We start from the raw sequence: 283,046 nt of genomic DNA on the forward strand, positions 1-283,046 counted from the left end.
GTCAGTTGTATAATATCGCTTCATGCCACTTCAATTTGGGTTCAAATGATAGCCAGTGTTCAAATGGCTATCGCTATCAGTTCAAAACGAGGGCTTCTCTTCGGACCTGCCGGCTGTGCACGAGTCTTCTGCTGGGGATCTGCTCAAACCCTGATAAAAAGGTTCAAACCGCGGCTACAAGAGGAAGCCTGTCCCGCCACTCAGGACCTCGACTCCAGGACCTCGTGCTTCACCTCACACCCCACAATGCATTGTGCTGTAGCCTGATTTATTCCAGTTTGTTTTTCTTAAGCATACATTTGCATTCAAGGACATCATGTCCCATGTATCCCAGGTGTGATGAATGTGCTACACAGCGCTCTTAAGACTGCAGATAAACCTTCCCAGACCTCACAGGTTCCGGCGTATCTCCGTGACTCGTTGGGGGGGATTCCACAGGCATATGCCAGCCCGCGCGGCATAATAAATCTATTTTGTTGTTTCCTTTTGTTGTTCAAACGAAAATAAACCATCCAGCGAGGTTACAAAAAGAGATAAAAAGAGGCTTGTTTTTGTTTTCAAGCATGGCTTGCAGTGTTCATGCGGGTCTGCGACATTAGCAGGTGTGCTTTTCTGAGGCTAAGTGGCGCAAATGACATTATGGACGTGAAGTATTCTCTGTACTGTAGGGTAATTCAGCCAGACTTAGGAAACTTTCTTCATTCCTCGCCAGAGCCTGACCTTTTTTCCCCCCATTCTGCTTCGGTTTCACTCTGAGATTCCCCCGTCATGAAGTATGTTAGAGCGCTTGTCAGCGCTAATGATGCACCACGCCGGGCTGGCACTCGGTCAGAATAGACCTTTCATGTTTCCAAAGCTCCTAATTGGCACGGTCAGTGGCTCATCACCATGGCAATTTGCACATGCTCCAGATTCCGCTATATATTTATAGTGTGATGTTCTAAAAAAAAATCCTTTTAAAAAATCACTCTTCACTCTGTGAAGCTTATTTAGATTCCACCAGAAAATTAACTGAAATGTCATACCTAGCGAAGTGACCTTTTAAGAAAAAATAAGAAAAAAAGACTTTCTTTTTTTTTTTAAATGGCTTACTGAGTTGCGTGCTCTCTCGAATGCTCCCGATCCACTCCGCCACGTGTTCCGACCTGCAGACTTCAGCTCAAGACACGGAGCCCCGAAACCTGGATTTAACAAGAAAATGGAGTTCGTGTTTAGCCAGAGGGAAACAAATTGGACTGTGAAAGCTCTTTTGGGATTTGGCAAAGCAAATTGCACCTCCTAAAACACGATTTCTCCTTTTTAGGAGATTATAAATTCTAAGAGACCTGATATGCTAAAATGTGGTGATGTAAATAAATGCTGACTCCCTCTGTTTTCAATGCATATTGTAGCTGAACCGAGACTGGCTGAATTTCAGATATTGGATATACATCAAAGAATGAATATATTTTGTAAACTGGAGCCTTTTAGAAGTTACAGCTTCATTACAATTGCTGTTACAATGATGTGTATCTCCAAGGTAGGAAGGTCAAACTGTTATCACCTCATTTTGCAGGCTTATAAAATACGCATATACTGCAAACTGCTATATGTATTCAAGTAGATTCTGATATAATATTGTAAATAATATTTCTGTCCACTTTCATCCCTTCAGTTCTATTAACCACTTCATGTTCAGAGTGTTGCACTGAGCTGGAGCCGAGCCTAACTGGATACAGGCTGGACAGGACACGTGCCCACATCTGTTGTGGGAGTGGCACAATCCTTGAAAGAGAACTCGGATGGCGTGTTTTTGGGGTGCAGAAGGAAAGGGATCGCTCTCTGAGAAAACCCACGTAGACTCAGGGGGAACATGCTGACTCCACACAGAAGGCACCCCAGAATGAACTCCAACCCGAGACTCAAGAGCACATGGCACATAGCAGCACATTTTTTCAAATTTAGTTACAGGATCTCGCACGTTCATCCAGCTCCATCGCGGCAGATCTTTGACACTCCCAGCTTTTTCTTTCAACCTCAGCAGGTTAAACTGTTTTTTTTTTTAACCCGAGCAAACGCAGTCCTGGGAGGTGTCCTCAAATTGTGTTTAACAGCCCAGCAGGAAGTCTGTGAGACGTGGGATGAAACCCCGCGTGTTAGAAACGCAGGCTGAGCTTGAGGAGAGTTCAACGTTCAAGAGAAACCGCGCGAGCCGGGGGCGGAGAGTTGACGAGGAGCCTGCGCTTAATTGAAGAGAGGTTGACGGGAAGAAGAGGCCTGGCACTTCATCCTGTACGCGCCTGTCAGAATAACGCCTTCGCCTCTCTCACCTTCCCTCCCATGAAGAGCGCTGACACTGCGGTCAAGCCCGAGAGCAGTTTCCATTTACACAGCATCTGGATTGCAAAGACCTTCACAGATCAAACATTTCATCTTGTTCACAGGGGTTGGGCTCAGGGTTGGAATCACTTCCAAGCAGCTTCATTAAAGAGTTTGGAATATCGTGGAGCAGTGGTTATGCTTTTGGGCTTGTAAGTGGGAGGTTGCGGGTTCAAATCCCAGGCTGGGCACTGGCGTAATACTGTTAAAAAGGAGCTTCGCTCAGATAGCTTGAATAAAATATCTAACTGCGTAAATGTGTTCTTAATATGTTACTTGGGATAAAAATGACAGCCAGAAAAAATAATAACCATTTAGACTTAAAAGCCTGCATTTTAAGTAGTTGAATGGTAGGGAGAAGCAGGGAGCTCAGGCCTCTGACCGCAATAACAGAGAGAAGAAAACAATTTAAGGTAGTAGTTTTAAAAAAATGGACATAATTTAACAAGTGATTATAATGACACACATCTCCCTTTTTCAAAATCTGTGAGCCGTGCAACAGGAATACAGTACTTCATATTGTGTCTGGGTCAAGCTCTGCAAATTAAAAATGATTAAAGTCTGGAGGATTTACATCTGAAAATATAAAAACGTTGTTGAATGAGTGAGTCCTCATTTTGGAGCAAAGGAAGAATGGCAATTCCCCTGATTTCTGGAGCATCCTTTTGTTAAAGGACTTTGTTGCTGAAGTGCACTATGGGCATATGCATTTCAGGAAATGCAGAAGGCTGTTAGTCTTGCCCTGTCTGCTCTGATTCCAAAGCAATTCCCGAGGAAGTAAACCCCTTTTTTGTTTGTCTCACCATCCCTCCTCCCGAGATCTTAAAATACAAAGGTCACTGCTTCCTTGTTGTTTTCTGCTGAGTTTGCCTGATGCACCACTCTGTGCAGCTGTGCTTAGTGCATGCTGCACCTATTCCTCCGAGAGCCAGAAACACCGGCTGTAATCTCCCAGCCTCGTAATTGGCAAACCCAGTGCTAATTGTGGTTTCATTAGGAATGCTGAAGCCCTGCACAAATGATATGGGTGTTTATAAAGAGAATAGTAAACAATAAAGCAAGGTGAGGGTGGTTCCTTGACACTGTTCTGAATTCATTAGCTGCAGTTCCTTTCACTTGAATATTCAAGAATAAAGGTTATCTGAAGCTTGGCTCCAGCATCTCCTGGCTGTTTGTTTTTCTAGCCCGTCTAGCCTGATTCAGCAGTTATATATACACTTAAAACATTGGAATATTTCAATTGTCATTCCCTCAAAATGCCACGTTGTACCTAAACAGTTTTACAAACAAATCTAAAATGTATTTTGCTTCCTAATGGCTTCTCATTGTCATCATTGCCACGTTGCAGTGGGAAAACAGTCTTCAACAGAACTTAGCATTCTTATTGTAAATCGTAGACCTCAGTGGCAGACTTGTAGGAAGATATTTTTACGGTTTAGAATCAAAACTCAGTTAGGGTCAGCCTTTATTGTGTGCACCGCAGTGCAGAAAAGTGTTCAAGGGAATTCAGCCATGCAGAGATAGCAGGGCGTTTTTCCAGTCAATAACTAATTCAATAAATAATTTCAACATGTTGTGTCTTTGAAAATGATAGGTCAATCCTCCTTGGTTCCTCTTCTCAACAGTCCTTTAACAGAAAGTGGTACAGTAGCAACATCCTGTCCTCTGTTGTCTTTACCTGCTAAGTCACGGGCTGGGGATCCATCCTGTTTGCCAGGGGTCCTCAAGCCCTATAGCAGAGCCCAGTGTCCCAGTCCAGAGGTCTGAAAATCAGGACATGCTGGAGGGATTATATCTCTTGGCTGCCTGGGGATCCTCCGGGAGGAGCTGGAATCTGGTGCTGGGGACAGGGAAGTCTGGGCTGATCCACTCGGTCTGCTGCTACTGCGAAAAGCAGAATGAAAAAGGATGGATGGATGGATGGGTGGGTGGAATCGGGGAAAGAGAGGAATCTGGCTCCTTGGAGTAAATAGATTGTGGTGGATCACAAACCTAAAACACTGAGGTCCTCCAGGATTCTTTATCCAAGGAATTAAGTTCATTTCTTTAAAACCTTGTAAGGTGTGAGACATCTGACTGGTGCTGTTGACTGTTGCCAGAGTGAGGAGGCCAGTCAGCCCATCTTATTCATTTGGGGCTTTAGTATAAGATAAAAGATAGAATTTCTTGCATTAAGAATTTGTCTTTTCACATACCCCAGCTTGCTCTCCATGAGCCACAGAGACAGGGAGACAAGCTCGGGGTCAGAGTGCAGGGTCAGCCATTGTACAGCACCCATGGAATAGTTGGGGTTAAGGGCCTTGGTCAGGGGCCCAATGGAGTAGGGTTCCTCTGCCAACCACAGGATTTGAATTGGCAACCTTCCAGCCACAGGCACAGTTCCTTAGCCACAGTGCCACCTCTCCACCCCAGCCAAGTCTAAAATTTTGTCCAGCCATTTTCTAAGGGAGACACCTACCCATGATACCCAGGAATAGTTTCCTTCTGTCTGTCTTAAATGAATTCCCTTTCATTTTCAGTAGTGACCCTGTATCCTTGCTTTCCAACTGGCTGTGAAATTATAACCCGAGTTGACCCTATCTATATCCCTTGGGATTGTATATGCTTGGATCAAATGTCCTCTCAATATCCTTTGATGTAGATCAGAGAGATTTAGCTACTATAACTTGTCCATTTATGACAACACCCCTAGAACCAGGAATCATTCTTCTTTGATGTCTTTAAAAGTCATATAACACATATCTCACATTAAATAAATGGCCACTTTTTTAAAGTTAAAGACAAGGATCCTAAACTCCCCCACTGCTTAAAACAAATATGTACTGTACAAGATTGCATTTCTTTAGGGGGATTTCCAATAAGGCTTTGTTTGAAAAATGCTGGCAAAAAGTACAGTACATTCCTCTCTTGAGTGTTAGGTTAATCTGTATGTAATGGGATATTTCTCTCAAAGCAGGTATCAAAATAAATTTGCTACTGACTGCTGCTTTCTTGCCATGTTACAGCTAACCACAGTATCATCATTCCCAGACCAGAAGAGCTGTTTGGACAGTGCAAGAACTGGTAGATCTCCATACGCTCCATCACCTCATTCCATAAGCATGTAGTACTTGAAACTAGCCGACTCTTATTTTTGCATCAAAATCCCTCGATTCAGTAGTGCTCCGAGAGGCACAGTGGAAGGGTCAGAGTGTGCGAAGTGGCATGCTGGAGATGGACTAAACCACATCACACCAGCTGCATCTGCCTCTGAATCTGAATTGTCACTAAACTTAACATAACTTTCGGACCTGGCGTCGGCTCCACAGATTGTTTTTTTAGGATTTTGCAGTATTCATCTGGTGTTTCAAAGGGACAGCATTAATGTGAAAGACAAGGAGAAAAACAAATAGCTTTGAACAAGAGTACTTTTATTCCATGCTGGAAAAAAGAAGGCTTTTTATAATGAACCTCATAAAGATAAATTCTCAAACTGCTGGCAGTAGCTGTTTAAACGAGCTGTTCTAGTGGATTGTACCATATATTCACATCATTTTAATTATATTGTTTTAATGATATCTTACTGTCAATTTGCATTTTTAACTGTTTCCACAAATTGTCTTCTAGAAAATATAAGTGGTGTATCAACAGAAACACCTACAGGTAAATCTTTTTCATTGATAGCTTTTTCACTCTTGTTGTTTCCCATCTTAGATTTATAGCTTTAAAGTATTTGTTGTTCCACCTAATTTGCTTTCAGCTGTGAACCTGACTATGAACTATACCAGAGTCTAGATCACTGATATAAATTAAGAAGAGCAGAGGTCCTAATACAGAAACCTGTGGTACTCCACTGATTACACGTTCCTAATCTGCACTTTCTGTTCTGTTCATTAAGTTAAAAGCAAACATATTAACCAGATATCTATCCAAAACCACAGATTCCCTTATAATACTGTGTATAATTGCAGTCACAAGAAAGATATCACTGCACTGGACTCAGCACACAGGTAGTGTACAGTATACCCCCAGGCTCAAAGGAATGATGTGGTCTTATTAGATTATTACAAAAGTATCTTAAAAGTACTTTAAATATTATTAAAACATCTTGTATATTCCTTAGTCTTTTTCAGGAGTATCAAGGTTTTTTTTTTTTGTTATTCATAATGTATTTTAAAGCTCAGGTGTACCTAGCATTCATCTACATAGGGAGCTTGCTGAGCACAGCGTTCTTTTGAAGGACGATAACTCTAGTACTGATTGAGTGCGCAATTAATATAGAAGTCATTTCCATGTAGATAGGTAATCAGTTTCCACTCTGCATGAAAGTTGTTGAATTAATTTGGAAACTGTTTCATTAAGGGTGCATGCAGAATGTCTGCAAAATATTGTTTATAGGAAACATTACAAAGACTTTGCCCATCCTTCATAATTTAAGATTTAAGTGTGTCGTGTACCAGGAAAATTGCATTCTGGGCTTAATGATGCAACAATTTAAAGCACCCCGAAACCAGCTGTTTGTATCCCATTGAGTAAATTTGTGATCATTAAAATTTCACTTCAAGCTGACTCAATAGACAGACTTATTGATAAGCATTTTGGTAATGTTAAGAATACACTTTTACCCAATCCTTCAGAAGGCTGAAAAACAGACATTCAGAAAACAAAGCATAAGCACACATCCTCCTTTTGACTTGAAATAACTTGCATTTCTAATCTCTGTTGAGGTCAGGAAACCTCTCGGCCATCTATAAGTTTTCCTTTGCAATCGTGCAACTAAAACGTTGCCTGGTAATGCACAAATCAAAGGTCACCTTTGACAAGTTTCTAATGCAAGGATATATATAGACAATCTTAGCTGTCGGTAATTAACATGCAGGGGTGACTGAATCCCTACATGAAACAGCAGAGGAATCTGAAGATGCAGCTCAAGCCCACAAACCGAATACTAAATGTTAATCAGTACGTGGCTGGGAGGCTGGGAGGAAATGTGTATCTAAAGCATTTTTTTCCATGACTTATAATGATATGCAATGAGGCTCAGGCTTTTTAATGCTTGCAAACACATCCGTCTGGAGTATACCCTTGAGCTTCAACACACCAGACTCCTGTACACAGAAAGACATCTGGCCTACCAGAAATGGGAGTTTTGTAGCCCTGTGGTTCTGGGTCTCCAGGGAACAGAAAAGGCCCAATGTAATATAGCTGCTGATATGGAAAGAGACCAGCCTGCACCGCTTGCCTGCTGCATTTCAGCCACATCAGCAACAGCTCAGTTTTTGTGAGCAGCATTTTGAATGCACTTGGCATTGTCTCTCTAAATGGGTAGTGAATCTCTGCAGTAACGGTTGATAAACAAGTGCAGCTACAGTACAACTACATGGTTATGTCGAAGGCTTGCCATGATACATCTACACAGCATGTCAGTGTTTTTCTGTTGCTTTCCCTGCTCTTATGACTCTTTTGCCTTGTTGCAGTTTCCCAGTTCTTCCTTGTATCTTCATGAACTGTGGTTTCACCATGCTTTACTACATCGTATAGTGTTTTTAACTTAGTGCATTTGAAATGCACCTAATCCTATTGAGAACACAGAAGGCTAACCTAATTTGTACTCCTGTACGTGCATGTGTGGACTGGAGGAAGGCCCTCTATTTGCGAAGGTTGTTGTGACATGTGAAAGTGAGCTTGTATTCATTGTAATTAAACGTGTCTGGGTTCAGGAGTTACAATCAGACCCTTAAAGTATGATTTAATATTAAAATAGTATATTTAAAATATAAAAAAAATATTTTGTATACTGTAGGTGTTATTAGAATCAACAAAATCAATTAGAATTCAACGAAACCACAGGTATGAACAAAATAATGTGTATGACCCCGATAGGCAGTACTTCTGTTGGTAGATTTATATTTATTAACTACAACATTCATCAATGATTTATAAATGGCTGTTTGAAGTCCCTAAACCATTGTGATGCTCAACACTTTTCAGACACCAGAAAGTTACCTTGCAGAGCAGGCATGACAGTAACAGAACGAGAGCTGCATCTTGATGTCGGACACAGTTTCCAATGGGACCGAATGTCTTAAAGTTGGAAGTCAGCTTTGACTTGTTTTCCTGCAAAGCTTGTATGTGATTCTAGAAGGTGAACTACCCCACCTTTGTGTCAAGGGGTCTTTGTCACTTTTGCACTAGCAGCAAGTCAAGGAAACACAAACAGTGGACAGACCATGTAGGGTGACTCTGTTGCAAAGGTCACATCCTTCATTTAAACATAATCTAAGTCTGATCAACCATTTATTTCTGCTGTTGTGTACACAGGTATTAACCTGTAGACTTTGTGCTTCTTAACTATTTTCAAATTGGACAAATTAATAGCTTTAGGTTTTTTTTAGTGCAGACGGAATCTACTTTGCTTGATTGGAATCTGCTTTGCAATAAGCTGCCCAGTGTCACAAAGCGTCTTTCAGGACCCTGTGCAGACAGCACAATCCGGAAGGGCGTGAACAGACACGGGGAGGAGACGAGGAACAGGGCCGGTCGACGAACAGGGGGGCGTGACGAGTGTGTACTGGTGCTCGGGGGGGCGTGGTCCAGGCGAACAGATCCGAAGGGGTCCAGAGGGAAAAAGTCCAAAGATGAGGGAATCCAAAGGACGACAGGACAAAGTTAAAAGCCGGAGCGGGATCCGGTGAGGGGTCAGGAAGAAAAAGTCGTGGATGTAGGGCGACTCGGTGATAGGTGGGCCTCTGGGTGTCCGTGTTCCAATGCAGAGCCCGAAACAGAGTGAGCGTCTGGCTTTTAAAGGTGGGCTGGAACAGAGAGCAGGAGCAGAAAATCAACTAAAATGTGAAAGAGCCGGAGCACCCTTAAGAGGGAGAGACTACAATCGTGACAGTACCTCCCTCCTTTCCTGGGGGGCTCTGAAGCCCTAAAAGAAATCCACAGGGAGGTGGGGTCCTGGACATCCGGAGTGCCATCCGTGGGGTCCTTGTCGTAGGCTCTGCACTCTACTAGGAATAAGTAGAGAGGACCCTATGCACAAAACCAGGGCAAAACTCCTTGGCGTAGTCGAAAGAACAATCCGAGGTCCGAAAGCCGAAGGTAAACTATCCAGGTCAAGAGTACAAATAACCAGAAGCGGGGCCGTAAACTGTGAGGAAGCAGAGTCAAAACCAGAACGAGAGCAAAAGTACCAAGACAAAACCAGGAGACGTAGACGGAGAACAAACCAGGGTCAGGAAGCCAAAAACCAAGTAGTAAATGTCAATGAGAATGGGGGTAGCTCTAGCCAGGAAAACCCTAGGAAAACGGGAAAACGGGAAGAGTGTGAGGCAGCATTAAATAGGCTGGGAAAAGGGCTAATTGGGAACTGTGCTGGAATGTGAGGTGGAATGCCGATTCCTCCCGGGGCGTGGCGTAACACCCAGATGGCATCAGTTTTGCTCTGTGTTAGAGTTACAGACAGTGGTCCAGTAATTTGTTGCTGCTATGTATTGACAAACACCAGATGAGAGGGTCTGTGACTTCACTGGCCAGTCATACACCATAAGAAGCACTGCAAAATGAACAGGACCTACAAAGCTCCAGCTAATGTATAAAACAGCAAAGCAGGCAGTATGACTCATGAGCAGTACAAAGCAAGGCTGCTTATCTTGTAACCCTTTGTAGACATTTCCCTCCCAAACGATTCTTCACCTCCCTTAATTGGTAATTAGTGGAGCAGCAGGTTCCATGAATGCACTGCAAGGAATTAAAACGGTCGAGTGGCACGCTGTATACCACTGCTGTTCATTAGAATGGCTCCAATAGACGACTGTCTGTTCCAAGGAATGGCACGCAGCCGTGGGCGTTTGTTGGGTTTGTTTTAAAGTAAGAAGAATAAAATTCCAATCAAAGGAAAGCATCAGCCTGTGAAAGGGTATATTTTTGCACGGACGATCAGTGGGGGTGGAGCTCCCTGTGTGCCCCAGCGCAGGGCACCTCTTTTCTTCTTTCGGTCTTCAGTGGGCACTGTTTTACAGTGTTTTAATCACACTATGGCTCTGTAACGAAAGCAAGGTGTCTACGGTATTTGTTTTCCATTTGTGTGGTTTAAAAACACTCCTTGGACTGGGCTGCTGTCTTATTGCTGTATATTTCTCTTTAGAACCTCTCCATTCAATTACAAATTTCAGCTTTTCACAGCTCTCCTCTAAACCTCCCTTCACCTGTGCTGTCCGTCGTTTTCCTGTCCCTACATCTTCAACAGCCAACCCACGGTGTTTATTCCTTCCAGCGTGGAATTAAACTGAGCCAACGCATAGTGCCACTTTTCCACACTCCGACATCGTACTGTACAGCTGCGTTAATGGTGTTGATATTAGTCATTCAGAGCAATAAAGGTATAGTTTATGCTGTAATAGTGGTAGAGGTGGTAAATGCATTCAGTATTTCTCACCCTTCTGTACTCATCTAAATGTGCTGCAAAGCATCACTGAAAAATCCTAGGCACTGCCCCCTAAAATCTGGCACCTTTCAGGCGCAGACCTGGCAATGTACAGTATATGATGGCTGTGGACACCACCCTGTGGTATACAGTACATACCTTTTAGCCTTCTTAAGCTTAGAGCAGTTACCCCCTGATGAATTTACGTTCACTCTAATCTTGTATACTTAAATTATTTTAATTACTTTAGCAAAGTGGTCTTCTGCATAAGGTAAGGCTAATGTTTCTGCTAGCCTGAATTCTACTTGTAAAGGGCTGAGCCTGTTAACACTAAACCATGCTAGTGTACATAAATCACAGTCACGGTGTCTCTTCTTTCCAACATAGAATTCTTCATAGTACAGAACTGACTGATGGTGAGGATCTAGCTCCTGTGAGTTTGTGATTGCCCTGGTATGTTTTAAGTCAGAGACTGACCCTGTACAGTAGTTCTTAAACCTGAGCTTAAGGACTCACATAGTGCTAGTTTTCTTTCAAATTGAGTTCTCACACAATTGGTTGACTAATTGGCCTAATAATTGGATTAAGTCGAACCCTGTTTTCAGTTGTTAAACATGCCAGAGATCTGCCTTTTAACCGTTGTGTTTCAGAAATAAACTTATTAACCTTTCACAAACTTAACATCACCAACTTCTGAGTAGAAATACAACTTGCAAAGGTTCAAATCAGTCAATATCTAAATTCAATTAAGGTTTCAATTAAGCAGTGATCTTAATTGGAAATTAGGTGCAGCTGGAACACAAAACAGCAGGTGTGAGGATCTCCAGGACTCCTGACCTTCTGACCAAGAAGGGCTTGGCTTTCACATTCAGGTCCATCACAGCTGCAGAACTGACTTTAGGTTTTTGCAGTGACTGGAGAATAAGAATAAGCTCCAAGAAATTATTTTGCATCAAACAATCCCTTCAAATGCTTTTAAATATTTAAACAAGAGGCATCCGATCCCCATATTGACCTGGCAACACTGACAGGCTCCGCCGGCAAGAAACAATTTTTTTTTTACTGCTCTCCACCGGCAACGGACTAATCTAAAATTGCATCAATATTTATTACACACGGCACTTCCTTTCAACAGAAAACAGGGCGGCCCGATCACTCTGATTTTGTCTTCTCGCAGCTTTAAAATCTGCTAGCACCCTCCCCCTGTCTGCGCAGTGCACTGATCCCTGCCACGTGCTCAGTGTTACAGTCGTGCACGCCTACATGCTAGCACACCAAAGCAAGTACACACACAGTGTGATGACAGTCTGTCAGACATCTCCACAGCACCAAGACAGGAGTCAGAAGCAATCAGACAGAGTTCCTATGATTTATATGATGTGGACTTCGCCAAAATAGCCTCAAAGTCTTTCCTGTAGGCGCTAATACAACTGTCAGAAGCTATGACTGAGACACATCCAAAAAACTGTATTCCCTGTTTTTGATGTTTTTTTCAGCTGTCTAAACACATCATTAAAACTTGTAAATAATTAAAGATGTTTGTTATACTTGAGCTCATAATAATGCCACTCAATGTGTCTGTTGTTTACTAATATGTTTTTTTAAACTCAGAGGAGGAATCAGTTGGCAATAAGGAGTAACAGAAATGCATAATTACAGAATTTGGTAATAATGCATGACTGAAAATTATTTATAGCTCCTGCTGCAGCATAGCAACAGCTGTTTGTGAAATTGTAAAATGTTTTTCTTTCACACAAGACGTTTTGCAAAATAAGGTGTGGAAATTATGGGCCAAGACTTATTTTATTTGATACAGTGTGTAGATTTTATGTTCTGTAATGTGCGGATTGTGCGTGTGGAAAGTCAGAAGTTCTGAGTCTCCGATGGAAAGCTGCCTTATTGCTGTTCGGTACATTTTGTTACTTTTTATTTAGCTTTTTTAAAAATGGACAGGTTTGTAAGGGATCAAAAGAATTGTGCCAAATAATACCCTTTAACATTTTTTTTTTAAGTTGTGGATTGGAGAACAGAAGAAGAATCAATAAAAAAAAAATTGGTTTAGCAAAGTCAATTTTCCACACGTCTGAATTAGGAGCCCTTCAGATCATCACCCTTAATTATCCCCCCTTTGGCAAAAAAATGTAGACACCTCTGACCTTTTGAGCCAACATCTCATTCATGCCCTGATAGAATTCTGAAGGCTCTGAGTCAGTTTTCCTGGGAAGGTTCTTGTCTTGCGAGGAATTAAAAACACCCGCCGTGCTCCTCTCTAAGCAGGAGAAGATGCTGTACAATGCGGCAGACAGGTGAGCCACTAGCTGAGATGCTCGGATGTCTGAGTCAAAGCAGACGATGATAAGCCCTTTGTGTAGCAATGGACTCAGCTCTGATCTTTAAGGGTGCTCAGGCCATCAAGTTCTCTTCACTGAGATCTGAGCCCCTTAAAGAGGAGCTGCAGTTTCCTCTTCTCCGACCGGTTATTAAACCTTTGTGACAAAATCAATTAATTTACATTATAGAAAAAACGTACCAATTTTAAAATAAGCACAGAATCGTGAACTTTGTGAAAGTACTGTAAGTTGCCATGTTGTTGCATACCCCTGGTTTCGCCACAGGAGAGAGCCAGAGTTCATGTTCATGATGCGGCCCTTCCTGCTCGCTAGTCCCTGTAATGACTCATGTAATGCGATGTAGGAGCCAGTAAGTCCAGGTTGTGCAGCAGACATTTCACCAACGTGAGCTGCATGCAGAGTTAATAAGTGAGTAGTATCTGTTGGAAAAAAAACATCGCGAAGTTGAGAGCAATATTTCTATTGGATTAAAAGAGATATATCCACAAGCCTGCTTGTTTATGGTGCCATGGGGCTGCATCATGTCACTGGAAGCCTTTTTGCCTCGTCCTGTATAGCAGAATGTGGCACTGCTCAGACCTGGAAATTTCATCTAGCTTTGAATGTAAATTGGAGATTTTACAAGTGACTGTGTACATTTTACTTTTATCGTGGTTTGAAATGCACTCATCAATGCTGATTCTCTCCAACCCCAGAATGTAAAAATAGTGTTGAGGTTCCCCTTTAAGGCCTAATTTAATTCATCTTTAGCCTAACATTGCTGCCATGTTGCACTGGGGCCCTGGGCTCAGCTCCTGGGGTGCGGTCTGTGTGGAGTTTGCATGTTCTCCCCTGGTTTGTGGAGGATTCCTCCAGGCGCTCTGGTTTCCTCCCGGATTCCATAGACATGCTGTACTGGTGGGCTAGTTGGCTTCTGGCTCTAGTGTGACCCAGTACGGGATACAGTGAGAAAAAAACGGAAGGATGGGTTAGGGTTAGGGTTAGGGTTAGGGTTAGGTCATCAAGCACAGCACAGAGCGGGGAGCGAGGGAGCTGGAGGAGAGCATCCCGGTGGAGCTCCAGGGGTCGAGGGAGGACGAAGCGCGATGGGGCCAGACCGGGCGTCTCCACGGCGAGGGAGCGCTGTACAGGGACTAAAGTGCGGATCCCTGTTCCCCGAGCTCCTGCTCCGCCGTTTCCGAGCCGGGTCAGGGCAACGGCACAGACAAAAGCAAGGGGTAGGGCTTGGAGGGACTCTGTCGTTGTGCAAATCCACATGCGTGGATAGATAATGGACAGTCGGCACTCTTAGAAAGTTTTTATCTGATGTGAGTTTAATACTTTTTTTGAATGTCTACCTAATGTGAAACGTGTTTTGTGAAATAGAGTTTATTTTGATTTAGAAGAAAAAAAACTGGACTAATTGAAAACTTTTCGTCGGCTCGTAATGATTCGAACACAAGATTCAAAGCCAGCCACCCGTGTGCCACTTTCTAGACGAGTCCGCTGAACGTCTGGAACCGTGCGCCTACAGCGGTACCATCTTCACTGTCCTCTAGGATGGCTATTGCGATGATAGACGTGGGAATTATATAGTATTGCTTTTCATGGCACTAAATAAACAGCATGATTGTTTAGAAGCAATGGAAAACGCTTTGTATAACCCGCGAAAACCTCTCCACCATCGCACCGGCAGTTCTTAGTTTTCCATTCAGTTTCACATAGCAAAGAAATCTCTCTATATATACAGTGTATAACACAACAGCCAGGTGCCTTTCTCCCTAATTACATTTTTCCAAAGCATTTCCTTGCAAGACCCTCGTTGTTGTTTTTTTCAGTCCGTGTCACCCGTGGACTGCTCCCACATCTGAGCTCCAGTTGTTTTGCCGTTTTCCCAGTATTTTCGCTCCCCCGTCGTGGTTAAGGGCAGGAAGCACAACAAATGAAGCCGCGGCCGGCGCACGGACGGCGATAACCGCTGACGCGTGGGAACCGGAGACTCACGGAGGATTGTTTTATTGATGTTTTTCAATTGCCTCGGCGGAATATTTTTGCACACTAAGGGGAAAAGAAATCCAAATAAAACCTAATGGAAACTGCAGTGGGGATGGCAGGCTGTGGCTGGCGAATCCCAAAAAAAAGAAGCGCTCCCCTGAAACTCTAAGGAGCGACGGCGGCTCTCCTGCAGCCCTAAGCGAAGAGCTTCTGTTTCTTTCTCATTGGAGGGACAGGCGTAGCGATCGTTGTCATGTCACACTTCAGAGGGAATGCATGTACCTAGCAATCCGTAGTGAATAAAAACTGTAGTTGTGTAGGGATGAATGAAAGGAGAGATTTTGTAAAATTTTAGTTTGTGTTTTCGGTTTAATTGCTCTGGTTTGCAAACATTTGCATTTGGAATTGCATTTGAAATAATTTACGTTCCCCCTGACTGAAATATCAGAGAAGGCCATGAACCCTATTAGTGTAGCGTGGTAATAGAAGTAGTTCAGGTGGGTAGCTGCGTCAAAGGAACAAGTAAAGGTTTGTTCCCCGCTGAAAAGAAAAGATAGATACAACCTTTTAGCTGTGGAGCCTTCTTCAATAGCCTTCATACTTGTTCCGTGATAATAAAAATACTCTTCTGTGGCAGAAAAGCACAAATCCACTATTTACCAAATTTCTCCTTACTTGCCTCCGCGAAGAAAGGTCCTGACTAACACAGGCAACAGAGGTCAGGGTGGGAACCCGAAGCCACAGACCAGGATGGGGGAACATGGGACAGCCACACACAAACACTTGCATACTGCGCACACAAACCCCTGACCTTCTTCCCAAGTGCCAGGACTTAACAACATCCCTGATAGTCCCCAAGTATCCCAGACAGCTTCCCATGTATCCCAGCATGCTCTCTTGGGGCTGACATCACCAGCCCCGTTGCTCGTCCGCTCAGTGCCCCATCACTGCCTGATGAGGGCGCTACACTAGGAACAACCCAGAATATTAGACTACCCTTTTCCTTAGAAGGCAGAGCAATATGGAAGGCTGACATAAGTGCCGTTCAAGAGGCATGATGGCTGGAGTATGTGCTTTAAGTGCATTGTGAAAGCAACAGCAGGCCTGACTAATGTGTCAGTTCTGGGGTTAATGTCACTGGGGCACGTGTGGAATATTCTGAAGCATTGCACCAGCAAGATATGGCTTGCTACTACCCTCGTCCTGGCCGGAGATACGTCAGCTGCACTGGAGGAAATTACAGAAGTTAGTTGCTCAGGGGGTTTGAAACTTTTCAGATTTTTTCCTGTCACTCTTCACATGGATCCCCCAGTACCAGCACAGAATCTGATTTTAGCTTTCAGTACAATCAGAACCATTAAGTATAAATAATACCAATCCGCAGGTATCAGAGCAGATCCGCTGTGCGAGAGCATGAACGTGACACACTCCAACTCAGAGAGGAGGGGGTGTTTTCCTCCCATCTGTGATCCCTAATTCAGAACCGTCGTTTTACTTCAGAATAACATTTTGTTTTCTTGGATACATTTAAGAGCGAGACAAAAAAGAAACGAAAGCAGTAATAGAACCATGTACGTCAATAAAAAAAGGGATTATTAATACACATATTTACTTTGTCTTGCCTGTTCCCGGGGTCCATGTGAACTGACTCAGAAACGGGATTCGGCCTGATGGACAGGGATTCTGCTTTGTCCCTTGTTTTCGACGTTGACTTACAACTCGAAGTGCCCGTTACTTACCAGAAGCTGGAAACATGATATTACAGCTGTCAATAATCTCATCATCCCTGGGCTGCGCTCTTTCTCCTTTTTTTCCTGTGTGCTCGTTGTCCAATCAATAGGCTCCGGGTGAGCCTGAAAGCCATGGAAATTGTGCCTAAGGGCAGAATGGCCCCTAGGCTGCAGTGTGGACTAGCGGTTAGAGCTCTGGATTGTAAGTGGAGCATGGAGGGCTGCACTCCCCAGTGCAGTTGTACTTTGCAGACGATACCTCTCACTCAGCAGGCTTGAGTAACATGTCCAGCTGTCTAAATGGGTACAACTGTAAGCTGCTTTCCATCACAGGGCCAGCCAAGGCAATTTAGAATGAAGAGACTGTTTGTTATTGAAATTGTCTCCTGAAAATCTGTATGATTAAATGCATTGGTGACTCTTCATTCTGATGATTCCCAGTGTTGCCTTACGTGGGGAAATGCGCACGCCTGAAAATGTGTTTTTAAATTCTGCATGTTTAGAAAATACCTTTGTGGCTGCAAAGGGAAAATCTTCACCCCAGCTCAAGGGTACATATTCCCTTTTCCACACCACTCAGTGTATGTGTGACATACTGTATCTTTTCTTTGACCTACCATTTTAAACATAACCTTCTTCTTTTTTGTTCTTAGTGCTGTCTCAGGAGAAGCAACAACAAAGTGGTTAATAGTGTATTTTCCCACCACTTCACCCAGCCATTCATAGTGTCTTTTTTAGCATTGATGATAGAAATGACACTAGTAAACTATCAGGTACACCAGAGACCATCTGTGCTGTCGTCCTAATAATTATTTATTGTCATTTTTGAAGTGTCTTCTGAGAAGACTGGCCTTGGTGTGTGTGTGTGGTGTGTGGTGTGTGGAGTGTGAGTGTGTGAGCGCATGAGTATGTGCGTGTGTGTGTGTGTGTGTGTGTGTGTGTGTGTGTGTGTGGGGTGGACTGGCTTCCTCCCAGGGTGTATCCTGCCTTGCACCCGTTGCATGCATGGATAGGCTCTGGCTGTCCCTTGACACTATATTAGATGCAACAGTTAGAAAGTGGAATGGCTGAACACATCCCAGGAGGGAGATTTGACTGCTGCATCAATGATGATCCTGTGAAAAACTGCGGGATTTGAATGCACACTCTTCCCGGAAGTCCTGGGCTCCAGCCACTTCTCCGCACTACTGTGCCAGGAAGCTTGGCCCTGCTACTCTGATGTGCAGTGCCAGGCAGGAACTTTGCCGCGCCAATCAAAAGGTTAACCTCCAGCGTTTCATTCTGTGCCTTCTTGGGGGAACGGAAAGCAATTTGCTGTCGCATAAATCTAAACAGAGAATCTGCTGAGACCCACGTAATGGAGGAATGAAAAACAGAAGGAAAGCTCTGACAGCAAAGACAGAAAGAGGCTGCCAAGATTAAATTCTGCAGGGAGTTTTTGTCTAGGAAATTGGTTCATATCGTATCCTCCTCCGGACCCAATTGTTATTAGAGGGGGGTAAAATAAGCCTCTGCTCCTGGTGCCTTGTTAAAGAAATTTTAAGACAGATTAATCCAGGCATGATGTTTGTCAATATCTGACTAGATTGCTTTTTCATATTTCTGATAGGCAATCCATCAGGCTGCTCCATCCTCTCTGTGACAGGTGGACGCACATGTTCATCTTATCACACTCGTTGGCTGGTTAAGAAAATAAAGAAAACCCATTTCTGAGACTGTAACGTGGCGGCAGGATGCATGGAAATGAAGGGAGCTTGTTAGGAAATGTCTAGGTTTGACGAAAGGACAAAGGTTACCCTGGTGTGAAATAATCCCAAATCATAATTTAATCAAAAAAGAGATTATTTGGATAATTCATGCATTTTTTGGACAGTGTAGCAACAGTTATCCATGGAACAAAAATAAAGCTTTTGTAGTCCTTGCACAGTGTAAATCTGAGCACATTTAATCAATAATTAAACGTAAACTATTGAACACTAAAAATTGTTTTTTTTTTAATTCTTAACACATTAGTGAAGCATAAGTATCAAGACACCAGTCCTTCTCCAGGGAGGCAGCAAGAGAAGTTAAATTCTGTATTACCTACTGTGCTGTATATTAACAGGCACATTGTTTTCACAGTGGCTGTGAAGCTTACTTGGAAATCTATATTACTGCACGTAACACAGTGGGAATACATCTCAAATCCCAGCATTCTCACTTATCTAAAAACCCCTTAGACCTCATCAACATGAACAGACTACCCACCTGTGCTGTCAATGCTGACAACCAATGGAGGTTATAAAAAAAATTCAGAAGGAAGGTTAGATCACAATCACACCTATTTCCACTTCTCTAAAAGTACCATACAGTATGTAGAGAAATAATAGTTACATTTTGTACCAACAGCTACTTGTGTCGCTGAAATTATAAAACATCCAAGACAGGACAGAAAACAGGAGACACTCCCTTCTCGCGTAGTTGAAACAGATTGTGTTTAAGAAATGGCTTGGAGGAATTCAGCTGTAGTGAATTCATTGAGCAAAATGAGAAAACAGACACCTCTTTTGGTCTCATGTTTCTGTTGCCTTTGTCTGCAAATCTAGAGATTTGCTTTACAATGAAAGACCTCTTTTAAAAAAATACAGTACTGAATGTGTTCATTAATTTAACTTTTCTCCACTCTAGGTTAGAAAATGTTTTGAAGCTTTTGTAAATCTCTTTTTTTAACTATTCAGCCAGGCACCTTTTGAGACAGCAACTTGGAAAAACTTTTGATACTATCCACTTTTTGTGCAGCCACTTGTGCGTCACCTAGCAACAACAATTTCTGTTTTTCCCATCTGGATAGCCTAGACACAGATGTGTTTGTCAAAGAATCTGGGATTTAGACTGTAGGTGAAAATAAAAAACAAAATTATACAGTACCGGTATGTATTATATTGTAGATCAAATCTCTGGAGAGAGACAAAAAAAAATGTGATGGCAGTACTTGTGGAAAACGTTTCGGCTTAAGACAGAAATAAATTTGTGTTTCTCTCCAGGGGGCTCCTCTGCTGCTTCCTCCCATGTCATTCTTGCTGGCCAAGTGAACTGTTCAAGTTTTCACAACAGGCAGGTCAGCTAAAGAGCCGAACAGGGAATCAGACTGAGTTTTCTGGACCCGCGACTTGCCCTAGGTGAAGGTGATGCAACTTCAACAATTCTGGCTGATTTTAAATGGGAAAATTAAGCGCCGTGCTTCGCCTTATTCTGTAAAAACGATCATCCTTAGTCTGTCTCGTTCTCTTCCTCTCTCTCCTTCTGCATCTACACAGAACCTGACAGCTCTGCTATCATTATTGCAGGCAGCTTGTTATAACATGCAGAGTGCCTGGCCTCTAAGGACAGCACTATAATGAGGGAAGGCAGCCACATCTTGCCTTAAATGGGGCGACCTACATACTTCTCCTGTGTTGTGTTTGGGGAGAGAGAGGTAGAGAATAACATTTCTGTTAGTATATTTATTTCCTAATCATTCTGTTTTTATTGGTGGGAAGCACCAATTAAAGACTATTCTGATATCTTAGAAAATCCTCAGGTTTTGAAACAGAATATGTCCTTAGCCATTCAGCATGAACCTCTCTCCAAGCCTATTAACGAGGATTTTGGAATAATGAGGGCTCTTCTCCGAGAAGCTCCACTAGCAGAGTCTCAATCAGACTGTGCAAACAGCCATTGAAGGCAATGTCACTACCTGCATGGAGTCCTGAACTAAAAAAGAGGGTTAGTTTTTAATTTTAAACTTCTAGTCCCCTGTGGAGACACAGTGTTTAACTAATTACCTCCACTCTTTATGACACCACGCTTTTGTTCAGCGAAGTCCAGCAACTTTTGCAAAATGTTCACAGAGACTTAATTTTCTCATACAGCTAGTTAAGATCCTGCCGTGCGGCCCGATGCCTGTTTGTTGTGTTTTTGTAAAAAAAATAATAAATGACTTTCGTTTCTGCCTGTTCTTCCTCCCGCTGGTGACCGTATGATGTACGGGAGAGCACTGCTGCATCTGGAGGTCAGAGGAGCTGACGCAGAGAGAGGCTGACACACTGAGCTCTCTGCGCTTCTTCACAACAGGCTGGTTCACATCTGCTCCTGCAGGCCAGAGCAGATCGCGCCGTGACAGTGCCACCACACATCTACTGAACCACCTGTGCTTTGCCAGGGATGGGACAGCCTGGCGTCTGTGTGAAGCAGCATTGTGGCATTCTGGGGAACAGATTTCAGGGTGCATCTACCAGCAAGAAGCCAAGGCATCACACAGTATAAACCTCAAATAAGAAATAAGGTCAGGGAATAAACGCAAGGCAGAAGAGGCAGCCAGGCAACTTGAACATTTGTAGGGTAATCTTTTACCTTTGGGTTCTGGAACTTCGAGTGCCTCTTTTCTTTGGTTTGCTTTTCTCTCACTTTCTGTCACTAAATTGATATAAATGCATATGAACAAATCTCTCTATATGCAGCATAAATATACATTTATACTGCTCTACCGAACACCAGGGAATACTTCTAAAAGCAGGTCAGTCCACCCCCAGAGATGATTACGTCTGCAAGAGAAGACAGTATTGATTGTTACAGCTGTTCACAGATGTCTGCGGACAGTTCGGTCAGCAGCAGCAGACACAGTCCTGGATGAGATGTGGGTAGCAGCTCTGCAGCTTCCTGTAGCTTGAATTGTACATCTTGTTTGTGTTTTTGTTGTCAATCTGTCATTGAGGCATTATGAGAGGCATGTGCATCAACAGGCATGCCTCCAATGTACATCTTCCTCAAATCTCATGGCATAGCAATCATTAGGAAATGCCCCAGTCTGCTATACTTTGCAATTCTCTGGAATCATTTATCCAAGAGAGACTTGGATTTTTGCATTCCTATGGAACATACCGTTTTCTACTCATTTGGTATTGTACTGTATATATGTATATTTACATTCTCAGCCCTCTATAACAATTCATTTTTTTTTCACAGATATGTGCTGGAAATAGGACATGCCCTCTATCACTCCTGGTGCAGAGGACAGCTAATTTACTACAGTATCTAGGTACTGAAGCATCTCCCTGTATCGACAGGCCGTGGAGAATGCGCACCCAAGTCAACGCTGGAGAAGGGAAGGATGCTCACGCCTGGAGAGGACAGATCAGTCACAAACCACTGCAGACATCTGAAGAGCTGAAATGGAGTTAAATTAGATCAAACATGTTTAGAGAGTGTAGACAAGGATGTTAACACCGCTCTCAGGTCTCACAGCTCCCAGATCCTTGGTTCAGTTCCAGACTGTGGGCCTTCTGTGTGGAATCTGCAGGTTCTCCCCATATCCAGGTAGGTTTTCTCCAGTTTTCTCCCATCTTCCAAAGACTTCCAAAGACTGGCTTGGTTTCTTGCTGTCTTTAAATTCTCCCTGCTGTATATGCTTGAGTGCCCCACAATGAGCTGATGTCCCGTGCAGGGTGCAGTCCTGCCTCTGGAATAGGCTCAGTGTTGCTGCATTCCTCACCAGTGGCTTTCTGATAACAGCTGGATGGTCAAAGGGTTCTGCTGCTTTCTCACCACCTTCCTCCCTGCGCAGTGGCTGTTGCCTGCCTGTCACAAGCTGCACACCATGTTTATTATGTCAAATGCAAACATGCGCAGTGTCAGATTGGGTGCTGTTTTTTAAAAATACTTTAAGAAATGCAGACTTTTAATTCTCTGCCGCCGCAACTGTAGCATTACTGTGTAGATATCTGCAGTACATACAAATAAATAACACATACAGTATGATTATGAAATTAAATCAAAAGGCATAACGTTTGCCGGAATGAAAGGGTTATTTTTTAATGCAGTCTCTCAAAATTACCTCTGTGTCAGCCATTGTCTCTGAACTCGCTTCCATGCAGCTTTAGCCTCATTCAAGAGCGAAAAACATAAAGGTTAAAACACAGTGAAGGTCACCTGCAGAGATACAGTACCTGACATTAAACTGAGGTTTTTTCATTTCACAGCTGGTGACCCTCTGTTCTGAATTGCAAACCAACCAGAACATTTAGGAATGACTTTTCTGTGGAGAGGGCTTTGTGTGACTGATAAAAAGAACTTGCGTTTCTATATTTTTTTTTAAAAAGAAGCACAATTCAGTGCAATGGAAATTTTCACCCGAGGGGCAACAGCCTTTTGGTGGATTGGCTCAATTGTCCTTTCCTATTCTTCGTTAACTACCAAGTCTTCACTTTATAGAAAAATAGGGAAATAAAAAAGTTTTAATTAACAATTTAATTATTTACCTGAAACAAATTGTACTGTTGGGTTTTTTAATTCTTCACATACAGTAGCAAAGCATTGGAATCAAGGCACCTGTCCCTCTCCAAAAAGGCAGTAAGAGAGTCAAAAGCCAATTCTGTAGCATAGGAACCTACGGTATATGAACAGGCACGTTTTTTCAGAGTGCCTGTTAAGCTTACACGCTAACCAACATTACTGCACATAATACATCCAAAATCCAAGTATTTTCACTTATCTCCAAACCCCTTCGACTTCATCAGCATGAGCAAACTACCTACCTGTGCCGTCAAAGCTGACAGCTAATGGAGTTTGTAAGAGAAGTTTGGGAGGAGGGTTAGATCATAATCACACCCACTTCCACTCGCCTTCGTGTACTGTATAAATCTCATTCCTCGCAGTAGTGAGTGGGGGGAGTGGTGAGTGGGGGGGGGGTTAGGCAGCTTATCCTCACAGCTAGGCTGCCATTCCTTTAGCTAAGAGAATCAAAGAGCCAAGGTTTTCTCTACATATTCCATCCCTCTGCCACAGTCATTAGGATTTAACAAAACTACTGAAATTGCACTTACAATACACTGTGCTTTTCATCTCTAAGAATGCTGAAGCATTGGGACCTATTATGTCCCAGGAGCCCCAGTACACAGCAGTGAGAAGTAATACTCAGGCTTGGTTCAAGACACATCGGGTGAGACCCTGGGACCCATTAGCTACTGAAATCAAAACAATCTGCATGGGCTAGATCTCCTGTTTGCATACTTTTTCATGATCTTATCGTAAAGCAAACCCGGTTCACAGCGGTATGGACTGTGATGAAGGACTTCCTTACTTGGGTCACATTTCCGTGCACCACAGAAGGGCACATACCCTGACCGAGCGAGGCTTTGCCCTTGATCTTGCCAGTGTTCTTCATGTGAGAATACTTTGAAATAGGGTTTTCGGTTTCCAAAGGTAAAGTTTCACTCGTTCTCCCACACTTACGAGATGCAATTGCTCTGTTATGCTGTACGCATTCATCATGGATTTCCCAGCGCGACGCTACACTAAGCTCTGCTTTTTACCCCGGTAGTGTACTCTAAACTTCTGTTAAAGACAAAGAACTGTTAATTTTTCTTACCTAGATATCCACTATGGGATGTCTCTGTTGAGTGAACATGAAAAAGGTGGAACTGTTCGGCAATCACACACCTGTCACTCTGCGGGTTTCTGAATGGTAGGGTACTGCAGTTTGATCAAGCTGTCTGCTGTGGAAAATCATTCCGGAGGCCTGCCTCTAATTGAAAGTTGCTACCTTTGTGTAACGGGGAAAATCAATTTCATGCCAACATGCTCATTTCGGTATCCATGCATATCACGGTGGTCCGATTATAAATTGTCTTTTCAAAATCCATTTATTGGGTGATTCTTCTCCGCCCTGAATTGAGGCCGTGGACAAGCGCTTGCATCCCTCTTGTTTGTTTTAATGTTTTATGTCATTCGTCAGATTATGTGCTGTCGTTTTTAATTCCCCCAGTTCACAGACTGCCAGTGCTGAAGAGTGTGGGGGTGATTGTGGTGGGTGGGCACAGGCTGGGTAGGGAGCTTATCATTCCAGGAAGATAAGAGGCAGTGAGCAATTTTTTTTTTTTAACTGCGCACTGATGCATATTAATATCCTGTAAAATAAAAATAGCTTGGATTTGGGCTAATAATGTGAGGTGCATAATTCCTTCTTCGAATGTAAAGCCTCCAGTTCAAAACATTTTAAACCTCAATGCGTCAACAGTTTACAGGAAGGGGCTGGAAAATAAAGATCTGGATTTGAGAAATGAGAGATTGTCAGTGAGCTGAAAGAATTGAATTTTTTTTATTCTTTCACTGCATTATTCTACTCTTCTCACAAGTTTTCTACTCTGATTTAACTATTCTACTTTTCTGCTTGCATCTTAAAATACCTGGACATGAAGCACCAATTGGCTATGATCTGATGAATGAATGAATTGGGGAATTGTTGGTACCGTACATGTACAGTAGTTTGCACGCAGGGAAAGGCTGTACTCTTTAGTCTAAGTCTTCTGTGCAGCATCTCTAGTAAACTTCAGTGAATGCTGAAAGCTTATTGAGATGTGTTCAGAAACACCCACGCACCTGCGAGGTTACAAAGTTTAGACACCTTCCACACTCAATCTCCATACACCTCCATGTGCATGACAAGATCATACCTGTTCCCGCACAATGTAATGTGTTAGTATTTGTCCCGTGAAAAGGGACAGGTGACACACCATTTATGTGAATCTCCAGCTGTTTCTGGGGCTGAACGATAAACTACACCTCAGACTTACTATCAGGAACAGTTACAATTGAAAGCAATGTTTTTGGCCAACAGCCTTGGCAAACAGCATCCTTCAGCTGTGTTAGCATTGATTAAGGCAATTATAATTCTGGTTTCGCACAGCGCCACCGGTGCAATGCAGGCCATGACAATGCTCATAGCATGTGTGTGGCGTTTTAAAATGGAAACCTTTTCAGGTTTGAAATCTATGATATGCTAGAGCATTCCACATGACAGAGTGTTAATGGGAGTCCAGGAGGAACAAAAAACTGAAATGTTATCTCTTGTAAAATAAATAGCTGCGTTTAACTTGCTTCAACATTGTTGTTTCAGGCAGTAAAATTTTAATTTCTCTGATTAGAGGTCTCCAGTGGATTGTGGAATTATAAATAACTGTGAAAAGCGAAGCAAAACAACAATTAGAACCATAAACTATGTACACGCAATAATATTTTAATTTTATTCCTTGCAAATGATGTTCCACTGAGCATGAATTAAGACACGTTCACTGCCAGCCAGCAAAGTGCAATTAGGCTGTATGTTCACTGTGACAGTGACTGGGCTAAGCAGGACTGTATGAATCTTCTGTCCCTGGTTTAATTATGAAATGATTCAATCCCTTTCTATGTTGATTTTTTAATATTTCCAAATGGTTCTTATCTTCCTAGTTTTAGCTTGTTCAAATACAACCTGCCTTATCTTACGTCTCTGCCTTCCAGGCTCCTAAACCTCTACATTTCAGGACTGTTCAGCAGAAGATCAGATTAATTCTAATGAAAATTAATTCTAAATTCATAAAACCCCACTCCCATTCTGCTTATATTGAAGGAGCTGCAGTTCTGCTTGCTCATTGAGTTTTTAAGCCTAGAGACTGCAGGTTCTAATCCAGGCTGTGCCTCTCTTTTGATGCTACTAGTGTTTATGGAAGGTGGTTGGGTGTGTCTGCAACCCCCCCTCCCACACACATCCCCACACCCCCACAAAACTGAAGCCTCCAGATTTGCATTAAGACATCATCTGTTGATTCCCCCAAATCCGCCCCTTCACTACAACCTCCAGTTTGCCCCCTGTAATGACTACAGCTGCACATGCTCAGAAATACCTTTTTGATAATCAATCAGAAGTCAGTACTAACCTGTTACTAATAAGTACTAACATATTACTTCTTCCTTATTGTTGACACATTAACATGCAGCTGCTCACATCATGAAATTGTAATTCAATTCCTGTAAAAAAATAATAAATAAAGGTAAACAGTTAAGTGTAAAGAATTCAAATGTAAAATGCATTGCTGATGTTTCAATAATCCTTGCACCACCCACGCCAAGTCATTTCTCAATAAATTACAGCAGCGTGGAGCAGTGGCCAGCTCTCTAGATTCATAACTAGAAGGTTGTAGATTCAAACCTTGGGTGGAGAACTGCTTTAGTGCCCTTGAGCAAGATGCTTCACTCAGACTGCTCCAGTAAAAAAGCCTCACTCTGTGAATGTAAGTCGCTTTAGCTAAATGCATGAGCCAAATTCATTAATAATAGGGAACATGAGAGTATGCATGTGTGCTCACAACAGGAGTATCTACTTGTATTAGCCGAGCTGTACAGAAGATGGTTTTTAAAAAATGAACCTGGGGAAGAAACCTCTTCTGTACCACAACATAAATACTTCAGCTGTAGACAGCCTGTCTCTGTAAATGTCCTGACTAATTTAGGTGAAAAACTGGGGCATATTGTTTAAGTTTAAAAGCTGTTTTTTCCATCCTCCACAGTATTGTCTTTATTTAACTGGCAGGTCAGAAAGCTTTTTGAAATCACATACCAGAAATATTCTGCTTTATCCTGGCTTGTAAGAAATACCTCCAAGAAGGGTCTGAAAGTGTAAAACAGCCAAGATTCCTTACTGGAGACTAACAGAGATTTTGGACGGGGGAGTAGGCAGTACTTCCACTGTACCTCTGTACCAGAATTTCCAAACCAATGGCCAGGTCAGTGACAGGGTACACTGCTGTAGGAGGTGCCATTCTTTGGAAAGAGATGTAAAACTGAGACACTGACTGCTCGATCAATAAAGAGCCTACGGCTCTGCTCGTGGGAGGAAGCGTGTTAACACTTCCTTACTCCTGGCTACATTCCCCTATGGGCTGTCCAGCGCGGTCACCCTCAAGTTCTCAGGCAGTTGGGTTGCTGAAGTAATTTCTCACTCCTCCCTCAAATCTACTGTGCGATGGGGCTGCTGTGTTACTCAGAGTAAACCCATATCAAAAGCACAGATCAAAAATCCTTTGTGATAAAAAAGAGTTGTGTATTAGTATTACAGGCCCACTTGAATGAGACCAGGATAAGAAATTGTAGAGGTGACCAAATGCAGGGGTTTAGATGATTAGTAATCAAAGAAACAAATCCTTACTTTGCAACTTAACACATTGCTAGGCAAGGCTGTTTCTGTTGCTTTCTTCCATTTGCATTGCAGTTGTTTTGAAGTGCATCTTAGACCCATTTTAACCAGAAGAAAATACAGGAAAGGCATAAAATAACAGGAGATACTAGAATTTAAAGAGGGGAACAATGAATTGTGTAGTGACCCTATTTAGAAAATGAAAGAACGGCAGACTGAAGACTTGTTTGGAAAGGTTGCGGTACTGTACAGTTGCCCTGTGTGATGCCATGAAAAAGCTCATAGTGAAGAGCAAACGTCATCCAGGCAGATGGGACAACAAGCTCAATTCACTTGGCAGCAGCACAAACCACAGAAGCCGTTACCAGTCAAGATACTGAATGGGTTTAGGTGGTGTAGAGAAGAATACTGCGATGGGTCACATCCTAAATAAGTTCAGGTGGGGAGCTGCGTCAACATGTGCAGGCTGCAAAGGAACAAGTAATAGGTCTATTCCAGGCTGAAAGCAGAAGAAAGAAAACACAACATTTCGGCTATGGAGCCTTCTTCAGATGTTAGCTAAATAATGTGGCTTAAAGGGGTCTGAGCACTTTGAAAATGCTCACGATATGTGGAAACATGGTGGTTATTTTGATCAAACCAATCTAAAACCCAACCACCATCTACTGTATCGCGTAGGCCCTTTACATACCAAGCATTCCTAATCACACCCATGTGAGAAGGTGCCCTCTGAGCCCTTCACCAATTACCCAATTAATTAGTTAATCTTCACCCAGTGTGTTTATTTATTGAAATTAGAGGCCTAATCTGGCCTCTAGTGGCCAGTCGCCTGCAATTTCAGTATCTCCTGTTCAAGCCTGCCACACACCAGAGTTGCAGTGCTGTTTTTCTTTATTCCAGTGTAGTTATTCCTTACTCTTCATGAAAAGAGGAAGGTCTCTGTTCAAAATTATCCTCCACAATCTCTATCTTGTTGAGTTCTAACCAGTCAAACAGTGCATGAAAGCTTATTTAGAAAAGTCACTTTCAGAGTGGGTTCAAGGCCTGTCAGAATGCACCGTTCTGCCGACACTCCAGTACGCTAAAAGTCAGCTTTAGAGGGAAATGAACAAAAATCTATAAAGGGCCAAGAGACTTGTATGAAGTGAGAAAAGGTTAAAAAAGCTAAATTAGGTGGTATTTGTGGCCGTGCTTGCTTTTAATGTCACCACTATTCCGTCTGTTCGTTTCTCATGGAGATTTTGTCTTTGTTAACCTGTTGGCAAAAGTCTGAATGTCTCCTGAGACGCAGAGGATAATATTTGGATTTAGCCTGTGGAAAAATGACAGAAGAGTAATGATGAAACAGAGAAAACAAATCCTTGAACAGCAGATAAACTTGATGGAGCAAATGTTTTTTTTTTCTTCTTTGTTTTTTGCTCATTTTTATTTTAAATAAGTGTGTATTGTTTGTTTAGTTTTTTTCAAACTGACGTTTCCTCCCATGTCTTTAATGTTTTGAATGTCTTTAAAGACTGAAGTGGCGAGAGTGGCGTTAACCATCTTCAGTCAGAGGTTATCAGTGCCCAGCTCTGTAACTGCAGCTGAGAGTTGTCTTTGCAAGTTTTGAAAATCTGACTCCCACCTCTCCATCTCCGCATTGGAATATGGAATCAAACATTTTTAATTTCGATTTTTAATATAGCGGGGCAACATGATTGGCAGAGAACTAAAAACAGGACCAATAATTAATACTTACAAACATTCCCCGGGGAACTAATCCACATCTCTCCACTACCTGATATCAGCTGCATTCAATGGAAAAAAGTCTTCTAATTTCGGGGAAAAGCCTTTTCCTCCCTTGCTAATTAGTCCCAAAACACACCAAAGGACACAAGTCGGCTGCCTGCACACCCCCTAAGAAGACCTGTTGCACAATTAAAATCAGGGTCTAGTGCAGCACACACAGCACAGCCCCTGGGAGAAACCTGGGCCCTGGGAGAGCATTGGGAAGACATTATTCAAATTAATTGTGCTCCAAATAATATTCCTTTGGCACAAGAAAAAAAAACAGTAAGACGCGAGTCGTTCATTGATGAGAAAGTTTTGGAGTTACAAATTCACAAGGTGATGAAGGCGGCCGGTAATTTGATTTTTCCCCCTCATTTGATTCTTTCTTCCACATGTGAGAGCATGTGGGCGGAGCGGTGGCTCAGGATCTGCACCTGTGGCTGGAAGGTTGCCAGTTCAAATCCTGCAGCCGGCAGAGGAATCCTACTCCGTTGGGCCCCTGAGCAAGGCCCTTAACCCCAGCTGCTCCAGGGGCGCCGTACAATGGCAGACCCTGTGCTCTGACCCCCAGCTTCTCTCCCTGTCTGTGTGTCTGTGTCTCCATGGAGAAAAGCTGGGGTCTGTGAAAGGATGAATTCCTAATGCAAGAAATTGTATAGGGCTAATAAATAAAGAAACATTATGTGATTGATTCATCAGTCTGTGAAACGAGGCAGCTACAGTACAACGCTTACGAGCTCAAAAAGAAGTGTACTCTCCAGGGCACCTCTGCCATTAGTGCATTAGTAAGGTATATTAATAATAGTACTTTATTTTATATAGTGCCTTTCATCTTAGATCATCTTAAGGTGCTATGCAATAATTATACATTTGAATTGTTCTCTTTTATGTTTGTTTCATCGGAGTATGGGGGAAACACTGAACCAAGGAATTGGTGGATGTACTGTACAGTATGTGTGGCTGTGTTTTTGGTGGTTTTAAAGAACTGCAAGCTGGTTGGCCAGAGAAACTGCGGTCTTCTCTCTACCTGCAAAGCTGAGCTGGAGCTGTTAAATCATAAAGAGAGGCAGTGCTGAGACGAGTGCTGGTTTCATTCTCCCTCTTCTGGAAGAGAGGGGAATCATTCCGTCTTCACCAGTTCACTTACTGTCTCCTCCCTAGAGCCTGCCTAGAGGGGCTTCTAACTGCATGGAAATGTGGCGTTTTTCAGTGGTGAGAACTTTATAAAAGCGGAAAGCTCGGTGTCAGTATGCGGTTATTAAAATGCACTATAAAAAGCTGTGACAGCACGCACTTGAGAGAATGTTTAGATTTTACCTTTATAAAAAAAATTAAATAGAAGTCTCAATTTAGCGGCTGGAAGGGCTCAGTAAGTAAAGATTTATACACCCCCACTGTCTGGCAAACGCAACAGCGCCTGGGCCGTGAATTCGAATCATTAGCGTCCTCTGCAGAAAATATTAATATTCAAAGATATTGATTACAGGATTGAACTACTCGGGTGTGAAACAAGCTCTTTGCCTGTCACGTCGTCTCCTCTGGTTCCTCTGCGGTCTTGCTACGGGGTCATCTGACACCTTCACCCCGAAGGCTAATTTTGTATTGGAGACGAGGTGTAATGAAGTTTGAGTAAATTACTTTACAGAATCTCATGAGCATGCATTGTTTACAAACTTCTCCGGCAGCATACCTTCTTTCTCTCTTTTTTTTTTGGTAAAAAAAAAGCAATTAGATGAAACCTGCTCTGCCCGTGTGTTTAGCCGTACAGTGTAAGTCTTGGGAATTTCGAATGGGATTCAAACCCAGAGTTCATCCGGCTTTGTAAGTCTTATATGAAATTGTATAGGTATGTGGCGATAATCCAAATTTAAAATCAAAGACATTTTCTTCCATTTTTCAGTATTACGCACGTTGACATAAACCACCAGGGCTGTTCTTTTTGCAATAACAGATGTTAGGCTCCGGAACACTGGCTTTGTTAATCACGTTGCTGATGTTAATTCATGCCTTGTCACTATAACAACAAAAGCACAGATCCTGTGCGTTCTCTTTCTGCGGCAATTAAATATATAGCCTAATGTTCGCCGTGCTCCTGCAATAAACTACAAGGTGATAAAAAATCTATCGCTTTACTGTTGCTGGATGCTCGTAGCCGGCATTTCAGATTAAAGCCATAAAAAATCGAGAGCCCGCTTCAAAAACAAATCTTGCTCCCATGTGGAAGAAGAAAGATCCAAAATATCACAAATGTACGTTCAAATGGTGCCCCTCCTGGATCTGAATAAATGCTGATTTTTAGATCTCGTTTGTATGTTTTGCATAGATTGTCGTTTAGGAAAAACTGATATTCAGGTCTTTGTCTTGTCACTCCAACTTCCATCTCTCACCACACATGTCTGGAAGGGGGGAAAAAATTAAAATCATCAGTCCCGCACAACCTATTAGAGAGAAAATCTTATGGAGCATCTTGGCTGGCAAATTAAAAAACTTCAAAGGTGCTGAAGATGAAAGTCGAAGGTCTGCAGCATCATCAGATATGAGTTTCCTGTCACTGATAACATATTCCCTCAGGTGGCAGATACAGGCTGGAACTGCTGTAAGAAATGCAAATAAAAGAGTTCTAAAAATGATTTGAAGCAGATGCCTTGCGCAGAGAAGAAGGGGCTGTTTAAACACGGGTGTTTGACTGTTAAATGTGTTTTGCAAACAGAAATGAAGCGAACAAAATCTGCTGTATGAGAGAGGTTATACACAGCTACCAGATCGGGCAATTTGATAGGTTACTTCAGTCAACCATATCCTAAGATTCACTGTCTAAAACATGCCAGCTTTCTGAGAATTATGCTACAGGGATCTGATTTTATTCCCATTTTTAATCTTTTTTTCAGGGCATAAAAGCTCTTTCTTTCCCTTGTTCAGGCCTACAAAACCAGAACAAGAGACAGAAAACCATCAGTAATCCTGCCCCAGGCGACCCTCCCTTTGGTGATTCGAGACGAAACCCTAGCTGTGCTTTTGTACCCTCCTTTTACTGTTCTGCTATTTTTTATCATATTTTTTTAAAATCACTGAAGACTCCTGGCAGCTGTAATCCCAGAGGGGCTGCAGTAAATATGTCTGTTTCTTACAAGCCCCTGCAAGCGTGTTCTTGTGTTAGAGGGAAATAAGGCGCACGCTGGGTTGTGTGCTCACACGCGTTGTGCTGGATGAAGAAGAACTCACTCGCTCACTCTTCTTTCATCACCTGAGAACTCCGGGTCAGCTCAGAGCTCTGGTGTAGCATTGATTTTTGTTGTCGGTGTTACATGACCTTTGGAGAGTGTCTGGAGATAGGCTTCTCGAAATCCATTTCGTTTAAAGATTTTTAGATTGATGTAATTGGAGGATCCTTTTCTTCATTTACATTTCACCCCTACATAGCCGTGAGCTGAACCTTACGAAGAGCAATTAAATGTGAAAGTTCTACATCTAAACAGAAGCAAAGCAACATGCAAAACCAAGGCTTTCAGATCTAGACTTCTGCTAGAGGTGGAAGACATTATGAACTATTTTGGTATGCCTATAAAAATGTATGAGTGTCAAATTCATGAATACTTGATGATTTATATGAACTTAATTGTGCCTCGATTGATGAGCATTCCAAGGAGACAGATAAAGCAGTTGCAAAACAAAGCAGGCTGAGTACTCTGAGGATTTACAGCAAGGAGCAGGATTTACATCCTACAATCCTGGAAATAAAGGATCATTCCTTAAAGGAAAAACAATTTGTTGGCTCCTGGTGTCCAAAAGATCAAAATGACCATAACCAAAATAACTATGGCCGTGATCTTGCTCAATAGTTGATTCTCTTGCTCATGTCTATGTGTATTGTATGTTTGTGTGTTTTATTTATGTTATCTGCTGCTGTAAAACAAACTTGCCCCTCGGGGATAATAAAGACACTCTCTCTCAAAAGAAATATACCTTCTCTTGTTTCCCTGTCTTTGGAATCACCACTAGCCTCCCAGAATCCCTGGACAGAGACACCTTGCATGCTGCATGCCAGAGACTATTTCTCTTATAAAAGCCAATTGTTCAACAGCATAACAGCTGTCCTATCTTTTTTAAAATATAAGTGTTTTTGTCCCAAATTCATTTTGACTGTTTCAGCTTTGTCTAGTGCCTTATATGGCCTGTACACTGCACTCTTGGGACAGTTCCCCACACGACTTGATATGACTTGAAACGGTCAATCAGCCACAGTTCATCATGCATGTCCAGGCTCTTGGGGGAGTGTTCTGAGATAAGAGGGGCAGCCACTTGCGCAGGGCTTTCAAACTGCTTGCATGAAGAGTGTGCTGAGACTGGATGTTAGTGCATCCCTCTGATCCCTCACGTGCTCTGCATGCAGAATAAAAACTGATGCCTTGGAACAGAAGTTTTAGAGTCCCTCAATGCAGATGTAACAAAATCAGGAATTCAATTTTCAATTAAACCACACAATAAATGAGTTCACAATACAGGAGTGCTGGTAAATGTGTTAAAACGAAGGGGTGATGTGCATTTATAGAGGTCTGGGAGAGTACACGCACAGGCCTCGGTGTAGCCCTGTGGATTTCTGTAGGAGAGGTGTTGAAGGACTATGTATGGGTTGCTGTCTTTTATGTAACGTTGTGTTTATTTTTGATGTAAATGCGCTGTTGTCTGTTGTTTTGTACATCTGTGTGTGTTTAAAGCATAGCTGTCTGGGTGCAAAACAAACGTCTCAGAATGGACAAAAAAGTCTTTTTTTTTTTCAAAAAATGGTCAAAAAATGTCCAGGTACTGGTCATTCGGAGTCCTCCAATCACATTAGCACACGTCCGTTCGTCACATGTCTCCTTAACAGCTTGAGGTCTGAGGCCCTATGGTTGCCCATTTTCCCTGTTCCTAATTCCCAGAAGACCCCTCTTCACTCCAGCCCGCCCACATCTGCCTCTTGTTCTTTGTTCGGAGATTGCACCTCCTCAGTGCTCTCCTCCCGCTGTCATGCCTTTCCGGGCTCATCGGAGAGTGGCAAAGAGGCCCAAGCACTCTGCGGGCTCCCGCTGCCATTGCGTACAGCCAGGCTCCTAATTAACAAAATCAATCACCGCCTGCGCCGTGCCGAACATGACTGATAGAGCCGCCTGGCCGCTTCTCCGATGCAGCTCCCACCTGCCCCCAAGGCAGCAAATAAGGCCTCTCCCAGCTATACTGTAGAAAGGATTCCTTAAAATGCATCATCACTTTTTATTACAATCCCGTTCTGTTAACACCCATTGAGCCCTCCTGTTCATATTAATTACTGGGCTAGTTTAACCTCATGCCTAACCCCCCCCCGGCTCTTTAGGCCAGTGCTGTAGAACAGCTCTGTTTACAGACAAGAGGAAAGTTCACAGCGGAGAGCAGGCTGTGGACACTCAGGGAGGGATTATTGGGATGCTGGCGGGGCTCTGTTTGGTTTTCCAGCCTGCTGCAATAAATATGAGGGAGCCTTGGCAGATGAGTGGGAGGCGTGATTAGACCGGTAATGTTGGAGTTGTCATTTTCTTGAAATGGCTTCGCCCTCGATTCAGAGACAGGAGGGAAGCTGGTTATAGTTTTTAAGGGCTGAGGATGTGATTGTAAAGGCGGGGTGGCGGAGGAGGGAGGGGGCAGAGAGTCCTTGTGAGGGAATGGGAAAGTTTTGTTAGGTCCTTGTGAGTTGCAACAACTGATATATGTGTCTCTATCTCCCAGAGCCCAGGGCCTCCAACATTGCTGTCATAAAGACCCAGATCTGCCTGCGGTTCTCATGCTGCACTAATGTTCAGGAATTAAATGTGACGGATGCTCCAGTTCATCAGTGTTTGCTACACCTGGAGCACGAGGCCGAAGGGAAATTTCTGTACGAGTTTTATTGAGGGGGTAAGCTGAAAGCAAATCCTCTTTCTCAATGATGACCTGGAGTCCAGCTTATACAACAGAGGTTCCTGCTCAGTCTTTATCGCAGTGGAGTATGTTGCTCAAGGTATAACAGCAGTGTCCCATCTGGGAACTGAACCCACAAGCCTCTGGAGTCTAGAGCCCAAATCCCCATTAGATGGCACAATAATAAGAGGAATTCATCATCCCACCAATCTTTTTTATCCAAAGACATTTACAGGAGTGGTGCATTAGTAATGATGTTTTCATTGCTTGTCCTTTAGAATAAGACCTTTCCAGCAGGGGGCGCACCCTCAGAGCTCCTGCAGTGAGATTTTCCCATTCTGGATGGATGTTTCAATGCATTTTTACTGGGTGTCTGGCAAAAAAAAATTGCTGCCTCACGATCTCACAATTAAAATAATTTATTGGGGAAAAAAGGAAAGCTGCAGTGAGCAGCAAAAAAACCTTGAAGTTTCTATTTTCGAGCATTTCTCTTTAATTAGGTCCCTGGAAACTATTTATCACTCCGTAATATTGAGTCTTTGTTGTTTTATTGGCGCCGCAGGGTCTCAAGGTGTAAGGAATCATTAGCCAAAAAAATACGACAATGGTTTTGTACACCACTCGCGTAAAATTCTTCTCCTGGGGAAACACAACGACCCCTGTTCAAGAGCCATATTTCAAGGAGTTGGAGGTATGGGCCATAGATAGCATTGATATCAATAATTGAACAGTCAGTTTCCTATAGCATAGGTAATAAATAGTTCAATGGCGTTGTTTTTATTTCACTCTCTGTGGTGTAAAGCAATCAACATGCTCAACGGTTCCTGTTAAAATTCTTTTAATCTATAGTAGCCATGCAGCAAAAGAGTGGAAATAAAGTGTGTCTCTCCGCCTGACATTATAGCATCTAAATTCAACCCAGCGTTCCTGGACACATCCCCTTGAGTAACATAAAGACAAAATTCAAAGGTCCTTTCTAACTTCTCTGGAAATGCAAACCTCCTGCAGTTGAATAATGTTTTCTTATTTGTAAGAAATCAAGAACAGCTGCAAATGAACAGAGGCCATTAACCCCCTGTTGCCTGTTTGGTCGTTAGGAGACAATTAATCCAAGAATCTCATCCGGCCGGCTCTTGAAAGAAACCAGGGTATTGGCTTCGACAAAATGGCAGCTGGGTTGCTTGTTCCACACTCCCACAACTATTTGTGCAAATAAAGTGCCTCCTGCTCTCACTCTGAAAAGTGCTCCATTTATGTTCTGTGATTTGTATTTGACTTTTGCTTGCGGTAAAAGCACACAGGGTTGACTTCAGCAATGCTTTCGAGGAGTTTGAGAGATACAGTTATATTTAAATAGATTTAACAGCAGTGACCTGTTGAAAATAATGTATTTTACCCTGAAGGCTATGGCAATTGCACCAGGATAACATCAATGATGACTTTGCAGAGGCATTAGTATGGATTTTTGTTGTCTGGAGCAAAGAGTGCAGCCTACTGGTCCACACAGCAAAACAACTAAAAAGCAATCTTTTGTAAAGGTCCTGTAATACATTTCAAACTCCCCATTAGGCACATATTGAACAACCGTCTGGAATATGTATGAGCTGTTTTAAACTTGCATGCAGGGCTACATCTTTGAAGTACTTACACGTGCATCTTTATCTCACTTCAGTCTCAATATGCCTTATATTGCCGACGGAGTGGTAAATAATTCAGGGCTGATGTGTGAATTTGCAGATCGTCTTTGACAGGGAGAGCAGGGTGTAGCTATAGGGAGGGTTTGCAGGGCAGTTTCTGCCGACAGTGCGTTAAATATTTCAGCAAAGTGTCAGCCACAGCCAACTTCTCCGGCTGGAAATAAACAAACACTTGAAAATGCATAAACTGTTTTTTTTTTTTAAACTAGTCTGCTTTATAATTTCTCTCCCAGTGTCACCCTTGTGAAGCAGTTTTTTGTGGCAATGAACGGAAATTTCCACCAGGCCAGTGTCCTTCACACCTGCTCCACACTGCAGACTACAGCCCCCTGCAGAGATACGTGAGACTCAAGGTACAGTACGGCATTGTTAGAGTAGATCGATATTCCTCTTCTGCGGTGGGCTTAATGCTATTGAGGGAATTCTAAATCTCAGTAAATGTCCTGGTTTATATACATATCCATGGGTTTCTCTTTGAATTTGTCAAACAATACATTGCACAGCCTCTAAATACCCCGCCACCACCCCTGCCACTGTGAGCGATTTGTTAGCTCTTTAATCCCTAAAAATAAATTGGGATTCCAGAGCGATTAAATCCACTTTCCAAGACCGCGAAGTTTGTGTGCTGACTCCACAGAGTTTTCCGAACGCTGTTGCATTATTTATGACCCTCGCAGGTCTTATTATCGTCTGCGGCGCTGTGCCATCTGGCAGTTTCTGCGTGGCACGGAGAGCAGGGCAGCGAGGGGTGCTGTTCGCTGCCCCTCGTTTTAAAGAACAACAAGGGGATTCACGAAAGATGAACTCTCCTGGCCATCTCTGTCTACTAGCATTGCCCCAGTGCTGAAGGTAGCCCAGATTTCCTCTGGCCCACATCCACGGAGGAAAGCATGCTACATATCTGAACACCAGCCATGGTGCACAGGGTGTACAGACGTACATGAACACCAGCCATGTTCAGTACCTGTCTGAAAAGACACAAACTCTTAAAGAATTTCATGAGAAGAGTTTCACTTGCAGTGCAAAGTGTCTGGGTCCAAACGTGCAGTATGAAGTGATTCATTCAGCTAATGCTTTATTCTAAAGTACATTTCCACCCATTCACAGTGGTAGGTAGATTACTGGTGCAATTTGGGCAAAGTAGCTTGCTCAATGACTCAACTGGGAGGTGAACTCACACCCTTCCAGTTATGAATCCAGAACCTTAACCCCTGCATCACACTGCTGCCTGTCTAGCTAGCTGTCTGCCCATCTGTAATTAACCGTATTCAGGTTTTCTGTCCTGGTTATCTCCAGGGTGAGACCTCATCCCAGTGTCAGTATCTCTTTAACTCTATATTCTCTAATGTGGGAATCTGAGAGCCTCAGAACTTTCATTTTTGCATTTACAATCAAACAATTAAAAATGTGATTGAATCGCATAGATTATTAATCTACATTAAGTACAATAATATCCCTCTTCAAAATTGCATGCCTCTTTTTGTAGGACATTTATCAGTTTTATTTCTATATGTACTGTATAGCCCCATCAAGTGAAAAAAAACATATACTCTATAGATATTTTAGCATAACCACAAGTTTCCCAAGTTTGCAAAAGAATAAATCATTTAAAAAGGAGCAAGGACCTCAACTGCACATTAAACAACTTGGAGCTTTTCATGTGTGCTGTGGTTAAGGCAAGGGCCAGAATCTTAATTCATCACAGACGACGCGATGACTTGACCTGCTTGGTTTGTATAACAAGTTCTTAATTGCTTCATAGCCTGGGCTTTTAATATATAGCTAGGGATGCGTGCCCTCACCTGCATCCTCTGACAGGCCTGAAATGAAGAGAGTTATCAGGGTAAGCCAGGGCTGTTGATGAGTGTGTCAATACCATCAAGGTGCTCACTGTTGCATGGAGAGTTTGTGTTTGCAGGTGCTTGAATGTCTCAGGGTGTTCCTTGTGTAACTGTAAGATAAAAGCCGGTGCAGGGAGTGTGGTACTGTCCTGCATCGTCTGTGAGTCCATTCACTTTGCACTCGTCTCCATCTCCATTAGCAATCTCCAGTATTTAATGGACCCAATGAACTCTCCAATATTTATTCAACATTCTGTATGCAGAATTTATTTATTGTTTTCTGAAATGCAATAATTATAATAATAAGCTTAATGTTGGACTGAATGCGACTTTTGAAAGCTGTTGGCTGCTGTTTCCATCTCCATCACTTGCTTTCGAGGTCATGGCAGGCTGGTGGGTGGCCTGATCGATTCTTCATTTCACAACATTGTTAAATTGATCGTGAGTGCATCAGCTCACCAGAGCAGGGACACTGTGTGAGAGCAGTCAGGTGTCTAAAAGATCGAGTCGGGAAAATGATTTCTTCAGAGTCTGAGCTGCAACATCAAATCAGCATCCTAGCAGTTCTAGGGCCAGGCCAGACACAGAGACACTGAGACTGGGAAGGTTCTGAGCGCCAGTATGTACAATAGTACAAAAGTGTGGCCTCACCATTAAGTACCCCCTCATATCATCCTCTACTGCCTTTTACTGTGAGGTCTGTTGTAAGAGGGTCTGCACGGGGACTGGTTGTTGGACTATGGCCATCATCGCCACATCATCTCTTTTCAAGTGCATTTTTGTGCTTTAGGTGTTTTTTCTTATTCCTTGTTATCCACTCTGTCTGGAGCAAAGGAGCACTGCTAACCTTAATTACCTGAAAAGCGTCATGAGATGCACTGGAGATATTGAGGCCATCACAACACAAAATAAAATGAACACTCCTTTCTGCATGAAAATATTCTTCATTCCTCTTTCCTTATTCTGATAATGATTATAAATATAATAGTTTATAGTTTATAGTTTATAATAGCAAAATAGTTCTCTGATCATTTTTAAATAATTTCCTTGTTTCATACCTTGTGCTCCAGCGAACAGCTTATTTCCCCAGACAGCACTGATGATATTTCCTTAAGTCATTTAAACATCAGACTAAAGCTGCCTGTATCATGTCATCCAGCAAAACAAATGCGTCTCCAGCAAATACTCTGGAAAGAGTCTTGTGCAAGAAATTACAGGATTTGTGTGGGATCAAATGCCTCTAAACTTTATTTATTATATGTATGACTTATCAAGATGTTTGCTGCTCCTGGAGAAAACAAATGTTCGTTAAGATAGATAAATTTAGTGATAAAAAACAGTCCCTTTTCTTCAACACTTGGTCTGAAGCATTAAACAACTGAAGTTGGAGTTTCTGTAACTTTGCAGTTTCACTGTACAGGTATAATAGAGATCTCCCCACATCATACAGTACAAAGTGGGGAGCTACAAGGAGAGAGGATTTAATAAAGCCTGGAGTGATATTGTAAACCTGAAGTCTACACAGCCTTCAGTCATGCCCTGCCAACACCTGACACAGAGACCGAGGCTGAAGGAGCATTCCTGCTAGCAAAATTAATACAAAGTGAATTCTGGATGCTGTGTCTTTCAGGGCAGGCAGAATCAGAGATTAAAACCCAGTTTGGAGAGTGGATCTACAAAGATCCATGAAGTTGCTCTGAGAACACACATCCCCAGTTTGGAAAATAAAAAACAGGCTTGCCTTTCCAAAAATCCAGTGCAGGAGTACTGGGAGCAATCAGCATCATTGTGAGATCCATGGGATTAATTTTATCACTGCACTGCCCATTTATTCTCTTGAATAAAGTATTTCAAAAACAACACCCCTGAATAACTCCTGAAGGCTTCCCGCAGCATTCTGACTTTAAAACAGAGCTCAGATGAAATGAAAATCGTTACTATTATTTTATTTATTTTTATTTTTTTAATAAGTCAAACTTGTGGCGTTTCACACTCATTTTTTAAAGTGTTGTGAGGATGGTTCGGGGGTACAGTAAAGGCACTCACAGGGCAGTGTTTCTTCCAGCTGTGTCCCTTCCCTTCAGACCTCCTCGCCAATGCTCTTACATTTTCAAGGCTGACTTTGAGCTGCCTCGCAGCTGCCTGGAGGGATCCTGAGAGTGTCTCAAATGCTGCTGCAGACTGAAGAACGAAGCTGAATAAAATAGGGAGGACCTGGAGTTCTGACACCAGCCTACAGAGAGAATAGAGTTCTGTGATTACAACATTACAAGCAAATCAAGTCAAGTTTCATAGATCCTTGTATAAGAATGTGTTTTATCTGCATGCTTTTCAAATGGTGGCTGCTGGACCACAAACTTTGCAAACAGACATGATTAGAGAAAAGTTTCTTTCTTTTCTTTGTAATTTGTTGGACATAATGGATTTCCCATTTCAATCTCTATAATTAACCAGTGCCTGAGCTGGGCCTTCCTTGCATCTCACCTGGTGCGAGTCAGTGAGGAGCCCATGAGATACTGCATTCCTGCACTGTCTTGGTTACCTCAGCCGAAGGATTCAGAGCACAGAATTAATGCACAGTAATTGCATCAAGGGTTTGACTATTGCACTTTGACAAAGCACTTATGCAGCAAACTTAATAAAATGGCACTGAATTTAATAAGGTAAGAAAAATATCAGTAGGTATCAGCCAAAAAATATTTTGACAGCAGTCTGAAAACTGGTCTGCAGGTTTGATCTGATAGGAGGTTTAACAAAAGGTTATTTAGACTGTGACTAATTTTAAAGTGTAAAATCTTTGTCTTTGTTGGGGAGGTGTAACGAACAGTTCTTTCCGGACCCTATGCGGACGACACAATCCGAAGAAGTGGGGAAACACTGGGGAAACATCATGCAGGAAAACGGGGCTGAAGACAGGGGGGCGTGTCCAAGGTGCGCTAGTGCACGGGGGAGGTGTGGCCGAGGCAAACAAGCCAAAAGAATAATCCATAAAGGGTATCCAAAAACACAAGAGTAAGTCCATAGCCAGGTGATCCATTCCAAACACGGAATTAAAACCATGAACCGGGTCGGAACCGGCGGACTAGGAACAGGAACAGAGGTTAAAACCTTAACGGGACCAGGCGCTTCCAGGTCCCGGACTCACACGGTGCGGAAACCAGATGCAGAGCCCGGATGAGCGTCAGCGCCTGGCTTTTAAGGTGGGCTGGGAATAGGGATCAGGTGCACAGAATAAAGTCTAAAGTGAAAGGGTTGGAGCGCCCTTAAGGAGGGGGAACTATAATCGTGACAGAAGGAGTGAATAGCTTCAGAACCTACTGCTGCAGCACACAATTTCCAGCCTTTCCCATCACTGCCATTCCAAATTGCTTGTCCTTCAAGCAAAATGGTGCTGTCATCTGAGCCTTCTACATCTCCGAAGATGCAGTCACAGTTTGCTGCAAGTTGCTTCTGATTTTTTTGCAAGTCACTTTACTGTGAAAAAAGATTAGATCAACTTTTTCATAAGCATGCCGTAGACTGGCACCGAGTTAAGGAATAAATAAGACGAGAAAGATGCCTTTTGACTCTCGCCTTTTAATTGGTTTGAAAATGCTTTTATCAGTCCTAAAGCTGAATGGCGACAAAAATGAGTTTCATCAGCCATCGATAAGGCTGTATCAGTCTTTGAATTCCAATGTCAAACCAGAGGTTATTTAATGTCCTTTGAAGTCATGATTTGCAAGATTTGCTATTCTGGAATGACCACATGATGGATGCATTGCGTGCAAAATACCCAAATAACTTGATCTCGAACTTTCATTGACTTATCGGTTTTTAAAGTGTTTTATTGAAAAAATCATCATGAATTGGTTTGGATAATCCTTGTTTTCCAGACCCTGAATTTCATGTGCAGAGACACCCTTGTGGTGATACATCTCAAAAATGCCCGTTGTGCGAAAGCCACGAATTCAGAAATGTGAGGTGCAGGTTTATTTTTGAACTCTTCATAGTATGAAACTTTTGTCTTGGTCCAAAACTAAAGCTGAACAGGTGAGGCGATGTGTCTTTTAAATGGATTCTGAAGGCAGGCCGAGATTCTGTATGAATAATTTACTGATGTGAAGACTGCACTGCCAAACCGAACGGGAATTCATTAAGTATTGCTTAAGGGAAACACAAGCTAATATTAAGCACAAGAAGAGGGGGCAGATGGTAAGTTGGAGAGGTCACCTCGCAGGTCAAGGAGTCGCAAGGTCTTCAAGGTGTTTAAGTTAGTTCACAATTTGAGGTCGGCATGTAAGAGAGGAAACGTCTGCATTATTTAGAAAGTGAACACTAGACATCTGAATAACCTTCGGGCTTGGAAATTAATGAATTGTAACAACACTCCTTAATAAAAAAGCAGTCCTCCCTCACTCCCTTTGTTCTATGCTTCTCTCCATTTTAATGTGCTGCAACACAATTTGAGTGACTTCAGTTTCAACAGGCTGTATTTGATAAGGTTAACCTGTCAGGGACTAATGAACCTGTAGGAAAATGCCAGGCATTCTCTTTAGTCTATTGTTTTTTTTCGTAAAAGGAGCTGATTGCAGAGGAAGCTCTTCATTAGCACTTGAGAGAGCTGCCTTCTGTGATATCCTGTGAATGAAAGGTTAACTAATCAGGGAACGGACCCCAGAGTCTCAAGCCTTCACGGTTTGCATGCCTGACCTTTTTACTGCTTTTAAAAAAAAAATAACAGAAGGTGGAGGTGGGGGGGAAGAGGCGGAGGGGAATGTTTGGATATGTACCAAGTCCCCTAGGATCAAAGGTTGAGAGAAAATCAGCATAATAAATTTAATGTAAAGCACGCAGACCTCTTCACCTCCCAGCTTAACAGAATGAAGTTGCAAAAGGCCTGAAGTTAATAAAGGTCAATAAGAAAGCATTAGACAATGAAGTCTTTGGTTCCATACAGGGTAACTATACAATAATTCATGTTTTGTGATGCTCCTGCCTCCCAAAGCGTTGCACGTAATTTAGAGGGCTTATCCACGCATGCAGATCAGGAGGTTAAATGCTTTCCAAGACCTTACTGTTTTTTTTTTCAGTAGGGGCAGCCCTAGTTGCACAAACAGACACCAGGCATCTTTGGAGATTTAGTCAGCGGTTAAGGGAACTGACACAGCTGTCAGACGTGTCCGCTTGTCTGCAGAGAAGCCTGGCAATAGTTTCTCTGCCTGGGTTTGCACGGCACTTTGCTGCATTTTATAGCATCGTGTTGCAGTGAATGCAGGGGTGCTGTGCATCCAGCTTCCATGTGCTTTTTCCTTTCCGTTCATGGGGAGATCCTAAAGGAAGAAAGAACTTGGGCCAGAAACGGAAGTACATGGGCTCATGTTTTTCACGTTCTCGAAAACAATAGTCCCGTTGTTAATTAAAAGAAAAGCGTGTAAGAACAAAGCACCGGAAAGAACAACTGTTTGCAGGTCATTTACGTTTCCTTAATATGCTGTTAATTGTCGTGTGAAGTTGATACATTTTGGCTTTTGAGGTAATGGTCTTGTAACTGTACTGCAGATTTGATATCATCAGATTCTGATTTGATTGTATCAGAAATGATTCATTGTTTCATATTTTCATATATCTTGGCAATTGCCCAGGATCATATGCACTGTGTATAAATCCATACTTCAGTTCACCTCAATGTATACTTCAATATACATTCATTCTATGGGATGACAGTCCGGCACAGGAGAATAATGTCTTTTTTCCCAGCCCTAACAAACAGAAGCCTACACTGACATTATCTAGAATGGCGTAATGCCAACGTGACCAGGCATTGTCACAGCATGTCTCGTCCGGCAACAGAGAAGTGACACAGTGTGGTCAGTTAAATCTTCTTGTAAAAAATCCAAAGAGTAGAAAGCATGAACACAACTAATAATGTGACGTGAGATGTCAGACAGAAACTTGGGCAACAGCTAACGAGTTCACGGCAGCTCATGTTAAACGTGCATAAGAGATTAAATTCTTAATATTTAAAATAAGGCATGTTGTTGCAGCTCTGCGGAGCAATCATTAGTGGAAGAGCCAGTCAGTGACAGGAAAGACAGCTTATCCAGCAGGACGAGAAGATTTCCTGTCCTGCAGGTGCTGGTGGGCGGCTCGGGCAGGGGTGTGAGGGCTACCCAGCAGTGTCAGCTATCCCCAGGCAGAGCCTTACCACTAGCAACTGCAGCATTGAAGGGTAGGCCCTGCCGGCTTGGCGGCTCATAAGGATTCTGGTTTGGGTTCTACCTGAGGTCTTAATGACCTCCTTGAGCTCATAATGTGTTTACCTGGACATATTCAGAAGGATTTAAATAAAGAGAAATATTAAACCAGCTTTACCTTGCACCTGCACCTTGAGGATCAGAAATTGGGAAACATCTGCTTTAAATGGGAAAAAAATATATTTAGCGGTGGGATATTTTATCTAAAATAATATTTTCATAATAAAAAATCAATGCCCATTAATCTTTACTCCTGACTTTCCAGAGCTCATGCATCGGGGTGAGGCCAGGTGTCACTGGCTGGGCTCACAGCTCTGTGGACAGACTACATTAAGTGCTACACTAATGTATCAGATGTAGAACGGGACTCAAGGATATGAATGGTGTGTAAACCGAATGCACGTTTCACCGTGTCATTTTTCATTAACACTACATTTTCCCCAGTTTGTCTTCCTTGTACGTTGTTGTACAGGGAATTGGTATGTGAGGCAGCGGTGTGGAGTTGTGGTTAGGGGCTTTGGACTTAAAAAAACGAGGTCAGGGGTTCAAATCCCAGATGTGAGGCTGCTGTTGTACCCTTGAGCAAAGCACTGGACTCACAGTGCTCCAGAAAGTACTCTGCTGTATTATTCGTCTTTGACCTGAGGTGGTGGGAGTGTGGAGCAGGCTAGCCAGCTGTGCTGTTGAAGCCAGTACACTGACTTCCCTTTAAGAAGGGATGGATGAGATGATCACTGGGTCAATAACCCCTGAGCTACTAAATGGTCTAGGTGGGCCGAACGACCACCTCTTTCTTCTCCATTCGTACTGTAAATGAGAAGTTCCTCTCAACTGACTGGTTAAACAAAGGTTTACTGAAATATTGGGAGTGAAGTGTGTGCTGTTCGAAGACCTCCATTTGTCCTTGCTTTGTAAGACACTGCCACTGCAACAGTCACTTTGCATTTTTCAGATTCAGTTCGTGTTAGCACTGTCACCATTAATTAATCGATCAGGCTGCTGATGGATCAGTGGACTGACAGAGGAGCTGCTAGATTTTGCAGAGATTAATATTTTCCCTGGGTGATACCCTTCTGCACTGTTTAGCTCGTTAGGCACTATTAATTGCACAGGCTTGTTTCTTTAAATGTTTTGATTCTGCACACACAGGGATTGTTATGGGGGTTAACTCAGCACTCTGGTGTTTTAAAATTTGCTCATATTTCCTTTTTTTAACAGTCTGCAGCTTCATGCCTTAGAACTGTTGCAGAACCTAACTCCGTCATGTGCTGATTTAAGTCAAACACAAATTGTCTGTGTTGTCTTCCTGGGTACATTAGTTGAACTGTTTTGCAAAGCAGCTCACAAATGGTGCCAGAGGCCCTGCTGGCTATATAAGGGCACCGCTGTACCATCTGCTGCTCTTACAAGCCTGTGGAAGAACAAGTCTCTGGGCAGTGAAAACTCTCCTTCGGGCGCAAGGGAACACAAATACTACTGACATCCCTTCATCCAGAATTGAGGAGCCCAGGAGCACAGAACAGTTGTATCAGTCCCTCTTGATGAACTACAGATCACAGTTCTATTTTTTTTTTGCAATCAAGAATACAAAAGAATACGGATCTGCTGTCTGTGACTGATCTTCACTTGTGATTAATTGCTTTGTAGAGGTAGATACAGTAGGTCTCATATAAACTCTCCCCTTCCCTCCAAAAAATAGAGAATATCTTCAATAGTGGGAAAGCTCTCCCGTTTTCCTTTCTCTGTGTCTACATGTTCGACATTATTGAATCATAGTCATATTAAAGACAAATTACTGGGAAATCAACTATTTCTACATCAAAAGTGCCCCACCTAATGTTCATAACCTACGTATCCTGCTGAAGGTCTGTCTTCTGCAATGGATGACCTACTACCTGTCTTTAACAGTATATTCTTATGCTGACACATACCGTACGTAAAGAGGGAGTTTTAATGAATGAGGAGCCAAGACTCACAATAAGGTCATGTCAGCCATGCAGAATTTAAAGCTAGTAGTTCCATCCCCAGCTGTGTCCCAGTGCAGCCCAGCAGCTTGGCGTCATGTCTGACCCAGCTTCAGCTTGGCTCCTCATCTGAAGGGCCACAGGAGTCACTCAGATCCCTCCTAACTGCTTCAGGTTCCTTTCGGACGAGTGACGGATACTGGGAGCCTACGGATTTTATCCTCCATCCTCCTGGACTCTTTTTTCTTGTCGGCCTATCCCTTCCCTCTTGACGAGTCACCAGCCACGTTTCTGCAGTGTGCGCACACACGGAAGAAAATAATTTCCCACAGTTTTCCTCACAGAACTTTAATACATTTTCAAGCTGTGTCGTTCGCCTTTCTTCATCATTTCTAAACTCCCTTTTCCACTTAGCAGCTGTCCTCCTTTCAAAGGGAAGTCTCTGCTGCTGTCAGAGACAGCCTGCTCGACTGCAAGCCAGAGAGACTGAAAACCAGCCCTGCTCTCTCCACTGATTTATATAGGTTATTATGGACCACATAGCAGGCTGAGCTAAGCAAATGTATGGAAATCCACTTTATCAAACTATTTGAACGGGCTAGAGATGTTTCGGCGAGATGTGGTTTCAGATATGTCAATATGAATGTCTGTAAAAATAATTAAAGAGAATTGGGAAGAAGCATGACACTCTCTGCTCTCTGATGCAGGAAGGAAAAAAAAGAAAATGACTAGTAAGCAGAACTAAAAAATGACCTCCTCTTTGTTTACATTAAATAAGTAATAGTATGTATAATCTTTTTATATTGGATTGTCCTACTTTTTAATTTTATCTTAGCCTTTAACTATAACATGAAAAACTTTACATTGTTTTTACGATTTATTAACTTTAAAATTAGCAGAAATGCTTCCTTCACAAGCTGCTGTTTGAGGTTTTATTACACAACCCTGATCAGGCTTTAAAGAGTCTCTTTTTCCCAGTCTATAAAAAAGCTATCTGTTGTCTAAGATATCTGGGGACATGATTCACTTGAATTTTATTTTATGACTGATGAGCGACAAGAGCGACTGACGTATCTGACTAAATAAACATTTACAGCAGCAACTGACTGGAAGAAAATGGTGACTGACTTCCATTTCCAAACAGTGCACGTCCTCCAAGTGCATCTGCAGACATCACTCAGAGCTGCTCTGATGACTTTTGGCAGGAACCACAAGTTCACACTGCGAGATATGACAAAGCAAAGCTTCCTGTCTGGAAACAAATGAGCATGAGGACTTTACAGCCAGGTCTCTCGTCATGAGAGGGTTGGATGAAAGCACACACGTCCTCCACATCCCATTTCTTTGTTTTGTTTAACTAAAACATCACTTATTGCACCGTAATCAAAACAAAAATGAAAATCCTCTCCAGAGTACTGTATGAGTTTTAAAAGCAGAAATGTAGGAAATAGATGTGTAGGGACTCTCTTACTATTTAGGAATTAAATGCTGTTTATCTCTGCATTTAATTCTGGGAAAAGAAAGCAATTTCCTCCAATATTGTTTTCGTGGATGGGTACAGAAGTGATGGAGAGAGAATGGTTTTCTCCATTCCAAACATCACCCTGAATTTTGATGTCGTTTCTTATATTCTGGATAAAATTATCTAGATAATCAAGATGTACCAGATGGGTGGGACATAGTAAGGAACCTGTGAGCCAATCAGAAAGGATCTTGACCTCTTTACGTACAAAGAGAACCACTAGAGCAGGGCTATCCGATCCTGGTCTTAGAGGGCATGTCCAGTTTTCTTTCCAGTTCTGTCACACCCTCTGTAGCCAGAGGGCGCTCCTTCTCTGTCCTGTCCCTAGTTTCCGGTCTGCTGTCCTTCCTGTCCCTCTCTTTCCCTTGGGCTATATATTTCCGGGTCTTGCACTTGGTCCTCGCTCAGCATTGATGTTTGGATGTCCTGAGACCCGCCTAGCACCAGGGCGCCCCACGTCCGCTCCCTGAGGGCATAGGTTTCTATACGGCATTCCTGAACTCTTTGCACTAATGAGCCCGGGCCTTTTTCCCGTCTCGCCGCTACGCATATGGGTCTTTTTCCGCTCTCCTGCTCCCCACAGTTAGTCCCTTTGGACGTCCGTGACAAGTTCAGCTTTCAAGAAGCTCATTAGTGCTGAATGGCTCCAATTTGACAGCTTGTCCCAGCTCCTAGGAAGCACAGGCCCACCAGGAACAGGATTGCAACACTAGAATGATGCCTGCCAAGCAAAACACTCCTCTCTACAAAGGAAAATCGGTCAAGTCTAGCAGATATGCACACTTGATGCTCTAAAAAAGAATAAAAGCCTCCCAGGAAGACAGGCTCTCATGAAAGACAATAAATAAGAGCAAACCCTTTCATCACTTCTCCGATTTTCTGTAAGCAAAAAAAGAAGATGAGCCCAGATGATCTGGAACTGCTCAGCAAGGCATCTGCTAGAAACCCAGGAGCATTCTGCTTTCAAAACTACAGGGTGCACAATCACTGACTTCAATGGGGGATTAGAAAAATGTTTTAAAGAAATCAGAGAGCTAGCAGATGCAGAAACACTGTGCCAGTCAATTAAGGTCTGTTACACTAGAACTTGGCAAAAGTTCCTAAAAATTTCTCCATCTTTCAAACCACTTAAACATGTATGCTACCTGTAGTTCTAACCAGAAGTCCGTGTCATAATGTATGCAAAATGTATGCAGAAGTTGCAAAAACAGTATTTAAAAAATCTTAAACATGCCTGATCAACTAGATACAGAATTTGAAAAGATGCCAAAATTCTCAGCACGTTTTTACACTTGAAGCACAAATCTGTCTCTTTGAGGTGAGGCTTTTGTCACCTACAGTACCTGTATTGTTTTCAATGCCCCCCTAGCATTCTATTGATGGAGTGTGGGAAATCATCCTGGCAGGAACTTCTACCATGCAAAATACTCTCCTAGTTCTCCAGGCAAAGCACACAAAACACCGTGGCCTTCAAGGCTGCTCTTTCTCTGTGGATATTGACGGGCCGACAAAAAAGTATCAACCCAAGACACCGTTCAATTCCGTCTTCCATTACAGCATGAGGGAATTTAGTTTGCCTCCTGCAGGGGCATATGAAGTTCTGTCTTCCCTAGTTGTATAGAACGGTGTGTCCTCACACTCTCTCAGTGCTTACAGGGGAAGCACCAGCCACTCTGTACTCAATTGATATGCATTTCTGCTGGTAGGGAGACCTGCTTACACCAGAACAAACATACTTCTCCTTTTCAACTGCCAAAAAACACTAGAGGTTCTGTACTATGACACAGTTCCAAGTGCAAGATTAAAAAAAATTAGAGTGAGTCATTTACATTAGGTATCTCACATCTAAAAGCCAGTGTGAAAATTCATTCCCCATACCCTATCTGGCAGTGGTGCATTCTGAGAAGAGAGATTTGCGATAAGACAGGGAATGTGGAGCCTGAAGATTGTACGCTGATGAAGCACGCATAGGAATCATCCTTGCTCATATCTTGCGATAGTGTATCTCATCTCTGAAGCATTCAGTGTTAAGCCTTCCTCACTCCTGTGATCTCTATTTCAGAACTGGAGTTTGCAGAAACAAATATTCTAACAACTTCTACTTCTCACCATTAACGGCTGGAGAAAGCATTTAACGTAATTTATTTTTTCAGTGCAAAGTGCTAGTTAACGGAGCCCTGCTGTGTGTGTCATGGCATCAATGTCAGCCTTCTGCATGAGCTTCTGTGTGAGGCCCTGCTTCATGTCAATGACAAAGCCAAACTGCCTTTTACTCCTGTTCAGTGTGCTCCATTCGGTGCCCAATGTTGAGTCTCACATTATTACATCTGCATCAGGGCTGTTGCTCTTGTGGCAGAGCTCTGTAGGTTTTGGCATACTGGTAGCAAACACAACACATGTCTTATGCATTACCAATCCATCTGGATCTCTGGTAGTCAGGATTACATAGGGTTTTATAAATCAATACCACTGTAAAACTTTGACAAAAGTTTAATTGGACTGACATTGTTTGAAAAATACATTTATTCTGCATAGCAGGACCCAGTTTGTAAAATAATTAACTTAGTGTGAGGTTGTCCACACACCATGATGATTCAATGTGGACTGATCCTCTGAATTTTCTGGTGTCTTGCTTTTTTTTCCCTTTAGGGTTAATTTCTACATCAATTGCCTTCTGTTTACAAATCTAGAAGTAATCCAATTACATTTTCTACCCCTTAACCGTCCAGCTGTAAACGCTGCTACTGCACAGGCTGTCTTTCCATTCCATTAAAGTTCCAGATGTCAGGGCAAGCCTGCCAACATCTGGATCAAAGGAAAACACACACGTGGGACAGAGCAGATACAGTATGCTTGTGTTGACATTGAGTCGTCGCTTCTACAATATTATCTTTGTGGCAGAAAAGAGTTACTCAAACAGCCAGGGACTGCATGGATCCACAGCTAATTAAAAAGGTTATCGCTAATTGACAATGGCATTGAAATTTCATACTGTGAATATTTCCATATTCAACCGGGAGACTGTTAGAACATTTACCACCAAGTACAACTGTTATCTCAAAACTGACCTTTAAAAAATACGAATTGCCATACACTTGGGAATTGTAATCCTAAAACATGAATAAACAACCTTAGTCTTGAGAAGCAAGTACAGCAAAATAGCTTTGCCTCAGATGTGAAAAACTCTGTACGTACAGATTGGGTGATTTTGCAGTTCAGGAAGGGTGCTGGCTTGCTTCAGGACTGTCACTTTTGTTCTATCGATGCCATATGACATGCCAGATGACTACGAGCAGATTTTGGGCAAGTGTTGCACATCGTTCAACATTAGCTAGTGAGCCGAAATGCAGAGATTTCCTAGAAAGGTTGTTTGGAAAGGTTACTGGGAGAGAGGAGTGAATGTCAGGTTGGAGCATCTGTGGTTCTGTCGGCTGGCAGTGGGGGGGTAACACAGCCTGACATACTAGGCCTTCGGCCCCCAGCCTCCCCTCCCCCCGCAGCCACTGTCTCAGCGTACGGCCAAGATGCATTTCTTTACCCTTCGTGGAGCAGAAAGTAAAGGCTGGACCTTAGAGGAGAAGGGATATCGACAGGTCAAAGGGGGGTGGCCACACAGGCTGAAATAAAATTCTCTGATCACCTGCCAGAGTTAGGAAAGTGGGCTGTGTGGGTTAAAAAAAAAAAGAAAAAGAAAAAATAGCTTTATAGAGAATTTCAAGCATTGACCTTCAAACGTTTCACTGTGCAGCACAACTGAACCAAGCAGGAAAAGCTTTGTATAAAGCACACAAGAGTTTTATCTTTAATGTTTTGAGACAGATGGGATAATGTGTGTTTGTTAAAGGGCTTTCAGTGAGGGAACTGAAATTGTATGCATTATTAAATTTATCTGGTTGCTGCCTACTGTACATACAAATCAATTAGCTTTCAATAGTAGGACTACAATAAAATGTGCACAGTGCTGTACTAAAAGAAATGGTTCACCAAGCACATATGCTACAGTACATGGCTTAAACCAGGAGTGAAGGAGATTAATCCAACCATGTTCAGTTACCACTTTATCTTGAGAGGATCACATTGGGCTGGAGCTGAGTCCGGCAGACACGCGGTGCAAGAGAAGACCATGCGCCATGCCAGTCGATTACCATGTGTACAAACATACAGGGATTGAGAGGTTCCAGTTAATCTGGACAGCATGACTGGACAATGGAGGGAACCCTTAGCAACTGGAAAGTACAGACATAGGTTGGAAACATGCAAACTCCTGATGACAAGGTCATCCACTCTGTCATCAATTACCCTGAAGACATCCAGTGGAGCAGACATGTAGTGTGAGATACACCATGAGCACCAGACACTTAACTGAGGACTGATGCCTAATAGCTTACAAGTATGACAGAGGCGTTCAGCAAAAGATACCTTTTAGAGAGTCAGTGCTGGCGATCAGTCTGCAGCCCTTCAGGACTGAGACTCATCCTGACTGCTCTGTAGGATGAAGTGAGAGTTAAGTCTGGGTGATAAATAAATGGGCAGAAAACATGCCAGTTTTCCATATTGACTCCAGCTTAATTGCATGCTTAATTACATGCAGCAAACTCTGAGTTAAAGGCTGCTAAACTAAAAGCATATAGCACAAATAGTTAATATTGTTGTTTATTTTGAAAAAGTACTTTAGAAAAATGCATGCATCCTGCAGTTGAGCACAACATTAGCAGATCAAGCCTTGGGCTCCTATGTCAGTAAACTGGAAAAAAAAAAAAGGCAAGATAAAAAAATCAAAAATCAGAGAGAGACACTCTGTTGCTGTGGGGAACAATCCAACCTAATCCAAACTGTGAAAGCTGAGGAAGGAAGAAAGAAATGACGATTAAGTCATGTTGATTTGAGTTGGAATGAACGCCAAGGAAGGTGTCTGCAGCCAAAATTCCGATAGGAGGACCAAAAAGATGTAAATACCACATAGCAGGATAGGAAGATAGTCATCTTTTTTTAGATGATTAATTTTTTATGACTGATACATTATTCATGAAGATATAATTGATCTTTTTAAATTATTAAGAAGCCACTCAATAACAGGTCATGTAAGTTTTTATTTTTCTCAAAAGTTACCCATACTAATGTTCTGCTTCTTCACCCAAATCACAAGACCTTTCCTTATGTCGTTTTGGCACATCTAGGTACTTAATAGTTATTTGATCCATTTAAGATAAGATCACTTTATTGGCCACATACAATTTCTCGTATTAGGAATTTGTCTTTTCGTATACTCCAACTTGCTCTCCATGAGACACACAGACAGGGAAAGGTTGGGGTCAGAGCACAGGGTCAGCCATTTATACGGCACCTCTGGAGCAGTTGGGGGTTAAGGGCCTTGGTCTGGGGCCAATGGAGTAGGATTCCTCTGCTGGCCACGCGATATGAACCAGCAACCTTCCAGCCACAGGTGCAGATTCATAGCCAAAGAGCCACCACATGTAGCTTGCTTTTGCACTCCCACAATCCTTTGTGTGAAGAGGTGCCCCATGTGGTCCACAGGTGACCTCCTTGTTTACTACAAGGTTCCTGGTTCAAGCCTCAGCTCTGCCGCTGATGTTCTGGGAACTTCCCAGATTACAGAACGTCTTTGGGTGTCCACCTTCAGGTGAGAGGTCGATTTGTACTACACCGTACTGTAGCAGTTGTCTGTGCTGAATGTTCAATCTCCTGGTCTCCATGAGTCACGCTGGGGAAAAAAAAGCAACAACTAAATAACTACTGCATGTATACAGCATGCAGGAGTGCGGGGAAAATCCGAAGGCAAACATATCCAGGGACGTTCAAGGGGAAGTCAGGAAGCAGTCCATAAGTCCAGAGCTGAGAGATCCGTCAGGAGACACAGACGAACGGGAACACTGACAAGACGAGAATCCAGGAAATACAGGGCTCTCTTCCAAGCCCTAGGCTCAGCGGGTCGGGGAGCATAAACAGGACTGTGCCCTCAGGGTTCCTCCTGAAGCCTGGCGGTAGGCGGCCATCAGGCTACCAAGTACCAAAGCTGAGCTTCCAAAGGCAAAAGGGGTCTACTTTTAAATAGGGAAACTAAAACAAGGCACACCAGGAAATAATGCAGGTAATAATTAAAAGGACTAACATGAGGCGGTTGGAGCGCCCTCTGGAGGAGAGGATGGTGACCGTGACAATTTCCTAGTCTTGTGGCTCAACGTGCCTTAAAATTAGTCTTACACCCTTATTTTTCTGTGCTGAAGCTCCAATAAGCCTTGAAGGGGCAGTCTTTAAAATGATAATTTTGCGTGATTCACCCATTAAGATGCAATTCTTTCTCTAGTGCGCTCACTCAAAAACATGGAGGTTGATGACATCTCTAGTGAAGGTTTATTAAGGTCAAGCACAGATTTGATCAAAAACACTTAAATGGAAGCATTATTCATAAGCCACGGGGCAGACTGGACGGGAGAGATGAACATTTCATTACTCCGGTCTGATACAAGCGTGCAGCTCAATGATACTGGGGGGTCAGGAAGGGGGAAGAGATCTTAAGCTAAATGAATTGCTCTCTTGCTGAGATCTTCAGTTTGGTCATGATGTTGTAAAAATGGCTCTAGTTGTAATTAAAGGCCATGGCCTGCCAATATATAAAAAAGTAGAAGATGAAGAACAGAGCTCTTTTGGCCTCAGTTTTTAACCTTTTCCTCGTAGTTAATTAAGCATGAGTACAGCCTGCCAACCTTTCATCCCCAAAGGTTAATTCCTTGCATTACCGCTGCCATGGATCAATCTGTGTATAAGCCAATATTAACTTCTATTACTCTACCGGTTCATGACATTTTTAGCTAGCAACCTAGCTACCAATACATGAACCGCTTCTGACAGGCTGCAAGAAGTTGCAGTTGAGAATTCAGAAAATCTCCCCAAAAGACATGGTTTACACAAATAAAAACTATGAGAAGGAGGTGAACGTTGGACTTCTGGGTTTTCTTGATGAACTTGATAGCTGAAAGAAATTCCACCTGAACTTCCTTAAAATCAGAAGGAATGGCAGATTCCTTAGTGTGGTGTTTGTTCGATGCTAGATAGGAATACCTCATAACTAGAACACAGGTTTTAGTAACACGAGTTTAGAAAAAAAAACGTTGATCCAGTTTCTCTGAACCTGTGTGTTGTCTGATTGCAGTTTTGTTACAAACAAGGGAAAAGGATCAATGGGTGAATATAAGTCTGACCAGCAGGTGCAAATTTAGAGGTCTGTGTCAGAGGTCTCAGGCCACAGATAATGTGCTGAAAGAATTATTTTATTAACTGCTTGTTAGGTGACACTGGAAATTCTTTGTTTTCTGTTGTGTGTTGGGGCAGCAGAAGAGGTGTTCCTGGGAAAACTGGCCCTGGTGCGTATGTCTGTGTCTCTCCAGTGATCCTGTGCCTGTTTGTGCCCATTACTTGCCAGGACAGAGTCTGTCTCCTCCGTGACCCTGTATTGGATAAAGTGGGTAGAAAATGGATGGTGGATGGGTGGATGTTATGTGTGTTGTGATGTCTGTCTTTTAACCAAATTTGATCATGTTTCCTTTCTCTTTGCCTAAACTATCTCCATGCAGTTGCTGCTATGGAACGTTGCATGATGTTCGTGAAGAGCAAAATGCCACTGTTAAAAGCGAAACATCACTCATCGATATCAAATGGAGCCCACAGATGTCAAAGATGCAAAGTGCTTGCAAATAAATTTACAGTGGGATTTTAATTGGTGTCAGATAATATTAGCAGCTATTAGCGTGCAGTTGAAACCCCTGCACTGGCTTTAAAGCTTCACCTCAACAGGAGACAAAACGTTGTTGTTTTCTTTTTTTTAAAAAAAGGGTAAATGAATTATTAAAGAGAGGATTACGAGGCTTGCCGAGATGAAACGACGGATGTTTTATTATGCAGTATTTGTTCACGTCCCTACCCCAGAGCTGGCTGTCTCTCAGCACAGCAGGGTCAAACAAGTTAACCTTTTCTAAGTGTCAGTCTGTTTGTCATTCATTAGCCTCTCTGCGGCAGGGGGCACGGGAGGGCGGCGCTCTGGATGGAGCGTTATTGATCCATTAGAGACAAGTCAGGGTGGGTGAGCCCAGGTCCGCAGAGAGAACAGGACAGGTAAATGACATACACATCCCTGCATGTGTGGGGGGCAGTGACACATTAACAGCTCTCTGTCAGTGCCTCTCCCCGGTTTGATTTTCCAGGTTCTGGTGCTGACCGCTCAGTTCCTTGCCCTTTTGCTGCTGGAAGAGGTGTTAGTGGGGGCCAGCAGGGGGCGCTCACCCTGAGGTCGACGTGGGTCCTAATGCCCCAGTACAGTGACAGGGACATTTTCCATTGGCCTTTACCCATCATGGCCTCCTAATAATCCCCATCTATGAATTAGCTTCATTACTCTGCTCTCCTCCCCACTGAGAGCTGGTGTGTGGGGATCGTACTGGCGCACTATGGCTGCTGTCATGTTGGTGGTGGAGGGGATCCCCATTACCTGTAAAGCGCTTTGAGTGGAGTGTCCAGAAAACCGCTATATAAGTGTAAGCAATTATTATTATTAATTATGTTAAGGTATTTAGAAGCTCAAAGCATTTTCTCAAAATGCAGCTGTTTGCTTATAAATTCACAGCACAGTGACCTTGGTAGAGCTGTGCACAAGGAAGGCTCCTGGGACATCAGTATGCAAACAGAGCAAAGGGTGTTTTAAAATGACAGGCCTGAATCCTGCGTTACCTGCTGCCAAATTATCCGTGTTTCATTTTCTGCATCAGACTTTATTCCCCCTTTTCTGTCCTCTGCTTTACAGTTTCTTCCACTTACTCCACCACATCAAAGGCCAGGATCAGCGATCACTAACACTGGTGAGATACACAGGAATGCACTTGCTGGCCACAAGATTAGGAACTCCCTGTGAAAACTGAAGAGATCTTCATTTCCGTAATGGGCAATGAGTGGTTGGGCTTGAAGAGCTGGAGGAGAACGTCCATCACACAGTCTGGTCAGAATCAGAAAAGGCTGCGGGCCTGTACTTCATCATATTTCAAAATGTGCTCAGCAGTCAGAGTGCGTCATGTTTTTATCTCTAGTGTTTTCGAACAAGGGAAATTCAAATATGATGAGAATGGGATCTGGCTGAACACAATCTCACACAATTAGATTAATTAATACAATAATAATTCTAGCGTGGCTTTTATCTGTATTCAGATTACTGTATTGTCCACCAAGACGTGGTAATTCTTTTTTTGTGTGTCTGGCTGATAAAAGTATTGCAGTGCCGTGTGATTGCTGTGATTGCTTTTGAAAGAAACCAGTGGGCTCCACAGTGAAGGTGGGGTGTCCTAACACAGGCCACAGAGGTCAGGGTGGGAACCCGAGGCCACAGATCAGGATGGTGGAACATGGGACGGCCACACATGTGCACTCACATACCACGCACACAAGCCCCTGTCCTTCCCCCCAGGACTTAACAACGTCCCTGATAGTCCCCGAGTATCCCAGACAGCTTCCCTTCTATCCCAGTATGCTCTCCTGGGACTAACTTCACCACCAGCCCCATTGGTTGTCTGCTCAGCGCCTCCTCACTGCCCGATGAAGGCGCTACAGTATCAACAAAAGGGGCTTTGAAGCCCCTTTCAGTCTACAGTGGGCGTGTCGGTAGGAGAGACAGGGGCACCACACTCTCCTGAAGAAAGAGAAAAGGAAGATACAGGGACCCCTCTATACAGTATAAGGTCATAAGGAGGAACTAGACACAGTCAGGGTCAAGATTGAAGGGGAAGCAGAACAGTCCAGCACCTGGAGATCAGAATGTCACCACACCCTGTATCCGGCAGAAAGCCTTCATTTTTCTTTAGTATGACAGAGCTGGTCATACTAAAGTTTTACTAATTAAAGGCAAAAACTGAACAAGGCTGTTGAATGATACCAATCTAACGCACTGTTCTGATACTCACTTACGTTGGGTGAGGGAGGGGAGCCCTTTCAGATTATGTTTGTGTGGGTTTTAACGAAGGAAGCGTTTTTGTTTTCAGAGGCGCGCGGTGCTTTGTGGTTTCTCTTCGCCACCAGCCTGTTGTTGGTGGACGCGTGAAGAGCTGACGATGAGCAGGGTGGGAGCATCTGCATGTACGTTAGACTGGGTTAATCTGGGAGGAGGCTCCGAGCAAATTTACCACCTGGTTGTACCGACTAATCGAATTATAGATTTGACGGTCTTGCGCATCAAATCACTAACCCTTCCAAACTGACATTTTGTCTCTTAGCCAGGAAGGCGACCTTTTACGGTTCATATTTTAAGTAATGTTCACCGTTACTGGGGATGATCTGGAAGAAAAAAAAACATTCAAAATGTCACATGTGGTCGACGAGGTTTTGCAATGCCATCAACACTGTGACCGGAAATGTTTGCTCGGGGGATAAAGACGTATTCAACTAGGCTGACGTTTGCAGATAAAAGCTGGTCTGGCGTCCTGGTGTTTCTACCCATCGTATGCAGCCTGTGTAGTTGTTGTCGGTCTCCAGTGTTCTGCGCGCAGTGCTGCAGACACCCCTAATCTGAGCACACGAGCCGCAGTCCGGACCGCTCCCATCTGCTGTCCGAAGTTACTCCCTTCGACCTTCGCCGCGGCCGAGCAATTTCACGTCAAAAGCCCAGCGGGGGTGACAAAACACGGTCCTTTCATCGCGTTGGCAGAACCGCTCGCTTCTACCTCAAGGGAAGAGAAAATAATGAGAGTGTATCAATTCCGCCTACACGCAAGAAACTGAAAAGTGATGATTACTATTATTATTATTTTTTTGAAAAGTGAGTCGTTATACCCCCGATCCTGATGAAGCACCCCTCTTGTTGGTCGGTAAGCAACAACAACAGAAAAGGAATTGCACCCCCCCAAACAAGGACTGACTTGGAATCCGGCCGATAGATAGGTCGATATATTCAGGGCAGGAAATACTGGACCGGTCGGGATTTTTCGGAGCCCTTTGAGGGAAAGCTTGGCGCTTTTGGCTCTCGTCGCCGTTTGCCTGGGCAGGAGTTCTGCCAAGTCCTACTGAAGGCGACTGCTGAAGGCTTGTTCGGCGCTAACTCGCCCGTCTGAAGGAGCAGATGCCTGCCGGCGAGGGCAGGGCAGGGGTGACCCCGCCAGCTCGAGCGCGCCGGGGTGCTCGGAGGCGACATCTTGCCGCGTGGGAGAGCGGACGGAGGCGATGGGGGGGATCTGACCTCCTCCTGAACTTGAGCTAAAACACCATTTCGGTGAGGGGGGAAAAAGTGCACAAGCGAACAGAACAGATAAATTCACTGATGTTACAATTCTACAACGCAGACTACTTTAGACACATGCTGTGTTCAACATTTTTTTTCATATTGCATTTCTCTGCTCCAGAGCGATAAAACCGAAGGGTTACATACAGTGCCAAATTAATTTGGAAGAGTGGATCGCACTGTTTATAGTACCACAGTACTGCTCCAGAAAGGGGATAACCATTTTCACCGCGTTGCGGGAGATGAACAGGTTCGATCCCTGGCATTCGCCCGCCCTTGAGTGTTTTAAGAGTGTGCTTGTTATCATAAATATTCTAAAATCTATTATCGTTAAACTTGCTTTGATATCGCTAGCAATGGCATTTCATAGCCCGCGTCCCCGACATTCGGTGTCCCGTCGAAAATCTCGAGAGCGGAACCCAATTGGTTTTGAAAAAAAAATAGAGGATGATTTAGGTGGGCATCTCGGCCGCTTGCCGTGAACATGAACGCACGCACTTTTCTGTAGGGCTGGTGCTCGCCCGGCGCGCCGGAGTCAGAATAAGATCACATCTCCCCAGATTGCATATAATTTTGCTGCGCCACCTGCTTCGGCCGCGTCCCTCTCTCGCTATCTCGCTGAGCATATTGCCACTGTGTGGCAGGGGCCAGCGAGATAACAGCGCATAATGTGAAGGGTCAATTTTCCGTAGCGGGTTTTAATAATAAAGACGTTTTGCTCCCCTCTATCAAAATGCTTCCCCTCAAGGCGCTAACAGAGCAGTCAGCGAGGATATCGGCAGGCTGGGAGTTATAAGGCTATAAGGGTGCTTTTCTCTCCTCAGTCCTACCTTACCTCCCCTTTATTGAAAAGGGAAAACCGTTTCAAAGCTGATATTTCCGATTTTCCATAATCCCCATTCGAAACGTAATGGGAACTCATTGCCAATGAGGAGTATAATATTGTTGGGAATGGCCAGAGGGCAGGATAGGAATTGGCTTTTATTATCAGTTACAATCCCCGCCTCTGAGTGGTCTAGCGGGTTTTTTTAATTCAAAATCGCAGACATCAAGCCAAGGATGGGACTTCATGTCAAAGTCGGAAGGGTCCTTTTTTTTAAAAAAAGTTCAAAATAAGTTGGGGTTTTTTTTTCAAGCTGCGCGAAGTCGAGTTGCTGATCAGGGTTTTAGGACAAGCAAGCTGGGTTTTAAACAAACCCTGATTAAGGGCTGTGACCGGTAAATTGCTCCAGATTTAAATCTCTAAAATAGATCGCTGAATCACTACGGCTTTCGCTTCTGAGTCACAGATGCTGGAGCTGAACACAAAATATCAATACCGTGTCATTTTGTATCTTTGAAACGTATCTAGCCGTACAGTCATGTGGAATTTAATCGTAGTGTAATACCTTTTCCCTAATTCAACAAACAAATCTTGCTCACTGGTCTTTAGTCGATGAATCATTTAAAGTTTAAATGTCAAGAAAAATATGTTGGCAAATCATTCGTATTTTGAGTAAACATACCCCTGGGCAGTATTGGATCTGTCTTAGGAATCCTTAATTTTAAGTCTTAAGCTTTTTTTTTTTCAAATGCTGTACAGCATCTCGCCAGATCAAGAGCCGATGCTTGTATCAGGAACTGTTGAACATTAATCACCGACCGTCAGCCCGCTGCACTTGCGTCTAAATGCTGGAAGTATTCTCGGCGTTTTTGCGATCGAAACCAAACAAAGAGAAGTGCCGAGCACGCACTGATGCACGCACTGAGGTTCATCACAAGACAGCACGCTCAGCCGAGGGGATCAGCAGCGTGCAGTGGCACCAGATACAAATATCAATTAATACCTTTGGGGAAGCCATGAAAAATCTGAAAGTATAGCCGTATGTCCGTCTTAGTTTGGTGACACTTAATTTTGTTTCGCATGCTTAGCGCTATGAACATAAGTGAACATAGGCAGGTCGTGTAGATGGTACTGTAGTTAGGAGACCCAAGGACCTCAGCCAGCTGTTTCTTGAAAGAGAGCAGGATGTCGTCTCCAACAACATGGCCGGGTAGCTCGTTCCACACTCCCACATCCTGGATGCCTCCTGTTCTCAGATTTAGATGCTCTTCCACCAGCATCCTGTACAATCTGAGGTCTTGTGTTACTTCCTCTTTCGGCAGAGAGGAGAGGGCTGGGGAGAAGACAGCCAGCCTTCCTGTTGCCCGTATGTTCTTGGTTGTATGAATAGTTGCCCAGTTCCTGGCAGAAAAAAATCTCATGCGCTGTTCTATGTGAAGCGTGTCGCCTTCATTATCTCCCATGCTTTACGATAGTGTCAGGCACATTCTTAGTTAAACTCTCTGGACAGGAGGTGTGCATGGACATGGTTCTGTCTCCGGAGCCGAATCCCACTCCCATAAAGACCCTATAATCTGGAAGTGACTGGAGGAGGACATCAGGGAAGACACGGCGAGGAGTGGCTGGGATGACGGACAGGGGGCGGTGATCCGGATCCGGTGTGTGGGGGGAGCGCAGGCGAACAAGCCGAACAAGGGAATTCCAAGAAGGGCAAACAGGGCGCAGTCCAGGGTCCAGGTACCGGAAGATCCATCCAAGACAAAAACCGTTTAAAACAGGAACTAGGGAAGGGGGCCGTGGAACCAGGAACAGGAACATGACAGGGCCAGGCGCTCCGAGCCCCGGACTCAGACGGTCAGGACTCCGTGATGAAGCCTGTGCCGTCGGGTCTCTCCTGGACCTGCTGGGAGGCGTCCGTCTCCCAGTGCTGAACCCTGAACACCGGAGACGCCGGGCTGAAATGAGAAGAGGGGGGACAGGGGACAGGGGACATGTGCGCGTAATGACAAATGATACAAGGTGGGAGTGCCCTGTAAAGGAGGGATGGCGATCGTGACAGGTTCCTTGTGCCAGATTGAAGCTGCTGTGTGCCTCTCCGAGCACAGCTGAACCCCTGAGGAACAGTATAAAGATCTGTCACCTCATAGATAAATGTTTTGCTCTTTTTAGAATTCTAATCAATTAATTTTTGGGGCACCACGTTATCTTACTGCAAACGGAACTCTTCAAAATAATATCCCACCTCAGAGATATTCTGACAATTAGAATGTAGATTCAGGCAAGCAAGCAATGTGGTATGACACAGGTGGTTAGGCAGGGAACGTGTCTCATACAGGCATGTAGGCAGGCGATATGCTGCCTGCACATTGGTTGAAGAGCAAAATACAGACTGTCTCTACCTTCCCCGGCTAGAGCAGACAGTCCCTACATCTGAGTCGGGTCAATACCTGTAGAAAAATTCATTTGATAAGGGCATACGTAATACCCCATTCCTATTAATCTTTATTTAGGAACTCAGAAGAGGCAGATATGGTCTTCAGTGTGGTTATTCATAACCATCATCATAAGGGCCAGACTGTAACGACAGTCAAACCACTGTTTAAATACTGCAAGCCATGATTTGTTAGCAAATTCTTTGGCATTTCACCTTATTGTCTTCTTCTTTCACAATAAACAAGACCTCCTTGCCCATCTTTCCCGGCACTGCAATATTGTCTTTGTGGAACCTGTGCAAATGGATGTGTTTGTGGCACCGGCTGTAATTGTCTGTGGTTTTTCTTTGTTGTTGTTCTGTGTGAAATCCTGTGCAATAATAAAGCAGAGTAAACAGAAGCCAGAGTGGGAGCTGTGGAGCTGCTGGAGCCGGCAGTTCTATCTCACACCCCATTAATCTCTCCACAGCCTCGGCTGCAGACGGGGCTCCTGGAGACGGTGGGGGGTCCTGGCCGCTGGCCTCTCGAAGCCCTGCAGAGTGCGCGTCTGGTCTGGGGGGGGGGCTGGGGTCCTGCTGCCCCTCTAGGACTCAGCTGATCAAAGTGCTCCAGGAGCATCCCATAAAAAAAAGAGATTCCCATTCACTCTTGTCTGTTTCCAGCAGCTTGTTTTATCTCGAAAGAGAATCCTGTCCAAACAGGCACTGTGCAATGTTGGCACATTATTCCTTGCATTTAATCCAGCGCCATTCATCCCAAAGGATCACGATGTGCTTTTCATGCTGGGGAGGGCCCTCTTCATCCTGCACTGAAGTGCAGCCACCCCTTGGGTGTAGTTTGGCAGCCATTTCTGTACCAGCAGCCCCACTGCACAGGTGCGCAGGTCTCGGAGAGGTGTGGACTTGATGCACCAGCTGAACTGAAGTCATTTTACAAAGCAGAACCTCTGCAAAATACTTATTTTAGGACTCTTCCCTTATGTCAGTTTACTGCAGTGTATTTAGTATAGGCCTGTTATACTTTTCCAATTAGTTTGCTGTGGTGTGGCTCTGGATTTTCATTATTTTTCAGTGTCTTACTTGTACTTTACCACACTACACCATGGGTACACTAGGCTACCATGGCAATATGGGAAATATACTATAATAAGCTGTCAAAGGATACACTTGAACTGTACAAATAGACTTTCATTAGTCGTGGTTCTGATGGGTATCTACGCATCAGATATACAACTCGTTTTACAGCATCTGTTTGCACACTGAATGCACCTCAGATAAAACTCAAAGCAGAAGGATGGTGAGAAATAAGAGGGGCCATCCAGCCAGTCTGGCTCCGAAGATAACGCACTTCTCTTTCTGCAGGCTGTGCTGGTGGTGGGCCGTGTGGAGCTCCGGGCTCTCCGAGATCTGCCCCTTGAAGCCAAGGGGTACACTCCTCCGCACACACAGCGGCCTCGGGAACGTCAGGTGCGTCGGCGCGGGGAGCACCGCGGGGTGGGGGTCCTGGCATCCCATATTATAATAATAATAATAATAATAATAATAATTGCTTACACTTATATAGCGCTTTTCTGGACACTCCACTCAAAGCGCTTTACAGGTAATGGGGATCCCCTCCACCCCCACCAGTGTGCCGCCTCCACCTGGATGATGCGACGGCAGCCATAGAGGTTTCATATAGGTTTCTGTATTTGTCTTCATAATTCAGTCATCTCTCTGATTGTTGAAACATTCTTTCTTGCACTTTGTATCGAGAAAACTGTACTTAGCGAAATGCGAGCTGGCTCACCCAGCGAGTTGTGCGTTTCTGTTTTGTCCGTGAAAGCGTGGGTGCGAGTACCCAAACTGGTAAGAAGCCCTTTTTTTTTAAAGCAGCATGGTGAATAAATTGGCATTCATGCAAAAATCAGAGATGTGTGGAGAACAATGCTATACTTGAGTGCTCTGTCTCAGCTGTTGCAGTGGCTGTGTTTTCCACTGCAAAAGGCAGATGCTGCTGTTTTGTTCTTACAAGACATTCTTCTGACAACATGATGTACAAAAAGTCAAAACCAGTGGGCGATGATATCTCTTGTTTAGTACGCATTCACATTACAGGGCAATTCTAATATATTGCAGCAACATACAGGTAGCAGCAAAGATCTCTCTTTTCTACAGAGGAACAGCCACAGGACTGTTTTCTGTACCCCAGCAGCCTGTACTGTCCCTGATCTGATGCTCCAACCTTCCTCCCACTCTCTCCAACATCTCCCACAGCTGTGCAGCGATTTTGTGACTTTTAAGAACTTTATTTTCTTTTCACAAATACAGAAAATCACAAAAGGGAAAACCTTACGGTATTAAGTAGCTACAAAAGTATACATACGCAGGCGTGCTATCTCACAAGTCATTTCGAATCGCTTCCAAACGTGACAGACGCCGTTTTTTTCTTCACGTGATTATCAAGATCCCAGGGTTGTGAGACACAGTCCCATGGCCTCCATTTTCCACAGACTTTCTGCTTCCTCCTCCTCTTCTCTCCACAGGTCTCTGAGGCGATAATTGTCTCCAACAATGGACAGGGCCAGGCTACCTGCTCCCCTAACTGGAACCTCGATGCCTTTGAACACTACTGTGTTTCTCGCCCACCAGGGGGCGTCCTTTCCGCCGTTCACTACGTCCCCAATCCTGTCGGACACGTCGGAGGGCAGCGTGACAGGAGAGATGCTGTATACACTGAAGGCAGCGGTCAGGGAAACGTGAGGTGAGAGGGCCTGTGACCAGTCCCGAAACTGGGCCCAGAAAGCCTCAGCAAACTGGCCGGGCCCCGGGAGATGGGTTATAGTCTCATCCTGTGCCCACACAGCGAGGGCTGGGGGTGGGGCCCCGGCGAGGCCCCTGGCAGGAAGTGTAGCTCCTGCTGCACCTCCGTCTCTCATTACCGTCTGGTAGAGGAGGGCGGCGCGCCGGGGAAGAGACTGAGCCGCCCGGGCTCCCTCGGGAGCGCGCCGACGGCCGGAGGCGGGAGACAAAACAGCCGCGAGGCGTCTATGCATCTGAAACGAACCGCTTTGCAAGAGGGAGGTGTCGGGAAACTGGGCCCGTCTGGGACACAGGCTGCTCCCTGCCAGACGGGTAGCCTGGAGGATACATTCCAGAACGAGACCACTGCCTCGGTGCCTGTCACAGGAGCGAGAGCTGGCGCATGCTGGGAGGAGTGGGGCGGGGGTGTTCAGAGGGATGATCAAGAGATAATTATCACAGACACCAGCGGTTCTGACATTATTCCGCTAGCAGAGTTTGTTGTTTTGTTGGTTTTTTTTCCTGCAGATTTTAGGTGATGAGAGACCTGAAACATAACATCCTTTCTGGAACCCAAGCTTGCTAAAGCACATACTCCCTGGGGAAATTACTGAAGTTTGTCTTTCATTATTCACACTGCAAGAGGCCATCGCTCCCTGAAAAGGCATGTTTGATTATTTTATCTAATTCTGTCTCAGTTGTTTGCTTTGTTTTTCTGATTATTGCACCTTCGCGGGATTTAATTCTTTCCCTTAGTCCTGATTTAACTGGAATACTTTATTGGTTTTGCAATTGTGGTTCAAAGCATCCTCAGGCTAAGCTGGATGGGACAAGGCAGTGGGCCCCTGGGATTAGGAAAGATTACACGCAGGAAAAATTTTAATAATTATGACTCGCGCTGGAAAGGGGAAAGGAAGAATGCTTTCAGGGGACAGGAAAACAAGCAGGGCAGACAAAAAACAAACATGGTAAACCTAAAAGCCTGCAGCCATTTTCCCAGGAAGAACAACAAGGGCAATCAGACTGGAAGAATGGGCAATTATTAAGGCTTCCGAGTGTATTACATTTCTTTCATTTTCTGTTAAAAAAAACAACACAAAGGAACTGTAACTCTGTCCTCCCCATCCCCTGTCCTGATGTGCTTGTTTCCTGTGGTACAATTACTCACACCACCTGGTAAATAGGCCCTGTCTAACCCCACAACCCCAGCTGTGCCCTCGGAGGTTAACTTGGTGAAATTAATCGCTGCCTTCTCTTCCCTTGGAGCTTCTACGTCTGCCTTAGTTTCCTCCAGCTGTTTCTCTCCTGCACTTGCTAATGCTTTAACGAGGTCTGGGCGACGTACATTTATTTTTATTCGGTTACCCAGCGAAACGCTGCACAGACCGGCCCACGCTATAGGAGGAACCCGGGCTGCAGCCTGTTCTGCGGCCGAACGTGTACCATCTCTCCTCTCCTTCGGAAACAGGCGGCAGACAAATTACCCAGATCCCATCAAAGAACTTTTCAATTAGATTTTCAGAATACAGACCGGAGACGGCAAATTAGCACGACTTTAATAGAGGCATTAGCAGAATGGATTAGCGGTGGCTTTTACGGATTAGGGAGCCGAAGGGAAAGGTGTGGGCGCAGTGCATGATGGGAGACAAAAAGACAAATTAGATGCCCCTGAATAACAAAGGAGGGGCACAGTGTGTTTCCATAGATCCAGCAGGCCCTTCATTTGTTATGTGCAGTTTACCTTACGCCATATCATGTCAGACAAACTAAATCAACTTTGAATAGAAATGGCTATTGATTTTCTCGGTCAAGTAGCTCGCACTCTGGGCCCCTTTGCAGCGGTATTGCCATTTTTATTCTCTCCATCTCCAATCTTCGTGCTGTTGATTGCCCGCTCTTCGAATCCAGGCTGTCCTCGGGCAGTGTTGACCTAACCTTGAATATTGCTGTGTGCTTGGATCTCTCCCTCCCTCACACAGTCAGCCTGCTCAGTTCGTCAGCCTGCGGAGCAGAGACCCGTCTTATTAACGCTGTCTGAGACGGGCTTCGAGCTCCACACAGTGACGCCACTCCAAGGGCCAGGACTGCTGCGGAGACTGATGGCCGCACCGCCTCGCGGTGCTCTGAGAACCATCTAAGCTTGTTTAGAAATTACAGCTGGATACTGTGCCCATTGAGGCCCCCAGAAATATCCAAAAATCTCACAGCCAAGTTCAATCAGACTCCGCTGTCAGTAATCACTCCTGACGTTCATTTCCTCTCCTAAAACACTGCAACTAGCACACCTCCACCCCATCTCCCCCTCTGCAGCTGCCCCTGGGTCACCAGGGGGGGTCCCAGCCTCCTTGTGCTCTGGCCAGGAAGTCAGCCATCAGCCAAGCAGGTTCAGTCACACTTTTGACTAAAAAACTCCATAATCCTTTCAGTACACCTAATTCCTATTAGCAGCAACAATAGGCCCCTGTTGGTCATATACATATAAGGGCGCAGACGACAGAAACGTCATTGCAGGTTTGTATCATGTCCATCTTCCATGCACAGAGTTCTGGTTTGAGTGTGTGATTTTGGAACAGGAGTGTGGATTCAATAGGTAGAACTTTAGAGCTCTTAGCCCTTCACCCTTCTGATTGAATATTTAGATTCAGATATTAAAAATATGCTGAAAAATTCAACACATTCTAAAAGCTCCCAGTTTGCAAAATGTGCTTCTGAATAGCTAATGTCTGAGTGCAGAATATATGCATTACAGACCCTTTTGGTATGTTGCTTGGATCTCTTCCTGTTATTCCTCAAGGACTGGAAGGAATATTCTCTAGGAGGGTGTCTGGTCCCCCTTTTATTCAAGTCTGTAATTTTGGAGAAAGAAAAAAGATCGCCAAGGGAAATCTGCACAGCTGCTGGATTTTTTTAACCTCTGCAAGTCGCAGTCAGTGTATATTTCACGCTGCTGGCGTACTCCTGTGTGCAAAAAGAAAATAGCAACCTGCAATCAGACCTTTCAAGTTCTTTTCACAAAGCTCTGTATTCAACACCCTGACAGCCGATGCAAGACTCATGCGGAGATCGCATGGAAATGCCTCTTACCTTTATGATTTTTCAATACCCCTTTTGCCTCTGAAGTTCGCTCCTCGTGCTACAAGTAGGGTGATAGTTGGAGAAAAGCTTGCATTGTTTCCCAGATGTGACGGACATGTGCCCCCACCTGCATGTTTATACAGCTCTTGGAATGATTTTGACTGTTTACCGTCTTCTACCATCTTCCAATCAAATCAAATGGCAAAGAATCTGAACCGATGGTTCTTTGTTTCAAATAGAGTATGTTGAGTCTACGCTTCGCCTTATATGCGACAAGGTTTTGAAAGACGAGCTGGGGGACGCAGATGGAAACCCCATGGAAGTGCATTTAAAAACTGAAAACAGGAGGCGCGTCTTTACGCGAAGGGTTGGGGGAGTCTGGAACGGCCTGCCCGGCCATGTCATTGACCCCAAGTCTTCCTTCGGGAAAGGCCCGGATGAGGTCCTTGGATTAATGGGACAGACTGTGTGTCAGTAGATTATTAGTAGCAGAACATGCCCAAACCCTGGTTATTGCGCACTGAAAATGTGACGCTTGCCAACCATAACCAAAACCAAGCACGTGTGACGGCTTTTGGAGTTCCCACCCTTTGCCACTCCTGCCCTGCCAGTTCATCCCTCACTGCCTGGGCGCAAACCCGGGTCTCTGGCGTCACGTGACAGCGAACTCACCGGCTGAGCTAAACGAGGCCTCCCCTAGCCCGGCGGCTGAGATCCCTGTTATACGCACATATCACATAACACAACGGAAGGAGAACACTGTGTCTCAAATAGCAGACCGTATACCTGTTGTCCCCCCAGTCAGTGGTCAGCAGTGATGGGATCACTCCTGAATGCTGCGCTACTGCACCTCACCTGCAGTCCTTTCCAATCATTTCTTACAGTGCTCTCGCCCTTTCCTCCCATCACTGCTGACCACTGACCGGGGAGAGTAACAGGTGTAGGTCTGCTATTTGAGACACAGAGTTCTCCTTCCTCCGTGATGTGCATGGTTTTAGTTATGGTCGGCATAACCTCTGGGTATGTTCTCCTGAGGCCGTTTAAGAGCTCATGACCTCTGTCAAGTTCGAGTGGTTGGTGAAGCCCGTTCATCCCACCAGAGAAAGCGCTGTTTATTAAGGGGGGAAGCGTTCGACATCGCTCAGCACGCCTCGATTTGGTTTGTTTGTTTTTTTTAAAACTTCAAGAAACGTCTAAAACTACCTGCCAGGATCTCTAACTTTATCATCCCGATGGATACACGTAATGACCGCCGTGTTTAGCTCCTCACTTTCCCGTTAAGACGTTTAAAGAGGGAGGCCGTGGAGAGAAGGCCTGGGCTGAGAGCTGAGAGCGGCCGACGCCTCCACACCCTGCTGCTCGCCCCTGGCACCCGAGCAAACCGAAGCCTCTGGGGGTCGTGGCAGCGAGTTTCAAAATCCAGAAATACCTCTTGGCCTGCCGAAAAGTCTGTTTTTTTTTTGTTTTTGTTTTACGCGCAGGATTACGGAAAGTAAGCAGCCCAGTAGGTAGGTACAGCTCATTTCAGTGCGAGAACTGACGCGGTCCGCTTTGGTGTCGTCGCACCTCACATCGATGGAGGCGGCCCCGTCAGCCCGTCAGCTGGGTCGTGGTGCTGTCGTTTACCGTCCTTTACTGTAAAACTGACCGTGCGTGCCGCTGAAGGGTTTGCATTGTTGATACCAACCAATTCACTACCGCTGGTATTGTTCGAGTCGTCTCATCTATCTCTGTTTTACTCCTGAGCGTACGGGCGTGCATGCACTATGATTCAGATAGTGGCCCCTTTGCGAGTTCTAAACAGCAGGCCCATATCAAGCAAGTCTCTCATCCAATGACTCCTTATCCCACGATAAATAACTAATCCATCCTCTTTTCCTGTCGGCTCATAAGTCAGCGTTTAGTTTATGACAAGCCGTATATGTCATCATTACTTCTACAGCCTCTCCGCTCCTGCGCTCGCCGGCTCCGTGTCCACGCCGGGACGGCTGGTGCAATGCTGCCCTCTTGTGGTCGTTTTCCGTGTGACAGGCTGGTGAAAACCGGTCGCCTGAAGAGGGCTCTTGCGACCACTTTGCTGGGGGTTTTTCACGTCGCAATTTCTCCAAATGCAGTGAGGAGTTCAACGGTAAAAAAAAAAAAAATAGGATGTGAACATTGGTCATTAAATGGAGGTCCTGACTCTCTGTGGTCGTTTAAAATCCCAGGGCGTTTCTCGAAAAGAGTAGGGGTGTAACCCCTGCGTCCTGGCCAAATTTCCCATTGAATTTCATCAATCATGGCCTCCTAATAATCCCCCTCTATGAATTGGCTTCATTACTCTGCTATCCTCCCCACTGATAGCTGATGTGTGGTGAGCGTTCTGGCGCACTATGGCTGCTGTCACATCATCCAGGTGGGGCTGCACACTGGTGGTGGTGGAGGGGATCCCCATTACCTGTAAAGCGCTTTGAGTGGAGTGTCCAGAAAAGCGCTATAGAAGTGTAAGCAATTATTATAATAATAATAATTATTATTATAATTATTATTAAAACTACCCGGGCAGGTGCTTTGAACATCTTAGACCAATTTAAATACATTAATTCTCTTTATAAGACCACAGGTGTGTTGCCTTGACCTGCTGCACAGCTTTGCTGACCATGAGCGACTCTGTTTGTGGGCACTCAGTCCATTCAGAGCAGGAACCCAAGATTCAGCTGTATGTACTGGAGATACAGCATCTTCATTCAATGACTAAACACTGGAACAGGATCGAGTTCCTCCTTTCACGGGCGGGCCCTGTGGCCAGGCCTGGCTGCTGCTGTTTTCCAGACAGCTTCCGCTCAAGAAAGTCATAACAAGGAAACAAATGTCTCGACTGATGTGAGCTTGTTCCTGAGTGGAATGAAAGCTGCCCTTTGGAGCCCTGTAATTGACATTTCCTTGTTGAAGGTGGCATCAACATGCCCTCTACAGGCTCAGCAGAAATCGCGCCATCTATCAGTTAAAACAAAACGCCTGGTGTCCTCGGGGAGACTGAGCCTGCTGGCAGCTCTTTAATCAGAGACTCAAGCGCAGGACTGTGTGTGAATGTGAGATTCTCCCAAGGCTACCACTGTACAGACGCCTTTCTCTACCACAAAATGCAAAGGCCTGTGCAGGAATCTCTGGAGTAAAGTAACCATTGTGTTGTCAAGGAGGCCCATTTTAGACAGCTTTATTTCTCCAGGTTTTATATGACGTACTGTATGCATTGCAACAGCACATGTTACATGCTTCTGCATTGGCAGGAGGTGTCTCCAGTCTGTTCGTCTAGATAGAGACAGTACTTCTGAACCTTTGTGTCCCAACTCAGAATAAACAACCAGGTCAAAAAATGTTTTGGCAGCATAGGAAAACACAGAAAGTTTGCACAGTAATATTGTGGGACAGCAAACATGTGGAGTGCAGCGAATGATGTTAACGTTCATCAGCTAAGTGATATTGTGACAACCATTTTGCAATGTTGTCGCCACCAACCTACGACATTCATGCAAAATCTTAACTTGTCAGCTTGGAAGTTTGTACTAAGCTGACATTTTAATGATTTTTTGGCCATTTAACTTAAATTGCTCCCCTTGGGGATGAATTAGGTATTTTGAATTGAATTGAATTTCAGTGATGTGTATAAAAAAATTCCCCAAGAAATATCTCAAATCACACACGCACAACATCAATGCCTTACACTTCTGCAATGCAGTTACAATGTTAAGTCTGACATAAAAAACGAATCCTTGTAAAAAAGTTTGCTGTAAAGTTAACATTACTTATTTATAAAATTACCACTGATTTCTTATCTCTACCTCTTACAGTATGTGTCATAACTAAACCACAACATTCTAGGAATTTAGGCTTGTATTCTAAGGAGTGTATTTATTTAATGTATTACCAGATTACAGTTTAGTTTTAACACCTTACAATGCAGAGCACCTTTGCCTGCAGAGTATTATTTTATTTTAAAAATAAACGAAAAAGTACAGGTTTTCTAAATAAAATATTTCTGAATGAAAATATTTTTTTTCTGCCAGATCAGAGCCACTGAATCGCGCCCTGGTGATTTAGGAAGATAAGATAAAAAGAAGGGATGGCAGTATCCAGGCTCTGCTTATAATACAAAAAAAACAAGTTGTAGATCACCCGGATTATTTAAATCAATAGAAAGATCCGATTGTTGTAAACCATGTAATGCACTAATCAATAATTTCACAACCTATTCGAATACAGCGCATTTCTGAAGGATAAAGCACCGTGGCGTCACGTGTGCTGTGACAGAAACACTGCTACATGCATCGTGTCTCTTTAAGAAAAAAATATCTCCTGGTTTGTCTTCAAACAAGTCCGCGCCCCCTTCCTGTTTCCAGAGCTGCGGGTCGCTCTTCATCCTTTGCAGAATGAAAGTTGCGTCCGTGCTTTCTGGAAACTGTTTAAAACTCACCGCCAGGACCTAGAACCAGTCATTTTTATGAACTGCTCCACCGTCTCGGCGTAAAAGCCGCCATCGGTAAGCCAGAAGGTTCGTGTGCGAGTGTTTACCGAGCACAAGGCACGAAATGTTGATGTTAGGCCTCAGCCTTGGCGCAGTGTTTTGATTCTTGCCCGAGCTGTGAACTCAGCGCTCGAAATAAGACAATAATTTACCGGGTTGTTAGTGCTGTGGCCTGTATTTAGTTTTGCAATGTGATTCGTTTAGTTCGTTCGCCTCCTGCTACAAGTTCGTATTGTGATCGCAATAAATAGTCTCTTTACATTTGAGATGGTGCAGTGGTAGCAAGCGTCGTTTGCATGTGGAAGAGCATTTAAACCTCACAGCAATAAGCACGTCTTCACCCGGTGCAGTAGTGTGGGACAGGCTGCCCAGCCCTTGCTGATGTCCATAACCTAGCTTCTTTCAGAAAACGACAGGTTACGATCCTTTGATCGGAACAATAGTCACTACATTACACAAAGAGCTGTGGGAGAGTGGAGCAAGCCCATACTGTGGTAGCTGATACCTTTGTTTCTTTAATGAGACAGCTTTGGGTCAATTAACTACAAGCCTACCAAATTGTTTCCTCCCACTTGGAACCATTCTTGAATCGCACAAGGGGGATAAGTGCCTACATTTCTGCGTTTCCTGGGAACAACCTGAGATGGTTTCAGTCTTGCTCAGTAGCTGGACAGTTCACAGTAATCTGGCAGAGTCTCCTTACTGCAAGGGTGCCACCGCGGGGGTAAACACAGCCAGCTTGCTTTGCCCCACGTCCCCCTCTTTTTGTAAATGTCATGTCCTGAAACCGTCTGGCCAGGTTTGGGGGGTCTCAGCGGTGCAGAGGGCCTTTTACCGCGTGTCCGCTCGGTTGCTTTGTTGAGGAGCTGCCCTGGGTCGTCACCGGAGCGAGCCGTCCGCGGCCACGCGCTGAGGGGCTCCTCTCCTGTCCTTTCCAGGTTCCGGCTGAGAGGAGAAGACTGCTGCGGGCCTTTTCTGGGATGGCCGGCGGAAGGAGAGGACCGAACCGGACCTCCTACTGCCGAACCCCCTTGAACGAGCCGGGCTCCGTGGGCAATGGGAACCACTCCACCAGCTCCCCCGTCACGTCGGTCCGGTCCCGCGCCCGGTGAGTCTCGGCCGGCCCGAGCCGAGCCATCAGCTCCTCAGGGCTCTCCTGTGTCAGTTAATCGCACAGCCCTGGCTCAGATGAGCTCCTTCTGTGCACAAGGAAGGGTTATCAGCAGTGAGTTGATCCTCTGGTGAACTCATCCAGCTGCTTCAACAACGTAGCCAGGTAGTTTGTTCCAGACTCCCACTACTCTTGAAGTGAGGAACTGCCCCCTGCGCTCAGTTTTCTATCTACTTCCACATAGTTTCCTCCTGTGTACCTCTGGTTTGTGTTTCGCTGTTGATTTTAAGGACGTCTGCTGGGTTAATTTTGTGCCCTTGAGGGTTTTCAGTACTTGTGTACAGTATCAAGTCCTGTACAGTACTGTACAGTATCAAGTCTTCTTGTAATCTTTGTCCAAGACTGAAAAGATTCTGTTCTTTCAGTCTGTCAGTGTAGGACATTCCCTGCAGCCCAGGAGTGAACCATGTTGCTCTTCTCTGGACTGATTCAGGAGCAGCTGTATCTTTCCTGTAACCTGGTGACCAATACATAGTAGAATACACAGTATTGAATACGTAGTATTCTAAGTGAGGCCTTGCTAGTGTGCCATGCAATTTTTACATAACATTGCTTGATGTGTTTTAAGCCATGTTTGTCCAGTAGCCAGTTCAGGATTAAGGGCAGAGAGGCAGCACAGCTCTCTCACGTGTAAATATGCACCAGCTACCCTGCACCTTCTTTTCCCCTTCCCCTCCTCATCTTCACACCTGCAGCTGCCTCCCTGGTTCATTCCTCACTGGAGAGGCAGGCCAAGGCTGTCGTTTTCTTAGCCAGGCAAATTCACACCAAACACCGAACTCTTAATTTTCATCCGCTTGTTTCGTTGTAATTAGAATTTGACCACACACCCCATTTTAGCGTTGGTGACATTTTAGGCATATCAACATATGTCAGATGTTTGAACTCTTATTGATCCTGGTTCTGTGTTCTATATAATATCGGTCTTGATTCTGTGACCCCATTCATTTCGCTGCCTTCAAGGGCCCTGTCACGCATGGCCCATAAGACCGCAATATGGAGAGTAAGAGCATGACCCCATGGGGGACGGGCACGTGCTCATCCAGCATGCTGTGTGCGTGACGCTAACGGCGCCTGTGTGTCTCCACCGGTCCTCAGGAGTGGCTCCGGCACGGGGATGTCCAGCCCGCCCCTGGCTGCCCAGACGGTGGTGCCCCTGAAGCACTGCAAGATCCCAGAGCTGTCCAGGGACAAGAGCGTGCTGTTCGAGCTCCACCTCTTCTTCTGCCACCTCATCGCTCTGTTTGTCCATTACATCAACATCTACAAGACCGTGTGGTGGTACCCCGCCTCGCACCCCCCCTCCCACACCTCCCTGGTAAGAGGCTGCTCGCCCCCCCAAGGGGCACTGGGGTTCGTCTCTGCAAGCACGGCAGGACCCCCTAAACACTCAGTAGAAATCGCTCTTCACAGCTCGTGCTTATGGCAGAGGTTTCGGGGCTGGGAAGTTTGCTAAATCCCTCTGACCTGGAGCCCCTTCAGGGCTGCTTTAAGAAAGAGAGGCTGTGGATCCTGCTGCCGAGACTTTGTCCGAAGTTCTTTAACGCCATCCAGGGACGAATCACTGGGATACACTCCTGCCTGATGAGAAAGTAGCTTCAGTATGATTGATAACTGAAGGCCGTCTCTATCGGGAAGGACAGTTGCAGGATTTGTTTAGTTTTTCCAGTATTCGGGCTGCATTGCTTTTCGTTCAGGCTCTGCATCACCTTGCATAAGTAGAAGTTAATAGCATTTTGAATTGAGTTTCTTCTTTAAGTGCATTTTGTTTCAGGAGTCGGCACAAGCACGTAAAATTATTATCACTGATATCGTATGATGCCTTTCATGTTCAAGGCGGCTCTGTGCACTTTGTGGGGGGAAAAACTAGATTTCGACTACAGAGAAAAGTAAAAAATTACACTGCCGTTTTGTTATTTAAAAAAAAAAGTTTTATAGCTTACGGGATCCGAGTCCTGTGTAGGTTATTGAATCATCGACTTGAAAAATGAATCCATGTTTTGGAACAAAAGCCGGAGTGCTTTCTGCTCTGCGGCGCATGAATCTGTGCCCCCTGCAGCACAACACTGAGGTGACTTGGCTCTTTTTGTCTGGAAGTGACAATCCTGTCTGATGACGGCGATAATAAGATCTTTAGATATTAAGTGCTTTTTACTTTTAAGAGCTAAAGAAAGCAAAATACCATAAACTTTGTAAGTCGCTTGCATTAATATGATTTAAAAAGCGATCTGAGTGAACTTGCACTCCTTATGGATTTGGATGAGATACAAATTAAGATCACTGTAGTGCCAGTGTAGTCCAGTTTATACAGACATAACAGTTTCTCCTTATTCTTTTACAGAATTTCCACCTCATTGACTACAACCTGCTTGTCTTCACTATCACTGTGTTGGCGCGCAGGCTGATCGCAGCCATTGTGAAAGAGGTAAAATGTAACGTTGTAAATTTGAGGTCAGTCCTGCAGGTTTATACCGTTCTTATCAGAAAAAGGGGTAAAAACACGATCTACTCCTTAACGCTTTCACTCGTCAGCAAAGGTGTTTGCAATATTGCTGCGCATGTGCACTTAAAATAAAACAGCAGCTAAATCTGTTGTAGATTTAGTGTCTTAAATAAAAAAACAATGGGTGTTTCACAATGGAAAACCATAAATTCATTTTAAATCAAGCAGTGAGAATTTGTGAAGAGGATTTTCGTTGTGCTGGTCTATAATGCCCACGTCCACCTTGTAAATAACAAACAAACCCCTTGGGACGTCGAGTCGTCAGGTAAGTAGGACTGGATCGCAGTGTTTTGAAATACCTTGAGAAGGGCATGAGGCAAACTGAGGTGCGGTCTGTTAAGAAAATGCAGCGTTTTGTCAGCGGGGCTCTGCAGAGCTCACTCGCCTGAGGTCCGATGTCCTCTGTCGTTCTGATTCAGGCCTCTCAGAGCAGCCGGCTGTCGGTCCCTCACTCCGTCTTCCTGGTGACGGCCCGGTTCGCGGTCCTGACGGGGACGGGCTGGAGCCTGTGTCGCTCCATGATCTATCTCTGCAGGACGTACTCGCTCCTCAACCTGCTGTTCCTGTGTTACCCGTGAGTACTCCGCCACTCTGCTTTGCCTTTGCTCTCCAGACTTTTTTTTTTTGAGAACCGAGCTTCCTTGCGGGCGTGCCGCGGTGCCGCAGTGGTCACCATTGCTGCTGTACCGTACTGGGGCCCCGGGTTCGATTCCAGACCCAGGGTGCTGTCTGTGTGGAGTTTGTACGTTCTCCCCGCGTTTGTGTGAGATGGTGGCAAGGCGCTGCCTTGTTTCCGTTTCAGAGCAGTCCCTGCCCTTCCGGGCAGGCGCTTCTTGCTAAAGCTCGAAGTCTGTCCAGAGCCGCGCGCTTTGATGAGCAAGTACGCTGAGCAGTAGGTGGACCAAGCCAGCAGAGGGCAGCACTCAACTAGCAATACTCTAGAACAGGGGTTGGCAAACTTTTTAGACCAAGGGCCACTAAAACATTTTTACTAACCTTGAAGGACCATCTGAGAAATCTAGCTGATAAACTCGCCGACTAGAATCGGTCGTGTTTCTCTGGGCACATCTCCTCCGCGACCTCTTGCACACACTGCTGAATAAACTCACCGCCCGTGAAGGGTTGGCCAGCTGCTGCTAGAAGCTGTGATACTCGATAACTAGTTCGGGTAGCCGCAGCGTTTTCTTCGAATCTTCTCTTGAACGGTTTTTGCTGCCCCTGAAGCAACTTTTTCTACTGTTTTAATTTTTCCCTCCGTCCGTCTCCTGTGTATTCGGAAAACGTAGCCTGATGTTTTGTCTCGTAACACCTTTTTATGCTGTGTTCTTTAACCACGGCGATTGTTTCCTGACGGATAAGACACATGCCCTTTTCTTTCCGAGGGACACACAAGTACTCTTCTGACCATTTGTCGTTGAATTTTCGACCCTCTGCATCGATCTCTCTTTTTTGCGACAGGAATAACATACAGTTAGCCTCTTTTCAGTTATGACTTTTAGAACCGTTTGAAATCATTAACTGCTTTCAAACAAGATAGCGCACACTAGACATCATCACAGTAGGCAACAAAAATCCTAATGAATTTACGGTAGGAATCAGTTGTAGCGCAGGCGTATGTAACCTGGGCGAAAGCTGACGTCTGATAGACTGAAAGTAAAATGCATCGTTCGATAGGCGTTGTTCTGCAATTGACCGTTCGTGCTGAGGGAGAGCAGCAGAGCTAACGAGTAGAGGCCATGGCGGAGGATTTTCAATAGATGATGCTAAAAGTAACCCTCAAGATTCAAACAGCAGTGAGCCGCAGGCCACTCGGAAAAGATCAGGGGGCTGTAGTTTGCCAACCCCTGCTCTAGGATAAAAATGAAATGAGTTCATAATTGCTTACGCTTCTATAGCGCTTTTCTGGACACTCCACTCAAAGTGCTTTACAGGTAATGGGGACTCTCCTCCACCACCACCAGTGTGCAGCCCCACCTGGATGATGCACCAGTACACTCCCCACACACCAGCTCTCATTGGGGAGGAGAACAGAGTGATAAGGCCAATTCAGAGATGGGGATGGGGATTATTAGGAGGCCATGATTGGTTATTTTCGAGAAACACCCTGGTGTCAGGACCTCCGTTTTACGTCTCATCTGAAGGATGGCACCTTTTTACAGTCTAGTGTCCTCGTCACTATACTGGGGCATTAGCACCCACACAGACTGCAGGGTGAGCACCCCCTACTGGTCCCACTAACACCTCTTCCAGCACCAACCTTAGTTTTTCCCAGGAGGTCTCCCATCCAGGTACTGACCAGGCTCACACCTGCTGAGCTTCAGTGGGCTGCCAGCGGCGAGCTGCAGGGTGATATGGCTGCTGGCATAATGAGAATCACAGTTAATGAGAATCACACTCCAAAACAACACCGTTGTTTTTTTTTCTCTCGCCCTTCAATTTCTGTTGTCCCCCCGCACGCAGTGCAGTCCGCTTTCATATGCGGCTCCCTTACCTGGTCTTGGTCCCGACGCGTTCGCTGAGGGGGAGCTCTGAACAAACAAAATACCTGGAAGGCTTTAGGAGTGCAGGTCTTCTGTGCGTTCTGCGTGTTCTTGTTATTTGCCTGCATGCAGGAGAGCCCAGAGAAGGGGCTCTTGGCTAACGGGGGCGACTGGAACGGTTTCAGGTTCGGGATGTACCTCCCTTTCTTCCGGCTGAACTGCGACGTCCGGGGGCCCGGCCTCCTGGCCCCGGTCACCAGCATCGGCGCCAGGGAGGGCGGGCCGGCGCACGGGGGCAGGGGCAAGGACTACCTGAGCGTGCTGAAGGAGACCTGGAAGCAGCACACCAGCCAGCTGCGGGGGGAGGAGGCCATGCCCACCCACGCCTGCTGCCTGTCGCCGGACCTCATCCGCAAGGAGGTGGAGTACCTCAAGGCAGACTTCAACTCGCGCATGAAGGACGTGCTGGTCAGCTCCATGCTCAGCGCCTACTACGTGGCCTTCGTCCCCGTCTGGTTTGTGAAAGTGAGTTGTCGCTCGGCTCTTGCGTGTCTCAAGACTTGCCACCAGACCTTCACGAGAGCTTTGTTTTGCCCTTTCTGTGAAGGTTCGCGCGGTTAATCTGCCATTTTGCATTTGTCTCGGTGTTAAAGGCTGTGCCTTGGCTTTGGACACTAGAGCAACTCTAGTTTTTCACCAAGAGATGCAGAAATCCTGTAAAGAATTGTCTGTATCAGCTTTTTTTTAATGCGGTTATTTTTGCTTGTCTATTTTTTTTTGCCTTCAGTGGTATAACAAGTTTTGTGCACTTTCAACTATTAGACTGTAGAAGCTTTGGAGAGCGCTCTGCTGTTTGTGGATGAACGCCAATAAACTCATCGCCCTTTTTTAAATGTGACTGACAGCCCCTGATCAGGTTGCCGCCCTGTGCCCCTGGACCGCAGGATGATCCGGGCGGTGCTTTAAGTTGCCGTTGTGCAGGTGGTCCTCAGATCCCTCTCTCCTTTTTGCAGAGCACGCAGTACTATGACAAGAGGTGGTCCTGCGAGCTCTTCATCCTGGTGGCGGTCAGCACCTCCGTGATCCTGATGCGCCACCTGCTGCCCCCCCGCTACTGCGACCTCCTGCACAAGGCCGCCGCCCACCTGGGCTGCTGGCAGAAAGTGGACCCCTCCCTCTGCTCCAACGTCCTGCAGCACACGTGAGTCCTCTTGAACTCGAGCTTTATTGCCATGTGGACCCGGTTCGTGTACTGGTACAGTGGAATTCTTACTTACAGAAAGTCTCTCGATTGTTAATAAGTGTAAAAACACAAAGTGCGGACAATGCATCAGGACAACATACAAACAAACAGTAGACAATGTACAAGTAAACAGTTTGAGTGTAAACAATGCCTGCAGATGTGCAGTAAATAAGAAATCGTAATGAGGTTGATGGAGTAGGTGTGCTCCGAGGGGCATGGCCAAATGTGTTTGCCAATCGCACTGCTTGTGGATAGACGCTATTGAGGAATCTGGTGGTCAGTGACCGAGTGCTCTTGTATCTCTTGCCTGAGGGCAGTGGGGTGAAGAGCTCATGCCCGGGGTGGTGACTGTCCTCTGTGATGGCCAGAATTCTACCACGGCAGCGGTCCTCATAGAGCTGTTTCATCTCTGTGAGACCACGGCCGATGATCTTTTGGGCCACATTCCCCATTCTCTCCGGTTTCGGGGCCACATTCCCCATTCTCTCCGGTTTCGGGGGCCACATTCCCCATTCTCTCCAGTTTCGGGGGCCACATTCCCCATTCTCTCCAGTTTCGGGGGCCACATTCCCCATTCTCTCCAGTTTCGGGGGCCACATTCCCCATTCTCTCCGGTTTCGGGGCAACATTCCCCATTCTCTGCCCGCGGGCTCTCCGTACGGCAGCAACCTCAGGCCACTGGCATCGCGCAGGATTCCAGCCCCCCGCTTGACCCCGGATATTAGTGTCCGCCAGCCCGTCGAGCCGTCTGCAGCGCTGGGAAATAAACCCCATCGTTCCCGTTGTTCCGAAAATGGAACTGTTTCCTTCCCAGGGATGTCGGCTCATCCTTGTTGTACGACAATCAAAACTTTTGTGTGTTCTTTTTTTATATTAACAAAGCGTCCCTATAATGAATGAGCACTTCTTTTTTTTTTTTACATGAAAACAAAAATTCAGGGCATAAAAGGTTAAAACTGATTCTTGCAATATACAACCTGAAATGTCCAAAAGCACCGTCTGTCAATAGGAGCATATGGCAAGTGTTATTTTAATTATAAACAGGTATTAGCTGCTGTTGCCGGGGCCGAGCTGTTGTAATGACCAGTGTTTTCCTCACAGGTGGACAGAAGAGTACATGTGGCCACACGGAGTCCTGGTCAAACACAACAAGAATGTCTACAAAGCAATGGGTCACTATAATGTAGCAGTTCCTTCGGATGTATCACATTATCGATTTTATGTAAGTAATAGTAATTACTTTACATAGCTCTCTCTCTTGGGTGACACACAGCAGCTCCACTACTCGGCAGATTAAGTTCAGTGAAGGGGGAACTTTAGCCAGGACAACAGGGTTAGCACCTCTGCTCTTACAAACAGCCCTGGAGCCCCAGTTTAATATCTCACCTGCAGGATAGTACCTCCTACAGCACAATGTGTGGAGCAGCATGTACCCTATACAACTCTTCCACCCCATCAAACTCCCTACAATAGCATTGCAATTCTACTGAAAGGGCTACCTTTTCATAAATGAGTAAATAATGAGTGGTGGGTTATAAGAATATTTTATATGCGTGGGAATATACTGTATATGAATATATATCGTGAAGAATATGTATGAATATACATCTGGGAGAATGTGTGACAATATATGGGAGTCGGTGAGAATATTTATAAATATACATCAGGGGGAATGTGTGACTACATACATGAATATTTATGAATATATGTCAGTGAGAATGTGTGAGAAAACACATTAATATAGATCAGGAAGAATATAACTGTATATGATTATACAGTATGTCAGTGAGACTGTGTTAGGATATTTATGAATGAGTGCCAGTGAGATTGAGAGTGAACATGTATTTGAATGTATGTCGGTGAGGTAAGCACACCTGAGATTATAGCAAACATGATGTGCACTTACCCAGTCTGCACCTGTCGGGTCTTTCTTTCTCTTCCGCAGTTTTTCTTCAACAAGCCCTTGCGGATATTGAACATCCTTATCATCCTGGAGGGGGCAATGATATTCTACCAGCTCTACTCCTTGATCTGTTCAGAGAAGTGGCACCAGACGATATCACTGGCTTTAATCCTCTTCAGTAATTATTATGCCTTCTTCAAATTACTCCGGGACAGGATAGTACTAGGGAAGGCTTACTCGTATTCCTCAAGCAGCACTTCTGACCAGAAAATAAGTTAAATGTTGCCATGGAACAACTACAGAATATGCCAGAGAGCTTTGTATTTTTTCTACAAGTGCTTTTTTTTCTTCGTGTCGTTGTTGTTTGTTTTTGGTTCTTTTCTGCCATAATAAAAAAACATATTTTTGTATTCCCTTAAAAGAGTCTTCCTTTCTTTCTTTGGTTGTATTTGAGGTGTTACTGAACGCTTGTGTGCTGGGGTTGTGTGTGTGTAGACAGTACAATGGTAGAAATGTGTGGGCATCCTCAGAGTATGTGGCACTGGCTGGGACAGATGTCTCCGAAGATTTTTTGCCAACAATAAAAAAGATCTGAAAGAAAATAAAATGACACACTGCATCAGTCTGATAGTGTTTTTTCCCCTGATACTCTTTTGCAAATGTCAACACATCAACACATTGTGGCTCCAGATGTCTTGGACTGCTGGCTTTGTCTCATCACTGCTTCTCTCAGTTAAAAAGTGTTTGAACGGCAAATGAAGATGTTTTTCTTCTCTTGGAATGTTTGTTCTGTTTCTTCTTCAAAGATGGCACTTGGGTGCAGAGTCCAAATGTAAGCACAGAAAAACACAACTGTCTCCAATTTATGAGGCAAGATAGTGTTTTGGATATACCTGGAACTGCTGATAAAATCATTGGTAGTCTAGGTTCAGCCGATTTGCCTGAAAATCCTTACCACCGGTGAACAGAATGAATCGCTATTCATTAAACCCCTGGAAAGATATAGCTGAATAATTTGTAACTGAAGAATAGAAATCCTCCAAGTCAAATGCACTACTCACAATTGCTTGCAATGAAGGATGCCAATAAAACAATTTGGGCTGCGACTGTGGTTCAGGGTACAAATGTCGCAGCCAAAATAAATTCAAGATCATCTTTATTTCCGTCCCTATCCTGGACACCTGATTGCACAGTAAAGAGCAAAGGCACTGTGGGCTTGACGTTCAGATGGAGGACAGTTTCTGACTGTTTTGAAGATAATCTATCTTGCAGATAACCAGCTCTTTTGTTGTTCAGAGTGCGTTGTGATGGACAGTTCATCAGTGTGCTCTGTGTGAGTGATTATTGAGTTGACTCTGCTGAGTAAGCCGTTCACCAATCTACCCCTCACGGACTTTGTTACAGTTTAATTTGATGCAGCTGGATTGCTGAAATGTAGGGGCCTAAGCTTTAAATGCATCGAAAATGAATCAGTTCTCTGGATTTTCTGTTGATAATAATCAAGGTACGAGTTCCTGTGAAATTAACACAACATTACAAATTTTGTGTTCTAGACATGGTTAATGTCTTTGTTTCTGGGATGGTGGCATTGCGATTATTCCTGCTGCCTCGCAGCTCTCAAGTCCTGGGTTCGATTCTGGACAGTGGCACGTTCTGTGTGCAGCTGGCATGTTTGGAGTGTTTTCTTTAGGTGCTCGGATAGGTGTTGGCTGGTTTTATAATTTCTTTAGTAATGTCAGACAGACAATTGAATCCTTGGAGAATGTTGCTGAAAAAACGTTTAGGAAGACATGACAAGGAAGGATTGCACACAACTTATCCTGACCATAATATCCCACTCAAGATCTGACAGCTCTTTCAAGATAGGCACTGCCAGAACACGCATAAATTGCAATTGCTGTTTGGCTACAGACAAATTAACACTACAAGCTGAACCTTAGCTGTCTTGTGTATTATCTTGTGTATTCTTTTTATTTATTGTTGTTGTCATTCTATAAAGCGCTTTGAGAAGCCACCTTTAAAGGCGCTATATAAAATAAAGTTTATTATTATTACTATTATTATTACTACTTGGGAGTTAAAATAAGGACTGACTCTCAGAGAGAGTTTTTTTCATCTCGTACGTGTGAGTAATTTGTATGGCATCATTTATTATCTAACTGCGAAGCTCTGAATGAATGCTTCAACTTGGATTGTCATCGGCATGCGTGCATCAGTCAGCAGAGCTGTTCAGGCGTAGTTCCTCGCCGAGCAATCGCCGGCTCTGAACCGCCCACCTTTTTCTAAAACGCGACGACGAGCCATTTGGCTGCTCCGGGCTTCCGTCGTCTTCCGACATATTGTCTGCGGACAGCAAATTCTGGAAGGGAGGGAGAGCGGGTGTGAGATTAAAATTAACAGAAATCGGGACAGAAGAGAGACACGGGGGGGCTGTCACCGGACGTATATCTGCCGCAATGGGTGAGTTGAAAGCGTGTAGCTCCCCGCAGAGCAGGCGGAGAGAGGGCGTCGGTAGACGGGCCGATTCCCCGGGTCACAGTTTCTCTCAGCCGTGCGGGCTGGTGGCGGGGGGGAGATCACGCTTGTCAAACCCCGGCCCTGTCTCTGCTGGAAAACGGGGCAGGGGTGGGGTGGGATCCGTTTCGACTCAAGCGGCAGGTTTTGTCTGGGGACGGGTCCGTGGCGTGGCGCGGCGCGGCTCGGCGCGGCTCCCGGGTGTGGGCCCTGTGTGGACGGGCCTGAGCTCAGGAGAGGCCGTGCGGCTGTTTCCAAGGGAGGGGAGCGGAAAAAAAAACACCTTTTACAGCAGCCATAGGCGGAAAAATTGCAGAAACGCTCCCTAATATTACCCACTCTCACAGTGTCACTCCATCTGTCTGCATGGTACGTAACATAAATAATAATAAAAAAAACCCTACAAAACGTGATCTTGATTTGGATGTTTATAGCAGTGGCTCATTATGCACTGTCTTAGTACTAGACGTGTTGTGGCTTTTTAGTAATCCGATGATTTCCATTATCAGAAGTTTTTTCTTGTTTCTTTTTTGGCCTGTAGGATGTACAACACAGTATTTGTTTTTCTTCATATATCCTCTACGTCGTATGAGAAACTGCGGGGAGGGGATCGAAAACGGCGTTTCAAGAATTACAATATTTCCACATACATTAAATTTGTGTGAACCGCTGGTGTGGCGGCTTCCGACATTTTAACTGGCAGGCCTACCGCCGTTTCTCTCTAGTTTGTCTTTTGAAACCTCTGTATTAAAGAAAGAGGGAATCATCTCCCGATTTGATTTAGATTTTTTTTTTGCAGTATCGCTAAAGTAGAATGGAGTTTGATTTAAAGGATCTAATTGTGCCCGGTTTTTCAGATATAATTCAATTTGCCTTTGTCTGACTTAAACGGGTCGGTTTCTATTCACACGTTTTTAGGTCTGTTTTGTTCATGCAGGATCTGATTCATATTTGCACAAGGCTCTTGAGTCAGGCAGTGACTCATGTGCTTAAGCTCTCTCGAGTATATTCTTCACCCTAGCTGGGAAACGCTTCATTTCTGAAAGTCGGTGGCCCCCGATATTCATCGTGAACTGTTCCTCTGCGGCATCGTATTTGATAACTGCAGACAGAGTCGTAAGGGACCAGTAAATGCGGAGGTGTCCTGGGTTTGATCGTCTCTAAGCCAGGGGTTTCGATTCTGGCCCTGCAGAACCACAGACCCGTTAGTGTTTCTGCCACCTGAGCACTCAAGTAATCGCTCCTTTAATATAGCTAATGATAGGTCAAGTAAAACCTCTTTCCCTGGAGTTCCTCAAGATTTATGAGGCTGCCTTTTAACTATTAAGTTGTCAGTAAAATCTACAGCCTTCAATAATAATAGTCATTCCTTACAATTACATAGTGCCTTTCTAGACTCGCTGACTCAAAGTGCTTTACAGGTAATGGGGACTCCCCTCCACAACCACCAGTGTGCAGCACCACCTCTGAGTACCAGGATAAAAAAAACCTGCAGAGGTTCCAATCAGGCAACTTGTTGTCCAGTTAAGGATTCATAGGTCAGGGGCTCCGCTGCAGTGTGGATCTCTAGGACCAGGATGGGGCAGTCCAAAAAGACTGAATTGATCCGTTATTCCTCATTTCTGGATGCCCAGGATGGCACTTTCCCTGGACGTGAAGATCACAGGACCAGGGGTGTCCAGGTGTGGTTCTGGAGGAGCGACTGCAGGGTTTCAGTCCAGCTCAGCTCCTTGTGACCTCACTCAGACTGCTATTGGCTTGCCTGGACCCATCTGACTGCTTCTCACTGCTCTTCAGGCCCTGCTGGCATTAAAGACCGACTAGCAGGCCTTGGCACTTGCTGGACAGCTCTGACCCAGAGTGAATAGTCTGGGGCTGCTGAAGGTATCACAGTGTATCGGTCACAAGCATATATATGTGATGCATTGTTTTCTCAGCAGCTTAAATGTAAATTAAGGGTCATACATTTTACAGCGCATAGAACATTTTGTATTTTTGATCACTTACACATGTATTGACTGAATTTAGGTCTTTTGTGTAAAAAAACAATTACCCTCTTCTTGGTATGGCTTTTCAGACTTCCTTGGATTGTTCATTCCTAGCCGATTACAGTGGTTCTGATCTAGCATTGTGTGTTTAAAAAATGAACTGGACGTCTGTACGTTTGTCCTGAGGTTTGGAGAACACGGTGGGGTGTTGAATTGCGAAGTGCCAGAGGGAGATGCAGTTCCTGCTAGCGGTTTCGGAAGAGGTCGCAGTCACCCCTGAACCTTTTAGGAAGGGAATGGAGGTTCTCGGAGAGTTTGCTCGTTTGGAAGGAAGTTGTCCGGTTTGATCTCGTACCTGAGAAGGAAGCCCAGGCAGGTGCCGTCTGCGCTGAGATATCCGTGTTTGCAGTCTGGCCCTGCCTCCCAGCTCCCTGAGCGTGTCCCAGACCAGGAGCACAGGTTCCATGGAAAAACAGACGGAGCTGCTAACTGCTCTGCTGCTGGTAACTCTGAAGCGATCGTTTTCAAGTGCTTCTATATCTTCGATACTTTTTGTGTCATGCAGCTCAGTTGCATAGTTTGAAGTGAGTCGACGTTTTGCTTTAGATCTCTTAGTTGCACCTTACATTTTATATATTTTATCTTAATCTGAGTTTGAGTTTTTCGGTCCCAAGCAGCTTGCAGATAGTAGGTGTCTCCCTGTTCTTTTCAAGGCACTTTTCCACCGGAGCTGAAAACAGGTGCCTGGAACAAGCCCTGTTGTGGGAAAACAATACCCTGGCTTCTTTCATGAAACGGCCACATGAGCGAGATCCCTGGACCAGTTAGCTGCTAACTACCAATTGGCCTGCTGGACTGAATGACCCCTTCTTGTCTGTAATCTTTCTTGTGTTCTTTCAGTCCTATTGTGATGGAACAGCATCCCTTCTGCCAGCTCTCACACAGCTGCTCGATGAAGGCCTAAAGCTGCTTGGTCAGGAATATGGTCCTATTAGCTTATAGTTATCGGTCTTCCATCCCGAATTTGCTTCTGTTCTTTCCTCTTTTAGCAGGGCTTTGTGTCTTAGACTTATAGAAGGAAATTGTGAGACGAATTGTTTCAGGGCTTTGAAGTGCACCATGTTGAATGCATCAAACAATTGCCTGCCTTGTCCAGTTTAGATTTTAGGAGCTTTTTCTCCCTGATGTGACCCTGCGGTTCAAAAATCAAAAGATGCTGCTGACATGCTCAGCAGTATCAGAAAGTCCTGGTTCTGGTTGACTCAGTCCCTGTGGGGATGACAAGTTGGTAGACTGCAGGAGGCAAAGTGCTCCAGGATATAAGGTAGATGGGTTTCCTGGGTCCAGCTTCATCTCTGCAACTGATTGACTCCGCTTTGACTCTGCATCAACCTGTAATGTAAACGTTATCTTGCTGTAAGTGATACTAATGGACTAGTTGCTGATGCACAGTTCACCAGTTCACCCCCAATTTCTCTCAAGCTGCTTTAGCATCTGCAGAATGACATTTTATGTCATGCACTAGCCCCATTTTAAATTGCTTTTCTAATTCATTCCCCTGCCTTTGTAAAACGAGTAGTTTTGACAGGTTTGTCTGTACATAGGACAACAAATGGCAATGAGGCAGTAGCTCCTAGCTTGGCCTTGTGCATTGCAGGGCCTGATGCAGGTGCTCATGCTGAAGGGTCACAGTTAAACTACAGGCATGGGAAATGCTTTAACGAGGTATAAGGCCCATCTAAATTGTTTGGTAGTTAGTAGCTCTATTAAAGAGCTAATAGCTGCCTCTTACTGTATCATAACAGCATGTCTGACAGTATCATAACAGCATGTCTGAGAGAACTGATTTCTTATGGCAGTGTTGTGTGTACAATAAGCTTGTACAACTACTAGCAAATTTGTGCGTTTTTGTTGGGCGGGTGTGAGTGATTTGTGTGAACATTTAAAACTGCGAACAGAAAGCACTCACTTTACGGCCTGTGTTGTGGGGGTCTGGAACCCTGGCTTCTCTCAACACATTTTCAGCAGATGTCTTCCACAGGGAGAACAAAGGATGTTTTAGGTCCAGCTTTTTAAAATCTGTGATCTTTCACTTTAAGGGGTGTCTGATGGCACTTCTGGGCAAAAGGCAGTAATTATTGCCGCAGAGAAATGGTGACAGAAACAGACCCGTTTCTTCCACTTGGCTTCACCCCTGATTTGCTTGGCCGGCTGTGAATCTGAGGCAGAACTTGGTTTCTGCCAGAGCTTGTGCAGAACAAGTGTGTGTTTGCAGCACTGTTCACGTGCCCTGCTAGAGGACACCAGGTACTCGGTTTCTTCCTGCCAGACATGAAGCACTGTCCTGCAGGACCTGCTGCTGCTCAGGCCCTCAGCAATTTCTGTGATGGGCAGGCGTGATCTTGAAGAACCACAGTCCAGCCTGTTGGAAGTCACCTTTCAAGGATCAATTTAGTGAGCTGATTTGATCATGTAACTGACCAGAGCAGCTCGGATTCTGGGCAGGCTTTAGGACGTTCTTATTTCCGTTCTTAAAGATCTCTGAATTTCTTTTCAGCCCATGCATGTCCTGTTTATAGTAAGTAAATAATAGGTTCCCCTGCAAGTTCAGAAATTGATGTTCTACAAGCACTGCGGCAGGACATTTTCTACTCAGTCAGATCGTGCACATTCTGGTGTATGTAAGGGAATGCGTTTTCTGAAAGAGATAGTCGTAGCCCGTATTTAACAACATGGCAGTGATCAGGAACAAGAGGAGGCCATTCAGCCCATGTAGCCGATTCTGGTTGTTTGCAATTAATAGATTTTTTTAGAATCTCATCCATATATTTCCTGAAAGAAGCCAGGGTATTGGCTTCTAGAACAGGCTGGGCAACTTGCTCCCTGCTCTCACAACTCTTGGTGTAAACAGTTTATTTCAAAAGAACTGTGGTACTTTAGCCTGCAGGCTCTGCAGATTATCTTTAATTATCTAATAAAACATGCAGGGCCATGAGCTGGGAGTCCAAATTGAAAGCACTGTAAATAGATTAGCCTCTTTCTGCTGTGTGCCCAAAAAAAAGAGCGTTTGTCTTCCAGACGAGCAGCGTGTGGCTGCAGAAGCTAATTAATAATCGGTAACCACTGACTTGAATCGTGTGCAGAAATGAATCAATGGTAGAACCTCAGCAGAAAGAGCATTAAAATATTCTTTATGGTGCTGCTGCAGTTTAGGAGAGCTGAGACAGTGCATTTGAACCGAAAGGATTACTGGCCTTTTTGGAGACTCAGGCCTGAGCTGATCTGGCCGCACAGTTGGAGAGGCTGCAGACCTGCAGGAGTCACTGTTTTGGGTGGAATGAGGCCTGTGCCTGCTCATGCTCATCGTTCTCAGGTGGCACACTGGCACAGCCCTGGCCAGTCAGGCAGTGACATGAGCCAGGAGCGGGCTACAGAAGCGTTCGGGGCAAGAGGCTCGTTCGGTCTGCCCATCAGTACTGTTGTTTTTTCGCTTGAAGCAGGCGCAGGGCAGGTCGCAGGGATTCCTCTGCTTGACTGAGCCTCCGACAGTGTGCCTGCTGGGCTTCCTCCTCTTGTGGAGGAGCTGGCAGCTCCCATGTGGGAGCTTCAAGGGCTCCTGCATCTTCCCCTGGCAGAGCCGCTGAGGCTGAGCCAGGAGCACTCATCCAGAATAGTAAGGCTGACATGCCGAGCATTTCTCTTTTTTTTTGCAAGGCCCATGTGACCAGAGAACTAAAACGGGATCGCTGAAGCTGGGTTAAACTCGACACAAGGAGGCATCCCTGGTTACCCAAGGCCAGAATAACGTGATAATTTCTAAAATTAGTGATATGCATGTAATATCTGTACCGAAGCCATAACGTTTTATTTTTGAAGCCTGCAGCTCTACCATCTGGAGTCTGGGATTATCAGATATCACAGGCTGTTCATGGTTTCGGGTCTCTTCAGCACTTGGGAGAGTTGATTGCATCACTAGAAGAAATCGGGGACTGCCTGAAATCCTAGGCTTAGGAATTGGTGCCCTCTGTTTTAGCTAATCCAGTACACTAATTTAAGCAGATCTAGCTGTTCGATATTCTGACGAGTATGCCACTTTTTTAACTAATTACAACAAATAAAGTGGTGAACAGCCTTGAGTTCAGACATGCTGTGCCACAGTATGCTCCAGCTGTGAAGTCAGTCCAAAGATTACTGATCAAGTAAGTCCTGTATCACAACAGTCTAATTCTGTTCCAGATTCTACATTTTTCCATTTCACACAACCCTAATCTCTACATTTTACCTCTTTTACAACTTTCTTTAAATGCACTGTCAAGCTTGTGGCATGAGAGAGTCTGATTTGAGTTGGTTTCAAAAAGGCAGAGTATTAAAAAGCTTCATTCTGAAGTAGTGGGTCTGTTGAGGTTTCAGAGGTGCTGGGAGTTAAGGTTCCTTGTTTTTACACTACAAGGGTACCACGTACCGTAGCTTAAGGTTTTGGTGGTACCTGTCTCTGTAAGTCTGTTTGACATCAGTTAAAGTTCTTGCTTGAGTCACGGTTACCTAGACACAAATTTGGAATCCTGTTGCAAAGTAACTATGCTACCTGGCCTCACTCTTCTGAGCAATCCTCGGATGATTCACGATTGGCTGGGCGTTTGCCTGCCCGCACTAAAGCTGAGGGTGGACGCCGAGAGTAAGGGCAGAGCAGTGGCTCTGTGGCTGGAAGGTTGCCGGTTCGAATCCTGCAGCCGGCAGAGGAATCCTACTCCGTTGGGCCCCTGAGCAAGGCCCTTCACCCCAACTGCTCCAGGGGCGCTGTACATCAGCTGACCCTGCGTTCTGACCCCCAGCTTCTCTCCCTGTCTGTGTGTCTCGTATGCGAAAATACGAATTCCTAATGCAAGAAATTGTATTGGGCTAATAAAGTGAAGTTGTTGTTGTTGTTGTTAAATTGTGCTCAAAGAGTTGATTTCAAAGAGAGCCTGGCTTAGGCATTAAGTGTTAACCTCATCAATCAAGCCCAGACATTCCCAGCTCTCGAACGCTAATAAAGTGATGTTATGAGTTATGCAACTCATCCCGTGTGATTATCTGTGAATAAAGCTATTTGTTCTCTTTGCCAAGTGACTGACTTGTGATTCAGCCCAGTGTGCTGTCTGTGGTCATTACAGCAGTCTTTAGGCTAACGTGCTGTGAAGTGGTCAGGATTTCACATTTGTTTTTCCACACTCCGAAGGACTGATTTTGCAGACGTTAGCTGTGCGCTTGATAAACAGCGTTTAGGCCTGTCACCTGTCACAACCGGAAACAGCATTCGGCTTTGCTTTCAAGCCCATTGTGAGTGCGTTTAAGATATTTATTTCCTCAGGTGCAGACATTTCCCTTGTTTTTTTAACTTTCAGGTTTTATATGTTGCGGGATAATATAGAAATGGATTTGATGAAGAAAAAAGGCAAAAAACAGGAGTTTGCACCCCTGTGCATGTAGGGACATCCCTGACCTGGTAGATTCTGCACAGGGACCTACAGGCTGCTGTGTAGTATGGGGTTTAACATTGTGATCCGTCACAAATATGAGATGTAACAATTGTCAAGTAGGGAAAGGAAATCTCAGAAGTATCATCAATGACTGTTTATATTTTGGGCAGTTCAATTTTTTTGTTCAGTTTTTTTTTGTCACGAGAACGGCCTCTATGGCTTTGGCCATGTCTGGGTTCTATTCTGGAAGCAATGGGCCACTTCCTCTTTCTGATAGGCAGCTACATTGGGCACAGCTTTTTGTAATCGGAAAGGACCGTGCAGAGAATAAACCGGCTCAGTTCTTGAGAAATACCCTCATATCCTCAGCTCACAGATGCATACTTCTTCTTTTGTGCGTGTCCTGAGTGTTTCCTAGAAAGATTGTCTAGAAGGGAACACGGTGTTCCTGCTTTCTGTTGTTCTTAGTACACTGTCTGCTGTAGCTGATGTGCTCAGTGCTGAATATAGCACTCACACATCTCCCTTACTTACTTCACTGCAGATTAATATTACATTCCAGTTACTGACTCTGGCACTTCTGATGAATGCACATGCTGTTTTAACTTTGTGAACAGATAAAACAAAGGGCCTCGTTATTCATTTGAGGGGCTCTTCTTTTGGAAGTACAGGCCAGGCGAGCTATTGTGAATACAGCTTCCCCGCTGTGACTCGGCCTTGGCCGGGACTGCAGGCAGGCAGGCTCACACTTGCTGGAAACCGCAGCAGTTTCTTCTCCCGTCAGTCAGCTGCCCTGTTCTTCATGCGTCTGTCCTCAGTGTGCCTCCTCTTACTCTCCCCCTGGAATTCTTTGGTCAAGCTAACCGAGACAGGAATTAGGGTGAATTGAAAGATAAACCTGTGGAACGTATCTGCCCCGTTCTGCCTTGGAAAGCAGGAAATACCACGTGAGGGATACATCACGTTGGACAACAGGTGATTCCTGGGAAGGTGATCTGCATGGATGTGGTGAAAAAGTGTGGTGATGAAATAGCCGTGTTGATTTTTGGGTATCAGTTAGTGAAAAGATTCATGAAATTGCAGATTAGCAGCTGCAGAGCTGCTTTTGTTTCAATCCAATGTGCAAATCTATAAATACAGGGCGAGGGCTTCAGGTGTCTGAGCGTTTGTGTCCTTTGTTGCCTTTTGACAGAAACCACAGCGAGTCCCGCGAAAGATAATTACAGAATGAACCGGTACAAGAACAAAGCACTGAACCTGGAGGAGATGCGCAGGAGGAGAGAGGAAGAGGGAATCCAGCTGAGAAAACAGAAACGAGAACAGCAGGTAGCCTTCCTTTGAATTCCAAGTTTCTTTGTTTTCTTTTACCACATGTGTCAAAACAGGAGTTCAACACACGGTCCGGCCTGACCTGGGGACTTGGCTGGGTAGGACTCTAAATTCACCTAGACTGTGTCTCCTGGCACAATCCGGGATGAGATCAGCGGTTTATCCAGATCCTGCAGGGCATGTTGGGTCTGATATTGGAATACTAGAAATTGGGATGGACAATTTTAATGTGAACGTGTGCATTAGCCCAGCTGTCTAAGAAAAGTAGCGCATTTGCTAATCCTTGGCATACTTTCATCACAAAATGTTGCATCACATTAATAGTGCAGATTATTTCATCTCAAGACTTTTTTTCCCACTTTCCTCAGCTCTTCAAGAGGAGAAACGTGGAGATGCTGAATGACGAGGCGGGGGTGTTCGACAGTCCTCTGATGGACTCCTTCGTCAGCTCCACCACACCTGGGGTGAGTGGCAGTGCCCGGCAGGCTTCACTTGGACCAGTGGTTCGGTTCTGGAGACTGTCTGGGTGAAGCGGCTCTGTAACAGGATGTGGAAGAGGTTCAGAGGGAAGAGATGGCTTCTGTTCAGCTCCTCCTTCGCTGGCCAGTATGATGAACCTGTGTGTTGCATTCCCTAGTCGGGGGTGAACTTGTCCTCTGTGTGGTTTCAGGAGGGAGTCATCACAAGAGACATGGTGGAGATGCTCTTTTCAGAGGACCCTGAGCTCCAGCTCTCAACAACTCAGAAATTCAGAAAGCTGCTGTCGAAAGGTATCTTGTTCATACTACCGAAACCTGCGGTTCCCAGTCCTGGTCCTGGGAGCCCACAAACCTGTTGCTTCGTGTTGCATTAAATAATTTAGCTCTTCAGCCCTTCATAGACCTAAACCAAGTTTTACTTTAAACTCTGGGTTCAGTTTCTAAGCCTGTAGGAAGTACCTGTTTACTAAAGGGTTTCATAAGAAACTCAAGATCTGCATGCAACCTGCCATCAGAAACAAAATGCAAAGCTTCCTTGTTGTTTAGGTTAAGTGGTTGTTTAGCTAAAAAAACAGCTGTTGTGTGGGTCACCAGGGCTAGGCCTGGGAGCCCCATCTTCCTCTCACACAGCAGTGCCCTGCTCCATGTCGAGCCATGTGAGGAGCCGGTGTGTTCCTGGGCTCTGCCCTTCATTCTTCCCACTTCTTGTGCTCTCTTACAGAACCCAACCCGCCAATCGATGAAGTTATCAACACACCGGGGGTTGTGGAGCGGTTTGTGGAGTTTCTGAAAAAAAGTGTCAACTGCACATTACAGGTGTGGGGCTGTCGTGTGATTTGGTGTCACTTGTGGTTTCCTTCAGGTTTGAGGACAGACAGTAAAAGGGCTGTTCTGGCCCCTGTGTCCACTTAGAGTACATCTGATTGTTCTCTAAAGTTCAGTTTGTGCACCTCTGTCGTTGAATATAATCATCCTGGTTTCCCATTAAGAACAAGTCATAGTTTTAGCGATTAAAATGGATTGATTAATTGTTAAATGATTCAGGAAAGTAAATTCATCATTAAAACAAATTGGTAGGTAGTGTTTGAACATCATCCTCGTAATTCTTTCGTAATTTAACTATTAGCTTTTCAGAACAAAATAAAAAATCTACCGGACAGTGTGACTTTAACCTCAGACCCATGGGGGAATACAACTTTTATCTAATATTTGACTTCGTAACGTCTCCCCCCCCCCCAGTTTGAAGCTGCCTGGGCCTTGACAAATATTGCGTCTGGAACCTCGCAGCAGACCAAGATCGTGATTGAGGCGGGGGCTGTGCCCATCTTCATTGAGCTGCTCAACTCGGACTTCGAGGACGTGCAGGAACAGGTGAACAGCCACCGCCGCACTGTACCGTGCTCTGGGGATCCGGGCGATCGAGTGATTTCAGTCGTTAAAACTCTTGCCTCTACATCTCAGAGGTGTCACACCTCTGGCTTCTGTAGCTGGTTTTGTTGTGAAGGGTTTAGGTACCGAGGGCACTGTGGAGGTGCTGGCAGCATTGGGCATCATCTTAGCAACAGCTGGTAATTCTTCAGCGTTGGCTGGCTGAAATAGCTGTAGCTGTGCTTTAGCCAATTGATGAGAAATTCAAAGTTATACTGAACTGAAAACTTAAGCGGAGTTTCCCTGCATCTTCAGGCCGTGTGGGCTCTAGGAAACATTGCAGGAGACAGCGCAGTGTGTAGAGACTACGTCCTGAGCTGCAACATCCTTCCACCACTATTAATGTAAGTACATGGGCCGTCGGGAAAGAAAAGTGCTTCGGTTTCTGCTGTGATTATATGCACTCAGGATATAAACCTACTTGAATGATTCAGCCTGGCAAGTAGCTATGTCGTATTTGTTGTGGTTTTGCAAACTACGGTCAAAATATGCTGCCTGCTTCTTCTGTACCTCTCAGTGAAATGAGGCGTGGTGGGTGAAGGTGCGTTTGACCCCTGGTTGTCCTTCTTTAAGGTTGCTGACCAAATCTACCCGGCTGACGATGACCAGGAACGCAGTCTGGGCCCTCTCTAACTTGTGCAGGGGGAAGAGCCCGCCCCCGGACTTTGAGAAGGTATGTTATCATGCTGTCACACAACCAATTGGGGTTTTGTTCACGTGCTTTTCAGCGAACACACATGGGGAATCTTGTTCTTCCTCCTGTGTACCCTCTGCACTTGCAGCAGTTGTCAATTGGTTTAGCCAGACCACAGACTCACAGGCAGCCAGCATACCACAGGGCTTGCTCTTACACACCACACGTAGATCAGGTGGTGTTTGGATATGTCTTGGCCTCTGATGGAAAGGATGCATGTTATGTCCATCTTATTGCAGTAGTGCAGACTCGAACCCCTGCAGTCTTATAATGATCATCTTACCAGCTGAGTTTCTTGGAAAGCCCAGGGTGGGCTTTTATTGCTGTGCAATCCCTCCCCATTAGGGTCAGGCATGCGTACACTAGTGGTTTCCACAGTAACCAGCCGTGAACAGCAAGGCTTTAATTGGCTGCTATGTGAGACCACTGCAAGGCAGCTTGTCGGCACACTCTGTGCTCTGCTCTCCGGACCACTCCTCTGGATTGCAGAGTGCCTCAGTGAAAGGCGTACGCCTGGCCCAGAAATGCCTGTTGCACTAGTCCATATATCTGCTATAGACTAATGCAGTATATATATATATCAGTCACAGAGAATCAAAGAAAAGTAAAGCACATTTCTTTAGAAATGCAGCTGTAGTTAAAATTCTGAAACATTCTTGATCTTCTAAAAATAAATTGATTTTATCGACTTTTGGTTAATTTTACCATGATCATCCAAATCCACGTATAACAGAATCTTTATCTGCAAAAAGGTTTATTCTAGCTCCGTGTTGGTTATGAATTTGTGTTCTGAACTGCTCTGCTTTCGTTTCAGCATTTGATTCCCAGTTTGGTCACAGTGGACGTTGGGTTGGATAGAATAAAAAGCTTCTTGTTTTTTGGAACTGTGTATATGGGTGCATACTGTTTGGTTCGACCCTTAATCCCGCAAACCGCCCGCGGAAGATGAGCATAAGGCATGTCGCCTGTCGCGGCTTTTCAGCGGACTTGGTGGCGGTAGGAGGAGAAGGTGACGCCTTGACTGTTGTGTTCCAGGTGTCCCCCTGTCTGCCGGTCCTGTCCAGACTCCTGTTCAGCAGCGACCCGGATTTGCTCGCCGACGCGTGCTGGGCCTTGTCCTACCTCTCCGATGGGCCCAATGAGAAGATCCAGGCCGTGATTGACTCGGGGGTGTGCAGGAGACTGGTGGAGCTGTTGATGTAGGTGCTGCCCACCGTTGACGGGCTTCATTTCCTGCTGCTATGTATAGGCCATCGGAGGACACTGAAGGACACTGTAGACCGGGGCAGCAGTGTGGCACTGTGGGTGGGGTGCTGGGCTCGCACCTGGAAGGTAGTGGGTTCGAATTCCAGGCAAGACATTGCTGTTTGACACTGAACAAGATCCTTCACCTGAATTGTTCAAATTGTATCCCTTGGATAGGAGTGTTCGATAAGTTGGTAAGACCCTAGTGTCATGGCCTAAACTGAAGGAGGTGGGTGCCTGCTGGTTTTCAGTGTGGGGTTAGTCCCTTCCCTTTCTCTTTTCAGCGATGCTGAAATAGCAGGGTCCGTTTTAAAGCAGATCCTGAACGTTTTCTGTTGGGAAAACATTAAGCTTTGGGTCTCAGGAATTTAGAGTTGGACACAGCGTTTGAGTTTTTCAGCCCTCTTTATTGCAGCAGTGCTGCACGTTTAACTGAATCCACCTGCATCTCATTCTATATTCTCACTGAATGTCTGCATCCTCTTCCTGGAGCCCTTTCAGAAAGAGAAGACGATTTCTAACACGCAGTTGTACCTTTTTTTGACTCTATAAATTGCAGGTATTGTTTTTTTTTATCCACCCCATATGGATTCAGCTGTGGAATGTTTTGCGTGTCTCAGCTCCCAGTCGCCACACGCAGGGAGAACTGGGAAGTGTAATCCACCCCACCATCCTTGGAGTCATTCGGCACAGCTCTGTACAGGACGTTTTGCGCCGATTTGAAGGCACTTAATTACAAGTTTTGAAGGAATCAAAAGGCAGTTTGAATGTAAAATGCTGCAGCTGATAAACCACTTTGTGAGGTGTTTTTAGCGGAACAGAGGCCTGTTCCTCGCAAAAGCAGGGGGTCGCTGTGTTGCCGGGAGCTGACTTACACCAAGCCCTGCCCCGGCATCGCTCAGCCAATGGTGCTCCGCAGCTTGAGGAATCCCACTCACAGTTGGCTGCGCGCATGACCAGGCTCGAACCCACGTGTCCTGTGTCATACAGCTCTATCTGCGTTTGAGTGTCTTTAGCGGCTGAGCCACTCGAGAGCTGGCAGAGTGAGCCTGTCCTGGATGGATCTTTGTATCTAGTAGACCTACGTACTGGCTGTGATGTTTGCTAAGCAAATCCTGAGTAATCTTCCCAAGCTCTCTTCTCTCCCAAGGCACACAGACTACAAAGTGGCTTCCCCGGCTCTGAGAGCTGTAGGGAATATTGTGACAGGAGACGACATCCAGACACAGGTAAGTCATTGTTCAGAATCCAGGCTCCCACACACTGCATTGAGCTGTGGCTTGTCTTTTTTTCCAATACACAGGGGAATATGGGGTAATTAAGCAATTTTACTTTTTCTTTGATGTCCAAGCTCTATAAGACAACACCGTTTGTTCTGTAGTTTGTTAAATCGGTGTTTGTAGACTACTTGTTCATGTGAGAGGTTATGTCCAGTTGAGGGCTGGATTCCTTTCTCTTTGATCCCATTTAAAAGTCATGGTATAAGAACAAGTCAGCTCGCACACTAGACTTAGAAGAGACGAGAGGGCAGGCAAGCTAATGGAAGAGAAGGTCTTGTTGATTCATGCGTATTGCTTGTGTGCTTTGTTGTGCAGGTGGTCTTGAACTGCTCAGCCCTGCCCTGTCTCTTGCACCTCTTGAGCAGCCCCAAGGAGTCCATCCGTAAAGAAGCCTGCTGGACCATCTCCAACATCACAGCAGGAAACAGAGCACAGATACAGGTAGCAGACAAGACTGTAACCAGCCTCTCTGATACAGATTGAAGGGCAATACAGGGCTGTCATTTACAATCCCCATCGTCATACTCTGTGCACAGACGTATTAGGTCTCGAGGCCCATTGTGGTGCACTACCTTGCTGTTTTGCTTCTGCATTTCATAAAGCGGACACCCTGAAGGAATCGCGTGTGGCTTGTGTTCAGAATGGCTATGCAGGCTAAGTGGGTTCGCTTGTTTCTTTCTGAATCCCAGGCTGTCATAGATGCGAACATCTTTCCTGTGCTGATAGACATACTACAGAAAGCCGAGTTCCGCACGAGAAAAGAGGCTGCCTGGGCGATCACAAACGCCACATCGGGGGGAACACCAGAACAGATCAGGTGAGCTCCTTAATTCCATCAACAACAGCATGACATCTGCTGTCTTTCTCAGGTCTCATACAGACTGAATTTCAAGGGACGTTACGTACAGTTTGAATTTCGTACATACAACAGATACCGGCTCTTTGCAGGGAGACTGATTTGGAACGAGCGCTTTCGCACAGCAGATCAGGTTGTACAGTGGCTGTCTCCGCAGGTACCTGGTGAATCTGGGCTGCATCAAGCCGCTCTGCGACCTGCTCACTGTCATGGACTCCAAGATCGTGCAGGTGGCCCTGAACGGGCTGGAGAACATCCTGCGGCTCGGCGAGCAGGAAGCCAAGCAGAACGGCACAGGCATCAACCCCTACTGCGGCCTGATCGAGGAGGCCTACGGTAATGACGATCCGCTGTTCCTCTTTCCTCTCCTCATGGAGTGGCATGTGTGACGAGACTGTTCTTTTCCTGGAACAGGCACAGATGTTGGCACCGACTCTGATGTTTATGGTGGCCTGTTTGTAAATCTGCTTTTCTGTCCGTCGGTTTGTCTTTCTGCTTGTTGCCTGTATGTCTGCACACCTGCACACCCTCTTCAGCTTCTTATCAGCACTTGCTCTTTCGGGTTCTGACAGTTTTATGCATGCTGCTTCCTCTCTACTGGACCTGGTCTTGTGACCTCGACGTGTTGGAGAAACCTCTACGGGCCCTGTGCGAGAAATATGGGCTTTAGCATGCGTTGTTGGTTCCTCTCAAAAAAAAAAAACTAACGCAGATGGTCTTACGCCAAAAAGTGGGGTATTTGTTCCTTTATTTACAAAGAAACAGTAAATTGGTGACTTGGCTGAAAAATTAAACGGTGCTGCACACCTCCTTCTGTTTATTTGTTGACAAGTGAGCAGTTCTGCAGACTTATCTAGTCAGGAGCAACCCTCGTGATGAACTAGATCTCCGATACTTGTGTGAAAGAATAATAAATTGCGGTGTTGGGCAAATCTGGAATTGGGACGTCTCTCTCCCCTCAGGGCTGGACAAGATCGAGTTCCTGCAGAGCCACGAGAACCAGGAGATCTACCAGAAGGCCTTCGACCTGATCGAGCACTACTTCGGCGTGGAAGAGGAGGACGCCAGCCTGGCCCCGCAGGTGGACGCGAGCCAGCAGCAGTACCTCTTCCCCCAGCAGGAGGCCCCGATGGAGGGCTTCCAGCTCTGACCGCCCTGGCCGAGGGGGAGACACCGAACCGCGCGAAAAAACAAACAAACAAACAAACAAGACCACCGCCGCCGCAAAAGTCAAACTTCAATAATTCTCCAAAACACTACGCTGGGCAACCGGGCCTGTGAGGCGCCCGCACACTCCCCCTGCCAGACCCCTAGACCACCAGGGCCTCGGCCCGCGCACGCTGCTTGAGCCCGCCGCTTTCAGAGAGCCGAGGCACCGCGAGGAACCCCATCCTCCCCGCGCGGCCCCCACAGCGGCCCCGTTTCTTTCTCTTCAGTCGAGTCTCGTGAGAGAAGCCGGCCTCGCCACGTGCCGGTTCTCCACTGAGAGGGGGGGGTTCGGTTGCAAAGCTAATCCTGAGGGCCTCGGCGCTCCGTGATGGGGACAGCGTCTGCTCTGAGGCTGGGGGAGGTTTGGCGTAGTTACTCTAAGCATTAAAACCAGGCAGTTTTTTCCAAGAGAGATGCTCTTTCCCCAGCCTGACAAGCGGGGGGTAATGGCAGACTAGACGTTGAGAGAAAATTGGTGTCTGTGGGTTGAGTACTTTTTACAATTTCTTTAAGCCACTTTAAGAAATGGCATCTTTTCAAAACATTTTTTTTTTGGCAAATCCATGTTCAGCAGATGCAGTGAGCCCGGTTGCTAATACTCCAGGAGCCAGTATCCTACTTTCAGACTTTGTGCTTTCTGAAGTAGCTTAATACGTGTCCTAGATTTGGCACTGAATATCAATGGCAAATCATTTGCTCTTTTGCTACTGATTCTGAATGAAAAACAAACTTTTTTTTTCCTTTTTTGGGGGGGAAATGGTGAAAGACTTGACTTGATTTGGTTTAATTTAACTTTTTTTTTTTCTTGAAAGTGACGGTGTGAGGAAGGGTGTGGACAGCAGGTTTGTACTGGGGGGGGTGCAGGGTCTTGGCTACCCTGTGAAAGATTAGAAAGGAAAGCATCTATATATATAGGTTAACCGCTATCCAAAAGCTGGTAAAGTAGTGATAAAATGTACGTTGTGTGCCGTGTAATTATTAACAATAAATAAAATGCAAGAAAAAAGTTCCCGCCTGAGTTACCAGGTGCTGTGCAGGCTATAGCCACAGATTGTGTACATTTCTGAAACTGAGCTTATTTTTTATATATAAATATATATATTGTGAGAGTCAAAATTCGGCTTTCCGGTTTTCAAATTCGAGTAATGTAAATACGAGGCTGTGGTGCACAGGCCTGGCAGCGTCAGCTGGGTGACTTTGGGTTTTCGCATGGTGTTATAATATATAAGATGTTGTGTTACCTCCCTTGCCAAATTCTTGGTGTAGAGCACATGGAATCGTCAGCCACCTCGAAGAAAACCTTACAGAGCCAGCGTGTTGCGTTTAGATATGAAATGTGTGTGTTTTTGACTTGGTGTTGTCTTAGCAGAAGAGCAGGAAAAAGCACTAGTGTTTAAGGGAATTGAAGAAATTAAATTTCATAGTTGGTGCACGTGCACTTTCGCCGTAGTTCCTCCTCTTGGCTCTCGGAAGTCCGCAGGGTTTTGTTTTCCGTTACGCTTGATACTGCTGCTCTGTTAGCTGGTACAATCGGCAGAATCGATATCAAGGAGCATGTGCAAGCTTTCACAGACTCTTGGGAACTGTAGTTCTTGTAATGAAGGAATCGGTAGAGTTTCTAGAAAGAAGCTGGAACTGCTTTGAAATTTAATATGCGTTTTTCTCAGCACACATTCTGCACTTTTCAAGGAATTTCTTGTGGTTGAAAAAAGTGGCTACTTGGGCACAAAAAAGAAAATCGATTTGAATGCACAGAGGTGTGGTGTCTGCTGTGTGGTCTTAAAGGACAACGCAGCTTTGTCTGGCAAAACAAGTAAACGCAGTGTTGACTCAAAATTGAATTAGACCGGCTCAGTTAATTTTGTAGGAAACTCCCAAATTTCGATAAGATATAGGTGTTTGAATGTTGAAGTAATTGCAATAGAAAGCACTAACTTCTCTCTCATGACTTTGTGTAATAATCTTAATATGGCATAAAAAAGGTTAAGCTACAAGTGCACAAAGTTGTCCCAGTTTACCGCATGAACAATTAAAGATGTTTTTTATGATTGCAGCTGATTATTCATTCTTATTACTGAATTCGTGTGAACTCATATTTGCAATCTGCTGATTTCTGAATAAAGTCCTTCTAAATTCAGTAATCCCCACTACCTAGAAAAATGTGCTCTGCTGCTGGATTCAGTTTTCCTTTTCCTGATGATCTTCAGAGTTAACGGAATAAGACTTTATCATCAATGTTGTTCTAAAATGATTGTAAGGCAACTTTTGTGATCTGTTCAGATCTTATTTGCATGTCCATTGGGAAGAGGAGCACAGTCAGTAGCTGTAAATTGAAGTTGTAAGAGAAACAACGTGCCTGCAAGTACTTGCAGAAGGTGGTTTATAGGCATCAGATGAAAACGCACATCCAAGAAAAGCAGTGGAGAATTTCTCGGTTTTGACAGTGATGGTCTGAATTTGAAGAAAACAAGGCTCTTGCTGTAAATAATTCATGACTTACCATAGTTGCTGTTGTTGTTGTTGTTTCCTCGTTCTGTTAATGAGCTGACTAAATCCAAGCTTTGGCAAGGGACAAGTTCTTAACATTTAAGACAAGTAAAAGCTGAACCGATGTAACACACAAGCACACACCACTGCACACATGCAGACACTTCACACACCTAGCCATTACTGCATCGTACTAGAAGAAAATAGCTTCCATAATGTAGACCCAAAGGAGCACGTTTCTGGGGCTCTGAGTTTAGTGTTGCTCCTAGTTGATTAAGGTGAACGCGGTTTTATTAACTTTGGCAGATATGTTTTTTTTTTTAGCAGTTTGTCACTAAATGCACTAGGGCTCTCTTTCTGGCGGAGGGGAGTGGGAGGGAGCATCTGAAAAATTCACACCCCACGTCATATCTGGGGGTATTGGAGAATCTCTTCAGTCTGAGAAGAGAGGAGAGTTTAGGTGGAGAGAATCTTGATAAATGGAAAACAAATTTCAAAAGTGTGGTTTGTGCTTTTTTTTTTAAAAAAATGAAAATGTAATTACCTCGAAAGATACTGTGACTCGTTTTTTTTTTTCCAATTGCTGAGGGAGAACAGTTTCTGTCCTCCCCTGAGATTATGGAAGCGTTTTTCTCTACCTCTGCCGTGGATGGGGAGGCAGACCGCAGACGAGTGGTGTGGGTGTGACACTGACTGACTGGAGACGTGTGAGGGAGAGATTGTAGTGTCCGCGTTCGTTCACCGGAGCTGATGGCAGCTCCCTCCGGCGTCCGCTTCGTACACGAGAGGAGGTTACGCAATGAGCCGCGTTGCAGATGTCTCCTTTAGGCATGTGGCAGGCCTCAGCAGCGAGGTGCGGCCACTGAGTAGTGTTCGTGGTGGAGCGAGGCTGGCTATACACTCGGCTTTCCACTGGGTTCAACCTTGCAGCTCCCCAGGCCCGAGCAGCTCCCGAAGGGAATTTTTTTTTAAAGCCTGCAAGAGTACAGAGAAGACATGTGATCTTGGTGGCTTGAACAACAGTTCAGGACGTTGTTAAATTCCTGAACGGGGCCCTGGGGGCTGCAGTTCTCTATCTTTTATTTTTCATACTGAGAAACCCTTCCAGAGGCGAGCATTTCAGATTTGCAAAATCTGCTCTTGTCTCAAACTGACACTTGTATCTTGTAATGCACTCCAGATTGGTTCAAATGCCCTTGTGTGCATTTTATCCTAAGTATTATAAATTCAGCATTTTCTTTTCTGGGTGGTTGGGCTTTGGGAAGAATACTAATAACGGGAGGTTTTGCTGTTTCATCCACACACTCGGCAGATTGTTGCCTTTGGATTAGTGAGTGTTACAGTGACGACTGCAAAACGCTCTTAAAGGTTGTTCCGGTCTAGTCCTTTGAGCAAGGCTTGAACAGAACCCAGAAGAGCATTTAAAGAACATCTGCTGGGCAATTGAGCTTGTTTTCCAAATGAGGGCTATAAAAGCAAAGTAGGTCAGTTTCACCTTCTTGCCACACCTGATGGTACACGGAGCGATGTATGTTCTTCTGTTGTTCCTCTGAGGCGGGGCTGCAATATTTAAGAATCAGCCAAATAATCTTCGGGTTTAAGAGGCGTTTTTCCCCTGGAGGTCCTTGTTGTGTCTCCGGGACCTCAGCCGAGCTCACGGAGAGACTTCCAGGTGATGGGAGGTGGAGATTGGCGAGGTTGAGATCATGCTTTTAGGCCTCCCCTTCTAGTGTCTTCCACACACGTCTTGAGATGCCATTTCTCACGTGAAGCTTGCCCTGAAGAGGTGGACATGGAGCTGAGCTATTCAAATTTAAGACAGCCCAGCTGCCGGAGAGAGCACATGTCCCAAGCTGAGCTGAGTTCAGTTTTTTCTCTTGCTGGGCTGATTGACTAGTCCTCGGACTGGATTTGACAGGCCGGTTCATTGTTTTCCATGCATCTGCTCCTGGCCCTGTTTTCTGGCAGTTTCATTGGTGGCCAGCTCCAGGCTGGAGGATTCGTTTGCCTTGTTCTGAGTCAATGCCACTGAAGCAAACTGTCCCAGCCTGCTGTGATCCAGGCAGAGGTCTGTTTCCACATTTGTGTACTAGAGAGGCCTGTGAGCTTTGCCGTCTACCGTAAGCTCCCAAGTATCAGGATGTGCAGTTACTGAGAATTTGTTCCTTTCGAGTGTGAACACGCTTCAGAGATGTAGATACAGCAGTAGCATGTGTTTTCTGTTTGCAGCAGAAGGACTAACTTTTTCAGGGCTCGCTCTTAAGAATGGTTTTCTTCTTTGCAGGAAAAAGTACCACTATCGTATCTTTACTAGGCTTAATTTATGTTGGCTTTGTACTCCAAGCACAATTTAAAACATCTGATGCAACTGAAAGTCAAAACTAAATTCTAAAAAAAGTCTAAAAAGGTGTAACACGGTTTTGTAAAAGGAATGGCCGATTTAGCTGACCATAAAAGACATTTCAGAGGATGCATGTCGTGTGTGTGCGCATATGTATATAAATTTGTGTGTGTGTTTATGAATGTATGTTATTTAAGGGTGTGATTTGTACCTATGCATATATTTGTGAGAGAGGTTCAGCTGCCTTTGCCTTCTGTGTGATGTTTGAATGATTATCCAGAGTGAATCATTCAATATTGCAAGACATTCTCATCCTTTCAGAAAGCTCCCACAGTGCGTTACAGCAGAGCTGGGCGTGCTTTCTGTGAGAATCTAGTTTCTCATTTGCTTTTCTGTCCTGCTGCTGTTCACAGATACAAGACACTTCTGCTGGTTTAGTAACTGCCCTCAAAGCTCAGATGTGTAGGCTGTTAACTATGCAAAAATGCAGCTGGGTTGCAGCCCTGTGATAATGTTCCCCATCTTCATGTTTTCCTTTTAATATCTATTAATATTCCAGTATTTTTTTTTATTGACAGTTTTTGTACATTTTAGTTCTACGTTGTCAATTGGCTATATTCCAGATTGTTTGAAAATGAGATGTTTTTATACATCTAGGTCTTGGATTTTTTTTTATAGGTGTTGGGTATTTTGGGGGGAAAAAAAGTTCTACAAGAAAGTGCCATACACTGGCATGTAAAAATAACTAAGCAACAGGTGTGTTACTAATAAAAATGTCTAAATGAGAAGGAATGGAGAAAAACATCTCCTTTTGCTTTAGGGTGGAGCCCGAGAGCTTTTTACTGGATTGGCGAGCCAGAGTTTACTTGCACCTGTAGATGTAAATAACAGGAAACATATCCACAAGAAGAATGTGAGAATATTGTTTGGAACAAAAAAGAGTAATGCACTCCTCTATTCACTGAAGTGCCAATCTGACCAATAAAGTCCCTGAAGGTTTGTCTGAGTATCTTCTTGGTCTTTATGACTTCTTGTTTTGTACTTGAATGTGCACAATTGTTTGTGCAAACTTTGCTGCTTTATTTGCTTAACTGATGAAGTTACATTACCTGCTACATTTTTTTAAAAAAAGTGGTGTCCTTTACTGTTCTTGCACTAAATTCTTTATATTGGATCAGAATTATTTAATTGTCGGGTTGATCTGTTTTTCTAATTTATTGTGTAGTACTGTTTTCAGATCTGCTAGTGATGGAAGCCATGGTATCTGTATCCGGAGTTTTGGTCATTGTTTTTGTATGAACCTTACCTGCCGTGCTGAGGGTGCACCTCCCTGTTTTCATGGCAGCATGCTGCAGAAGTTAGCCACGGTTTTTGGGCAGCACCTGCTTGGCTCTTCCATGTCGAGCGATCGCAAGCTCTTCTGGTTTTTGTCTCAGTTCAGTGGTTGTGGTCACAGAATGGTCAGCACAAAGTATTTCTGGGCTTTCGAACCTCTGGTCAGTCATTAGACTTCCACAGTCTGTTCACCAGCTTTGCAGATTTTTTTTTTTTCCAGTCTTCTTTGAATGTTGGTGGTCAGTGGGGGTTACTGACATTAGTCAGCTGGGATTAGGATGGGATAAAATTGACTGGCGGAATTTCTGAATTTCTAGTTAAAGAAATCTCCTTACAGACCTCCCGAATCAAACTGTGAAAACATGAACCATGCAGATATAGCAATAGAAACCTCCCCCCATTTGTGCGGACAGAGGATAAATCCACCCTTCTCGTTTAAGTGGTTGGGAATATTCTACAAATCTGGTGGAATTTTAAGCACAGGTTTGTTTCTTACATATCAATCAAGAAACTTGGAAGAACAAATCCAGTTGCAAGTTGTAGCACTAACTTCATGTGTTGATAGTTGTATTCTCACACTGCAGAAGTGTTCGTTGTCTTCGGTCATGAATTCCACAAATCAGGATCAGCCAGTAGCTTAAAATAGCCACATCCATATACTGATCCTTCGAGTCTGTTTTAATTCCCTCCTTCCTGTCTTGCTTCCATTTCCGATACGTCTTGGTGTTATTATTTTACTGTTTCCTTTACAGAGCTTTTATGCAAGGTGTTTGTGCTGTTATGTTGCATATTTTAAACACTTATTGTATGTATTCCAATTCAGTTTACAGGGTAGTTATGCATGTTTCATATGTGCCACAGAGCAGAGTTTTATGGTTCAGGATGGATCACGTACTTGTAATGAGGTGGGGAGTGAGGACAGAATTGGAAAGGGCTGTAGAAAGTGTTTCTGCAGATTTGATATATGCTATACTGGATAACCCTGAGATCCCTTTTTGGTCCTTTATTTTCTTTTTGTATTTGATTTTGGCTTGCTTGTGACTGACGCTTTGACACTGACTCTTCTTCAGCCGACCATGTGAATGAGTGTGAGGACAGATTCAGACGTGAACACGAACAGAACATGATACACATATACATGAACATGAAACAGAAATTAACAAAATAAATGAAAAAGGTTATGTAGGGTTACAAATACTGTAAGAGAATAAAAGTTCAATAAAAATGTCATTGAAATCTTGTTGCAATCTTTGTGTGTTTTCTTTGTGTTGTGACCAGTTATAGGAACTTACAAAATCTACCAATTGTCTTGCATACCTTAGTATGCACCAGAATCGGGAGAGATGCATATATACCAGTGTGATTAAAATAAAATCTGCATTCTGATGTTTCATGTTGTGTTTCCTTGGTGAAACAGAAAACACTGCCCTGAAGAAGAAACTGACATAAATTCTGAACATATCCAGTTAATTGTGATTCACATGTTGCATGTACTGCAAACATCCTTTACATAAAAACTGGGACCAGGAAGTATTTACCCCTAACGGGCGGGGCAGTGGCTCTGTGGCTGGAAGGTAGCCAGTTCAAATCCCACGGCCGCCAGAGGAATCCTAATCCATTGGGCCCTTGAGCAATGCCCTTAACCCCAACTGCTCCAGGGGTGCTGTCTAAATGGCTGACCCCAAGCTTCTCTCTCTCTGTCTGTGTGCCTGTGTCCTATGGAGAGCAAGCTGGGGTATGCGAAAAGAGCAATTCCTAATTCAAGAAATTGTATATGGCTAATAAAGTAATCTTGTCTGATCTTAATTTAATTGATTAATCCGATCCCTCAATTTCCCTTTGGGATCAATAAAGTCTTATGATTAGCCTCAAGACTTCTTTGAGCTGCATGGCCAGTGTATAGGCCCCATTGATTCAACTGAAACTTGTGGCGCCTCTGCAGTAAGATGACATATTGCTTCCTAACAGGAACATGTGTGTTGCCGTATGATAGTCTCATGCAGAGCGTGATCAAGCTTCAGACTGGGATGTGACGTTTTACTGAGACAATCTCCAATCTCCTTCAGATGTCACAAACAGCATTAGTGCAGTGCTGAGACATTACATGCCAAACACCGTGTCCATCCTGAAAATGAGGTACCCAGAGGACGCCCACATGCAAAGATGTGGGTTGCAGATCAGGATCTTGGATCAGGGTCACACCCCCTCCGTAATGGAGCAGTCCTTGCTGGAATATTCCAGTCTGGCAGCCTCTGCGAGGCGAGGATGCGTTTGGGTCAAAGATACCGACTGCACTGGGGCCCTGGGTTCAATTCTCTGTGTGCCATGTGAGTGGAGTTTGCATGTTCTCCCCCATTTCTTGTGGGGATCCTCCAGGTTCTCCCAGTTTGCTCCCACAGTCCCTGTGGCAATCTTCTGCAGTCAAACACATACTGGTAAGTTGACTGACCTCTGGGAAAGTTGGCCCTGCCGTGAGTGTGACTGTGTGTGTGTGTGCCCTGCCAGGGACTGGTGTCCCACCTACGGAATACTCTGCTTGGACCCCAGGCACTTGTCAGGATAGGCTCTGGCTTCTCCGTGACCAAGCACTGGATAAAGCTGTTAAAAAAAAATCGATAAATATAAAATCCAAGCGTAAATACATCAGAAAGCAGGAAAAAAAACTCTTCAGGGCTGCAGAGAACCATTGGAAATTTTCAAATGTGTGAAAAAACACGTATTATTGTATAATAATACATGTACATGTATAAAATGTATTATTTTGTTAGGATTCCCATGAAGTGGGGTTACCATACAGACGTCTTTTTCCAGACGTGTCCACTCCTGTAGTTCTTAATTATCTGTCCAGGAGGAATTTTCAAAACAGAGATTTTTTTCCTTAGATACTTTAATAGACCCTGCTACAAATACCACTGTCATCCGTCGACAGAGTGGCCTCTCTTTTGAACGTTCAAATGGAAACCCTACCTAAAGTAGTAAAAAAAAAGTTTCATTTATGGCTATATACTACCACTACCTTAAAGGTTTATTTTAACATTACACGCTGGTATCACTGCTTAAAGTATTATGCTCAAATCATAAAATATATCACAGACCTTAACAGGTGCCAATAATAGAGTATGAGCGGTTATCATTATTTATTTAGATCTGGACAATAATTTAGAATTGTCTTTTGTGTCCGGGGGCGAATTTGTTAGCTTTAGGAGTGCCATAATTGTTTTATCTGAGCAAGTTTCGCTTTTTACCAACAGCTTTTTGTGTCACGGTTATGGGAAACAGAAAGTTTATTTTTCCAAGCGCATTGTGGTGATTGAAGTCCTCTAGAAGCAGGAAGAAACTACATCGACCATGAAGCATTGCGAAACTCCGGCCCACCCTCTCCAACTTTCCCCCAACGTCTTTTCCTTTTATCTTGCACATCCGCTTACGGCGTCGCCAATCAGAATGTACCAATTCACCGGTATTTCCGGTGTGTCAGTTGGCAGGAAAGCAGAGTGTTGAAGTGTTTTATTTGCTCGTTTGAGACGATACAGATATTATTTCAGTGGTAAGTGTCGTAGAAATAACAAAATGCCTAGTTTTTTTTAGCAAGACTGGAATTACGAAACTGTGTTTTGTATGTATAGGCGATAACGTGAAGTTGTGAGTAGCTAGTGAACGTGATGAAGAATTATTCGGTTCTTTTCAGTAATCCTATTTTGCTGATATCGTAGTGACTTTTGTCGTTAGCTGTGATCCACATGGATTTTTTGTTCGATTATATTCTAAAGAGATTTAAGTTTAGCTCACCCCTTTTTTTGCTTAAGAAAGTCTGTTACTAGTTTTGTATCACTGTTGGTTTTAAAGGGGACTGTCTATTACAGTCGGCCAAATGTAACTTGATTTGCCTTTTTTAATCGTGTTGTCCCACCTACGTGATGCTGTTCAAATGCGTTATCATGGACAACCCTACGCATGTTTTAAAGTAATGATTCTATTTGTTGAGGGGTTAACAGAAACTTTGGATTGATACACGAAGCGAAAATAAAACAATGTCCGATACTAATAAGACACTTAAGTGTCGTAGGGCTGGCTTCAGGCGGTTGGAGCCACTGAAGTTCAGTGATTTCCAAAACAAAAAATAACGTTGTCACAACGGAATCTCATGTCAATTTTAGTGTAGGTACGCAGGCGTATCGGGGTCTTACTGCAGTCCTGTTGGAGCCTTGATCCGGAATAATATTGTAGAGGCTGGTTTTGAAATCGGTGTAAGTGGCTTCAAAGAAACGGCTAATCGTGTGAAACGTGTCACTGAAGTAACAGACCGAGTCAGTTGTTGCACTGTCTCCTGTTTCTCACGTTTGGCTTCATCTTGGTTTGGTTCTGCGAAATCCAGGAAATGTGTGCGCATTTCTAAACGTGCTCCTTGCTTAATTTGGGGATCTATCCCCTGGAATGATGTAAAATCACGCAAGAGAAATGAATTTCTTAATAGGGTTCGTAGCTCATGACAGGATACGTGTGCCTGTCGCCTGAAGGGTGTCGAAGGGAGCAGGGGTGCGCGCTCAGAAGAAGCTCTGTGTCTGTTTCACGATTTCGTTGTTCTTTCTCTTCTGCTCTGAGAGGAGGAAATGTTGTCTTTGAAATCCATCCATGTCCGTCGCAGGGCACACACGGATACCAACGCACACACTCACATCTGGGCCAGTTTTCCCAGAGCCCAGTTACCCCGCCAGCATGTCTTTGGACTGTGGGAGGAAGCCCACACAAACACAGGGAGAACGTACAAACTCCGTGAACATAGCAGCTCAGGTCCGGTACTGGGCCCAGGGCCCCAGCATTGAGAGGCAGTAGCACTAACCACTGCGCCAATGTGCCGCCCGAGCCTTTTCCTTGAAATTAAAAATTGAAAAGGTAATCCCTTGCATACATGACGTGTAAGCCATTGGAATTTCTGGCTTTTTAGAGGTCACTGTCAGGCATGGGTAGTGATCATCACCACCTCAGTTGCAGTGTAACCGCAGCAACAGCAGCGTCTAGTGAAAACGGCGGCCACTGCAGAGCTCCAGCCATCATGCCTTGCCCTTCCTCTTGGCAGCCGCCGTGATGAAGAAGCAGGACAGTGAAGGGCCCGAGCAGCTGTGCGGAGGCAGTGGGGCTCAGCCCGGAGAAGGGGAAGGGGCGGCTCTGGAGCGCGCTGGCAGCCAGGAGTCTGCGGACAACCAGCAGCCTGACACTCCGCCTCCGGAGACGCAGGCCAAGAACGGGGGTAAGTCGGAATCTGCTCTCGCATCTGTGGAGCGCTGCAGAGAAATAACCCGGAGATCATACACTACTTCACACTGTATGTCTTCTAACAGAACCTACCACCCCAACCTCTTAGTCTTGTGGGAAACCATTTAAGCAGCTAGTCCTGGTCTTGGCTGAAGTTCAGGACAGAAGGAATTGAAGTTGAATAAAGTGGAGACAGTCTAACAGCCAGTGGGGGGATAGGTTTGGTCCCTGCTAGGGTAGCTCACATGATTGCAGTCCAGGCTTGCGTTGGAGCTACCAGAAATAGCAAACTGATGGGGGCTTTAAACATCTTCAATCACCAGTGAACATGAATCTATTTTTTTATTCCGGCGATAGGTAAAAGATGTTTTTCATTGCACATCTCGTCAAATCGCAGGCTTTACGAATGCAGTGTCCTTAGAGTATTGCAGCTCCCCAGCAGGGAACAAATATCAAAACCTTGCCGAGGCACTAGGAAACAGATGAAATGACAATCCAGAATGTCCATATGTGATGTTTGCTTCTTGTCCTGAAGGTCAAAGATGACTTAAAGGCCCCACTGGTGAAAGGCTTGACATTCTCTGGAAAGAGCTCTCAAGTCCCTGTTAGAGGTGACCACAATGTAGCTGTTATTTTAGATTTCTTTGTCATGAACAGCCTTAGGATCCCTTGTGGTTGGTGAACTATTAGAAGAGTTATTATTCCAATTAAACCCTTATTCCTCAGGTCTTAAGGTGATGATGCTTCTATCTTTTTATGTGCCAGCGTTACTTAGACGTACCACCATTCAGAGTGCTTACACTCCTTCCATGCTCTCCTGTGTCCTGATGGGACCTGCAAATGTCCGTCAGATACAAATGTAGCATCTTAAAACATTTCGATCTGAAACCTAGAACTGTTAGACTGTGTCTCTAAGTGAGGTTAGCTTGAGCGGCTTAGACGAGAGTGTCTGCCTCAGTAGTTGCAGCCGTTACTCCCCGTTACTGGTGTCGGCGCCGCGCTGACGGTGCGCGTCCCGCCCTCCACAGCGGTGTCCCGCGACGTGTCGGAGGAGCTGAGCCGGCAGCTGGAGGACATCCTGAACACGTACTGCCAGGAGGACAGCGGGGAGGACGGGGCGCCGCCGGAGCCAGCAGAGGGCAGGAGCGAGTCGCCCCGCAATGGCGAGCCCGACTTGGACTGCCTGGTGGTCAACGGCCTGGCGGAGAAGGAAGACGGCAAGACGGAGGAGCCCAAGCTCAACGGGGACGTCGCCGACAAAGACCAGAAGAAACCGCAGGAGAAGAAAAAGGTTAAGGGCCTCGGTAAGACTTTTCACTCGCTGGTCACTGCACTTTGGAGCAGTGGGGCAGTTCTCCTGCGGCTTTAGACTCAGTTGAAATAGTTTAGATTGAACTGGGGGGAACAAAGACGAGACATTGTCCAGCACGTGTGGTTTGGAACCTACATGACCACCCGCCTGTCTTCGGTAATGTCAGTGGTCCTGCTCAAGTTGTGCACTTCCTTTGTCCTTCAGGAAAGGAGATCACGCTGCTGATGCAGACCCTGAACACCCTCAGCACCCCAGAGGAGAAACTGGCTGCGCTCTGCAAGAAATATGCCGAGCTGGTGAGTGTCGTGAACCCGAGAGGTGTAAGGACTCAAGGGGTGAGATTTTTTCCAAGTGCTCACAGGTCATTCTTCCTCTTCTAGCTGGAAGAACACAGGAACTCGCAGAAGCAGATGAGAGCGCTGCAGAAGAAGCAAACCCAGCTGATCCAGGAGAAGGACCACCTGAGGAACGAGCACAGCAAAGCCATCCTGGCCCGCAGCAAGCTGGAGAGCCTGTGCCGGGAGCTGCAGAGGCACAACCGCACACTGAAGGTGAGCTGCCACTGTCCTCGCTACGCACGCTGCTGCTCCAGACAGACCAGAGAGTCCTAGGCCTCAGCCCAGTCTTCAGTCGCCACATCAGTCCTGGTCTTCACTAATGTTATTCTAGATCCTTCTTTACTGTTTGTCTTGCTTTTCGATGTACCTTTATCAGGAAAATGTGAATCTGTACTAAAAGAGACTCTTATTGCAGAAGATCTGCATCGTGTTTATTGTAAAAGGTGGCATATAATGCTGATGATTAAAAAAACCCTAAAGATTCATGTTGTGAAGAGACAAAGGCCAATAGGGGCGTGATTGGTGCCTGTTATTTTGTGCCATGTAAAGGTAAAAATGTGAACTCGGAATAAAAGCATCGGAATGTTTCTCGGCGGGATCCCAAGGCTGTGCCCTCATGTGTGGTTGGAGTCTGCCGGTGAGGCTTCGGATTGTGATTTAATTCCCGGTCCCCTCCTGCAGGAGGATGGGATGCAGCGCGCCCGCGTGGAGGAGGAGAAGAGGAAGGAGGTGACCTCGCACTTCCAGGTGACCCTGAACGACATCCAGGTGCAGATGGAGCAGCACAACGAGCGCAACGCCAGCCTGCGGCAGGAGAACATGGAGCTGGCCGAGAAGCTGAAGAAGCTGATCGAGCAGTACGAGCTGCGGGAGGAGGTGGGCATGAACGCCATGGCGCCGTCTCCCAGGATCGCTGTCGCGGTGCAAGTGAAGACTGCCTTAGAAATGGCCTTCTGCAAAACATTTAGGGTTGTCAACTGATCGATCTCATCAAAAACTGAGAAACCAGATACTTGCATGTTATTTCTCTATGTCCAGTATGAGATTGCTTTCCATCTAATGTTAGTGTGCCATATTGCAATGTGTCTCGGGTTAAAGTCTTGAGTAACGCTGCTGTCTGTGAAATTCCACTGTGTAAAGGGTTATCTGCGGATCCCAGGTATGTAGGTATATTCCTACCTAGCGATGTGAATAGGCTCTGACTTGTGCACGTTGTAGGCGGGGTTTGTTTGGCGTATCCTGAGTGTACTGTAGCTTGCTTGTCTGTCTTGCAGCACATCGACAAGGTGTTCAAGCACAAGGACCTGCAGCAGCAGCTGGTTGATGCCAAACTGCAGCAAGCGCAGGAGCTCCTGAAGGAGTCCGAGGACAGGCATCAGAGAGAGAAGGATTTTGTAAGGGCTCTCCCCCTCGGTCAGACCTCTCGGGGCTCACAAAACACTGAAAGGAGATCGATTTGTGAAGCAGGACTCTAAAAGAATGACGAAGCACACAAAATTGTTCTACCATGATGCAAAACTGTAGGAGACCAAGGCATTGCAAGATAAGAGTAACACAGGCAACTAGTAAAACTAAGAAAATGTAGAAATACCATAGACAGTTCCAATGGGGCTTGATGCTCATTTCAGATGAGTGGTATTCACAGTATGCGTGAAGCACTATACACTCTTCTTGATTGGCTTGTTACGTTTTCTTGCCAGATTAATGCCAGAAGGCGTTATAATTAAGGACTTCTAGGCTGTTGATTAAAAAAAGTACCAAGACTATAAAATGTTAGGATTAAGACCTTGAAGGTTTTGTCGTAAAGTAAAAACTTTATTGAAAGAAAGAAACCATGTAGACAAGTGCATCGTGCACTTAAAGCCTGAACTATATAAACTGACAGTAGTGAAAAAAAAACAAAGTTATGAGAGGCTGGATTCTTTGTTCTTAAGGTTTAGTGCATTGTATTGAACCAGATTTTTTTGTAAGAAAGTTTGGCAATGGTGTCAAACAGAGGGTTTTTTTCATGGATAACAAAATACTAAGATAGCACAGCGAAAGAAAAACTTATTTCAGAAAAGGAGGAGGCCTTGAAATAGACATACCGCTGGTGTAGACTACACGTTCATTATAAATAAACTTCTGTACGAACAATTAAGGGGAGAATTAGTAACATAATCTGACAAGCTAAGAAAGATGGATCTGTTCTGTGGTTAGGTTAAGCAATTTCTACTGCATAATAAAGATGTAAATCTTTTCAGTCCATGATAATGAGAGTTGTCAGTTATCGGTTAAAAAAGATTTGTGAAAGCACAACAACAGTGTTTTTCTGAAAACAATGTAAGAACAACCTCCGTTATGAGGTAGATAGGATAGGATCACTTTATTGGCCATATACAATTTCTTGTATTAGGAATTTCTTTTTGCATACCCCAACTTGCTCTCCATGAGGCACACAGACATGGGGTCAGAGCCATTTATACAGCACCCCTGGAACAGTTGGAGTTAAGGGTCTTGCTCAGGGGCCCAACGGAGTAGGATTCCTCTGCCGGCCATGGGATACAAACCGGAAACCTTCCAGCCACAGGTGCAGATCCTTAGCCACAGTGCCACTGCACCGCCCAGTTACAGTATTAAGTTGTTTGTAACTCCATAGTTGTGCTGTATCGGTAGATTACTTGCTTTGTTAGAGCATTTTTCCTGTGTTGTAACATGCCTCCATGTTTTGGGTTTTTCCCAGCTTCTGAAAGAGGCAGTGGAGTCCCAGAGGATGTGTGAACTGATGAAGCAACAAGAGGTTCACCTTAAGCAACAGGTAACTTTGCTGTCTTTTGGATGAGATGTAAAACCAAGGTCCTGACTCTCTGTGGTTGTTAAAAATTCCAGGGTGTTTCCCCAGTGTCCTGGCCAAATTCTCCCCCTGGCCTTTAGCAATCATGGCTAACATTCCCCATCTCTGAATTTGCCTCATCGCTCTGTTCTCCTCCCCACTGAGAGCTGGTGTTTGGTGAGCAGACTGGTGCATCATCCAGGTGGGGCTGCACACTGGTGGTGGTGGAGGAGAGTCCCCATTACTGTAAAGCACCTTGAGTGGAGTGTCCAGAAAGGTGATATACAAGGGGAATGATTATTATTAACTTAAGGAACAGGTCATTAAAACTTATGGGTGTTCTTGAAAAACAAAGGATGACAGTTGTGTTAAAGGTGTATAATATGCATTTGCCAAGTTACCAACATTCTGTAGGTTCCATACTGAACTGAGCTACGTTAGACTTTTTTAAGACGTTTTTCTATTCACGTGCTATGTGTTGAAAGCATGCTTACTATTTTTTTCTTTCCTGTCATTCCACAGTTGTCACTGTACACTGAGAAATTTGAAGAGTTCCAAAACACGCTCTCTAAAAGCAACGAAGTGTTCACAACATTTAAGCAAGAGATGGAAAAGGTACTTTTGTCGGGGTATTTTTTTAAAAAGAATAAAATGTCAACTCTGCCAGCAAACCTAATCTGTTGCTATCTGCTCACCTCCTTTTAGATGACGAAGAAGATAAAGAAGCTGGAGAAAGAGACCACCATGTACCGCTCCAGATGGGAGAGCAGCAACAAGGCCCTGCTGGAGATGGCTGAGGAGGTAAATGTGAAGTACTGGGCTGAAATTTTATTAAGCAGGTTTATTTTCTTCATTTGACAAGAATTGGTGTTTAACATATACTGTGTCTTTGAATTATGGGAGGAAACCAGACCACCTGGCAAAGACCCACATGACTACAGGGAAGAACACGCATGTCCATGTCCACCCATGCCCACCATGCCCATCAAACCTGAGACTCAAGAGCTGTGAGGCAGTAACGTTAACTGCAGCACCACCATGATGTCTGTTTCACTCCTACAGACTTTTAAAATACCTAAACATTCAAAAATAACTGAAGTCCTAATGAATGACAATATTTCACTATAAAATTAGGTATAGCAACTAGAAATAGGAATTATACTGGGCACTTGCATTTTTAATCCTTTCCATGCAGGGGCTAGAGGAACGATTGAGTCTGTTAGGAGTGTTCTCACTGGAGCAGTGGAAAATGGGTGTGAATCACATCAGCCACCAAGAGCGGCTGTTTCAGTGCTATACTTGTTGCTAGTATTGTATGCGTCGGAAACGTGAGCTACTGTCCTTGCTCTGAAGAGCAAAAATTGCGGTACAGTGTTGCTTTTGTGCAACACTTCAGTTTGTGTCTGAGCCGCACTGTGACAGACGTTTTCGCTCCCCTTCAGAAAACTCTGCGGGACAAAGAGTTCGAGAGCCTGCAGGTGAAAGTGCAGCGCCTGGAGAAGCTGTGCCGAGCCCTGCAGATCGAGCGCAATGAGCTGAGCAGGAAGGTGCAGAGCCTGAGCCAGCAGGGGGAGGCGCCCGCGCCGGCGGCGGACTGCGACGAAGGTAGCGGAGACTTCCCGGACATCCCTGACCCAGGGACTCCTCCAGACCGCGCGCAGGCCTGCTCCGATCCCTGTCAGTGCACTGCAGACACAGCCGTGGAGTCAAACGCACAGGCCTCCCAGGCATAGCCCCACACTGCTGCACTCTCGGGTTTCCCACTGAACGCATTTCCTGGTCTAGTATTTGTGCAATTTTGTTTTGGGTGATACTAATCTTTGAGGCTCGTACCTTATCTGGCCAGGAAAGATTATTCCTTCACAAAAGATCTTACTATTATTTTTTATATATATAGTGCATACTGTATACACACATTCCTTGCAGACACAAACATTGGGTGACAATGCTGCCTTTGTAAAAAAAAAAAACATGGAGCATAGCATTTAACACGCCTTTGCAGTGAGGTTTTCCATCACGTTCCTGTTGCTCCAGCGCTAACGTTTTCCCCTTATTAGGAACAGAATGCCTTCCTGCTCCAAATGCATCTCTTCATGGTCTTTGTCATTTTAGTTTAAGCAAATCTTGGGCTTCAGCAAAGTGTTCTCAGATACCTGACGACATTAGCTCAGCACGCCAGCTGAAGGCACCCTGAGTGCTACAGTCAGAACTATAAATCTTCTGCCTTAATGTGTTTCCTCAAAGGTGCATGGTGTGGTTTGGGGTTTAATGGAAGTTTTTCTTTTTTACAAAGAATCACAGATATCTCTGGGGCAGGACCCATAACCTCGATAAGTCAGGGTTCTTGAGGGACTTCAACAGTTCTTGAAACTCGGTGAGGATTTTCAGATTCAGGGAACTATCAGCATATCATTGAAACGTGTGAAATAATATCACAGACTTTAAAAAGACCATTCTGTTTTTTACTTTTTGTTTTTAAAAACACTTAGGTTTTTCATATAATCAGCCCCGCAGAGCTCCTGGCCCTGGGCTTCAGCTGTGTTTTCAGAATGTCCCCTTTCGTAAGACTAGTTTTACTTCTGGAACAACACTGCAGTCGCATTCATGAAGATCTCGTGGGGATTATCCTTATTAATATTATTTATATGATTTCAGTAGAGTTTTGGAATATGTATTACTACCTTTAAAATTGTGGTATACTTTTTGGTGTACTCCCACTACTGTTTCAGAAGAACATTAGCAACATTCCAGAGTAGCAAGACAGAATAGAAACTAATTTTTATAGTTCAAATAAAGAGTTTAGAGCTTTTAGGAAAAACTCCTGCAGGAAGAAGCAGTGAAACTATTAGGTTTAACAAGTTCACAATTCCAGTGTTTTTAACTGACTTGCTCTAAATGGTTCTATGGGGCTTTGGGGGAGTCACAGATGCTTGTGAATGACAGTAACTAACTATCACTGCTCAGGCCACTTCTTGAATGTTCATTGGCTAATCTTGAATGTGGAACTCCTTGTTTTTAATCATTTTCCTTGATTGCAGAAAATGTTAACAAGGTGTGCCAGGAAGGAGAATTGTTAACCTTTGGTTATATCGTTTTCATGCCATGCTGACCCAAGCAGATAGCTAATAAGATCTGCCCCTGCTAATCTTTACCTTTTCTCAAATTTTGTACTCTTTTTGTTAAGACTCACGTTTCAGGTTGGACACAATAAAAAGGAAGAGAAACACAGACCGTTCCTGGTTTTACTATGCAATCGCCATCTCTCTTTGCAATGAGTAATGCAAAGCATTTAACTAAGTTCACACTTCTTTTACACAGCGCTTGTGTTGTAACAAAGGTTCCCTACTTACTCAAATCCTTTAACAGCAGTTCATCTGAATCACTCTCAAAAATGCACAGACTCCACGGAATTGATAGAAAGTTTCCTTTAATTTAGTTGTGATTGTTTTGTGATCTGCAGATTGTTAATTGGAAAATACACGACTCGCGTCCATCGTGAATGTTAAGTAACAGGTTCAAGTGCAGGTAACCAGATTTACACAAACGTTTGGGCTGGACTATGGAGCTAGAATCTTTCTTCGCCTTGATTTTATTCCTAAGAGAGAAGTCATAGTGAAGCAGACGAATTCTGCCTCATAAGCTGGTCAGTCCTAAGAGCTAAGACATTCCATGGAACAAGACCAGTTCAGTGGAGATCTTTGACATAAGCCCATGTTCTGTCATGATCATCTGATGACAAGGTCATAGGAATGTAGTGCACTGCTCGGGTATTTTTCAGAATGAGACACTAAGATTTTACACGGTAATTAAAAAATACCCGATGGGTCACAATGCTCTTGTTAAAAAAACAATATTCCCCCATCTGTGTGATGTTTTTTTTTTTCGGTTGTGCCTGGGTGGAAAGTTGTAAGGGCTTTAACTGGTTACAGGCAACTTGAATCTTCTTTACTATGAGTTAAGCCTTCCACATCCACAGTATATGCTGCAGAATCTTAAAAAGCAGGTCTTTACACATGGGCAACACGCCTTTGAATGTGTGTCACTGTCATTGTACTGTATTATGGAATGTTTTTTTCTTTACTGTTTATCGTACTTATAGGGTTAGCACGTCTAATTTTGCTTAAATCAGGTACCAAAGATCGCATTACACACACACACACTTTGTAAAATTGTTTTTGTGTGTTACATGTTATTCCTTGGTCATTTTCATACTGTCTGTAAACATTTATTTAGTAATAAAGGAAAAGAAGTTAATCAAGTAAACATCTTGGTCACGCTGTCCCGGTTTTCTGTCCGTGCGCGTATCCTACAGTACGCGAGGTATACCCATGGGGTGTGTTCAAGAAATTATCTTCACGCTCATTCCTCTGTGCGAGGGGTGCATCCTGTGGAAAGGGTTTAACTATGGAAGACGAGAAAAGAACGACTTTGAAGTCGGGACACTTCGGTGCTGCTTCTTCAGTATGGAAGAATGATCCCAGTGTTATTTCTTCAGACGGGGATCATTGGGTACAGAAGACTGCCTTTGACTGTGCGCCGCCGTAATAGAAGATGCGCGGATTGCTTATAAGCCAAGAAGAGCGGAAAAACAAGGTGCCAGGGGTGTGTCAACGTTTTTCCTCCGTTTTCACCTGCAAACCTCCCCAAACCGCTCCGCCGGGAGAACCGTCAGCTTCATCTGCATTCACCCGGCGTGTGCCTTCCGCGGTGCCAGGCGACGAGGCTGCGCTTGGCACACACCTGCTGGGGCACCGCCAGCCTGCATAAAAAGAAGAGGTCCCGCTGTGTAGCTGTACATCCGCCGAGATTCGGGGTTTTTTTCTCCTCCGGGCACAGGAATGCTCGACTGCGTTTCTCACAGGCCTTTATTCCTAAATGCACTTTCGAAAGAGGCCGTGGAACTGGATTACATGCTGTCCGGGGGCACGGGTTATTTTGATTCTGCTTTTCTCCCTGAGGGCTCTCCGGGGAAAACTCTCTCTCTCTCTCCGTGCTACTTAATCTTTCGATCTAGTTCAATTGGGATTTCTCTCATTATTGATCAGAAACGTGTTCACCGCGGCTCCTCCGCGGAGATGTGAACTCAGACGCGTTTGTTCTGCTTTATTCTGGGGATTTGAAGGTGGCGACGCGGGGAAGGAGACGCGGTGCGTTGTCTCTTTAAATGCAAACGAGACCTTTCCCTGACGCCGGGCGCTGGGGTTTTGTTCGGGCTCAGATCCGAATGAGCGGCGCGGCGTGTCCGCAAATTGCGCGTTGAATTGGGGACGGAATTTCAGACTCTAACGTCAGATTATATAAAGCCTCGTCCGAGCGAGACCGCCTCAGTTCCCTGATTTTATTCCTGCGCCCGTCTTTACGGTAAGGAGCGAAGCATTTCCGTCCGCTGCTTGGGAGAATTTGTCTGATGTGACCGGACAGCTTTGCTGGCGGTCTTTCAGAGCGTGTTATCATCATCATTATTTACGCGACTTCAGTAACATCCAGACGGTACCAGACTGATTTGCACATTTGAGTGGTTCAGTTTCTTAAAATGTTGCATTTTATGAATCCCAATTTCTCATTTCAGCTAAAAGGATAGTCCAGATAACCTTTTTCTTAGTTTAAAGCCTCAATATTGATAGTGCTCAAAGGAATTATGCAGCTATAAATAGCTTTACACGCTGCGGTTATTATTTTCGTAATTTCTGCGGTCTTTGTGAGGAAATACATTTTACGAGCATAAAAATAATGGAAATGTGGTCGACTGCCATTGCTATTGTAAAATAAACTATTTTTTATAATTCAGAAAGGCATGCAGTGGTGCTTATTGTTATTGAAAATCGTTTTTTTTTCATTAACAAACGGATAGAATATTAATTCCTATTGTAATATGAAGGAGCTGTAAATTGTAAACTGTAAATTGTGAGTGTTAATTGGTCGTAAAAGTGACGCTTTTAATGTGTTTTGATTTCACTCCACACAATTGGCCCACATACGAATCAGGTTCATTGTTAGTGAATTGAATCGGAGAGAAACCAGACTGTGCACCATGCTTAAAGGGACAGATCTGAGGCCCGATCTCGACTATATTTGAGGTTTAAAATGTAGTTCTGCTCAGGTTTCAACATCGATTTACTGAAGCGACTGCTCGTGTTGTTTTTAGGTTTTGCTTATATAGACCAGATCTGTTTGTACCCTTTAGAGCTACAGGCTCCATGCGAGGCATCGTTTATAATCTCCAACACTGCTTATATTAATTCAATTTAAAAATCAGGAGATAGATTAATCAAAAGTATATTGTTAGGGTTAGGGCCATATGATTTTTTAAAATTAACTTTCCTTTGATTCGCAAGTCGTTTGAGGAGATCAGAAGATTTTTTATGAACATAATAATAGAGCTTATTATTTGAACTCGGTGACACCCTCACAATCTTCCGCACAGCTAAAGACCCGGCAGACATATCCCGCATTAACATCAGCACATCATGATCTCATTTAATACTTGCACTTGGCATAAAATACACATGCAGACAGTTATCCATATAAAATGCTTGTTTTGCGCTTCAAATCATGAAAAGTACAAAGTAAGAGTGTGAGGGTGAAACCTTATACTGCTAAAGTTGATGTTTTTGTGTGTTAAGACTTGGTGGTCAACATATACTTTGAACTCTTGAAAAAAAGTGTGCCCACAGCACTCTTTTTGACCAGGGTGTACTAGATGGGGCAGCACAGTGGTGCAGAGGTCAGCATTGCTGCCCCACAGCGCAGGAGCCCTGGGTTCACTTCCTGGGGTGCTGTCTGCGTGGAGTTTGCATGTTCTCAGCATGTTTACGTGGGTTTCCCTCCCACAGTCCAATGACATGCTGGTGGGTTAATTGGCTTCTTTCTGGGAGTGAGCATGTGTCTGTGTGTCCTGTGATGGACTACCGTCCCCTCCAGGGTGTGTCCTGCCTCGCGCCCGTTGCTTGCTGGGACTGTCTCTGGCTTGCTCGCAAGCCTGAATCAGGAGAAGCAGTTCAAAACTGGATGGATGTTTACTAGGCTTAGTAAACAGTGTGCTGGGGGGAAAATTCCTTCAAGACTGTATTCCTCCCAGTTTGCTGGGAGGGTAGTGTGGCCGACCATGGGTCCGAATCCCAGTCGCTGCCCAGTTTCTTCCTGTTGACAGGCTGAAGTAGTTCAGGTGGGCGGCTGCGTCAGCATGCGCAGGCTGCAAAGAAACAAGTAAAGGTTTATTCCCTGCTGAAAAGGGAGGAAAAGAAACGCAACGTCCCATCAGCTCCACAGCCGAAACGTTGTGTTTCCTTTCTTCTGTTTTGCGTGTCACGCCCCCGCCCTCCCCCCAAGCCGAGATCCTGCCCCCATGCAGTGACTGAGCCCCCTTCTCCAGTGCAGGCCTCCTCTCTGCCCGCAGATGGAGGACAAGAGGAAGAAGAGGAGCCCCAAGGTGTCCCTGGTGCAGCCCCCCCCGCCGCCTCCCGCCAACCCCCGCAAGCTCTCCGTGCCCGCCAGCAGGAGCGCCACCTTCTCCCTGGGCCTGCCGCAGCCGCCCTCGCCCAGACCGCGGGGCAAGTTCAAGAGGTCAGTGTGCCGGCCGGCCGGGACGCGGGGCTGTGCTGAGCCCCGCTGGAGCCTTTGGAGAGAGCGGGAGGAACTGCTGGAGATGTGCCTGGACCCAGCCGGAGATTTCAGAGTTTAGAGTTGGGAGGTCTTGACTGCAGTTCGGGAGGGTGATGATGATGATGACGGCCAAGCCACCTTCGCCCCACTGTTCTAGATTGAAATTGTTACTGACGTCTCGATTTCTCGTTAGTTATGTATACACCAATTTCACGTGTCTCACACACCCCTCCTTCAGGCCCTCTCCCCCCGCGCAGCTCCCTCTTGGTTCACCCCTCGGTCTGCATGAGGGCCCCCCTCGTCCTGCGGCTGAGTAGGTTAAGCCAGATATCTCCATCTTCAAAAACCACTTCAAACGCATCTACCTCTCATTCCTCTTGAGGTTTTCCTCACAGACGAATTTGTAGTGTGTGAAAATTGAAATTGTGTACGCACCCACATCTATGGTATGAACAGTGGCAGAAAGATATCTCTTGTACCTGAATGAAGAATGTGCAGTTATTTAGGTATAAAAGTACTAAACTACAAATAGTTCAAGTAGGGAGCTATTTCAGCATGTGTAGGCTGCACAGAAACAAGTTAGGGTTTATTCTATGCTGAAAAGAGAAGAGAGAAGAAAACTAAACTATAAATCATAAAGGGTTATTCACCTTCACCTTCTCCAGGTTGACCCGAAGAAACATTGTGTTTCTTTTCTTCTCTTTTCAGCAGGGAATAAACCTTTAGTTGTGCCTTTGCAGCCTGCGCATGCTGACGCAGCCACCTGCTATAAATAATATCTAAATTTAAAAGCTTATCAAATCATCAATGATCCTAGGAAGTTGTTGGCGAGATGGCTCGACACTTAGCAAAGAAATCCAGTGTGGAATACGTGCGTCTGTGACCTTGGGGTGTTCTCTGGAGAATCCCGCCTTGAACAGCGGTTTGGTGCAGACAGGCTCCTGAACCTCCGTGGCACGAGGGACAGGGCGGCGAGTGTTGGTGCCGGGGCCCGAGCTCGCGGCAGTGAGAGCTGTGTTCCAGATCTGCCCTGTGCCCTGCAGGTCGCACAGGGAGAAGGCCCGCGCCCCCCCGGCCGCCGGCCCTGGTAAAGTGGCCCAGTCGTCCCCCCTGCAGCACTCCTTCCTCACTGACGTGTCCGACGTGCGCGAGATGGAGGGCGGCCTCCTGAACCTGCTCAACGACTTCCACTCGGGCAAGCTGCAGGCTTTCGGTGAGTCCTTCACGCCGGCGCCGGGGGAGTGACTTCGGGCACCTGAACGCTTTAAAGACGCGTTTCCGTCGCCTCACAGATCTCCTCCCGTGGTGTCTCCCTGTGTCCTGGAGAGAGCCGGTCTGCGTCAGTCAGGAGTGACGTGGCCCGATCCAGGAAACCCCCAGTCCGGCAGGCAGCGTAACACAGATCATCTGTGAGATGAGGGCAGCGCGGCGGCGCAGGGGTTATTACTGCCGCCTCACAGCGCTGGGACCCTGGGGTGCTGTCTGCGTGGAGTGTGTATGTTCTCCCCATGTTCGTGTGTTTTTTCGCGGGGTGCTCCGGTTTCCTCCCACTGCTGGTGGGTTATTTGGCTTCGGGGAGAATTGGCACTGGTGTGAGTGTGTGTGTCTGCCCGTCTGGGGTGTACCCAGCCTGGCGCCCGTTCCCTGCAGGCCACCTTGGGCTGGATGAAGTGGTTAGAAAATGGATGGATTTGTGCAGTTAAGTCGTATAAAGAGCCTCTGGGATTTAATCATGTGCACCCGGCAACCTTCAGAACCAGTTACCTGCCCTGTCACGTACAAACACGTCGGCGTTAAGGCTGACGGCTCATCGCCTCGGAAACCAGGCTGGGAAAGGTGTGTCCAGAGTCCTCCTCTCTCTCTTCCCCAGGGAAGGTGTGCTCGTTCGAGCAGCTGGAGCACGTGCGCGAGATGCAGGAGAAGCTGGCCCGCCTGCACTTCAGCCTGGACAGCCACGTGGAGGAGCTCTCAGAGGACCAGAAGAAATCCGCCTCCGACCACAACCTGGAGCACCTGCTGTGCAACGTAGGTTTCCCAGATAGTCTGGCACGGGCATGCCGCTGGGGGGCTGTCGGCTCCAGCCTTCCACTCCTGTTCCCCTTTCCCGCGGCGCGTACCGTCATGAATAAGATTGTCAGGCTTGTCCAAAGTGCGGGTCTGCTTGGCTGAGAGCTGCCAAGGACGGGTGGGCTGGGGTCCACCTGCATTTCCGAGGAGGGCCAGAAGATGGTGCCTGCTGTGAGGTTGCACTCTTAGTCCAGCTCCAGCTCCTCCAATCGGTGCAAACTCTCCTGTAAAGCGCCGTGGAGCTGGCAGCATGTCCGATGATGAAATCTTTAACTGAATTATGGGTACCCTGTGATAGGGTTAGAATGAGTTCTTACCTGTCAAGTTTTAAGTTGGTTGAAATACCCCATCAGGCTTGCTTTGTAAAGCCGTGATAGTCTATCCACAGACATACCTTATTGAAATTGAAGGATACGTCTATGTAGAAATGCCTGCTGAGAACTAGAAGGATTAAAATGAATGTTTTAAGTAGGACGTTTCAATATGTAGTGTACAGGGGTTAGGTAAAGCCACTTTAATGTCAACAGACCCATTAAAGAGGCATCTGCCACTCTTTAAAACTCTCACACCTGAAGAGCTGGGAGATGCTGTGAAATTTGAATTGATCTGAAGTCCAGCAGTCCTGAAATCATCTGTTTTTCAGGAATTTACTGATTGAGCACTGAGCGCAATAGACCCATACTGGGCTGACTGAGCTCTCTAAAATCTTACGCTGCTTTCATTAGAGAATCGAATTTAGGACTGTCACTTGGAAAAGAAGTCACCTTCTTATCAATGTCAGAAAATTAGTTCTTTTAGGTCTTCCATTAAAAACTAGTTATAATTTGACCTTCAAGGACTGAAATTGCCTGATACTGATTTATTTTTAAAAGGGAAGCTCAGAACTTGGACAAGTTTATTTTAAAAAGCTGCTGCTCCTTTTCAGAGAAAAGATTTCCATTCTCTCAGATGAGCAGGAAATTAATACCTAGTAACTGCAGAGCCCTGGTTTATAAAGGGATTCTGCAGAGGTTCCAAAAAAGATGAATCATTGTCTTAAATATTCCTAGAAGTCACATTATGTGGGGGAGATGATCACACCTACTGCAGTATTGTTTCAGAATTCACTCGAGTGTTTTATTAAATTATGTGTTGTACTAGGAGATATTGTAGTGACACTGTCTTAAGTTGTGTAATGTGTATCAGTCAGCATTGTGGGTTTTTTTCTTACAGCTGGAGGAACTCAGCAACTCCATGTATCCTTCAAAGCCTGACATTTTCTCTTCCCACACTGAGTGGCTTCGGGGTTTGACATACTCTGTCATATACTGTAGCTCATTTTACCTTGACTAATTCAAAGCAGCTGGGTAGAACTCAAAAGGTCTCTTATTATACTGTTTTTAAAGTGGTCAGATTTAAATATTGCAAAAGATAATGTCAGCACGTCGGAGCTATTTTTGCAAAACACTTCCTTATAAAAAACAGATTACCGGTATCTAATGATATCTATTCACTGTAGCACTGTTTGCTTTTTGTGGTGTAGTTAGAGTAGAACAGCTTGAATTTATGGTCACCTCTGCTTCCTTATTCCAGCACTCTCTGGTCTTACCCTCTCCTGGGATGGGTAACGTTCCTCAGTACTTTCTTTTAAAATCCCTGTATTTCCCTTCACCAAAATGTTTACAGACAGAAATTACATTTAGCAGAAAACCAAGAGCTCCCTAAGACACCTGCGTCATGAAGAGGAGCCCCGGTGAGGAAGACTGAGGGCTAAAAGGAGCAAGAGGAACTTCCAAGGGGAAAAGAGTGACTTGTGTGAAGGGACGTTGTGTGAGCATGGCAATCTGTTGTAGCAAGGTATAAAATGGAGTGTGTAGGGCAGGTCATCGATCAAGCACAGATCCACTCTAAGCAAGCTGTGAGGTATTTTGCATTATACAAATTTCACAGTTCAGATGTTCAGTTCGCAGTATATTCATATTTCGGGTGATTTAAAAATAATTACTTTGAGGCAGCCCACTTAAGCTTTTTACAGTCAGTAGAGCACAAGCACAAGACGATCTTGCCAGTGTGACTGTTGTCAAACAATGAGAGACTTCAGGTGATTATTTACTATCCCTACGTTTTTTAAAAGAAGTTTGTGATCCATTGCCTTTCTGTCAGTGATTTCCAACTGTGATGTCTTCAGCACTAGTCATCCTGCTCATCTCCATCCATTTCCAACTGTTTCTCCTTTTCCTCAGGAGCAAATGAGTGTAGAAATAAGGGCTCATTCTGAAAAGAGGCAGTTTTTTCTTTAAAGTATGAACTCCATGTCACTTCATAACCTAAGATTTTGTAACTAGTGCAGGGTGAGACTGTTTGGTCACCTAATCACTACGCTAGAGAAACTTTTTTTCCAGGATTGCTTTGCAGACACTCAGTATCTGTAGTTGTCTGTGTACTTGATTGGAATAATTAGGTGCATGACTAAATGAGCTGTGCTGTCGACACTGTTTCAATTGATTATCTTTACCTACTGAGTTCTTAAAATGGTGTTTGAACCTTGAAAGAGAATGTTCCGTAAACGTATGTATTTTAAATGTTGTATGCAAATTTTTGTTTGAAAACGGCAAAACTGTTGTTTACGATTTGAGTAAATGAAGATGTGCATGCCTGAATTGGGCCTAGAGACGGCACGTGTTGTTTGGAAGCACAAAACAATTTTGAGGTGCTAAATTTAAAGAGCACAGTGGGCATAAAAGGAAATGAGAGTCTGAAAAACCAGAACTGGAAGATTAGTGCGTTTTCATGAGCCAATTATGTTTGACCAGCATAGCAGGAATTATATTCTACTTTTTTTATTTCTGGGCATCACTGTAACTATGATGATGATGATGATGATGATGATTAGCCTTTCAACAGCTCTACAAAAGCTTTGCAGCTAAGCTTTGATGCTGGAGATCACAATGGCAGTCCTGGCCTGTTGGATATGGTGTCCATTCTGCTTTTCTGTGTGGACTACAATATTGATTTCGCCTGGCTATTTTTAGTCATATTAAAGGAGACTTGCAAAGCCATTCTGGTTTAATAGCAAGAGCACCAATAAAACAACAGTGCTAAAAAGTACTGTCATGTAGCAATTACAACAGCAAACATAGTTCCAGAGCAGATAACTACAGATCTTTAGAGCTTTATTCAAAGGCACAATGTAGCAGAGAATGGCAACTGATTTTCTTTTTCTTGAACTGGATCTCAGGCCAGCTTCTGCCAAATTAAGTTGTCTGCACAATCTAACGCCTGTTCCTTCCTCCTTACTGGACACTTTGCTACTAAGACATCTCACACCAAGCATTGTACTTGTGATGAGGCTCAAACAAGCCCTATTACATGTGCAGATCTGTTGTTGATTCATAGAATGTGTGCTATTTAAAAATTGATTGATATTTGAATGCAATTACACAAATGTAGCAACCGCACAAACAGTATAAATTTAAAATTGTTCCATTTAGCTCTATGCTATCAAACAGCTTAGGGACATGTAGCCATATACAGTCTGGAAAACTAGCCTACAGAAATGGGTACCTACAGATATGAAACACAAGCATACTCAAACAGCCATCTCAATGCATGTGATATGCTAAGTAAATCCACACTGACAATGAATAAGACCTTATACTCATGTTCATCAAGCCTCAGAAGATGACTGTTCATTTATGATTGTGGTATTTGTAGAAATTGTTAAGGGGAAATATTTGCAGCCCTGTACTATATTTCTATGTACTGGAAAACATTTTAAATGTATCCCTTAAATTACTGTGCAGAATGATCTACGAAGTTGTTTTTGCTTCAGCTCAAACGCCACTCCTCATTTTATGAATGCCATTGCAAGTTTATAGTGCAGATTTACTAAGAGAAAATAATCTTAAATATTTAAGGTTAAATAAAAATTAGTGTCACTTAAAACATTTCGGGAAAATACCCCCTTTTGATTTTTTGGAGTTAAGAAAAACTGTGAGTTCTTCAATGGCATCCCATTACTTTTTAACCGTGACAAGGAAATTCTCACGTGTGGAAAGATTAAGTAGTTATGCAGATAGCCATCTTAAATGGGATTATAGCCATAGTTTGAGCTTTGTCGAGTAAATAAAGGCAGCTAGGATGTTAAAAGGTGTTTTGAAGTTTTAATGTCTGCTGAAAAATTAAGAGTAGACTTCAGAATTAGACCGCAAAGGTGCTAAGTGTTTTTGTGGTATTTTCAAGGGAACCTTCAGCAAGCCAAGAGGTTTCAGGTATCTATTTCTTATATAATGTTTGAGGTTTCTAGTAGCCCATTTGTATGTTATTACTGTAATAAAATTGCATTGATCATAATTTTGCTGCCAGTAGTCATTTGAAAAACATAATTATTGTGCACTAATTGTTGGCATTCATTGTCATTTTGGGTCATATATGTTATACTAAGCTGTATTTTCTAGATTAAATGGATTTTGTATTAACTTTAATTTAGAAATAAAGAAAATAACGGTATATTCACATTTTCTTTCTTTTCATTGAATCTAATGTTTGGTGTAGGAAAAGTGCATTAATTTTGTTTCTGAAAATGTGCTTAATGTTAAGCTTCCTGCAGGTCGAACTGTGAAGGAACTGTTATTCGAACGACCTGCCACAAGAGGCCGCCAAAGACTAGGCCAGGAATGTATTTCAAGTTATTTATTCATTATGTTCAGAGGAAAGAAAAGGATTTTCTAGGCAATCGGGTGGCAACATATGCCTGCAGCGCAGTTATAGAATAATACAACATTATTATCTCACTCCGACCTCCTTCTTGGATCAGTTCAAAGGCCTTGCAGCGCGTTTTGATTGAAAAGAGTAAATGGTCAGTTGTTGGTTCGGTCTTCGCTGAATTCCAGGTCATTTAGCTGTAAATCTTGAAACTGGGCCATTTTGAGACGGAATAACTGTTAACAATTTTAATAAAGGTGGGTGGGAGAATTATTAAAGTGTATTAACACATGACACTAAACATAAAATTATCGCTACAGCGACAAGCGACAATATCTCCCCCGTGATCTACCCGTCTGCTCCAGTGTCTTCTGACTAAACCGTAAATTTATGAGGAGGAGTTCAAGGGTATTACATGATACTGGGATTTGTCTTATAAGGATATTCCCAAGCGATTCCTCATTATGCTCAATTTGGGCAAATAAAGTGGATTATGTAGCAGAATTCAAATATATAAGAACACAATGTAACCTACAATTAAACTGCAGCAAATTACAAATCACCAATAACAGGGATATATACACACGTAGCACACCTTTTTTGTTTTGTTTTTTTATGTGAAGCACAAATATCAGAAGTACAGTACATGGCCTAATTCTTTTCTGACAGCGACGGCCTGTTGCCAGCCGGAAGTTTAGCCCGTTTCTAAGGAAGTTGCTACGATGTGATTTCCTGCGGACCGTTTGAAATGGAGAATCCGGAGTTGGAGCGCCGCTTGACAGTGTTTCAGGTGTGCCTTACACTGTGTTGTCTTTCTGTTATTAGGTTCTTCTTATAGTCAAGGTTTCTTTCTTCTGTGTGCCTCTTCGCTTAAAAATAATTCCAGGTAATCGATAGGTTCTTTTTAAAGATTCGTGACGATGTCTCTATTAACTTTGAAGAGCCAGTATCCGAAAAAGAAATGTCACTGTCTCTCACGGTAGATGTTAAACGAGACAGAGTAAACCACATTATGTCGTCCTTTAATCGTGTCCTTTAAGCTCTGCACGTTGAAGAGAGTCAGAGCTAGACGAAATCGGCAATTCTGTTAAAAAAACCACCAGGTAATTCGGGTTTGTTTCTCTGTAACAGGCACTCATCCGCGGGTTCCTTGTCCGGCGACACTTCTCCAGTTTGCGGGGTGATTATGAAGAAATTGTCAGAGAGATAGATGGAGATTTGAGCCATCTAGAATGGCATGGGAACCTTATACCTGTCCCTGGTTTCTCATATGAGGTGGGTAAACTGTGCTTGTGCATGAATTGGTATTGCTTTTCCATAAAGATAAAATTATTCATCTCCGAAGTACCCCCATTTGATATTAAGTTTTGATATGAATAAGTCGATATGGTTTTGTGATTGTATGTGCAGACATAGTTCATAAGCTCTCTCTTCTGTTTTTTTCTTTAGCCGAGTTCATCATCACAGGCTAATTTATTTTGATTTTCTATTGTGGGTGTAGTTTTCATCTCCTTAAGACATTGCATGGGATTCATAACTGGTATCTCTCATTCAAGTGTGTTGCCTGAAATATAAGCATTTAGCCCTCGGAAAAATCTGCTCATTTTGGCAATGTTTAACATGTGTGTCTTTTCTCCAGAAACACCAAACATCATTCTATAAAATTACAAACTGTTTTCCCATCCTCGAGTCAGCACTGTGGTTAGATTATTTAAAATTTGTTTAATATTTTTTTTCTTTTCATTTTTTTCCAATTTTGAAAGCCTTACTCCTCCCCCCCTCTCCTGTAGTCAAGCTGGTATTTATTTCTTAGACTTATACAGCGCTTTTCTGGACACACGTCTCAAAGTGCTTTAAAGGAAATGGGGACTCTCCTCCTCCTCCACCACCTGGACGATGCGATGGCAGTACACCTGCCACACACCAGCTATCACTGGGGAGGAGAAGGGAGTGATGAAGCCAGTTCATAGATGTTCTGGCTCCTCAGTTCTGTAAGCCCACTGTACTTCAACTGGAAAGTTATCAAGGTCCTCAAGCAGGAGCAGGAGGTTGCTCTGTGTGTGTCTTGACCCAGCAGTGTTCTCCAGGTGCTGTTCCCCATGAGTCTCCTGCAGCAGTAGTTCAGACAGAGGCCTCCTCAGCCGCGGTGGCTTTCTCTCACAGAAAGGTGCCAGGCCCAGAAGCCAGGACGGTCCAGCTGCAGGCCCGCCTGGGGCGGAACCTGGCTCTGGGAGCCGCGGGAACGAGCCGGGCCCAGCGACTGAAGTGCTGCAGCCCGAGAGAGACGCGTCCGGGACGCGGGAACAGCAGGCCCCGGAGGATCCCGCTGCCCCCGCCCCCCCCGTGGAGACCTGCAGGGCAGTGGGGCAGCACAGCGAGGCGAGAGCCGGCCCGCAGGCGGACAGTACGGGCCGGCTCGCAGGCTGGGAGGACGGGAGACAGTCGGGGAGTCGGACCGACGCCACAGCCACGCGGGACAGCGTGGCTCTGGACGCGGGCTCCGGCGTCCTTCGGGCAGGTAGGCGAGCTGGCTGCGCGGGGCTCGGCGCCTGGGCCAGTTTCGGGAGTGTAAGGAGCGGCCCCTGTCCCGTTCCAGAGTCGCGGGACCGGCTGCAGAGGAGGGAGATGCCCACGACCCGCGAGGGCTTGCGGCTCCGCAGGAACGACCTGGCGATGGAGCTGCTGTGGCTGCAGCAGGCGATAGCCAGTCGGAAGAAAGTGAGTCGTCCTGCAAAGGACGTGTCATGACCTTCGAAGAAAGATGTAGGGTGTGAAAAGGGGGTTAACTGATTTCTTTCTGCACGAAGACGTCTCGTGACACAAGACACTCCAGGTGCTTGAACACCTTTAAGTTCTGGGAAGGGATGGGAGTTAACTGATAAAGAGATTCCAACTGCAAGATAGAGACCCCCTAACGAAGGAAAGATAAAACCGCCCATTCAAAGTGGCCAAGGTCTTGGGAATGTCCAAACACAGGTGACCTCCCCCATTACCATGGTAACAATTAGCGTCAGAAACGGCTGAAGTTTGCCATTTAAACTGGAAGTTTTGTACCTATAATACTTTGATCTTTTTGTTCCTTGCATGCAATAAACTCAGTTGTTTCAACTTCATTTCGGGATCCAGAACTTATTTGTCTGTTACGACACCTTAAACGCACATTTCCTCCATTGTTGGTATAGAAGAGAAGTAAACAGATTGCTGGTGCCACATTTTACTGTACTTTTAAGTTCTGTCAAATGCTAAAAATGATAAGTATATGTGCTTTAAAGTCACTTATATTTTATTCATTTTATTTAGAATCTTTATCCAACATTTTTAGATTTTACTATATATATTTGCATTATAGATATATAATTTATGAAATTCAAATTTTCATAAATTATTCTTTTAAAAAACCTTATCTTAATAATAGACAGCCAGGCCTTTTCTTTTTAATACTACTGCTCCCTTGATTATCTCCACATTTATATTGCATTCAGTTCCATCATTGAAGACAAAAGCTAAACTAAGTTGATCTTCATTTGTTTTATTCAATTCTTTTAGTATCTGGTCCTGAAGCAGAGACTGGGAACGCCGTAACCGTGAACAATGAAGGTCACTCGTTGATCTACGGACAGACTGATTACTCGGACAGAATTCAGGAGCTTCAGTGCTGTGGAAAACTGTGGCATCAGACAGTTCAGATTTGGGGAGATGTTCCTTCTATGTGGCTTTTGTTTCCCCAGAAGGAAAGGTCATGGTTTTCAAAACCAGTGAGATGTTCAAGAGCACTTGGCTCAATTGTCTCAGGCTTCTCAGACCACCTCGTTAGATACTAGATGGGATATACTGACAGCTGACACAACGCTGGAAACATACGCCTTTTTAAGTGACCAGTGAGTACAAAGCCTAAAAGGAAAGTAACTTAATGCAAAGCTTAATTCTGCATTTGTACCATTAGCCTTACATACCCATAGCTTTATGGGTTAAGGTTAATCTTGTGATTTAATGATGTAAGCATGTTTTGGTGAACTGGAAAATGGAAGTTGTACTGTTTTTTTTAGAGTTCTTCATGAGCAAATTTTCTGTAAATAATGTATAATTTTTTTTTCAAATCTCACTTCATGATACCCGCACTTTCACTTAATGTAAGTCATACGGCTTCATATTTTGTTGAAAATAATAAAATTGTTTATTTTTCCAGTAGATCTTAGTTGTTGTATTATTGGGTTCATGGCTGGATTATTTACAGCCTGTTCTCCCTGCTCTTAAAAACGTAATGAGGATTTGTGAACCTGTGCGTTGATATTGTCAATAATATTCCATATTTGCTTCTTAAATATGCCTTTCACTGATATCTCTATAACAGCAGACTTGTTTTATTCTGTATCTTTACAATGTTGACAAAGCCTTTGTGTTGTGCAGATTCTGATTGAAAATAAGTTTGTTTACTGTGCTTCATGCACATAAAGAGCCAGATGCATTCTCTGTTGCATGTTAACAAAATCCTCTACTGCATAGGGATCAGCTGCCCTTCTGGGAGGTGTTGGCTAATAGGATCCAGATCGTTTCTCATTTGCTGGCTTAATGTTCATTACGAGCAGCACAGTTTTCTTAGTCACAGCTAAATCGTCACACAGTTTCCTCATCTAGAATAGAGTTACACATAAAGGTCTTTTATAGGATTTAATTGTTCTTGAGTTTCAAGTAAGCCTCTTTTCAAAACACTTTTTTTAAACTCATATTTCCTTCTGGTTTATTTGCTTTTACGGCTCCTGGAGTTCAGCCATTTGTCCTGCTTGTTTTGTCCAGTGGCACATCATTGTCAGCCGCTGGCCGGGGTGAAAGAGGCGGCTTTGTGTTTTAGGAGGCCGCATTGCCACACAGAAAAATAGAGTGAGGTGTGGAGATTATCTTATTGACTTAGCCTTGAGGAGGTTGTGTGTGTGTGTGGTGTAGGTGACTCGGCCTCCAAATACTGCCTTCGCTGTGCTTGCTGCCATAGCAACCAGGAAATACTCACAGCACAGCGCAGTCCTGTACTACAGACCAGGCAGGAGAGCCCAGAGAACCAGAAACCTAGAAAGGTGTTTGCTGCTAGAATTCTAAATCCTCTGTTCCGTCTTTGTTTTAGCATTCATACTTGGAAAGTAACAGCCAGATTTTGTCGGAGTGCCTGTGAAACTGCGAGGTGGGGAGCGAGGGGGGTGGGAGACGAAAATGACCTCCAACGGGACCGTGCTCCCACTGGCTAAGAACGTGGTGGTGTACAAGAACGGGGACCCGTTCTTCAACGGCAGGAAGCTGGTGGTGAACCAGAAGCAGTTCCTGACCTTCGAGTCGTTTCTGAACGAGGTGACCCACAGCATCCAGGCCCCGGCGGCCGTGAGGACCCTCTACACGCCCCGGGACGGTCATCGGGTCCGCGAGCTCCAGGACCTGCAGAACGGCAGTCAGTACGTGGCCGCGGGCTTCGAGAAGTTCAAGAGGCTGGAGTGAGTACCCCGCCGCGTTGAACAGGCTTTCTCACTTCATCTCTGGGCTGAAAACATTGTGATGGTGCTCGGCTCCAAATGCTTTTCTTAAGGAACCTGTAATCTGAGACTTCTTAGTCCAAAGTGACATCCAGGACCCTCCTGGGATATCTCCCTGAAGATGAAATATTATTAAACTTGGACCATGCTGCGGCCTAAGTAGTCACCTTGTTTTCATTATACTGATCAATTAGAATGCTTCTGATTTCTTTCCATCTTCCGGGGGTTGTAGAAGATGAAGGAAGGGAGCTGAATGAAAATGCATTAGAGAAAGTGAAGGGAAGCTTATCTAAGAGGGTTAAGGAGGAAAGAAAGGTCAGACTCCCACATGTAGTTACTATGAATTATAAAGTACGTGGAAAACCAGATATGTGACCATCTGAAAACTATAATGTTCAAGGTTATTTATTTCTAATTTTATTTAGTTTTTTTTTTTTATTTTACCGCTAACCTTACAAATTTGACATTCAGGTATAATAAGGTACCTGTCCAGATCCTGAAGGTACAGTAAACCTCAGAGGTAAAGCTGGAAACAACTGACACACGGGAGAGCACTTGTTACTTTTTTTAATACTTTCATTATACATTTGTGTACCTGCATTGTAGCTTAATGATTAGTTGTAGGAGAGATTTTTTTAACGTGTTTCTCTTTCATTTGTAGCTATTTGAACCCAGGGTCTAAAAAGCCGGTAAAGAGAAGTGAGGAGATACAGGTAAGCGTTTTTTTTAAGGCGAAACTGAGGACGTTACTTATTAATCTCAGTGCAGTCAGTGATTGCGAAGATAAATGGCAGACTGGAATTCCCTGCATGTGGTCAATGTGCAGCCTTGAAATGGGTGATTTGGCTGGAAGCAGTACATGTGTTGTCCATTGCTATGCCTTGATCAGCCAAGTAGAAAATTGAGTTTTTAGGTCTGTCATACTCACGTAGCACTAATGGGAATGGTCTTTTGGTCCACTTATATTGCAAAAGAGCCATTTTCAAGGACAGCGGCCCTTAAAACAATTCAAAACATACAGTGAGATTGACCCTAACAGGATGGGAACCTAGCACACAGATTTGTAAATCCGAAACGAGAAAGGAACATTCATTACAGTGATACAATGAAATCTCACAAAATACAGACGCTTGGGCATTAATTTTAGGTCAATGCTACGAACACTTGCCTGTTTCTGTCAGTATTAATAAATTAGGATTAAGGATGAAATGTTTTATGGAGTTACAGTTGTAACCATGGCCGAGATCAAATTAAAACTTTGCCTCTTCTGCCAATCTTTGCACGTACACATCTGGATTTCTGTTTGCTGGTAGGATTTCTTTACTTAGATTAAGATGCCAGGAATTGGAGAGTTTAGAATTTGTGACTGACAGGTGGGGGGAAGGTTCTTGACTTGATTCGGGCCTAAGGGTATAACATTAATGGTGAAAAGAAAAAGTTGTTCATCTGGATTTTTCAGACCAATAGCTTTCTATACCAAGGTACACAGCATTAGCCTTGCTGTCACCTTGTATTATTAAGACTTGAGAAAAAAACACCAAGCACAGTTCACCAAGCAAGGTCTCAGGACATTGTTGTGAGATGCTGCCGACTGAAGAATAAGTTAATTTAAGGAGAAGAGCTATAGCAAAAGAAAAGAAAGAAATTTCTGAATGTGGCCAATGTGCAGCTTTGAAATGGTTAATGTGGGGAGAGATCTCAACAAAACTTTTAGTTGAACAGTTTAGCTGAACCGTTTTTATGAGAAACTGCTATCCCATTATTGATAGTAATCTGTTGTAGCTGTAGTTCACCATCCTATTGAGAATCTTCTTGGGTCTGACAAAGAGGTAGCTCATGTTATTAGTTTTTCCATATGGGGAGACCGTCAGAAGTATTGTGTTTGTCTGAAAACATGCCGCAGAGAGATTTCATTTAAAACAGGCACGCATATGCTTTGGAGCGACCTTCTCCTCACAGCTCGCTGTTTGGTCACAGATTCCCGACGCTTCCATATGCTACAGACAGATGCGAAATTAATCACGGACATTTCAACAACAGCTGCTGGAGATCAAGCTCATTTGTCTCTTGTGTCGTATTTTTGCGCAAGGCTGTCTCATTCCTTGTCTTCTCTGTCACTGCTTCTTTTATAAAGGAATGTTTGTGTGGCATGTTGCCTGAAGTAAAGATGGCTAAAAGTGACCTGGAAGATTAATATGATTGGGGGCTTTGTAAGACAATGTAAAGCAGTTTATTAAATTTGAAGATGCATCAGCAACAGCTCTGTATATCAAGCCACCACACTCTCTGATTTCTGTTCCTCCAGGATTGCTCTGGGGGTCTTGGTTTGGTATTAATAAGGAGTGTCTGAATTCGGCTGCAATTCTGAGACAAACAGCTCCTCACAGGAGTCTCTGGTTCTGGTGTCACTTGGTGTCATTACGGATGGCCGCTTTTAAAGAATCAGATATTCACAACTTAATTAAACTTAGGAGTGAAACCACAAGAAGAATGGGAGCTGAGAGCACAGAAGACACTTCTTCTGACGCCTCTGCAGCCGTTAGCATGCCTGTGATTTGAACGTTAGCCCAGACTTGAAAGGATTGCAGTAGCTCCGATGATGTCTCTCACAGAGCCTCCTGCCCTGTGTGACTCACACTTGTGTTCCAGGTGACATTCCTGGGAGCTCTTCAGACCTCAGTTATCACACTTTGATTTCCACGCAGCCTCAAGGTGTCCTAAATTACAGCAGACACTTAATCTGGATCAGTTTCTCTGGGGAACGCCTTGCATGTTGTTAGGTTTCCTTAGTTTCAGTGTCGCGAGGCAGTTGCTTTGTTTCACACAGGAAGTTTTGGTCTGGGAGTTGGACGTTGTGGCCACCCAGGGTTGAGGTGTGTCAGTCTTGGCCACAGCAAGGAGAAACTGTTACCCGTAATGAAAGACTGCAGGCACCGAACACGCGTGACCTACCTGGCAAGAGAGAGGCGTGGCAGAGCAGCTGTGGGAAAAACTACTGGCCAGAAGTCATTGGAGAAGGTCGACGTGGCAACTGAGGGTTTGGTTACCCAGGCAACGGCCCCACGGCCGCACGGGCAGGTCCCCCTGACAGGAGAGGACAGCAGGAGGCTGGAGGGCACTGTGCTGCTGGGGCGAAGCTCACTGTGGGAGCTGCAGTGGAGATCAGCCCCAAGCAGCACAGACCGAAGAGCAGCCATTCTTTCAGGAGAACAAAACTAAGGCTGCACTGATTATTAGAGAGCTATGCATGCCCAGACTTGTTTGAGCCCATACCTACACCTCTTGTGTTTGAAATAAACACTGTGGCCCAGCTCCTTCAAGCAAAGTGGCAACATTGTTTTTAACTGTTGTGCATGTAAACAGTGCAAAGTTACAAAGGGGTTTTCTTTTCCTCTGGCAGTGTGTTTTTTAGATTTCATCACTCGTCTAACCCAGTGTTTCCCGTGTGCTGTGCAATCAGAAGAGATCATGTTTAAAGAGAGTGGATCAGGAACTAGCTCTGTTCAGGAATTAACTTAGTATTAAACAGTTCTGTTCTTTAAAGCCCTAGTTTCAAGTGATAAAAATAAAATAATAATATTGTAATGAAACAAGTGAAGCCAAAGTAACTTTACAATTGCTTTGAATCTGGGACCCCTATATCTCAGCAAACATCCCTTTGCATTGAAGCTGGAAATGTTTCTCATTTTATCTGTGATATTGTGTATTGTGTTATTGCCAGCAGTTTATCTGCTTATACCTGCGACTCGCTCCTGGCAGCCCACTGAAGCTCAGCAGGTGTGAACCTGGTCAGTACCTGGATGGGAGACCTCCTGGGAAAGCTCAGGTTGCTGCTGGAAGAGGTGTTAGTGGGGCCAGCAGGGGGCGCTCACCCTGTGGTCTGTGTGGGTCCTAATGCCCCAGTATAGTGACGGGGACACTAGACTGTAAAAAAGGCTCCGTCCTTCAGATAAGACGTAAAACCGAATACCTGACTCTCTGTGATCATTAAAAATCGCAGGGCGTTTCTCAAAAAGAGTAGGGGTGTTACCCCTGTGACCTGGCCAAACTTGTCCCTGGCCTTTAGCAATCATAATTCCCTAATATTCCCCATCTTTGAACTGGCTTCATTATTGTCTTATCCCCCCTACTGATAGCTGATGTGTACTGCTGTCACATCACCCAGGTGGGGCTGCACATGGGTGGTGGTGGAGGGGATCCCCATTAGCTGTATAGCACTTTGAGTGGAGTGTCCAGAAAAGTGCTATGTAAGTGTAAGAGTATGATTATTATCTGGATTCTTTAAGACACTTCATAACAATATTGTTTTGCAATATTAATGCTGATTAGCAGCACTCTCTTTTCCTGTGTTAAAAGATCAACTCCAGTGACCAGTGCTCTAAGAGTTAAGTTGCTGTTCAGGTTCAAGTCATAGACCCGGGCAGACCTGTATTTTAACTGAAAGTAATAGACTTTATGCCACATGGCCATCCAACCTTTTCCCTGCTACTTCATCCAAATCGCAGGGCAGACAAACACACACACGCTCACATCAGGGCCAGCTTCCATTTTTAAAAGGTTTTGGTTTTTGCTTACTTAGCCTTTGCACACTTAATTCTGATAATCTTGTGTGGCTTATCATCCTTTAGCACTCCTATTTCATGTAATCAATAAATGTGTATTGTCCTTTGGAATTTAAATGTATGCACGGACTCTGGTTGTGAGCTCCCTTTGGCTTCAATGGGGTTCACATTTCTTCTGTTGCAGGTAAGAACAGTCTACCGACTGAATGTGTCTGCAAAATGGAGAAAGACTATACACATGCCATCTGTCATACAGTAAGTGATCTGAAGGTCTGAAATACCTACACTCAAGTTAGATTTGTGTGTTTACTGCCTTGTCAATAGTGGCTGTCGAAATAATATGGAGGTTTTCCTGTTGCAATGCAGCTGTGGCTCCTGGGATGACTGACCCATGCCGTGAGTGCGTGCTTCTGCTTGTGCTTGTCTGTGTCTGTCCTTCGATGGACTGCTGTCCATCCAGGGTGAATCCCACCTTGTGCCTGTTGCATGCTGGGATAGGCTCCAGCTACCCCACAATCCTGTATTGGATTACACGGTTTGAAAATGGATGGATTGTGTTTCCTTAGGAGCCCGTCAACAGAGAAACCGAGGTAAGCTAATAGTCTGCTGTTTTTTTCCCCTTCACAGTGTGTTTCGAAACGGGGATCTCCTGTGCCCCCCATTCCGGCTAATCATTCCCAAGAACATGCTTCAGGACTGGGGGAGTATCCTCACCATGCTTACAGAACGAGCCAACCTGAGAACTGGCGCAGTGCGGAGGTCAGGGCGAGGGGCCGGGCGGAGAATGGGAATATGGGTAGCGGTTCCAAAAATAAACCCGACTCCGAGAGAAGTGAGATGGGTCCGTGAAAAGTTATCAGAATAAGATAATGGTGTTCAACACTTTCAAACCAAGAAATTGAATACTGATAAGAAAACAAATCTCCAAACGGGGATTGGGGCGCTATACTGGAAAAAAGGCGCCGTCCTTCAGATGAGACGTAAATCTGAGGCCCTGACTCTTTGCGGTTATTACAACTCCCAGGGCGTTTCTTGGAAAAAGAAGGGGAAAAAAGTAGGGATGTTACCCCAATATTCCGGCCACAGTTTGCCCTGGCCTTACCAGTCATGGCCTCCTAATAATCCTCATCTCTGAACTTGCTTCATCAATCTGCTCTCCTCCCCACTGAGAGCTGGTGTGTGGGGAGTGTTCTGGCGCACTATGGCTGCCGTCGCATCATCCAGGTGGGGCTGCACACTGGTGGTGGTGGAGGGGATCCCCATTACCTGTAAAGCGCTCTGAGTGAAGTGTCCAGAAAAGTGCTATATAAGTGTAAGGATTTAAATGCCAGCTTTTGATTTTCCTAACACTGTGAGATCTGGGCAGCAGGTGGCGGTGTTCACCAGGTTTTGACTGCTGATCTTGCGTTTTGAACTGCCCTGCTTGGCTGTGGCCCTGTATCCCCCTGCAGACTGTGCACGCTGGAGGGGGACGCTGTGTCCAGTGGCGAAGAGCTGGAGAACGGACAGTACTATGTCGCTGTAGGAAGTGAGAAGTTCAAGAAACTTCCGTATGTGGAGCTCCTGGTGCCCAAGGCTCCATTGCACAACCTCAGGTAGGGAGGACACAGCATAACGAGCTCTGTACTGGGGAATATGAAAATTAAGATTCTGCAGTTGTAGTAGAAATTCCAAGAAAGGGAGATTTCAAGAAAATAGCAAAGTCTGCTCCTTATCTTGACATGCAAGGAAACTTAGTTCGCTCTGCTCTGAATGCCCCTCAGAGATTTCAAATCAGCGATTGTGCAATTCACTGTAGCACTGAATCAAAGTCCTGTGTCGGGTTAAATGGAAGTACTCCAATTCACCCCGCAATACTGCACTGTTTCTTGCTTTTTTTGGTCCCAAGAAATAATGTGCATGGGCCCACAGTTCTATGAAATGGGGATGAATAAGAAAGTGTCAGGGTAAGCTGACTTCAAGTAGGAGAATTGCCTTGCCTTTCAGATAAACGTGCGCTAGCAGAGAGTAAGTGCTGTAGAGGAGGCTAATTGTGTAAGAAAACACTGAGTTACCCTTTCTCTAATGTGTCGGGCTGTTTTTATGGATCTTTTTCCATTATTCTTTCTTAGAAGCCATCCAGGAAGGAGATTCTTAACAAAGAAACAGGAGGTAGGCCATCTTTTGTAGAACTTTACATGTTGTAAAAATCTATTATTCTTGCATTGATCTTGAATTACATTAATGAACCCTGAAGACTTTAAAGAAGAGACTAAATTCAATTCAGAATTGGTTTAAAGGTTCTGTTTAAGGCACAGTGAGTACAAGCGTGTTTGTGCAATCAGGATGTTCTGGTGTGTTGAGGGCTGTGCTACTCAAGTCCCACTGTTCGTTCTGCCAGTACAGGAAACCAGTTAGTGTCCCACAGGATGGGTACAGTGACCCTGGCCTGCTGGAATCACCTGGAGAGGTAAAGCCCATTCTCGTGCCTTCTGCGGCCCTGCTCAGCGCCCAGGGCCGCCCTGGTCACTCTCCTTCTGCGTGTTGCAGTCGGACGGCCGGCGGGTGAGGTCGACGGGGGATGAGACTAACGGGAATGCGGTGGCGCACCGGGCCGTGCGCAGGAAGCCCAGGAAGAACGCCAAGGAAGAAGACTCCATCTTCTATGCCAAACCAGTCAGGGTCAGGAAGAAGAGAACTGACCAACCCAAACCCCCTCCTCTGAGGAAGGAAGAAGGCGAGTACCTGTTAATGAGCAAAACAGCCGCTGCACACCCGCAGAGTCTCTGGTGTGGATGGATGCTACTGTGTCCTTTCGGTTGTTTGCGATAAATACTACAGTGTAAGTTTACAATATACACTTGGCTAAACAATCTGTCAATAGACTGTTTCATTTTTCTGTAATGTATTTCTTGGCCTTTCTTGCTGGAGGGAAGAGAAAGCAAAGCCATGACTCTAAAACGTGCTCGAGTTAAGTTTTACGTCTTCCAAGACGCTTGTGACGAGAGGGGCGACTCACAGAGCACGATGACGGGTGTGTTGCAGGGGAGGAGGGGGTCTTTAAAGGAAACCGCGTGAGGCGGGAGGTGCAAGGCGCAGCAGAGGTGGCGGAAGACGAGAACACCGCCGTGGAGCTCCCTGTCGACCAGGTACCGCAAGCTACTGCGCCTCCGCCAACATCCACACGGCCCTCCTCGTCGACAGGCAGGACGTACCAGCGCTGACTCGCATGCCAATCAGAGAAATAAGAGAGGGACCTTAAAAAAACGAATGCTCACGTTGTGTTCTGTAAGAAATGCAACAGGTGAACCCTGCCAAGAACTACGTGACACTTAGCTGTTTAGAGAAGCTGACCATTTGTTTCTGAGGTTTTTAAAAGGATAAGAGGCGATTGGAAAGTTGCTTGTTATAGAGCCGACTTCCATGTACTACAGGTTTGCTGTAAACTGCAGGCTGGAATTCTTATATGAGCTCTTTTAGCTTCAATTTCAATTTTTAACACCACAGTAGCTCAGTTGTTGTAATTTTACTACCACATGGATGAAACACCTCAGCTGTGGCAGCAGTGTGTAATAGTGGTTGGGGCTGGACTACCTGGAAGGCTGCGAGCTCATATTGCAGCTGCTGTACCCTTGAGCTTGGTGCTAACTCAGAAAACTCCCAACATGCTCAGCTGGAAATGGGAAGAAACATAAGCTGCTTTGATGACAAAACGTCAGCCAAATTAATAGCCTTAAAAATATGATAGCACTTTGGTGCTCAGATTGATGAGACCAAATATTGAAGGCATGCTACTTCGAAAGACTTAAGAAAACAGCCTGCAAGTCTAATCTAATCTCTATTTTCGTTCTGTATTTGTCAGAGAGTAGCAGAAACGGTTGAAGATGAAGTAATAAATGAAAATGATCACCAACAAAATCGGGTAAGGTGTAGATAAAATCTTGAGAAGTCTCAAATCATCACTGTGTTTAACTTTACTAACTAAGGTACTTCTTTTCCTTTGGTTAAGGAGATGACCCCTTGGGAAAACAAAGCTGATTCTGTTGCAGAAAATCGTAACTCACAAGATTTAAGCGATGGACAACACACTGGCAGAGCAAGCTACGTGTCTACCCACAGACAAGAGGCTTGAAAAGACCCCCAGCCCCCTGCACACTGCAGAACCTGAAAAGCCTTATTAATACTCTGTGGTGCAACACAAGCAATGCAATCTGTGCCTTTTTAAAAGGAAAAGAACCATTTAGGACTCGGCCTTCATTACAAACTGCTGCATTTTTTTACATTTTATATCAGAAAGTAATAAGAAATTAAATATGATATAGAACTGTAAGGACCTTTCGAGAGTAATGTGGCTGCTATTATCAACTTCATCTTGTAATAGAGAAACCATGAACATTAGATCTTGATTTATAATAGCATTACGTTTGTTTTAATGTACAATGTTTGAATAATGCCTATACATTTTAATTTGCCTCCCTGCATGACTAGATTAATTCTGTAGTTCTGATTATGGATATGTGACCATTTTTGTATCTATATTTTGTTTAATGCAAGTCAACATAATGTATATCATTAACAATTGGAAGTATTTCCTGTTATAATGGTGTAAGTCATAGCATAAAATAATATGATGAAGTATATATATGCTTTTAATATCACAATTTTCTTCATCATTTTATTCTATGAATTTTCTTTACCTCTATTTTTTTCATTAGCTGCATTTAAAACCAGTCTTACAAAAAGTGTCCAAATTTTATTTTAAAATTGTTAAAATTCACCACTTATTGAGATTTAGTCTCCCAAAATATGCAACACACATTTTGGTCAGTTGTTTCTACATCACAGTTGAGTAATACTACTCTCTACCCACTATTCAGCCTGGGTGATGATAAAACCAGAACAAAACATTCTGACACAATGGCTCATATTTGTACAGAGCAAAAAAAACACAGTTCAATATTTATACAATGAAAAGAATGGATAAAGAAAACCTTTAAAGCTGTGTTGATAAATGATGTGAAAAAGGCATTAAACATTTCTGTTGTTGTAACAAGTAGTCTTCCTTCACTTGGAATTTCCTGAGCAGCAAGAAGTGACTCCTTTGTCAAACTTGCTCAAGTAGCAGCTTTTCCTTTTTTTTATAGTATCTGGGTTTGACGCTATACAAGTGGAGAAACTCCACATCCACATTCAGATCCTCCAGTGCAAGAAAGCAGGACCACACAAAGGCTGGATTCATAAGTTATTATACAGAACCACCTGGTGGATGATAGCCCCTCAATTCCATATGCAACATTTCAGATTCTTGATCCCATTGGTGTATTATCGATCCATATTATCCTCTTCCTTCCAGACGGCCTGTGATCTATTTTAAGTCTGGTCATTCTGGGTCATCTCACCCACAGAACTCGCCACGCATAACGTAACGCCAATCATAGTGAGAAACATCCCGAAGACAGCTCCTGCCAAAGAAACAGAGTGCAGTTTTCAAGAACCCTCCAAACAGCAGAATCTGGTACAGGCTATCATCCTCCTTGTTTTCAACCTGCTGTGAAAGTGAAAATTTGTCTCTTTAAACTTGGCCCACACCACCTAGTCCTGGCCCACCCATGGACAAGAACAGGAGACTATTACTCTTTTGACAACCAGCAAGATAGCACCTGATAGGACACTTAGCATCAAATGGAGAAGTGATGCGTCTCTCACAGATATTACTGCATGTAGTATGAGTCTTGACAGGAGTTTTAACAAGAGCCTAGTCAGCTAATTTCCACACCTTAAAACTAGCAGTACTGACATTTAACTTCCTTAGCAAGGAGGAAATCATATTTAATTTTAAGACGTCCACATCCTAAAGCTAAACTCATTCAATCGAGAGGTATTGTTACCTGGCATTAATACCTTTTATTCCATTCATTCGTAACGTGGTTTTCCTACATACTGTATACTTCCAAGTTATCCACCGTCCAAGAAAGAGCCACCACCAAAACCAAAGTAGTAATTGAACGTTTTCAGATTAGAATTAATCTGGATGGCATGTTAAGATTTTTATTAACAGGGGTGTTTTCTAGATCTTTGGAATACGATTCTCAAAAATCCCCTTCCGATGTAAGAAAAAAACATCTTTGGTGTTAAAAACAAGCAAAAGGCAATGACTCACGTTTTCCTCCCAACTCTTCACCTAGGAACCTTCCTGTAAGTAGTGTGAACAGGAAGGTGAGAGAGTTGGTTACAGGCACAGCTAGTGACAAATCTGTTGAAAGAGAACAACCGTGGTGACTTAGAGGGTGAAAATGAACAAACCGACAGGACCAGGTAAAATACAGTTGGGCGTAGGGAAAACTTAATGAATGAAAACATGGGCTATTATAAAAATATTAACTAAACCACACAAAGCAACATCTTCACTAACTTTTGTGCCTTTGTGGATTTAAAATGACTTGTTGGGTTACTGGAATGTGTTAAATACTCAGATCATACTCACCTGTGGTGGCAAGTGTACAATAATACACTACTGATCCACTTTGATTTAAGAGGAAGGGCACCAAATACTGAAAAAGAAACAGCAAATTAGGAATGGAAAATAAAATCTAAAAGAAAGCAATACGTGTCAGGTTGAAACAAATGCATAGTTTACCAATTACACTTAACTGAATTAGTCCCTGCAACGCCTGTAGCTATAACACAACAGGACTTAACTAGGGGGTCTCGCAGAACTTATTTGACTTCTTGTTTTTAACAGTTAAACTGAAGAGTGATGTCAGCTTCACAAGGTGCTCAGGGTTGGACAAAGCCACGCGTCCACGCTGGCAGAGGGCTCACCTGGACGTTGAGGAACAGAAACTTAATTTCGGCTACGACCTGCCGGACAATGTTGCACTCCTTAACTCTTTCTATGCCCTCAGTACCCTTTTTCAGGAAAGGGTTGGTGCCTCCCCACAGCACAGACACAACACACAGGCACAGCACTTCCGCTGTAAGAAAGGCCAAAACATGGACAGTAATTGTACTGGTTAATAAAAAAGACTATTGTTCGTACGTGTTCACGTTTCTATGGGAAGAGGGTGAAGTGAGCGGGTCTTTGTCATGAATCCCAGGACCATATAAAATAATATTTCAGTTCTGGACATTTTATTTGCACAAATAATGTCGTTTTCACAATAGTTTATTTACCAGTATGACAACACTATGCCTCTGTCACGGTATCAGCCATGTACTATAATTCGGGTTATAACATCGAACATTTAAAACCCGAACTAATGCATCCTACACCACCTTCTGATAAAATTATTAAACGTACTAAAATTACAACATGATTATTGTTAGGAAATGAAAACGGCTCACCTAAAGATACCATAGCAACTCGCCACACCAAAAAAAAACCTGGCAACGTCACGTGACTCGTTTTTTTCAACTTTGACCCAGGAAGTAGTTCTTTCCTTTTAGCCGGGTGTGTAGTGTAGTGGCGCACGCTGTTGTTTAAGGCCTTACTAGCCTGCTGTTTCATTCTCATTATTTCAAACAAATAATCAGCAGAAGGGATCAGATTTACAATCCGATACTAAAAAGAGCTAAGATGGTGAGTCCAGTCGGATATCTGCTGTTTTGGGCGTTAATCGGTATCTAAACTGCGTTAGTCAAGACCAGAGGGTGGCCAAGCCGAAACTATGGAGGCGGATTTTCAATTCATGACGATGTGCTTCAGCCTGTTATTGGATATTCTTGATATTTTAAAGAAGTTATAAAGTGGAATTAAAATCCCGTTCATAATGTAAAATTTTCAGATTCTTGCTGTGTGCCAGTTGAAGTGTCGTTCGTTTTAAGGAGTGGAAAGTTTACTGGATTCATTCAACTAGTAGCGCTTCCACTGGATTATTTTTGCCTTGTCTCACACATTGTTTTAGTTGATTTGGTAAAACCCGTTAACCTTTCCAAGATGACAACCCGTTATGATAGGAAAAACGATGGGGAATTAACTGACCTCCGGGCAGACGTCAAGAGCGTTCGCGGTGAACTGTGATCGTGAGTCTTATTTCCCTCTCACGGTTTTGCCCTTCTTGTTTTTCTTCAGAAACCCATTCTTCTGCAGGGCCATGAACGGTCCATCACACAGATCAAGTACAACCGAGAAGGAGACCTGCTCTTCTCCGTGGCTAAAGACACAGTACGAGTTTCCTTGAGTGTTTTTTTCTTTTACCTTTGGTGTCTGTCGTCGCTCATTGGGGAGAAGTCTGTAATTTTACCTTAATGCAAGTTTTTCTTATCTTGCCTGCCTGACTCGATCATTTTCCCCCTGATTTCCCCGTCTTAATTGCACTAAATTGCGTCTTAATTTCGACGGCTTGCAGAGAGACGCTTTTGCCGTGGTGTTTACGGTTGTGTTCTGCGGTGTTGTGCCCAGGTGGTGAACGTGTGGTACTCGGTGAACGGAGAGAGGCTGGGCACCTACAATGGGCACACTGGAGCCGTGTGGTGTGTGGACGTGGACTGTATCCTTTTGCAAAGAAGTTTCAATCTTTTGTTGTTCCAGACTTGCATCCGTCAAGAAAAACCGTAATGAATTGTTTCCCAGTAGTAGGGTCCCCTGGGGTTTTCTTACTCGTCTAAAAGCAACACTGGGACTGACGCAGGTCCTTTCCTTCTGGCGGCTGGAAAAGCGGCGGTAGTTGTAGTCTTTGCATCGAGACGAGCGGGTTATATTTGAAACCGAGGTTCTGGCGTCTGACGAGACTCCACACCGTGGATCTTGTTGTGGACAGTGAATTTAAAAGTAGTAAAAGAAGGCACTTTTTTTTACACAGCGATCTGTTGCAGCAGTTGGAAGCACGTCTGATTGTGCTGGGAACATGTGTGCTTCAGTTACTGGTGATGCTCCTTACTGTCTTGAATCCTCTCTGTTGCAAGTCGTTTTTCTGCCCGGGAGCGAAGGTGACCAGTCGGCAGTTTTTCAAGGGGCTGTGTGGAGGGTCAGTGGGTACGCGGAGATGCCCTGTGCTGGGGAGACATCTGTGCCTGTTCTCCTTGTCACTTTGTTTTAAACCTTAACCAGAGGACACAGGGGACACAAAAAATGTGTTGACGGGCTCTGCAGACAACAGCTGCCGTCTGTGGGACTGCGAGACAGGTGTGTACTTTTCCCTTGAATTCAGTTTCGATCTAATTTCAGGGTTTTTTTTTTGCATTGCGGTAATGTTTGTGCTGTAGATCTGTCTCCCAGTCCTGGGTCTTGATAGTTTGTGCTGAGTATATTGGCTGGGCCCTGCTTTTTCTCATTGCTTTCAGGGTCTCTCTGCTACTGGTCCTGGTCACTGTGCATGAATCCCACCTGTTGTAGAAGGTCAGGTACAGCATCACTGGCCATCATCACAAGCTGTTACAGGTCTCTGCTGCCTCACTCTGTGGTTCCTGCTCCGGTTTATTGACATTGAAGTGTTTGTCTGTGCAGGCAAACAGCTGGCTTTTCTGAAGACTAGCTCGGCGGTGAGGACCTGTGGCTTCGACTTTAGCGGGAACATCATCATGTTCTCCACAGACAAGCAGATGGGTTATCAGTGTTACCTCAACTTCTTTGATCTCCGAGACCCATCTCAGATCGGTAAGCCACCCGCAGTTTCTTTCCGATGGCCGAAAACTGCACTTTTTAGTTTTTGCACTATAACGGCGTGCTGATGGACCGTTGTTCTTATCTTGCCCACAGCAGGTGACATGGTCCTGTAGGTACGAATCTCTAATAATTGTGCAATGCAATGAAAAACATGTAACTTCTCTGTAGCATTGCACGTACAGCACTTTGGCGCTGCAAAATCCAACATGCTGCTCTGCATAAGCGTCAAGGGTTTGCTGTGTCACAGATCAGACCGCTCAGTTGGAGTGCAGTTCCCTGCACACATTTCTGCGTACCTACCGGCTCGACTGCGGTTCTCTGTGTTTATCCGAAGCTCACGGGCAGCGTTGCTTTCTCTCCTCAGAGGACAACACCCCGTACGTGTCGGTTCCGTGCAGCGAGTCAAAGGTCACCAGCGCAGTGTGGGGTCCCCTGGGCGAGTTCGTCATCGCTGGGCACGAGAATGGAGAAATTAACCAGTTCAGTGCCAAGGTGCGTAGCCTTCCGACCTCCCAGAATGGGATTAAAAGTTGATTTCACGTGGCGTGTAACTCATTAAGGACTGGGTGAATGAGTTAAAAATGTATAAATCTAGCTAGTTTGACAAAATGTTGACAAAGTCACCAGCAAAAGGCATCAGTCTCTGAATGTCCTGTATATATCATACATGTGCTTCCATGATCTGTACAGAGGTGCTAATTTTCTTCCCCGTTTTCTCACCTATGGTGCTGGAATGTGAAAACTCTTTTTGCAGTTTTAAGGATTTTTAATCGGGCTCCAGCTCACAATCCCAGAAGGCTGGATGCTCCCATTTTCCTTAAGAAAAGTACAGTCTTCCAGGATTGTCACTCCACAGGAGCTCTGAATGACCGAGGAACCCCTTGCCTCTGCGTCTTTGTGTCAGGGCTAGTATTATTAAACATCCCAGTAGAGGCATTAAACATCAAGAGATCAGTTATGGATTTCCTGCTTTGTGGAATAATACCCATATTCTGTTCAGGATGATGTCAAGCAAGTGCTCTTCTTTATCCTGTCCCCCCCGCAGTCAGGAGAGGTGCTGAAGAATGTGAAGGAGCACACCAAGCAGATCAATGACATCCAGACGTCCATGGATCTCACCATGGTCATCACCGCTTCGAAGGACAACTCGGCCAAGGTTGTAGGGGCCTGCTTGACTCGGAGGGGGGTGGGGAAAATTCACTCGGAGAGTCAAGGGAAAGGATGTATTTGATTTCGGTCTGTTTTCTGCGTTTTGGTGCTTCAGTGTTTTAACAAGGGCCAGTCGGCACAGCTCTTGGCTAAAGCCCAGCGGCAGACAACATACATTCTGATGCCAAGTACTTGCTTTTTTCAGTCTGGGACACTTCATTCTCCTCTCTCACAACTATCGGTACAAGCCTGAGATAGTGGGAAGAGTATTGCTTGCAGTGCTTGTTTTTACAGTGCAGTCAGGCCCGTCAGTTCCTGGTGACAGATGTTTGTATCCCCTGAATTTCTCACTGCTTCTGCGGTGCAAGTTCAGAGATTCATTCATCGGCGTTCCGTTTCTTGCTCTTGCAGTTGTTTGATTCAACGTCGCTGGATCACATCAAAACCTTCAAGACCGAGAGACCGGTGAACTCCGCCGCCATTTCCCCCATCATGGACCATGTAAGAGATCTTCATGTTGAACACCATCTTTCAGTCACACCACAGCACTTTTTTGTTTTGCGGAAGTTTCTCTGGATCTCCGCGCTTGCATTGGTCTTGGATAAGTTACTCTTCCCACCCCCGGCTGGTAAATGAACGCTCCCTGGCATTAGACTTGTCTTGGAACCTTGATCGTTTTAAACCTGTAGGCAGATCTGGTTTTTTTACACGTTACAGTCGAGTTCTCCTCAAGAAATTCATCCCAGCCTATAGCGCTGGGATCTGCCCAGTGTCTCATCGTCCTGTTTTAGTCAGGGGTGTATGCTCATGTTGCCTATCGTGAATACAATGAAGAACAGGTAATAGCAGTGAGTCTCTGTCCTTTCCTGATGTGGTCTGGAACCAGAGCAGGCCGTTTTCTCAATTCCTCTTGCATCCTTCATGGGAATCGCTGCCGGGAACATCGGATAACGTTTGGAGTCCCGCTGCCAGGCGGTCTAACAGGCTTGTTTCGGGGAAGCGTGTCGTGCTCGGCTGTGTGTGCGCAGTATAAGGTTCACGCTTGTCACAGCCCGGTGTCCTGCATGCAGGCGGCCTGGGCTGATGCCTGAGCGGCCCTCGTTTTCGGTGACGTGGTGCGTTTCTGTGACGGCTGCACACGGGGCCGATTGTCAGATGTTAATTGAGAATCTGGGCAGCATGGTGGTGCACTGGTTAGATAGAACACTTTATTGGCCAAATACAGTTTCTCATATTAGGAATTTCTTTTCGCATACCCCAACTTGCTCTCCGTAAGACACACAGACAGGGAGAGAAGCTTGGGGTCAGAGCGCACGGTCAGCCCCTGGAGCAGTTGGGGGTTAAGGGTCTTGCTCAGGGGCCCAGAGGTGTGGGATTCCTCTGTCGGCCGCGGGATACGAACCGGCAACCTTCCAGCCACAGGCGCAGATCCACGGTGCTCTGGCCCTGGGCTCGATTCCGTCTGAAATGACATGATTGTCAGCATTCAAGCATGGCTCTTGGTGTGTCTGTCCTCAGGTGGTGATGGGAGGAGGGCAGGAAGCCATGGAAGTCACAACCACCTCCACCAGGATTGGCAAGTTCGAAGCCAGGTGAGCCCAGAAGGCCAACCTGCATCTGGACAACTGCAGAGGGAAACGCCTTTAAGAACGTCTAACCGAGTTCCATTCTGCCTTTCAAAGTGAATGTCGGCGGATAGGGTTGGAATGCTGGGTTGGCCATGCTGTTTTCATCTTCTCTGTGTGCCTTGAGTCTTGGCTAAAGTGGTGTCTGCGGGCCACTAATCTATAGTCAGTGATGTGTTTGGGTCATGCTGGTCAGTAATGATGACCAGAATGTCTCGCAGCAGCATGCAGCGAACCGAGCACCTTGGGACTTGAGTAGACATTAATCGGATAGGCTGATTCTGGAGCCACAGTGACCAGCCTGGCTCCAGTAAGACAGCCACGCTGCTTTTCCGGATGGGCAGAATGAACCTTGCAGAGTGTCAAAACATGGATGTCTCTGACCTCTTTAAAGCTACTATAGCCAGCATGCTTTAATACCTTTTTTCAGCCAAAATTAGATGCCATTAGAGCACGTTTTAGTATTGGAACAAGAACGATTTTGAAATTCGACCTGAGAAGGCAAGGTTTCGGTTCGTGCTGTTCATGTGTTTTCTGGAGGTTGGACAGGCCAGTGATTGTCATGTTCCAATGCTGATGGACAAACTCTGCCAGATCCTGTGAGATTTCTCTCCCTGTGTCCCTCTCCCAGGTTTTTCCACGCGGCTTTTGAAGAGGAGTTCGGCAGAGTGAAGGGACACTTCGGCCCCATCAACTGCGTGGCGTTCCATCCGGATGGAAAGAGGTGAGGCTTCTAACCTCTGCGCAGGGGTTCGAGTACAGCAGGCAGAACAATGATGACATCACAAGGTGACCTGCGGTGTCTCCGAGGAGTATCGCTGCTTCCGTGAGGTTTGCTCGTGAGATGTAGGGATTGTCAAACCCACATCTGCCACGTAAGCAAGTACTCCGCTGTGAAGGTGCTGGGCTTTGCAGAAAAACACGGCAAAGAGACAGTCTGACTCTGTAGCTACAACACACTCAAGTCCTAAAACAGACTGAAGCCTGTGATCACAAGGTCCAGAATATGAACCCCAAACCCCGCCTCTGGCTCCCCCTGGTGGGCAGGGCACGGCTGGATTTTAGCCCAGGCAGAGTATTGAGTCGGTAACCTTACAGTGTGATGGACAGTGACACAAATAGGACAGAAGACAAAATAACGTGGTTGCGCAATGTAATACATAGACAGTCGGAATGATGACAATGCAGTACTGTAAATGCTGGTGTCGATCTGGAATGCCAAAGCACAGGTGGGTCTATGCATGCGGGCGTGTGGGTACCTATGTGAGGGTGTGTGCACATGTGATGCCTGACCTCACAAGGGCTGGAGATGAAGACACTAGTTAATTCTTACAGAAGCTCTTAAATAGAGGATTCTGTTCCTCGTAGCCTGGAACGACAATGCAGGTTTTGTCGTCTCTGGCACAAATATGCCCTGAAATTGTTCCTCTGCTGGTCTCTTCGCAGCTACAGCAGCGGTGGTGAAGATGGTTACGTCAGGATCCATTACTTCGACCCCCAGTACTTTGAGTATGAGTTTGAGGTTTAGTGCAGCCATGTGGAAGGCTGATTCCTCTCTGTTAACTCAACGTGAAAAGCAGTGCATTCTCAATAATGCATCCAGCAGTGACAGAAACTATTCTCCATGGCTCATTCAGATTCAGTATGGCGTTCAATACTATGCCCCTTTGGACTCTGCAAACAAAAAAAAAAGGATTTTCACACCTTATTTCTGTTTTTCCTTTCGTTCCTTGTACAGCAGCTAGATTGCGTTCGGGGGAAAATCATGCCTTGTTCAGAATGGAAGCAGAAGGGGTTAAATTAAGCTTCTGTTAATGTTCATTAATAAACTGAATTTCAGTTGCATTTTGCCTTCTTGTATTATCATGTCATGCTGGTAGGACAACAGGCTTGTTTCTGGTTTTGGACACATTTGTCATACGAAATTCTACATGTAGCTCATTTCTGAATGGAATGCACTTGATGCTTTTTCTTATGTGGCTGGTTGCAAGTTGTTTTTTTATTCATGGGCTGGTCTAGATTCAGCAACACGGCAGCGGAATATCTGCTGTTTTGTGATTTCTGAGCTGTCGGTGTAGGAGATGGGTGATGAGAAAAGTACTGTCTTTTCTCTTTGGGGATTCAGAAAGGTTGCTGAGAGGGAGATGTATCACAATGTGTAGGATAACGCTCATATAAAAAGAGCAATGCTGGAATCCCAGGTATATGAGCATTTAGAAAGTTGCTTGCCTTGCAGCGTAAGGTAATCAAAGTAAACATCTTTGCTGATTGCCCTAGTTTTCCGCGTTTTGTATCATGAAAACCGAAATTGTAAGCATTTTACTCCAGAAGGAGAATAAAGCTTTAAGGAAATTCACCTTTGCTCCTGTGTAATCACAGCTTAATTTCTAACACTGCAGAAAACATTTCCTTTGGTCAATCTGTGTTCTAATATCAGACAGTTTGCACACAGCTGCATTGCTACAGCGGCTCCACTGTAGTGGAGCCTCTCCTTGCTTTGCCCTTGTGCAGCAGTGGGATTTGACGCAGGATCCGTCGTTCCCAGGAGGTTAGTACAGTGGACCTCTGCGTTCTTGCAATGGATCATTGACTTCCTAGGTGTTCTTTCTGCTCTTTTCAATAGCGGAATGAAAGATTGATCTAGACAGCGCACAACAAGACTACCATGTAGGGAACAACCCGTGGCTAATTCCAATTAAGAGAAATGGAATAAGTGAATACATAATATTAATACATAACGTTTATTCAGAATGAACACTGCAAGATGTCAAGTGCTTCTTCATATAGTAGGAACAAGGATGAAAGTCTTTGTCCTCAGGTCTTTTGTACAACGAAGTTGTGTGTACAACATTACTGTTTTTCAAGCAAGTTAATAGAGTTAAAAACTTGTATTTACCACATATTTACAGAATGATTTACTGGGAAAAAATACTTATCATAATGGCAATAATCCCAATGTTCAGAAGCCTATCTGCCCCTCCCACATGCACCCTGATTGTAAATACACATGCAGGTGAGGAGACCCCTTGCAGGTACATGGAAGGAGGGCTCTGCCACACAATGGGTATCGCCATGGAGACCTGGGCGGTGGTGAAGATTGCCATGGAAACCTGGGAGGGTGACACTAGCTTGTCCTTGGGTGGTCCTTCTGTGTCTGGGCCTTGATGGTGCTCAGCATGTCGGAGACCAGCTCGGGCAGCCCAAACTCTGGCCTCCAGCCCCAGTCCCTGCGAGCGTTGCTGTCGTCAAAGCTCATCGGCCAGCCATCGGCTACAAACGCAAACGGGGGTTAGAAAATGCACTCCAGGCTAGTAAGCAATATTGCACAACAGAAAAGAAATGATATTTTAACTTTACAGTCATGGACGATCCTGTAAATCCCTCCTTTCCTCAGATACCCGGCTTGCTGCAGGTTTTACAGGTAGTTTTCAATTTGCAACCAATCAAAAACTGGTGATTTTTATATCTAATTGGGACTTATTCATCTGACTTAGTTAAATAGATCAGCGACAGAATGAAGACCTGAGTTTCCATGGGTCACCCAAGGAGCAAATCTGCCCCTTGTTGCTTTAAGTTTGACTTTATTGTTCATTATTAGTAGTAGTAGTACTGTACTTGGCGCAAGTCTTTTAGCTTTTCATTAAGCTAAAACCATGTCTTGGATGGGCCAGAAATGTATTTATTCCTCTATCATCTATCCCCCCCCAGAAAAATTGGACTAGAACCTAGAACACCTGAAAGAAGAAGCAAAGTGCAGCTCTTTCTTTATGGTCTTGCTCTGGAGATGTTCTCACTGGGCCCTTGTGCAACAGCACGGTTGATCTGCAATTTGCCGTTTATAATGAGGTTCGGGTCAGATTTCAGCACTGAGTGGGGAAATAATGTAGTGCTTGGCTGTGTTGTGGCTGAAGGTGACTTGCTGATTCAATTAACGATTTTTACGGTCCTGTGACCAGCCCAGGGCCTGGTGATCAATCACAGCACAGAGTCTCCCTGTGGTCACCTTCATACAGCACCCTGCTGGGGGAGAAAGGGGCTGTCCTGGGAGATATGCTCAGCATTCAGGGTGGACACTGAATGTAAGATGCTTCATAGGTCTTTGGACTGTATATGCAAACGCAAATCTTACATTTTAAATTTTTCGTCTTCGTTCAGCTTGCTGTTATCGCTGTTCAGTGTCCGAACCAATCTGGACCACGACCGACCCGCAAGACTGCAATCTCTGCGTTTCTCACAATGTGAGCAAAGTAGCGCCTGCAATTCGGCGAAGCCTGGTTTCGAATGTGCTCCCTAAGTGACGTTTTCCAGAAACAGCTTGAAAGCCGTTGTAGGAGGGGTAAAGGACAGCCGATGCGTTTAAAGATAAATTATCCTAAATGTGGAAACATAAAGGAAACCTGATGTTGAATTCCGGCTTCTAGTAATCCAAGCTCTGCATTACGAAAGAAATGAGTGACTCGATTGAACCGATGTGACATTTTTAGACGCGCCGAGCTTCTCCGTTTGAAATTACGAGAAAACCTAAAGCGCCCCCCGTGACGCACCGATGCCCTGGCGGACGCGGTCGGGTGTGTAGATGACCTCCAGGCGGGGCAGGTGATGGCGCAGCTCGGCGGCCAGCTCCCCGGGCGTGAAGTTCAAGGCGGCGATGTTGTAGGTCCTGAGGGAGAGCTGCCTCTCCGGGGCCTGCAGGAACTCCAGCGTGGCGCGGTGGCAGTCGGAGATGTGCATCATGGGCAGCCGGGTGTCGGCGCGCAGGTAGCACTCGAACCTGCCGCTTCGCAGGGCGTCGTGAAAGATCTTCACCGCGTAATCTCGTCGGGGAGGGAAAAGGGCGAAGACGGTGAGGTTTCGAGTTGAGCCAGAAAACAAATCAAGTTAAACAATTAAAAATAGTCAATAATAAACTAGCAGGTACGGGATATCTGAGCAGTACACAGTATGTTCTTTTGAGCAGCAAAACAATACCCACCGAGGACACCAGACCAAAACCTTCTTTTCTCCGAGAGAATCTAGCCAAGATGAGAGGACAGGGGATATACATGTATTTTCAGTTCCTTTTCATAGGATGGGAAAGGAAATGGAACTGAAGGTTTTGATAAGGATCAGATCAGCTGGAGCAGGGAAAAACTGACTGGAAGCGCAGCAGTGACTCAGAGGCGGCAGCCAGAGGGTACCAGCTGTTCGCAGAACTGGTTCCAGTAATTGATGACTCTGACGGTGGCGAAGGTGGAATTTGCACATGCAAACCTCAGCTGGTAGGTTGATTATGTCAGTGCCACAGAATCTGTTCTCCCGCGAGACGGGTACGAAACAGCTGTTTGAACTTGTGAGTCGGGATGTAGCACTGGTTTGCTCTTGTCTGTATAAGATGTTCACCAGCATGTGAAATCTCATCATGAGGCAGAGCTGGAGAACCCTTTGTCTGACATTAGAGATGCCATCATCATACCTTTGTGGTGGCTTTGAACTTTGAAATTGAACGGATTTTGTTTGCCAAATCTGTGGAGACCGACGGAGAGAAATGGGTTCTTCTCTTTAGCAGGGGTAGGGTAGGGAGGTCTGGAAGAAGGCCGTCCACGAGCAGTGGAGAGGGGAGGGGAGTGGAGTTAATACCCTGGGAGACTGTTAACCAAGCTGCTTGCTCAGGGGGGGTGGGTCAGATTGCCGTAGTGTATTTTACAAAGGAACAGGTAAAGGTGTATTCCCTGCTGAAAAGAGAAGAAAAGAAACACAACGTTTCGGCCGTGGAGCCGTCCTCGGGTGACTTGTAGTGTGCAGTAGTGTATTTTCGCCCGTGAGGGCCCCAGGGTCCGCTGCCACCAGAGGGGACCGTGCGCAAGAGCGAGGATACCTGTCGTCCCTCCGCCTGGCTCCGAGTCGGCCGAGATGATCCCGGGGTAGCGGAGACAGCGGAAATCCAGGCCGTACTTGTGATGGAAATACTGCCGAACGGAAAACGTAAGGTGGCACTTAGGAGGAGTGTCCTCGCAGTCGCCCAGTCCTCGTCTTTCACACTCTCGCCCGCTCCCTGCCCGCTCCTCCACCGGCCAGGCTAACCTGGCTCTGTCTGCCCGGGGGACTCAGCAGCCGACATGGCTGCAGACAGGGACGTCGTTTGCTATGGCAGCTCCACGAAAGCCTCTTTCTAAGCCTGAATAATAAATAGACCTTCAGCTTAAATACAGCTGATTGACAGAAAAGCTGATGCTCCCCCAAAACAAACCAATGATTAATTCTGGATGCTGGGAGGCTGCCTGTCATTCCATGCAGCCCAGAACTCTGTATTAACTATGTTGGGCACCAAGAGAGCCCAGGCAGGGCTTTGGTAAAATTGATCCTTTCATTTGACCAAAATGACTAGCTTACAACCGATTAAACAGTCACTCGTCTGGTGTCAAGCTCATGAATCATCCCTGTGTTTGTCGTATCTGCTGTTTGTTCTCTCACCTCGGCCAGCGTCGGTGAAGATGCCCGACTCATCCTATAATGTTAATAATGAACAACTGGAAATGTACATTGTGACCGGGAGCAGATACAGTGTGAGAAAGCCCTGCGATCTGAGCTGGCGAGGGCCGGGTGTCGGCTCAGGCGGTCTCTCACCTCCCCCATCAGCTCGCAGTGCACTTTGGACACCCCGTAGATGGTGCGCGGCCGCTGGACGCACAGGTCGGGAGTGGGGTGGCGTGGGGAGGTGGGGCCGAAGGCGCCGATGGTGCTGGGGACGAAGAGCCGGAGGGAGTGCTCCAGCGCCAGGTCCAGCACATTGTGAAGCCCTGGGGGGACAGCGAGGGGGGTCAGGACCGTGCGCCAGTGACAACCCCGCACGGGAGGTGAAGACAAAGAGAGAGGCCCCTTAGAAAGGGGAGCAGTGCCCGTCTTGCAGATTCTTTGCAGATTTTAAAAAAAACTTTAAAAAAAAACATGCTTTGCACTTTCCTCTCCACTTACACACCACACGCAATTGCAATACCATGATTTCATTCTCCATGGAAGTCCTGAGTTGCTGTGACTGGATCTTCTACGTTACAGTATTTCTGAGATTTTATTCTTCAGAATTAAAGGACCTCACTGCTCCTTTTGTGCGCTTTAATTTGAATAACGGAATGTCACTTTCGGCCTTGGTTGTGCCCCTATTTAATGATTTAAGAAAGCGAAAACCCCCAGACCTGGTCTGAAAATGACAAAGTGACACCACAGAACAAATCCCAGCTCCCGCCTCCATATTCAGCAGCAGGCTGTAGTCGGGAGAGGCCGACGGCAAGGTGGCAGTGCCGCAGGTGCACCCGGGCTCTACCTGTGATATTGACGCGGCGCGCCAGGGCTACGTTGGCCTCCCCGGCCGCACTGAGGAGGGCGCTGTAGTGGACCAGCCAGGTGACGCGCTGGTTGGTCACCAGCTCCCGCAGGTTGTTGTAGTCGGTGACATCGGCGTACACGAAGGGACCTGCCGGCCGAGAGAGAGGAGGTCAGCGCCGGGCTGATCCGGCCCTCGTTCAGCAGACCCTATAGCCTGCCCGGGGAGAGGAGGGGGGGTGGTGCCAGGAGTCACCCCCCTGAGCTGGGCACAGCACGGGGCTCCCAGCAGCCTGACCTCGGCCTCTCTGGTTTCACTGTACAGCGGGAACGGGCCGTGCAGTGCTCTGACTGCCAGCGAGCCGGTGTGTGAGAGGGCAGGGAGCCGATCACGGGGAGGGAGACCACAGTCGGTCAGGTCATGTTGTTCGGGCCGGATTCACGGCAGGAATAGCTGAACAGCAGAAGAAGAATCTTTTTTTTATGATAAGATTCTCTTAAGGTTTCCCTTTTGATCTTCATGGCCTGCAATATCTGCGCACATACCGCTTTTATACACTTCGTCAGAAGGCTTCTTGATGTCGGACAGGATTACGTTGTCTGTTCCGTACTGCTTCCTGTGGCAGGGAAAGAGGGGATTAAGTCAATAGAAAATTTCTCAGAAATAATTTGTAACCGCCGTTCTGTATGCAAATTAATCCCAAAATGTTGCACAAGCTAATGTTAAGAATTTCGACAGCGGCACTACACTGCTACTGCCGAACAGAGGGCAGAATACACGCTAGAAAGGAAAATGACTATTTTCGCTGATAGTCTAGAAATAACTGCGCTAGGATGGACGTTCCTGGATCTCAGAGTATTGTCCGACTCCTGCCGACCGAACCCAGGACACAAGCAGAATAATGTCGTTTTCCGCACCTTAAAAGACGGGCCAATCCGATCCCAAGCTGTCCCAGACCACCTAGAGAATAACATAAGTGTCAGAACAATTCGAACTGAAACCCGCAAACAATATATTTTGTTCTACAGAATGCATATAATCTTGCGCACTTCATTTTTTAAATGACTTGTTACTTTCAGTCTTAGTTGTGCCAGTATTTAATGATTAAAAAAAAACAAAATCCCCACTCACCTGTACTGAAAATGAGGGAGTCCTAACTGACAGCGGTGGTATTTTGTTCAATTATACACGTTCATATTTTCAAATGATGTGAAAATATATAATTCAGTCGCTTTTGTATTCAGATCTTGGTTGTTTTCGAAATCATTTCATTTAACATGTAGATACAACCTGTATACATAATTCGCAAACCTACACGCCGCGTCTTCCTCTGATAAAGAGTATTTATATATATTAAAAAAAAAAAACATTTCTGGTTAACTCCAGCCGTGGCGTGTGAGGTAAAATAATACTGCCACTATACAGTATACTTCTCGAAATGATCATGTAGTTCTCTTTGACAAGAATAGACTTCACCGCGTTATTTACCGATCCGCAGTTTCAGAGTGCTTTGCGCTCACGGAGGAATTTAAACCTTAAGAGCACGTCTTTGGCGCCTTCTCTTCGGCGGTACCTGTGATGAGCACTCGCGGGTTCCCTGGTGTGGGGGTGTCGCCTGGGTCCGGATGTCTTGTGCTGGCCTGGCGCTGGGACCAACAACCGCAACGGAGCGACCTCTGCACAGCCGCAGCGGGCACACAGAGCCGCACAGTGGGCGGCAACATAGCGAACAGCAGCGGCCTCTGGGCAGGAGGTGACAGGTGGAGGGGGGAAAAAGGCGAAGCGTCGCACACATATGCAAACCGATTAAAATCCCAGGAGACCCTTTTCCGTCATTTCACTGGAAGCACTTACTGTAATGAAAACTGTAAACACGTCTGTCGTAGCTGATTTGGGTTTCTTGGTTATCATATACTTGAGGGCGTGGAAAAATTGATTTTTCTGAGTTTCATGTTTTGGGGAAATAAATACAAAGCCGACCCCCCCATCCACACACGCAAAAATGTTAAACGCAAAACGCAGAGTATCGGACTGAATCTCCTTGTGCGTTAACAGTGTTTCTTTCAGCCCCTATCAATGTTACAGCGGGCTTAGTCAAGCCTTCTGAAGCGCTCCATCTTTCTGAAATAATAGCCGTGAACACATGAAAAGAACGAAAAAGATTCAGAACTTCGACTTCTCCTGGTCTGTTCTGCGTTTCTGCGTGTTGTTAGTGAAATTGCTTTAAATGAAACACAAAAAAATAATAACAAGGGCAAAATAAACACATTTGGTTCCAGTTCCTCTGTCTCTTTGGGGGGCATTTTTGTTGATCTGCATGAAGACCTTTAACTGTCAAATTGTACCTCAGCGCTTTAACGGTGAATAAAAATCCAAAGCAAATTTCTGAAACTCCGAAACTATCGAGATTAAAGTGAGCCGACTTACCCCCAAAGATCTTGAAGACGCCACTGTACTGAAGTAGAACTACAAAAAAAAAGACAATTAAGAAAACGCAGGTAATTTCCGCACCTTCACGGCAAATGTATGGGAAATAACAGTGATAAGGATTTTGAGGTATTTAACCGTTAGAATTACAGGATTACCGTCTGATTGGCTGCGGGCAGAGCGGACAGAACGCTCATTGGTCGAATGTGTGGCCTTTGAGTTGCATGCTGGGAAATGTAGTTCCATTCTTCCTGCGCAGGGTGTGCGAGTTGCTCAGTGCGGTTTCCGTAAGACTACATAACCCACTTTGCAATGGAAAGTGTATGTAGAAAGATGCTGACTTGGCGCACGCTGCGAATTTGTATTGTGCTTGGTGTGTGGTTGTTTAGCTGACCTGGGCTTTTGGGGGGGACAGCAAAAGATTTAGTTGAAAAACAAAACAACACGTGTCTGTTGTTGTTGTTGTTGTTTTTTTCTCATAGTGAGAACATAAAATGGGGGATTAGTTTAAAGTTTTTATTTACTCACTTAGGGTGCAGAATGCAGATTGTATTTCCCTGTCTGAAAAATGATTAAAAGTATGGCTCTCGCAATCGTTTTTTTATATTGTAAGCAAGCAAAGTTTTGTTTCTGAACTGTTATTTAATCCAATACTATTTAATAGCAATATAAATATCTCAAACAGAGAATGTACAACTATGCAACCCCTACCGATGATGCAAATAATTAACCTTATAGCTATTTAAAAAGTTGTATATAAAAAATATTTAGTGGTGAGTCGCCTATTCTGTCCCAGAATAATTATAGTATCGGAGGCTATGAGAATCAACTGATCGGATACGTGGGATTAGTTAACTGTTCTCTCAGAGTCGCTTTCCCTGTGACTCTGAGCGTGATGAGGGCTGTCGGCGGTTTTGTTGTTCATTCCGCTTACGGTACGGGGTAACAACATATCACTCGTAATGTATAATGAAAGTGCTCGTTCGTAACAAAAAGGTGATTCCCCATTAGGGTTGCTGTTTAGCTATAAGATGCGTCAGGTAAGGAATTAAAGGATCGACTGCAAATAATTAGGATTTAGTATCTATCTGCGTAGTAGCATCGGAGCCATCAGTATGTAGCACGATGCTATCTGACGCTCGCAAGTGACTCACGTGTTGCTGTTTTATTATTAGCAGTTTTAGCTATGATTTAGGCCCCACTTCAAACTTGTGAAAAGAGCGGGTACTTGTGAAAAGAGTACACCTGCTCCAGGTAATTAGGAAACAGAGGATTAAATGATCGGATTCCCTCAAAACTACAATAAAATGAAAATGTATCACTGATACTCTATAGAGCTCGAAGCTCCACATCGACTTCTTTTCTCTGATGCAGCGTTTTGTATTGCTCGTCTCCTCCCTTCAGGAGATGTAATTAATTGGCTATCCAATCCCATCCAAAGATAATCAGCGCGGATTAAAAAGAATTGTAATGAATGACGGTCAAGAGCTTTTAGTGGAAGGGTACAGTACATTGCTACCTTAATCCTGTAAAGTCGAGGCGTTTTTGCTAAATTAAAGCACAACTCGTTGTTAAATAATACCTTTCGGTTTTTCCTAAAAAGGGATACTCCAAATAGGACTTGATACGAGCAAAATTGTTCAGATTTCTCTACCCGAAAGCATTCAGAAGCGTCTTTTCTGTGATATACTGTCACGATCGTAAACCTCTCCTTTTAAGGAGGCTCCAGCCCTTCCTTGTTTATTACTCATCTCCTGCACCTGCCTCCGGGTCCTGCCCCCCCGTGTTGTATAAACCAGACGTTCCTGCCAATCGGGGGCTCTGCTTTGGAAGATGGACACAACCTACCCAGGAGCGGCTCACCGGCGGGCTTGACTACCGGAGTCTGGTCCCATTACCCCCGATTTTTTATTCCTCCGACGCTCTGCCGGATCCCGCTCCGGCTTTTAACTCCGTTTGTCTGTCAGGATGGATTACCTGGTCCTGGACATTTGCTACACCCTCGGATTTGCCTCGGCCACACCTCCCCCGAACACCAGCGCACTGTGGACACGCCCCCTGTTTTCCTTCCAGCCCCTTGCATGCCTCTTTCCCCGGTTTTCTTCACCCCCCCCCCGGATCGTGTTGTCTGCACAGGGTCCTGAAAGAACGCTTCGTGACATAGTGTAACTTATTTTTCTTGCATTTATGCACAGTATATTGGAGGTGTTGTCGATTTTAGCTAATATAGCAGATATTCAGTTAGAGCCTCAGTCCACTTCTTTGCTTTTGGTGTTTTACAGCTGTTGCTGTGGTTTATGGATCCCTGTGATGTAAAAAGGCAGTCCTCAAGGACAGTCCCTACTGCATCATTTTTCCATTTTGAGCGCATAATTAGTTTAGTTTGTAATGAAAACTACAGGAACTACAGCGGTTTTAAGGGCTGAAGCTGGGCACTCCTGGGATATTGAAGGGAAGGCCAGTGTTAAATCAAAATTTCAATATATCTGTGAGACTCAAGTGTAAATCATTAATTAAGAATGACTCTTCATTTGCCAGGCACTTCTTCCTCATCCGCAGTGTAACCACATCATCACATCACAACATCTGCTGAGTTTCTTCAACAAGAAAGTCAATATTGCAGTTTAATCCAGGTCTAAGCCTGTTTTAACATCTTGACAATCCATCACATTCAAACCGGGAAAACAAGCAGGAGATGACCAACATTTTTAACATTCAGCTCTGTCAGCTGCTAGCATACAGTACAGTCTGTACAGAATACATTCCCCTCAATCACCAGCACAGCATTTTGAGAAGAACAGCTATACTAAAAAATGCTAGTGGCTTTTTTTAGAAGTTTGGCGCTTATACAGTAGTCATTCTTATCTACCCTGTGATTTACAGCAGTCTTCTCTGTGTCTATTGCATTGTGTCCCTTTTCCACCCATTTGCAGTTATGTGCTTGGTCATCCATCTGTTCCAGCCCCTCTGCAGCTCTTCCCAGGCTCTGAGAGAGCTGGCGTGTTGCTGTTAATATCATGGACTTCAGTGCATCATACTGAGGTGCACAGCGTGTCCTAAACTGCAACCTGGGCAGCAGGAGTCTCCAGCCCCATGCTGGCCTTGCAGCCTTCTGCTTTGCTTTGCTTCACTAGGTGGCTGATTTCCTCCCAGGCCTCTTGCAGATATCTGGCGTTGTGCGTCCATCTGAAGAACAGCCCTAGAAACAGGGCAGAGGAAGAGAGGATCGGGTGGGAAGGAGGAAGGTTACAAGCGGGAGTAGGTCATCCTGTCCGCCAAGCTTGCGCAGTTGCTCGGAGCAGGAGAATGATCTAAGGATCTTGTCCAGCTGTTCTGGTGACAACCTGTTTATTCACTGGGGTTTAGGGAATCTTCCAGGGGACAGACTGTCTTAAGAAATAGAATTTAGACTTTTCACAGACAAAAGATTTATGGAATTTCTGCACATGTGAGGCATCATTTGTTCTCATTAGTAGGCATATATCCCCAGTACAAAGCTCCAGATAATTTTCTCTCACAGCAATCTTTAGAAAGACCTCAAGGTCTAGATTGAGTTACAGCCCCCAAGTCACACTCAGCATGTCATACTAAGTCTGGTGAAGCCCAGCCGGACTGTTAGAAGGGTCTGGACTGCTGTCCACGATGGAAGGCAGTGGGGAGTCCATCTCCTTTAGAGAAGACTCCTGGTCAGACAGACCACAGAGGCGTAACATGAAATCCCTGCGGTTACTGCCCACACTACCGCCCCCACAGGCCGTGAAGCAACCTTAGGTTGGAGTGCAGATTATTAGGAGGAACATCTTTTATCTTCCAGCATAACACCCTCTGAGGGCTTGGGGACCTTGTAGTTAATTCGCTGTCACTCTACTGCATGTTTTGCAGTTTTCTGGCTGCTGTGCCTTGGAGCTGTGGTGCCGTAGGTACGCCCATGCCCTCCCACCCACCTCTCCACAGCTGTATGGCCTGGGGCTTCACGCAGGGCCAGATGGCCAGCTCTGTGGGCTGGTAGAGAGGGTTGGAGAGCTCGTCTCGCTCGCAGGACTGGCTGAGCCACCCCCAGAGGCAGTGGGTCTTCGTCTTCACTCCCAGAGCACACCTGGAGACAGCAGGCCAGGGGGCTCCGGTTAAAAAGCACAACAGTAAGAGAACATCTTTGGCACAAGCTAAGACAGAATCCCGTGCTCTGCACTTCAGTGCCCTGAGCAAGCCGAATGAAGTCTGTTAGCTTCCGAATAAGCCTGACAAAACAGGAATAGGTATTCACAAGAACAGGATAGGCGAGCCCGTGAGAAAAGACGTCAAATCACATTTTTCTACTCAGTGACATGCCTCTGGGAGTTTGTCTACTATAAAGTCAAACTCGGGAGTACTTCATGACACTGGAAAGGGATGGTGTAAGGACAGTGCCAAAACTCCTTTCACTTGCCAGCAGTGGGCTTGAGATTTCAGCGAGGCAGAGAGCTACGTGCTCATTACTGCCACCTAATGGCTGTAAGGAGAACAGCTGTTTTTAAAAAAATGTACCTCTATATTGCATCATCCATAATGATGAAAGCACTAGTTAACAACAGAAGTAAGCATGACAAATTGTGACATTTCTTTGGGTAAATGAAATATACTGTAGTGTGCTAAATATTTCACTTGACCACTCCTTTTTTTCATTTGTCCTCTTTTTGTTTCCTACAACCTACATGTCTAACAGCAGAATACCTAATATTATAAATATCTTCTAAAGTGCTAATCTGTGTTTGATTTAGATCAAAGCATCCTGAGCAGTTCAGAAATATAGTATGTTACATGACTGTAATTAATGTCTAAAGAGGCAGGTTCATTGGCACCACAGACGGTCCTATTGGTTATTCCCAGGATGCCCTGCTCCTGCTCACCTCTCCTTCTCGCTGTTGCAGAGGAAGGTGCCGAAGTTGGAGGCGTAGGCCTCCCGAGCCAGCCTGAGCAGCAGGGCCTCGCTGAACTCCAGCGCCAGGGGGAACTGGCGGCACAGCTGCCAGCAGCAGTCCAGGAGCAGCAGGAAGGTGGGCGCCTCGTGGCGCGGGCGGGCGTGGGACAAGGCCGAGTGGGCGCAGCGCTGCTGGAAGGGGTGGCCAGCCTGGAGCGGGCAGGGGCAGGGGCAGACATCGGGACGGCACGGGGGGTGAAGGAGGAGGAGGAGGAGTGAGTGAGTGAGTGCTCAGGCGCTGCTCAGCGAGACAGGCCGGCTAGTTAAACAATGCAGGGCTAATCGCTCATCTCAGCTCGCGCCATGAGCTGGCGGCGGGCAGTTTCTGCTCCACATAGTGTGTTCCACTGCTCAGCCGCTCAGAGCACTCGACAAAGTAAAGCAGCAGTGCGAAAACTTAGCTGGGTTTCACAGGAAGGCAGAGAGCGGACGGCGGGGTGGTCCTGCACGCACCCAGCCACCTGGGGCCTCACCTGCAGCCACTCCCTCTCGATCAGAGCCAGGAATCCCCCGAAGGTGCGGCAGCGGGGGTCCAGGATGAGCTGGGCCACCGTCGTGACCAGCAGGGTGGTGTCGGTGCCCTCGGAGCCGTGCACCAGCGCTGAGCAGCCCTCCCTGCGCACACGGGACACAGACACCTCAGGTGGGCACAGCCTGATGCAGCCCCCATCCCTACAGCCTGCCCAGCATGGAAATCAGACCCCCCCCCCCCCACGGTAAAGCACTGTGATCCAGACAGATTTCAGGAGATGGAGGATCTTGTGTATTTGTAACCGGTTAAGGAAAAAAAAAACAACAGATATGTTTACGATTTTGGAACTACTATTGAAGTTCTACTCAAAAAGAAAGTAACGTTAGATATACAGCAGCTGGTATAGGATTAGGAGCTAGGATTTGCAGCTATTCAAGCCCGTAACCCTCGGTTAAAGGGGTCTTATTTTCATTCCGGAGACTGTACCAGCAGGCTACTGCAAAGAGCTCGGGGTGATCCGAACAGTGCCGCTCTCCTTTGAGCCTAAACGCGCCAACAACTCACTCCCATAGCTCTATAAATGGCTAGGGCTGCCAGACTCGGACCACTTCCTCTTGAGTGGAAACCACATTAGCTTTACACGTGTGGTGGACGAGTGGTTGCTAGTTAGGACATCTTCAGTACGTTGTGTTCAACAGAGCTCAGATCACCCGCTTCCCATACCAGACCTGTTGAATTGCCTTAACATAACACAAATTTGGTTTTCTCGCTGCATTTCTAGTCTACTTCCAGCTGCCCCTTAAGCCTTAAGCCTTGCGTTACTGAGAGAGGCGGCACGTGGTACAGAACTGTACATGGACCTCGGGACACTACATCATACAGTTCATAAGAGCTTATTACTCTACACCACTCCAATCGTGGTTCTGCAGAGCTCCGGCTCGTCCCGAGTTTTTTATAGCCTTCATCAATTTGAGGCTAAAGGTTAAATAATTGTTTCTATGTCATAATTGAGAGCTCGATTAGCCTCAGGAACATATGACTCATGAGCCCTCTGGAAATGGCCCAACATTGTGACTCCATACTTGGCATTTTCTGTAGCTCATTATTGCGCCTTTCCTCTCACCACTTGTGCTGTTACACTGACTTTGCGATCTGATGTGTTCTTCGTGTGTGAGACGGCCTCATTTTTAAGTTATCAGTGATGATCAATGATGACACCAATGTAGTGTTCTTGACCAAGATGCTTCACCACGATTGCTGAAATCCAACCCGTCTGTTTAAATGGGTTTCATCACTTTCACCAGCAGTTTCATACGGTATCTCATCTTGGGCAGGGTGTAATCTGCTTACAGTGGAAGAGGAAGTGGATGAAGAGGAAGAATAGGAGGCATTTCTTTACATCAAGAGTTGTGGGAGACTGGAACAAGCTATCCAGCTATGCTGTTAAACCCTCCTCTTCTCTGTAACCTTTCCAGCAGTCACATGTGCTGCTAGAGATACTCGAATTAAGCATCAGCTGTAAATACCGGCGGGGGCTCACCGCTCCACACACTCCGCCAGCAGTCCCGCGGCCACCAGAGCGGCGCTGACGTGCGACAGCCACCTGCAGCTCTCCAGCCGGCTCAGCCAGCGGTCCGTGCTGTTGGACTGGTCAGTGCAGGCCTCCACCAGCTTGATCAGGCTCTCCTGAAGCGCCTTCCCCCTGCGCGACACAACACACAAGGCATGAGTGTAACCAGAGGCCGTCGTGGAGTCCTGTCCCCTGCTCCATCACCCGCAGAAAGATGATTTTCTCTTTTGCCACGTTTCTCCTGCCTGGTTTCAGGGTCAACCGCTGTATTTATTCAGTGCTGGCCAAGTCCTACTGTCGGGGACACAGTTTCTGTAGCCTCTGCGCAGTGTGTCTGAAAATCGGTTCATTCAATCTAATGAATGAATCTAATCTAGATTCATTTAATCTCATAAAATCAAGATCAATCAGATTCGCACAGGCACAGGCAGTTTTTAAAGATTCAAGAACAGTTCTCGCACAATCACTTAAAAAGTGCACTTAAAACTAAGAACAGGTGGCATTTCTTTGCCCAGGAGGTTGTGGGAGAATGGAACAAGCTGCCCAGCCATGTTGTCGGAGCTGGTTCCCTGGATTCTTTAAATAAACGGTCAGATAAGATGATCCTCAGATCAGTTAGCTACTAGCTAGCAACTGGGCTGAATGTCCTCCTCTCATTTAGAACCATTCTTATGTTCTTTCACAGAGTGTTTATATATACAGTATTACAACTGTGCTGCTTCTTTTTACTGCTTCAAGTAAACCATATGTCTGTCTGAGATCAAAACATCTGTGCTGTATTGTTCTGCTGAGCACTAATCCTCATTAATGTGTTGAAAGAAAAAAACAGGCAGAAACACAAAGATGTGGATGGAGTTGAAGGCAAGAATTTCGCCAAAATGTTTTGCGTCCTGCACTACTTTGCCAGCAGGGGGCACTAGAGACCCTGCCTCGGCGCAAGACCATCGACCCTGCTCACGTCTCCCACCTCTCCAGGTGGCGGTGCAGCCTCTTAAAGTTGCAGTAGTTGGATTTGGACTCGAAGCCGCCCCCCGTCACCCGGGCCTGCTGGGCCAGCTGTGGGGAGCGCGTGTCGATGACGTAGCCTCGCTCGGAGCCGTCCATCACCGCCTGGAGCAGGAGCTCGTCCTCCCGGCAGCGCCTCCTGTTGGCGCCGGTGAGGGGCTGGCTGCTGCGCACGATCACCTGGGGAGAGACGGGAGGGGCTCAGGCCTGCCGGCACCAGGTCCGAATTCCTCACGAGCCGTTCCCCACACCCTTCCTTTCCCCCGCGGCCCAATCAGAAACAAACCACTTATTCCAGCCGCCTTATTCGTTTCAGATTCTTTGTTTTGCAAGTGACTTCCAACGTCAGTCTGTTCAGTCTAATAGAGGGACAAGGAAGAGATTATTTGGTCTGACTCGCCAAGCTGAGGAATGCAAAGGAACAAGTAAAGGTTTATTCCATTCCAAAAAGAAAAGAGAAGAAATGCAACGTTTCGGTTGTGGAGTCTTCTTCAGGGGTGCTCTTACTTGTTCCTTTGCAGCCTATGCACGCTGACGCAGCTCCCTACCTGAACTAGCTGGGGGAATGGCAGCCTAGACAATTTCAGATCCCACCCCCAGTTTGGAAACCCATACCTATAGCAATAGAGGCTCACTGGAAAAACAAACAAACAAACTTCATTCTGTTTTTAAATTGGCCTTCGAGAATACGTCCGATCCCCAGGCCTGTTTGCAGACTGTGTGCTCACGTGCTCCTCTCTGCATTTCTTCTCACTGTTCTCACTCTCATGGGGAAACTCATGTGGAAGTCATTAGGCGCAGAATAGATCTGCTGTTTAGATAGGATTAAAAAAAGTCCAAGATGTTTGTTATGGTATCCGAGGAATTCTGCACTAACTGTAGCGGATATCAAAACACAGCTGGGCACAGGGTTTTGGGTCTTATAAAGTACTGCCCAGCATCAGAACAGCTTCTTCCCTGTTGCCATCACCCTGCTTGACCAGAACACACGAAAACAGCACGTAGTGTGTATTTAATGTTTAAAATTGTGGGCTGTGCATGTTCTTTGTGTGAAGTGCTATGTGTTTGCACCAGACCAAATTCCTTGCACATGTAACACACTTGGCAAATAAAGTGATTCTGAGTCTGATTATAAGAGGCACTCAGAAGGTCAGTTTTCTCAAAACAGTGTTTACTGGCATAAAGCCCAGCACATCATGCTTAGACATGTTGCAGATGCATGCGAATTCTTTTTTAACTGGCACTTTGAACTCCTGTTAAGATGAGAGCTGTTGGTGACATTTATCACAGTTAGCATTTCGAAAGTGTGACAAACATGCGCTACAGTTACAGGCTTTCAGACGGAACTGAGGATTTTCACTTTAGCTCTGCAATTCTCAGAGGTGGCTGAAAAAAAAGTCAAGTGAGAAGCTCCTTCATGTTGCGTTTTGTGAAAGTACCTTCAGCGTTTCAGTACTTTCTGACATTCTGCAGCTGTTGTACTGTATAGCCACTCTGAACAATACTACTGTCATCTGTAAGGCAGAAATCTCTAATTCAGCACAGTGGTATCTTTGAAAGGGACAGATTCAGATTAATATCCCTCTGCTGTTGACAGCTTGTGAATACAGTACGTCTGCAGCTGGCTGCTGTGGTAAGACTTTGCTCATTGTGGTAGCAGACTAGAGCACACGGGCGCTGTCATATTAGCTGTATTTAGTGACTGCACTAATTCACCAGGGGAACTGCCGAGTGGACTTTGCAGGAGATCGAGAGTTCATAAAAATAAAGAGCTGTTTTTGGAATTGGATGTGGGTGAGTTTTCAGCAAAGTGAGTGTGTGAGACAAAGAAAAAGCTTGGGCTCCCAAGCTGAAGAACACACTGTTTATTTTGCGTGCTTTATTTATAGAGGAATAGTGCCGCCATACTGCCTATTTTGGGGTTTGTCTACTTCTATCGATGATACAGACAGCGAGTTTTGTTTTCACTTACAGTGCATGGACAGAAGATGGCCGTTCCCTGTACACACACATGCATATATATTATATATTTCAAAATGTTTAGCTAGACTCTCAGCCACTGTGGCTTGTCAGGAAGAGCAAACTTTTTCTGAGATTGAAGAACGGCAAGAGGAATAATCTCTAAGGCATTAACACAGAACTTCTCTTCACAAAGCATCAGTCAGGTGGAGGGGATTTAGGGAGGCAAGATTATATGGAGGACAGATTCTGGAAAGGTAAATATGAAATCGATGTGGTCATTTCACAATACTAGGAAAAAGAACTCTCAAAAGTCACTGTTAACAACCAAGGACACATACATCTCCTTAATTAGAATTCTTCAGCACAGCATAGCTAACTTCAGCCACTTAATACCTTTAAGGTTTAAAGTGTGATTTAAGAACACAAAAGTCATATTATGCTTATAAATAAATATACACCAGAAGGAATTAGAAGCATCTCCAGAAGGTCCTGCTTTCTAGCTTAGCTAATTATTAATTGCCATCAGCTACAGTATACTGTATCATTCTGCTACTCACGGCTGGCTGCTCATCTGGTGTGCAGGGTGAGCCTGGTCAGTACCTGGATGGGAGACTCCTGGGAAAGCTAAGGTTGGTGCTGGAAGAGCTGCTAGTGGGACCAATAGGGGTCACGCACCCTGCGGTCTGTGTGGGTCCTAATGCCCCAGTATATTGACAGGGACGCTATACTGTGAAAAAGGAGATGTGCTTCAGATGAGATGTCAAACCGAGGTCCTGACTCTCTGTAATTATTAAAAATCCCAGGGTGTTTCTCGAAAAGAGTAGGGTGTTACTCTGGTGTTCTGGCCAAATTTCCAAGCCTGGATTTTACCAATCATGACCTCCTAATAACCCCCATCTCTGAATTGGCTTCATCCCTGTTCTCCTCCCCACTGAGAGCTGGTGTGTGGGGAGCGGACTGGTGCACTATGGCTGCCATCTCATCATCCAGGTAGGGCTGCACATTGGCGGTGGTGGAGGAGATCCCCATTACCTGTAAAGCGCTTTTGAGTGGAGTGTCCAGGAAGGTGCTATGTAATTGTAAAGAGTATGATTATTATTTCCTGCTGGGAATTCACTGTTCTTGACCACCGCATCTTTCTTGGCTTGGCTCTGGACCGCTCCAGACAAGAGCGACTGCGCGAGGGGTCCTCGCTGGGCCTGGCGGGCGGGCGGGTTACCTTGCCGTTCTTCCTGTGGTAGTAGCTGAGCACGGGAAACCGCCCCCCCTGCCTGAATCGGGCGGCTCTCCTCAGCTGCTCGTCCTCCACAGCCCTGGGGACGATGATGGTGGGGGGGTAGGTGGGACACACAGAGAAGTCCCTGTTCACGTCACTCAGTCTCCAGCGCTCACTCTGCAAGACAGGAGCCCGACGAGGCGCGGTTTCTAAATCAACTGGGCAGCAGGCAGCAGGGACAGTGCTTTCTACTAGAAGTGAAGTCAAAATGACTCATGATAGGATCTCCTGTACGATGTGGGCGGACAGCATGTCACTTTTTTCTATGTGTTCACAGAAGCCTCACGGCTTTTATTCTCTCCTGAAATGGTTTTCAAGCAGTGGGAGGGCAGCAGGGTGGAGTGGCTGCTATGTTTTTCTTCCAACCAGTTATTAAACTTTAGCAAGTAAAGGGTTTTTGCCGTCTTGTTAAGCAGGGTTTCAGAGTTTCACTTGTCTTGTCCTACTTCCCCCCTTGAGCAGGAAGTGATACCTGCACACCCTCGCCTGTGCCCACCCTGTCACTTCCTTCTCCTCTCTGAATTGCTTCCTGTCGCGTTACTGAGAGAGGCGGCACGTGCTGAAAGTCAGAAACATGCCTCTGATTTCGCTATGTGTTCACCTTTGTTGCTTTTCCCCCAAAGACTCAATCTAACTGTAGCCATAGGACTCAGACATGAAATGCTAAACTTTTTTTGTGTGAGGACTTTTCTTTTAGCATGATCTCGGCTGTTTTCTGGGGGGTGGAAGCATCAGGTCTGGTGCTTAAAGCATTAGAAACTGTCTGCAGCCCGCTGTAGGCGTGCTTACGTGAATAGCTATTTGCTGAAAGTCCTCCTCGGGGGTAGACAAGCCCCACTTGTTCTGCAGGCTCAGTGTAGTGGGTCTGTAGAAGAAGGGGTACATCTCTGTCACTGACTCCAGGGAGGAGAGAGCCTGGAAAGACACCAGCAGGAGGAAATGCATCAGTAAGCCTTGCGAGATGTTGGTTTTAGTTACACAAGGGAGCTGTTGAAGTGTCAGCACCACCAGGCAACCTAGAGAGTGTTGAGCAGCAGTTGTTTTACCTCAATAGAGCTGGCAACGTTCAGACACTCCTCCATGCCAGGGATGTCCAGCTGTAGGACACTGAGGTCTTTGCATTTGATTGTAATGGATCCAGAAGACCCAGCAGGCCTAAATAAAGCACACATACGATCAACAAACTTTCCACTGTACATTGCATTGTCCAGACTTTAGTTTGAGCATCTGCAATGAAGTTCAGGGCTCAGGAAAAACAAGGCTTGGCAGTAATAAACTGAAAAAGAAAAAAAAGGTCTTTCTTAGCCAGCAAGTAGTTTGTAGTGTTTATCTAAAGCAGGAAGATAAAAGCACAGGACGGTCAATTCTCATACCATAAAACAAGTCTAGAAGTGTTTCCTAGAGGACTGTTAGTGTTGAGATTTTGGAGAAGCATTTCAATGCCTGTATCTTTTCTGTGTGATTTATGCACAGATGGCTATATCTACTGTTCCACTTTGGATAGTGTGGATTTTAATGACAAGATATCCATTTCGTGAAAGGATTTCACTTTGTGAGTCATCAAAGTTTTGTTCATGCTGAGGATTCCTGACATGATCAAACGTTCATTGACCCTACCTCTTTTTTAAACAGATTCTAAACATGCAGTGAATGTGAGTTAACGATCTGTATCTCTGTCATGTGTTCTTCACCCTTGCAGTTCAGTAAATGAATCAGGTAGCCATATCCATACACAAAAGATTCACCAAAACCAAGTGAGATGTGAACTGTGCTCTCATTTTATAACCATTTAAAAAATGTAAAGCATTTTAACTTTGAACAACTTTTTTAATTTGAACACCAGCATATATGCAGGATGTGCCCAGAATGTAACTGCCATATTTCAAAAATAACTGGTTGTCAGAAACTCATGACCCTTTGAGAACTGTAGAGCCATGAGTATCTATTCCAGAGATAAGAAATAAAAAACGTTTAGATGGAGGCTAAATACCAATGCAAGAGGGTACTGGGTTAGTTTTGTTAAATCCTACTGAAAAAGGTATCTTGCTAAAATATTTAACAAACTAGGAAAAATGATATGTTTGCAGAATGTTTTGATATATGCTGTGGGAATGGAAAAAATATCAAAAACTGTTCAGCAGAGTGAAGGTCGGGTAACGGATCCAAAGAGGAGAGTAACCAGGAGCTTGTGTAGCACAGTATACTGTTGAAACTTCACAGCATGAAGGCAGTATCTGACATCTTCACCGCTGTTGTAACTGAACCTCACAGGAGCATGCACTCAGCTTATCAGCTTTTCAGGCTTAACACTGAGCAGACAGCTATTGCTTAATGCAGCGTACCAGTTGCCAAAGCACAATGCGGTCTTGTAACAGGCAGACAGGTAAAGCAGACGCAAGGGAAGGAAAAAAAAGACACACGTCTTCATATCCGACCTTTCACACTGGCCAGACTTCCTAAGCAGGTGGCCTGGGTATCCCACTAGATTCTCAACACTGATCAGGGAGAGACAACAGGTTAGTGCCCTGGGGTTAGTGACACAGAGACACAGTGGACATCTCAGGCTCCTGAGGGGCTCTTGAGAGCCGGGATGATTATACAGTAAAGCTTTTTCACTGCGTTTGAACTGTTTCTTGCATTTGTGAAGTATCCTGCACCCCAGAGTAAATTGTCTAGAGCCACAGTTTGCACACCAGCTGTGAAGAGTCACCACAGGTGGGGCAGATTCTGATCAGAGTCGCCAGAAGCATCATGGAACAATCAGCCACATTAAAATGGTACCTGGGAAACTAATACTGGCCCAGATTCAATGGTCTGCTGCAATCTGTTCCATTTCTGTCAGGGTGGTGACTCCACACTGAGTGTCACTCTCAGTGTTGGTTCTCAGATTAATATATACTGTATAATAAAAACATTTATATTATTTATTACAAAATTGTAATAACTGTCCAATTTCTTAACTCCAATCATTATGAGCTCTTGCACAGCAGACAATTAAACTTGGGTCAGTATTACCAGAACCAGGAAATATGACCAGGAAACTGATAAGTGTTTTAGAATCATTCAGTGGTGTTAGAACACATGGGCTTAGCTTCAGGGAAGAAGAGATCACTTTACACCATTATCGCTTCATCACCCTCATGTCTTACATGCTGTATGGTCAATTTCAGTGTGTATGTTTTCTCTTTTATTCTGTCTAAATCAGGCTTGACAGACTCTGTTCCTGGAGGTCCTAGCATCTTCAGGATTTTGTTCCACCTCTCTCAGTTACGCCACTAATTATTTAATTAACAGTGAACACCTCCAGGCAGGATTGAAGTTGTGTTAACTGGACTGTTACTAAAGTGTGTTTTCTTCAGTGATCAGCTGTAAACCACCTTCAGAAAAAAAAAAGATCTAATCAACAAAATAAATAGGTTAATTGCTTGATGGACTTCTTGAGCTGTACTAAAACCCAGAGGACACTAGGCCCTCCAGGAATTTAGTTTCCATCCCTGTTCTAACCTACAGAATCTCAGCAAAATAATAAGAGCTTATAAAGACCCTCTCCGGGCTTGATGAGAGGGAATGCACAGGTAATTAAATGAGTTTCACAAGGTTGCAGTGTTCATTTACAGAGTCGTGTTATCTGGTGGGGAAATGTGACAAAACCTCCTTGCTTACCCTCCTCTGCTTCAGGTTAGAGAAGCTGTTCTTTTAAAGCAAATGAATGAATTAGTTGATTCATGTACTGTAGCTGCGGTCAACAGCACATGTTCTTTGTGTGTGTAGAAAACAGGCCACATGAAATTAAATAGGGGAAAGGCTTCAGCATTAAAGTCAGTACCTCACCAGCAGATTACTGAATGGGCTCATACAACACTCAGCATACTTTATACAAACAATGCCAGCATTTCTTCATCCTGTTCCAGATGAGCTCAAACAGGAAACTTTCCAGCAGTCAAATCCTGTTTCTTTGCTCTGTGTTTGAAAACAGACCCATCCTTCTATTATGTAGTTTGTAAAGAAACATAAGAGATTTCCGACCTGATATCACTCAAGGCAGTGATCATATTTTAAGAACTTCATTGTGTTTGCACAAGTAGTCATTTAATTTATGGCAAATGATTTGCTGTAGTTTTAATGTACAGTATGACTGTAGTCAGATTTAGTGTTTAACTGTTTAACTCTGAAGTAACCAAACTCCAGTTATATCTACCTATACCACGTCTGTCTGGAATAGGTTTGATGAACTGATCATTGGTTTACAGTTTCCACTGTAAGTGCTGAAATTAATGGAGAGTCTGTTTTAGTCTACCACTGATATGTTTCAAGGTGCAAAATTATATTTCAGTTTTCCAGCACTAATGCAGCAAAAGACTTTGAACTAAATTTGATGGATTGTGCTCTTGACCAGAAACAGCCTATCAGCTAACTAACTGAGACACTAAAGGACACCCTGACTGACTTGGCTGACATGGTGATGGTCACAAACTCACACTCTGCCTCCTGTACAGTGACTGCCTCACACACGGCCTTACTGACTCACACAATGAGTGCCTCACACACTGACTGCCTCACACACTGCCTTACTGCCTCACACACTGACTGCCTCACACACAGACAAACTCACACACTGTCTTAATACCTCACACAATGACTGACTGACTCATACATTGACTGACTACCTCACGCACTGACTAACATACTGACCGCCTCACACATTGACCTCCTCACACTCTGCCTTTCAACCTAAGACACTAACAGACTGCCTCAAACACTGTCTTAATGCCTCACACACTGAGTGTATGCTCAAGGGAAAACAAGACCATTCTAATGCAGAAAGGAAAAGGCGTCCCATTTCTGCATTAAAATATATGTCTGCATGTTTAGTTTGGAAGGACTCCCAAGTCACTAAGTCATTAAAGAAGTAATGGAGAAACCCTTAAGCCATGAAGACAAACAGAACTGTGTGTTTACTTTAAGTGTGGATTCAGTTTTACAATAGCAATAAGCAAATTGAAAACAATCCAGCTCATTTGAAAGGTTTATAGACAGTAAACAGCCCAGGGCAGAGTCTTATAAAAAACATGATCTATTAGCTTTTCAATCCCCTTCATATGATATACCTAGGCGCTTGTTAGCTCTTTTACCCTTTGCACAATCTTATCTTTCCAGCGTAGTCTTACACTTGCCAAGCGTGTTTACCAAGGGTTTTGGAGAAATCGCGTAGCTGCTAAAGTCTGATATTTTGTAACAGTGCTATCTAGTTTCTCTTTTTACCCCCTATTTCCAAATCTGGTTTCATTTCTGTTTTGAAACAGCAAAAAAAAACAAAACAAAACAAACTAAAATGTTTTTTTATCCCTTTAAATTAAATATCATTTTTCATATCAGAACGCATCTGTTGTTATGACTGTGTGGTTCACAAGCAATACTGCGACAGTCAGTCAATACTTTCTAAGCAAATGAATCGACCGGATTCTTCTCTCAAGCCTCTGGTACTCGCCTTTTCTCCACAGCATCGACGTTCCTCAGGAGAAGCAGAAGCTCCACGCTGCTTTCTCCGTCCCTAGCGGACAGTAAGAGGTGGTGTCCGGTCACGCACAGCGTCCCCTTCACGGGAGGGTGAAACGGTCGTGTCAGGACCACGTCCTCCACGTTGGCCGTCTTGATCAGCTCCGAGAACTCCATGGCAGGCCGGCTCGGGCGAGGCGCTGTCAGGCGGGGGCTGCAGGACCAGCGCAGGACGCATGTAGCCAGTCAGCGCAGGCACTGAGCTGCGCGCCGAGCGCACTGTCTCGCAACGCGAAGTAATCTTGCTCCAAAAGTATATCCGCCCCCCTCCCCCGCCACCTTGCAAAACCAAAACCAAAAGAATATCCGCATATTTTATCCCAGGCACAGAGCTTTCCATCTTTTTGAAGCGCCAGTGGCCTCGAGTAGCCGTGCTCCAAAGATGGCCATTTTTGTCCCGTTGAGCCAAAGTCAAGATATAAGAAAAGGGAGTCCAATCTCTCGCTTTCTTGTATGGTTCTTTAAAGAAAAGGAAGTGAGTGCCCTGCTGCAGATCTTGTGCAACCTCCGACTGTCCGCACTCAGAAGCGACATAGGTGCCACACGCTGAGCGCGGCGAAGCTCCACACCGACAGGAAACGGGTTTCTTGCTCGAGCAGTCAGCTGGGCGAGCTCTCGGTCGCTCGCTCGGCGGTGGAAGCGAGCTGCGAGGGTCACGAAAACAGGGGGCGCTTGCCTACAGAGGTATTCGATCTTCTTCAGGAAGGGTTGTGATCAATTTCACAGCCAGGGTGACGTAAACACCCACCCACTCGAAACCAGAACTATTCCCCTGGACCGTTGTCCTTAGGACAGCGTGAGCATTGCAGGGACACTGGAAATTGATCAGCTACCAATCTTCTTCGTCATCATCATCATCATCATCATTAATAATTATAATCTGACGTTGTGGTGCGGGGCATTTGTAGACGTTTGGTTTGCTCAGACGGTGATGCGGGCAGGTTGGATGTCCTGGACACGGGACCTTTGCTGAAAATCAGCCCGGCTGCAGGATGTCAGGCTGGATCCTTAGTCGCTTAGCCCTATTAACACACCGGCAGCCCTCTCTCTGGACTCTTTTCCTGTAAAGGAATCCGTTTTGATCAGTTTTGATTCAGACTGAATTGAGTTTCGCCCTTCGCAAAGCGGAAATAGCTTTTATTGATAATAATGAAGGAAAAAGGACCACCGACTGTCTTTATTACGGTTTATCGCTAGGTTCGATGCTTTTGTGCATTGAAAGATGTTCATTTTATGAACGTATAGCTGCTAGCCCTCTCATTCAATAAGAAATGTTAAAGTAGCACACAGGTATAGTCACAAGGGGGTGCTATTTGTCTATTTAACCAGGCACCTTACTTCTCAAGTGACATATAACCTCGGTCCTGCCCACAATTTCCGTACCTACATTTCTAATGTGCGAGTTAACAGGCACCTGTCGAACCATGCGGAAATGTCGCAGGCTGGAAATCCGGAATGTACCCATGCATAAAGCAATGTGCCCATCTTTTTTAAACTATACTTGAGTTGTTTGCGTTTTTTAAATTCCATGTACCTGTCTGTTTAGTTTCCAGTTTTATCTGCTGTGTCAGCGAGTTACCTAAACCCACTGTTGCCGCGTTTGTTACTGGAAATGTTTGGGTGTTTGAACACACATAGGGAGAAAGATGTTCGCGGTTGTCTTTAATTTTTGAACGCCAGTCCTGAAGATCATTCTTTCCCCTGAGATTTAGAGACGAACAATGATTGTCCGTCTATTGCAGGTCAAACCTAAAAATCGCACCAGCTTGTAACCCTGATTCACCACTGCAGTTCGTCTTGGCCCTTGTGAAAATAGCGTATAGTTGACCTACAGGCTTCTCTGCAGACCTGTAACATTTCTGTCGAACTAGTAAGACTGTTTCTAAGAGTCCACTCGCAAGGTTTGTGTCTAGGGGCGCTTTTAGAAGAAAAAGAAAGTATTCAGTAGTTCACCTTACGTTGTTTATTAAATGAGATTCAAATGGATTTTCATTTACGGTGCCATAAATACGTTTATGCTATCATACTTTTATGAATGGTGTGTCCTTTTGGATAAGCCTTTATCTTTATCTTTATTCACCTTTATTGTCCATTCAAAAGGGTGGAAGCAGCATAAAAATAAAATAAAAAACAAATAACACTCAACAGAAAATAAATATGCGTTAAAAACAAACAACAGTCCTAGACACGCAACAATACAATACCGACATCTCACTCTGCCCACTGTGTTGCTGTAATATTACACTAACATTACGTTCAACAGACAGCTTCGTACAGAAAACAATCACTTAGCTGCGTTTAATACTGCATATCGATTGCACAGGGAACAAAAGATTTCTAGTAGCCTCTTTTTGGCCTAAAACGCATTCCTGAAGGTAGCTGTTGAAAAGGTGTCGTCAATGATCAGCCGAGTTTTCCTTTGAGCTACAATATAATATCAGCTCTGTGGACGGCCACGTTTACTAGCAGTATTAACAATTCAGGCTCATTTCCTCTTGCCCTTAATGCTCAGGATACCTACCACACCATGATACCAAAGGTAAGGATGCTTTCTACTAACGTTCTCTCTAAAATGTTTATATTAACCCCCAAACACTTTAAACTTCCCGATTGAAACCATTGGCATTCTGTGGAAACGTTCAATGATTGTCCATTTGTGTTCCTAGGTATTTGAAACACTGAAGAGCCTCTACAGGGTGAGAGAGATTGTAAATCTAACATATTACTGTCACAAGTAGCCAGTTGCTTGGTTTTATCAACATTATACATATATGAAGCGCGCCTGACTGACGCCGCCTTTCTAGTTTACTGATCTGTTCAGAGTAATTCTCCACCCCTTCTCTATCATCCTCGGTAAACAGTCCTGCCGGGCCATATCGTCTGCGTACTTAAACTTCACAGAAGTCCCCTACAGTGAAGAGAAATGTTTCTGGAATCGTTTACAACCCAGACTCACACAAAACGAGCTGAACAGATACATGTCTTCTAATGGTTTTTGATGAACACTAAATGTTTGTATGCGCACCTTTTTTTCTTTTTACAAATGACTGTGTCCCATTGCTAATTTAACGATAAGATCTACCTGATGGCACATCCCGAGCCTATTAAACGCAATGGAAAACCGTAGCAGTAAGGAGGTTAAGCATTATTTACTTAACATAATGCATGCAATATTTATAATCTCCGCAGGAAAGTGTAACGTCGGGGAACCTGGAGGCTAACATTTATTTGTTAATTAGCTGAAATAACAACCGCTAACAGAAGGCTGTCGGTCGACTTACTTCCCTAGTTACGTTATCTCTATTCCCTTTCGCTCCGGCTCGCTTCCTCTAGACAGAAACAGGGGCGGCTCCGCAGAGCTATAAAAATAATGGGAATCTGACAGCACCTCCGACTTAAGTAACAGTTATCCTCCCAGGGCAAACGGCGAAGTGACTGACAGCAAGAGGACTCTCAGTACAGGACCGAGCGACTCCGCTGGAGAACTGAGTTCTTGGCTCAGATGTCGCACACGATGGAGTTCAAAGAGCTCGGAGGCGAGGGGGATTCAGACGGGGAGCTGGAGGACTTGGACAGCGTTAAAGCGCTGACCGAGAAGCTCAAGCTCCAAACCCGGCGACCCTCCTATCTGGAGTGGAAGGAGAGGCTGCAGAGCCGGCCTTGGAAACGGGGCACCCGCGAGCAGAGCGGAACCGAGCCGCAGAGCGGGACCGAGCCGCAGCGCGGCGCCGGCGTGGGGTACCGAGCTGGAGAGGAGACGCGCCCGGACCTCGGAGGCTGCAAGAACAGGGACTCCCGCGTCACTGTGAGGAACATCTGCGGTTTTGACACGCTGGATGATGCCCTGGACTGGCTCAGAAAAGAACTGGTAAGCGCCTGTTCGCGGATACATTCCCACCTGCTGGCGAGCTGGTTTCTCTCCAGTTCACACCTCTACTTGCCTTTAAATCAGCCGGTTTTGTGGAGTGTGTTCTCGGTTCAGCTGTCTTACCTCGTCGGTATACCGCGTCTTAACCTGACAGCTTCATTGCATTGGTGGAATGAACAAGAAGAATTACTGTGTTATTTTTGAACCCGTGCGCATTGCACGTTTAATCGATAAAAGTCTGGGATATTAACCTTTTCCAAAGCAGTGTAAACAAATGCTGTTTCATGTGGTAACATGCTGCACCTGTAACATCAAGGGCGTGTAAAGATGTGAAGTGCGAGGCTTTACTATATATATCTTCTAAACGTCAGATCTCACCTGGTTGTACTCAACTTTTGTCTTTTTTTCTGTGAACGTAAGAGGGGAATTTAAATGTCACCCTGTAGGCAAACACCTGTTTAGACTGGTGGGTCACCTCCAAAGTTCACGTCCTAAATACAGCGTGATGTCTTAGATTGACGCTTCTCTGGATAGGAAAACGTTTCTGAGGTACACAGGAACCTTAACCCCAAAACTCCGATTATGTTAAAAACTGTAAGCAATACAAATAAAACAATACCTGGCAGTACATGCAGAAACGCTTTTGTTGCGCGTTGTTTCAACTTTGCTTCGAGATGAATAGTTTTTTTCATTTAAAAATGTTAGGTCCGTTTTGATGAAAGGGAAAAGAAAATTAGTTTTTTTTTTTTATTTTGGTTAACTTTTTGATCCGCATAGTAGAATTGTTTCTCCCGAAATTAAAATTCCTTCCATAAAAGTTTAAAATCAGAATAAAACATATTCTAAAAAAAACCCTAAATAACAGAGATAATAATAATGATAACAACAGCATGCTTTATCCAGACAAACAAAACTCAATTTACAATCGACAATTAAAATAAAGACAACTTTATTAAAGGGCTGTTTTTTAATTGGTAAGATGCTTACAGTCAATTGGTACACAGCCAACTGCTGGTTATGCGAGGGACATTTAATGCGAATACTTGCTCTAGGCGTGCACCAGAAAACTTGTTTCAAGATAAATCTATCAGACCTATGCCTCTGCTGCTGTATTGTGTGCAGCTGAACTTTGTCTTGACTCCTCTCAGTTCACCAATCTGCCCATACCTCTATCTAATCACTACCATCAAGCCTGAAACACAGGGAGACGCTGTAGAGAAAATCCTTTTGTTTTAAGGGGCCAGGGGACTTTGATGGAATGGTGGCCTGTATTGTGCAGGTACATCTATTCGCACACAGCTGGCCCTCCCTCAGTAAACAGGTGGGAAGCACAGAGAGGTCATGGAGTTTCATTATGAGCCCCAGGTACAGTAGCTTGGCAATTATTTTGTTTAAAATCGTATCAATGTGTGCATCATTGTAATGTTCTGCAGTTGATCAGATCTTTAAAAAGTAACAGTGAATTAAGGAATAGATTCAAAGGAAAGGCCTGCTGTAAGAGGTGATGTAGAACCATTCAGCGTGAGGTATGTGTGGGGATGTGCTACTGTCCTGTAAAGTACTGTACGTGATGTCAGGGAATTCTTCCTTTTGGAGACCGCGGGTATTACTTCTCTCCATTGCCATGGCCTCTGAGCTTGATTTTAGTGAATAAACAGGCCCGATGTCTTGTGGCCAAGCTAAACAGCAGGAGCAGCAGCACAGCTTGAGGCAGAACCCTGGTCCGGCCACGTCTGGCCAGCGCGATCATGTGGAGACAGGAAGGAGTGATTAATACTCCTCGATCGATACGGCCGCGATGTGTCTTGAGGGATGGAACCGGTCCTGGCGCTGGGAGCAGGAGTGGCGGTATGCTGAGTGACAGGTCCGCAGGTGTGTAATGCCTGCTTGTCCTTGTCCAGAGGGAGATGCAGGTGCAGGATGACCAGTTGGCACGGCAGCTGATGAAGCTGCGGGGGGATATCCACCGCCTGAAGGTGGAGCAGGTGTGCCACCGGCACCGGGAGATGCTCGACGACGCCACCTACGGGCTGGAGGAGTGCGGCGAGGAGTCCGACCTGCTCTGCGACATCCCCCTCAAGGCCGCCTTCGCCCTCTCCATGCCGCTCAAACACATCGGCCTGACCAAGATGAACATCAACGCCCGCAGGTTCTCCCTGTGCTAGCAGCTCCCCCGGCCCGGGGGCCGCTGGGAAGCTCCGCCAGCGCCTTTTAAACAGGAGCGTGGTGGTGGTGGTGGTGGTGGTGGTGGTGGGGGGGAGGGTATTGCTACTTTTGACACTCCTGCGCTGAAGCGTCAGTGCATTTCAAAGATGTCTGCTGAGTCTCCGATGAGAGGCAGTGAAAAAGCTGCTTGCATTCTTCTCTGCTCAGGGTTGTCAAGTGCTGCCCCTCTCTAACCGGTCCTTTCTCCCTGGGGCAGCGGGCTCTTGACGAAGGACACCGCATGGCCTTGGAAGGGCAACAAGCGCATGAGGCTGAGCATCAGACAGGAGCCGTTTTGCCCTGCTCCCTGATAGCGTCAGCATCTGCTAAACCTCTCCTGCTGCTATGGATGGCTTGAAGATACTCCCAGGAATTGCTGCACAACTGCCTCTTCTTGGGGTTAAAATCCCACCGCTGCAGGAGAGGAGTACTCATTCTTATCCCGAAATTTGAAAGAGGCACTTTCCCTTTTGCAACAGATAGCCAAGTTCGTTTGTTCTATAATCCACCCCCCCTTATCAATGGGAAATGCAGCCTTCAGGCCTGAGAAGGTGCTGTGAATGTGCCTGCAGCTTTTCCCTTATTCAGGGCATGTAATGAAGCCGCATGCAGACCTCTGCTATGTGCTATGGTACATGCTTAGATCTTTATTTTAATCACCTGTATGTAAACCAACCTTTTGAAAGCTGTGTGTAAAAAAAAAATGGACATTTGGTTTTGTAAGTGTTGTTGATTTGAGTTCCTGACTGCATATCTCACTTGAAGGACCACTGAGAACAGAATCACCAACAACCACCCCTTCTTTTCATCTTGTGTTTGTGGTGTCACTGCCTGGGTGATCTTGTCACGTCACGTCTTCGTCATTACCTGTGGTGCTGATGTCCTGGGTGCTGCTGCTTAAAGGCTTCCAGGTCTTGACTCTCTGGTGTTCAGGCCCTGGAGTGGAGCAATGGTTTTTGGCAGTGTGATGTTAGAATGTATTTTCACCTTCCGCTGCTGAATTAATACTCTTGATCATCTGGGACAGAGAGAGTTTCTCTCTGTCAGCTTTTCTGTGTTGATTAAAGATATAATACAGTTCCCTTTATAATTTTGTGTTGTTTTATTTATACCCACTTATTCTATCACCAGTGGCTTACATTTCCACTCCTAGCAATGATTCCATTCTGCATGGGTAGCAAACAAATGAATGGGCAAGCCCCTCCTATCTGCCCTCCCATCATGTCATTCATTTTTTGACAGGCCGGAAGCTCCACAGTGTCTTACAGGAGGGTTAACTCTGATTGGACTAGAGCAGCATTTCTCCATGACATCACTGTCAGCCTGGAGGTAAACAAGAGAGTCCTTGACAATTAAACCCAACCCTCTCCCTGGCTTCACACTGCCAGTTGTGTGGTGACTCAGGGTTAGACTGATGATGTCTGAGCTACTGAGCTCAAGCTACATTTGGAACAAGTTCAGGTAGGGAGCTGTGTCAGCATGCATAGGCTGCAAAGCAACAGGTAAAGGTTTATTCCACGCTGAAAGGAAAAGAGACACAATGTTTCGGCTTTGGAGCCTTCTTTTCCTTTCAGCCTGGAATAAATCTTTACCTGTTCCTTTTTATTCTGAACCAGCTCAGTTCTTGGTCAGGCCACACAAGATTCACAGAAGACAAAAGATAGGATCACTTTATTGGCCAGATACAATCTCTTGCATTACGAATTTGTCTTTTCACTTACCCCAGCTTGCCCTCCATGAGACACACAGACAGGGAGAGAGAAGCTTGGGGTCAGAGCACAGGGTCAGCCGTTTATACAGCACCCCTGGAGCAGTTGGGGTTAAGGGCCTTGCTCAAGGGCCCAACAGAGTAGGATTCCTGTGCCGGCTGCGGGATACGGACCAGTAACCTTCCAGCCACAGGCGCAGATCCTTAGCCACAATGCCATCGCACCACTCTGGCTTCTCTTCACTTCATTAATTTTAAACCTATCTAAAAAGTCATTCCTTATTTAATAAGGCTTTTCTAAAAGATCATTGAGGATGAATGATGGGCCTGAAATATCAGTGTATTCCACTTGTTTTCTGGAAAAAAACACAACGTGCTCAGGTATCGGTAAAGAGAGAATAACTTTATTTTGTTTATCATGTCATGTCACATTCCACAGTTTGGAGACTATTGACAAAACAATGCAGTTTGTCTCCACTGCTGTGTCTGGTAGATACTGATTTTGCAGCTGTTTTAGAAACCATGATTTCCATTGTGTTGTCATTACCCGGGGCGCAGAATGATGCATAGTTCCCACCTGGGTTTCATTCTCCTGTGCTCCAGTAAATATAGGCCCGGGGGATTCTGTCCAAAATACAACCAGGGTAGCTGCCCCAGCGAGTCTTTTCAATCAAGTCTGAATGAGCCGTGTCACAAGCACAAACAGCGAAACAGCTCACCCAAGTGCACTGCAAAACAAAACCCTGAATGCATTGCAACATTAAGTTTTCACCTAAACAACAGGAGTGACCTGGGCACTAGGTCACAGTTCTTCGCCATTTGCTCTTACTGAACCCAGATTGTTCCTTGTTTTCTGTTGTGTTCTCATACTTGCTACATGACTGCCAGGCCAGATGGAAACTAAATGTTTTAAACCCAGAAAGGGCCACCTGATATCACTCATGGTTTTTAAACTGAAAATATTCCACCTGGCTTGCAGATTTGTAATTGAATTCAAGGCTGAACTTTTGCCTATTCAGTCGGTTTTTGTTCTATAATCCACGCTCCTTATCAATGGGAAGTGCAGTCTTGCGTGCTGTCCTTCTGATCTGAGAAGCTGCTGCGTCAATACTTCTTTAAAAGTATTCTGTCAATACTTCTTTAAAAGAACTTGATTTTTTTTTTTTAAAAGAAGACAAGCCCTAAGTGACAGAACAACGTATCGTCGTTCTGGACTCTGATGCCGAGAGAACTCAGCAGGAAGATGAGAGCTTGGTGCTGGCACAGCTGGCCTGCCCAGCGCCCTGCACAGCAGTAACTGTGATTTATGACCTTGTGCTGAATACGCTGGCCACATATTGCTTTTTAATCACCGTTATCGAACCATTACACATCATAAAACATATCAAGGCCTTCTCGGCTACAGAAAAATAAAGTGATTTTGCAAATTCCTGCTGGTAGGAATAACGGCAGTCAGCATTAACAAAGAGTGACAGTTTTTTATCTGTACAGTAATTCAGCTCATGCAGTGTGCTGTCCCTTACAAGCAGAGGCTTTCTCACTGGTCTGAAGTGCTCTCTGTCCACTGGATAGTCATTATCCTGAAGTGCAGAGATCATTATGTTCTTCATAACTGCCCCATAAAAGTGTTAACTGCAGCTTGACTGGAAAATGGAGAGGAGTAGAATACAAACCAAGGAAGCAACTGTCTCTTCTTCCTACCTGTTTAAACCGAATTTATGTTTCTTGTTCCATTTTATATTGCCACCTCTTGTGTCCTGACATGTTTCACTGTTGGGGGGGGGTTAAAATTTAGTTTTCATAAAACATAAACAAGATTTATCATCTAAACAAAGATTTTTTTTTTCAGGAAAAAGGAAAATACCCACAAACAATAAGCACATTATTTGAAGGCCCATCATTCAGCTTCAAAACCACAATGATCCTCTTTATGAAAAACACTATATCAAATAAGGAACTCTTAGACAAGTTTAAAATGAAGTCTGTAAAGCAAAGTGTATTATACTGTACACGTTTCCTGTCACGTCAAGACATGTTAAAGAGCTTTGTGATTAAGAGAATGATGAAACAACACAAATGTATGTTTTAAACTACAATGCATGCCGCTGTTTGTAGCTAAGAAATACAATAAATAGCTCTGGGCAAAATACATGCAAAAGACCTGTGATGCAAGCATGGTTTATTTTTAGAGTTCATGTCCAACAATTTGCATTTCTAGGCTGATAAATCACATTCATTGTTAAGAGACATATGACAGAATTGTTATGGTAACATGAATGTAATTCTGTAAACCACTGTCCACATCTGATGTGCTTTCACAAGTTTCCCCATATTGCTATCTCTAGGGGCAGGTTTAGATTTGAATGCTGTTGCAGTCTCTGACTAAGTGTATTAGGTGAAAGGTGTTGACTTCAAATGAGCAAGACCGCTCTTCAAATGTCATCACTTCAGGTGAACTGAAAAAAACCCTGCATTCTGGCAGCAAAGATCTTAAGACTCAAATCATCTGCTCCCCCTGTTGCTGTGTAGTGTTTCTGACAATTTTTATCTTCCATGTACAAATTACATCCCTGGCCTGAGAGTAAGATGATTAATCAGAGGAATAGTATTTAATGGATACTACTGTATATCTCTGCTCAGCCATAAAACCTTGTGTTGTGTGTTTGACCTAAAAAAGCTCTTTTTAAAATGCATCAAAGCGTAGGTTAGATCTGCAGTCTCTAATAAGCCTTGATGTCACAGCGTGCGTAATTCTTTAAAGCCAGATAACTGAAACTGTGATGTTGGTACTGCAGCTGACATCACCTCTTTCTATTGACAGAAAGGTTTGGAAGAGATTTCAGAAAATGCCCTGTCCTTTTGTCAGCACAAAAGAATCTGTAGAATTGGGTTAAAGGACTGAGAAACCTTACAAACACAACGTAAGAGGATTTGTGCTTCCATTACCAATACCTTGACTTGTAGAAATGTTGCTTTACATGACATTGCAGAGAAAGTCCTGAGTAATGATCAGAATGTCAGCCCACCTGTTTGTACCATTGATTCCAAATGCTTCTTGTATCTAAGTCAGATACCCTGGGATAATATGATATTTTTGTATTTGCCAGGTGGGTCAAACATTTGATTAAACCCAGGCTGTTAAAATGAAGACTTTTTGTCAAACAAATAGTAGGCAAAGGAATCTTGGTTTGTACCTGGTCTAACATGAAGTTAACGCACTGACGAATGCTAGGACCACAGAACTGGACATTAAAACATAAGCAACGTGCAACCTGTGATGACAACTGGGGGAGAATACCCTGGACAGGTGAGGCCAGAGGACGCATCTGAGGACAGTTTGGTAATTGTTTATTCCTGATTCCATGCAAAAGAGAGTGTGTTCTCCCTTTCTGTTGTGACAAAAATGCTTCATTCCTTTAGGATACTTTAAAGCTGTTCTTTAAAAAAAAAACAAGCCTTCTTTCTATATATAACATGTGAACACTGGCACCTTGTTTTACAGCAGTGTACGTATGTGAATTCAAACACTACTTGTTCCTATTTCCTGTCAGTGAGTACTGCAGCTCAGCATGCAGACCGCAACAAAACGATGTGGTTTTGCATGCTATCAGCTCGCATTTTCAGACAATGATATCAGACACTGCTGAAAGAACTGTGGTATACATGTCATTTTCAATGTAGTTTTACATTTTGTATGATTTCCTTTTGAGTTACACCTACATTGAAAATGTGCTTTCTGGAGAGAACTGGGTTTTGGTGCTCAACCCCTCAAGTTTCATAACATAATCTTTCGAGGGCAGGGACACTTGTTCAGCGCAGCAAAGGGTTCTAATGTCTCTTTTCCTTTTCATTATCACCATCACCAGTATTTTAAGTCAGTCTCCAGAGAGATCTAAACAAGGCTGGCTCGTGTCTAAGGGCTATAAATACCCACGTGCAGAAACGCACACTTTTTCCATACAGCTTCTTTACCTAAAAAACAACTTTTTTGTGCCGAATTTAAGAACTTTTCTGGGGAGGTGCGAGGACGGGCAGGAGGGAATAAACTGCACCTTTTCCACAAAATACCAGCCAATAAAAAAAAAAACCCAACAAAACTTCCTGCTGAGCCAGGAACCCACACCTGCCGGTCAGGTAACTGTTCACAGGTGAGCCGAACGCCAGCCCATTCAGCGTATGAATGAATAGCCCGAGGGCGTGATGTCCTTGTGTGGACACTAGCAAGGGACAATGCACAGAACAATGGGTTGTCACCATGACAACCCCTTCCAGCATCCATTCCCCACTGTGGCCTCTGGTCAGTCTTGATGCAGCTGACCACTGCTGACAACTGATTTACAGGAAACTATGGTCAGTGAAGCCACTTAAAAGATGTGTTTGTATTTTTGTATTTTTTTTGTGTTTGCTTTCTTCTCACAGGCCGTACGAAAGAAAAAGAAACTAGTTTTAAAAATCCGAAATACAGTTCATCTCCCTTTGATGGGTCTTGCAATTTCAGCGTGTAAACAAGGAGGTTTGCAATGTATTGAGTGAACAAATGAGAAAAATCAGTGGGGTTTCTGCGTACAGTATTAAGGATGGTGCATTCAAACAGATGTAACCTTTTTTAAGAACAGGCGATCAGGGACTTTTCTGTGATTCAGGCACAAAACCCACAAGTGCTATGGCCTACACAGTACTCAAAATCAAAATCAAAGATGACATCTTGTTCCATGAAATACTTCACGTGTAGTTTTAGTTTAATTGTTCATGTTTTGAAATCCCCCATCTTTACAGGAAGTCATTTCTTTGAAAGATTAAACTTGATAAATTATTAATTAAATGGCGCCCTCAGTGTTGAAATACAGGGACAGATTGTAAATCATCCATCAGCAACAGTTTTAGTGCTGAATCTCTCTGTTGGAACACTGATGCGAATGATAAAAAAAAGTGTCCTTTAAGAATCTTTGACTCTTGATGAGCAACCCCTAAAATACATTTCTGTAAACTTTGAAAGATACGTGATGTCAATCGTGGGGCTTTGAGCCCACACAAAGACATCAGAGAACTGTTCGTTCTCCAAATGAATGTGTTTTCACAACATTCTTCCAGATAACAGACCACATACAGACACGAGGACAGCATTTTCTGTTCTTGATTTTTATATAACGTAACAGTTTTGGAAGAGATCATGCCTCTGACAACTATACGCTATAAGCAGGTCATAGTTAGTGCTCCACAGAGGAGAATCAGACTGCACCAACGTGGCAGATGTCTGAATCAGAATCAGAGGTTCAGCCTGCCTGCCAGGGGCAAATTGCAAACCCAGTCCCTGATGGTGATGTCTCGTTCTGTGGCAGTTTCTCCCTAGCGCCCACTGGAGACTCACCAGCTGATGCCGAGTGCTTGATTTGTGATCTGTTGGTAAGCCCATGTTTATGGTTTAATCATTAGACAAGACAGATGTAAAACCCTTTTATTCTGACGTGCGTCTTTAAAAAGCCCATTTCAACAGAACAGAAGGGCGAGCCAAATTCATGCTTATATGTGTCTCCATTCAGGACTTCTCTTCTACACTTGGAGACAACATTGTCAGGCCTCTGGGCTGGCTTCCCTCATCACAATAACACCTCATGGCCCGAGATTGACCAATGTCGTTTTTCAACCCAAAGCCAAAAATGAGTTAGCAAGCAAAAATCCCTCTGCTCCATGACTTTTCAGTCCTTTCGAGTGGCAGGACCGAGGAGCATCCTGTGTAGCTGTCAGATGACTCAGTTGTGCTGACCGTGGGAGTCACAAAGGAGAGGATTACAGAACAGAAAAAGATCTCTTTGGAATACCCCTGGCTCGTGAGGAAACCAAAACCAGGTTATGTTGATAAAAGACAAAGCGCACACACACACACACAGACACACACACACACACACACACACACACACACAAGAACTACATGGTATTCTAACCCAAATCTGAATGAGGCTAACGTTCACAGCACAGCAGCTGGGACACCTGCGATAATGCATATCCCTGCTCAGGGCTGTATTGCAGTTAGAGGCTGAGGTACTCTCCACCAGAGACAGGAAGCCCTGACTTTCTGGTTTCTTAGCCGTTGTGGTGTGAGAACTCACACATGTCAAGGTTTGAAGGGTGGATGCGCCATCAGTTCATCTGCTCTGGGAGGGACAGAAACCTTTGCTTTCCTCGCGGAACTCTCCATAGCACAAGATCCTCAGCCTAGTTCTGTTTTAAGGGAGAAAGTGGGAATCTGCGTCACTTATCTACGTTTTACCTGAAGACTTGGCATGCAGGCTGTTGTCATCAGCAGTTTGGGCGAGTCCCCAGGACATTAGAATGTAGAAGACTCTCCAGGACAAGGCCCACACTTATCAGGTAAGTTCACGCAAGCTCATAATGATGGGCTCAAGCCAACAGTATTTGTGTTTTCTGCAAAATTGAGAGTTTTTAGGACAACAGACCGTGGAGTCTAGGACCCCATCAATGCAGCTGATGCTATTCCACACGACATCCTTTAGAAAGACAACAGTTTTCCAGAATACAATTCAAACAATGGCTGACAATGTTCCATCATGTTTTCGCATCTATTGTCTGATGTATGCAGAGTACTTGGATGTAGTGAAGTCATGTTAGTGATTTATAAGAATATGTAAGGATACCCATATTTTGTACTATTGATTTTTTTTAATTCCTTCATTTGCTTCAGAGTTTTGGTTTATGCTTTAAAAGCTTTTTATTTATTTTTTTAATTTAATCAAAAACCCTTTTCAGCCCATGTGTCCTAAATGAAATAAATGTCAAGGTGTTTGTCTATCTCATGCACTTGCATTCTCTGGTGTGTAAAAGTAAAAGTCAGGTTCCACTCTAGATGGGTTCTGCTCAAATTGAATTGAACTGAAAAATGATTCTACTCAAAAGTTACTTGAACTTGAACTCAAGCTTTATTGCCACGTGTAACTGGTATGCGTACTGGTACAATGGAATTCTTACTTACAGAAAGTCTCTCGATTGTTAAAACAAGTGCAAAAACGCAAAGTGCAGACAGTGCATCAAGATAATATACAAACAAACAGTAAACAGTTTGAATGTAAAGTTAGAGGAGAAAGTTCCAGAAAATGAGACATAAAAATGTCATGGTGCTGGACCGTGTACAATTTAGAAAGGTGAAACCATTTTCATGGGACTTAAAGACACAATATGCATGTGATATGGTATGAGGTGAAAAAAGACAGGTTATTGCTATGAACACAACTGTGTCCAGATAGTTTCTTCTATGGTTGTGTGTTGTGTGTTCTGTTTTGAAATGCTAGGAGAAATCAAAGTTTGATCCATCAAAGCAAAAAAAAACATGACGCTCCTAGCAGTATAATGTCATTCAGGAAAAACTAGCAAAAACCGAGCTTCAGCAGTCAGCCAGTGAATTACAGTGATGAGCTTTGTGAAGGGGCTTGGTTCACATTTAATTGGTTTCTTTAAGGATAATTCAAAGGGCGTAGAAATGCCCTTTGCCCTTTTAAGCGTAGAAATGAATTTTTATAAAATCATTTATAACTTTTTTATGGCAAGTTAATACCAAATACTGTGCCTGAGAGGTCAGCAGAGCTCTGACGCATGTGTACATTTGCAAGTGGAGATTTTAGCAGTAAGAGCAGGAGGCAGCAGGAATACTTTACACAGAGACGGGTAAGTGTTTTGGTTCTGTGGTCTGGCTTTTATTGCGAAGTCTCGGGCAATAAAAAGGCGTATTGTGATGTTCTAAATTTCCACTTGGAGGGACTTATGTATGGACAAAAAAAGATACTTGTCTGATCAGCATGGCACTGTATTACCTAGGGATCCATTAAAATGATCTGAATTCTGAAAGACTTGTCCCCTCTGCAGAACTATGAGTTCTGAGTGAATGGACCCCTACACTGGGAGGGCGGCAGTTTAATTATTCAAAATCATTTACATTGAAAATAATTTAAAAACGAAGTTTTAAAGACTCTCTGTTTTCTTCGACACTCAGTGAAGAAACATGCTGTCCCGTTGTCGTAGTACTTATTTTTCCAACTTCATGATGATATACTCTTCAATATGCACATTCTAATTGTTTGATGTGTTGGTTGGATTAGAAACAAAGGTCAGTTAAATAAGTGTAGATGTGACTGAGAGAGATGTTACTATGTCATTCATCTTTTGTATTCATTTCTTGTCAGGGCCCAAGCTGGCTAGTTGGTATTGTTGTATCTATGTAGTTCAGCATAGAATAAACCTATTACTTGTTGTATCTATTACATGAAAATTGTATTTCTGTAGCTTGTAGTTTTAGGGGTTAAAACACGGCCTCGTATGCTTGGTGGACGGACTGGACACTTCACACCAGAGTGTGATCTGTTTTGTATCACCATACCAAAAACAGATTTTTTTAAGTGTGACCATGATTATATTTCCTACCACAGAATGTTGTGCAGAGAACTGGTACAAAATGGAAGTGCAGCTGCAAGGGCAGGGAAGTTTAAAAAGGTTTGGGCCTGCTTAATGTCCCTGTTCATGACATGAAGTCTTGAGTAGCACCAGGCTGGTTGAAGGTGGTAAGAGTAATACCAAATAATAATAATAATAATAATTATGATAATAATAATAATAATAATAATAATAATAATGTCCAGGACCTGCACTGGAATGATTCTTACACTATTTAAGCTGCCTGATTATTACCAATAATACCACTTCACCTGTTATGACACTTTCACAATGCTATTACACTATAATAACGGGGTTGTTAGCCACTTATTAAAAATAAATTAGCTTCATAAGCAGTTCCCCCAGGTCATGTGCTTAGGAATCTGTAAGGCTGTAATTTATCTCCCCATCAGTGCTGCTTTTCACCAGGAACTCGGAACAAGAGCGAAAAGAGACAGGTGATTCATAACGTGAACAGCCATCACATAACCCACAAGCTTATCATTCCTGTTGATGTCAGGGATTTCTCTTCTTGGAACTGAAATAATAAGGCCTGTTTCACTACCAGCAGCAGGTAAAGCGACAAGTTTTGTCCTGCCGGAAATAACATTAATGGTGTCCACAACAGGGCACTACCAAGGAGAAGTGAGCTGTGTGCTACTCATTTGCCCTGCTAAGTGGATAGGACGAGTTTAAGGCCTGAGGCACTCACATCATTTGCCCTAGGTAGCACAAATGGATTACCGGCACAAGGTTCCTTTCTATTCCTTCCAAAAAAAACAATTATAAACAGCTACAGTCTAGTGGCAACTGAAGGGCAACTCAAAGTGTACTAACTGCCTTAGTGCATATTCAGTTATCACCATCCTCAATCTAGGGTAGCACAGTGGTCAGCATCACTGCCTTGCTGTGCTGGAGTCCTGGGTTCAATTCCACACCTGTGGTACTATCTGCTTCAGGTTGCGTGTTCTCCCTGTGTTCGTGAGGGTTTCTTCCCACAGTTCAAAGACCTACTAGTTGATTAATTGGCCTCTGTGAAAATTGCCCCTGGTGTGTCTGCCCTGTGATGGCCTGGAGTCCTTGCTTGTTAGGTGCTCCAGCTCCTCCGTGACTCTATATTGCATTAAGTGATTAGAATGGATAACTCAATGCATGATGACAGATTGCCTGGCAGACAAGAGCAAGTGAGGCAGCCGGAGGTGAGGCAATCCGTGATAATGGAGTGTGTTCATTTACAACCTCTTTATTCACATTGAAGCAAAAGTGACATAAAGGAAGTTAGTGCATTTTTTTAGGTTCAGGTTTGCAGGGTCGCATAGCAAAAACAACGGAAAAGCAGAGTAAATAACAGTACGTTTAACTAAACTGGAGTAAACTACAGAGGAAATGCTGTTGTTTTTTTCACACAGAAGGGTAGTATGGGTTGTGGCCAGATATTAGCAGAAATCATCCTCCAGACAGGAAGCAAGGCCCTATAGAAAAGGTTTCTCTTTGATGGGTCTTTATTAAGCTCATTATTAATTTCCTAAAGTTGAATGTTCTTCGACCCATTGTCTTCATTGGGCCCTTAGCTTGACTGGACACTTGAACACTTTTCAAAGGTCTTCAACAGATGAGAATTTGAAGGGCAAACCATCCGCGTTCTGGCGCTGGATCGGAGCCATGTGGCTGTGGGTCCAGGTCAGAGCAGGCTCCTGACGGGACTCCAGCTCAGATCACGGAGCTGAGAGCTGTTACCTGATCCACTCAGGTTTCAGCACGGAGAGCACTAATGAGACAGTTTATTTAAACTCTTCGGTCGTCCTTAGATCTCGAAAACCCTTTTAAACTATTGCATTCCAAAAGTGATAAACCCCTTGAAATGTTTCCAATTAAGCAACTTATTAGCTAATTTACTAAGCTTAATTAAGTAACCGAGAGCTTGGCTGGACAGAAAACCAGACCTGGACGTCCTGAGGAATGGAACTGGCAAGTCTCGCATGAGAGAAACGCAGTAATTTGCAGTGGGACCTGTGACACCGGTTCCCATTCCTGGTCCTTGTGATTCCAGCACCGCCTAGTTTCACCCCTGCTGAGCTCACAATTATTTATTTACTATTAATAACAAGAAGATTTATTTGATACGTCACTTTTCATGGCGTTACACAAAAGAGTTAAAATAAAAACATTGCAGTAAAAATCATGACAAGGTAATAATGTGGGCAATGAAGACAAAAGACAAGACAAAGGCATGTTTTCAATTCAGTTTTAAAAGTGGGAACGGAATCACTATTCATTTGAATTGGGAGTCGTCCCATCGTCTTGGTGCAAAAAGACCTAATGACTGGAGGAACGTGCGCAGGGCAGCACAGTGGTACAGTGGTCAGCACCGCTGTCTTGCAGCACTGGGGCCCTGGGTTCAGTCCTGGACCTGGTGTGCTGTCTGTGTGGAGTCTGTACCTTTTCCCCATGTTCACGTGGGTTTCCTCCAAGTGCTCCAGTTTCCTCCCACAGCCCCAAAACATGCTGGTAGGTTAATTGGCTTCTGGGACAATTTCCCCTGCTGTTAGGACACGTCTGTGTCTGTGTGTCCGGCCTGCAATGCCCTTGTGTCCTGTCCAGGGTGTACCCTCCCTTGCACCCGTTGCTTGCTGGGATAAGCTCTGGCTCCCCTGTGACCCTGAATTTGAAGAAGGGGTTAGAAATTGTGTAGATAAAATTTGCCTAGTGTTTGTAACTGACAAGGGGCCAGAGCCAAGACAATGAACACTTCACATAGGGGCATATGGAGAAGACAAATCATAGATACAATCAGGTGCTAGCCCATGCAGAGGCCTAAACGTCAGTAACATTTAATATTTCACTCTGAACTCCACTGGAAGCGGGTGCAGAGTAGCTAAGACAGGAGTAATACTATTATAAGACTTGGTTTAAGTTAGAATTCAGGACGCTGCTGCTTGATTTGAGATATGGCAGCTCTTAAGAATAGATTCTGAAACCCCTGCAAGCACAGCATTGCTTTCGTCGGTACGAGAAAAAACAAAAGCACGTACAAGCCTGTCTGCATCCGGCTGGGTAGGACAGAAGCAAAGCCGAGCAATATCACGCAGACGGAAAAAAGAAACCTTAGCAACTTCAAAAGCTACCTTAGTGTCAAGAATACCAATGTGTTTTTACACATCAACACGGTCGAAACCCATCTCCGTCAATAACCAGCTCAAGGTATTCGCAGATGATTTTTAAATTAGGCTATTTATTGGAATAGAAATCTGAAGTACCAGATTGACCAGGGTTCCCTTAATTGAACAAATGACTTATTTCATCAGTAACCTCCATGTGTTCCTAATCTTTTAAAAAGGGTGATCCAGGGTGACCTGTAAGACTAACTAGATTGGGGCTGTCCAAGACCTGGTGGGTGACCCCTCGTCTACAAAGTTGCATTCTTCAGCGATTGCCTAGAATAATTTTTTCTCCACATTGTGTTACAAGATCCTGTGAAGCAAATCAGCCTTAAAGGGGGTCTGTCCTCCTCATCCAAAATTTTCCCCTGCAATGATCAAGCGCCTGTAGAAAACCAACACAGACCAGGGGTCAGTTCTAGTGTTGTGCAACTGCGTGTGTGTGTTAACTGGCTGATCCACTCTCCGGAGCAGAGTAACGTTAGTCAAATATTAGCTTACACATTAGGGTCGATATGCATGTTTGAAATGTGTCGACAGAGCATTTATATTCCGTTTGAGTTTTACGAAAGAGACCCGACTATATTTTTCAAGACTGCATAATAACATACAAAAACTCTCTGTGTTGTTAATTTCTTCCAAATGCATATAAAAAATAAATAAAATACATATACAGTATATATAAGAATTTATATAAATTGTTTAGATATACACAAATCAAATATAATATATAATAAAATAAATAAAATAATACAGTATCAATACCGATAGAATATAATAATTTCCTGTTTTACTGAGGTAGTTTAAAATGTTTTTTTTCAAATGTAACCTAATAAATAATTTAAAAAAAATAAAGTGACTCCAAGAAGCAAAGGTTAATGGTAACTATGGTAAATTGAATATACATTAGTCTAGAATGTTATTGTTTACAACCTAGACAGGTAGAATGAACATTTGATTTAAATGATCCTTAATAATACTAAACCGTAGTTTTGAGAAATGTACACTAAAAATCAATCAAGTACTTTCTTATTAAGGCAAACCTTCTAATTTACACATACAGTAGCATGATTTTCAAAAGAAGTAAATAAGACCCAGAGAGTCTGTAATTATAGTTTTCAGAAGGTTTAAGTAATTGGTGGACTTATATATACAGTAAATTAAATTATGACAATATTCGCCTCATAAATCAAACATAAAAAATGCTTTTTTGACCTAGTTGTTATGTTGTTTCGTAATTTGTGATATTACTGTCTTAGGCCACTGTAAAAATAAATAAATAATGTTTAACTCTCAGGAACAACCAAAAAATATTTTACTCAGTGTCTTCCTACTTAACCTTGGTTAAAGCAATTTGGACTGGAGCACAAACAAAATAAATTAAAAGTACATATTATGACTAACAAAACAAAGAACAAAAGAGATAGCAATACCACAAACTGCACAAAAGCATCAAGAAAGATAAAAACATAAGGAAGATTAAAAATAAGAGGGGTCGTTTGGCTCAGTGTTGTTTTGCTAATGTATTTAGTGCATTCAAAATTAAATTACCTGCAAAAGGCCAACTTAAAGAACAAGCAGAAGCTAATTTCCTTTATTGATTAACAGGTTGAAGGCCATGTCAATTTTTCCAGCTCTCAGTGCATTGTGTTGACTGTAGTTTTCCACCTTGTAATGTTGTAGCCGCAATTCATATCTTAGACATTTCGGAATGAGAAAAAAAAACCCTGTCTTATTTGGCATTTTGCTTCACGTATCAGGAAAGCCTAGGCTAAGAGTCACTTTTCCGCTTTGTAGGTTTTTGTATCGCAGGGCTTAATAATGATAATAATGAATAATAATAGCATAACTAAAACTAAAGTGGGTGCTAAGCAACTCATGTTTTTTTTTCTTAATGATGAAATCACACTAATCTAGTTCATTGTTCATCTGTTCTTTGAAGAGGTTAAACGCTACGTGGATTAAGAAAGCAGTAAATGCTGACGTGATATAGCTGAAATGAGAAAACGGGGGGTATTGACATGTATTACAAAAAGTCCTGCATTTACTGCTTTCTTACTCCATGTAGCGATTAAAGCTCCTATCTGTGTGTGGCATGCTCAGCTCCTCTCCTGCTGGTATTCAAGCCCTGTGTCCCAGGAGCCTCCCAGCTCTGGGTCACACAGTGGCTCCTCAGGCTGTGGAGAAGTCCCCTAAGTCAAAGGGCCAGGCTTCCTGGTGCGGTAGAATTCAAGGCTACCAATTGTTCTAAGGGACGACATCACAGTGACAGGCTCAAGCACAGTCTGAACCCCACTGCGCGTGCAAAGAAGCAGCTGGGGAGTTTCACAGGAACTTTGTGCATTTGCTACGTTTGCAATTGAATTACCAGTGAGTGGCCTGGTTGTCTGCAATGTCTTCTCCACAACAAGATATGAGTCTTGTTGACCATCTCTGTGAACTGGGGGAGCCACTTTGGGGCCTCGGCCCTGCCGAAACATCAGCACACCTGCTGGGATACTCTTGCTAAGAACCAAAAATCTGAATCTGGAGAAAAAAAAACACCTTGAAACCGTTGTATGGCAGAATGGTGTTGTTTATTTGTGACGCTTCTGACTCTAAGGAGTGTTTGTATCATCCGTACCAATCAGTCTAGAAGCTTTTCTATTCTCAAACTGTTGTCAGGGAGGGGTGCAAAAGAGGAAGGTGCATATATGGGCTGCTTTAGTGAAGAGACAAGCAATTGACATCCGGCCATATTTAAGTATAGCAGGCCTCATGTCTGGTAGCTGACAATTCAATCACCAAACTGAATCCCGCTTTTGTCTTGATTATTTGAGGATTGCAATGGAAGCTCATTGTTGAGTAATCTGTGAAAAAATGCTGCTGAATATATATTTCTTAAAACAGAACTTGGCAAGCCACATCTTTCCCATGATATTTATTATTCAATCGTTTCTTTGTTTGAGTTTAGTTCATGTATAAATTCTAGCCGACGTGTGCTGTCATGTGAGAGAAAAGACAAATAAACAAAACCAGACTGTCAGTGCATCTCTAAAAACAGTTTCCACTGCATCACAACAGCTCTTTAAAATTGACTTTTTACTGTTTGGAAAGAATTGGGGTAACAGCTATGTGGAACATCTGCAGTGGCTTTTGGTGCAGATCACAACGTTATTCAAGTATTACACAATACTCATCAAATGTACAATTATAAATACATTTTTCTAATGCTCATGTAGTTGCAATGCAACTTCAGGGGTCTTGCAACTGAACAATGTTAAAGTGAATTAAACAAAAATGTTATTTTCTATTAACTGTAAGGAAGCTGCTGCCTATGAGCTCTCTCCTGCTCATACAGATGTGTGTCTGCATTGTACTTTCATGAAAAGAGGGTTGTATTGTGTTATGGTTCTACACTTTTAGGAACCCAGTTTTATATTAATCTTGTCTGACTTTTTCACTCATATCTGATGCTGCTTAAAGTTGTTGGTAAAAATTGAATTTCTTAAATGCAATACAAAATTGAAGCAAGCGTATTTCACAAGATGGAAATATGCAGGTCTATCCAATGTAGTTAAAAGATCATGCTTGTACAAAGGCCACCGAGAATTTTACATTCAAGGGAATTGTTTAATAAACAGTAATCCCTTATCCTGGCAATTTTACATTCCTTTGCATTGTATTTTTAAAATAAAATCTTAACCAATTAATCAATTGGAATCACAATAAAACATTAAATGTAAATACAACTTGTTGCTCATTCAGATTACATCAATTCTGCCTATAAGAAAAAAAAACTTGGTTGTATTTATGTACAGTATATGGACTTTTAAAGATAGTAACACTTTTCTTTGTTTCAATGTTTTAATTTTTTTGTAAAGATCTTTATTCACTATACTTTGTCGATAGGAGACTTGGACCCATAGTATGATCGCTTGTGATTGTTTTGACTGAAAAATTGCAATGTTATTTTTTCCCCTACTTAACCTCAGCATGGAGGTTTATTTATGGAAATAGACGCGAAATGTTATCGGCACCTTTCCACCATGTTTTTTTTTTCTAGAATGATGAAGTATTACTATTCAGGAAATAAATCTATCTGTTCAAAAAAATAAAAGATGGAAACTTGTGTAGGATAGGTGAACTGAAACCGTCCGGCGCTGAGTGACAAATCTAGGGCTTCTGCAGACTGAAAGACAAGATAAGAGTTGTTCATCGCTTTCCCCCCTCTCTCTCACCCCCTCACCCCCGACCTGCTGCACAGCAAACATGGGCTGCAACTGCAGCTCGGAATATGACGACGACTGGGTGGAAAACCTGGACGAATACTGTGAGCACTGCAACTGCCCGCTGCCTCCTCAGAGCAAAAACCAGGTAAGGGGCCCGCCGCGATCTCCGGGACCAGGGGCCCGGCTGGTGAAATTCAGCCCGCTGCTCCGGGAGAGTTCCTGAGAGCCTGCGCTGTGGGACAGAGCTATCAGGTCCAATCCCCTGTGTCCACAGCTGCCTCCCAGCACAGTGTGTGTTCTGCGAGTGAGCTTCTTGTGAAAAGCAGGGGGAGTCCCGGCCTTCCTCCTGAGGGGAAACCTTCACGCCAGGCACCCTTCTCCCGGGACCGACCGTTTGTCTCTGAAGCCTCGGAGTTTCTTTCTTTTGCTTTTGAGGGAGATGGATTTTAGACTCAGCGTAGCATCGTTCCAGCCCGGGATCAAAGAAATTCAGTTCACATTGTTCAGAGACCAGATGAGCCGACAAACACAGAGGAGGCTTTGCCCACATTTTAGGGAAACAGCGCTCAGTCAGAGAGTTACCGTAAACATCAAACATCAACAGGCACGTCAGATATTATTTATATTACACACAGCAGGAAACAACTTCTATAAAACTTTACTCCATAACCACCAGAAGGCTATTACTGCATACTTGCTTAAAATACTAATCTAAACCTTTCATAGCCTCTACCGAATATTAAAATGTTTAACCAATGTATCAAATTCTGTTTTTACCATTATGACTGCTTTTTAGTTCCACAGCTGCATTTAAGATGAATACAACCAGCTTACTAGTGCTCTCAAAGAAATAGTCACTGGATTTGAAAGAGTTTTGTTTTGTAAGTTTTTAATGTTGTGCACTATGTATTAAGAAAAAGTTAAATCTCTATTATGTAGGCTAGTTAAATTCCACCACACATTTAAAGTAATGATGAATGTGTGCTATAAATGTGACTGTGTTCTTTTACAACCCATTACACAATAAGAAAGGAGGCCAAATTGCTTTTCTTGGGAGTGGGGCTTCCTTTTTGTCGAAAGACATAAATACAGTTTTGGCTTCGGTATGTGGAAAGGCTGAGCTCGTTTTGATGAAAAACATTTCAGTCGTTTAACTTGCCATTTCTGTTTCATTATTAAGTAAAACATGCATTATACTTTTGTATAAAAAATAAAGCAATACAAAACCCTGGTGAAAGAAACAAACTCAAATTAAATTAATAGCTTTACTAACAAATTTTGTGTTGACAATCTTTGTTATTGTGCTATTATTTCCTGATTATAACACAAATCTGCTTGTTGCTGAATTGTGTGTCACTGAACAAAAGTCATTTTTCATTGCTTTAACTATAGACAGAAGAAAAAAAAACAAATATGTATCTCTGTGGTTCTGCCTCTACCTATCTGAGACACAGACTCCAGTGAAGAAAATCCGCACCACCCATAAAAAGCCTAGTTTTCCCACAACGCATCTTTGCCCTTGCTAACAAAAGCTTTCTATTCAGCTACCTGGAGTAGACCTCATGTAATTTAAGTTGATTTAAAAAAGAGAAACGCATGTAGAAACTTTTGTCCTGTTGTGTGCAAGAGAACAATTGTTCTGAACTTTCCTTTGAGCTGCACAGTGTGTTCCTGAGTCACATCCCCTAGAAATGTCAGGCCAGTCTTGCTCCTGGGGAGCCACAGCTCAGCAGCTTTTAGGGGTCACTGTTTCATTGCAAACCCTCTACATCTGTCAAGGACCACTGTTGACCTTCTCTGACTTAAACAGTCAAGCACCTCACTGACTGGATCACATTTCAAGACCTGATTAAGTGGACCTACAAGACCTGCTTTGCTGTGGGTCTCCATGACTGGGTTTGGCCAGCCCTGTTTTAGAAGATTAAAATCTCTCTGCCATTATAATGGTGATTGCAATTTGTCATTCTTTAATCTTATTCAGTTTGATCAATTGTTAAACAACTTGCTGCACACTGCCAAGGTAATACTGTACGTCCCTATGGGTGTGCCTGTAAAAATAGATTTCAGTGTTAATGCTGTCATACTGGGGGAAAATGGCATTACATGAAGGAAATGGTATATAGTCATTTTAAGAAGTTACCACCGTATCAATAAATTGCTCATTTCAGTGACTGTCTTGTTGCTCTCTCAGTACACAGATATGCGGGATGGCCTAATTCCTTATCCATCTCACACTCCTCCCTCATCTCCACTTCCTGGTAAGTCACTGAGAGGCTGTGCCTCTTAATTCACTGTGTGCTGGAGGTGATCAGACTGCTCTGCCAGAGTCCTCCCCATCAGACCTGCCCTGGGACTGGGAGAGACAGCAGGTACAGACTGAGGAACCCTTCCCAGACACTTCCTGCCATGCAACCTCAGTAACAACGATTGATGGTCCAATTAACATAAAACTCCGGAATATCAAGGGTTTTACTTCTTATTGGTTCATCACAAAACTATTTAAGAAAACTGTCTCATTGGCCACCTAATGCACTGAGCACTGCTTACAAGCACTAGATACTATCCTATGTTTGAAATTTTCCCTATTCATACAATGTTGTGCATTGTCCAGTTTACCCACAATGCATTTCCAGAAAATTGAATTCTCTGGTTTTCCCACAATGCATTTCCGTCCCCGCTGAAAGTAACAAGGATCTTTCATCTGCATGGGGTCACGCTGCGCAGTACAAGCATGCTCTGTTTCTCCTGTTATGTTGTTAAAGCATAGATGATACTCTTGTCTTTCAGATAACTTAGTCATCGCAATATACAGCTATGAGCCCAACCACAGTGAAGACTTAGGTTTTGAAAAAGGAGAAAAACTTAAACTCCTGAATACGTAAGTTCATCTGATTTTTTTTGCTCTATATACAAACGACGGCATCCACAATCAGCTTAAAAACAAAACTTCATAGCTGGATTTGAGATTGCAGACGCAGGGCAGTTAAAGGTTTACAGCACTTAAGTCTTGTGCCGCTGGTTGATGGCGCATGCCTCCTCTCTTTGTTCTGTATGCAGACCGGAGGCTGAATCTGCTACCTTCTTCATTTTCATTAGATCATTCACTAAGAACTAAATTAAAATACAACTTAAACATTTTCATTTTAAAGTATATCCTTACTGCTGGGACTTACTCTGTATGCCATATCTGAAAGCCTTGAAGTCTAGAGACTGTAGACTGCAGATATTGCAACAGCTGGCATTAGATTGCCGCAAGGTATGTCAATGTCTCAAGTATCACCAGTCTATGCTACATTTCTTATAGTATCTAGAACTGAAACACTGCTTGGTTACTGTATTATAGCTAAGTCATAATGGCTCTCTTTTCCAACAATATTGAGGTGGATTAGTGCAGACAGACCGTCTTTCATAGATGGTGAGCCCCGCCCTGCCCCTGCCCTCCTCTCCTGACCGCTGTGCTCTGTCTCCTCAGAGATGACCAAGAGTGGTACATGGCTCAGTCCCTGGCCACAGGGAAGACAGGGTACATCCCTCACAACTTCGTCGCCAAGCTGGACACCATGGAGACTGAACCGTGAGTCCTGATGCCTCTGGGAGAGCTGTCAAAGATGGATGTTTCCTTCTGTAGTCATCCATTTTTTGACACCCGTCTCTTTCACTGTGACGTTTCCATCCATACATCAGTTCTGCCCATTACCTATGTGCCCATGCTAATTAAGCCTGCTCTTAAAACGCATAAACCGATGGAAACATGACAATTTTCTGCGTGTTTTACATCTTCAGCATTATTTGTGTACACGCTGCAGGTGGTTCTTCAAAGACATCTCTCGCAATGATGCCATGAGACAGCTCCTGGCCCCAGGAAACACCCTGGGCTCGTTCCTCATCAGAGAAAGCGAAACTACCAAAGGTATCGCGTTTCACAGCGACTCTTTCCTCTCCTTTCACTGTTGACTTAGTACTCCTGTGTGGCACTGATTTTGCATACTCTGCTCGTAGTATGGAGACGTCATTCCAGTGACTCCCACTGCAACCACCAGCCCCATCTCATGTGAACAGTCCTGGGCTCTGCGCTAGCAGTGACTTAGTGGTTTCAGTCATCATGTCCTTTGACTGACATGGAAAAGGCCAAAGTCCTTCCAGTTCGAATTGGAAAGGACAATGAACGACGAAGGTTTTATCTTGAAACGGAGTAAATCCGCCAGAGATTTACTGCTCTGCTCTGGCAGCTCTCACCATCCTTTGGGATTGTGTTGGGTTTTTTTCCACACGGGCTGGTCTGTTTTGTCTCTCCAGGGTCTTTCTCCTTGTCTGTGAGGGACTTTGATCCGAACACCGGCGACACTGTCAAGCACTACAAGATCCGCAACCTGGATAATGGCGGCTTTTATATCACACCCAGGATATCGTTCAACACCCTGTCGGAGCTTGTTCAGCATTACTCTAGTAAGTCTCCTTTGCTGTCGAATGATCCATGGATCCTGGTATAGAGGTTGGCAAATGGAATGCGGAAATACCATCAGAGCTGGATGACACATAACCCCTAAAAGTTCTTACTTCTGATTACAAGCAGCAGAGAGCATGTCCCGAACAGTTATGTTATTAAAGGCATCGATCACCGGCATCCCTGGGAATTGTACCATTTTAGAGGTACAAAACATTTTTACCTTGAGTGGGTGCCATTCTGCACAGAATGGATGTTAACTGCAAGGGTGTGATGTGGGTTTCACAAAGACTTGAAACATAACTCAGTGTTCTGCTGCCCAGTCCGGTTACCCAGATGTTCCTCAACCAAAACCTAATGACCTTCTCATTGGAATTAAAAAATAGTCATGAGAAGTAACAGTTTCTGGAGGTCATCTTCCCCCCTTTCCTGTCCCAGGAGGGACCCATGGACCCTCTTGTAGCTGTTTATCGAAGTGCATGATAAATCAATTATTTTCCATACAGTGGCCTCCTGTGTTTTCTTTTTGAACAGAGGCTTTAGTATTTACGCGAGAAATGTGAAATGCAAATGGCTGAAGCCAAAGAAAAGTGAACACAAAGTTTAGAGCAGCAAACACGATGGTTTCCAGTGAGGCAAATATAGAATCTGGAGTATGAATAGTAGTATGTAAAGTATCACAGCTCATGCAGCGTTTCACTGAAACTGTTCATTTCTGTTTTTTTCACCATCTTTCACATCCTTTTGCTGTGCACCCTTGGGTGCCATGTTCACTACATGCGTGTGCTGCATACCGAAACACGACAAACCACATGTGGAATTGAGACCCTCAAACAAAACTGGGCCCAACAAGGTTTTCTCTTAACTGCAATGCAGGGAACAGTGTTGTTTACAGGATACACTAACTTCAAGACAATTAAAAAAGGGCTACAGGATTGCAATGGAAAATGCTGGGGCCGGAAGATAGAGGATGTAGGGCGAAAGTCGCAGTTGTGCATACCATATTTTCAGTACTTTGTTTAAATCCTAATGCATGTGACAGAGGGATGGAATATGTAGAGAGTATTTGATGTGACTTGCCCAGCTGAGGTAATGACAGACTAGCTGGGCAAGTCCCCCCCCCCCCACTCCTGCGAGGAATGAGCTGGGGAGCCGCTGCAAGGGTGTAGATGAGGTGGCAGAACGGATGCAAGACAGAGACACGAAGGAAAGTCCGGGGTGCGAGGCTTATATACATAGGCTGTGGGAAGCGCTCCAGGTGAAGGATCTAACCCCCCTCCACAACGTCTGTCGTCCCGCAGGAGACGCGGACGGTCTCTGCACGCGCCTGACCAAGCCCTGCCAGACCCGGGTCCCGCAGAAGCCCTGGTGGCAGGACGAGTGGGAGATTCCCCGGGAGACGCTGAAGCTGGAGCGCCGGCTGGGCGCGGGGCAGTTTGGGGAGGTCTGGATGGGTGAGTCGGAATCCCCCCGCAGCTCCGACACCGGCTCCGATTGGAGCAGGCTCGTGTCCGTCCCTTGGGAACGCAGGCAACCGGCCACGTTAGCATTTTCCCTCTTTTCACGGTTTATTTCCTGATTAGGGTCTTGAGGCGAGGATGCATGGTCCTGTTGGGCTATTGCTTTAGTCAGTCTTTAGTCAGTGCACTTTAGTCTACATTCATTATGGAATATTGTTTTTCAAATTAAAATCATCCTTTTCATTGGATTGTGTGATTTATGTGGCCTAATAGGAAACAGACAGAAAAGTCATTGCTTACTTCCATCCCCAGATGACCAAGATTTGTCCAGCTTCATCTGTTCCAGTAGGTCATCATGTTGCCGGAGAAAACCTACTGTAAATTCACTTCTTTCTCTTTAAAACCACCCCGTAACATTCTTTGCTCTTAAATAACCTACTTGCGCTGTAATGAGAAATCTCGAATTTTAAAAAATGACCATCCTAATTGAATTCTTTTCATTCACGAGGTTCAAATACCGAATGAGGTTGGATAATGATGAACCAACAAGCTGTCACCAACCAACAACCAAACTGCCTTATTGCCACTACTGGCCTAACACTGGCTGATGCGGTGGGCCTCAAATTCACACGTTCTAGTAAATCCAGAGTAATCAAACAAGTGCCTGATCATTTCCGATAAGGACATTAAGGCAGAACGACACACTGTGGCGACAATTCTCTTGACTTGGTGATTTGACTGGTCGGACAAAACATGAACTCGTGCCGCTTCTCTCTTTCCGCCTCAGTTATTGATGTGGTCAGAAATCAGCCGAGCTGCGTCCACTCGTTTCGTAACGGCGTGAAAGCAGTGGAGCAGAGCTTGACGCAGGGTCTTCAACCCTAGAGGAGGGGCTCTGACTTGACTGATTTTTAGTTTTTATCGTGGAGGTGGGGGGCTCCTCAGGAAGGAGAGGCCCAGCCCCACGGCGGCCAGCGTGCTGTGGGGTCGTATCGCTCAACAGCCGAGCAGCACGATGCAGAAACCAGATCGGATGCCGGCAAAAATGCGACCCAGCAGCCCATGAAGGTCTGTTCCTGTGGTCACGCCGACGCGCGACTGACATTTACAGAGACACGGCTACTGTACATCAAAAGAGAAGACTTTACGAACAAGTCAATTTGCATCTGCGTCTGCCTGCTTGACGTCTCTCTTCTGACAGCTTCCTTATTGCTTTGCGTTTCCACCCAACTGCACAGCACCATGGTGTAGTTCAAGTGTCTCTCTAGTTCTCAGCTCAGAGGGTGTTTTTGGAAGAAAGTGATTCTAAAGGTGCATTCAATCATTAAAAAACAATATGATCTCACTCCAGCTGTTCAGATGCAAATGTTTCCACAGGCTGGCATAAGACTTTCTGATGAACAAATCCTTTTGTGAAACTTCTAGTACTTTAAAATAATTGCATTTCTTATAAGGCTTTTAAGATGCTTTGCATACATTCGTATTATTACTCCTAACCCTGTGTCCTAGAACAGTAACCGTGTGAATGGCGGATCTTGAAATTGTACAGTATGTGTCTCAGCCGACAGGAGTTTCCTCCCCTCGAGATTTAGCTCAGTTCGGCAAACAAAACCAAGAGTACCAGAGAATAGAGAGACCTCAGACGCTTCATGCTTTGTTTCTCTGCTTCCTGTTTGCCTGTGGGTGTGGCTCCCTCCCTTTATTTGTTTCTGAAAGAAAACAAGGTCTCGTGTCGCGTTGAATTCTGTGCGTTGCTACATTCCAGTTTTTCCACCTTGTGCTCTTTCACATCTTGATTTTGCTCCTTTAGTTATGCGGGACCTGTGATGACCGGCAACTGTTAAAACATCAGCACTCTCTACCTTCCAACCGCTTCAATAGTGACCTTTTTCCTCTCCAGCTGAGCACGTTTCTGTGGCCTGTGATCTCCCAGCACTGCTCTCAGACCCTCTGTATGGTCTTGTCTCCTCACACATCCGGCTCCTGGAAACATGAGAGGATTCATAGATTTGGGTGTGCATGTCTGGGCTGGAAGATACGGCACTCGTAAGAGAAAGACTCATGCAGTCACCTCCAAAGAGCAGGGGGCTGTGGGTGGGTGTGGTGGTTTCACACTGCAGCACCTCCTGGTCAGAATCTCGAGATGGACGCTGTGTACAGTCTGGCATGGGGGTGGGAGTGTGGTGTCTCCGTTCTTACCATGACTGCCGGTCCTTCATTTCTGGGAGGTTGACCAACAATGACCTTTTGTTGTTTGCCCCAAGAAAGGCTTACTGTGGTATAACACGGCAAGGTATATACTGTATGAATTACACTGTAGCTCATCTGTGTGAAGTCAGGAAGGAGCAGTACAGAATGATACCTCAGGGAGAAGCTGAGCCCATGCAGACATGCAGCAATGTCCAGGGTGGGGGTGAGGTCTCCTGTGAAGTCCTCCTTTGAGGCATCGTTGTCCCAGCTGGGAGGTGGAAATACCCCAGAAATACCCCAGCCCCAACAATGGCAACAGTGTTCCCCTTCAATGTCAGCACAGGACGTCTTTGAAAAAATATGCAAAAGATATCATCCAGAATCAGCTTCTCATGCCTACCCTGCAAAACAAACCCTGTTATAAAAGGGTAGCTCAAAGTCCGGTACTGCAGGGTGAGCAGTTCTTGATATTCTCTCAGCATCTAAATATTGTTTGAGAAGATGCTGTTAACCGGCTGTCTCCCCCTGTTAGGTCTGTACAATAACAACCGGAAAGTGGCCATCAAGAACTTGAAGGCTGGCACCATGTCCACCAGCGCCTTCCTGGCTGAAGCCAACCTCATGAAGAACCTGCAGCACCCCAGACTGGTCCGCCTGTACGCCGTCGTCACGCAGGAGCCCATCTACATCGTCACCGAGTTCATGGAAAACGGTCAGTGCCGGGCCTGCCAAAAAAAGAGGGCCCCCTGTTTGAAACAAGGCCCACAACCATTTCCCATTCTGCACCCTTTAGTGAAGTTTATCTCAAAGATCAGGGCTATGTTGTTTTTGTCTCAAGCTACCACGTTTGGTAGAAAGCTGTATTTCTTGTTTTAGAAAAGGACTTAACAGAGAAACGTAGTACAAGGTGCACGTTTCCTTTGCCTCAGTCTTTACAGTTGTGTCATTCTTTCTAGTTAGTCGAGAGAACTAACTGTAGTCCTTTTCAAACATTTAGGTCAGGTGCTTCAGGGCTCATTGGCTGCAAAAGTAGAAAGCAAAGAAGAAAAGAATGGAACATTCTTTTCTTTCAACTATTCAGTGCGGAATTAGTCTCCAGCTAACTTGTTACCTGTTTACATTTAATATAAGGTAAAGAGTAATGTGTCTCAACCACAAGCATTCAGACATAGTTCCACAGATGGTAACTTACTGGAATAGATCTTATTCATTTTGATGCCTTAGTTAGGCAAACTAAGCTAAATTACAATTCGGTTAAGATAAAAATATTTTGTGTTCCAATTTGTTTTTCAATAAAGGAATTACAGGCTTTTTGAAGATTGCTACGCATATATATTCTATGTACACATATGCCTTTGCTCCTTAAATGTAATTTCATCTTGCAATGGTGTAAAGCAAGGAAGATGAGTCTGCACAGTAATGTTTGAATATCCTGCCACCTCTGGCTCATATTTCCCCTCCTAGGCTCCAAGGACTACAGCAAAGGAAAGATCCACCCTGCCCTGGGGGTGAAATATGAACTTCTTGTTGTTCGCTGTCTCATTGTTTGCCTCCTGACCTCGCTGACCCCTCAGGCAGTCAGAATGGAAGCAGGGCCGAGTTCCAGGAGCAGGACAGGCCCGATAGGGGGAGGGGTTCGGAACAGCAGGCCTCTCACAGCTGTACTGGACCTGAAATAATCTCTAAAAATAATAAACTCCGAGGTCTCTGTGATTAAACCACTTCACACAATTCCTGCAAACGCTGATCAGCAGAAAAAAAAAACACACTCAAAGCAGCGATTACATCAAATAACTTTTAATGTTTTTTTTTAAGACGTTTCATTAACACGAAACCTTTTTGGACCAGGTTAAAAGCTGCAATCACAGCGCTTAGTGATGTGTGCTGTGAACGTGCAAGTTTCTGAAAACACAGGGAGTTCTGCCCTCCCATTTCACCAGGGAGATGATGTCTGTGGGCAGAATTATGGAACTTGTCATTAAGGGAAAGAGTGCTTCAAGTACCCCAGTGCTATGTGGCTCACAGACGTGTTGAGATAATGTGATTGGAAAGAGCAATAGAGCCAAAGAATTTGGCATCTGGTCTGCCTGTTTTGAAGAGGTTCTCCAATCTGAACTTGTGTGGTTGTGTCTCCTGCCCTTTCCTGGAACAGCTGTATTGTTCTGGAGGCATTTCCTCTGAGAATGTTTGATACCAGTATGATAGATTGAGGTGTGGTATGAGTGAGGACGATCCTTAGAAGTAATTATAGACACTACTTGAACAGCAGGCTGCTGGTTCCGAGGCCCGCGAATGAGGCTTTGCTTACTTTTCACGGCTAGGAATCAGATCCACTGAAGGATAGCGAAACTGTAAATTCTCTCTTAACAAAATCAGTGTTGATGTACTCGAATGAAATACATTAATCTTTTTGTGGAAGCAGTTGTGGAATTACTATTGTGTAAGGGCATTTAAAATCAAGAGCAGCAGGCACCTTTTACACAAAGGCTTGTGGGAGTGTGGAGCAAGGTACCCAGCCATGTTGCTGATGTCCGTACCCTGGCTTCTGTCAAGAAACAACTGGTGGAGATCCATGGATCGGTTACATACCAACTACCAAATGTTCTAGTAGGGCCAAAAGGCCTCCTCTTGATTATAAACTGTTTGATTTCCTTATGTTCTTGCATGCTGTTTACCTGGAATAAAATTACAAAAACCCAAACTAAACATACGCTCTTGTACTGCATGTCTGAGGTCACCAGCTTCCCCCCACCCTACACACACTGTCCCCATGCAGAAGCTGGCAACTCCGAGAAGATCCTGATCTTTTTGTGGCACTAGTGCTTCTGTTCGTGTCGCTCTGTGGGACATTCTCAAGCCGAAATGACCCATTAAATGCTGACGGACTGTGTTGTTCTTGCTTCTAGGGAGCCTTGTCGACTTTTTGAAGACACCGCAGGGATCCAGCTTACCAATCAACACGCTCATAGACATGGCTGCTCAGGTGAGTGATCAGCACACTATATCCAGTAGACCAGACAGTGAGAGTGAGTGAGGAGAAGATATTTTCTTGTTACAATGCACAGGTGCGCTGAGACATTTTCATTTTGAATCATCAGAAAGCATCTGTCCTGATGTCAATTGCAAGGCCTGAACAGAGAGTATAATGAACATGACGGAAGGGACATCAGATTGTATCAGGAAGTTTTAAATAGTAGGAAACAGTTTTAAATTATTCCTGACAGCATTAAACCAATGCCAACCAATATTCTGAATCCCATTTAAACTGCCTGTATCCCCACCTTATCAGCTATTACTACACACGTGCATGTGTCTGAATATTGCCATGTAGCCGCCCTGTTGGAAGCTCTTGGACAAGATTCATAAAAGAGAAAAGTCTTTAATAACTAACCAGTGGTCAGTGGCTGGCCTGCAACGAGGAATAAAGATGTCTCACATCCACCTTGTCATGGTGCAGGGGTTGAGAGCCCAAGGGAGCCTTGGAGCTGTATTGTCAGGCGTTTTGCACTCCTGGTAGGGACACTTCAAATTGGTCTAAGGAGAGGGGTCAGATGAAGAATAATCCAAACTTCACTCCCCTGAAGTTTCCACTAAGGTGTGAGAGAACCCTGCCCAGATCAGAGACACCGCAACCATCCCTGGAGCTGGGCCTGGGGGCTGTGTTTGCCAGCGAAAGCCTGGAGGACAAGCTCAGCCCCAGATTGTGACATGGAGCCGTTGTGTGGGCTTAGCACCTGCAGGGCGAAACATGGGGGGGTCAAGTGTGATGCCCATCGGGGAACGGGCATGAGCAGGACGGTTCTTTTTTCGTGTCACATGTTTATTTGTCTGAACAAAGGAGACAATGACAAAGGAAAAACGCTGTTGGGCTGACTCTATAAGGTGCACAACGTTTCGCGTCAAGATGACAGGACGAAATTGAAGGACCTCACGTCTGAGCTCACCTCAGATGGAAGCAATTTTTTGATGCCCCTTGTGGGCTCCCTGTAGCACAGGAGGAACAGCTCTGCAGAGTGAATCCGCTGTGTCTTCGCAGTCTTATCAGGGTTTTTTATGAGCAACTTCTGCAAAAAAGTCCATAAAAAAGCATCACAGTATGATACGTAATTCATTTCAAATGCCGGAGCTTTTTCATAGTTAATTTATGACTTTGCTAAAAGCTACATTTTGCTGTTATCACTGGGTTTCAGTGTATATACAGTAGCACAAAGCTGTGGCTAGTGGTGTCAATACTATTGCAGCACTGTAATGTCAAGTCAATAAGTGTTGCTAAAATATTGTGTCCTGTCTGTTATTGAACCTCTTCTTCAGCAAAAGTAAGAAATGGTGCTTATGAATATAACTGTGCAAACGCACCCAAACCAATGTATTGCCACTGTGAAATGCATTGAGCTGTTACAAAGCTAATAGTGAAAGGATTCACACTGGTATTGAGTTGTTCTGCATTTGTTTCAGTCATGGTTCATCAAGTTCCTACAGTAATTACTGAGTTATTGCTTCATCCATTCATAGCTTTTTATATCATCTACTAATAGTATTACTGGAAACAAACACACCCACAAGAGGACGTTTCTTTTTTAACCATATTTTGGCACGTATTGTGTATATTTAAGTTCTTCATATACAAATAATGTTTTTCCTTCCTTTGGAGAAAATACAGATAACAAGATGTAGTAATTACATTCGTGTCTAGAACTATTTTTAGATTGCATTGTGTTTTTGAATGATTTATTATTATTTCTATGATTAGCTCTGGTAAAATTAACCACGTAAAATAGTTTCCTACAAAGACAGAGGTAGGAGAATTTCAAATCTAGAACCCAAGTAAAAACAAAATGCTGAGAAAAAGTTTGACTTTTGCTACATAAAAGTAATGGAAACAATTCTAAAAACTAGGATATGATGTATTTAGATTTTATGAAGGATTATGATAAAGTTAATCCTAAATCATTAATTCTTAAATTGCAGAAAGTAGGCATTCCGGGAAATGTGAGTGTTTGAATTGGTTGTAAAATAGAAAACAGATACAAATGCAAACAGATAAAAATAAGGCATGAATACTCAAACTGGTGTGATTTAATTAGTGGGGTACCATAATGATCTGTACTAGGACCACTGCTCTTCTTAAGATAAGAGATCACTTATTGGCCATATACAATTTCTTGCATTAGGAATTTGTCTTTTCACATACCCCAGCTTGCTCTCCATGAGACACTCAGACAGGGAGAGAAGCTGGGGCTCAGAGCGCAGGGTCAGCCATTCATACAGCGCCCCTGGAGCAGCTGGGGTTAATAGACAATTAATGTTTTAAAACACTTGCATGTTTAAGGAAATTTGTTCAAGCAAATAAAAAGGCAAAAACAGAGACTAGGATATACGGTTAAAAGTGCAGAAGGGAAATTATTGTTCAAATTGAAAAACGCTCTAGTAAGGCCTCATTTAAAATATTTTGTACTATCTTGGTCGCCACTTTTTACCAAACTGGACACTGAATGATCTCCTTTCATTGGCAACTCTTCTGATAGTAGTTCAAGTAGGTGGCTGTATCAGCATGCATGGGTTGCAAAGGAACAAGTCAAGGTTTATTCCCTGCTGAAAAGAGAAGAAAAGAAACACAACGTTTCGGCAGTGGAGCCTTCTTCATTGTGTTCCGTTTGTTCTAGCCTTCTAGAAGAGTCTTCTTTGACTCCACAGCCGAAACGATGTTTGTTTTCTTCTTTTTCCAGCATGGAATAAAACTTTACCTGTTCCTTCGCAACTCTTCTGATAGTCTTCATGTTAAAATGAAACAGTGACAAGCTCTTTTTAAAATATGTTCAGAAAGAGTGTGAAAAGACCTGGTCACACACTAAACACTAGCTGAGTGCAGTACTGTATCTGTGGTCTGAAAACAGAGCGTTCATTCTCTAACAGAATGAGGTGTATCTTGCACAGAATCAAAGCTGTGTGATAGTTTTGCAGGTTCAGGCCAGATAATAATTATCTCTTCATCTGCTGTGGGCTGCAATCAGACCGGAGCTGAAGACACACAGGCTGGCTGAAAATCAGGGGGTAACGTTCTTGGCAAAAGAGATGCTGATGGTCTTGGTGACCCATATGTACACAAGCAAAGAAACATAATGGGACATGTGGGCCTCAGGGTTTTTCTGAAGGTTTTTGCATGACCCCATAAAGTTTCTTGGAGCTACACAGTGTGCTCATACCTCTCTTTCTATATGGGTATCTTTGTATTTGTGTGCAATGCATTAAAACACATCTCTGTATGCATGTGCACAAAATCAAAACCCATTTTTTACAGTCAGGGACTTCCTGGTTCAGAAGTGCTAACGTTACCAAGGATATTTTTTGTTTATTCTCTCCACCAGCTTGTAATCGGCAGTTGTTGATGAACATGTTTTTCCTTCATAATGCTTGAGTCTTCACAGAAGGCCCCTGGGTTGGCCTGTCTGTCCCAGGAAAGCCGAATTTCGGCTGTGGACATCTCGTTGTAGCTTTGCCGAGTTAGAGTACACAAATTGATGAAGAATGCTGTAGAATTCTGAAGCATGTTAAATTATTTCACATACACAAATTGAGAAATGGCTGACAAAGTGCTTGCTATCCAATCACAAAGGAGGAATTGCATAGCACATACTCAAAATTAATTTTAACAAAGGGAGCAGTCTGATGCAACAGTTCGTATTAGATATTATAGGTAGGAACTACTGTTTACACTGGGTTCACTGTCAGCTATTTTTTAAGTAATAGCTTTGCTCTCCTGGTTTTTGACAACTCTAGTTAAAAGAGTTGTTGTTGTGTTTTTTATTCATTACGGCTGTTAGCTGTTTGATAGAAAATAACGAGACGTTACCTCTGAGCGTTTTTGGACTTTACAGTGAAGGCAACAGTTGTTTGCAGCCTGTATGCAGTTCTGTAACAGGCCAGAGTTGCCCGTTTCCTTTGTCCTTTCCCCACCACAACTCAAAGGGGATCTTCTGCAGACTATTGACCTGAAATATTCTTGCCCAAGCTCGAGGGAACATCCCTCTGCATCTTGTGTAGTGTAGCTGGCACACAGCTGAGTCATCGGCAGATTTGTGAAAGAGGTACAAGGTCAGCGACCCGATCTGACCTGACCTGACCTGAAGGCTGTGATGCAAGAGCAGTAGCTGTCCGCAATGAGCATGCTCGGACTGGCTTTCGTCACACCACAAACACCGAGAATTTCCACGGAAAGCATTAGAAGCGAAGTCGAGCGAGCACCCACTGAAGTTTGCGCAGGTAGCAGAAGAGCTGGCGAATTCTTTCTCCAAAAGGAAATATCAGCAACCAAAAAACACAACAGTATATTTGTTTAGGGAAAAAAAACTGAGTGCAGACCTGTGAGTGCAGACCTGTTTCCTCTTCTGATTGATTTAGTTGGGGCTCTGCCTCTTTTCCGTGTTTATCTTTGGTCTAGGACAAACCGTTCCAATTCATGCTTGAGGCTTTATCTGCAAGGTCTCACTTTTTTAAAAAACAAATTCTAAGTAGAGCTCATCAGAGCAGTTATTGATTGGTTTTTTCTACCTGCGTGATTAGAATTATTTGGACACGTGTAATATATTGTTTTAGAGCTACATTCTACTGTGTTTTTCCGCGTATTGGATGTGATTCTGTGTCTCTTAGAATCTCACAAAAAATTCAGTCTCAGCCACAAGAGCCAGGATTCTCTTCAGCAGCCAAGCAATCCGTTACATGTTAGTTCAAGATCACACAGGATTACACATCATATGAAATGTTTGGTTCTTATTGATTTTAAACACAAAGTTAGTATAATCTCCGGTGCAGAAAATAACAGACTTTGTTTTGTTTTACCTAGGACTACATCAGTTTATATCAGTTATATGGCTAGAAATTCATGTTTTATGCTTAGTTCTTTCATAGCTCATACAGACACTGAAAAGCGGATTTGTGCTTACAAAACAAAGAACACAAGATTATTTAAAACTGCATCTCAGGGACTGTAACCTTGAAGGTGCTCTTGTCACCTCTGAGAAGAATAAGGCTGAAACAGTGGTGACTTCTTCTCTGAGTCCCTGTCGTATGCCCACGATACCTTGATAATTTCATGTTAATTTGGATGATTGCGTGTATCAACATCCACTATGTTTTGATCCTCTAAATATAGCAAATGAAGGATATAAAATACTTCTACACGATGACTGTCAACGCGGTTTCCTCCTTTTTTTCACACACCTAACAAAAATAAAAACATTTTCCCTGCAATGTTTATGGAATACATTCTTGTCTCATTTTCATTTCGCACGGCTGTCTCTTTCAAGACACGCACCTTTAGTAAAACAAAAACACAGCTGAAATGAATTTTGTTGACTTGTAAATGAGGGGAGACGGCAGGTGAGCTGTTTTCTGCTTTCACCTGGGCTCCAGGAAGTGCGTAAGTGGGTCACGAGCTACAGGGCTCCTGCTCTCTGCCGTCGCTTTTCAACGTTCAACAGCCTTGTTGGTAAAATGAAGAAGGAGTTGGCTGACTGTGCTTCCTGCCTGTTTCAATCACCACAGTGCAAAACCCGAGATAATATCTGCCAGAAACGTGTTAAGAGAGAATTATCTTGAACGCTTCTTTGTATCTTATTGCATTTGCTTTCTGCGAAAATGAAAAAACGAGCCACACAAAAGATGTATCCAGCATACCGGGTATGCTCAGAGACACCGTTGCCCCCAAAACACCCTCCTTACTCCGCTTTCAAGTCGTCTTGAAATGAAAAGGACGCACAGTGATATTTAAGGTGTAACTTTCTGTTTGGTGGGCAAAACAATTCTCAGAGGCGCCTTATAGCTAGGTTAAAAAAAAAAACTAAACTTGTAAGTGAATAATGAAACAGTAAAAAAAAAGTTAAACAAGCTGGATTTAAAAATTCACTATGAAATGGGTTTCTGAACTCGATTTTGTTAGTCAGTAATGAAATAGCTTTACTTCATCAATTTCATCTAGTCTGATGCTGTAGAGGTACAGTACTAGAACTGTAAGGATCTCTGAATGTCTACTGGAATGCAGCAGAAAAGAATGGGTTGTATTCACAGATCTTTTAGTTTTTTTTAATCTTAATTTAATCATAAATTATAACATCTGGTTCTTCTGAACGTTTGTGCTGGTACATCTTGTTCTTGCAGTTTTCTGTGCTTATGTTGTGGATTTACTCTGCTTTGCCAGGATTTCCCATTGGTTTCCCTGCTTTAGCAGGCTTGGACTGTGTTTCCACTGGAATTTCCCAGGCTGAATTCCATTTTTCCCTGTGTTACCACAACTAAACTAAGGATCAAACGTTTTTCTTGCGATTTCTGTCAAAAATCAGATCCCTTGTTCCATTAATCTTGGAGGTAATCCTTCATTTTAGAAACCAGTAAGGCAACTTTAACTGTTAGATTAGAAATAAGTCTAATCAGTTTGGCAAATGTAAAATTGATTCATCCCACAGATATTCTAATAATCATTAATATTAGCAGAAAGAAAAAAAGCACTGTTTTCCATAACCCAGTCAATGAGGAGGTACAGTATCTCTTTAATGAAACCATATTTCAGAGACTTGGGCGATGAGTGAGACTAGGGTGAGGGGAACGGGAGACGGTAAGAATTGGGGTCCATGACCTTAGGCAGTGGACCCCCTGAATCAGTGCTTGTGCCCCCCCAGGTTGCAGAGGGAATGGCCTTCATTGAGCAGAAGAACTACATCCACCGAGACCTGCGGGCCGCCAACATCCTGGTCTCCGAGGAGCTGATCTGCAAGATCGCGGACTTCGGGCTAGCCAGGCTCATCGAAGATAACGAGTACACCGCCAGGGAAGGTACGCTCGTCAGCGATTGTCAGCACTGCCCTTCGCCCGACAGCGGCCGTGCCAAGCCTGAACCTGCAGGGCAAATGCCGCAAGCAGGAGACAGGAATGTCTTGCGTGATTTTACATGATTATTTTGTGTCGATGGTTAAGATAAAAAAAATGAAGATTGCCACGGCAGATGTAGGTTCTGAGATGGGCATGGGCAGTTGTGATCCTGGAGGGCCAGTGTGTCTGCAGGTTTTCATTCAGCTCTTAATAGCCCAGCGGACTTAATGACCTGATTGTATTGGGTGGCATGTTGGCGCAGTGGTCAGCGTTGCTGTCTCGCAGTGCTGGGGCCCTGGGTTTCCTTTTACATGTCCAGAGACATACTGGTAGGATACTTGGACCTAGGTGTGACTTTGTGCTTGTCTGTGTCTCTGTGTGTGTTACCCAGCAATGGGCTGGCGTCCAGTCCAGGGCGTATCCTGCCTTGAGCCCATTGCATGCTGGGTGAGGCTCCAGCCTCCCCACAGCCCTGTATTGGACAAAGCAGTTAGAAAATGGATGGATGGATGAATTATCATTGGCTTAATGGGACAGATTTAACAGGTTCTCCCGACTCATCAGACGCTGGAGCTCAGCAGTTTTGAAATCTACAAACCAACCAACCCCTTCATGACCAGGACTGCCCAGCCCCGCTCTGAGAGAGAAGACGTCCCTCTGATGAAATGCATTTGGCATTCGGTCTTTACTTTTTGAATGCCGTTTGCCTCACTGGCACAGAGGAAGAGGCAGTGCATTGTGGTCAGTAATCGAATACTCGTTTTTACTGCGTCGGCATCCGTTACCGCCCCGCCACCCTCCCACAGCCGCGCTGGCATGAAGCATCTCACCTGATGACGTATGGCATGGCCCTGCTGACAGTGTGAAAGAAGAAGAGTGTTTTACTCAAGGGATAAACTAAATTCAAGGTGTTTAAGCTGTTTACCTGCTCCGCTGACCTCACAGTCTGCAGCATTTTGCTTTCTGACTGGGCTTCGATTAAAAATGTCACGGAACAGGCGACCCAGCTGGCTGGTGGAAGCAGATGCAGCCGGATGACACCTTGGGATCAATAAGCTACTGACTACCAAACGGGCGGGACAGGCCGAGCAGCCTCCTGGCTCCTGTCCTCGAGGGACGGCTGTTACCTACTCCCACGGCCGCAGGCGGGAGCCCCGGGGCGGAGGGAGGCTGAGGGGACCCGTGGGGGCTGGAGATGTCTTGAGAGAAGACCCGAGCTGCAGGGGCTGTCTTGCGGTGAGAGGGAGCCGGAAGCTGGAAGGGGGTTTGATGTCACTGCACCGCGGCCCCCTGTGTGTGCAACCACAGCCCCCGTCTCCTCCTCCTGCCTGCAGCGATGGCGCTTTCTTCGGGCTGCTCAGAAGTACCTGCTAGCGGAGCTGGGTCAGGCTCGCTCCCGCAGCTCTCCGGCGCCGCCGCTTGGGGGGGGGGGGCGGTCAGACAGGCGCCCCCGGGCCCGTGGCTGGGAAGGGTGGGCCGTGGGCCGGCGATCTGTCCTCGAGGGGCAGGCTGTGCCGTGGCGTACCGCTGGCGTGGTCGCATGTGTCCCTTCAGACAATCACAAAGCGGCACGGGTTCCAGGATGAAGGACGGGGGGTCAGGAAAGAGAAATCCATTGGAAAAAGAGGTTCCAGTGTGGAGCAATGGTCTGGGATTGGGCTTTCTTATCCAGAAGGCTGTGGGTTCAGAGCTCAGCTGGGTAGCAGGGATTAAGCGCCTTGCTCAGGGGCACCACTCAGACTGTCCAAGTGAAACGCCCAGCTGTATAAATAGATCCAGATATAAATAGCTTTGGATAAACACATTGGCCATATTAGAATACCCTGCTGATACAGTATGGTTTGATTTTGAACTGTTGAATACTCAACAAATCAAAATAGTTTGAGAAATCTTATCCCCCCCCCCACACACACACACTTTTATCAAAACACAAGGACAGATAAATGTGAAAAATCAAAATAATCGGCTCTTGGGGGAGCGCGTTTAGATTCATTGCTGATTGTGGCTCCAGTTAGTCCTGATAAGCAATACGTAAGGCTCAGAGCTCTCACACAGTTATCAAATACCAACATAAGATTGTTTAAAATAGAAAAAAATACACTGTTTTAAATAAAAAGTTTATCTCCTGCTGTACTCCTTTTTCTTTCTGCAGGGGCACAAGGTGCTAATTAGAGCCCCAGTATTGTATCTGGAAGGTTACGGGTTCAGATCCTTTTGAAGGCTTTACTTCGCAGGCATACTAAGGCTATATAAATGGCTACAAATTTAAGATGAGCTGGATAAACAAATTCGGTATATAGTTTCTGTGGTAAGTTTAAAGATATGAGTATAGATCGCAACACGGCTCTGAAATTGAGATGCAATATCTCTTTCATTCTAGAAAAGCAGAATAGGGCATCGTACTGACTGGACGGACTGAGAGCACATTTATAAGCGCTTGGAGCGCCCTCTAGTGTTCCACTAGATCAACTTTACTTTCCACGGTTCTGCACGGTTCCAATTTCGAATCACGCGTCAGCTGTTTCTAATTGTTGGGACCATGCGAGCAATCAGTGTCAGATATTTGAGCACTAATCGCTCAGTTCAGAGGGCTTTGGGTGTAGAGAGCTGAAACTGAAGGGTTACTTCCATTATTATGGAATCAAAAGAACTCAAAATTAGGACGGCACGCTAGTGTTTATCCTTGCTAGTTATTTTGGTGCTTAATAATTAAAATGTGTCTGTCTGCGCACATTCAATAATAATAATAATAATAATAATAATAATAATAATAATAATAATAATAATAATAAATGGTTTTAATATTTAATAACATTCTTCTTCTTCTTATATGACCCTGAATTGGAAGAAGCGGTTAGAAAAAGGATGAAAGGAAGATCTCTTAATTACTTTTAACAAATCACTGGCTTATTCACAAGGAGCGTCTTTGTTTAACTGGTGATTTAAGACGCGACCTGTAAATCCTGTGGGGTCTGGTGCTCTCCTTGGCTCGGATGGGATGGGACGCTCAGTGACGGATCAAAACGGAATATGACTTTCCCACTGAAGGAAATCTGTCAAAAAAGATACTGTTCTGCTCAGATGTCATCTTCCAAAGGAACGATGCATGGAAACATCGTACATTATACCTCTTGCTAAGCCCTTCTTTTAAGGAAATGTAATAGAAGGAACTATATTCATAATTTACATTCACTGTATAGAACACTATACTCATCTCAGAGGCTCCCAGAATACTTTACCTGGGTGCCTGGAGGCCGTCTCCGCACCTCACTTGAACATCCAGTCCCTCCTCCTACAGCGCAGTGTGCCCCAGCACTGCACTGCTTATTGGAAATCAATCGGCTAGAAGCCGAAAGAAATTCACCTCCTCACTGCAGCGTGAGCTGAAAGATCGGGGTGCGGGAGTTTGCCGTGCGAAGCAATTGTCAGACCTCCCTTCTCCTTCCCTTCAGGTGCCAAGTTCCCCATCAAGTGGACAGCCCCCGAAGCGATCAACTACGGGACCTTCTCCATCAAGTCAGACGTGTGGTCCTTCGGCATCCTGCTTACTGAGATAGTGACCTACGGGCGCATCCCTTACCCAGGTACACCACAAGGCTGGGCTTGTCTCCTGTAAAATGCCGAGGCTGCTGCACAGGGAATGCAAACGTCAGATTAAGAAAGTGCAGCCTCTATTCAGGCTCCGTGTTAATCTAAACATTTATATTTCCGAAGGGATTTGGTTGTGTGCTGCTGTGTGCTGCGCAGTGTGTCTGATGGATATTTTTTTCACTAGCTCTTCAAAATACCCACTGCACAGTAAAAAAATAAATGATAAAGCTCTGTATGCTATGGCAACTCTATGTCATTGCTGAGGAAGTTTTATCATCGTAAGGTAATGTAAATGACTCATGCAAAACTGCTGGAATTATTTGCATTTTAGTTATCAGTGTCACGCACTGAAAGCACAGTAGCCTCTGGGGTAATGCATTTTGGGGTTAAAATCTGAACCCCCCCCCCCACACACACACACACACTCCGCTGACCCCTGACCCCCCTGTCTGCCGCAGGAATGACCAACCCGGAGGTGATCCAGAACCTGGAGCGCGGCTACAGGATGCCGCAGCCCGACAATTGCCCCGAGGAGCTCTACAGCGTGATGAAGCGCTGCTGGCAGGAGAGCCCCGAGGACCGGCCCACCTTCGAGTACCTCAAGAGCGTGCTGGAGGACTTCTTCACGGCCACCGAGGCCCAGTACCAGCAGCAGCCCAGCTGAGCGCGCGGCGCGGCACCAGCCCAGCGCCTTCGGAACACCCCGGCCCGCGAGGCGCTTGGGTCTCTTTTGTTGTTTTGTTGTTTTTTTTTTCTTTTTTGAAATGTTCTGTGAAACGTTTTTTGCAGGGAGGAGAGACGGTAATCTAAGACTCATGTCCTAGAAAAGCCTTCCGCTTTTCCTACAGGTTTTGGGTGTACAGAGTTTCTGATTTCTATGTATCTTCGTTGCAACGCTTTGTTGCGCTTTTTTAACATTTTGTTGTTTTTTTCACTCCCGCCCGAAGGGAAATTGAAGGAAAAAACTTCATTCCCGTTTGTAAACCACAAGTTTTCACTGTCTCCAAAAGCGTTAGTGTTAATACTATCGCAGAGTATTTAGGATTACATTTACTTTTTTGTTTTTACTGGCATTTTTGATTATAGAAATATTCATATGTTGGATTACAGCTATACTGTTACCAACCTTTGTGCTTAGATGTCTCATGGTCTTGCTTTTTCTGTAACACATTGGCACATAATGCCTCTGTGTTTGTGTATCCAAATAATTATCAAATAAAATATTAGGAAATAAATGTCTCTGTGCAATAAACATATTTGTGACTGTACCAGGTGTCACTCGAACTGTTATGCAGAAACGGAGCTCGTTAAGAAACTACATAGGACAATATTTTCATCGGATTAATTTTTAAAAGAAGAAAACTTGTAGTTGGAATTGTAGAGACGTCAGTGCAATGAGAGTTGCTCACTGTTCAAAACATAGGAATAAAATGAGTTTCCGGAGAAGCAGTTAATTTCAGCGTATGTGGCACAGCACCAAACACATGGACCCTTAAGGCGCTGTCATTAATCATCACATAGGTACACCAAGACGTTCACTGAAGGGCCGACTGCTGTTTTTCTTATGTGCTTTCGAACACTAACAACAGCACGCTGTGATTTCACGTGGATCTGGAAGTAAAAGAACTCGGAGACGTTGTGTCAAGTATCTAGTCTGACCCCCACGTTGACACCACCAACCCACACAACCCCTTGGTCCCGATCTGCAGGGTCTAGACGGGTGTCAAGTCCACTTCAGTGAAAGGCGAGCTTTGCGACCCCGAGGACAAGACGTGGCCGCTCTGGGGAGTCACGTCACTATTGTAAGCGGCTGATGTTCTAGGTATATATGCTGTGCAGTCGTGGGGACGTACTTTTTCTCTCTAGAAGGCGGGCGCGTTACAGCCACTCACCAGACCGTTTCGGTAGCGCAACACCTGTCCGCCGCCGGCGGCTCCTTCTCACGATCATGTGCCGTTATAATGGAGAAGAATAAACGACGGAGGCAGAATACTCTTCCCTCGGAAGTACAAATCGATGACCTTAACTCCTCAGATCGCTTAAACGCTTACTCTCTCAGCAGCCCGCCTGAACCTCTCTTCTCGTTCCTGTGCCGTCACAACGACCTTTCACCCTCTCGCCTGTGAAACGCATCATTATTTTTAAAACTCAAAACTCTTAACATTTACTAAATTATGTTTTACACTAGATTATATGTTGCACTGTTTACAGCCTCATCTTGCATTGCATGATCTGTTGCGGTTTTAAGCAAGCTGGAGATACGTTGCTGATGAGATGACCAATGGCTATGTCAAAATGCTGCGGTAGAACCAGTATACCAATTGCAATAGAAATGCAGCAGTATTTATTATTAGAATTAGAAACATAGAGGTGTAAAAATACGTTTTAAGAGACGATGGGAGTGCCGATCGACTCTGAAGAGCTGACATGGGTTGGAAGATCATTCCACAGTCCTGGAGCAAAGGAGCTCAGTTTCCCAGAGTTATCCAGGAATTGGAGCCTTGTTTTGGAAACTAAAAGAAGGTCAGAGTCCGAGGAGCTCAAACGACTTACAGACGCAGCCAGGAGCTAAACCACTCAAGCCCCAAAAAGTAAGCAGCAGCATTTCAATTATCTTCAGAAATCGGCAGGGAGCCAGTGCGTGGAAGCTAAGGTCTGTATTTTAATTTTAATTCAGGGTCTGAACAGCTTCATTCTGAAGATATTACAGGTTGTTGAGAAAATGTTTGGATGCAGCAGAATGCACGACACTATAAACAAGTCTGGAAAAGACAACAGCGTGCATTAGCTGCTCTGTATCAGATCGAGAGAGATGCACACGAGGAAAGAGACACTTTCATAACATGAACTTCAGATGCGTCAAAGACGAATTCAGGTCTGCCGAACTGAGCACTTGAACGGGTTCCAGGACAGGTCAATGTGAAGCTGCTGCAGTGGTCGAGCCCATGAGGATGAGCCTATCAGCAAATTCTGAGGGCAGAGCTGTGGCTCTGTGGCTCGGGATCTGCGCCTGTGGCTGGAAGGTTTCTGGTTCATATCCCATGACTGGCAGAGGAATCCAGTGCTGTTTGGCCCCTGAGCAAGGCCCTTCACCCCAACTGCTCCAGGGGTGCTGTATAAAATGGCTGACCCTGCGCTCTGACCCCAAACTTCTCATGGAGAGCAAGCTGGGGTATGTGAAAAGACAAATTCCTAATAAAATAAATTGTATATGGCCAATAAAGTATTCTAAAACAAAACCTGTCAGAGTCCAGATAGTCACCCCATTTGCTCCTGCCCGACCTTGAGGCATCATCATAGGGTTGTTTATCTACATCACTTCTGTGAACGTTCCTCACCTTTTCTCCCTCATACACTGCTCTGGTACTTCCGCTCCTGTGCAGGATGTTGAGGCACCAGTAGCCTCTGTTCACAGCGGTTACGCGGAAGATTTATTATTGTAGTAGTAGTAGGAAGAAGACAAAGGGGCAGATGCAGAGCCAGTCAAATAAAAGCCCTTCTGAAGGAGAAGATGCTGAGTCTGGGTGTGAAAGGGCTCAGGGAAGGGGACTCTCTGACATCCTTGGGGACAGAATTCCAGAGCTTCAGGGCAAAGCAGGAGAAGGCCCTGTCACCCACAATATGTACACGGGCTTGGAAACGGACAGGAGACCAGAATTAAGACAAATAAAGGTTGCGAGGCGGGAAGGGGGAAGATGAGAAGTCAGACATTTCCTGAGGTGCCAAGCCGTGTAGAGTCGTATAGGTGAGCACGAGGATTTTGAAGTTGATATTGTGGTGCCCTCGCCTGGCTAAAGTGTGCGATGAAGGGCAGGACGGGAATAACAGCCAGGGCAGGGACTAGGGATTACACAACACCCTCTACCTCCAGGCAATGAGGCTGCTAAATAGCCAAGCAGCAGCTCCTTCAGCAGATCACCCGGAATGGCTACATGGACACACAGTTTTCATTGTATTCGGCATACTGCACTACTTTGATATAATGTACTGCATACACCCTGGGCACATCGCAGCTCTATTTATATATAATATCATAATTTATATTATATTTAATGCGATTTCTATTGCACTATTATAATGTAACCTTATTTTGTAACTTTAATTTTGTGATTTTTAAACCCTCCCCCCCCCCCAGTGAGCTCGTAGAAAAGACATTTCATTGCCAGCAACTACTGCTGCATGCTGTATTGTTGTGCATTTGATGAATAAACTTTGATTGATTGATTGATTGATTGATTGATAGGGGGCCTCGGGCCAGCGCCGCTGACCATCCGGAACGGCTGTACACTGTGTGAAATCACTGTAAAATAGTTATTCCCCAGTTCTGAACCCCTTTTATACCTGTGCCCACTGACCACCCTATAACTACCCACGTACCTGTACCTGAAATGACCCCCGTGTGGTGTAACCTGCTTTGTCGTGCTTTAGCTCTTGTGTGGTTGTTGCTGAACTGGACAGCCATTCGACTAACAAAGCGCTGACTGTTTGTGCTAAAAGAGCCTGAGTTCTCGTCTCCATCCTTGCCAAGCCCTTCGTGTTACAATATAGAGAGAAAATATTGTGGTCCAACATACGACACTGATTTTTTTTTTATCTAAACAGTTATTTAATTAGTAAAACATTAATTGAGATACACCCCAAGATTTAACCCAATAGCCTTCAGTCCAGAGTCTGGGGCCCAAATAGTAACCTCTTATTTAGATTAGTATACCACACATCAGGTGACTTTCCAAGCAATGCCATAGTGAAGCCAACAGAAAATTATTTGGAACTTTCATGTCACTCAAAAGTAATATTTAACAAGTGACACTGGGTATTTTGTGATATTACTAACCAGTCATTACAAACACCAGTTCCAAGCCTAAAAAATAAGGCTGGCTTTCTGCACGTAGCTACCTGGTTCATACCATGAACGTAGCGCAATGTAAAAACAGTATTAAGTGACCCCTTAAAACGAATTAGCGCCAAAAATATAAACTTATCTTATCATATAAATATTTTTAAATTTATTTTGGTCTAATTCGATTTTATTGTTACCCCTGCCGCCCTGGACACTAAACCACAATGGTACAGTCCTGAAGTAAAAATGAGATTTCCGAATATTGGACATTTTGAAACTGGGGCCATTTTGGATCCCACGGAGAACACCGCTTTAGGGTTGAACTGGACGGATAACCGGAGCCAAGATGGCGCTCAAAGAAACACAGTTTCATACCCTTGTTTATCTTCTGTAGAGGGGCGGATAACCCATTCGCCTGCGAAGGACGCGATTGGACAAAAGGGGGAAAGACGGCCGCCCGCTACGGTCCGAGCTAGTCTCTGATTGGCTCCAGCGGTGTCAATCCAGGTTCCCGGTTGTGGCTAGGGCTGCGTAGCGCCCGGTAGACAGGCCGTGGCTGTGTCTGGAGGTAAAATGGCGCTGACTCAAGGAACAAAGAAAAAAGTTTGTTATTATTATGACGGTAAGGGTAAAGTTTAAGTTGTATTTTCCTAAAACCCGGCCGGCGTAACGTGCACGCACGGAGATATTCGCCGGGAGGGCTGCGTTTATCGTCTCTTTTAAAGCCTTTTTTTGGGGGGAGGAGGAGGGGGGGGTGAGTCCGCCGGCCAAGCGCTCATAGAGCCATGCAGCATCTCGTACCCCCTCCTTCCCGCAGTAAGAGGGCTGCCGGGCAACGTAGTTAAAATCATGGCCAGGATAAGTTGAAGCGGGGTCTAAATTTGAATTATCGATGCACAGTGGTCTCCGGCGGCTTTTCCAGCGTTTGCATGCTGGTTTTCTTCCCCCCCAGTCCCGCGTCATACTGGCCATCATAATAATCCCGAAGTCGCCCGTCTCCCCCCGGCGACCGGGTTACCTGAGTCGGTAAAAAGACGGGCTGCTGCGTCCCTTTTATTTATTTATTTTTACCGCCCCGGAGGGGTCGACATGCCGCACACCCGGGGAGTGAAAAAAGAGGCTTAATTATTGATGCTGTGCGGGGTTTTTTTTGTTTTGTTTTTTGTTTTTTCCCCGGCGGTGGATGCAGCCGCTGTGAATCGATTTGCAGCGGGGCGGCGGGATGCGTCAAGGCGGGGGAGCGAGGTCTTCCTCTCCCTTGTGCTCGTTTGACACCAGCCCCCCCCCCCCCCTCTAGACAGGGCTGAAGTGGCCCCTCCATCAGGCATCTCCCCGCCGGAGAGGGGCTCCTGCGTGGGCTCGCTGTGTGGGGGCGCCTTGCCCCCTCGGCCCTGTCGCCCGGTGTGGCTTGACACGCACGGACCGCCATGGGTGGACTCGCTCCTCCGAGCCTGTAATAGTCATGCCAGGGCAGCTGGCCTTGCAACCACCGAGCAACAGCAAGTTGCTTAAATCGTTCCTTTAGTTTCTCCAAAGATGCACCTTTTTTTTTATCTCGGGAGGTTGGTTCGTTTTTATGGCAATAATACAGAACATGCACAATGAGAGGGGCAGTAAAGTCTGTAGGAGCAGAGGGGTGAAGATCAGAGCCAGTTCAGAAAAAGGCTCTTCTGAAGAAGCAGGTTTTTAGCAGTTTGCTGAGGGGTGTAAGAGAACAAAAAAACGATCAGTAAAATCTTCAGGCAGCAGTCTGGTTAGGATCCATCGCATTAATAAACACGCAAAGATTGTGGTATGTACCTTGTGTTGCTTATAACTATTCCTGATACTAACCCAGCACCTTTTTGGAGGGTGCACCTATCTTTTTAAGAGCAGTGTTTTGCCTTTCTTTGAGCACAGATGATAAGTGTACACAGAGGTGGTAGTTTGATGTCCTCTGAGGGTTTAGCTTGTGTCATATGTACGATCGTGGTGCTGACTGTAAAACTTGTGGCGCTTGGTTAATTCTGAACGTTGCCATAAAATGTAGGTTTTGGTCCAGTGGAGTTCATCGTGGATACATTATAAACGAAGGCCGATCTGCCCATCTAGTCCTTTCTCTGGTTGGTAGCTAATTGATCCAATGTCCTTATTCAGCTGTTTCTTGAAAGAAACCAGGGTTTCGGCATCAGCAGTATGACTTGGTAGCTTGTTGTGCACTCCCACAACTCTTGATGTAAAGTAAGACAGCCTCCTATCTGAGTTTGCTATGCACTTCCGCGTGTGACCTCTGGGTGGTGTTTCACTGCTCATTTTGAAGATGTCCTTTAGGATGATGGTGTCAGTGCCTTTGAGTATATTCAGCCTTTGATTCGAGTACAGTAGTGTTCTCTGTTCAAGACAGGTTTTTTTTATCGTCATGTATTCATTTGTGGTAGTGCTCTAAGCTCGTAAAACTTTATTTGTGGTTTTAATTACTGTTCTCAGTGTATGGTCTGTAACGTTTTCTGGTCCTCCAACATACCAGTGTTCATCTCCTAGATCGTTTCAAAGTAGATACATTTGTTTGACTGGCACATTGTTGAGGAATCTGGATTTTGAAGATGAATGCTTTTGTTTATGTTGCTGTTGGTTTCGCGAATGCCAAAGCAATTCTAATGCAGCTCCTTCCCATCTTCCCTGCCCTCGTAGGGGATGTTGGGAACTATTACTACGGTCAGGGTCACCCCATGAAGCCACACCGAATCCGGATGACCCACAACTTGCTCCTGAACTATGGGCTGTACAGGAAGATGGAAATTTATGTAAGTACGAGAGTGTTTCTCTCTCTCTCTTTTACTCTCAGGATAATGTTGCTGCATGCATTAGTAACTTATAAACCCTGTCCCGTCCCTGTTCCAGTTGTGCCAGTTGTGTGTTTATTTAGGGTTTCTGTTTGTGCTCCGGTAATGAGATAGGAATAAATAATATGGTGAAGTATTAAAATATTTGCCAAACAGACCTCAAACTACAGGGTTTTCGAGGGAGCAAATTGTAGTGGCTGTCCATGATGCCTTGTTAAAAGAGTAAATAATCTGGTACTGTTGTCATGTTCAAGCATTCATAGTGTTCCCATGATGCCTCTTTAGGTTTAGTTATTTGTTATGTTCAATATTCATCATGTGTATCTTTTTCACTCACTGATGACCATCAATGTTCCTCAGTTGCGAGAGTTTCATAAAGTTTCAGACTTGGTATTTAATCTTATGTATGTTTTTTTTTTATTTCTTAATGGACTAAATGTAACACAAAGAGTACCTCCTTTTATTTGGCAGGAAAGCACGTTTCCCATCTGGGACACCGAAGGAAGTAAGGGAAGGCTGTTGACATGGATGGGCTGCAAGGGTCCTGGTCCCAGGACGACCCTGTCGGGATTTTGGGAAGTGCGGCTTCTTTCCGTGTGTTCACGTTCCCGTTCCCCTGTCTCCTTAGCGTCCGCACAAGGCGAACGCCGAGGAGATGACCAAGTACCACAGCGACGACTACATCAAGTTCCTGAGGTCGATCCGCCCGGACAACATGTCGGAGTACAGCAAGCAGATGCAGAGATGTGAGTAGAGGCCAGCGGAGCCCTGCGCAGCCCATCGACGGGCGTTGAGGAGGAGGAGGGATGAGACGGAGGTAACGTGAGGGTTGTTGGCCGTGGACGTTGATAGACGGTGGCCAGTTGCCGCGGTGCACGTGGGGGCGAGGTCGCCCGTGTAGGGAGTCTTCCCCAGATGTGAGGTTGGGAAGTGTGTGCCCCGCTCCCAGCCCCGACGTGTGGCTTGACGCCCTTTTCCGGCGCTCCTCGGTGTCCCAGTAAAGGTGGTTTCGGTGCAGAGTGGGTGTCAGTGCATGCACTTGGAAAAACTTTGCATTAAAACGCCTCTCCAACAGAGAGGCTAACAAGACTTTCTGTCTCCCTGCAGCAAGGTCCTGTTCCTCCCGATATGGCTGAAAACTCAAAGAGTAGAGAACTATGAAGCACGCTCCGTGGTCTTAATGATCTCATTGTCATGTCTGGAAAGTGAAAGATTTCAGTTGCAAGTTGCCCTTGATTTCCATCTAAAGATCATACTTCTTTCTTGTTGCGTTGCAGTTAACGTTGGAGAAGACTGTCCTGTGTTTGATGGGCTTTTCGAGTTCTGCCAGCTGTCCACAGGAGGTTCAGTGGGTCGGTTTCAAGTTTCGTTGGCATTTATTTTTAAAAGACTAATCTGAAAGTTAATGTTTTAATGAAGTGATTATTTTTTTTGTAGTCTGTATGATTATCCCGTTTAACTGTAGTAGTTCTGTGAAGTAAATTGGAGTTGATGGGAACAAAGCGGTACGAGTTGTTCAAGTGTGAATGTGCTATAACCACACCTACACTTGCTTTGAACAGTTGTGGTTATCGTTGTCTTGTTTTAGTCACGTTAGCCAGGGGAGATTAACTTCCTCTCTCCCAAGTCAAGCAGCTCAAGATGAATAAATGTAACGCTCTTAAGTGAGAACAACGGGGTTAGTGTGATCAAAAAGAATGATGTCCTGTTAACTAAAATTCCTGCCGTGTTGTGATACTGTTAACATTTGGAGCTCAGGAATAGGGAAGAGGCGTGCAAAACAGCTGTTTATAACTTTGTATGTAGTCCTTTCTGGGGGTTAGCACTAAGAAGTAACTGTTTTCTCTCTGTAGCTGGGGCAGTGAAACTAAACAAGCAGCAGACTGATATAGCCATCAACTGGGCTGGCGGGCTTCACCACGCCAAGAAATCAGAGGCTTCTGGGTTTTGCTACGTGAACGATATTGTCCTAGCCATCCTGGAGCTGTTGAAGTAAGCTGAGGTGTCCCTTTTTTTGTTTTGAGCTGAGCATGTTGTTTTTAAACTCCACTCAGAACAGTGACCATGGCTGTTCATTATTAAAGTTGTTTTTGATTCGTTGTGGTATTTTATAATACTTTTCATCTTTGGAATTACAATGGAAGGGAAAAAAATCAAGTTTACTTTCTGCGTTTTGTTATTTTGCATAATTTTGGAATCCCCTTTGTCCTGCCTAGGAGGTGATGCAGGTTTACCTGACTTGTCTGTTTTAGATACCACCAAAGAGTCCTCTACATCGACATTGATATACACCACGGAGATGGCGTGGAGGAAGCTTTCTACACCACAGACCGAGTCATGACTGTGTCCTTTCATAAATACGGAGAATACTTCCCTGGCACTGGAGATCTCCGAGTGAGTGACAAAAGGGTTTTTCACATCTTTGACAATGTACAGTGCGTTGTGGAGCACGTGGCTTTCCTGCCCTGCAGAATGTGCCCACAATACATTTAACTCTGCAAGTGGCTTTCCGATTAGGCGAAGTCAAGCTGGACTGCTTTCCCAAAATAGTTGTGCGGTAGAGAATTCAGTGCACGGGCACAAAAGTGTACTAATTGATCGGGGAATTCATCAATTGCTTATGTGTTGCAATTCATTGCTGGGAGTCCGGGGTGACGGACTAGAGAATATATCCATTGCCTTTCTTGTCCGTCCTTTATCTGCGTATGACAAAAATTGATATCGTAGTTGAAAGGTTTTACTGTTTTGTAAGGAGCATTAAAACTTTTAAACATGGGAGTAGAATCATGCCTTTCTTCTGTCTCGCCTGCTGGGTCAGTATTTCTTTGCGTTTCCACATGGTGTTGGAAGTGTAAGCAGCAGCAGTGCTCCTTCAAGACGGGTGCCGCAGTCAGCCCTCGCACAAGGCAGTTCAAAGGACAAAAGCTTCAGCCTGGTGTTGCTCTAGTTTATACGTATACAGGCTGTGTTTTTTTGTAAGTGCATTGATGGCAAAAATCCCCCTTGTTCTTGTGCAGGACATTGGAGCAGGCAAGGGCAAGTATTATGCTGTGAACTACCCACTCAGGGATGGAATAGATGATGAGTCTTATGAAGCCATATTTAAACCAGTAAGTTGCCTTTTCTTCCAATAAAACCTGTGAGGGTTACCTTTATGAAACGGATAGTAAGGCTTTAGTTGCATAACTTAGTTTAATTTATACCTAATTAATGAATGACCCATTTACAGTAAAATTCTGGAAAACGTTAAAGCATCTATACAAAACACATTTGTGTTCATAGACTCTTAACACGCATCCTGATCTGAACATAGGTAGCGATTTCGTTACTATTGAATATCTATGGTGATTTAATATGCCAGCGAACCTCAGTTTCTTATGAATTGATTATTTTTAGTACATGCTTGTTGTACAACACGTTGGATATTATTGAATATATGTTGAATGTAAGAAACAGCTGGATGAGATCCTTGGAGAGAGCAGTTAAGATAATTGCTACCAAAAGGATGCTGGATGGGTTGAATGGCCATCTCTCGTGTGTGACTGTTGTCGTATGCTTCATATACATTGCTCACTGCACCGGATCCTTGCTTACAATGCGTCTCTGCCTGTTTTAGATCATGGCCAAAGTGATGGAGATGTACCAGCCGAGCGCGGTTGTGCTTCAGTGTGGTGCGGACTCGTTATCTGGGGACAGGCTTGGGTGTTTCAACCTGACAATTAAAGGTACATGTGCCCCAGAAATGCGGCCAGACATCGCACAGGCTGAATGACGGGGACAGCTTTATACGTAGTATTCGTGTGCCCCAGTTCCTGGTGGATCTCGCATCTGTCTTTGGTTGTCGGATTTGTTTGGCGATGTCTAAAACTATACAAGGTTGCTTCTGCAAGTGCAGAAATGATCTAATGTTGGGTGTGGCTGCCCTGCAGCTCCCCTAAAGTGTACTCTCCATGATATAGTGTAAATGAAACCTCTTAAACAGTTCAGGTCTGGGAGAACTGATGACGTTTTATTTAATGCTGTGTAGTTTTTACCATAGCATTCGTACCACACTGAGCATGACATTTCAGTGATGTTAAAACTTAAAACAGTTTTAGTACCCTTGGAAAAAGTCTACATTTTGTGTTCTGAAATGGCACCTTAGGAGGCAGAGTTCCAAAAGTTCCTCCTTTGAAGTCCCTGTAGTAGTTTTTTTTGTTCATGTTTTGCATTTTTATGCAATGATAAGCTTACATGCGTGGTCAGTTCCTTTGAAGTCAATTTCCATTGATTCTGTTTTATACTCTTGTGCCGAGGCCGGTCACGCCGTGCTAAGCTCCTAGGTTATTGAGCAAAGAACTCGTAAAAACCGGGTCTTCTTGTTGCGACGCTGCCTCATGTCCAGTGGGAGAGACGAAGGCAGGTTGTGCTCGTCGCCCTGCGCCTCGTCTTCCCTTTTGCTTCGCACGCTGTCGGCCTGTTTCTCTGCTCACGGCTGCGTGGGTTTTTCCGGGTCCCGCGATTCAAGCCCGGTTTGATCTCTGTGTTTCAGGCCACGCCAAGTGTGTGGAGTACATGAAGAGCTTCAACCTCCCCCTGCTGATGCTGGGGGGCGGAGGCTACACCATCCGCAACGTGGCACGCTGCTGGACGTACGAGACCGCCGTGGCGCTGGACAGCACCATTCCCAACGGTCAGTCCTGCCGCGGGGCAGCTGGAGGCCTTGGCGTTTTTCGAGCAGGGCGGTGCTTCACCGGCACACCTGGGATTGGTATCTTTTGGAACATGCTAAATCAGAAATTAGAAGTTACCCTTTTATCTTGAAAATCAGATTTTGTCAGACTTTGGTTTGGAAATCTGTGCTGCTTGTTACCAAGTGTTTTTGCAAGATTGCAAGACGTATTACTCCTCTTCACTTTCTTCTCATTTGCTTGAGGGAAAAAACTTCACTCAGTTGTATAGCAAGCAATAACTTTTAAGACTCCTTTTCAAATTCCTTACATTTGTCTTCTGATCTTTCCTTGCTTTGTAGAGCTACCCTATAACGATTACTTTGAATACTTTGGACCTGATTTCAAGCTCCACATCAGCCCCTCAAACATGACTAACCAGAACACAAATGATTACCTGGAGAAAATAAAGTAAGTGATTTGTTTTTCTTCTGGTTTTTAACCAGTTTCTGTACACATGCATAGTTTCGAGCTCTGAAAGTGTGTCTGCTGCAAGTAAATACTAAAAACACATTTATCCAAAGCATCCTAGATTTGCAACCATTGTTGCAGCTAGGCATTTTACTTCACTCAGCCTGCTGTAGTAACTTTCTGAAGTGTACAACAACAGTGTCTCACCTGTGATTTGAACCTACAATCTTTTGCTGAGAGGCCCAGAGCCCGAAACACTATACCACTATACTGCCCGTGGTTGGAAATAAGCACTAAAATGTTGTTGCATGAGAACCGTTCTGTGCCTGGGTGGACAGGTGCCTGTCTCGGCTGCTTCATGTGCTCATCCAGGTTGTGTGGCGTGCGGGTGTCTTGGCGCGGGCTGGGCGGGCGAGCTCACAGGGTGCGATTTCCCCGCAGGCAGCGCCTGTTCGAGAACCTGCGCATGCTGCCCCACGCGCCAGGGGTGCAGATGCAGGCCATCCCCGAGGACGCCGTGCAGGAGGACAGTGGGGACGAGGAGGAGGAGGACCCCGACAAGCGCATCTCCAGTGAGTGGGTCCCTGGGGGTGGGGGGCGCGGGCAGAGGGTGGTAGACTGACAGATCTGGGCCTTTTAAGGTTTGAGAGGCTTGAATAAAACAATCGGTGTATACAATTAAGTATTATATAAGATAAAGTAGTCTAATGCAGCTAAGGGTACATCTTCGCTTGAAATGCGTGCCCACTGTAGATACATGAACTGTTAGCCATGTGGTAAGAGAATCGGTGACCGTTCTCTTTTGTTTTCTGAATCTTTTTTTTAAAATATCGCCCATTTGAATGTAGGTAGGGATTTTGTTTTGCGTCCTGTGTAAAGTGTGGATCGGGCTGTTGCCGGTCCTGGTTGAGGAATGGCGGCGCCGGAGGCCCGGGCCCTGTGTCTTGACACGGGATGAGCGTCCGGTCCCTGTGTGGCAGTGTGTGGTACGGTCAGTTGACGCGCGGAAACCCTCAGTCTGACGGCCCGCTTGTTTGCTGCAGTCCGGGCTCACGACAAGAGGATAGCCTGTGATGAGGAGTTCTCGGACTCCGAGGATGAAGGCCAGGGTGGCAGAAAGAACGCTGCCAGTTTCAAGAAGGCAAAGAGAGTGAAAACGGAGGAGGAGAAGGATGGAGAGGAGAAGAAGGGTGGGTGACAAGATGAAACCAGTTTTCTGAGCTTAATCACTGGTATGAGGTTATTTTGTAGATGTGAGAAATTCTCTAAAGTGATAAATTCATGTGTATCCCGTTTCTAAACATCCCTTTTAATGACCATGTTTGCCCCCTTATTCATTTTTTAACTTGTCTCAATTATTTATGAAGGGTTTGATTTAAGGTGTGTAAGTTAAGAACCAGGCTACACAAGTGGAAACTAAAGGAAAGTGCATTTTAAAGCAGAGAACAGCAAGCACTTTTTTTTATAGTGTTACTTGATGATTTTACCTTCAACCTGCTACCCTGATTGGCTGAATAGTTAGAAACGAGAGGAGCCATTCTTGTGTTCTAAAGTGAAAGAAGGCTTGAAGGCTCATATGGCATGTTTTATTTCAGATGTAAAAGAGGAGGAGAAAGCCGCAGAAGAAAAAATGGAAACAAAGGGGTAGGTGTTTTTAAGATCTGCTACGACACTAGAAACACATGGGTTCCAACAAATGAAAACTGGTCCAACTATTAGATAAAAATCAATTTAATCTTGTTTGGATCGCTGCTCCAGCATGATTAGAGTATCTTGTTTAAAGATCACTTGGTTAGCTATATGTCATCAGAGCGTATATCATATAACAGGATTATATGGCCAACAGTAGGAAGAAAGCATGGTTTGTGCATCCGGCATTCAATCCCTCTGTTTCCAAGAAATTCTCACAGCAGGTATGGTGATTCTGGGGTTCTTCCAAGCGTGGCTCACCTTGCAGCAGAATCAGTCTGCTTTAGCTTTTCCTTTCTAGGCTAGCCATTTCAACTGTGAGTTAAGTGCTTCCGATTTGTTATCTACACAATAACGTATTAGATATTAGCACATTACGTCTAGTGGATAGCTAAAGCTTTGTTCTATTAAACAGGTCTGTGGTGTAGTTTACTTCCAAATGTGGAAGGAACAAAAGGATTCTGTTTGGGTAGGTGTTTTCTGCTATTCTTGATTAAGACTGCTCCCAGCAATCTGTGATCTAAATGCTCTGGTATGGAATTGTAAAAGGTTAAGTGGGAGACCAGTGCTGGTAAAACTGGGCACTGCTAAAAAAGATTTTCTTCACTCCACAGGGCAAAGGAGGAGCTGAAGATGGCATGAGACAGCTGCTAGCCTGGGTCTTTTCAGCATTGCATGAAATTCCAGTAGAGAGAGAGCCCTTTAGAAATCCACATTGAAATGATACCGAGACTATGTAAATTATTTTCTAAATGCATTTTAATAATTGAGTTCTAATAAGGACTAAAAAAAAGTGGAGTTATTTTTTTTTAATGCCACTGATTTGGGATTTTTTTGTTCCTGTTCAAGCAAAACTATTTAAAATGTTTAAGATCACAATTCTCTTCTGAAAACTCCCTTTAATGAAGCAGGCTGAAATGATACAGACCAGGGGTGTAACAACATTTATAAAGTTAGTAGAAACCTTAAACCTTAACTTTTTTTTTTCCTTATACATTTTAGGTCTTTGTTCAGCTTCAGTAAGTTATTAAAATCATGGCATTTCTGAAGGACGTGTGGCTTCTACAGTTTCATTAATGTACACCATGTTGCCACTTAGTTTAGTAACTGTTGTGTTCTGCAGAGGTTTAACATCAGTATTCGAAGAATTTGTGGGGCCTTAGGTTTGTCGTTTTTAAAGATCTGTCAGTCTGGATTTCATTTAATTCCCCGAACACATAACAAAAACCGGACAGCTGAACTGACTTCAGTTTTCTATAATGTGAATTGTAACCGATTCAGCACCATTTTGGAATAATTCAGGTTCCACCTGCGGCAGTAACAATAGGAAGAAACTAGCGATGTGGCGGCTACTTTGGGTTTTTAGCCATGCGTATCTCCTGTTCTCTTGATAACCAAATAACCATGTGGTGAGAGCAGCAAGGTAGTCCTTCATCTTGTTAAAAGCAGTTCTGCGTGGATCCACCCCCACGATGGTAACCATCCGCCGCCGCGGTGTGGCCGGTGTCATGGCAGGTTAGGAAATGAAAGGTACTGTTAAAAATGACTTTGGGCGGGCTGGGTGCTCTCCCCCTCGGTGACAGGGATGATGTCCCACTATTCCTGATTCAGTCTGCTAAACCTGTGGTCCGCTTGCTTGTCTCCAGGACCCGGGTCTGCCTCCCGGGCCTCCCCAGGAGTGCTGCGGTTGCAATTCAGAAAGGAAATTGAGACCTAACATTACTTTGAACAGCCAGAGTGCATAAAGACCAGCTTGTGCAGCCGCCTGCCGCTCAGAGTGAAACGCTCGAGGCTGAACGTGTTCAGTGTAGACGGTGTCCTCGTCGGAGCTGCAGAGTGAGAATGCAGGTCCTTGGAATCAGTGTTGCAGAAGAAGCTGGCTTGTTTGTTTTGCAGCTCTCAAAGTCTTTTTGTTATTATTATTATTATTATTATTATTATTATTATTATTATTATTATTATTCAAAGGGGCCTGGTCGTGTAGCAGTTTTAAATTGTATGCGATCGATGATTTTGAGGTGCGTGAAGAAGAGTCCAAAGTTTTGAAGGAAGGGGGGAACCCTTGTTAGGTTGATCTGTAAGTAAAGCAACTTCGAAAAAGACTTTTTCCATCTGGGTTAGCTTTGAATCTTGGATATCTGTCGGAGGGATGGATTTTAATCCTGCCTCCGCGATCGTTCCTTCGGGGATGGTTTTAAGTTCCCGCTGCAGAACGTCAGTCTGGTCAACCAGAAGTGAAGGTGTTATTCTTGGTGATGAAATTTCCATGTGTTAGACCGAAGCTGTGCTGTATGTTGTGCTCTCTTACAACTGTACTGTCTCACATTTCTTCCAGGAGCTCTGAGAGCGGGTGTGATGTCGTATGAGAGTTTTTTTTTTCCTTCCTCTTGAAATACTTATTTTACTTTTTGGAAATATTTGTATTGAAATGGAAAAGAATTTCTACCTGGCAATGTTTTTTGTTCTGTATTTTAAATAAAGTATGTGGTTTACCTATTGCACTGTGTTGGGCCTCACATCTTTGCACTGCAGAAGACGACGTTGCAGAGAAGGGCGGGACAAGGATGTCTGAGTGTGAATATAAAAATGTTGGAGCCTTCATTAACACTTGCATGTTTGTTTTGGGTAGGTATTGTGGTTTTTTCCAACCTTATATCGGTGAAGAGGAATGCAGTTCCAGTGCTGTATGTAACCACTAGAGGTCGCACTTTCAACATTTTTAAAAGCAGGAAAGAAAGGGCAGACGGGACACTGCTACCCTCAGCCTGGAGAGAGTCTTGGGAGTCTTATAAAGCTGCCTATAATAGCAGGGAGCAGCGATTAGAAAAACATGTTAACGCCCCTTAATTAAGCAACTGCTGGAACCAATTAAGTGATTCAGAGCCAATGGCAGTCCAGGACTGGAACTGGAATTCCCTGCTCTAACTGAGTCATAAAATAGATCAAGAACTACTCCTATAAAAGACATCTCAGGTCCTAGGGTTGTTAAGGAACTAGACTCGGAACCCCTGAATTAAAAACTTTTAGAGACCGAGATAGAATGTGCCAATATTGGTCTGTTAAGTTTTCAGTCCAGCTGAGTTTAAATGAAACCCCCAATAGCAAAAGTAATCATAACAGACGTCAGTTACAAGCTGACCTACCAAATAGCAGGTCATAAAATGCTTGCAATATGTTATATACCTATAGCAGTTCGGGATCCTATAGACATTCAACCTTTTCTAATTAGCAATCGTCGTGTTTTTAATAAGGGATCCGTGAGTTAACGGTTGAGGAACTGGGGGCCAGTCTGAGCCCGCGTACGAATCCCCCATTCCCACCTGCAGTGCGTCAGTGAAGCAGGCGGGGGGTTATTTCTGGAGGTAAGAAATCCCTCGTTTCGTCCTGCGTTGCTGGTTCACTGAGGGTGTGTTTGCGTGCGTTGGGATCGAGTCTCCCTCGACAGGCCTGTGCGCTTCGCTGGGTTTGTACGCCTTCCTCGTACTTCAGGTTGAAGGTGTGAATAAAACTGGTGCGGGCATAAACACCCTGAAGGACACAAATATGACTTTTTTTATAGACAAAATTTCAGATGTATTTCAGAGAGGGTGCAATGTAATCACCATAATAGTCATCAAGAACCTATTATAATAATACTTCAGAGCTGGGTTGACCTAAAGCATAATCAGTAACAAGTAGGAGTCTGTATTTTCATGATCATATGCATATAGCTGATGCACTGAAGAAGTGGACTCTCTTAGTAGTGCCCTGTGGTGACCACTTCCATTAGTTTGTGCAATTAGTGTACAAACCATTACATATATCCATGGTTGGATTTTTTTTGTCATTGTGTGTGTGTTGAGGAAATTATTATAACCGACATATAACTGAGTTCTATAAAGTTCCCTACAGTATGTAAATACCGGCACATTGTATTCGTGAAACCCTGACGCTGCAATTTTAACATATGACCTCAAGAGGGCAATAGTGCTCCTTCTCAGAAAACGTTTGGTCGATTTAAGTGCCTTTTGCGAATATGATTTTGAGAGCAATTTCGGTGGGAGGTGGGTGTCTGGAACAATTTGCTATTTTAATAGATAAAAAAATGAACTTGCTAGGTTAAGGGAGGTGGGGAGAGTTTACCACACACTCTCTGTCTGTTTATTCCCTTGCTTGATCCAGGAAGAAGTTGCTTCACCTGAATATTTGCATTTTTATTGCAGTCACAAGTTTGGGTGATTGTTTCACTGACAAAACACAGAGGTTAAGCTGGGAATAAACAATTCAAATGAATCTTCTCATTAAGCCATAAGTAATGAAGGGTTTGGTTGTAAAACTGAGAGTTGGGCTGGAGCACACACCAGTGAGTTCCCAGGAGCAGGACTGGGAGCCAGCGCTCGAGTGAATGAGAAAGAAGGAAAAGTTACAAACAGGCCGAATTGCTTCCTCTCATCTGGCCTGTTCGGTAGGAAGTAGTAATTGCCAATGTCTTCCAGCTGTTTCCCGAAAGAGGCCTGGGTGTCGGCTCCTACCCCATGCCTGGATAGCTTGTTCCACACCTCCACCACCCTTTGGGTAAAGTAGTGCATAGTGCATCTTGTGCTCAGTTTTAAATGCACTTCCACATCTTGCAAAATCATTTTGATGTTGTAAAAGCTTGGTAATACATGTACTCAAGTTTGACTGGATTTGAGTACATTTTGCAATTTAAGTACATATTTGCAAATGAGGAGCCTTCGTCGGGTGTGGCTCCACAGCTGAAATGTTGTTTCTTTTCTTTTTTTGGCATGAAATAAACCTTTACTTGTTCTTTGACGCAGCTACAGTACCTACTTGATATATTTGCAGACTTAAAGTAACCATAGTGAACTTTTGTGGTGATTTGTCCTGAATTTCATGAAACTTGAATTAAGCCTCACTCTCTCAGAGCCCACTGGTCCACCATTTACCTGTGATGTCATGCAGTGATCGTGTCAAGCTGCAGTAACAGATATTAAGATAGTCAAACACTGCGGCACACCTGTTAGTTCTGTGGCTACATGCTGGCGTTACTGCAGTCTGTGTTGTGTTATGTACTATAAAGACGGTATATCATTTTGACAGAGATTATTTGGTCTTTAAATATATATAGGTATAAATCCAATCCTGACTAAAAGAGCTGGTTACTTTCTTAACTGGACCAGTTTAACAGCTTCTCCCAACTCTTCAGGTGCTGCTCCTGTTTTAAAGAGACATAGAAAACCTGCAGATACACCAGCCTTCCAGGAACAGGACCGGACCACCTGGCATGAACCTTTTCCTGTTAATATGTTCACTGTTTCTTGGGGGAAAAAAAATATTTTGTCAACAGCTGCAATTCTACAGAAAGCATTGCTGAGCTAATAAGAGAGAGGTTCCAGGTTCCTAGTTTGTGATGTAAAACACAGAAGGCAGCCCTGTGGAGGGAAACTAAAACAGCCGATCTGAGCCTCAGGAATTTCAAGCCGTCGAAAAGACTGAATTTGCGTTTCGTTCTCTTTAGATAAAACACGCAGGACAACAGACAGAACGGCAAAGCAGCTGAACTGCAAAAGTACTAAATATTGCCCGTGTTTGATCAGTATTTTCTGTACCCAATTACAGAGATGAGATTAGAAAGTGCATCTACACAGCTCTGAAATCACACAGATGTGCAAAGCAAACAACTGGCCCGGGGCACAGTGTTCAGAGTTCTGGGCTGTGAAAATTGGAAATCATTTATATCTTTGCTGTGTGGTGTGCTTCAGACAGGCTGAGATAAGAGGTATATATCTTGAACAGGTAGTTACTGACAGCTTCTGTAGAAAAAGATGAGTAGGATTATGGGAAAATGATTTCAGGCTGCAGGTCCATTAAGGAATTGCTCTTCAGTATGTTTTATGTATTTATTTATACATTTTATTATTATTATGGAAACAAACAACGCATACCTGACCCACACCAGATCATTCTGAATTGCTCAGTTTACATAATACGCTAAAAATAAATGTAACCTGTCTCATGATTACAATGTAATCAGGACATTTGATAAAATATTGATAAAATGTATATCATAATAATATAAAATAGAAAAATATATGTACGTTTTGACACTGTTCTTTGACTTAATAAAGCAGTTCTGCTTTCACTGTAAACTTACACCCATGGACATCTCTTTGCTGTACTCTTCTATAATAATAATAATAATAATAATATTGGATTATACAATTTTAATAGCATTTGGGATACAATAGGAAAGCAAAGCAATTAAATGAAAATCCTCCTAAAGAAGAAGGTTTTGAATTTTGATTTGAAAGTGTTTAGGCAAGGCAACTCTGTGATCCGGGGATAGAATTGGTGGACAAACAGGAAAAGAGAATTAGATGAATGATGCTTGCGAGGTGGAAAGTAAGACAGGCAGGTAGGTAATGAGGTGCCGAACCACGCAGAGCCTTATAGGAGAGCACAAGGACTTTGAAGTCGACATGAAACCTGACAGGAAGCCAGTGCAAGGACTTCAGGACAGGAGTGATGTGATCACTTGCACTAGACCTGGTCAGGATTCTGGCTGCTGAATTCTTGATGCAGAGAGGTTTGTTTAGGGTGGATTTAGATACCCCAGAGAGTAGGTCACTACAGTAATCAATATGAGAGTACACAAAAGTGTTGACCAGCTTTTCAGCAACAGTTAGCAGCAACATAGGACGTAGTCTGGCAATATTTCTGAAGTGGAAGAATGATGTTTTTACATTATTGGACATTCATTTTAGAGTTAAATTAAACTACAGCGCCATCCACAGATAGCTGTAGGGTTACTGCACCGACTTTACAAACTTGAGAAGCATGGACAGTTTCAACTAATTTGTCTCAGGTCGCTCCTTTAAATAAATAAATTAGTAATTATAGTGCATTCTTGAGCCTTTTCACTTCTAATCTTAATGCATTTTAAAAGGCCCACCTCCCACCTCTATGATGGGTGCGGTGCAGAGGTCACGTGACTCTTGGGGGACACAGTACAGGTCAGGTGACTTCTGGTACAGGAAACAAGTCACATGACCCATGGGCCAGTGAGCAGTAGAAGTCACAGGACCTCCGAGAAGCAATGGAGTTCCACCAACATTAGTCCTGAAGAAGTCTGATCTTTTATAAGGTGTTCTCAGCTATTGATACAAAATTATTAATTTTACAATAACTATTCAGCTCTTTGAAATAAGAAAATTCTTTCCTATCCTTTTATTCCCTTGGCTTTTTAAGACTCAACGTGCTTTATTATGCATTCCAAGAAATGCTCTGTGGAGATGTGCTTTGAATCTCAAGTTAGAATTGCTTTCAGAATCACTCTTAGTTTAGGACAAGTGTTCCAGAGCTGAAAAATGTTCCAGTATCACGCTGTACAAATAAAATAGGCTGATGCACATATTAGTCTTGCTCTCATCTGAAATTGGTATAGCTTCTAAATTATGTCAAGAAATTACACAAGTGGCGATTCCTAATTAGCTTCCCAAAAAAATCAGATGAACATGACAAACACGCTGCTTCTAAGAAAACGCATGGGACAGATTTGGACACTGACAGTTTTAAACCTTCTGATGATACAAAATTAACATGAGTGAACAGTAACGTTGCACCTGTTATCACAACACTGAACAGGCAATCTGGTGTCACCACTCCACCAGCCTCTCTCTGCAAAAAGAATCACATCCTATGCAAGTAATGCATCGTGAGAGGGGAAGAAAGGTTACAAACGAGACGAGGGCAAAAGGACCATCTGGCCTGGTTAGTGGTTAGTAGCTAATTGAGCCATCAATCCTAAGTCTACAGCCCTTTCTTCATGGAAACCAGGGTATCAGCCTCAGGCACCTGGCCGAGTGGCTTGTGTCACAGCAGGCACCCTGCCTGCTGAGCCCCAACGCCCCTTACCAACAATGACCACTTATGTGATAATGGAGTTACTGTGGAAAAAGTCATTTATTTTAATTTTAACCTTCATGTAAGAAGCCTACATTCTCCAGCCACCCCTCTCTACGCAAGAGAAAAGCAAGTTTCATGTTCGACAGAAATGGTTGAAACAGCTCTCTGGCACTCTCAATAATAATAATAATCATCATCATCATCAAGCACAATTCCAGCAGTCAAAACAGCATCTGAGTGAAATGTTTCACATGTTAAGACTGGCGTGGCACTGATCTTTTTCTCCACTCTTTCCTGAATTATTAGCTCAACGTTTAGCTCCCATTTTGTGTTTAAAATCCTATTCTTTTACAGATGATGCACCTCACACCAGTTCCAACAAAGGATGTACTCTTGACGCTGTTCAGGCCGCCTCAGACTGGGAGCGCGTGTCCTCTTGAACAGTCTTCAAGCCTGTCTAAAATCTGAACACCACACCCAGCACGCCTGGGCACAGACTGTGCGCTACAGCGGTGCTCGCTGCAGACGGCGCAGCGTGGCGGGGCGGCGAGCAGGAAGTGTGCGCTTCCCTTTCGCACTTCTGCAGGGTGCAGCGGCACACGGCCGCGGCCGCCGGCGCTCGCAGGCAGCCCGCCGACATCCGGGAGCGTCTTCTCGAGCAGCCCGGGACCCCGTGCTCGGGCCTGGCTACCTGCCAGTCAGATCAGCCCGACGAGCCCAACCTCACACGCTAGCTGCGGTAGAGTCACCAGGGCAGAACACCAGCCTGCTGCCGACGGCTCTGAGAAAGATGCCCTAGCGTTTGAAGTGAACTTTTCAACTTTCCTTCCATCACATAGCACATTTCCCCCTTCGGTACAAAGTCATTCAGAACTATGAATGAAACCAAGTGGATTGTCTGCTGAAACGGGCTTGAGCAGCTTCACACAGCTCAAGCTAGGATATCTTCACACCCATCAGCACCCATACTCTGCTGTCCGGCAGGCCAGGACCCCCGCGGACAGCCCTGCGGTTTAACTGACCATTACAAAACCATAACACTAGATTTTCTTCAAAAGAAAGAGCAGTATTCTTCAGCTGAAAGCCCGTTGAGACTAATTTGGCAAGAGCAAAGGCACTGAACACCCCGTGTAAACTTACACATCCAGTCTAGCCAGCTCTGATGGAAAACAATCGACTTTGCATCAGATGATTACATGAAAAGGTCCCAATTCTCAAACGACCGGCAGAATGAAGTGAGCCTGGAAGAGCCCGCTCCTGCATCGGGCACAGATTAACATCAAGCTGGAGACAAAATCGGCCCGTCCCCCTGCTTTACATAGCAGAGGTAATCATGCAGCCTCCTTCAGCCCAGGAGAGGCTCTTTTAAGGCGTCGGGCAAGGTAACCCAATGGTTCACTTGCAAATTTTAGCCACCTTTTGCACTTCGATTTTGCCTCGGCCTTCAGTGAGCAAACTCCCTCCCCATGAGACCTCTGTGGTTTGGCAACAGAAGATGCCACTGATGGGAGTAAAGCCTGCTTCCTAGAGGAAAAACAAAGGTGAGGGAAGTTCTAGAGACATCTCTGCAGGTATGTAGGGGGGGGTTACAATTGTTCTAATTACAAGAGTGCACTCTGCTTGCCCCACAACCCCCTTTCTCACACTGCCACACCCCCAGTTCCCAGCCGGGCCCTAGAGCAGACCTTCCAAGGCCCATGTCTGCTGATCTCTGGACCTACGGCAGCAGAGCCCCTCGCTACCATCCCCGAAACTGAACACAATACGATTAGGAATTCCAGCCATGAAATGCAACACCTTCAACTCTTAACCTTGAAGCCATCCTTAGCTCCTGTGGAGCCAAGATCGCGGTAAACCATTGGTTTTCTTGCCAAGCACCAGGAATAGGAAATTAGGAAGCCCAAAACTGAAGGGTCATCAACGGGGTACCAGGGCTCAGTGTGGCCAATGACAGCACAGTCAACAGTGTTAATGCACCGCCCCCTCAGTGTTCTGAACTGCAAAAACATTTCACCAATTTTAGCTCATTTGCACTCTTACCTGAATCTGAACTACGGCCATCTCCATGCAGCTGAAGTCCACAGTCATTTACACGGTTGCGAACTCCCTGAACTTTCTGGGATTACTTAATTCAACGAACAGCACAGACTACACAGGATGTGAATCAGAAGAGACAAGAAGTCTGAAAATAAAGCTTTTATAAAAACCTCAAACCCTTTTTTTTATGAAATGGGCATTTCATAATGAAACATTAAGACTAGATGAAAAAGTCAATAAAAAAAAAACCATGATATATGAGTTTTGAGACTGCAGTAAGTCTGTATCCTGTAAGCAGAGGAAATGGAAGGAAAAAAACCCCTCCTGATATTTTAAGCAGACAAATATATGCAACTTCACCACACTGCAATAAGAGACTTATACCCGAGGAATCACTGGCCCAGGCAGGTAAAAACCCCAAACTGACCATGTTAGGAACTTTGGGGAGGGAATATAAACCTTCTTCTCCGTTTCACCTTCTTTAGCACAACGTGTTGCACAGGAAATCCTGTACTACTTTCGTAGCTTTGCAGATCAAGAGACGGCAAAGTCAATGCCAGCCGTGTGCATGGCCAGAAGCGAACCAGACCTTGAACTCTGCACCTTCTGCACAGGTCAAACCGCAGGAGAGAGGTTTAATTCACAGCATCAGCAGCGATATCCCTGAAGACCCCCCGCCACAGGGCCAGTGGTTTTGCAAGCGGTCCGGGCCAGACAGAATTGAAACTTGCTGAGCTAGGTGGGATTCTACTAAACGGGACAGGACTAAATGGCCTCACTTAACTCCACAAACATGCAGCACTCACAATGGAAACGAACAAGCTAGCAAACAGCACAAAAAACCATGCGCCGCCTTCAAAATCTCTGCATTGTGCAGCGGTAGAATAGAGGTGCCACAACAGCAGCCAGATTAGCCCCTACACAGAGCTCTGGGCCGCAATGGTAATCACACAGGAGCACAAAAGATTAAGCTCAATTAGACGGTACACAACAGGCCTCCATGGATCCAACATTTATTTACCCTCGTTAAAAGTTACAATAAAACCATGAACATCCTTAAAACGTTAGCAAAATAAAGAACCAAAAATTGGCTAAAAACGTATTTACAGAGACGAAAAAGCAGATATAAAGGCTCACATTATACATACAACCCCCAGCCCCCACTAAATTTGAAATGTGAACACAGCAGACCGAAAGCTTGTGGTTTTTAGCCAAAAAATTAAAATACAATGTAAACAAAACAAAAGGACTATAAGCTTCTCATTAAAATGTTTTGTTTCTCTATACATCACAAAATACTTTATATTGGGGTGGGGTAAAACAGGAATGTTGAACTCTTAAAAGTTGATAAAGGCTCTGAAAAGGGTTTCCTGTTGTATGAACAGTCATTTCAGCTGGAGAAGTCCTTTCAAGCTTCACTGATGTTGTGGAGATCGCGATCTCGAGAGATGAAGAAAAAAAAATAGAGGGCTGCCACACCATTAAAAAATCATCTTCTGGCAAAGGAATCAAATTGGAAGGAGGTGCAAAGTCGGATGAGTTTTACAATCCCCACCTGTTTACAATACATCCAGCTTCAGGTCCGGAAACCTGGGCATTGCTTGAGGTTTTTTTTTTTCCTGCAGAACTGGCAATGGGAGTCGTTTCGTTTTATGGAGAAGCGACCTGGGCTGTGAGCATCGGTAGTTAATGGGATGGTGGTTTTTTTTATCAGGTTGTTATTGTTGTTGTTGTTGGTGTTTTTTTTTTTTAAAGAACGTGGCACAAGTCTTTTTTTTTATATATATATAATTTTCCGAGAGAGAAAGAGATTGAAAGAGGAAAAAAAAAAAAACAGTTCACAAAGTTCCGAAATCGAGATCACTCCTCCTTCTGTTCAGAAGGCGTCGAGCTGGGCTCTTCCTTCTCTGCGGCCGCTGTGGTCGCCTCTGCGGCCGCCGCCTCCGGCTCGGTCTCCTCCGCGGCCGCGGCCGTCTCCTCCTCGGCTTTCCCCGCGGGCTCCTCGCTGGCTTTTCCTCCCTGCTCCTCGGCGGCGTCGGACGCGGCGGCGGCCTCCTCCTTCGCCTCGGCCGGCGTCGTGCTCTCCTTGGACTCGCTGGCCGTGGCTTCGGCGGCGGCGTCTCCGCCCTCGGCAGCGCCGTCAGCCTTGTCCTCGGCCGAGGGGGAGGCGGCGGCGGTTGCGGTCGCGGCCGCCTCGTCCTTCGCGCCTTCCCCGCTGCCCTTCTTGGTCTTCTTCATCGACAGGCCCTTGAACTTGAAGGAGTTCTTCAGGGAGAACTTCTTTTTCTTCTTCTTTGGCGTCTCCTTGGCCGCCTCCCCCTCGGGCTTGGCCGCCTCGCCCTCGGCGGCGGGCGCCGGCTCGATGGCGTCCCCGGCGCCCGTCTCCTTCACCGCCTCGGCGGACCCGTTGCCGTTGGCCGCCGCGTCGCCCTCCGCCTTGGCGGACACGTCCCCATTGGTCTTCACATGGCCATTTTCCTGAGAGGCAGGGGGGGGGAAAGGCAGAATACCGTCTCAAAACCGTATACTACACGGACCACGCATGCACAGATTAACAAACTTGTTTTTTTTTTCTCCCCCGGACAGAAGTCTTTCACCCAGGGACGGCAGTGTCAACACTATCCGTCTCGTAGAAAAGACGTGCATTGTAGGTAGGATGCAGCAACCCGACACGGATTTCACCTTTTCGAAGGGCGCGCCTAGCCGGCCGAGGCGCAGCTCACGGCCCTCGCCGCTGGGGGGCGCTACAGCACCGCGTAAAAGACCGAGCCGTGCGACAAAGCCAAGCGGTGCAACAAAAGAATTAAAAATGCTCACCAAAGCGCCAAGGCAATGCACCAGCGTGTCTCTCAACCCGGGTTGAGGAGACCCCCAAAAAGGTTTATTCCACCCTGGAGCGGCTGGGAGCTTTAAGCCGCCGAGCTTTGCATTAGGGTCCGCAAACTAAGACCAAGATTGGCGCCTTTCAGCACCGCCCCCCCATTTCTGTAGAGAACCAGTCTCCCAATTAAGCAGCAGTTGCAGGCAAAAACTAAGACCATTTGGGTCACAAAACACCCCCAAATCACTCGACGGACGCCGAGACGCGATAAAGCACCCCAGCGGTCACGTTGGGCGCAACGCAGGAAGAGGGGGGGGGGGCAGACAAAAGCATCTCTCCCGTCGCCCACGGTATCGATCGGCGGTGGCAGCTGCACGCCCGTCGCCGTGCAAAACCCAGCGCGCCGCGTTTGCAGCCTCCGTGCACGCCAACCCCCTCTGCACGGTGGCGGAGCGAGCCGCCAGCGCGCACACCCTGGGGGGGGGCGGCGGCTGAGCACCCCGCTTTGTCCAGGCTACCCATCTAACCGGGCTTCCAGCGCCGGCTTGATGATGGCACCCCACCAGGCAGCCCCCCAAAACCCCTCGTCCAAACACAGCAATGCATGTGGACGCGGGGCACCCGTGTACCCCGATTTTAAAGGAGAGTGGAGTGGAGGGGGGGTGGGGGTCAGGCTTTGGCCCCGACACACGGGGAATTGAGGAACAATAGAGAACTGAACACCCTGGTCACAGAGCCGGGCTTTCGTGTCGCCCCGCTCAGAAATCCTACACTTATCTTTTACATATATAAAAATTAATCATCACGACACTCAGCGCTCAGGAGAGCCCCCACCTCCGCGCTGCTGATTAAATTGCTACCCTCTCCCAAAAAAAAAAAACAACAAAAGTTCCAACCAACCTAAAATGCAACCAGGTCGGTCCCTCACTTTTTCAACCCCAAGTTTATTTAATTTGTACGTTTTGCGTTCACGTTTTAAAACGCCCAAAGGGTGGCACAGAAGGAGACGGCGCTCACCTGCCCGTTGGTCTTGGCAGCCGCAGGGTCGGCGGCAGCCTGCTTGGACTCAACGACGACTCCCTTGGACAGCTGGGAACCCATCCTTCAGATCTTCAAACGGTGCGGTCTTCCTCGGGTTTTTTTTGTTTGGTTTTTTTTAAATAAAAAATAAAAGCAAAAAAAAAAACCAAAAACAAAATCACTTAAAAAAAAACACGAATTAAAAATTCCAATCCGGGACCAAAGGAAGCGAGCAAGAAAAAAAAAACGAGTTTTCTTTAAAAAAAAAATCCTTTTGCGATCTTTATTGGCGAGGTAAGAAATGTAGTTAAAAGTTCCGCTATAAAACACGCACACCCGTGCACCTTACTCCCCAGCAAGTTCGCCGAAAACTACAGATGGGCTCGCCAGCCCAGCCTCACAAATAACGTGCTAACCCCTCCTACAAGGCGTGAGCCTGCCGAAGGACTACCAATCTCGTAGTTTCGGGGGGAAGGGGGCTTTTTTTTTTCCGCCAAAGGGGATTTTATTACAGCAATCGGTTTGGTCATCGTGAGACGAGATGGCTTGGAAGTTGCACTGGTAGTGGTGGTGGTGGTGGTGGGGACAAGTTTCATCCCCTCCTCCTCCTCTCTTTGAGCCCAGGGATCGGCGAGGCTGGGTTTGAAGCGAAGGCGGGGGGGGTCGTTTTTGTATTTAAATATATTTGTTTTCATAAAAAAAATAAATAAAGAGAAGGTGTCTCGTTTGCTGTTGCTCTCGGGTCTTGAGCGATACGCGCCCGTGGAAAACGCGTTCGCTCGTTCAACCTGTTTTATTTTTCTCCTTTTTTACGTTTTCATTTTCCTTACGCGTTCGCCGTAACGAAAGGAAGGAGTGGCTCTCTCTCCTCTCTCACTCTTTTTTTTTACACTATTTGTTTTCGATGTAATCGGAGTTTAAACGCTGCGGCTAGCGAGGTTTTCGATAACCGATAAGGCTGCACGATGACCCGCTGGGTTTGCACCGGGGCGGAGGGGCTTGCCGGCAGGGGTACCCTTCTCTGTTGTCGTTTTTTGCTCTTGCTACCCCGCAAGTCGTCTTAAAAACTCACCGAAAGGTACTTAAAACATTATTTATGTCTCCCCCCACCACCACCGTGCTTCTAACTTCAGCGGCGTCTCCTCCTTCCCCGCGCGGACTCGCTGGAGCACGTCACGTCACGCACGCGTGGGGGGGGGTCTTTAATTCCAGCTGCGCTTCCCTTAATCAACTTTGACAATAACAGAAAAGAAAAGCCGTGATTGCGCTCCCATAATCTGGTTAAAGAGTCCGTCCGAGAGGATGCAAGCCCTGTCGCGGTCACTAGCCGATACCCCCTGCCCCCCCCCCCTTGTAAACTAAAGTAATTTGGATAAAATAAAAAATCCCCAGATCTGCCAAGATATCAGCTGGTAGTTTTGACCTTAGTCCACAAATCGAAGAATGAGTTCGATTGGCTATGTTTTCCGCTGGTGGGATGTGTGAGGTTTGGGGGTGTGTCTTTTCAGCAGCGGTTTACTTGTGTGCCTTTCGCTGTGGCGAGCCATGAGTGTGGCGTGGCCCTTCTGTGGACACACATTGGTGGTGGTGGAGGGGAGTCCCCATTACCTGTAAAGCGCTTTGAGTGGAGTGTCCAGAAAAGTGCTATATAAGTGTAAGCAATTGTTTTACACCGTATCACCTTGGCCGTAGCCCCGCCAGGATCCTTGTTCTGTATTGTAAAGCGCTCACTATAAGTGTTATACACCAGCATTTCGGGGGGGCTGGGAGACTCTTGCCAGCTGTGTGTCTCAACACATCTTCCAATATTAAGGACAAACGGGGAGTTCAAGGCCCCCAATTCTGAAAGGCCTGGGTCTGTGAAAGGTGGGAAAAAACTAGATTTCAGACCTCCACCCCCAGTTCAGCTCTGCCCTAAGAGCGTCATTTCCCTTCAGCTAAGCTGGGAGATCAGACATGTTTACAGACGACAGAGTCTCAGATTGTAATACGTGTATGTCTGGTCTGCTATATGGTTTCCACCTACCATTAAAACACACAGCTGTCACGTTCTTCAGATTCCACATCGTGGCCTGTCGAGCGAAATATGTAAAGGAAGAAGGAAAACAGTTATTTTTTTAAAAAAAACGTTGTCACAGCCCGCAGGAGGGAGACTCTAGAGCCGATTCAGCTGTTAATAACCCGCATCAGGACGACTCTCTCCGGGAATCCAGAAATCACAAGCTCGGAGAATTAAACAGTGAATCTTAAAGCCTTTGTAATTGAATCAATACCAAAAACCTTTGTAGACACTTTCATTATATCTGCTTCTCCAGTAAAAGTTTTACTTGTGTGTTCTGCTCTACCTAATGCGATGTATTTCTCATCTTACCCTTCACAAACCCACTCACACATTCTTATTCCGATGAATCGAAGACGGGCACATTGAAGTTTGTGAAGAAGAACTGCAGTACAGGCCCACACGATCAATACAACACAGCTGATTTTCCAGGATTTGCACTGGCGCGCCTGCGTTTCTGAACTTCAAATGCGAAAAGCTGCGAATGATTGTGGGGCTGCGAGCTCCTGTGAGGGTTTGATTGCTTTTCCTGGAATCTGATGGAGGTCCTGGTAGATCTCGTATAAAGATATTTCCAGGAATTTTCATTATTTGGTTGGGAACTGGGATCTCATGACCTAGCATTTCCCTTATCAAAGCTGTGAGGAGTCTACTTTTGGTTTCATGGGCTCTGTTGGAAAACCCCTGGGTCACAGCCCGAGTCCAGGGCTGTGCAAGCTCTCTTCACTCAGAAAAGGTTATATAACCTGGGGATTTCTACACATTAGAGAAACGAAAGGCAGGCAGGGAATGCACGATCATGCCTCTGTTATAAAAGGGCTGTCAAAAAGCAAACACAACAGTGTTAGAGAGTCAGTAGAGATGCAGAGAGGCACCCAATCTGAAGACACAATCCACTCCCGATCTTGTTTGTTTGTGTTGCTCTTCACAGTTGCAAAAAAACAAATACAAAATATGGGAATACTGCTGTGAACAGTGGAAGCATCCAAAGCAGACAGCTGGTTTTAATGGATCACATATAAACACTGGCATAGAGTGCGGCCTTTAGTGCATGACTTCTTTAGGAATATCTTTTGCACGCAGCAGTGAAAGTCATAGGGAGCTTTTGTACAGCCCCTGCAAACAAGATAGCAGTGCTGCTGCAGAGAAGATTCAAAGAATGGCCCACACATGAGAACAGTAGAAAGGCTGCTGAAGAGAGAATGCCATTTGGCCCATCTGTGTGGTTTTTCACACAACCGTGAAACTCTAAATAGGAAATTTGCACCAAATGTTGAATAGAAATCAGTCTGTTATTGTTTCGAAACGGAGTGCAGGACTACGTCCAGTGGCTCCAACGCAAATGTGAAAAATGCAGGTCCCCCAGGTACAGTACATGTTGGATGAAGCACAAAAGAAGCTTCGAGAGATCATTTTGTCCTGCACTGTAAGAACCCACAATGTGTGTTGAGGTCTCTCAAGGTTGTTTCAGAACGGTGGAGAAAAAGCAGCTCCCAATGACAATAAAGGACACCAATTACTTGTCTGGAGGTCCAGCCAGTCTGTAGCTTTATACAAAGATGTCAAGTTCATGTCCTCCTAGTTAGGCCCAGGGACAACTTGGTGACTGTCTATGTTGAGCTCTGTGGCTACAACTACAACAGACTGACAGATTCAGCATAGCAGAGGAAAACTGACCTCTGCTGTCTTAGTAAAGCATTCATTTTTAACTTCTGTGGCTCTATGTTTTTGGACAATTTGTAGTTCACAGCACAGTATATTCTTCTTACTTATCTGTATATTCCGGCTTAGGAATATCAAGGTAGTATAATTTCAAAATGCATCCTTGTAAGAATTCTAAAGTATTTCTTTTCTAATCGCTAATGTGAAAGTATGAAAAAGAGAAAAGCCACAAAAAAACAACAACAAAACAAAACAAAACAAATGCTTTTCCAATGTCAGATTTGATCTGCTAATTTGGCTCTTGCAGTCCTGATCTGGACTGAGGCAGATTCCTGGAGATAAAACCTTCTTAAGGAACTGAAAAGAAAGCAGATGTAAAAAGTATGAAGCTCCTGCTGTACCTCAGTAGTTCAAGTGATTAAAAAAAACTAAAATGATGAAGGTTTTAAATACATGCTGCCATGGTGACACAATTATTTCCCCTGGAAACGTGAAATTGATTCATAATACAAAGGGGCTTCTTCAGCCTCATGTGATTCTGATTCTAAATAGTAACTGTAAAAACAGTCTCTTACACCAAGCCTTTATTGTCCCTTTTTAAGAGGTTGCATAATTGAGATGTCTTAAAGACACACGTATAAATAACATGAGCATGATGCTAAAAGAGTAGAAAATAACAGTGCTTTATATACACATTCTGTATATATGGTGGTTTGGATGTTTTTGTCCAAGCTTTCAGTTATTTGATCAGATTTCACACATTCCTTAACAATGCTGGAACTGTGAGCAGAAATGCCTTTGAGGAATAAACAAAAGGAAATTTTAGATACAGCAGAAGGGACTGGCTAACAAGATTAGAATCTGTTGCTGTTTTAAGAACAGGAATGTCTGACACCCATTGAAGGATCTCAGTGGAATCTCTCTTGTATTCAAGAACTGTACCTGTAAGGCTTTTAATTAATGAAAAATCATGTATTGTGGTTTGTGTGGGGAGAGGTTTGATGGCCTGTATCTGAATTCTGAATTAGGTGAGCGTGTTTCTGGACTGTCATGCTTTTCTGGAGTGTGTTTGAAAGGGATTTCTTTCTTTCCTACTGCTGGATATAAGTTGTATTTCTAAGCATGTCTCTGTCAGGCAGGGACACCAGTAGTAGCACTGAGTGTTTTAAGAATATAAAAAGGTTACAAATGAGAAGAGACTCTGCCCACTCTGCTCGTTTGTTTACTAGTAGTTTAATGACCCAAGTATTCAGCCCTGCTTTGACTAAAGGAACCCTCAGTCAGCTTCAATAAAATGCAATCCGGCTTCCCAGAATCTCTCTCTCTGCAGTAGCACCCCTGTGTTCTGTCCATGTACGCTCATGAACCTAACTGCCATTTGTGTATCAAGGACCTGATATTGTAACCAATCTAATAACAGTCCAGATTGTTGTTGGGCAGTAGCAATAGTAACAGTAAAACAATTCCTTGCAGGTATACACACAGCACTTTTCATCCCCCCTGGGGTCTGCTCCTGCAGGCCCACTGCACAACGGTTCAGGTGGAGAAGTCAGCGATGGCCTCTCCAGCTCACGTAAGATGGCTTTTGCCCACCCAAACGGGGGTCTTTAGTAATCTTCTCTGTTACTGGGCCAGGAAAAGGCTCGTGCTTCACATCGGAGCCAGCAAAGAACATGAACCAGCAACTGGGAACTCAGTGAATTACAGTTCTGATACCCTTCGGCATTCATACATGCCAAAAAAGTCATTATGCCACTCAGTTTATCCACCTCACCATTTCAGTACTTAATGCAATACATCATGTTTCTAATCTGAATGTCTGCTTTTTTTCCTGTTCTTTTGCAGAATATCCAGCTCCTTGTTTGCACCGCATATCTGTTGATTCTTAAAGGGACCTTTCATGATTTTGCCGATGATATAAAGTCTCTACTGTCTCCTGAAGAATGTATGGCATGCATATATTTCCAAAGAATTATTTACATCATTTATGTGTGTGGCTTTTCCCAGAATGGAATAACCTCAGGGGTTAACAATTCCAGTTCTTGTGTAAAGGGAAGAATGCGCAAAAGGTTGTTTAAGAGGCGTATGTCTTTCCTGGTATGGAATTCCACAGTACTTGTGCCGTGCGGGTTACTTTTAATAGCAGTACATCATCGGATAAGTAAGCATCCTCATACAGTAAAGTGGTCTTCAGAGCTTACCCACAAGAAGGTTTGTAAGATAAGCATTTCATGCAGAAAAAAAGCTTATTTATTAGATTAAGAACTTTTAAGCATCCTCTATCCTCTTATCTTTCTAACTAGATTTAAAACAAAAACAGCACTAAGATAGCAAGGGAGTAGCACTATCTTGATATTTGCATTTGTGTGGTGGCAGGGAGAGTGTAGGCCCAGCTTTGATTGTGGGGGAGAGAGGGGTGGGGATGCCCACACTGAGCATCTGGGGCTCAAGAGCAACATGTCTGCCGGCATTCCAGAATGTGTATTCGGAAGAAAACAGCCTCCATAGGATTTCAGAATAATGCAATCCTCTAGAGAATTCATGCAGTTGGACATGGTGTCGCAGATGCACAAAGGGGGATAATAGAATGAATGGCTGTGCAGCCAAGTTTAATTTGCACAATGCCTGTGAAAGTTCAGTTGTATCTCTTTGTGGCTGAGATAAGGCTCATTAAACACCTCTCAGTCCTGTTTCTTCTGCTGTTTGTTTTTGTGCTCTCCGGCACTTACAATGCACGCAGTTTGGCAGAAGAAGAAAGGGTAGCTTAGTATTCAGAGAATGGTATAAAAGCATTAGAACGCACTCATAAAATAAGGAAAGAAAAGTGACAGCAACAGTTACAAATATCCTGGCACTATTGTTGATTGCAAACGAGGAAAACACGGACGTCATACGTAAGAAGAGCCAACAAAAACAGTTCTTCCTAAGAAAACCCAGCTCTTTTAATGTGTGTGCTACAACAATGACATTATTCTATAGACCTTTCACTGAAGCTGTCCTAACATTTGCTGCAGTTGCCTGACTTGGTGACCTTAATACATGTCTTAAACAGACTGAGCAGGATTGTGAAGGTATCCAGCAAAATTATTGGTGCACAACAGCTACAGCTTTCAGACGTCTAACAGGCAGTGCAGAAGGTCAATATAATCACGGACAGTCATGGCCGACCCTTGCACAGTGAGTCTGAGCCCCTCCAGTCTGGGTGTCAATTTAGATTCAAATAGAACCAAGTTATCTTTTATTCCCATGGCTAATTAACCTGCTTGATTTGGACAATTGATTATATAGTAACGCCCTCGCCCAGTGGTGAGGAGGAAGTGCACCCAGTCCCATAAGTTAAGTGTGTAGAGTCTGTTAAAGAGTTACCATCCTAAACCTGTGTACACGTTCCGTCTGTCCTCTGATGTGTGTGTGTTTTGTTTTGTAGAACAGAATAAAAGCAGGTGCTTGTGTGTTTACACCATCTCCTCTTGTCCTTTATCCTGAACGAACCCTAAGTCATTACAATATCTTACTTTATTTATCTATTATCTATGTATGACTCATGTTGTGTTTAATGTATCATGAATTGTGTTATGTCTTCTACCTGCCAGCAAAGCAAATATACCATCTGTAATAAGAGGCAGAATAGAAGGGACCAATAAAAGAGAGCGACCAGTTGTTGCTACCTTGTCTCTCTGTTTCTGTTTTCTGTACTATAAAGGTATCCAAAGAGATCACAGCTTTGTTTTAACGAGAACCTAGTTTGCAAAAGCCTTGCATGCTCTACCCATCTGTCCAAATTTCAGCCCCTACGGCAGAGAGGGTGTGCTCTGTTAATGGAGGTTTGTTTTAAAATGTTAAGAGATCAATTCGCAGGGCTGAAGGGACAATTTCAAACCCACTGTGGACATGGCCAGTGGATGTTTCGGAGACTCGGTTTAGGTTCAGCATGGGGCTTCTTCTCGTCTTTTTTTTCTCTCATCAGAGTCAATGCCTCTTTTTGTTCGGCTGCCCAGTTTTCAGGCCTGAACACAGGATGAGATTTCTGTCCTTAAAAGAGCTCATTGTTCCCCTTTCACCAGACGTACAGATGAGCATCACAAGCCAGGCCAGCACACAGAGAGACACGGAGGAAGAGAGAGGGAGAGTGGACACTGCGGTGGCCAAAGTGATTTGCAGTCAGTTTCCGATATAACGCAGATCTTTCTAACCTGCCTCTACCGCAATACTATGAGGAAAGCAATGACCATCTGAAGTTTCCATTGTGACCAAAAGTTATCTGAGGATACAGAAGACACTACTGCAACTGACTCTGCTTTCAGAGCCTTTGAAGAAAAGATTTCAGAACAATGACAGTAATTTGCTCGTGTCAATATAATAAACAGGTGTTTGTTGTTTTTAGATAGTATGGTGAGGAGGGATCTTCACATGGAATTCTTCTAATGACCCTCTAGAACATTAACACTTGTACAAATATTTTTTGAAAAAAAATCTTTAATGCAGCTCAAAGAAGAAACACAAGTTTTCCATTAGGATCACATAGACACATAGTAGGAAACTGGTGATTCATTTAACGTTATCTTGCAATGCATTCGCTGTGCTGCTGTTCTCCACAACACACTTTCATTCTCCTTTCTTCTTTGAACTGCTGCTTCTTACTGAAAACGTGATGAAAGAATTGTTGCACGGGTCCCTAACAGCACTCGATTGTTGGGGGGCACAGCTCAAGACAACACAGGAATTAATACAGTTCAGTTCAATTTCAGCCCAGCAGGATCCAATAATTTATTTAAAATGAGCAAGAATGTGATCAAAGGAAACTAGATAAAAGTCCCAGATGGTGTGTGACCGTTCCTGTTTCTGTAGACGTTTAAAACAGGATAAAAAGAAAAGAAATATGTTTATGTTTTGCTGTTTAGTGAGTCTTAATGGCTTACTGAGCAAGACTGTAAAACAAAATAACTCCAGCTCGACACAAACAGAAAAAAAACCAACAACCAGGTTTTCAGGAGCCAAAGCTGCAAAAAGTGTGGTGGAGCTCCTTTCCTACAATCCTCTCTGAGTGCAGCCCTCACAGTGACATCACAGTGTCATCTGCCATGCTTGCTCAGAATGACCTGGGGTGCTCACCATGAACAGCACCCCTTAAACACTGCCTTACAAACTGTTCAGGTTTGTGTTTTGGCCTGCATCTCCAAATATGTGTTATGGACTAAAAGTAGTCGTTGTGTCAGTTATTTTCAGTTTTAAAAAAGGTGAGAGAGTTACAGTAACAGAGGAATGGATGTCTGTAATCAAGATTCGTAAATTACCGAGGACAGAGCTAGTTTTGCACGATAACACCAGTTAAGACAAGTACCAAATACCAGGGTATGTAGTATATGCATATTAACTACACCGGAAAATTGATTGATTTGTGGTGGCCATGTTTTTGTTTGATGTAGCAACTTGTTGTGAGAAGTCTTGAAAGGGATCACATCTAAGTTAATAAAAATAAGTTTCCTTCCAATTGGTCGAATGAAAAACAAAATCATTTGAATGCGATTTGAAAAATCTGGTCTGGTATCCAAAATGTGTGATCAATCATCCTGTCCTGAGCACATGCATATTCTGGACATCATATAGCGCTGCACGCCAAGCTTGAGGCCTGTGCTACCAATAGGTTTCAGAGAACCAAAAAAACGGAATATTCGACGAAGTTTGTGAAAAATGCAATATGGCAGTCCAACCATGTGACCAACCACTTCCCACAGGTGCTAGCTATTCTGCAGAGTTTGCTGACTTTTGTCAGGGGTTTCAAATACGTAGACATTTTTCAAATTCACGTGGAGAACAAATTATTGGAACAATTTTCAAGAGGAATCCAGGAACCATGTTGCTTGGCCCCCTGATAATAATACTGGAAGTGCTTTGGAAAAAAACAAAATAAATGTAATGGCCTTGCAGTTTACCAACTTGTTTGTGTAACAAATGATATTCGTATATGCCATCTTCACAGCCAGAACAGTTACACAAACTTAGAACTTAAGATAATTTCCTTAGTGTGCCATCTTTATTGAACAGTAATGATTATTATTGTTGCTTTATTATAGTACTGAAGAAGCCAGTGGATGTCATAGTAATATCAGAGCTCAACAGCTTCTACGATTTATTATGTGGAATTTGGAGAGGACTCTGTAAAGCCAACCACAGTGTTCGTGGGAACATGGCTGAGAGGAGAATGATCTCATACAGGGCTTTTATTTCTCGTTAGGAAGTCATTCATGTCTCTCGTGCACACGAACACTGAGCCCACAAGGTGACTTTGAGAGAAAGCAGTATGGTTTCAGCTTAAGCTTATGTGAGAATACATCCTTATTCCTGTTCAGGGCTTTTAATTTGATTTTTTTAATCTTTGTTCTAATAATGGTATTCAGAATACATTCATCAGGAGTTCCAGAGGAAACCTTCTACTGTATTATTAAATGTTAAAAATAAAAAGTATATCCACGGCATAATTTCTGTGGATTCCTCAGTGAAAAGCAGTGTGCATTTCACCTGTGTATTCTGCGTATTGTTGCACTAAAAGACACATATACAGTAGTCAAGATTTGTATTGTTTGCCGCAGTATTAAAATGTTTTTGTTTTGCATTAACACTGTATGAAGCGGTCTATTTAATATTCCCATCTATTTGTTTTTAGCAACGTCATCAGAAACATGTCATTATTTTCTTTCAATAACAAAGCTGCCCAAAGTTTTTCTGACTTCCCTGCAGAAAACCCCTTGTCACCCTGGGCAACACAGGAAGTAGAAAAAAAACAAAAACCGAAAGCACTGCTCTCACAGTACTCCACAGTGGCATCGCCTTTTGGGATTCCCCAAGGATTTTTTTTAACTTTTTCACTGATAATGCTGAAGTGTAGCTAGAAAAGAAACAGAAAAAATACGTGTTTGGGGAGGGGGGGAGTTGGACCTGGCTCAGTGAACGGCCTGTAGAATTGGCCCTGTCAGCTTTCAGAAACAGAGTTTCTAGAGTGATGCGAAGAGCATGAGAAACGTCTGGGTCTCAGTGATGTTCCGGAGCACAAGCCTACATTTCAGCTGTGCTACACATTCCCGATTCTCACTTCACTCAGGGGGCCTTCCACTCTGGTCCCAGAGACCCCCCATCTGACAGGTTCCGCAGGAAATAACTCCATTGTGAAGTTCAAATTAATTCTATTTTAACTCATCAATGATCCGTTAAATGGGTGAGTTGTGCAATTTAGTCGTTCATAGGTCATGTGGATCAAAATACAGAATTCCTTTCAGCCCTTAACCAGAAATTCCTTAATGGAAGGAATTAGCCACTAAATTCGTCAATATCTAACAAATGTTCCTGGTTGTAAGGAACAGGTAATTTAGTGTGAGCAGTTAAATGTATTGGATTGGGCCACTCCAGGAATGGGACTGGGAACCTCTATTCTACAATTCCTTTTTAGGGTATTCAGCTAACCTGCTCATGACCTCGCCAAGCTTCAAACAAATAAGTGAGGACTGAAGTGAGATTAGTTGTTTCATGCAGACTTAAGGTAGAAATACTTCAGCTCAGACAAATACATTTTTTTATTCACTCAATGTGCATCAAGACAGAGATTCAAAATCTGCATTTCTTTCAGTTTTCAGCCATATTTTCACACCAGCCAGGACCTGAAAAACAAACAGCAGAAAACAAGAGCATTACTTACAAAACACAAATTTTCCAGGCCGGATATTGTCGCAATTACATTCCTGTAAAGAACTGTAACACACAGAGAATGTGTTTAAAGACAAGAATTGGGGGGTGGTAAGAGACACAGTGGTACAATGTTGGGATGCACAGCTAATCTATGTACATATCAAATTTAGTATTGTCTAGAAAAATAACCAACCTAGTGCTGAGCCAGATAACACAAAATAAATATTGACTGCAGAGAGTGGTACGTATAGGCTACTTAATTAACTTGTGTGAACACAAACACATGTATACATGATCTGTGTTATGCCAACATTTTCAACATTTCACTCCATCCCTGTTCAGCCCAGTGCTATGAGGGGTATCAGACATGACGTCAGTAAATAAAACACTGTCATTAACACTACATTTGTTCAGTGTAATTAATTGACTGTAAAAACACATTCACATCAATTTACACCATCGTGAGCAGAGCACAAACAATGAACAGTAAATGTAAAAGAGGAAAAACAGAGAGACATGACAGAGATAAAAAAAACTTAAAGAAATATCTTGGCATTACATCTTCCACAGCAGAATGGGAAAAAAATTCCATCACCAGGGATGCTGTTTGAGCTCTACTGAGCCAAACCAATTTAAGTTCGGAAAACATATCTTTTAAATATAGGCCTTATTAATTAATAATACTTACAGAGACAGAATTGAACCATATCTAACAAACTGTTTTCTTATTGCTTGAGTAGCTCAGCCCTAAGAATGATTTTTCTTCCAGTTACCCATGCGCCATTATTCTGTACCAACAGCAATAAGTAACAGTGTCCCGAAGCTGAAACCACAACGTTTGTGAAAACCGAGTGCTGACGCTAGTTCTCTTGTCCTGCTGCTTTGTTTGTGTGCTACGATTTAGACTGTCCTTTAAATATTTATAGCAGATTTAATTAAAAGCTAAATGGCAGTCCTCTGGGTTGTGCTGCAGAACGTTCACAACAAATGACACACTGTGCATACTGATCTTGCCAGATGAGCCAATTTTAGACAGTTTATTTTTTTCAGGCTTTGCTCATAAATTTTAACTCGGCTATTCACTGTCTCGCCCGTCACAAAAACACACACAATGTGATCTATCATAAAGAATTCCATTTTTGATCATATTTAAAATTCTTGTGCTCAGAATTAAGTGTGGGCGATTTGGGGCCTACCTCATCAGCTAAGAAGTTATTGTCATGTCTGAAGACAGAGCTCCTATCTGCTCTTTTCAACCTCCTGTCAGGTTGTGACTCTCAAACTCTGCATGTGGTGGTTTGGATCTGGGAACAGTGATGACACTGCTTGTTTCATGTCTACCTGTACTTTGTACGTTATCAACAGCTGAAGACGGGAAGATATTTCTGTTTGTCCAGTTACAAGTTGTAAGCCTAAGTGCTCTCTATAATATAGAAATTGAACACTGAGTTTATAAGACCCAAAAGTTGCAGGGCTTCAAACCACAAACCTACACTACAAACCAAAAAAAACAGCTTTAACAGTTTCTCTTGTGTGTACAGTTCTTCCTGTGTCAAACTTTAAGGTGGTAAAAAATGGAGAGGTCAATAGAAGCAATAATAAAGAAGTGTTGGCATGCTTATGGCTTTTAAAAAAAATAACAATGTTTTGTATGATGAAAGACTGAACAAACCAATGTAACCAATTGTATTATAAAACCTTTAATATCAAGACAACTCTGCTCATAGATTAAGGGGTGCATTTTTCAACAAATGCTCTTTTATTTTTTCAAAGAACTAAACAAATCTAGGCACCAGGTTTACCCCCAACATTGGTTTAAAAATGTAGTAACCTCGAAGTCAGTCATTTAGGCGATAAGGCCTTGTTAAAAACTGGCAAACCAATGTCTGTTGCCATGGCAATAACCGATTCCTATTTCAGTCTTGGTTTAGAAAAAAAAGGCTGCTGTTCTCGATATTGTAAGATATAAGATCTATACCCTCAGAAAGAAAACAGGCGCCTTCTGGGCTCTGTTCCCAAACTGAATTTGATGTTTTAATGTCTTAAAATAATAATTGTTCTTTTCTTTTCAGAGCACATTATGTGTCTGAAAGCACTGAAAACAGTGTCAAAGCGTATCCGTGGATATCTAGTGGTCAGAAGACCGCCAATCCTGAATCAGTGGGACACCTTTAGTCTCTTTTTTTTAAAGCAAAATCCTGTTTTTACTTCATACACAAATACTCTTTACAGTTTAAGCTGGCAGGTTGCTCTCACAGTCATCAGTATTTCGGTGAGATATCGTGTCGGCTTTCAGTGAAGGGAGAAAGTGTTTCATGCCGCCAACAGAAGGTCGGACACTTTGAGATGTACAGCGCCTTCAGAAAGTATTCACCCCCTTGATTTTTTTCTCATTTTGTTCCTATTACACCTGCAATTTTTAACACATTGAAATAATGTTGGCTTCAATAACATAATAAATTAAACACATTTATGAATCAGTTTTTTTTTATTCAAGAACATTCATTCCTCCAGAATGAAAGACTTACATCTCTCATTTACAAGAGTATTCCCCTCCGAGTCAATACTTTGTACATAGTTCTTTAGCAGCAATTACAGCCATGAGTCTTCTTGGCTATGTCTGTATGAGCTTTGCACTTGTGGATTGTGGAATTTTTGCCCATTCTTCAATGAAAATTTTCTCCAACTCTGCCAAATTAGATGGGGGTCGTCAGTGGACAGCAATTTTCGGGTCATATCACAAATTTTACTAACTTTTTTTCCCCCCAAGCCATTCCTTGGTAGTTTTTGCCATGTGCTTTGGGTCATTGTCCTGCTGGAAAATTAATCTTTGCCCTAAACGCAGATCTCTGGCTGACTGAAACAGGCTCTCCTCAAGGATTTGCCTGTATTTGGCTCCACCCATTTTGCCCTTGATGGCATCAAGCTTTCCAGTTCCTCCTGCTGAAAAACAGCCCCAGAGCATGATGCTGCCACCACCATGCTTGACGGTAGAGATGGCATTACCTGGGTGTTGGGCTGTATTTGGTTTGCACCAAACATCGCAGTTTGCTTTCAGACCAAAGAACTCAACTTTAGTCTCATCAGACCACAACATTTTCTTCCAAAAGGGTTCAGGTCTTGTCACATGGCTTCTAGCAAACTCCAGGTGCAAATTAATGTTGGCCCTTCTCAGAAGTGGCTTCCTTCATGCCACTCTCCCAAAGAGGCCAAATCTGTGAAGTGCTGAAGAGACTGTTGATGTCTGGACAGTTTCTCCCATTTCAGCCAAAGAGCTCTGCAACTCTGTCAGTGCTGTAGCTGGCCTCTTGGTCACTTCTCTGACAATCACCCTTCTTGTCCGATTACTCAATTTGGTAGGATGGCCTGATCTTAGCAGTGTCTGGGTTGTGCCATGTTTTTTCCATTTTGCTACAATGGAGACTTCACAGTGCTCCTAGGAAGGTTCAAAGCTTTGCCAATCTTTTTCTAACCTTCTTCAGCTTTTTTTCCTCCTAACAACTTCATCACGAAGTTCCACAGGCAGCTCCTTGATCTTCATGACAGCAGGACTGATCTGATCTGATGTTTTAGTTGTGAGACCTCACAAAGTCAATGATATTTATTGTGCAATTAAGCAATTGTACACAGGTGGATTCGAAATGAACACAGGGTGTACCTTGTTAACATATTTAGTGGGATCTCTCAAGATAATTGAATACCTCGCCCACTTTAGATTGTTAAAACAAAGGGGATAGATACTTATCAATTAAGTAATTTTCATATTTTTATTTTAAATATAATTCTGAAGATATCAAAATACTTTATTTCATTTTCACATTATAGAGAATTACTTCTACAGGAGGGTAAAAAAATCCCATTTAAATATGCTTTAATTTGACTTTGCAACACAGCAGAACGAGGACAAATCAATGGGGAGTGAATACTTTCTGAGGGCGCTGTAAGTCGATTCTGTGAGGTTCACGTCTAACACGGTGAGGATGGAATCACAAAAGAAAAGGTGGATTTTGATCACATCCGCGGATGTTTCCTGTATTGAAACATTCTGGGTCAATGGCGCGCATTTTACTTTCTAATGCTGTTCCGCAAGGAATTAAAGACGGGAATCCGCAGCTGTACGGGGGAGAGGACGTATGCGAGCTGAAACCGGGAGAGCGAAAAAAAAAAAAAGCAAACGTTATGAAAAGGCTGAGTATGACTGAAGATGGCGAGAGGAGAGAATATACTATTGAATAGGGCTCTTCAGCTCTAGCATTTGAGTTGCCACGGCAACGGCAGCCCCGTTCCCTAGTAACCCGGTGAAATCCAGAGAGATGCGTCAAATCTGTTATTACTGCCGCCATTCAAAAAAAAATAAAAATAAAAATCGTGAATGTTCAGTCTTGGTGCTGATTGTGTATCAGTAAAACAACACAGGATTACTTTCGACGCCAGCAGGCAGAAACTCGCGTATGCCGCCACCTCCCCCAACTTCATCCATTTCACACACACACACAGACAGCACCCGCTCCGTTCCCTCGGTGGGGTTTGTCTTCGTCTCTAATACAATAGGCGATTTCATTTAATTTATTCGGTTTTAATGAAAACCACAAGGCATCAAGGCACCAAGTAACTTGGGAAAAGGATCCTAATGTTTTTTTTTTTTTCCCCTTCTATGCACACGTTGAATGTCTGCCAAAAGGAACACCGCTCAACCACCTCAGTGCTTGCTAGCGCTCAGCCCGGCTCGGCTTTGTCGTGGCTATGAGGTGATGTTGTGTGAACCAGCGCACAGTCAGTGTGTATTCAGTGGCCAGATGGTGAATATTTGTCATTGACATGCCCCCCCCCAACCCCACCCCAAAAGACAACACACTCTTAAAAACATTAAACACAGCTCAATTCCAAAACCACACCTAGCACAACGGGGTATTGCCAGATTTCCATCCGAAAGACTTTGGATTGCCGGGGGTAATTGTTGCCTGAGCAGCAGGTACTTTACACTGTGAACAAGACGATTACAGACCCATTGAACGGAAAATCCATTCGGTTTCTTTTCTTTCTGTTTTGGTCTCGGTGTGTCCTCTGGCGAAAAGAAAAAAAAACAACCTAAAAAGGTTCTTTCCTTAGATTTTGGCTTCCTCTTTTGAGCAGCAGAAGGCCGAAGTGTTTTCAAAACACAATCTTCTGGAAGTTGATACAGGTATGAATATGGTTGCAGCGGGGATAATATCTTTTCATCGAGAAAAGTCCAACTTTGCTTTTTGTGCCTTACAGACTTTGAAAACATGTGTAAATTATAGAAGAATCACCGCAAGGAAAATCCCACCAAAAAAATCACGGGAGATCAATTAAGTAATAAATATAAGAAACATATAAATCATTGAAATGAGTCTATGACACAAACACAGGCTGGGCCTTCATATAATGAGAGGGCAGTTTTCAGTTTTTGGGTGAGGACATGTCGCTGCTCAACTGTAAATAATACAGCAATACACTTTCAAGAGGGTAGGTTTCCATACAGGGATTCAGAATGCAGTGTGTACAGAATCACAATGGGAAATTAGTATGCAGGTTTAAACTCACTGTAGAACTGGTCCTTTAATTACATTTTTTTGTCTTCAAAGTACAGCAGAAGCCACATCGAATATTCATGCTGTTGATTCCTGCCGGGGGTGAGAACGGCATTAAGTTTGTAAATAGAGGATGCTCTTATATTGAGTTTGAATCAGCAAGCAGTTCATGTACAGCACAGGACCACATCCTGGTGTCTTCTGGTTCTAATTACACCCAAGATCTCCATCACGTATTTAGTCTAATAATTTCATGAATGGTGTATTTCTAAGACTTTACAGTATATATGTATTTCCTGTGCACTGTATATCTAGCTCGGAGAGAATGAGATTAATTGTTGTATAACAGCTCGGGTTGAAATAAGGAACAAGAAGACACTAGGCCCTCCAGGAACTGAGTCTGACAGCGCCTGGTTGAAAGAGCATGACAGCAGTGTCTCTGTGCAGTACAGGAGCTGCTGAAAGAGCTATCTCTGGAAACACAGCTAAACGTCCACATTTTTATCTCGTCTTAAAGGAGCTGTTAATGAAAGCTTGAGAGGGATGACAGCAAGCAAGGGCTCTCTCGCCTCTGTCTACTAACTTATTGTAACGCGGGACTCTCCACGGACCCGAAACTGACAAGAAAGGACAACACACGCCCGGACCATCCTTCACCTCACCCGGAGGTCTGAGAATGGGCCAGCTCAGGAACAGACAAAAAATCCAATCCCATGGTGATGATATTAAAAACAGCAGCTTTATGAATGTGCTTGGAATACACGTGGCTCTGGTGTCTATTCGAGGACTTATTTCTGACCGGCATGTGGGCTGGTCCTATAGCTCCCCTTGTCTGTTCGCGAACACGCTGATCAAAGGATAAAAGTGCACCTACAGAGCACACCGTCATTAAAGAAAGAAAGAAAAGTTATTTTTAGCTCTGCGTGGGTTAGCCTCCTTTTCAGTGCGAGAGGCAAGTCTTCCCACACGCGGCGCGTGACAGAGGAGCCGGAGACTCTGCACAGGCTTTTGACTTGCTCTGACGGGGGGGCTCTGCTTTTCTTACTCCTTTATGACTTGACTTCCCTCCCCGCACCCCAATGAAGCATTGATGAGATCTCGTCAATCAGCTACTCTGCACAGCCCGGTAGAGGAGTCAGAATACTCCACGCGTGCTCCAAATGCAAGCGCTCTGGGTGTAAACTAAATAAAGCCCATGGAAGAGCTGTAAGCAAGAAACACAGTGTGACTTCAAATCAGTCCAGCTGATTTTAGAATTAAAATTCCTTTCTCCCTTTGCTCTCCATCAGTAGTATTAATATACTACTATACAAAGAAAGAAACTCACAGTTGCAGGGTTTTTCAAAAAAGGAGTATCTTTTTACCATTTGAAAATGATGCAGTTACATTCTTCTTGCGTCACTGTGTGATCTTTACAAAAAAACATTGAATAACATCAAATTTGTTTCAGCACAACAACAACAGACGTGATAAGAGGTGCAGCATCATTCACTTTCACCTGCTCACGAACTCAGCTTTTCCCCCGTGCTCCCTTTGAGACTGTTGTGAAAGCGTTGCTCTTGAGCCATTAGAGCACTGGATCAAGGGGCAGCGCACTGAGACCTGTGGTGTAACTAAAGCAGGACAACACCCTATTAATACATGTCTCAATACTTTTCCAATTACATTACATCAGGTTATACTGAAAGACTACCTGATGAATCTTGACATCTGTAACTAATCCCATTAGAAAACAGGCTTTTCCCAAAGCTGGACCTGGATACTAACTTGGTATCCTCTGATTTTGGTCTCATTAGCTCTGATCACACAGTGAGGCCACTTTGTGAAGAACCTGCGCAACCTTTAAATCGCCCGGAAGATGATAATGCGGATGATGTTGTTTTTTTTTGGATTAAAGCTGCGATTCAATTCTACAAAGGTCTGTGTGAGCGTGGCTGCCGGCGAAAAGGTTTGAATGTTTGGTCAAGGGGACGAATCCTCACACTTGAAGAGTTCAAACTTATTTTTAAGCAAAAAGCGTTTCAAAGACTTCAGCCTGATAAATGAGCTGCAGTCAAGTCCAAGCTTATCAGCCTCGTGCACATTTGGCCCATCCTGACAAGCTGTATTGCCATCCTACCTGTATCAGGCCCGCCCTGTCAGCCAAGGGCCAGAGGACTATTTCCACTGAAGCACGCTGGGCAGAAGGACTGATGAATCCAGTGTCACTAAGCGTAGCACTTCCTTGCTAAAAATTCTGTTCCACCTCTCTTCCTCCCACCTTCCCCCGTATTAAACCAGCTAGCCAGTGCTTGGCAAGCAGGCCATGCAAGTCAATGGTGGGGTTTCTGTAATTTAGATGCTGATGTGGGAGTCAAGAAAAGCTATGCTGTGGCTTTTTGTGCTGTAACTAGCGTTACGACTTTATTGAGCCTGCTTATGGTGCACTCTTCTCCCTTGGAAGCCAGCTGATCTGAAACTCACTAATTTACAAGTTTCAGTTCAGCACGTTTCTATTTCAGGAGCATCAACAAAGTTCACACAGTAGTTGCTCAAGAATACTAAAAAAACACTGTGTGCATATTGTATGCATACAAGTGGGATGAAATGCTATATATTCTACAGAATCAGCATTTTAGGCAGTTGTTTTTAGAATTAATAATGCATTTTCTGCAGCAGATTGTACTGAGTACCTGCCAAAGACAGACAGACACGCCATTTCCTTCTGACTTCCCCAGTTTAAGAAATAGTAAATTATTATCCATTAAAGCATGTCAGATTGAATGTAAATGAGCCTAATTCTCTATCTCATTTACATCTGTTGTCATAATAATAATGTCACTGTTGTGCTTACATGTCAGAAGGGATTTACAGTCTCCTAGCTGCTCTGCACATTTTTCTCACAGCAAAAAAAAAAAACTCCCCCAGCAAAACTAGCTGGGAAGAATTGCTGCCAACAAGTTGGGAACAGCGGCTAATCAGCTAAGGAGATCAGTTCTAAATGTTGATCAAGTTCATATTACTACTTTCAAAACCACAAAAGGAAACCCGTTTTTGGCAGCGGCGTTTTAATTTGAACCCGAGTCAGGACTCACAACGTCGTAGACTGTGCGTGCTGTAAATTAGCAACAAGGTAACACGCAGCTGGACGCAAATGAACTAAAGCCCTTCTTTTGATATAAGACTACACGGGGCTAGTGAAGTACGGAATACAGGTCTTCCTTGGAAGCTAGAGAGAATCGCAAAGAAATTAGCATGCGGGCTTGATGGGATACTTCTGGTCGCCAGAAACCTTTTCTAGACGGAACAACGGCGAGGCAAAGCTGAATTTGCCCGGCGGCTGGGCCCTCCCGTCCAGTCCTCCTCTTCGCTCCGGTGAAGAGCGGCGCAGCGGCGATGATGAATGAGATGGCACACTGACCCATTAACGGAGCCTCCGCTGCCTGTGGGGCCGCACTGCCCCACTGAACTCCGCTCTCACCCCCCGTGTCCGTGAGAGGAGTCCCTCCTGCCGTCCTGCTTCCCCGGGGAGGGAGAAGGGGCGCTTCAGGGGCTGCCATCATTAATCCTTGAAATGACGTTTATTTTCACGTTCTCTTTTTTTCAAGAGATTTGTGTGGGGGGGGGGACTTGGGAATCTTCTCTCTGATACTTCGCTGACCCATGAATCCATTCCTTTCCCTACTGCTTTTCGAAGTACAGAACTCAGCCTGTCCCGGAATTTAACGCCAGAGCCCTGGAGCTGCAGGGCAGCAGTGCGATCCACTACGCCTCACAGTCCGCGGAGCCGAAACTGTTCAAAATGAACACCAGCTCTGCTCTCTTCAGCGTCTCCCAGTCTCTGCTGCTCAGTTTCCTTCAGCCTGGGTCACCCTGTTCAAGTAACTCCTCACTTTCTCTCTCCTTACCTCAATTCTCTCTTTTCCTCCCATTCAGCTGATTCGCTGATTCGCAATTCGAACATACGTGGTGTGAAATTCAGGTCTGGTCAAAACATCCCCCCCCAGAGTGAAAATAAAGGTATTTAATCTGCTTTGATTAAATCCAGAAGGAGGCCAGTGTGCTTGTCTCTAAATAACCGGCACCACCCGCAGAGCTGGGAGCTGTTCATGAGTTGAGTTCAGGGGGACTGAAATCCTGTAGATATACTGGCCCTCCAGGACCGGGACTGGAGATGCTCTAGACTCTGTTAAGCAGAAGTGCGTTACCCAGGCACAGCTCATGACAGGCCTGTGATGAATGGCTAGACCCTGTGTGGTCTTTCTTCAACTTTGAATTGACTCTCCAGAGGAGCCTGTCACACCTGGCAAGGCCACAGAAGCAAACCTTAGGCCTGTGTTTAGCTCTGCAAGATAAGCCTGTCTATGTGAGCTGCGGACGGACTCCCCAAAGGGACAGGACCTTTAATGAACAACGGCGGTCTGCCTTTAGCACCTTCAGCAAGCTGTAAATAATGCCGTCTGCAGCCTGTGAAAGGAGAGTCAGGTTGCTGGTCCCACCCCCACCCCCCCGGTGGAGGTAATTAAACTCGGCCCCCTGGACTCCCTGGTGGCTCCCCAGCAGTCTGAGCACTGCAGCGGCTCATCCTGCAGTTATCAAGTCCCTGTCAAGAAGGGCCAGTGCAGCTCTCTGCTGTGTGATCCTGATAAAGCCGCCTGCTCTCCCCCACAGCCTGTGACTCTGCTGGTGGGATTACACACTCCACCCCCTGCTTATTCCAGAATAATGTATCTGCCTGCTGCCTCTCCTATTCTTCCGAAAGATGACATTAACTTTCAGACGCAATTCCTCATTTCCCAGTGAACCTATGGTTCTAGCAACGGTTCTAGTTGGTACGGTTAAAAAATGTGGGCCGGACATTTTTTTTTCCTGCTTCTTCCACCCACAGGGCTCAGCTCTGCCAGTTTGTAGTCCCTGGTGAGGTTTCCTGAGCGGGTCTGGCCAGGCCTTGGCTGATTTCTGACCTGCTAGCCAGGGCTGAACTGCTGTGCAATAAGAGAGGAGCGACCGACGGGACAAGTTGGTGCTGTATTTTTCACTGCATGACAATCCCTGTGAACTGCATTCAATTTCTCCAGCTTAGTGGTTCCAAGCCCACTCCTCCTCCAAAAAACCCTGTTATTTATCGGTTGCAGTTGGTTTATTTATTTATGCAACCCAATTGCCATCTGCTTTCTGTGAGCTTGCTGCCGTGGAGGCTCTGATTAAAAAGAAAATAACGATGCTAAAAGGTTAATATAGTTGAGACACCTATTAGACAAATCGGCCTAAATATGTGATTGTCAACTGCAACACCCCAAAAACACAGAATTTCAAAAGCCTGGGACTGCCGTTGTTTTAAAAGCAGAGCAAGGAAAAGCTGAAAATAAAAGTCATTTGGCAATCTGGAAAATTATGTATTGCACTCCTATCCAACTTCCCCCTGTGTCGCAAGGAGTCCAGACATACCCAGTGTTTAATAATGCACTAATCGACTTCCCATTCCATACGGTTATCTTCCCAAACACAAGTAAAATCGCTTTTTAGTTCCAGGCTGTGTAAGCACATGTGCCTGTGTTGTGTTTGGTAAACAAGTATGCATTGGAGGTAAAATAAACTCAGCAAAGCAAACCGACCTTTGTAAACTCGGGTGTCCTTGTTTGATTCCTGTCTCCGCTTTTGAATCTCTGAGCGTGTGTCATCCTAAGCAAGTTTGTGGAGCCCCTTGAGCTTCACGGTTTAGACAAGTTGCCATCACATGCATAATGATTATGCAAAGCCTGTCTGCTGTAGATGCAGTGATATTCCTTAACCCTTTAAGTATTTACCCTTAAAGAACTGGCTTCATTGCTCTGTTCTCCTTTCTGATAGCTGAGGTGTGGTGACTGTACTGGTGCACTGTGTCTACCATCACATTGTCCCGATATGTATTGGTGTTGGAGGGGATCCCCATTACCTGTAAAGCACTTTGAGTGGAGTGTCCAGAAAAGCGCTATATAAGTGTAGGTATTGTTAAGTATGTAACCAAGGGGAAAAGAAGGAGTGGAACAGATTACAATTCTGCTCTTCACTGCGATAGATAGGGCTAAATGTCACTAAAACACTGACAAGACAATAATCAATACGGTAGTACTGAAGCTCTGTCAAGCAACTGTTTTGAATACTTTCAAAGAAATGTTAAAAAAACAAACTACCTTATCATCTCTACTTTAAAGACAAAGGTGAAAAGGTGTAGGAGTTTTCTTTGTAATAAACAAGTGATATCAAGCCGAATGATTCTTTTTTACTTTCTTATTTAAGCAATGATATTAATTACACTGCTCATCTCACTACCGCTTTGACTTGATTTATCAATTTGTACCACAACCAACAAAAAATAATAATTATTATAATAATTGCTTGCAACTTCATAGCATTTTTAAAATTCTTTTCATATCTGCTTTAAATATTGGAGGAGACCCAGTTCAGCCAGTACTGTAATGCAGCACAGATCAGACCTCAGTTTAACAGCTCATCTAAAGGAAAGCACCTCCTATGGCATGATGTGCAGTACCTACCTGGTCACTATAATGGGGCATTGGAAATTCTGGACCAGAGGGAAGAGAGCACCCTACTAGTCCAACCAAAAGACTGCGCCTGTTTTTCTTTAAAGGTCTCCTGTCCCAGTGCTGACCAGTTTCAAACTTTACTTAAGCTTCTGAGATCTGAGAGTGGAGGCCAGGCTACGAGGTGGCCATGCCTGTAGCAAAGGCAGAGATCTTCCTCTGGTGCCCTTTTATCAATCTGCTGTCGCAACTCACCAGTCTGCAGATTCTCAGCAAAAAAATGAAGCTGTAACTAATGATCCGAACTGTGAGGATTCCTGAATGCCATTGCAGGCAGAAGACAGTGATGTTGTATCAAGCATTCTAGCACTGTGACACAGTATGAGATAGACGGGGGTAGGCTGTTCAGGATCAAAGAATTTATTAACAAAAATATAACCTCCAAACAAGGAGACCTGAAAGACACTGTTAAAGACAACACTGCGTTTTCTGCACCTTCGGTTGGATGGTGATACCTTAGCTTATGCCCTGGCTGCAGTCTGAGGACATTAACACATCAGTTTGAAGTCATGCAGTAAATATGATAAAACAGACATTGTTTTTTCATGTCAGATGCAGTTAAGTGTATTTCTTAAGAAAAGACAATGATGAAATAATCTGTTCTCTGCCTGCAAGACAGACAGAAACACGTCTTGCAGGATTGCCTTTCACTCCACTGCATGTGGGGAAAAAAAGGTATCCGGTGATAAAACTGAGATACCCTCCATATTTTTTTGCTGCATTATTTTATTTTCTTTAATCCTCTGTCAGTGGAGAGCAAATGCCCATGTGCAATGGGGGGCTGGAGAGTACTCGTATGCACAGATCGGGAGTTACGGGAGCTAACCAAGGGCTGGGCTTTGCCTTCTGGGCCAGGACCGAGAGCCTGACTGATGGCCAGGGTGAAGATGGGTCAGTCTGAACCGTTGGTCCATTTTTCCAGTCCACTTCTCCCTCCCTATGAGAGGCCCGGCGACGCTCCAACACGCTGCCTCATCTCTGCATCTTGCAAAAGCCCCACTGAAAGCAGCGCTGTCTGGAGCTTTCACAAAAGTGGATACACCTTTCCATGCGTATGGGCATTTTTTCCAGAAAAAAGGAGCAGTTTACTATTATTACCACAGCTACTGCTACTACTGTGACCCCTGCTGCTGCGATTACTGCTGTTGCTGGTAGTTTCTTTATCATGTAGCTGGAATCACAACCAATCTGTTATATTTTTTTTTATCTTTCCGCCACGTCCAAAATACAACATTATCTCTTCTGCTGTCATCACATCCAGACCGATAAACAGGAAGGGATTTGCGATGATTTAAAACAATAGTACGACTTTTTTCAAATGAGAGTGTGTTCCATATTTGGGGGCTAGTCACACCGCTGTGACTGAAACGCAATCAGGAGTTCGAACGCCTTGCAGATGGACAGACATGCTATCGCTGGGCACACCCTCCTCCTGATTCTGTATGCAGGACTAGTTGATGGGCCTTAATGAGGCAAAAGCAGTTGTGGAACCAGTCCTTTCAGCATGCTTGCTAAAACAAAGGCTTTAATCTGTTGACAGTACCCCTCCCTTGAGTAATCTAATTATCACCTAGGATGGCTGGGCTGTCCCTTGCGTTCCTGATTGATTAAGGAAGCTGTGAAAGGGCTTTTGATCATCATTTAGAAGTTATCTAGTGAGAAAATAAGGAATGCCAAGAAGGCAGTACTAAATATCCAATTACATCAATTTAAACAGCTCTTCTCCCATGAACTACAGAACAAAGGCCAGTTTTAAAATGTGCACTTTTAAATTTTTTACATTCTTATAATTGAGATCTTCAGTTGTCATGGTTATTTCAAAGAGCTGGGTTAAACATGGAGATATTAGTTAACGGGCCACACATTTGTTTCAACCAAACTTTTGAAGGTTTCGCAGAAAATTGAGTCAAGTATACATTGTTACATATCTTACATTGTGTACATAGGACAGCAATGCCTGCCTTAAGGAGTCAAAAGAGCCGATTTTCTCAAAGGGTTCTTACCATCCTGAAAATACGCACAAGAGGAGCAGAGTAGGAACCAGAAATCAGAACTGAGATAGGGGACTGAGAGAATGTTGAAATGTACCTGGATACAGAAAGGACAGATATGGTGTCATGACTAGACAGTGCACGCTGGAGCAGTAGTTCAGGATCTGCTCTTCTAAGCTGGAGACTGTGGGTACAAACCCTAGTTGAGATACTGCTGTTGTACCCTTGGGTAAGGTGCTAATGTGAGAGATTTTGGATAAATGTATCAGTCAAATCTTTTTTTACTTTTAGTGTTGCAGATTTCCTTACAAGAACTGTACTTTCTGGGCTCAGGCATCTGAGTGGGCTTGTGTTAAGAAACTGGTAAAGTACCAGAAGAAGAAAAAAAAAACACCAGAAATTTTCTAGGTTATTATTTGTGTTCTGCCGAGTCAGGTTTGATCAAGTTACTGCATTTGCATTGTTCCAATGAAATGAAATATCCAGCATGGTTTTACTTGACTTCTTTAAAGCTGTCTGCTTCTTAAAGAAGTCTCTTCCTTTCCTGATTCTGACCTAGTCTTGACCATTCTCCCAGCCCATGCCACTGGTCCCATTGTTTGGCCTCTTGGGAAGACTGGGAACGGTGGGGAACAGAAATTTATCCTACTGAGCACCTAGATGGTGGAATCATTTTCCCTATTACTTCAGGCATTCTGAGCCTAAAAACTCTTTGTGTTTAAAATGGCATTTCTTTAGACTTCATGATGTGTATTGCACATTGCGCGAGTTGCTAATAAAATGATTGCAATGACTATTACTATTAAATTGATTTCCTGCATGGCAACTCCTGTTTCATGTTAATCTATGACCTTCACGTTATATTATCCAGTACTTTTACCCAAATAAAGTCTTGTTTTTTTCTTTTTATTCCAGGAGACTCATTAATTGAGAAAGGCTCACACGCACTTGAACGCTGAAAAACATCTTGTCGTGATCTGTCTGAATCCTGTGACAAACCACGCTGAAAACAGCAGCAACATTTACGACAAAAGCGAATCTTTACCTCTTGCTCAGAGCTTGTCAAGAGAACAAATGTTACTGGCTTCTGTCTTAGATGGTTTTCTGTTTTCTAACTTCAAAGAACATATTCTGTTTCGGAATAATTATTATAAACGTATTATATGTAATCTACCATCTGAATCAAGACTTTTATGAGGTAATTGAAGCTCAAATGAGTATGAATCTGACAAGCGGCTGGCACGAATACTCTGTTATTATCAGTTTGGTTCCCATGGATATATTGAACCATTTTACAACACTGCACTGACTGCACCTTTAAGATAAGCCTAGCTTCATGCACATTCATTTTCAAAAATAAACATCTGTAACTACAGGTGACAATTACTGCTTTAAAACAGTGGTTCAAGTTGTAAAGCCAGCCAGTGTGCAGGCATTACCGTAGTGTACCCTAGAAACATGCCCCCTTCCAGTCAGGCATCATTATACAAGAGCTCTAGCAACACTGACTGCCCTCACCTTAGAAAGCCACAGAATACTTATTCTGTTAAAGCTAGAGGCACTGTACTAGGCCTTTCTTACTTTCTCAGTAAGAAAGCTGAGTGAGACCATTGTTTAAAGACTCAGAAAGAGCCTTAATGGGTCCAGTGAAGAAAACAATAAGTTTAACGTCACTAGCAAAATGGAAAAAAAAACACATCAACCCTCTAACCAGTACAATAGAACGACATGTTTGTTACAAATGAAATTATTCAGGTAGTTCAATGTTAAGGTTGACATTTTTCAAATATTTCGGAGTAATGGGTTAACTCACACTGCCCTTCACCTGACTAGCTGACCTCGCCTGACTCCTGCTTCACAGTGCACTATTGAAGTGGGGGGTAATTACACTGCAGCTGTGTGGCAGTGAAAGCAACCTGAACTACATTTTCACATGGAGACCGTCTCCTAAAAGCAACAATATCTTAATGGGCAGAATCTGGAATCTTTGGCCTCTTAAAGAAATATTATTCTTAATTTCATATAAAATTAAAAAAATCTTGAAGTACAAAATTGCAGAATTACAATACACAATGCAATATTCACAATATACAAGAATATTTTGATTGAAAAAATCTAAACAGAATCATTAGTACTTAGTTGTCTTCTCTCTAGTAAAAACCGAGAATAGAAGGTGCTTTTATTAGACAAATAGTTGCAGTATGGAGTATGGAACAAGCTACCCAACAATGTTGCTGAAGCTGATGCCCTGACATCTTTCAAAAAGCATCTGGATGAGATCCTCGGATGGATGCCAGCTCCAAAACACACCAAATTGGTCAAGTGGCCTCTCGGCCGTTACTATTCATGCTCTTAGATGCAGCATTTGTACTCTCTCATTCTGGCATTACAGTAATTTGACTGACTCCGTTTAACAAAGGAAAAGGAGTTTAAACACCCAAGAAACTCCAGATGACCTCAATCTGACACTGGGAACTGAAATGTGCAGACAGATGTGTCGAGAGAAAAAAAAAAACCACAATCCTTAATCCAAAATGAGAGACCTCATCACCAGAAATGGTCTGCATTGGCTCAGAAGAGAAGGGGATCACACATGTGGGATACTCGCAAGCCAACTCATTAGGAACTCCTGCCAAATAACTCGCTGGGTCTCTGAGAGCAGTAGGAATACCTTTAACAGAGAATGTATTCCACAAGATTCTTAAACCCGCCCCAATCCTCCCTGCAGAGCTGCCTTCTATCCAGGCTGTTATTGAGTGTAATGGTTCCACTGGCTTCCAGATCCGAGCAATATACTGGTTGTACTGGCATTGGGCTAGTCAGGGATGATGATGGGTGCCTGTCTCATGTCGCATTGACTACCACTTTCAAACCCAATTAAAAAAAAAGTAATCATGGAAATGCAGCCTGGCAGGTGATTTTATTTCCTTTTTTCTTCTTTTAAGAGACTCCCCTGTGTCACTGGAACTGTGAAGGACTCTGAATCAGCACAAGCTAATGTTACTGGGTAGAGCTGGACGAGTAAGCATTCCAATACACTTGTTGTATGTGGCAAATAAAGAAATCTTGAATCTTGAATCTTGAATCTTGAATCTTGAATCTTGAATCTTGAATCTTGAATCTTGAATCTTGAAAGCTAAAACTTCACACCAAGCGAGTCACAGCTAGTATTGCCAAGGATCAGGAATCCAGGAATAAAGAGTTCAGCGGACAATATAAACATACGGTTATGGCAGATAGCAAGGTCAAGGTGAAGCACCATTATCTCCTTAACTTTCACTGCACTGCCAGCGAGCAGTGTGATTCAGCCCTGCTGTCAGGCCTCTTGCCCTGTGAGGCGGCTGTCAGTAAAAGGCCTAGCTGGAGAATGAGCTCCAGCCAAGACGCGCGTCTCGCTCTGCGATGTCACAGCCGCTTGCTCGCTTCCTGTGCTGCAGGTCTGACGGATGAAAAGGGGAAACAGCTGAGAGGAACGCCTGCTTTGATGACTCCAGCTGTTAGAGACCCTCCTGACCTCGGCGAGAAGGCGACACCACCCAGCACCCATGCCACACGTCAGGCCAGGTTAAGCAACACACTTTTCAT

General features: G+C 44.5%; 14 protein-coding genes and 1 long non-coding RNA gene across 28 annotated transcripts; 10 read left to right on the forward strand and 5 right to left on the reverse strand.

The window, feature by feature from the left end:
- Positions 1–73,453: 73,453 nt before the first annotated feature.
- tmem39b (transmembrane protein 39B) lies at positions 73,454–83,336 on the forward strand. 2 transcript variants are annotated; one of them, XM_015348855.2, is made up of 9 exons: positions 73,454–73,642; positions 74,554–74,723; positions 75,885–76,104; positions 77,128–77,211; positions 77,709–77,863; positions 79,955–80,294; positions 80,783–80,970; positions 82,114–82,234; positions 82,958–83,336. In XM_015348855.2, the coding sequence occupies exons 2-9, from the start codon at positions 74,596–74,598 to the stop codon at positions 83,192–83,194; spliced, it is 1,473 nt and encodes a 490-aa protein (XP_015204341.1). In that variant the 5' UTR covers positions 73,454–73,642; positions 74,554–74,595; the 3' UTR covers positions 83,195–83,336. The 2 variants fall into 2 exon arrangements, with proteins under 2 accessions (XP_015204341.1, XP_006631297.1); XM_006631234.3 differs by having other exon boundaries at positions 73,454–73,630.
- A 1,883-nt stretch (positions 83,337–85,219) lies between these two features.
- Positions 85,220–108,799, forward strand: kpna6 (karyopherin alpha 6 (importin alpha 7)). Of its 3 annotated transcripts, none has more exons than XM_015348653.2 (14): positions 85,220–85,375; positions 94,069–94,202; positions 94,574–94,669; positions 94,876–94,975; positions 95,406–95,500; positions 95,924–96,055; positions 96,368–96,456; positions 96,686–96,785; positions 97,842–98,005; positions 99,202–99,280; positions 99,647–99,772; positions 100,021–100,148; positions 100,345–100,523; positions 101,150–108,799. In XM_015348653.2, exons 1-14 carry the CDS (start codon positions 85,372–85,374, stop codon positions 101,335–101,337), a joined length of 1,614 nt encoding a protein of 537 aa, XP_015204139.1. In that variant the 5' UTR covers positions 85,220–85,371; the 3' UTR covers positions 101,338–108,799. The 3 variants fall into 3 exon arrangements, with proteins under 3 accessions (XP_015204139.1, XP_015204140.1, XP_015204141.1); XM_015348654.2 differs by lacking the exon at positions 85,220–85,375 and adding an exon at positions 85,428–85,798; XM_015348655.2 differs by lacking the exon at positions 85,220–85,375 and adding an exon at positions 93,644–93,851.
- Positions 108,800–110,995: 2,196 nt separating this feature from the next.
- On the forward strand, positions 110,996–120,502 carry txlna (taxilin alpha). The gene is made up of 11 exons (XM_006631351.3): positions 110,996–111,106; positions 112,637–112,807; positions 113,841–114,116; positions 114,329–114,420; positions 114,505–114,675; positions 115,144–115,338; positions 115,737–115,856; positions 117,185–117,259; positions 117,797–117,889; positions 117,980–118,075; positions 118,717–120,502. The coding sequence occupies exons 2-11, from the start codon at positions 112,645–112,647 to the stop codon at positions 119,005–119,007; spliced, it is 1,572 nt and encodes a 523-aa protein (XP_006631414.1). The 5' UTR covers positions 110,996–111,106; positions 112,637–112,644; the 3' UTR covers positions 119,008–120,502.
- Positions 120,503–121,611: 1,109 nt separating this feature from the next.
- On the forward strand, positions 121,612–131,431 carry ccdc28b (coiled-coil domain containing 28B). 3 transcript variants are annotated; one of them, XM_015348724.2, is made up of 6 exons: positions 121,612–122,635; positions 124,647–124,837; positions 125,920–126,089; positions 126,747–126,901; positions 128,156–128,178; positions 128,609–131,431. In XM_015348724.2, exons 2-6 carry the CDS (start codon positions 124,671–124,673, stop codon positions 128,661–128,663), a joined length of 570 nt encoding a protein of 189 aa, XP_015204210.2. In that variant the 5' UTR covers positions 121,612–122,635; positions 124,647–124,670; the 3' UTR covers positions 128,664–131,431. The 3 variants fall into 3 exon arrangements, with proteins under 3 accessions (XP_015204210.2, XP_015204208.2, XP_015204209.2); XM_015348722.2 differs by having other exon boundaries at positions 124,652–124,837; XM_015348723.2 differs by having other exon boundaries at positions 124,671–124,837.
- Positions 131,432–131,661: 230 nt separating this feature from the next.
- Positions 131,662–136,826, forward strand: iqcc (IQ motif containing C). Of its 4 annotated transcripts, none has more exons than XR_011190979.1 (5): positions 131,662–132,416; positions 132,758–132,901; positions 133,790–134,144; positions 135,173–135,504; positions 136,743–136,826. XR_011190979.1 is itself a non-coding variant. In XM_069195414.1 (5 exons), the coding sequence occupies exons 1-5, from the start codon at positions 132,375–132,377 to the stop codon at positions 135,206–135,208; spliced, it is 699 nt and encodes a 232-aa protein (XP_069051515.1). In that variant the 5' UTR covers positions 132,079–132,374; the 3' UTR covers positions 135,209–135,814. The 4 variants fall into 4 exon arrangements, 3 of the variants coding, with proteins under 3 accessions (XP_069051513.1, XP_069051514.1, XP_069051515.1); XM_069195414.1 differs by lacking the exon at positions 136,743–136,826 and adding an exon at positions 134,223–134,344 and having other exon boundaries at positions 132,079–132,416; positions 135,173–135,814; XM_069195412.1 differs by lacking the exon at positions 136,743–136,826 and having other exon boundaries at positions 131,847–132,416; positions 135,173–135,814.
- Positions 135,940–146,736, forward strand: dcdc2b (doublecortin domain containing 2B). The gene is made up of 11 exons (XM_015348710.2): positions 135,940–137,103; positions 137,804–137,855; positions 141,889–141,959; positions 142,332–142,463; positions 143,156–143,299; positions 143,816–143,855; positions 144,085–144,153; positions 144,234–144,420; positions 144,729–144,832; positions 145,546–145,605; positions 145,693–146,736. Exons 1-11 carry the CDS (start codon positions 136,829–136,831, stop codon positions 145,813–145,815), a joined length of 1,257 nt encoding a protein of 418 aa, XP_015204196.2. The 5' UTR covers positions 135,940–136,828; the 3' UTR covers positions 145,816–146,736.
- tmem234 (transmembrane protein 234) lies at positions 146,417–149,196 on the reverse strand. The gene is made up of 5 exons (XM_015348712.2): positions 149,028–149,196; positions 148,506–148,657; positions 148,168–148,234; positions 147,844–147,936; positions 146,417–147,145 (listed from the first exon to the last, which is right to left on the reverse strand). The coding sequence occupies exons 1-5, from the start codon at positions 149,194–149,196 to the stop codon at positions 147,054–147,056; spliced, it is 573 nt and encodes a 190-aa protein (XP_015204198.2). The 3' UTR covers positions 146,417–147,053.
- Positions 149,131–155,906, forward strand: eif3i (eukaryotic translation initiation factor 3, subunit I). Its single transcript, XM_069195411.1, has 11 exons — positions 149,131–149,262; positions 149,755–149,847; positions 150,085–150,172; positions 150,742–150,807; positions 151,129–151,278; positions 151,652–151,779; positions 152,333–152,443; positions 152,848–152,937; positions 153,955–154,028; positions 154,693–154,785; positions 155,508–155,906. Exons 1-11 carry the CDS (start codon positions 149,260–149,262, stop codon positions 155,587–155,589), a joined length of 978 nt encoding a protein of 325 aa, XP_069051512.1. The 5' UTR covers positions 149,131–149,259; the 3' UTR covers positions 155,590–155,906.
- Positions 155,907–156,783: 877 nt separating this feature from the next.
- tdh2 (L-threonine dehydrogenase 2) lies at positions 156,784–165,747 on the reverse strand. Of its 2 annotated transcripts, XM_015348434.2 has the most exons (10): positions 165,634–165,747; positions 163,786–163,824; positions 162,932–163,100; positions 162,276–162,318; positions 161,904–161,974; positions 161,359–161,508; positions 160,665–160,837; positions 159,916–160,006; positions 158,606–158,875; positions 156,784–157,331 (listed from the first exon to the last, which is right to left on the reverse strand). In XM_015348434.2, exons 3-10 carry the CDS (start codon positions 163,080–163,082, stop codon positions 157,186–157,188), a joined length of 1,095 nt encoding a protein of 364 aa, XP_015203920.2. In that variant the 5' UTR covers positions 163,083–163,100; positions 163,786–163,824; positions 165,634–165,747; the 3' UTR covers positions 156,784–157,185. The 2 variants fall into 2 exon arrangements, with proteins under 2 accessions (XP_015203920.2, XP_069051907.1); XM_069195806.1 differs by lacking the exon at positions 165,634–165,747 and having other exon boundaries at positions 163,786–163,971.
- Positions 165,748–166,375: 628 nt separating this feature from the next.
- On the reverse strand, positions 166,376–181,708 carry LOC102689929 (myotubularin-related protein 9-like). Of its 2 annotated transcripts, XM_015348781.2 has the most exons (11): positions 180,516–181,708; positions 177,463–177,522; positions 176,074–176,182; positions 175,817–175,942; positions 174,971–175,144; positions 171,752–171,969; positions 170,755–170,916; positions 169,216–169,357; positions 168,672–168,892; positions 167,730–167,881; positions 166,376–166,984 (listed from the first exon to the last, which is right to left on the reverse strand). In XM_015348781.2, exons 1-11 carry the CDS (start codon positions 180,698–180,700, stop codon positions 166,842–166,844), a joined length of 1,692 nt encoding a protein of 563 aa, XP_015204267.2. In that variant the 5' UTR covers positions 180,701–181,708; the 3' UTR covers positions 166,376–166,841. The 2 variants fall into 2 exon arrangements, with proteins under 2 accessions (XP_015204267.2, XP_015204268.2); XM_015348782.2 differs by lacking the exon at positions 177,463–177,522 and having other exon boundaries at positions 180,516–181,636.
- A 1,541-nt stretch (positions 181,709–183,249) lies between these two features.
- On the forward strand, positions 183,250–187,746 carry fam167b (family with sequence similarity 167 member B). The gene is made up of 2 exons (XM_015348783.2): positions 183,250–184,451; positions 186,353–187,746. Exons 1-2 carry the CDS (start codon positions 184,086–184,088, stop codon positions 186,614–186,616), a joined length of 630 nt encoding a protein of 209 aa, XP_015204269.2. The 5' UTR covers positions 183,250–184,085; the 3' UTR covers positions 186,617–187,746.
- Positions 187,747–194,263: 6,517 nt separating this feature from the next.
- lck (LCK proto-oncogene, Src family tyrosine kinase) lies at positions 194,264–226,986 on the forward strand. Its single transcript, XM_069195425.1, has 13 exons — positions 194,264–194,733; positions 204,208–204,317; positions 206,364–206,430; positions 206,960–207,050; positions 207,645–207,746; positions 207,979–208,082; positions 208,469–208,618; positions 209,918–210,070; positions 212,799–212,978; positions 215,173–215,249; positions 221,938–222,091; positions 225,580–225,711; positions 226,177–226,986. Exons 2-13 carry the CDS (start codon positions 204,213–204,215, stop codon positions 226,380–226,382), a joined length of 1,521 nt encoding a protein of 506 aa, XP_069051526.1. The 5' UTR covers positions 194,264–194,733; positions 204,208–204,212; the 3' UTR covers positions 226,383–226,986.
- Positions 221,792–224,104, reverse strand: LOC138241721 (uncharacterized). The gene is made up of 2 exons (XR_011190987.1): positions 223,053–224,104; positions 221,792–222,154 (listed from the first exon to the last, which is right to left on the reverse strand). It is a non-coding gene; the product is annotated as an uncharacterized lncRNA (long non-coding RNA).
- A 4,082-nt stretch (positions 226,987–231,068) lies between the features above and the next one.
- hdac1 (histone deacetylase 1) lies at positions 231,069–242,687 on the forward strand. 4 transcript variants are annotated; one of them, XM_015348802.2, is made up of 15 exons: positions 231,069–231,180; positions 233,229–233,341; positions 234,009–234,126; positions 234,658–234,732; positions 235,234–235,372; positions 235,633–235,774; positions 236,398–236,490; positions 236,997–237,105; positions 237,912–238,052; positions 238,392–238,500; positions 238,942–239,072; positions 239,544–239,690; positions 240,096–240,144; positions 240,605–240,658; positions 240,804–242,687. In XM_015348802.2, exons 1-14 carry the CDS (start codon positions 231,132–231,134, stop codon positions 240,615–240,617), a joined length of 1,428 nt encoding a protein of 475 aa, XP_015204288.1. In that variant the 5' UTR covers positions 231,069–231,131; the 3' UTR covers positions 240,618–240,658; positions 240,804–242,687. The 4 variants fall into 4 exon arrangements, with proteins under 4 accessions (XP_015204288.1, XP_069051551.1, XP_006631299.1 ...); XM_069195450.1 differs by having other exon boundaries at positions 242,525–242,687; XM_006631236.3 differs by lacking the exon at positions 240,605–240,658.
- Positions 242,688–251,109: 8,422 nt separating this feature from the next.
- On the reverse strand, positions 251,110–254,551 carry LOC102690333 (MARCKS-related protein 1-B). Its single transcript, XM_006631359.3, has 2 exons — positions 253,952–254,551; positions 251,110–252,591 (listed from the first exon to the last, which is right to left on the reverse strand). The coding sequence occupies exons 1-2, from the start codon at positions 254,033–254,035 to the stop codon at positions 251,974–251,976; spliced, it is 702 nt and encodes a 233-aa protein (XP_006631422.2). The 5' UTR covers positions 254,036–254,551; the 3' UTR covers positions 251,110–251,973.
- Positions 254,552–283,046: the final 28,495 nt, after the last annotated feature.

Source organism: Lepisosteus oculatus, chromosome 11 (genome assembly GCF_040954835.1).
Source record: "Lepisosteus oculatus isolate fLepOcu1 chromosome 11, fLepOcu1.hap2, whole genome shotgun sequence".
Classification (NCBI taxonomy): Eukaryota; Metazoa; Chordata; class Actinopteri; order Semionotiformes; family Lepisosteidae; genus Lepisosteus; species Lepisosteus oculatus.

Coding starts and splice junctions, on each gene's coding strand:
- tmem234 (XM_015348712.2), bottom strand. CDS start 149,196: ATGAGAATGAAACAGCAGGCTAGTAAGGCCTTAAACAACAGCGTGCGC. Junction 148,658..149,027: donor AGTTGCTATGGTATCTTTAG/GTGAGCCGTTTT, acceptor CCTTTCTTACAG/CGGAAGTGCTGTGCCTGTGT. Junction 148,235..148,505: donor TTCTGTTCCTCAACGTCCAG/GTGAGCCCTCTG, acceptor TTTCTTTTTCAG/TATTTGGTGCCCTTCCTCTT.
- iqcc (XM_069195412.1), top strand. CDS start 132,375: ATGGAGAATCCGGAGTTGGAGCGCCGCTTGACAGTGTTTCAG. Junction 132,417..132,757: donor GCCGCTTGACAGTGTTTCAG/GTGTGCCTTACA, acceptor TCTCTGTAACAG/GCACTCATCCGCGGGTTCCT. Junction 134,145..135,172: donor CTCCGGCGTCCTTCGGGCAG/GTAGGCGAGCTG, acceptor CAATTCTTTTAG/TATCTGGTCCTGAAGCAGAG.
- fam167b (XM_015348783.2), top strand. CDS start 184,086: ATGTCGCACACGATGGAGTTCAAAGAGCTCGGAGGCGAGGGGGATTCA. Junction 184,452..186,352: donor ACTGGCTCAGAAAAGAACTG/GTAAGCGCCTGT, acceptor GTCCTTGTCCAG/AGGGAGATGCAGGTGCAGGA.
- eif3i (XM_069195411.1), top strand. Junction 149,848..150,084: donor TCTCCGTGGCTAAAGACACA/GTACGAGTTTCC, acceptor TGTTGTGCCCAG/GTGGTGAACGTGTGGTACTC. Junction 151,279..151,651: donor CCGAGACCCATCTCAGATCG/GTAAGCCACCCG, acceptor TTCTCTCCTCAG/AGGACAACACCCCGTACGTG.
- lck (XM_069195425.1), top strand. CDS start 204,213: ATGGGCTGCAACTGCAGCTCGGAATATGACGACGACTGGGTGGAAAAC. Junction 204,318..206,363: donor CTCCTCAGAGCAAAAACCAG/GTAAGGGGCCCG, acceptor TTGCTCTCTCAG/TACACAGATATGCGGGATGG. Junction 222,092..225,579: donor CGAGTACACCGCCAGGGAAG/GTACGCTCGTCA, acceptor CCTTCCCTTCAG/GTGCCAAGTTCCCCATCAAG.
- LOC102689929 (XM_015348781.2), bottom strand. CDS start 180,700: ATGGAGTTCTCGGAGCTGATCAAGACGGCCAACGTGGAGGACGTGGTC. Junction 175,145..175,816: donor TTCAGCAAATAGCTATTCAC/GTAAGCACGCCT, acceptor CCTGTCTTGCAG/AGTGAGCGCTGGAGACTGAG. Junction 166,985..167,729: donor GGCCATACAGCTGTGGAGAG/GTGGGTGGGAGG, acceptor CCCTGTTTCTAG/GGCTGTTCTTCAGATGGACG.
- kpna6 (XM_015348653.2), top strand. Junction 94,203..94,573: donor AACAGAAACGAGAACAGCAG/GTAGCCTTCCTT, acceptor CACTTTCCTCAG/CTCTTCAAGAGGAGAAACGT. Junction 99,773..100,020: donor GAAACAGAGCACAGATACAG/GTAGCAGACAAG, acceptor TCTGAATCCCAG/GCTGTCATAGATGCGAACAT.
- tdh2 (XM_015348434.2), bottom strand. CDS start 163,082: ATGTTGCCGCCCACTGTGCGGCTCTGTGTGCCCGCTGCGGCTGTGCAG. Junction 161,975..162,275: donor GGATTGGCCCGTCTTTTAAG/GTGCGGAAAACG, acceptor TCCCTGCCACAG/GAAGCAGTACGGAACAGACA. Junction 158,876..159,915: donor GCCAGGCGGAGGGACGACAG/GTATCCTCGCTC, acceptor CTCCCCGACGAG/ATTACGCGGTGAAGATCTTT.
- LOC102690333 (XM_006631359.3), bottom strand. CDS start 254,035: ATGGGTTCCCAGCTGTCCAAGGGAGTCGTCGTTGAGTCCAAGCAGGCT. Junction 252,592..253,951: donor CTGCCAAGACCAACGGGCAG/GTGAGCGCCGTC, acceptor CCTGCCTCTCAG/GAAAATGGCCATGTGAAGAC.
- txlna (XM_006631351.3), top strand. CDS start 112,645: ATGAAGAAGCAGGACAGTGAAGGGCCCGAGCAGCTGTGCGGAGGCAGT. Junction 115,857..117,184: donor ATCAGAGAGAGAAGGATTTT/GTAAGGGCTCTC, acceptor GGTTTTTCCCAG/CTTCTGAAAGAGGCAGTGGA. Junction 117,890..117,979: donor TTAAGCAAGAGATGGAAAAG/GTACTTTTGTCG, acceptor ACCTCCTTTTAG/ATGACGAAGAAGATAAAGAA.
- dcdc2b (XM_015348710.2), top strand. CDS start 136,829: ATGACCTCCAACGGGACCGTGCTCCCACTGGCTAAGAACGTGGTGGTG. Junction 141,960..142,331: donor CACATGCCATCTGTCATACA/GTAAGTGATCTG, acceptor TCCCCTTCACAG/TGTGTTTCGAAACGGGGATC. Junction 144,154..144,233: donor TGCTGGAATCACCTGGAGAG/GTAAAGCCCATT, acceptor TGCGTGTTGCAG/TCGGACGGCCGGCGGGTGAG.
- hdac1 (XM_069195449.1), top strand. CDS start 231,132: ATGGCGCTGACTCAAGGAACAAAGAAAAAAGTTTGTTATTATTATGAC. Junction 236,491..236,996: donor ATGAAGCCATATTTAAACCA/GTAAGTTGCCTT, acceptor TGCCTGTTTTAG/ATCATGGCCAAAGTGATGGA. Junction 239,691..240,095: donor GGATGGAGAGGAGAAGAAGG/GTGGGTGACAAG, acceptor GTTTTATTTCAG/ATGTAAAAGAGGAGGAGAAA.
- tmem39b (XM_015348855.2), top strand. CDS start 74,596: ATGGCCGGCGGAAGGAGAGGACCGAACCGGACCTCCTACTGCCGAACC. Junction 74,724..75,884: donor TCGGTCCGGTCCCGCGCCCG/GTGAGTCTCGGC, acceptor ACCGGTCCTCAG/GAGTGGCTCCGGCACGGGGA. Junction 77,864..79,954: donor CTGCTGTTCCTGTGTTACCC/GTGAGTACTCCG, acceptor GAACGGTTTCAG/GTTCGGGATGTACCTCCCTT.
- ccdc28b (XM_015348724.2), top strand. CDS start 124,671: ATGGAGGACAAGAGGAAGAAGAGGAGCCCCAAGGTGTCCCTGGTGCAG. Junction 124,838..125,919: donor CCGCGGGGCAAGTTCAAGAG/GTCAGTGTGCCG, acceptor TGTGCCCTGCAG/GTCGCACAGGGAGAAGGCCC. Junction 126,902..128,155: donor TGGAGCACCTGCTGTGCAAC/GTAGGTTTCCCA, acceptor TTTTTCTTACAG/CTGGAGGAACTCAGCAACTC.